The sequence below is a fragment of the Ictalurus furcatus genome, chromosome 18 (genome assembly GCF_023375685.1).
Source record: "Ictalurus furcatus strain D&B chromosome 18, Billie_1.0, whole genome shotgun sequence".
Classification (NCBI taxonomy): domain Eukaryota; kingdom Metazoa; phylum Chordata; class Actinopteri; order Siluriformes; family Ictaluridae; genus Ictalurus; species Ictalurus furcatus.
The window spans coordinates 11,297,493-11,585,850 of NC_071272.1; the positions used below are offsets into that span (position 1 = coordinate 11,297,493).

General features: G+C 38.8%; 11 protein-coding genes and 1 long non-coding RNA gene across 25 annotated transcripts in view; 10 read left to right on the forward strand and 2 right to left on the reverse strand.

The window, feature by feature from the left end:
* The first annotated feature begins 7,463 nt into the window (after positions 1-7,463).
* cnot6a (CCR4-NOT transcription complex, subunit 6a) lies at positions 7,464-20,606 on the forward strand. 2 transcript variants are annotated; one of them, XM_053648605.1, is made up of 12 exons: positions 7,464-7,947; positions 9,440-9,553; positions 10,643-10,829; positions 12,060-12,145; positions 12,280-12,381; positions 12,595-12,663; positions 14,695-14,852; positions 15,066-15,220; positions 15,344-15,498; positions 15,636-15,866; positions 15,945-16,147; positions 16,931-20,606. In XM_053648605.1, exons 1-12 carry the CDS (start codon positions 7,803-7,805, stop codon positions 17,141-17,143), a joined length of 1,818 nt encoding a protein of 605 aa, XP_053504580.1. In that variant the 5' UTR covers positions 7,464-7,802; the 3' UTR covers positions 17,144-20,606. The 2 variants fall into 2 exon arrangements, with proteins under 2 accessions (XP_053504580.1, XP_053504581.1); XM_053648606.1 differs by having other exon boundaries at positions 7,854-7,947; positions 9,432-9,553.
* Positions 20,607-36,431: 15,825 nt separating this feature from the next.
* On the forward strand, positions 36,432-107,748 carry adamts2a (ADAM metallopeptidase with thrombospondin type 1 motif, 2a). Its single transcript, XM_053648594.1, has 22 exons — positions 36,432-36,596; positions 37,559-37,938; positions 62,589-62,757; positions 80,206-80,408; positions 82,347-82,430; positions 85,978-86,134; positions 86,326-86,431; positions 87,392-87,535; positions 88,145-88,277; positions 89,810-89,923; positions 90,010-90,155; positions 92,652-92,827; positions 94,415-94,548; positions 96,701-96,824; positions 97,857-97,937; positions 98,268-98,431; positions 99,074-99,233; positions 99,448-99,580; positions 99,661-99,868; positions 99,960-100,089; positions 102,548-102,622; positions 104,857-107,748. The coding sequence occupies exons 1-22, from the start codon at positions 36,509-36,511 to the stop codon at positions 105,579-105,581; spliced, it is 3,834 nt and encodes a 1,277-aa protein (XP_053504569.1). The 5' UTR covers positions 36,432-36,508; the 3' UTR covers positions 105,582-107,748.
* A 21,811-nt stretch (positions 107,749-129,559) lies between these two features.
* si:dkeyp-72g9.4 (uncharacterized) lies at positions 129,560-135,935 on the forward strand. Of its 3 annotated transcripts, none has more exons than XM_053648622.1 (2): positions 129,560-129,945; positions 133,121-135,935. In XM_053648622.1, the coding sequence occupies exon 2, from the start codon at positions 133,123-133,125 to the stop codon at positions 133,855-133,857; it is 735 nt and encodes a 244-aa protein (XP_053504597.1). In that variant the 5' UTR covers positions 129,560-129,945; positions 133,121-133,122; the 3' UTR covers positions 133,858-135,935. The 3 variants fall into 3 exon arrangements, with proteins under 3 accessions (XP_053504597.1, XP_053504595.1, XP_053504596.1); XM_053648620.1 differs by lacking the exon at positions 129,560-129,945 and adding an exon at positions 129,957-131,961; XM_053648621.1 differs by lacking the exon at positions 129,560-129,945 and adding an exon at positions 131,851-132,221.
* Positions 135,936-137,063: 1,128 nt separating this feature from the next.
* Positions 137,064-151,280, forward strand: kiaa1191 (KIAA1191 ortholog). 2 transcript variants are annotated; one of them, XM_053648618.1, is made up of 9 exons: positions 137,064-137,232; positions 138,890-139,008; positions 140,034-140,130; positions 140,925-141,118; positions 147,213-147,327; positions 147,445-147,569; positions 147,666-147,769; positions 147,861-148,042; positions 150,359-151,280. In XM_053648618.1, exons 3-9 carry the CDS (start codon positions 140,103-140,105, stop codon positions 150,568-150,570), a joined length of 960 nt encoding a protein of 319 aa, XP_053504593.1. In that variant the 5' UTR covers positions 137,064-137,232; positions 138,890-139,008; positions 140,034-140,102; the 3' UTR covers positions 150,571-151,280. The 2 variants fall into 2 exon arrangements, with proteins under 2 accessions (XP_053504593.1, XP_053504594.1); XM_053648619.1 differs by having other exon boundaries at positions 147,864-148,042.
* Positions 151,281-167,754: 16,474 nt separating this feature from the next.
* Positions 167,755-187,564, forward strand: gfpt2 (glutamine-fructose-6-phosphate transaminase 2). Its single transcript, XM_053648601.1, has 19 exons — positions 167,755-167,963; positions 168,954-169,061; positions 169,665-169,760; positions 169,850-169,975; positions 172,350-172,408; positions 172,917-173,051; positions 175,689-175,750; positions 177,600-177,676; positions 178,722-178,836; positions 179,263-179,426; positions 180,603-180,698; positions 180,925-181,022; positions 181,125-181,245; positions 182,104-182,261; positions 182,360-182,474; positions 183,922-184,049; positions 184,310-184,477; positions 185,185-185,346; positions 186,618-187,564. The coding sequence occupies exons 1-19, from the start codon at positions 167,957-167,959 to the stop codon at positions 186,660-186,662; spliced, it is 2,040 nt and encodes a 679-aa protein (XP_053504576.1). The 5' UTR covers positions 167,755-167,956; the 3' UTR covers positions 186,663-187,564.
* A 2,273-nt stretch (positions 187,565-189,837) lies between these two features.
* On the forward strand, positions 189,838-223,825 carry mapk9 (mitogen-activated protein kinase 9). 4 transcript variants are annotated; one of them, XM_053648614.1, is made up of 13 exons: positions 189,841-190,101; positions 192,055-192,100; positions 194,143-194,294; positions 197,170-197,299; positions 197,398-197,456; positions 197,632-197,770; positions 198,773-198,938; positions 199,042-199,113; positions 201,014-201,196; positions 201,406-201,530; positions 202,229-202,292; positions 202,391-202,462; positions 202,571-206,676. In XM_053648614.1, exons 3-13 carry the CDS (start codon positions 194,179-194,181, stop codon positions 202,708-202,710), a joined length of 1,266 nt encoding a protein of 421 aa, XP_053504589.1. In that variant the 5' UTR covers positions 189,841-190,101; positions 192,055-192,100; positions 194,143-194,178; the 3' UTR covers positions 202,711-206,676. The 4 variants fall into 4 exon arrangements, with proteins under 4 accessions (XP_053504590.1, XP_053504589.1, XP_053504588.1 ...); XM_053648613.1 differs by lacking the exon at positions 192,055-192,100 and adding an exon at positions 223,402-223,825 and having other exon boundaries at positions 189,842-190,101; positions 202,571-202,715; XM_053648615.1 differs by lacking the exon at positions 192,055-192,100 and having other exon boundaries at positions 189,838-190,101; positions 202,574-206,676.
* On the reverse strand, positions 206,767-221,259 carry si:ch211-247j9.1 (rho GTPase-activating protein 24). 2 transcript variants are annotated; one of them, XM_053648603.1, is made up of 9 exons: positions 220,805-221,259; positions 219,302-219,304; positions 213,063-213,176; positions 209,996-210,203; positions 209,658-209,790; positions 209,353-209,426; positions 209,123-209,244; positions 207,642-208,671; positions 206,767-207,388 (listed from the first exon to the last, which is right to left on the reverse strand). In XM_053648603.1, exons 1-9 carry the CDS (start codon positions 220,854-220,856, stop codon positions 207,151-207,153), a joined length of 1,974 nt encoding a protein of 657 aa, XP_053504578.1. In that variant the 5' UTR covers positions 220,857-221,259; the 3' UTR covers positions 206,767-207,150. The 2 variants fall into 2 exon arrangements, with proteins under 2 accessions (XP_053504578.1, XP_053504577.1); XM_053648602.1 differs by lacking the exons at positions 213,063-213,176; positions 219,302-219,304; positions 220,805-221,259 and adding an exon at positions 210,424-210,769.
* A 2,877-nt stretch (positions 223,826-226,702) lies between the features above and the next one.
* On the forward strand, positions 226,703-227,858 carry LOC128622268 (polyadenylate-binding protein 1A-like). Of its 2 annotated transcripts, XR_008388370.1 has the most exons (4): positions 226,703-226,875; positions 227,107-227,233; positions 227,447-227,497; positions 227,691-227,858. XR_008388370.1 is itself a non-coding variant. In XM_053648630.1 (3 exons), the coding sequence occupies exons 1-3, from the start codon at positions 226,785-226,787 to the stop codon at positions 227,454-227,456; spliced, it is 228 nt and encodes a 75-aa protein (XP_053504605.1). In that variant the 5' UTR covers positions 226,703-226,784; the 3' UTR covers positions 227,457-227,858. The 2 variants fall into 2 exon arrangements, 1 of the variants encoding a protein (XP_053504605.1); XM_053648630.1 differs by having other exon boundaries at positions 227,447-227,858.
* A 1,130-nt stretch (positions 227,859-228,988) lies between these two features.
* LOC128622695 (polyadenylate-binding protein 1-like) lies at positions 228,989-230,758 on the forward strand. Its single transcript, XM_053649394.1, has 6 exons — positions 228,989-229,017; positions 229,464-229,518; positions 229,636-229,743; positions 229,806-229,901; positions 230,188-230,385; positions 230,618-230,758. The coding sequence occupies exons 1-6, from the start codon at positions 228,989-228,991 to the stop codon at positions 230,756-230,758; spliced, it is 627 nt and encodes a 208-aa protein (XP_053505369.1).
* Positions 230,759-231,388: 630 nt separating this feature from the next.
* Positions 231,389-232,840, reverse strand: LOC128622537 (embryonic polyadenylate-binding protein-like). The gene is made up of 5 exons (XM_053649131.1): positions 232,767-232,840; positions 232,603-232,677; positions 232,176-232,306; positions 231,849-231,869; positions 231,389-231,585 (listed from the first exon to the last, which is right to left on the reverse strand). Exons 2-5 carry the CDS (start codon positions 232,664-232,666, stop codon positions 231,499-231,501), a joined length of 303 nt encoding a protein of 100 aa, XP_053505106.1. The 5' UTR covers positions 232,667-232,677; positions 232,767-232,840; the 3' UTR covers positions 231,389-231,498.
* Positions 232,841-235,853: 3,013 nt separating this feature from the next.
* Positions 235,854-247,022, forward strand: clk4b (CDC-like kinase 4b). 5 transcript variants are annotated; one of them, XM_053649126.1, is made up of 13 exons: positions 235,854-236,351; positions 237,148-237,325; positions 239,886-240,078; positions 240,690-240,780; positions 243,690-243,756; positions 243,866-243,985; positions 244,090-244,256; positions 244,431-244,525; positions 244,618-244,747; positions 244,853-244,935; positions 245,053-245,132; positions 246,331-246,421; positions 246,540-247,022. In XM_053649126.1, the coding sequence occupies exons 2-13, from the start codon at positions 237,153-237,155 to the stop codon at positions 246,687-246,689; spliced, it is 1,440 nt and encodes a 479-aa protein (XP_053505101.1). In that variant the 5' UTR covers positions 235,854-236,351; positions 237,148-237,152; the 3' UTR covers positions 246,690-247,022. The 5 variants fall into 5 exon arrangements, with proteins under 5 accessions (XP_053505101.1, XP_053505102.1, XP_053505104.1 ...); XM_053649127.1 differs by having other exon boundaries at positions 235,854-237,325; positions 243,869-243,985; XM_053649129.1 differs by lacking the exons at positions 235,854-236,351; positions 237,148-237,325; positions 240,690-240,780 and having other exon boundaries at positions 239,959-240,078.
* Positions 247,023-255,629: 8,607 nt separating this feature from the next.
* Positions 255,630-288,358, forward strand: part of LOC128622201 (uncharacterized) — a 56,323-nt gene continuing 23,594 nt past the window's right edge. The window contains exons 1-2 of the long non-coding RNA XR_008388363.1: positions 255,630-256,197; positions 259,262-259,331. This is a non-coding gene — a long non-coding RNA (uncharacterized LOC128622201). The remainder of the gene's footprint in view (positions 256,198-259,261; positions 259,332-288,358) is intronic.

Below are 288,358 nucleotides of genomic sequence, written 5' to 3' on the forward strand. Positions count from 1 at the left end.
ACTCCTCACCTGGCTGCCGCCACACATGCTTGACACAATCTGAACCAAATAAGTTTATCTTGGTCTCAACAGACCACAGGACATGGTTCCAGTGATCCCTGTCCTTAGTCTGCTTGTCTTCAGCAAACTGTTTGCGGGCTTTCGTGTGCATCATCTTTAGAAGAGGACATCTTTACTTCTGGGATGACAGCCATGCAGACCAATTTGATGCAGTGTGTGGCGTATGGTCTGAGTACTGACAGACTGACCCCCACCCCTTCAACCTCTGTAGCAATGCTGGCAGCACTCATACGTATATTTCCCAAAGACAACCTCTGGATATGACGCTGAGCATGTGCACTCAACTTCTTTGGTCGACCATGGCGAGGCCTGTTCTGAGTGGAACCTGTCCTGTTAAACCGCTGTATGGTCTTGGCCACCGTGCTGCAGCTCAGTGTCAGGGTCTTGGCAATCTTCTTATAGCCTAGGCCATCTTTATGTAGAGCAACAATTCTTTTTTTCAGATCCTCAGAGAGTTCTTTGCCATGAGGTGCCATGTTGAACTTCCAGTGACCAGTATGAGGGAGTGTGAGAGCGATGACACCAAATTTAACACACCTGCTCCCCATTCACACCTGAGACCTTGTAACACTAACAAGTCACATGACACCGGGGAGGAAAAATGGCTAATTGGGCCCAATTTGGACATTGTCACTTAGGGGTGTACTCACTTTTGTTGCCAGCGGTTTAGACATTAATGGCTGGGTGTTGAGTTATTTTGAGGGGACAGCAAATTTACACTGTTATACAAGCTGTACACTCACTACTTTACATTGAAGCAAAGTGTCATTTCTTCAGTGTTGTCACATGAAAAGATATAATCAAATATTTACAAAAATGTGAGGGGTGTACTCACTTTTGTGAGATACTATATATATATATATATATATAGTATATACTATAGTATACCATAGCATAATATAGAATATACTATAGAGTTAGTATTTATATATATATATATATATATATATATATATATATATATATATATATATATAAATACTAACTCACCACCAATATCACACTGGAACCATTCTAACTATAAGCTATAGTTGCACAAGGTGCATATTAATTGTGGTGACATTTAGACCAAAAAAGGTCAGACATATTATTTTGTCAGTGCAATAAAACTATGCAGACAATGTGTCCTCTGAGAAGCTCTGTATAATCCCAGTGAAATGTACAAATGTCTAACCGGATCAACTTGAACATTAAAAAGGCTTGAAGAAATGGATATTGATTAAATTAGACATATCAGTAAGATTTATATTATTTTCACAATCTCACAGAAATTGTGTCTTAAAATTCACTTGGTTTTTTTTTCAAAATGGTATTAAAATAAAACCAATAAAATCAAAGCCAATCTGTTTAATGTTCATATTGTATTCATCACTACTCACTCCCCATCATCCATCAGCAATGGTAAATGCAAAGCTCACACAAATATGAATCATAAATGATAGAAGAAATGTCACAGCTGAGTGGTATTATGATTAATTGGGCATTGGTAAATCAAACTTTATTATTAATTACTCAGTCACTCATTAGGATGGGTATGCATGCACGCAGTGAAAGCTTACTTCATTTTCTGCTCCATTTTCCTTTTGGCTGTCAGTCATCAACTTTGAGGAATTGAGTGACAGAATGTTCTTGCCAATTTTTTTCCCCACCCTACAGAGATAATTACATAGTTAAGGAGTTACAAAATATCCCAAGATTTTCATCATATAGTGAGGATTGAAAGATCTTTAACACCATTCACTAGGCCCGACTCTGATAAGTGTCCTACTTACTGAACTATTTAAGTACAACTCAAAGAACTTCCTTTGAGGGCTCAATAGCATGCATCTGTAGCATGAGCGGAAGCCCCGTGCTCGCCAATGACGAAGATGATGGGTTCTTGAGTTTCACAGGCATATGATGCTCAGACTAAGCAGAAATGAAGCAGATGCACTTCTGTGGAATTATTATAGATGGTTTAATGCGAAAAGTGAAAAGGGTGAAGATTTCTAAACAAAAAAAAAAAAAAGAGTTTTCCCTGGTTGAATTTCTGCCCTTTTAGCTGACGTAGGTGGTGTCTGAAATTAAACCGTGCTAAGCTCATGACGAGGATTATCCTTCGACATTTTTTTTTCTTAATACTCCACATCACCAGTGCAGTTCACTGAAAAAACAAAATGACTCTTTAAATGTCATGTCAAATCTGTGATATGATTTAGTTACAATGTTAAAAACACCTCTTGGAATTTTTTAAGCTTTGAGTGACACAGCAAAAGGAGTATTATATGTAGTGTACATGAAAGATATTTCTAAGTTCATGTAACTGCATGAAATGCCAAACATTTTTCCCAGAAAGAATTTTTGACCTAGTATATTGTTTTAATCAGTATTTATTTTGAAAGGCAATGTACTATACATTCTACATTGATTCTATAATTAATATTTTATAATACATGGTGGCACTTCATAACCGCTCGCAAGCAAATCTGACAGTTGGACTAGATGAAGATTTTTTCCTTTACTTGACAGATTAAATATGCCATATGGCAACAATTAATTTATCTCCAATTTTTTGATAGGCAATAATACAAAACCAGTACTTACTGATGTAACTGGAAAAGGGGGGCTTTAATTTTGACATAACAACAAAAAAAAATGCCATCTCATACATTTTGTGTTGTTTTTGACTATATGATACTTTCCACCACTGCACATTAACCATTATTCAATAATAATTCAAGTAATAATAATCAATAATAAAAAAAAAAAATTCAAAATATAAATGTAATAATTCATGCAGTAGAGGGTTAACTTTGCATGTTGTATGCCCTGAAGTTCATAAATAAATCATGCCAAACCACAGACATGAGTGCATAACAGCACATAGATGGGTTTAATCAAATCCATCTATATTGTATATTCATGAGGCTAGACTAATTTTTCCATTTTCTAGCTGAGGGGTGTCTTTTTTAGTGTCATCAACGTAATAAACAGGGTGGCACATAATTAAAACTTCAGTTCTCCAGTGACATTTTGTACCAGTGAAGATGTATTTCTGTTTGGTTTTTTTTTTTTCTCTTAATTTATGCTAATTAAAGGTCAAATTGTAGCTGCTAGAGCCCACTGTCAAAAGAGTCTTCGCTTTTTGTCAGTATGTCACATCCCACACTAGTCGTTACATACATATCTGACAGTTTTACTCATTCACCCAGGCTTACTACATACTTTAATACATACCAAATGACCCACATACATTATAAGGCAAGTGATAAGCAAAACTACATCAAACAGTTACATCAAAAATCCTAAATGAATCAAAATAAACTACAAAATACTGCAACTGAAACTGTTGCCACAATGTTTGAAGCACACAGTTGTACATGATGTCATTGTATGCTGTAGCTTCACTAGAATTAAGAAGCCCAAAGATGTTCCAGCATGACGATGCCTCTGTGCACAAAGAGAGCTCCATGAAGACATGGTTTGCCATGGTTAGAGTGGAAGAACTCAAGTGGCCTGGACAAAACCCTGACCTCAACCCCACTGAACGCCTCTGGGATGAACTGGAACACCGACTGCCTTCTTGACTGGCATAAATTCCTGACTTCACTAATGCTCTTGTGGATAAATGGGCAAATCTTCACAGCCACCTTCCAAAATATGAAGCATAAAACCTTCCCAGAAGAGTGGATGCAAAGGGGGAACAAACTCTGGAATGGGATATTCAACAAGTACATGTGACTGTGATGGTTAGGTTGGGTGCCCACATACTTTTGGACAGATAGTGTATCGTAATAAATATACATGTTTGTATTTTCAAAATACATTTTGTAATGAGGTGAAATCACTTAAAAGCCACATTTTAGCTCAGCACCCTCTTTGTATGTGAGCTTAGTTGTTTGTTGACTTAGTAGTGTCTGAGTTTAGCTGAAATACTGAAACGAATAAGTTAATATCAAGTTAGCTACATGCTTAAAACTAGTCTTGGCTTGTGTTATATTAATTCATGCTACGTTTAATTCGTGTGTTTAGGGCCAAGAAAAAAAAACTAATTTCAAAAAGATTTGGAGTGCCCTCTAGTGTGAATTTAGCGCATTGCAACATTTACACAGGAATCAATGAGTATATATATATTTTAGGAATATAGTGTAAAATTCTTGTTTCTCACGTTTAATAACAGCTCATTTTATTCAAATAAATGTACTATATTTTATATATTTTACATCCTATGTTGAGTTGTATACATGGATAGAACTTGGGGAGTTCATTATGTAAAGCATTTAATATGATGAATGAAAGAATTTGATCTAAAAACCTTCATAAATTAAATTTTATAATCTAAGAAAGGAATATGTCGGATTTTTGAAGGAAAACAGAGTTGTAGTTACTTCATTTGCTCGAGAGTGCTTCGACCATCCCAAATAAATATTGTCAAAGATTTAATAGAGTCGCTTAATTTTTAATAATAATAAAAATAGGAATAGAGTGTCATTGTGGCTTAATGGTCAGCACGCTTGACTCGCACCTATGGGGTTGGGGGCCAGACTCCCACTTCTGCCCTGTGTGCATGGAATTTGCATGTTCTCCCCGTTCTTCGGGGGTTTCCTCTGGGTACTCCGGTTTCCTCCACGAGTCCAAAGACATGCATTGTAAGCTGATTGGCCCCCACCTTGTGTCCTGAATTTGCTGGGATAGGCTCCAAGCTCCCCTGTGACCCTGGGTACAGAAAATTGATGGATAGTTTTCTTAAACTGTACTAATACAAATACAAAACTCAACACTTAATTGTGTATTTCACTGCTTTTTTTCAACTCATGTCCAACGCATTATGAGAAAGTTAGCACTTGTAATGAAAGCTTTAAGCTCCGCCCACTTAGAACTAGATGACCTGCAATCATGACATTTAACATGCTCATTCCTATCCATATTCAGTAGGCTATTACAGAGGAACTTCCCAAAAATGTTTATTATTGTTACAATTACGTTAGGTTTTATTCAGGAAAAAAGGCATAAAATGCTTTTTTAAATAACAGTACATTGTGTTTTCTTGATTAAGTAATAAAGAAATTATATTCCAATCAAATGTTTTGTCCATGTGGGTTTCCTCTGGGTTCTCTGGTTTTCTCTCACTTCCCCAAAACATGGCAGCAAGTGGATTGACTAAGATAAATTACACTTAGGTGGGTGGGTGTGTGTGTGTGTGTGTGTGTGTGTGTGTGTGTGTGTGTGTGTGTGTGTTCGTTCCCCTCTGATGGACTGGCATCCCATCCAGGGTGTATTCCCACCTCATGCCCAGTGCTCTGGATCTTCCTCCACCCTGAACCAGGATTAAGTGACTGAGTGAGCATTTCTCTTGAAGCTGTATTCACATTAAAACAAAGATTTAAATTTTAACAACATTAAAATACTAGATTTTTTTGTTTTATTGGGTGAAAATGTATGGCTATTTAATTAGCCTAACACACACACACACACACACACACACACACACACGTGTGCCCCAAAATCGTTGAGTGGAGCTTATTATAACAGCAAATACTGGCCTCTGATAAGGGTTGTGTCTTCTTGCTTGTGTTACTTGACCTTAGTGCAGCTTTTGATACTATATATCATACTATTCTCCTTGATAGATTAGAAAACTTTGTTGGCATTAAGGGAACAGTCCTCTCCTGGCTCAGGTCTTATTTGACCGATCGTTATCAGTTCGTAGATGTAAATGGTGATTTCTCCACACATACAGAGGTTAAATTTGTAGTTACACAAGGTTCTGTTTTAGACTCACTGCTTTTTACTTTATATATGCTACCTCTGGGTCAAATTATTCGTACACATGGAATTAACTTCCACTGTTATGCTGATGAGACACAGCTGTATGTTTCAGCAAAGCCAGACAATACACAGCAGCTTAATAAAGCTGAGGAATGTGTAAAGGACTTTAGACATTGGATGCTTATTATCTTCATCTTACTTAATTCTGACAAGACAGAAGTACTTGTACTAGGACCACGTGTAGCTAGAAGTAAGCTTTCTGATTACATAGTTACTCTGGACGGTCTTTCCATTTCGTCATGTGCAGCAGTAAAAGACCTTGGAGTGATTATTGACTCCAGTCTTTCATTTGACGTTCATGTAGATAATATTACTAGGATAGCCTTCTTTCACCTCAGAAATATTTCTAAGATAAGAAATATAATGTCACTACATGATGCAGAAATATTAGTTCATGCTTTCGTCACCTCTAGACTAGATTACTGTAATGCCTTACTGTCTGGATGTTCCAGTAGGAGCATAAACAAGCTCCAGTTAGTCCAGAATGCAGCTGCAAGAGTTATTACTAGAACCAGAAGATATGACCACATCACCCCTGTCTTATCCATACTGCATTGGCTCCCAGTGAAATCTTGCACTGATTATAAAATATTACTATTGACCGATAAAGCACTAAACGGTCTCGCGCCACAGTTCCTATGTGAACTTTTGGTCTTCTATGATCTGCCACACCTACTTAGATCAAAAGGTGCTGGCTATTTGTCAGTACCTTGAATAGCGAAGGCTACAGCAGGGGGAAGATCTTTCTCTTACAAAGCCCCATAGTTATGGAACAGCCATCCAATTAGTGTTCGGGACTCAGACACAGTTTCAGTGTTTAAGTCTAGGCTGAAAATGTATTTGTTTACTCAAGCTTACCATGAGTAGACTTAATTTTACGCAAACAACACAGTCTTACCTAACAATCTCTCCCTCTCTTTACCTCCCTCTCTCCTTCTGTTGAGCCAGACATGATTTTATGGAGATGCCAGTGATCCTGACCCTTTCTGCTCTCCGGACCTGCCTGATCCATTCGGATGCCCTACCTCTGGATGGAGCTCTCATCTACTGGAGTCTGCGGCCTGGAGATTGATTAGGATGGTGCTGCTTGAAGTACCATGGAAATGGTTTTGGACCCCAATTCCACATGGACATTCTCGCTGTGGTTGCTGGGAATACGGTTGCTGCTATGGCCTTGAGACTGCAATTACCACATGCAGTTTTGCACTCAGGACTCCTTTGGTGAACAGTGGACTAGTTCAACAAAGACTTCATGTACAAACCATAATGAAGTTTCTTTTAATTTCACACTATCTGCTGTTACCCAGATGAGGACGGGTTCCCTTCTGAGTCTGGTTCCTCTCAAGGTTTCTTCCTCATATCATCTTAGGGAGTTTCTCCTTGCCACCGTCGCCACCAGCTTTCTCACTTGGGATTAATCCACACACTTAAAATCTGTATCCTGTGTTTATATATTCCTGTAAAGCTGCTGTTCATTGTAAAAAGCGCTATACAAATCAAATTCAATTGAATTCAAATAGGGGTCTAATTCTGGAGTGGGATGTTTGAAATGCACATATGGGTGTGATGGTCAGGTGTCTACAATCTTTTGGATATATACTGTGTATATACACAGTATGTGTCGCTCTTTGTGATATTTACATGAGGTAATTTGCTGAATACATGTATTTACATGCGGTATTGTGCTACCCTTTTGACATGACGTAGTGTTTTGCTGTAAGTAAATATAACATTCTTTCTCTTTATTTTTATTTATTTATTTATTACAATAATTCGACGGTAATACAAAATATTCTTGTAGCACTGTGTACCAACTTATCTGTCGACATCCGCAAATTGACCCAAATTTTCCTGCTTCGTCTCGTGGCGTAAACACCGTGGAGGCGTGGTGTGAAGTACGCAGCCAATCAGAGCGCGCCTCTCAGAATCAGCCAATGAGGACGCGTGTTGTTATCTCAGCCCCAGACTCTCACGGCCGCCATGATTCTTGTTTGCTTTCAGTGAGAAACAGCGGATACAAAGTGGAGCAGAAACAAAGGAAACGCGCAGTCGGCTTCGTCAATTGGTATGGTCTTACAGGTAAACCGAATCGCCCCTGAGAGCACCACGAACTTCATTTTAGGAGGAGTAAATCATTTTGTGCGTGTTTTCTTTCCTGTAAACAGCGTTTAGTCACATTTGTTGTTGTTTTAGTTTGCACATATAAAGTCGCGCGTTAGCTAGCAGGCTAAGCCGCGAGCTCTCTGGCGAACTAACCAAATCTTAACATTACCACAGCTAATTACAGTGAAAGCGCTGTAGTCCTTATATTTGATTTTATATCATTTTATTTTATATCTATATATTATATGTATATGTATTTAATTACAGTCGTCGCTGTTATAAAAAAAAACACTTTATTTGATGTCGTTTGATGTTAGTCATATAATCCAGAAATTGCTTATAAATGTAGAAAGCGCTTGTTATAATTTAACTTCAGTAGGTTCTATATTTACAAGCCTAGCTAGGAATATTTAAGGTACCAACTAGTAATCTACCTGCTTAACGAAATGAACAGCTCATGTGTGTTTTTGTGTGTTTAGTGGTTTAACTACTACTTTTCTTTCAAATGTTAAAAACGAATAAAAATTCAGGCAAGATAGTAAGCGGGGAATTATTTTAGTGACGAAACGTAACTAATCAAGCGCTTGAGATCAATTGGTCGATTTCAAGCAGTTAACTGATCAGCTAGCACGGCATGGCTGGGCTTGTTACAGGAAAACTAACTAGCCATGCCATAATATTTACAATTTCGCTCCGTGTCCACGAAACTGTTAGAAACCCTTTGTTCTGGAGGTCCAGGAGCTTGTATGAGCACTCGGTTATCCAGTTAGCTAACAGGTTGGTGCTACGTAGTTTCTGAACACGAGGTGTTGGTGTATTTCTAGCTAGTCTTGGCAGCTGTCTAGGTCGCTACAGTCGACAAAGTAATCAGAAACCACTAAACACTACTGATTCCCAGCAAGTTTGCTGACTGATTAATACTTTCTCATACAATCTTTTGGTCACTTGCAGATTTGTGCAGTGAACCTCTTTTAAAAGCATCACACACAACATGAGCTGGGCATTCCCAGTGAATTTGTTGTTAACTTAGTTTTCTCCGGGTTCCTTTTAGGAAATGTGGATCCGATGAAGCGGAGCAGAGGCTCTATGAACATTTATGAATAATGGAAAATGAGCCCCGGCTATTGATCTTCTAAAGTGCTACTGTGTGTGTTCTCTGTATCCTGATATCCGTTCAGGCTCCCATGTGCCTCCCCTAGTCCTCTGCAAGCTACTCTTAGACCTCGGCACCTTTTTCTAGGAGGGTGAACGCTTGCTTTAATGCCCTACCAAAGCTTAGATCGTGTGTATCCAATTTGTTTCTAGGACTCTTACGTAAGAGCCGTATGTGTGTCACGTATACACCATCGCCAAGCTTGGTTGTAAGGATTGCGTGATAGATTACATCCTGTTATTACACTTGGGCTATGTTCTCCGATGCCCTGTAATCGAGCAATGGAAATAACTTTCACCTCTTTCAGTATTACAGGGATGCCCAAGGAAAAATATGATCCGCCGGACCCAAGGCGGATGTATACTATAATGTCGAGCGAAGAGGCAGCTAGTGGGAAGAAGTCATACTGGGCCGAACTGGAGATCAGTGGTAATTTCGACATGCTTTTATCCTTTCTTTGTCTTCTCATTTGTATTTTCACTTGGCTCTCTTAACACGAATTAATATGCATTACTAGGCCAAATGTATGTGGACACCTAACCATCACTCCCAAATGCGGGCTTTCCCCAGACCCTTGCCATGAATTTGGAAGCACACAGTTGTATGTCTTTGTATGTTGCTTCCCTTCATTGGATCCAACGGTGCGCTCAAGGCCTCCTGGCAAGTTTGTATGTACGAGCTGGGAAGTCGTAATTACCGCGTCAGGTGCGTTCATGTCACTTTGGTCAGCGTGAGGTGGCGGTGCGAGTTCACTTTCAACAAATTTACTGTCAATTACAGACATTGCATCCGCTGATTCCGCCATGTTTTCTTACTGACATGCCCCAACTTGCAGACTCGGGGCTCAAAGAAAATCCAGAGTTTCTCCAGTCGTAAATACGACTTTGTGGTGGCGTTCATGTGCATTCAGCTCATATGGACAATCTTTCTGACATGACTTGAACGGTGCATAAGGGGCACAAACCTGTTCCAGCTTGACAATACCCCTGCGCACAAAGTGAGCCCCATGAAGACATCGTGTGTGACAGTTGTAGTGGAAGAACTTGCGTGTCCTGCACAGATCCCTGACCTCAACCCCACTTGAACACCTTTGGGTTGAACTGGATCTGACTACACCTCAGACCACTCTTGCCTGAGCTCTGACCAATGCTCTTCTGGCTGAATGAACAAAATTCCCATAGCCACACTCCAAAATCTAGTGGAAAGCCTATTGAGAATAGGCAAGGTTGTTGTAAGAGCAAAAGGAGACTACATCTGGAATGGGGTGTTAAACAAGCACGTATGATGATCAGCTGCCCACATACTTTTGGCTAATATTGTTTAGACGTGTTTGATTTCTAGCTTTCTTCACTAATGCTTTATTATTATTGGTATAGTAGTAGTATTTATTTGACTGGCTAATGAGATGTGAATGTATTTTTTGTATGAAGGAATTCTCCTAAACCTATTACATTAACCTGAAACTAAACTCCCCATTAAGAAATTAAACTTTAGCCTCGCTGTCTGTTTTGTCTTTAGGCAAAGTGAGGAGCCTGAGCACAGCATTGTGGTCTCTTACCCATCTGACTGCTTTGCACATCAGTGACAACTCCCTCTCACGTATCCCTCCGGACATTGCCAAACTACACAACTTGGTGTACTTGGACCTCTCATCCAATAAGATCAGGAGCTTGCCTGCCGAGCTAGGCAACATGGTATCTCTCAGGTCAGTGACTACAGCGGTCTCTCACGGTCAATCTTGTGGGGTTTTTTTTTTTGTTTTGTTTTTTTTTGAGCAGAATGCTTTCTTTCCAGTAGAGGTGATTAACTTTGGGTTAGTGATGTACCGAAAGGAAAAATCTGGGCTGAAATCGAAAATTCAGCATGCACTTGGCCAGAAACTGAAAATAAATAATACAAAAACAAACGTTCTAAAATTTTATTTTGTATAATTGTTACTATTAGACTTTTTAATTGATTTCATGAATTTAATGAATCTGAATTGGAAAAACTACAGACCCAATAAATCACATTTAACAGATTTTTTTTTTTAGTCCAATTATCCAAATAATGTAACCTTAACTATTATGATATGCAAAACAGCAGTCAAGTAATGAACTTAGCCGCTCTAGGCTAGCATCTTACAAATACAATGTTTAAATATGCTACACAACCATTTAAATGAAAACAGGCAAAACACAGAATGGCAGAGGGCTTCTCTTCCGTTGTTGTTTTGCTGTACTCTGCATATTGAACGGGATGTCGTTTTCGGTGGTGTATCAAACTTGTCATGGAAAAGTGCTTCGGCACCGTACCCCGTCTTGAAATTTCAGCGGAACAGACACTGCAGATAGTGAATTTGATGTCCTTATCAGAAACTCTGAAGTATTTCCAAACAGCTGGCATGATCGCCCTTTGCCGGGTAGCGCCGTGGTAAGTCAACTAGATCGAAAGTGAAATCTGAGCGCTAAACACTGAGGGGCCGGGCGGGGCATGGCTCCATATATTTTCGGCCAAAAACAGAAACCTGTTCGGCAGACGAAATTTCTGTGCATCCCTAGCATCCCAGAACTATGCTAATGTTTCTCTTTTGTTTGGGGATGGTAATGACCACCCTCAATGTTCACTAATATCCGCGATCTCATGTGTGGCTGCTGCAGGGCTTTACTTGAATGGATCAATTTCATTAATGTCACTGGTTGTAATATATACCCGTCTATATTCTGCTGTCGTTATTGCTGCACTGTGTGCTTATAGATAGATTTTCTGTGAAGAACTGAAAATCCAGTTTGCTCAGTTGAATGGTTGAGGTCTACTGTTAAAGCATTTGCATGTGGTATAGCTATTATACAAATGTTGTTGTCATGAGGATATGCTAATCACTCTTCTTGTCCACCTCGTAAATCATGAGCTGTGCATTTGAGGATATTTCGTAATCCGCTGTATTGTTTTTTAGGGAACTGCTTTTAAATAACAACCAGTTGCGAGTCCTGCCTTTTGAGCTTGGAAAATTGTTTCAGTTACAAACCTTGGGTTTAAAAGGTGAGTCTATGTGCCAAACAGATTGGACCTTGTGCAATTAAACCAGTATAATTAATCAATTTATATATCAGATTTTGAACTTCATTCAGAATGATGGTTTGAGTAAAATACAAATTTCTGTTTTGTCTTGTCAGGAAACCCACTTGCACAAGACATCATGAACCTCTACCAGGAACCCGATGGGACGCGCCGGCTCCTGAACTACCTGCTGGACAATCTTGCAGGCACCAAGCGCGGTAGGTCACACATCATGTCTCCACACCCTTTAAATGCCTCAAACAGAGCACTTTTTTCTGTGGGAAAAGCCTGGCTCTATGATAAATTATTTTTCATGTGAGTTCCATGAAGATGAGAGGTAAATTCTATAGGAAGGGAAGGGAACAATCAGTCTTGTTTGTATTCGTTGTTTGTGCGTATGCATTTGTCACATTGGTCGTCTTCTGCTGTAGTCTCCACAGAACAGCCCCCTCCTCGCTCATGGGTACATCTTAAGGAGCCTGACAGGACACGACCAGCAGGTGAGAACCTTTCAGTCTTGAACATTCTTCTGGTTATGGCAATAGCTGTGACCATAAGTTAGTATCTGTCCTTTCTGTGGGCACATTTCCACCAGAAGAACTATTTTGCAGGAACTCGGGGCTTTAAAACGCGTTTCCACTAGAGGAACTAGAGCTGGATTTGATTTTAGTTGTACAGCACATTGCTGATTGGTCCGACGCAAGCTTGATATGCTGGCTAATATTCATTGCAGTGTGGTGGAAATGCAAACCAGAAACTGGGAAGCTCTCATATAGGACAGTTCCTCACTACTGTTGATTCTAGCCCCGATTAAAAAATAAATAAATAAATCACTTGAATCGGTTGCTCTGAACTGACTCAGAGGTTTGTAACCAGGCTTTTAAATGCAATTGCACATCAACTAACAATAACAGGACAGATTATTGATATGTTGTTTATAAGCTACAGTGTTTGTTGAGAGGTTCTTGACCTGAAGTAAATGAATTAAAACCTCTTGCACTGCCAGTCATGTTCAGTAGACTGTAGACTACAGTAGAACATGGCTGGCAGTGTAAATCAATGCTTTAACAGGTATAGTTCTGTCTTCTGTAAAAATAAAAATAGGATTCATTGCAAATTAACATCATACTTATTCTTAGACTGACTGTATGTCAGAATGATGCTGCTAAATATAATATTTTTCCATACATCATCCATTACAGTAAACAGAGCAATAACGTTTTTGTATATTGTTTCTTGGGTCATCACTCATGGACCAGTTCTCTGGCCAAAACAGGCACTGCAATTACAAATAAGTCAAACGATAATTCTTTCACCCAAAAACAAGCTGTTAAAAATCTGTTTTTATTAGCTTATGATTTCCAGCTGTTTCATGTAAATTCAATGGAGCTGTCCCAAAAAGAACAGTGTTTTTAGTGTTTTATGGGACTTCATGCTGTTTCCAAAAGTGTTTCTTCATACCGCAGTAAGATGTTCTCCTGAAACTGATTTCAGTGCATAGTCAGAAGGTGTGCACGTTGAACTTTTTCTAAAACAAGTGTTCAGATAAGCTCTAAATGTCAGAAATGGTTCAGTTCTACACTTCTTCAGTATGTGACACTTTGGGACTTAAGTGTGACTGTGCCTTTTCTCAGAACTGGTAGTCATGTAGGTGTAGCAGAGCTTAGTCATTTTGGAGAAAATGGCTAGGCTTAAGGCCCGTTCACACTGCGATGTTTTTCGCAGCGTGTCCGTTTAACGCCCCAATGGCTGTCAATGTGAGTGTTCACACGCAAAACATGTAGTGTCAAAGGCAATTTTTTTTTGAACGCCGATGGGTTGTTGTGGGTTTTTTATTTTTTATTTTTTTAATTATTTATTTATTTATTTTTATAAATAGACGCGGCACCTTAAAAACTGGCCGACCAATGAGATTTGTGCTTTTTTCACGTGCCCGGAACTGCCGAAGTAACATAAAGCTACGAGTTGGTAGTGCTCAAGTACAGAACTGTCTTGCCAACAAAGAAGAATTCTACAAAAACGAAGATGCAAGTTGAATGTTGAGCTGCTGGGGTCTTTGGTGTCTGAATGCCGAGAGCTTTATGATCAACGGCCCAGCGACTACAAGAATAAAGAGAGAAAAAAAAAAATATATATATATATAAATATAGATAAGTGCCCTATTATTGTGTCGCTGTATTATCATACTGACCACAAAAGACTCTTCATATTCAACACTTCATCAATTTGCAGGAACAGTAACATTTTTGGGCACAACAGTAGTTGCCTTATACCCACCCTCTCCCAAAACAAATTAGAAAAAAAAAAAAATTATAATAATAATCTGGGTCCCATACTTCCTACAAGTGTGTGAATGCTATTGCTGTGACTTTGAATTAATTTGAATCATTACTTATTTAAAGAGAATATATTAAATATATTCCATGTGTGAACATAAACTAAAGTGGTGAAAAACTGACCATTTTACACGCTGTGAACAAAGTCACTGTGTGAACAGGCAGTGATTCTGTGATTGATTGTCCCTGTTGCAGCATTGTTCTCTGTGATGTGCTACAACGTACTGTGCGATAAGTACGCCACACGACAGCTCTATGGTTACTGCCCTTCCTGGGCTCTCAATTGGGAGTACAGGAAAAAGTCCATCATGCAGGAGATCCTCAGCTGCAGTGCAGATATCATCAGCCTACAGGTCTGACACACAGGCGAACACATTTACACGCATGACATTTATTTATTCTAAGTGCTCATTAGATTGTGTGTGATGGAAATTGTTCACTGAAGAAGAATGTACCTATTCTGGGAATTCTGTTATGGTTCTTAGTTTTAAAAAAAAAAATCTGTATTGAGATGCTTCAGAAATATGACTGGAAATGGAGATGCTTAGATTATGATTTTGTGGCAGGAAGTGGAGACAGAGCAGTACTACAACTTTTTCCTGGTGGAGCTCAAAGAGCATGGATACGAGGGTTTCTTCAGCCCCAAGTCTCGTGCCAGGACCATGTCAGAGTCTGACCGCAAACATGTAGATGGCTGTGCCATCTTCTATAAGACAGAGAAGTGAGTGATCAGACATCTCGTTTAAAAATAGCAGCTAGTGCATAAGGCTGTTAAAATAACAAGTATCCACTGTGCTGACTTTACACCTGACCCTTCGTGTGTGTGTGTGTATCTTGGAAACAGGTTCAGCCTTGTGCAGAAACACACAGTGGAATTTAACCAGCTGGCCATGGCTAACTCGGAGGGCTCCGAGGTCATGTTGAACAGGGTGATGACCAAGGACAACATCGGGGTCGCAGTGCTCCTGGAGCTGCGCAAGGAGATGATTGAGCAATCTGGTTTGTATCTGATATCTTGCTCTCCCTTTCATCCATGTCATTTTGCCTGCCTACTATTGGCGAACTTAACAGATAAGGCATTACTTGTCTAGTTTCATTATATACGTTACTGATCCTGGTTTGGTGCTGTGTATCAGGGAAGCATTTGGCAAGTATGGAGAAACAGCTGCTGTTGATGGCTAATGCTCACATGCACTGGGACCCGGAGTACTCGGATGTAAAGCTCGTCCAGACCATGATGTTCCTATCAGAAGTGAAAAACATTGTGGACAAGGCCACGCGCAGCCTCAAGCTCTCCTCTGTGTCTGGGGAGACCAATGCCATCCCTCTTGTCCTGTGCGCTGACCTCAACTCGCTGCCTGACTCGGGTAAGCTGTGAGTGTGTGTGTTTGTGTTCTTTTATCATTTCGCTTTAAAATGTGTGCATGTTTATTCTGTGTATGTAGGTGTGGTGGAGTACCTGAGCACAGGTGGTGTGGACAGCACGCATAAGGACTTCAAAGACCTGCGCTATATTGACTGCCTGACCAACTTTAACTGTAATGGCAAGAACGGCACATCCAGCAGCAGGATCACGCACGGCTTCAAGCTAAAGAGTGCCTACGAGAACGGCCTGATGCCTTATACCAACTACACCTTTGACTTCAAGGTCTCATTATATCAAATGCACACTTCTAATCTGTATAATGTAATTTTATACAGGGTGTCCAGTGTCATAGGAATAATGTATGTATTTTAAAATATTTTTACAGGCTATGTATATTTGAACAAGGAAGAATGAATCCAAATAATTCTTCTCCTAGGAATTCAAAGTCAAAGAGAACATATTGAGCAAGTTCTGTAACTAAAAACATTTTGCTTATGATGCTGGACTTACGGGACAGCATTTAGTTTATTTGATTGATCCTACAGCTTGTTCTTTTGGAGGGGTGATTAATCTAAAATATAATCCTCTTTGCATCCGTCTGAATAAAACGGCATGTGTTTAAAGTCTGTTCACCTCTAACATTAAAGAACGGAGAAAATCACGTTAAAAGACTTTATTTTGACTCCACTGAAAGATGCCAAAGCCTACTTGTCTACGTTTATAACCTAATCTGTTTACTGAAAAATATTACTGCCATAGTTTAAATAATTATCACAGACAATTTGACAGTATCTGCTCACAATCTGAATAGGTGAAGTTTGTCAGTTTCATGTTTTGCTATGACGTGTAACTATCTGAAATCCTGATCGAATCGTGAGAAAAGTATTCTTGGCTAGCAGCGTTTTAGACATTTTTAGGTAGGATAGTGTTTTTACTACTGCGTTTGTTAAATTGGCTCCTAGATAAATAAAGATGCTACTTAGATTTTTTTTTTCCTCCTGAAGTAGTCTCTCCCCCCCCCCCCCCCCCCCCCAAAATCTAACCTTGCTGTTCTGTTCTCTGCAGGGCGTGATCGATTACATCTTCTACTCTCAGCCTCTGCTGAACGTGCTGGGTGTGCTCGGCCCGCTGGACCCCCATTGGCTCCATGATAACAATATCACTGGTTGCCCGCATCCCCACATCCCCTCTGATCACTTCTCACTGTTTGCACAACTGGAGCTGCTCCTGCCCTTCTCGTCTTTGGTCAACGGTCTCCACGTGCCTGGCTGCAGGTAGTTCTCCAAGCTCACGAGGCAGCCCCCGGCCCCGCCTTGCGCCCGACCCACTGCAGGGAGCGAGAGAGCGAGGGATGCCAAGAGGCAAAGCTTGTTGTGTACAAATCTCAGTCCCGTAGGAGGAGTTGGGGTATGGCTAAACTTTTATTACCGATGGATTTTAACTGACGCAGACATTTTTCAGTCTTATCTGTACCACCCCTGTTTCTTTTTGTTGTTTATTTGGTTCTCTTTTTCTGGGCACAAGTACAATGTTAACTACTTTTTCCACACTGTATCCCAAACCCAGATGGTTCTGAGTATACCTTGTATATTTTACCTGAAGACAATGATCGACGCTTTTATATATAAAATATGGCAATACCTTTTCAGACACAAGCAGGGAGTCCAGACCAAGCAAGTTCATCAGACTTTTCTATTTTGGTCCACGCTAATTTCTTTCTGAGGCCAGTTCCGAGTGAGCAGCTAAATTTAATAGGAATCGTTGATCACACCAGCTTTAGAGCAACGATCATTTAGTCCATTCTACCATAAACGCCCTTGTTAGGTAAAGGGCTTTTTAAATGTGTGCAGAGAATGAGCGCAGGTCACTCTCTCGCTTGTGCATTCACCATGGTGCTGAGGCATCTTCCGGTGCAGGAGCCGAGCGCTGTATTTAATTTTGCCAGCCTCAGAGACTCCACATGCCACCGGACTGCGTCCATCTCGGTGCAATTAGTTTAACGAAGAGCTGCACGAAGTCAGCCATGCCCAGTTTTTTAACCCTATTTAAAGTGATGCGGAATTTCACAGCCCGAGGCCTTGATGTGTGCAGTGGTATTGGGGAGATTAGCAGGAGAAGGGAAACACGCCGTGTTTTGGCGTGTATGGGTTGGCTTTGGAACGCACTCATTATCGAAGCAGCTTAGGCTAGCTTCACTCTCTCTCTGACCAGTGCATTGCTTTATCTGACACATGACCGTTTCTTTCAATTCCGCATGATTGTATTGAAACCACAAATCCCTAACCTTTTGGTGTACATACAACTGATTCAGATTTGAACACACAGATGATTGTATTGTAAATGAAAGCAAAATTTCTGTTTTTGATGTATTGAACATGCAAAATGACCAGCATGTGGGCTATACAAGAGCAAGAAACCAATTTCTATCTTTTTTTTTTTTGGCTGTATAAATTTGCACTTGTTCAGGTTTTTATTTTATTATTATTATTATTATTATTATTATTATTATTTCCTCTGTCCTTCCATGTTCCTTTTTTTCCTTTTTCTTTCTTCCATGCAACATTGTGCCTCACTGCTCCTTTCTTGCAAACGCACTGCCACTACTCTCCTGGACACCTGGACAGTCTCGAGCATTTCCTGTGCTACAGGTTTTGTTTTTTGTAAATATAGCTGTTGTCTTTCACTGATTGGCTATTTTTTGTATGCTGTCCCCTCTCGCCCATTTTTCCTTCAACTTATTTTGTAATGTCTGTAGGTTAATCTCCCATTTGCAATTTACTGCCACTTCCTCCTGCTCAACTCAGGCGATTTTTCTTATTTTCCAGGGTTTTTTCCCCTTCCAGCTCGTGTCCATTTCAGTCTTGACCTTCCCTCACTACTACTAGACCACATCTGTCTGCTCTCTTGTGTTGTGCCATCTGATGCATTTTGCTGCAAAGCCAAGTGTAAAGCTCTTCTTCAGCTACTACTGTAAAATGAATAGGGCAGCGACGTCGTTCGTGCTGTGTCTGCTCTCGGCCAGAGCTGGGTGTACGAAGTGTGGTTCAGTTTCTATTAACCATCAACCCATGATTTAATGTCACCAATGTGCTCACAAGGCCAATCTTTATTTCTTTTTTTTGGGGGGGGGGGGGTGGGTAAATGTTTTCTTCCTTAAGTTTGTCATGTTTTAAAAACTGAATGGATTGACAAGCACTTATTATGTATCACTAGTGCAGCTACCCATTTCCTCCCCCCTTTTTTTTATATATATTTTTTTTATATATATACACAAAAAGATACTTTTGCCCCTGAGGCAGAAGTCAGTTTTAATGACTTTTACTGAGCAGTGGTTAAGGCATTACAAGACGGACTGCTTGTCTCACTGCCGGTGTCTGTTTTAATTTCTTCTTTCTCCATCTTTCACCTGTACCTCTGGGGTTTTTTGTTTTTTTTAATCAAAAGCAACTTGTCTGGTTATCTTGGATTGCTGATGGTGTTGTAGCTAAAAAGAGATTCTTTTTGTAAAGTGTGAATAAATTATGTATCATGTTTCCTTTCTTTGACATGAATTGTCTTGTATCATGATATCTATTAGTTGTTTTTTGTCATTCCCCCCCATTTTGCTCATGTTTGCTTTTTTGTAATACTTGAAACCAAATTTTTTGTAAAGATGTTGGCACACTGAATTATAGATTTATATGGTTGCTAACTTTCACTTCAATACTTTTAAGGAAAAAAAAAAACTCCAGTGAAATCTAGAGAAAAGTCGCAGAGAAATAAAGAGCGGTCATTTGTAACCAAATGTGATATCTTAAAGCTTTGACATTTCACCCAGTTTGGAAAGCATAAATTTGATTAGTTTCGGGGAAGCATAGATGCAGCACTGCCCTTGTTTCCTGTCATCTTTCCTGTTTTCCTGGTCTTTGATAGTTTCACAAGCTCTCACTGGAGGGAAGATGTTAAGGGTTAGAATGTAGGAGGCAGTGCAGACATGTCTGGCCTACTGAATTCTCTCTCACTCACACACACACACACACACACACACACACACACACACACACACACACACTTTTTTTTCTCTCACCTGGTTATCCTCCTTGTGCTCTGTTCTGTACTTTTTTTCTTCAGCTCATTAAAAGCCAGTCACTTCTGATAGTTGCATTGGCTACCATCATAGCTGTTTGGGGAGTCTTTTTTCTGTTCGTGAACAACAATCTGACTCGGCCTCATGCCATCAAGTCACTGTACAAAATTGCCCGCCTTCTCAGAAATGTCTGGCTTTACCATACTTTTGTCTTTTTCTTGCTCTCATCAGTAGGGTTAGTCATGCAATGGTAGGGATTGTGATTGAGATGGAAAGTCAATAAGTATTTAGGAAATGTCACTATATGATGCACTGGACCAACTCTTGTTTACCATTTATGGACTACCAGCAAAACACTTGCACAATGTTTTAAAAAGAATGTTAAATATATAAATATATATGAAGAAATATAGATATGAAAAATAATGGCAGCTGTTTTTATTCTAATATTTAGGAAGTGTTTAAAAAAAAAAAAAAAAAAAAAAAAAAAACCCCGAATGGTAAACAAGGTGTTTTGGGTTTTCATTTTTTCCCCCTCTTCCCGTTCTCTTGGTTTTGGTTTTTTTTTTTTTTTTCCCTTCTGGGAGTAGTGGTGTTTATAACAGGGTCAGCTTGTGTTCCCTACACCTCTGTATTTTTTCCTACCCATGGTCAAATAAATTCATCTGTTTCAAACCTGGTAGTGTTTTTCTTTTTTCATTTTTCTTCTAGGAAAATGTGACTGGTATCCCATCCTATTAACTATTAATATTAACTGGTACATTTGTTTGTTTGTTTGTTCAGAGAAATTATTTTAAGACATTAGTGCCCTCTAGTGTTCAAGGAAATGTTAACATGAGGGAGTATTTTTGCCTGCTGATGCTGGTCCTGTCCAGCAGGTGGCGTTCCTGCTCCACTGTCTGTCTGAACATGTGGCGTAAGGCAATTAACCAAAGGAAATCTCTTTTTATGATCCTGTGCCTGTCTTCCCCTGCTGATGTGGTTATGAGGTAGTTTGGATGCACCAGAAAATGATGCCCCAGGAGTTTGGTACTGCTTGTGAGTGATCATTTAAACATTAGTGAGTTGTTTCTGAAGTGGAAAACCTTCAAATATAGCCTAGTCCTAGATGTTTTGACGTAAAATTGATTCGGGGACCACAGCTTCTGAAAGAATAAATCTTGATCTATTATATTTGCACTTATATATTATAATATTCTTACATAAGATTAACACTATTTCTCTATTATTATATTGTTATCCACCTAAAAGCTAATGTAGTACATAGTGTGTAAAGTATTTCCAAATATTACCAAAATAAATCTTTTGTGGTGGTTTTAGCTCAGTGACTAAGTGGTCATGAGTTATGATCTCAGCACCGCCAAGCTGTCACTGCTGGGCCCCTGAGAAAGACCCTTAACCCTCGACTGCTCAGCTGTATAAATGAGATAAAAGTAAGTCACTCTGGATAAGGGTGTCTGCTAAATGCCGTCAATGTAAACATTATTATAAATATTTCCAGTGCTAAAGTGATGGAAATTTTTGCTCTCTTCAGTGAATCAGATCATTTGACTCATAAGAGCCGACTCTTTCGGCTCCCAAACAGCTCATTGTCAATTTTCCCTCTTCTGTCTAAACTGGACAAACTTTTGCTATTCATTCACCGACTTATACTGTTTCATAAAAACCTACTCTACCTTCTGTTTAACAACATTTTACTTTTCATTAATATTATTGTACCCACTGCGTTTGTGCTTCATTGAACAGATTCAGAGTCAAATACAGTTCTCGACGACTAACGAACAGCTTGAGTGATATACCCAAGAAGCTAGCTATTTACCTACTTCATTCAGTAAAAACAAGTCGACGTTTTAATGGAAAGATTCCCCATAACACTGCAACAAATAAATAATGAATTTGTTACACACGCACTCCTAAATTTTAATTTAAAACTGCCTTAACCCAAATAGCAAACAGCCGTCAGGAGGATGCTGCAGTTAGCATGTTTGCTATGGGTAGACTTGAGCACAGTGTCAAAAAAATTGTTTTATCATAAGCTCCCTTCAGCACCATAAGCAACATTTTTTAAATTTACTTTGTGTTTTATTGTAAATCTTTACTCTTACAATGCAATAATCACATTCAGTTTATGTTCCTTTCACACAACTTTCTGCCTATATTTAATCAACATAACCTACTTTTTTAAATGTCACTGTCAAAAAAACCCCCAAAAAACAATAGAAACCATCACAGAAATTCTAATGGTTTACAGGCAAGTTTTCTAAACACACTCATGCATCATCTTGGATTAAAATGTCATGAGTCAGTGAGGATTCTCTATAATCTTGGACAGTGCACCACTGGCCCTACTGTGTTCACCTGCTTAGATACTTTCCAGAAATAGACTGTGGGGGAACCCTTCACTTTTCCTCGCTGCAAACTCACATCTTATTAAACTTCCTCCGAGGTCACACGGGTACTAGAGTTGCTGGGCAACAGAAGAAAGTCTCATTGAAATATGCCACAGAGAGTTAGTCAATGGTTTGACAATTCTGCTTGCTAGCTCCAGCAGAAGCCCTGAGGACTATTAAAGGTTTAAGGAGAAAATATGGTGTCTAAGAGAAACAAGCAGTTGCAGAGCCAGCTGTAAAATTCAGAGAGTTTTGGCACTGGTGTATCGGCTGCCCATTAAACACACAAGCTGGCCTTCTGCCAGAGGAGTGACTCCATCCTAAGAGTGTTTATGCCTGTACTGGTCTGTCCTGCTCTGTTCCTCAGTGTCTTCCATTGAATAGTATGTTCCAATAATGCCAGGCTCCTTAATAAATTAAGTCACACAGCCATTTATTTATTCTGAATTAATTTGAATAAGTTGCAAAAGAAGATTTTTTGTTTGTTTGTTTTGTTTTTAGTCTCTTGGCAAGTCCTGGCCAAGATAGTAACATGAGGCAATGCACTGAACAAGCAAATGCAATTATAGTTATAGTCAGAGATTTTGGTATATAGATCGCAGCAGGTAGCATCGCCACCTCATAGCTCGAGGTCCTCGGTTCAGCCCTGACCTTTGTATATGCAGAGCCTATGTATGTTCTCCCTATGTCCGAATGGGTTTCCTCCAGGTTCTTGGGTTTCCTCCTACCTCCCATAAACATTCCAGTAGGTGGATTGGCTTAGATAAATTGCCCCTAGATGTGTATGAGTATATAAATATGTGTGCATATATGGTGCCATGGGATGGACAACATTCCATCCAGGGTATATTCCTGCCCTAATGCACACTGTTCCCCATTTTATAGAAAGTGAGTGAGTGGGCGCTACGGCCCCCAAAAACGCATACCTGCAGTACATATTACTGTAGTTCCATCTATCATTTCTTTGGTATGTCTCTCTGGGGAAACCCTTTAAAGTTCTATGTTAGAACCCTACTGCAAAGTTTCCCTTATAGAAAGGTTTCAGTGTAGTATCATGCTCTGCGATGGATTGGCACCCCATCCAGGGTGTCCACCACCTTGTGTCCCATGCCCCTTGGGATAGGCTCCAGGTTCCCCGAAACCCTGTAGGATAAGCGGTACAGAAAATGGATGGATGTAGTATCGCTTTAGGAAATTAGACCCTTTAATCATCCAAAGAATCACAGAAAATGATGTGTGATATACTGCTCTTAAATACAGTGCTCCTGCATTAAGAACCACACTGCCTCCAGAGGTTTTGGATCTTGACTGAAGACTTTGATCTTGTTGACATTGCATTCAAGTGTACCCTCAAGCAGTAGTTCCACCTCATCTTAAGTCCACACATATGAATCCTTGAGTTTGTCATTTTTTGGCCATTGCTAGGGTGTGTCTGCATCTCGCCTTTGCTACCACACAATAAGCACGCTCTTAATATTATTTGAATTTGATATAACACTTTATATCATACATTTACTGGGCTGGTGTGCTTGTGAGCATTTTCAAACTGTTTTTGCGTTTTCATGTGTACAGTTTTTTATTTTCATTAACCCTGATAATCCTTACTCTTGAGACTGATCAAAGAATTTGGTTTAATTTCATAACCTAATGTTCCACAACCACTGGGTCTTTATACTAACAGCGTATGTTACACCAAACGTCATGTTCTACTAGTATTACTATCAGGTGTTTTTCTCACACTATGTTCTGGTGTTGTGTGCTGCAGTTCAGTAGGCTACATGCTGTGGGATTGGTGAGGTGTACTCTAATGCATTTTATTGTTTTGTTCTGCTAAAGGATCAAGGCTTGTTTGTAATTTAATTTAATGCTACCTTATTCCCTTTGAGTCAACAGCTGTGTGTCTGGCTTGTGGATGAAGGCAATACCAGTATAATTGCAAAGGCAGGACAGTCTTCCTAGACCAACAGACACCTTGAAGCCCAGCAGGTGTGCTCTTCAGGAACAGCATACTAAGTTGTCCCCTATTATCCTTCACTGTTACATCTGCCTTGCCTTGTTTCACAAACTTGCTTTGGTTCTTCAGAATGAGGAAGGTCTACGACCCAATATTCTAAATATGAACCGACTGGCTAAGGAGCTGGTGAGAGCTTGAGATACGGCACCATCTGGCCTCTAGTAAGCTTGGCCCAAATGAGATGGAGTTAAGTCTGCAAGCGTCTCACTAGACACGATGTACCCTAATGAGAAGCATGTGGTGCTAAGTATGAAAACACGCTTATTATTACTGAGCCAGTGTTTCAGTCAGGCACTTGGAAAAATGTGTTAGGTATTACTGACTGTGTCTCTTGTATTTCTGGATTTTCTATGTATGGGTTCCAATGGTGGCTCTTCCATAGGGGCATATACAATATATCATTTGTTCAACTAATGTTAATCTTCATAAAGTCTGCATTTACAGCACCATACATAGTAAATTTCGTTGAAATATTAATGGCATATTTTGAGTGACCAGTGATTTAAAAAAATATATGCTATTTCACAGATGAAAGCCGATGTTCCAGAGTGTTCACTGCTCCTATTAGCTTCCATAGACTTCTTATTGTGGTCAAAATATGAACTGCAACAAGTGCTAATAGAGGCCCGATGGGACAGGAATCATGCTGCCCCATACTCTCTCTACGGACATTTTCAATGGCGGAGAAGCAGACAGAACAGTTAATGGGGTTGCCAGATCTTCTTGGGCCACCAAGATCTTAATTAATACCACATATTACAAGTAAATCTAAAATAAACAGAATATCTGTAATGTTTATAGTTATATATGAGCTATTTATATTGCAAGGTGTATTGCAAAGATTGGGAGTGGGAAAGGGGGATTATGGAGTGGATAATGTCTGTACATCTTGGTGCAAAAAAACAATAACACGCATTTAAGTTTTCCAAGCAAAGACTGTGGGGTAAAAAGGTTTTGGGGACTAGTTTCAAGCAGGGGAATTAGCTGGACTGTTAATCATCAGGGTCTGAGCCCAGATTCTTGACCATGAAAAAACATTTAACATGCTTCTAAATAGACTGTTTGCATGCATTTTTTTCTTGCATGTGAGGGCTAATTGCTTTAAAAATGTGGACAAAAAGTTGTATTCATCATAACACTTGCCTCGGGTGTTATCACCGTTTGCAGGACTCGCACACAGAAAACACACCTGCTGTATCAAACACAGTTGAAAAAGTTACAAAACCACTCAAAATGAACCACTAGACAGTATGACTCTATGGGGTCAAAACTTAACTGCCTATTACAGGGTTACTCCAAAAATTCACTAGATATTAGCATATCGCAAATGTGATAGCCTCTCAGACTGAGAGAGGCTATCACCTGTGCCCTGAACCTTAAACACAGAACCCAACTTTCCCAAATGTTCCAGTTTAGCCATCTTGATTTGATAAAAATGAGAAATAGGATTCTGTGACCATATCAATATCATGATTCTGATAAATTGACCCCCCCACCTCTCCCTTTCTCTTGCACACTGATGTCCCCATATAGCCTCCATTCTTTACTCAGTCATACCCTATTGTTGTGTCATCTAAATTAAGCAAAGAAGCAACACATCTTTACAAGAAGGCCTTCACTCCCAACCTAAAAGAACCTGATTGATTGCCTGTCCCCACCTCTGGGCTGCTTTGTTGCCTCTGTCACAGCGGATCCCTCTTGCCATCCATCTCATCCTGTGAGGAAGGCGCACAGAGCCAGAGCGCTGTTTTGGTGTGCTCCTAAATAGAGTTGTTGATGAGGTTCCAGGCTGAGTTGAAAGATGGGGGGGAGCTCGGCTGTGTGCCTGCATCGAGGATAGAGGTATTTGTTGCTGCCACGGAACCGGGGAGACATCGAGGACAGTGATGTTTGTTAGCGGGGGAGCCGGGCTCTGCTGGAGATGCAGATGGCATGGGAGGATGCTGGGTGACAACAGGCCCTGGTAGCTAACACTGCCGCCTCAATAAGGAGGAAAGCTTCCAGCACAGGCAGCTCCCAAACTGTAGCATTAGAGAGAATGAGAGTTAACAGCACTAAATCAGCTTTCATAATGTAGATATTCCCATTTGTTTCATTTATCATCACGCACAGCCAGATTTAGCCAGTCACAGTCTCGCTACAGGACACACACACAGTCCGTCCGCCAGCACTGGCAAAGAGCTGCAGAGAAACAGAGCTGCACTGTGGCACTAGGGGTCAAGCAAACGTGAGGTGGTTTGGAGAGAGAATGACCATGTCAAACAATACATACAGTTAAAAAGTTCAGTTTAATTTTCAGAAATCCCTCATTTTGGTATAAACATTGCAGCTATAGTGTGCAAGATTTTTTTTTTTTAATGAAAAATAAAACTTTATTGAGACAGGGTTGGAAAATACTTAGCCATAGCGTTCCTGAGCTGCTATGAATCACTTTGCAATAATAACTGACAGACAAGGCTGCTGAGGTTGGTGTTGGCAGGAGTTCTCTATAGATATGTCACACGTCACAGTGCTCCATGCTTGGGAAGAAGTCCTACTTCATGCAAAACTGATGAAAGCCAAGCTAACATGTACCTAGAAAACATTATGAAAATGCAAATCAGATTGAATAACAAACTACACAAAGAACAGAAATCGACAAGAAAAAAAATATAGACTTGAAATGATCAGGCATTTTGTGTTTAACTAGCCAGCTAGTTTGCTGAAATCCGACTCATATGGAGCAATTCAATAACATTCCCTTTAACAAGAGCTTGATTTTTAGCTAGGTAGCTAATCTTAGCCAGCTAGCTCACTTTGCTGATCTTGTATCCTGATTCTGCAGAACTAACATTAGCTAACTGACATGGGCTAGCTACCAAAAAGTGCAAAGATGAATATAGTTGTTAATTTACCCAATTCTCCTGCAATACTGATTATAACACAACAGGAATGGCAGCAGATCCTCTGAGTTTTAAATACTTGAGCTGTGTCTGAAACCATCCATCCATCCACCATCTTCTATACCGCTTATCCTTTTCAGGGTCATGGGGAACCTGGAGCCTATCCCAGGGAGCATCGGGCACAAGGCGGGGTACACCCTACCAGTAAGTAGTTAATCACCTCTGGGCTGTCCTTGATTAGCAGTAAAAGTTTGAGTTTTGCAATGAGTGTATTCATTAATAAATTAAAGCTGCATCAAACTGTTGGAATAGATTTAAGTACTAATATTATAAACCACACATTGTCATGAACAACAATGGCACAGGTTTTTTTTTTTTTTCCCATGTTAACAAATTAGATACCAGACACCTGATAACTCTTCATGTGATTCGATGCATAATGTTTTTTGTTTCCAGAGAGGGTAAATTAAAAGCCAGATAATTTATGCATTGCTTATGTCATGTGCTTGTTGGATTCACAGATCTGATTTATGGTGTCAGAACGTCCAGTCATAAACAAAGCATTTTTTTAAACACCAGGGGCTCATTTGATTGTCTTGAGCATTTTACTGGAAAATTCCCGTTTCGTTTCCTCGTATTTCATTCCTTTCCAAAATCACACAGCTTTTGATCATAGAGTTGGAAACACTGGATGTGGCACCAACTGCCGGAAAAGTGAGACTGATTCTGTTTAAGTATCAGGCTCAAACTCTACACAGTATTTCTGGTGCACAGCCCATTAAATAGCCCATATATATATATATATATATATATATATATATATATATATATATATATATATATATATATATATATGTACGTATGTATACAGAGAGGCAGAGAAGTTACTGAGGAAAGGAAATGCTTTTTAGTTTGTTAGATTTACTGCTTCGGATCTGGTATGATTGGGTGAACAGGAATGCCAGGAATGAATAGTAAATCATTCCTACACTTCCTCTGTTCTTGACTTCTGCATTTCTAGAATAAAGTCAGCGAGCCCATGAGGCTTTTACTGTGTTACACAGCCTGGCACGTTTCATGCTTGTTGTTTAGACTGCGATTCAAGTGCTCATTTTGTTTTCAATCAAGCTCTTGAGGAATGCCTATTACCCTTTTCTACTTATTCCAAGTTATTAAAATCAAGCCGAAAAAGCATCAAAGGAGGTTTTAAAGGTGACACCTTGTCTGTGAGACATGCTCTAATGAGGTATTCTGATGTTGTCATGCACATGCAGAGACTGTCCAGATTCTTCTAGTTAATGTCACACCATTCAAAACCGTCCCCTCAAATTGTGCCTTTTTACATCTGCTTTCTTAAGCATTTGCTAATAGGTTTGACTCATTGCTGCAGAAGATGCAGAAGACCTTGTGGTCCTCCCGGACCATGGAGGAGCTCTGCAGTTTTAGCATATGGCTGCCCAGTGGGATTTACTCTGTGCTACAGCAGGGAGTTGTTCTGATCTTCCTTCATGAACAGCAGAGGATGATAACCTTCATTTGACCCTGGTCAGGCTCACATCCAAACTCACCTAGCTCTTTTTTTTTTTTTACTGGAAATAATAAAATAAAATAGTGCAGCATTGGCAGCAAAAACATACACTATCAAATGAACATCCTAAATAGACAATGTATAAAGATTAATTGCAGGTGAATAGCATATGCATGTTAGCCTACTGGGGTGAAAGAAGCAATTTTATGTCTCTGCATGTTCATAGGAGTGCACACTTGGCCTGAGGGAGTTTGTGTGCAAAAGCCCAGTGAACTCTCATAACTGTACCATTTTACTTTTAGCTTGGTGCCATTTCTGGTCCCATTACAGAGGCAGGCAACACAGAGGAGGTGCGTTTGTGCTTTCTGGAAAACCACAACTGACCAAAATATCCTGTAAAATGCCAGTTCTTCCACTCTATTAAACGATTTTCAAGTAACACCACCCAAAAAAACCCACAAGAAAAACAAGTTTTATCAATTACAATACACTGGTGGAAAAATATTGGTTTTGGAACAAATGTGTCAAACGTGTCCTGCTACAAATTCAAATTTACATACAATTGGATTAATTGTTTTTGGCCTTTAAATTAGGGATTATGTTAGGTTCTCGAAGGTGGGGGCTCTGATTCTGACATGAGTGCTAACAAATATGGACTAGTACCCTAATTTTTGTGTTGTTATTTTGAATTCTGAGCCTTAATATCACAGAAAATGTTATACGTTTTCACTATATCGGTTTAAACTAAACTACAACTGGGTATCTAGACCTAAACCTATCAGTGTTTGTTGGGTTTAAAATACCTCATGCTTGTTTTCTGGCAAAGATTTATGATATAGTTAAGCCATAAAAAAAAAAATTTAAAAAAAATCCATTCATTCATCTTCAGTAAGCGAGTGTAACTGAATATGAATATGAGATGCTTTTCTGCTCACTGCATTTGTAAAGAGTGGTTAACGTAGCCTTTCTGTCAGCTCGGACCAGTCTGGCCATTCTCCTCTAATCTCTCAGGCTTTTCCACCTGCAGAACCTGTATGATTTTTTGCTTTTCCCACTCTGGAGACTGCTGTGTGTGAAAATCCCAGCAGATCAGCAGTTCCTCAGATATTCAAGCCACCCTTACCACAGTTTAAAGTCAGTGCAATCACATTTTTTTGCATTCTCTTCATTTCCCTCTTTCCTGCAAATATATGTATGTAATTTGTTTAGAGTGATATGGACACTATGATCTTGGTTATATCTTAGTATTTGTACCTCAATATCTTATCTCGGTTGGCAGAATAGAGCACACAGCCCACACAGAAAACTATAATTAAGATTAAATCTCAAAACAAGTAAAGAAACAAACAAACAAACAAAAAACAGCAAGAGGTAATAAGGTTCCACTGCAGGCTTGCTGTGCTTGCTCTCCATGCTATGGTGACAATTCTGGGGCGCTGCTGCTCCTACGACTCCACAGGAGGCAGTTGTGGTGGTTTGGCCAGCTTACAAACAGCCATGTCCCAATGAATAGAAACCCCATGGCAATCCCAAAACTAGTGGAGAGATTATATCAAACTGGCTGGGGATAAAGAAGTCTGGACTGACCTTCTCAGCTTGTTGTCTCTATGAACCCACCAGGTATAGTAAAAAGAAAATCCATCCATCCATTTTCCATACTGCTTATCCTACAAAGGGTTGGGGGGAGCCTGGAGCCTATCCCAGGGAACCCGGGGCACAAGGCGGAGGACATCCTGGATGGGTGCCAATCCATCGCAGGGCACATTCGCACACATATTCACATGCTACGGACAATTTGGATATGGCAGACAGCCTACAACACATGTCTTTGGACTGGAGGAAGAAACCGGAGTACCTGGAAGAGACCCCTGGAGCACGGGGAGAACATGCAAACTCTCCGGAGGCATGATTCAAGCCCACAGCTACCCACAATACAAGCAGCTAGGAGAAGGCAAAGATGCTGGTTTGACAAAATGCTGAAAATATGAATAACCTTTATATTAATTATGGGTCTGTTTTATTTTCTAGAAGTACACCTGGTCTTAGTTGCTCAAGTACCATCCAACAAGACCATCCAAGCAAATCAGACCTTTATGTATATACAGGTGGGTGACAATTGAATGGAATAGCCAACATAGAGTGTGTTAGTAAGTTGTCAGGCCACCATGAGCTGCCAGAACATTTAGTGGAGGGATGAACACCATTCTTCTAAAATAAATGTCCTCAGTTTTGTGTTTTGAGAGCGAGAGAGAGAGACAGAGAGAGAGAGAGAGAGAGAGAGAGAGAGAGAGAGAGCTGTCTAACTTAACAGTCAAAATCTCCAAGTGGTTTGAGATCTGGACAATGTGAAGGCAATAGTATATGATTTGCATCATTGACTCATGAGCAGTTGGATTGCCCTATGGATTGGGGTATTATGATCCTGGAAGAGATCACATCTAGCAATTTGCACCTGTCTTTATAAAAGTATGTACAGTATATATTTGTGTGTCTGTGTGTGTGTGTGTGTGTGTGTGTGTGTGTGTGTTTGTGTTGCAAGTGGAGTGCAGCGGATAGTGTAATGTGAATATTTGTGTTGGAAAGGAGGGGTAGGAGAAGGAGAGGCAAAGAAAAGTGTGGCTGGGGGCACAGCGAGTAAATGGGAAACACACACTCTGGCGGGACGCTCTGGCTCGGCCATGCTCTGATCGAGAGCCAGCGGTGACGCCAGTCAAGTTTCATTATTTCTTACTTGTGCAGCCAAAATGGTTAAACACCCCTGCAGAGCTCAGCACTTGTCCTCCAGGCACAATCCATCCATCTTTCAACATCAGTGATACTGCACATTACCTTAATAAAGTATACAGTATGTCAGCTGTGGATGTGTGTTGTTCTGGGGAGTCTGAGGTCTTTTGAGTTGATCCCATATAACTTAATGAATCACACACACATATGGTGAGCTGGACTGGTGACAGAGGAAAAGTGCCGGAAACATAATTTTTGGTATTGCATACAGGATTAATGCATGTAGCATGATCAAAATCAGGCCATGTGGTTACTGGAAAAGTTGCAAAGTACATAGTTGATTTTGATCATATGATGAAATATTGCAGGGTTGCACAATGATGGAGTGGATAGTGTTGCTGCTTCACAGCTCCCAAAAACATGGCAACCATAAATTGCCCTTAGCTGTGAATTAGTGTATGTTTGATGCCATGTGATCAATTGGTTTCCCATCACAATGTTCTGGGGTAGGCTCTGGATCCACTGTGATGAATGTGATGGTTGTTGGAATAGTGGTTCCAGTTGACCATATTGGTGGAGTGGAGTATATTTAGATATTTACAGTTGCAATCAAAATTATTCAACCCCCATTGCAAATCAGGTTTATTGTCAAAATCTACTGACTTTCAGCTGTTTTCAATGAACAAATCAAACAGAAGCAATTGAAATAGTTCAACACAACGATTCCTTCAAGTAGTTTCCCCAAATTCAACTAAAAATGCAACTTATAATGATTTCTCCAGTTTCAAAATTATTCAACCCCCTGAATAGAATCCCTCACAGCAGCACAAATATGCAAAACAGGTGTTGTCTCAAGCACACCTGATGTAACTAATCAAGGGCTTCATTAGTTGCAAACAGACTTCATATAAAAACCATAATGAAGTTTCTTTTACTTTCACACTATCTGCTGTTACCCAGATGAGGACGGGTTCCCTTCTGAGTCTGGTTCCTCTCCGGGTTTATTCCTCATATCATCTTAGGGAGTTTTTCCTCGCCACCGTCACCACCGGCTCGCTCAATAGGGATTAATTCACACATTTAAAATCTGTATCCCCGTTTATATATTTCTGTAAAGATGCTTTGAGACAATGACCGTTGTAAAAAAGTGCTATACAATTAAAATTGAATTGAATTGAATTGCACCAGGTGTGCTTGAGCTGGAACACATGAAACACCTGTACTGGCTAGGGGCAAAAGATACATGGAATACCTGGACGGGGCAAAAAGGAAGCAATCAACGGCTGCAACCAGATTTCTGAGAAGGCAGGTTGTGAAAAACCCTCGAGTGACTGCAGAAGACCTGCAGCAAGACTTGGTGGCAACAGGCACTGAGGTTTCAGTGAGCACAGTAAGGCACGTACTAAACGCAGAACGTTTCCATGCCAGAACTCCAAGACATACACCACTACTGACCCAAAAGCACAAGAAAAGTCGGCTCAAAATCATATAAATAAGCTACAGACGTTTTGGGATTGAGATTACAAGCAATCTGATACTACACTGGGTATAGATTCACCCAAACTGGACAGGTGAAGATTGGAAAAAAGACCAGGCAACTTTCTTTCTTTTTTTTCTTTTCAATTTTTGACTCTACAGTTTCAGTGAGTATAGCTGTTGAGTATATATAGCTATACTGCTTACAATTTGTGCTTAGTAAAGGACTGCTGTGGGCTTCATTAAAAAGACAGATGCGCCTGAGCTTGTTAAGGCTGTTTAATATACATGTTTAATATACATGACCATCTGTTTTAAAACCCACTCTTTGCACGAGTTTTCTTAGTTCACAGATTCCAAGTCCGTCTTGAGCCCCATTACTCAATGGCAACCACAAACCTCTTCAGTCTTCACAGGATGTGATAGAAATTTCAAACATTTCAGATTGCATCAGAGGTGGTCTGATACCCAGATGTAGTTGCTAAAACTGGGCTCAATAAAATCCAAATGTGAAGCTACATGCAATCATGTTTCTGATTTATATACCCCAATCACAATGCCAGCTGTGGGGTGACCACTGAGTCTCGGGCTGCATGGTAAAACTATCGTCTGTTATATAAGAGTTAGCCATGCTTCGTCTGGCTAGCTGACAGAGCAGGAGCAGGCATGCAGTATTTAGATTAAACCCCATTCTTCTTTTGTAGCCAAGTGGCATGTTTGCTTTTCTAGCGCTGTAATAAAAGCATGACAAATGTATGCACTCCCAGCTGTGCCATCTAGTCAGAAAACCTGATCGCTGTCTACTTTGCACTTATGCTTTCCTCAGTCGGAGCTCTCTTCTTCATTATGCCATCAAGCTGCTAGTTCTCTTTAGCTATGCACAGTGCAGCCAGCAGCTTTGTATGTAGAGGCCGTGCAGTTAGTCGACAAGGTCATGTGGAGGTGGCTGAGATGAATGCCATATGATCTTTCACTGTTTTGACCTTGGATGAGTCACTGACGTGTTTCGTGACATGTTCCAAAAAAAAAAAAAAGATTGCATGGCAACTCGAATCCACACAGCTAACGCTAATAAGCGCTGTGTGTGTAGTTATGCCATTAGATTTCACTGACCCTTTCCATGTCATTTTGCTCTTATCCCTGCATAACCTGTGCTGGATCTCGGCAGCGAGGACCTGTAATTGTACTTTCAGATGCATGGCCCAGAGGAGTTAACTGGAGAGCGAGTGTGAGAGAGAGACAGAGAGAGATGGATGTGCTGACAGATAGATGGCCGGCGTCCCTCTTCCTCCTGAGCCGCATTCATTAGACACTCATCTGATTCTGTCTTTTCTGTCTTTTCTGTCTTTCAGGAATCTACCATCCAATCCTACCAGGTGATCTATTTCAATAATCCACTTATGTCAACTCAAGGCTGTGCAGTCCCTCCCATTTTACCACAGAATACACAATGAGGTTATACATGATAAGAAGATGTATTTTCCAAGCATATTTTCTTTGGCCATGATGATAGAAAGATGGCATATTAAAAACTTTGCAGAACAAGCAACTAGCAATCTAATTCCAGTTTTTTTTTGTTTGTTTTTTAATGAAAAGCCTATCTACAAGTGAGGCTACAATATAGGTACTTTTCTTATATTTACCAAAACATATAGATTTACACCACTCAGAGAAAGCCCAATAGGTAATAAATCCAGGTACTGTTATTACACCATCGGAAAGCCAATCTGAAATGTACCTTTGGAAAAATGAAACATATATATATATATATATATATATATATATATATATATATATATATATATATATATATATATATATATATATGTCAATCCCACTGCGGTTTTGGTGTGTCATTTGAGAAAATCTTGACTTCTTTGCCATTTCTTTTAACATGTCAGGCAGCTTGTCTAACATGACAATAAAAAGCAAGGTCATTTTTTTTAAATACACGATGTGACTCAAGCCCAGAAAACTGCATTGTTAGCTCAAGCAACTGGTGATTCAGACCCTCATATTGCATAAGGCTTTGAGACTTTCATGTCCCTGAAAGGCAGTTGACAGGAGAGAGAAGTTGCAGACAGTCGACATCTCCTGGGGTTTGACCAGGTAGGATGATTGATAGAGAATCCAGAAAACCAATATCTGTGTACATGGGAACATATATATATATATATATATATATATATATATATATATATATATATATATATATATATATATATGCACCTGTAGGTAGCTTGTATGTTATGTAATTCAATCAAGAACACCACACTTGAATGAATGATGTTGTGTTGCCACATTATTTATTTAAATTTTTTTTATTGTATTTTTTTTCCTATAGGACCTTGATGAGTTCACATAACCCACAGAATCTAGGTGAGGACTATCAGAGGTTGCTAGGCAGGATTTTGCATTAATGATGACCAGATTTATTGCTGTCTGAATTTTTAACAGCTCAAAGACAAAAGGAGATGTGGGCTATTTCTGGAAATAACTAATGAACCATGCACTGTACATAGCCTGTTAATCTGTGTAGTGATCAAGAGGAAAGAAAATGGTAGAAAGGGGAAAGAGGTAGAGAGGAACTGCTCCTGTGCACTTTGCGGTTAGGATGGGTATTCAGAATCACTTTACTGATTCGATTCTTGCCAAGCGGAATCGAGTTTTGATTCATTTGATTTACAGGATACTTTCCATTGAGGAAATCCCATTCAGAATCGGCAGAAAACATATAACTATATAATCGGCATATAACATATAACTAGCTATATAACAACCATCCATCCATTTTCTGTACCGCTTATCCTACACAAGGTCTCTGGGGAGCCTGGAACCTATCCCAGGGGACTTGAGGCAAAAGGCAGGGGACACCCTGGATGGGGTGTCAAACAAGCACAGGGCACAATCACACACACATTCACACACTACGGACAATTTTGAAATGCCCGTTAGTCCACAGCGCATGTCTTTGGACTAGGGGAAGAAACCGGAGTACCCTGTGGAAACCCCCAAAGCACAGGAAGGGCAAGCTCAGTGCACACAGGGTGGAGGAGGGATTCGAACCCCCAACCCCGGCGGTGCGAGGGAAACGTGCTAAGCATTAATCCACCATGTTCCCATACTATATAACATGTATTATATTAATAATTAATAATTATTCATAATTAATAATAATTAAACAATATATAAAAATATAATAAGATTTATTTGTGATACTGACCCAGTGCATAATCTGTCTTGAATACAAACAATGTCAGAAAAAAAGAGTCTAAAGATATAACCAGTGTAAATGTAGACTAAAAAACAATTAGTAAACAATAAACAAAAACAACAAGTAAAAGTAGGCTACATAATACAAGGTTACTTTAAACTTTTTTTTCTTTTCCCTTTTCCTGTGCTAGGAAAGGAACAGGCAACTTTCGATTCACTCGCGCGCGAATCGATTCGACGGACTCGCTTAAAAGAGTCGTTCAAAAAGAAACGATTCATCGCGAATCGCCCATCACTAGTTTGCAGTCGGTCGCCCGCGCGCGCTCTCTTTCCTCTTTCCCCGACCTGCCATGGATGTTACGCCGGCTAAATATGCGTTCATCGTTATTTTGCTTCACTTTCAGCACACAAAGGCTCTCTATATCACCGACAGCATAGGTATGTCCAAAGGTTTTTCTTCTTGTTTATTCACTACTGATGGCTACTTTCTGTCTGGAGTGCGGAGAGAGATCAGGGAGCGTTCAAATAAAGGCTCAGATCATGCAGGATAAAACGCTCTTTAATAGAACGCGTTATTTGGAAACAAAAGAGGAGTCTTAAATAAATAACAACATTACAGTGCGACAGATTCAGAGGAGAGAGAGAGAGAAAAAAAAATCTGCAAGGAGCAATGCCCTGAATGTCAGCAACCTTTTCCTTTCCGTGTCTCCAACTTTTTCCCCTGTCCTTCCCTTCATTCCTGCCTCTAAACACTGACTTCGAATATGAAACGTCTTCATGATTAACTTTTGAATACAAACAAAAACCAAACGCATGCCATCTCTGCATGTAATTCTTGCTTGGTAACTTTGTGTGTCTGCGTTAATCTCCCTGACACTTCGGACTCTACTGAGATCTCCATGAGGTGCTGCTGGTGGAGGTGAAATAGCTGATGTAGGCAGTGTTTTTGCCTTTTAATATTCTGCATAAAACTCCGGCATTAGTGTCACTGCTTCAGAATGCTGGAAAAACAAGCGTGCAGTCCTTCAGCAGGCTGTCGGTGCTTGCACCTTTCCTCTGAGGTGAAGTTCACTTGCATATGCATAGGATTGAGTGCGCACGCACTCCTGACACTACCCTGCACACTGATGGAAACTTGGCCTTCTTCTGTGGATCAGGAATGCACGACTCTGTGGAAGTTCTGGGACGAGAACACGAGAACACTCTTGTGTTGAATCGCTTTGCACCTTCTTTGTATTTTCCTAAAGCCTTGGTAGATATGGAGAACGTCAACTGTCCTTACTGATCATTATTAATTTATGCACTGACCGAGTTGCTGTATGTGAAGGATGTGTATTGACAGCGCATGTGTGTGTGTGTGTGTGTGTGTGTGTGTGTGTGTGTGTTTGTGCCTATGTCAGATTCCCTGCAGCATGTCCTGAAGGAGTACGCCCTGGTGAAGCCGGCGAGCGTGGACACAGACGGACGCTTCCTGTCCCACGCCGTCTCGGCTGACCGCATGAGTGGGCTGCAGCACCGGCGCAGGAAGAGAGACGCTCATGAGCACAGAGGCCCAGAGCACCACGAGACACTCTTTTACAATGTCACCGTTTTTGGACAGGAGTTTCACATGCTTTTGAGGCGCAACTCGCGCTTGGTGGCCCCGGGAGCGACTCTGGAGTGGCACGAGGAGGATAACCGAACCCGGACAGAACCACTACTGCCAAGCAAATGCCTGTACGTGGGCCATGTTACTAATGTACCAGATACTTCAGTGGCCATTAGCAACTGTGACGGCCTGGTGAGTGAATTCTCTTTGAAATGTAACACGATTCTTGACTTGGCTCCAGTGTTATAATAAGCATTCTCTTTGGAATTTGTTTATTTCATAACGGGCACTGATTATTTAATTAGGACAGAATAGTTGAAATCATTTCTATCATGTTTATGGTAGATCTCTGGGTAATGTCTAAGCTTCTGCAGAATGTGCAGGAATGTGCAAAGTCTCACCACTCTGTCCATTTTTACTACAATTAAAGTATTGGCACCCTTGGACCCACTGAGTTCCTTACTGAAGGCCAACAACCTACTGTGTGTTTTGTGCTCCACAGTACACCCTGTGAGGTAGTTAAGCAACAGCACCATGTATTTCTTTTTTTTTTTTCTTGAGCACATCTTTAAAAAGATTTGTCTGTTAAACCATGGTTATATTTTGATTCAGGATTTATTCCTATTCATTGGATCTCCTGTTTATTCTAGCAGCTTTGAGATCAGAACTGAGCGACTGGTTATTGGCAAAACAGAGCAGAGAGCGCTGCTGGCATCGAACATTTATGTTGTTTATCAAATATCACACGTCTCATGTTGCCCCAGCAAATGTGCTCTCAATAAATAAAAGTCCATGAATGAGAAATGGACGTAAATATTATTTGCATGTTTACTTTGAATTCCATCCACGTGGAAGACTTCGTCACTGAGGATCCTGCTTTCCAGCTCTGTGGAACTGCATATGTCCATTCCATGGAGGCTTTTTATATTTATACCCATTCATACACATTTCACTGATTACATGAATACAATAAAAAAAGGACAATTTTATTTGAGAAACGTGCATGAGTCTTGCCTCTGTAGCATCGACACGTGACTTCAGTGGAGAGTTACCTTTTCATCATGAACACACCGAGCTGTGAGCATGAGCGTGTCTGGACGTCTCCCTGATACACTGTTATGACCAGGGGCGTTAGCTGGACTGTTAATCATCCGGGGCTGAGCCCAGATTCTTCTCCATGCATTTTTCCAACTCAGCTAGTGTTTTATGGAAGCCGAGGTAACTTAGCTGTCAATGTATGACATGATCAGAAGCAGTTGGATTTATCATAAAACTTGCCTCGGGTGTTGTCACTGTTTGTAGGACTACCAGACTGATAAAATATAAAACTTTTCTAACTAGGCTAGTTTGGTGTCACAAGCCATGGGGAGGCACAACTAAGCTATCATTGTATGGGTTTAGCTGCTACAGTGCCATGCAAAGTACATTATCTTTCCTTATGCTCTGCTCACATCATGTTCACATAAACTGGAACTATAGACATTTACACACCTTGTTTTCCTGCTCAGCATCAGAGGATGTTAGTGTTTCATTTTCAACCCATTTACTGGTAAAAAAATAAATAAAACTGCCTATATCCATTTTCCTCACACTGAGTGACTATGAGGTAGCATTTGGCAGAATTGAGAGACTGTCAGCCAATAAGACACGAGTATTTCTACATATTTTTCTGTAAACCCCGTCTGATTGGTCTCGCCTCCGTTCACAGAAGATATAAAATTAGATCACCGCCGTCTTCTTTCTCTGACGTTCAGTTACGTACTGACAAACCACTCAAAGTGGAGAGTTATCTGGGGCTAAAGAAAAAATCTTTGGGGTTACAGCCACGAATGCCCGGACCAGGTTATGCATCTGTGTGTGACCTCAGACATGTCTCCTGTCTTCACATTCCATCATGCTGCTTCACTGCATGAACAGAGGCAATGAGTGTGCCAGCCTTGCAGTGAACATGCACACACACACACACACACACACACACACTTACTCACATGTACACACAGATACACACAGGGCATCCCGGGAGATGACGGACCCGGCTTGGAGTCTTGCCAAGCTGGATGGCAGGATTACTCCATCTGACCTGCAGTGCTTTTACTCAGCGAGGGGAATCTAGTGGGAAAATAGGCTTTCGGCATTCGGATGTGAGAGGCTTTATAATTTAGTTACAATCCAGTTAGAGTTGACCATGTAAGTCTAGGATACGCTTTTTAGTTCACGTTTGTAATTTCTAGTTTTTATTTTTTAATGATACGGTTTCTAAGTACTGGATAATATAGGCATTGCAAGCATGCATTTATTTGGGAATATGCTGTAGGCTATAGTCTATTGTCTTATTGTACTGTTGTTTGCCTGAGCACATACAATTTCCTAATACAGCACGTTTGTCAGACTTTGTGATAACTCTAGCATTAGCAGTACCCATGCTTGAAGACTCAGCTCCTCTGAGAGCACTTTGTTGCAGAAACACCCTCAGCTCTCTCCCTCTGATTTATGTCTATCTAGAAATGTGCTCTCTTTTGCCATGAGGCTACTTCTTAACGTGATCGATCACCTGCATTCCTTTATTACCAGATTGCAGTGTTGACAATTTCGAAACGTGTGACCAGCGGGCTGTACAATAGGTGCGAAGAGCTTTTGAAGCCGAGACTTATGTGCAAGGATGCTGAGGTACTAGTTAATCAAGTAGCATGTCGATGACGCAGAAGCATGTTCGTTGTGCAGGAATGTTGTGGAAATAATGATACGGACTTTATTGGTCACATATACATTACAGCACAGTGAAATTCTTTTCTTCACATACCCCAGCATGCCAGGAAGTTGGGGTTAGAGCGCAGGGTCAGCCATGTTACGGTGCCCCTGGAGCATAGAGGGTTAAGGACCTTGCTCAAGGGCCCAACAGTGGTAGCCTGGCAATGCTAGGGCTTGAACCCCTGATTAATAACCCAGAGCCTTAATCGCTAAGCCACCTCTGCCCAGTGATTGTGCTGCACCTTGCACAGTGTTGCAGCAAGCATCTTCAGACATCTGATCTGATCCATCACCATAAGGCCTGGATTTTACTTCTGTGACTGTGTATCTGCGGACACACCAGGCCATCATCGTATAGGTGTCTACCTTCTTTCGTAACTACATGTACATGTGTACACTAGGGGGCAGTGTTGCATGTACCAATCCAGAATTTACAGGAATTGAACCGCGAAAAAGAGTAGATGTATGCTGCGTCCCAATTCGCCTACTTATACTATGCACTATAAGTATGTACTCTTTTTTTTTTTTTTTGGCGAAGAAAAATTACATTCTGAGTGTGTAAGAGTATGCAAGTACAGGGACACACTATCACGTCATGTAATGGAAGAGAATGTCGTTGCCTAGTTATGCACACTGTCACCGTAAAAATCTCTTCTTCATTCATTATTCCTTATATGATTTATACTATATATAATTTAATTTACCATTCCCTTGATTTATTTTTCCACGCTTCATTTACACTTCTCTAAAATGTGTCCTATAATTTATTTATTTTTTTATAAATCGTGACAAAACTCCTCCTCTCTTGCGCAAGGAGTTGTAGGCAATATTAGCTGTAAAAGTGTCCACAGATCCACACTTAGAAAATCTACCGTAAATAGTAGACCACACGGGTAACTTTGGGATAGTCATTTCAGCATAGTACAATTTAGGACACACTAATTCTAATCTCGGATATTATTTAGGACGGATAGCAGGTGAATTCCGACGCCGCACTAGAGCCAAAAGTAGTGGACATTAGTGACTCATCAGTTAGGGCTCTGCATGGCTGATGGGAAGGTTGTGAGTTCAAATCCCAGTACTGCCGATCTGTCACTGTTGGGTTTCTGAGCAAGTCCCACAGTTCCAGCTGCTCAGCTCAGTCGTAAGTCACTTTGGATAAAAGCGTATGAATAAATGCAAAAACAAAGCAGAGGAGTAATTCATACAAGTCAGCATGGACATAACTTTGTTTTGAAGCCTTGCACAATCTATTATTGTAAACGAAGTCAGTGTGCCCCGAAAGTCTTTCTGAAGTGTTTTCTCTTGGCGGTTCATTCATCAAAGCACATCAAATGAACTGTTTAGATGTTTGTCCACAATTCTGGCAATCACAATATGATCATTTCAGCAGGTTAAAGGAGCTTAACTGATCCAGATGTGGAATTGAAGCATGTAATAGCCAAACGAACATTCATTGATGCTAGAAACATTGGTCTTTGTGACGTATACCACACTGCAGTCACAGAACATATACCGTAGACTCCGCTTCAAATGCTCCATCTACAGGATGCACAGGATCTGAGTACTTTTTGCCCGCTTTTCTGGCTGCAACCTTCAGAATCGTAAAGGTTGCGATCGGATTAAAGCTTTGTACTTCCGCGCACCTGTTTCTAGTCTGAAATGCTAGAAGTTTTGAACACAGAGGAGTGAGGAGCGTTTTGGGGCAAGTTAATGGATTAAATAATTTACAGAATCCTGCACTCAAAAGTTATTCAAGAGTTTCATGCGAAGCAGTTGAGTGGTGAGTGAACGAGTTTTTCTTGCGTGTTTGCCAGCAGGCTGAAGGAAAGTTTTGTGTTCGGTCATCTGCATGTCAGTCATATCAGTTTTGTTATTTCCTGTGAACGTAAGTGGTTCCTTGCGGCTTGATTTTTGTGGAAACATTCCGTAAACTTTTAACGTGATAGTGTCAGGAAATGATCGCAATATTTCTCCGAATTACGAAGGTGGTAATGGTTTTCATAACCTCGATTTTGCCGCATGCTTGCACCTCTGACGCCAATAGCATTTTGAGAGAACCAGTGAAAAGATTTTCATCCATGTATTAATTTCTTTATTCACATAATACCATATCTTTGACGTAAATATAATTCCGTATATTAACTTCAAAAAAGATAGAGAGAGAAAAAAGTTGCGTGTAAAAGCCCGACTATTTAAAGCTGCTATAATGTAAGTCATAACATGAACTAGCTTTAACTTTAAAATATGGCTAGGTGATATATCGAAATACTATCAGTATGATAAATGATTACGTGATACACTTTTCTGAGATATCGTTGGTATGATGATGTATTTTTTAAAATATTTTTAATCATTACAAATTAAATGGTACTGAATGGATGCTGTTGATTTGATGTATTTAAAAAAAAACCTTAACCTTCTTTGTCTTTTTAGGCATTAAAGAAAAGTATCATCAAACTCAGTTTAACATTTTTGTTTGTTTGTTTGTTTATTTTATTACTGTTTTGCAGACAGTTTGCTAGCTACATTATATATCATGATAAAATTGCGTATCGTAGGAATGTCCTCACATATCATTTTGTGGTATTTTTATCAGCCCTACTTTAAATGATGTTTGCTACTCCAGCTTTGCACACTACGTCATTTTGATTGTAAGTTGTACATTATCCGCAACTTACACACTACAACAGTACAAGCAATTCTTCTTCATTTTAAAACTTCGTGAATCATAGCCTCAGTTTCATCTTTATTGATTTTTGTCTCTAAGCAAACAGAATTTACAGAGAGTCTTATTGTCTGGAGCAAGCTATTGTCTGGAAAATAAATGGTTTTAATGCATGTGCCGTAGCTGTCAGTATGAACGTTGCAACGTGTGCTACCTAAAGATGCAGACAGTTTCAGAATGTGTAATGCAAACACGATTTTTCTTTTTATTTTAGTCCGTTATACTCTTATACTCCAGAAAATATGGTACTAGCAGTAACTTTACTGCACTAGATTGTGCTGGGCATTTTGAATAAATGTATGTATGACTGCGTCCCCCCCTCCAAGCTTTTCCTCAGTTAGAGTGATTAGAAATGCCTCACTTGTTTATTTTAAGATCAAGTGGATCGTCTACGCATTGCAAAGCTTACACAGCATTGTAGCTTAACAAGCTTATTGCATGCTCCTTCTCATGCATGTTTAATGACCATGGCCACATACAGAAACAAGCACACACGCACGCACACACACATATACGCGCGCACACACACACACACACACACACACACACACACAAACGCTTGTGACCTTCCTAATGATTAATGCATCTAATTCATGCTGTGCTACACTTAAATCAAACCCTAACCTCAACCTCATTACCAAAAGCATTTTTAAAGCATTTAGCATTAAAAAAATAAATAAATGCTGCAGCTGTTGTTTGAAAAAAAAAAAAAGAAGAAGCAGTTTTCCTCATGGGAACCATCTAGATAGACAAAATCTAGTCCCCACCAAGTTATAAAAATATGTCCACACACACACACACACACACACACACACACACACCCCCAAAGGCATACACACTCTTGCATAATTTTATTTATTACAACTGGGATTGTCAATTTTTTTGTTTTGCATTGCAGGACCTCTATATCTGTAACAATAACAATAAAAAAAATTTAATTAGAAAAAAAAATTAATGAACATAATTCAGCTGTTGAAATATTGTCCTTTTTTTCTTTTCATACGTGTACTATTTATTGTAAAGCTTTTATTCTTGAAATTTCCATTCACAGAACCTATTTGTAAACCCATTATTAAACTTGTCTTTATTATTATTATTGTTGTTGTTGTTGACTTGTCGCCGATGGATTAAATCCATCGGATACAAGTGATTAGTCAAACAGGCTAATAATATGAATAAATAGATATCCCCCGCTGGCTATACTTCATGGACGCCGATTTGAGAATAGAAGAACGGCTATAAAAGAATAAAGCAAGTTAAATAGTAGCTACTGGGATGTTCTAACAAAGTCTTGCTGTCTATTAGCATTTCTGTTCATAACTTTTTCCTGTCTTTCAGCACTGGTTTTCCTTTCACCTGTTCTTAACAAGCTCTTCTTTATGCTGCTTCTCCACAGAAGGTTGTTGATGTTAGGCTGGCTGGTGTGAGTATTTCAGAAGCACCGGGGTTTTTCTTGCACAGCGGTCTGTAGAGTTTCCAAAGAATGGTGCGGAAAACAAAAAACAACCAGGTTCTGGGGTGGGAACTCCCTTCTGATGAAAGAGATCCAAGGAGTATGGCCAGCCTGGTTGGAGCTGACCAGAAGGCAGCTACGGTAACGCAAATAACCAATCTTTACAACCATGATGAGCAGAAAAGCATCTCAGAACACATCAAAACTTAAGGAGGATGAGCTACAACAGAAGAAGACCACATCAGGTTCCATTCCTGTCAGCCAAGAACGGGAATCTGTGGCTACAGTGTTATTTTAGTTTCGTGTGATCGCCCGTCTGTCAGCACCGATTTTCCTTTTGCCAATTCTTAACAAGCTCTTCCTTATGCTGCTTCTCCACAGCATTATATCTGAGCTAACTTCCTTGGCAGTCTTCACTTCTTCTCTGCAAGCCTGCAAACCTCTGCAGAATACACCCACCACTCGGCTCTGGCTCTGTCAGTGGCAGTGGGGCTCGAGCACCAAGGTGCATGCTGGGAGGCCCAAAGCCCTGCTAAGTGAGAAGTGAGTAGGAGGCGGCGCAGCGACTGTGTGCCTCGATTCTCCAGCAGGGGCACAAGCTGTTGCTGCCACTACTGCTACTTTTCTGTAGGGGAACTTGTACTAAAGCGGATGTGCCTCCTACACAGAAGACACGTGTGGTGGTGTGTGTATTCCGACTTCTTCCTGGTTGATTAGGAAGCTGGTCTTCGTGAGGAGCACATCCTTGTCGCGCACTTCCTCTGGCTTTAGCCTTGTGTGTGCCAAGTTTGATATGGGAGAGAAAACTTAGAGTGCATTCCTCCCAGCACTCGTCATCTGTAGTGTCTTATTTCAACAAATTCATTTCCCCTGCTGAGGTTTTGAAGACGTCTTTTCATCTTTTTTTTTGTTTTTTTTTGAGTTATTAGAATGGGTCTGTAGATAGAAATGTGCAAACATCTGGAAAGTACCAGAAGAAAATAAAGAGCACCTTTTAGGTGCGGATGTCATACTGTATCAGAACGTTCAGGTTTTTTCACTAGGGATGTAACGATATGGCTTTATTATGCAGCCTGTTGAACTTATCGTTCGATATGAGGCTCACGATTCGATATGTCTGCGTATCGGACAATGGTTCCACTGTGCCTCTGATGTTTCACATAAAGCTTGTCGAGTTACTAACAGGATGGCATTATTGGATCAGTATCAAGTGTCGGCAAAAACTCTGAGCACTGATACTTGTTATCAGTATACTATGTTATACTATATACTTGTTATACTATGTTGCATCAAAAATGGAAAATCGGATTGCTGCGTCATATTCACTACATACTGTAGTATGTAACGTAATGGCATATTAGAACTTATGTAATGCAAAATATGGCAATAAAAAACACAGAAAAAGATAAGATGAAAATGTGATATCAGTGACTTTGATCATGGGTGTGTATCAATCAGTTCCCTAGGTGGTGAATCAGTATATGATATACATGAGTTTGGACACTGGTAAAGACCCTGGCTCACTACACATTGGGACACTGATGACATGACTACGTACCCGCATTCTAAAACTTCAACGCTGGCATTTATCAACAATACGCAGGACCGACATCTTTCTGTGCTTATACGTCATATAAATTTGTTAGCTTAATAATACACGTTTCTGTCATGGTACTTCAAGTACGATCGTAGGCTAGCTAGTGTTTTTTTGTTTTTTTTAAATCATTAAATGCTGTAGACTGTAGTCCGGAGACTCATACAAATCATATATAGAACGTAAATAAAGTTTTTAAAAAATTGTTAACGTAAGTAATCATTTGAGAGCTACAACAGCGATAACAGGCTTATAACAAACATTTTTAGGCTGAAAGTCGTCTGCCGTTTTTTCCGAGCGGAGAGGCTTTAGAAAATATGACGTTATTTCCAGTAAGGGAACATATTGAGCAGTGCGCCGTGGTGCATTTTTAGGGAGCGATTTTGTGATTGAGTCCGTCTTTAAAATGGCCGACTCCCTGATCAGTACCCTGACTACTGAACTAAGGAGCTGATTGAGACACACCCCATGACATGGTCGTCGGTGCCAGATGCGCTGGTGAAACCATGTGGTGTATTTCAGAAACTGCCGATCTCCTGGGATTTTCACATGAAACAGTCTCTAGAGTTCACACAGAATGGTGCACAAAACAAAAAACATCCAGGTTCTGTCGGCATAGATGCTTTATTGCATTTAGAGAGATCAGAGGAGAACGTTCAGACTGGTTTGAGCTGGCATTAACTCAAATAACTACTCTTTACAACTGTGGCAAGCAGAAAAGAACTCAGAATGCACAGCATGTCAATCACTGAGCTGGATGGGCTATAATAGGAGAAGACCACATCGTGTTTAGTGAACCCGGACAGCTGAAGATGTCTCATGCCACACAGTAGGTGGTGTAACCTGTAATTTTTAGCTTTGTGCAATTTTGTCTCTAGTGAGCAGCGTTTGCATCAAGATGATCATGGTGTGTTTTTATAGTACCTCCTGTTGAAACCCAGTGGCCAACATGTTTCTGTGATAGGAGATGGGAAGAGTTTTAATCTTCTGGCTTTTTGAATTCGAATACAATCAGTTGTGTGATCTATGAAAGTGTCTCTGCTCGTGTGCCATGTCTCAGATCACCTCAGAAATGCTTTAAAAGCCCCTGACTAAAAAGTATCCATTTGGGCCAACTACAGAAACTAATCAGCAGGCCCTTAGTGAGGGATCTGTGGTGTGTGTATGTGTGTACAAGGCTTTTCAGTGGCAGACGATGAAAGAAGAATGCTAGTCAGATGGGGGTGTTCCTTGAGTACTTTGATGATGTCATTAACATTCCACCTCTGACAAGAGAAACAAACCCCTTAGCGCAATGTAGCATGGCATCTCGCGGTTCTCCGTCATTCCAGCCACAGAACAGAGCTTGCTCATTCAGAAACGTACCAATCTGTGCAAGGGCATGCTGGGGAAGCTCAGATTTAAAGGAAAATCGAACTTGCTCTTGCTCTGCCTCTGGCTCAGCGTCTAAGTGTGTGCTGTGAAACCTCAGCCTAAGAGTCATGTGACGTGGCAGTTGGAAGTGTTGAGTGGGAGAGGGGCCTGTGCTGCATCAGCATAGCCTCTGATACCTTTAATACACTCGGAGGAGGGATGAGCAAGATTTCGTACATGCAGTTTGTGTCAGCGAAAGAGCGGGAGTATTCCTCCTCCGCCTGTGTGAACTGGGTGGGGTGCTTATACCACAACTCCTCAAATCTTTCTTGTATGAAATCATACAAAAGACAAAATGTCCATTAGGTTTTTTTTTTTTTTTTTTTTTTTTTACGAAAGCTTCAAGTGCAGTTAATTATTTGTCATGCTATACATGCTAATAGACGACTGCTTGAAGCCGTGGGCTGTGTCCGAAAAACACATACTTACTTACATGTGTTTCTCCTACTATATAGCAGGTTAGTACGTGGTTTGGGATGCAGCCATGCTCTCTTGTTTGCTGTCAAACGGTTGAGCACTGCCGTGTGTGTGTGTCCTGTCGCAGAATGCGGTGAAAACTCCCACACAATGTTAATAGTGTGATTAAGGTGTGTACATGTCTATCAGTACGTTTACATGGACAACAATAATCCGAGATTAACCCAATTAGGACGATACTCCAATTAAGAAACTAGCATGTAAACAGCAATTTTTGATGACCTTAATCCGGCTAAATTCATACTTGAAGTAAACACAAATGGAATTAAGGCATGTGGAGTATTCCTGTTTTAGTCGCATTATCGAGGTGCATTACAGACATGTACACACCTTAATCACGCTATTAATGTCGTGTGGGAGTTTTCACTGCATTTTGCAACAGGACACATACACACACAGCAGTGCTCAACTGTTTGACAGCAAACAAGAGAGCATGGCTGCTAAATAGTAGGCAAAATACATATGTACATGGTAAGTATGCGGGTTCGGACGCAGCCCATGGCTTCAAGCAGTCGTCTATTTGCATGACAAATAATAAACTGCACTTAAAACTTTCGTAAAATGAAAAATGAAACCCAAAACTATATATGTTACCATAACGAAGACCAGCTGTATGTTGATATGTGAAATTCTGTAGGGACGTCGGACGGCGTGGCGTGGGGACGTAATGACGTGTGCCGTTAATCGCTCTATGTTCTATAACACGTAAAACAGGAACATGAAAGGAATATTCTAAAAGCAAAGCATGTAAACACCTTAATTGGAATATTGTCTTATTCAGAATAAAGTCAATAATTACATTACTGCTGTCCATGTAAACATAATCTATAATGCACTTCGATAATGTGACTAAAATAGGAATACTCCACATGTCTTAATTCAATTTGTGTTTACTTCGAGTATGACTTTAGCCAAATTAAGGATTAATTAATAATCGCTGTTTGCATGGTAGTTTCTTAATCAGAGTATTATCTTCATCGGGGTAATCTCAGATTATTATTGTCCATGTAAACGTACTGATTGTTTTGATGCCTAATAGTATTATGTTGTGTTCTCTATGTAAAAGCCATACATACACTTAAAGTTATGGGAGAAGTGAACTTGCCTATGCTGATGTTAATGCTAAATCAGTCAAGGCAAAAGGTTTATCCATTCCATGGCATTAGCATTGCTAATGCTTCCATAACCACAATTTTAATGTGGGGTCTGTTACTGGGATTTGAGGGGAAAGTCCAGGTTTAATGGAAAAATAATATGGAATTTAACAGTCTATTGTAGCGTATCGACAGATGAGGTGTAAGGAATACAGGGGGGTACAAAATACAGAATTGTACAGAATACTGAAGTGTAGAGAAGTCTGAAGTGTATGAAATACGTACAGAATACTGACATGCACAGAATACTGAAGTGTGTATATATATATATATATATATATATATATATTGGTTTATATTGTCTATATGTACATATAAAGTATTTATGCATTACATTTTATAGATGCACAAAAAGCACGGAATTAAACTACAGTCCTAAATGAATAATATAAATACTGGTGTGTGTGTGTATTGGGTTTGTTTCAGTCTTATATAATTGGACAAACAGTTGTGTAAATTTTAGTTTTAGTTTATATTTGTAACACTCAGTTTGTGGATTTTATTTAAAATAAACGAAAAAAATGGTACTGAACCCCCGGGTTAATTGAAAAAATAATCGGCCAACTAATCGATTATAAAATAACCGCTAGTTACAGCTCTACTGATATGTATGGAATACTGAGGAGTACAGGATACAGAAGTGTAAGAATAACAAAGTGTACAGTGTAGAGCGTACTAAAGTGTATGGAATGCTAAAGTGTATAGGATACAGTATTGTATGGAATATGTATGCAGTGCTGAAGTGTTCAGGATACAGAAGTGCATAGAATATGGAAGTGGACAGAATATACTTGTTACACCTGCCAAACCTGTTACAGTGTACCATAACAACGACAATCTCTAAGTTTACATAAGTTGTCTAGCTAGATATTAGCAGTCATATTTATCATATTAGTTCACGGCATCACACTGAGCTTATATTTGGCACTCGGTTATCAATACTGAACAACGTGAGTCTCTATTTTAAACTGAGGAATTACCATCCATCCATCCATCCATCCATCCATCCATCTTCTATACCGCTTTATCCTTTTCAGGGTTACGGGAAACCTGGAGAGCCTATCCCAGGGAGCATTGGGCACGAGGCAGGGTACACCCTGGACAGGGTGCCAATCCTTTGCAGGGCAAAATCACATACACACTCACACACCCATTCATACACTACGGACACTTTGGACATGCCAATCAGCCTACCAGTTGAACCTACCAGAGAAATTACCAGTGAAGAATAAATTCAAGATAGAGCAACTTAAAGCACACTGAATTTTGAGCTAGGTACACCTTCAATATATCTTAGTAAGTCCTTCCCACAATTCACATCTTAAGGGAGACTGAAATTACTCTTGATTATCCACCTGAGAGAACTATTTAGCATAGACTAACAAACACTTCCAAGCAATACTACAGAATCAACAATATTATACAATACACCAATTCCAGTGGCAAGTATCTAGAGCCAACTGTGTCAAGTAGATAGTACACAAAACTCACTACCTAACCAGTAGGGAATAAATTCAACATAGAACAACTTAAAGTGCAATAAACATTACAGAAATGTGAATTGATTGACTATGTTAGCAAATGTGTCCTGAATACTAATCTAGGGAGGCAGGCATTACAGAGGACTTAACCATAAAAGTCATGTTTTTGAGTTCAGGAGTAGTTTAATGTTCTATCATTCTTTTACAGCGTCTAAAGACACTGCTTTCTTACAAGCTATGTATCTCTGTCTTTCACTCTGTCGTTGGCCCGAGGCCCAGTCTAGCAGAATGTGTGTTACATTACCATTTGCAAGTGACATATTGACGTTCTTGTCTGGATTTCTGGTCCAGCAAATTAGCTGTGCTTGGGAGTTAAGAGTGCCTTTCGACTCAAAAACATAGGCAATTTATTCTCACAACAGGACACAAAGCTGTGTACTGCTACATTCTTTGAGAGAATGTCACTTAATACCTTACACTGCACTTATTCTTAGCTTTCTTTTAGTTTGAATCTTTTCTTCTATAACTGGAACCTCAATCAAATGAGAAACCCAAATTCTCACCACATCCTTTTTTTTTAGTGTCTTTTTCCCCCCTTTTATGGAAAGATAAAACTTGGTCAGATGTTAAGGAGAGGAAAGAACTGTAACATTAGATGTTTCAGACCCATCTTCTGGAAAGGTTTTGCATGCCAATATGAACTCCCAAACCTCATGGATACAGATTGTAAGCTCCACAGAACAGATTTTAATCGTAGAGGAATTAATGGTATTGAGGACAGAATGAAAATGAGATGGAAAGCTGGAAGTGATGATGGCAAAGATTCCAAGCTTCGTCTATAAGTACATGTGGTTTTTTCCACTAATTCTCCCTGTGCTGTTTTTCCAGATCTCTGATCTCAGAGCATGCTGGGTCTTTGTTCTGATGATCCACTCGCAGTTTTAAATAAAATAAAAGATCAAATTATCCAGAAACAATAGCCTTAAAAAAAAAGACAGGGAAATAAGCAATTTTCACCATTTCAGGTTTAAGGAAAATAGAGGACGATGTAAATAATATCAGCTGTGCAGTTGGGAACTGCTTGGTGGCAGCAGCAATGAAAACTCAGATGGTTGGCGGATTTTTAAGATAAGATAAGATAAGATAAGATAAGATAAGATAAGATATAACTTTATTAATCCCCCGTAGGGGAAATTTAGGTCAACAGCACGAAGGAATATAAAAGAACAGAACAGATGCCGTATTGTAGAAGTATTCACACACTATTTACACTATACAATCAATAATAATTATTTACAACCAGATAATGTCTCAGATATAATCGGGCTTAAATCTGTCAGTTTGGTGCTGTGGTGTTGTGGAGCCTGATGGCTGATGGCACAAATGAGCCTCCAAAGCGCTTTGAGGCTCGGGGCTGGATGAGTCTGTGGCTGAAGGAGCTCCTGAGCTGCCTCAGCTCAGCATAGAGAGGATGAGAGGGGTTGTTTTAGTTGATTTCGCAGTAAAGTGCAACATACATGTTATATATAATCCTTTTACACATCAGTTGTCTAAGGTCAACATGGCTGACATTGTCCCTGTTGATCTTCTGTGGATCTTGCAGAGTTTTTTTCAAAATTCGAGATTTTGCGGAGTTTTTGTGCTTTTTTTTTGCGGAAATCGGCGAATCTGCGAAATTTTAATCGCACGAAATTGTTTCTTGTGCTCGTTTACAGTAATGTTTGTTGGTAAATGAGACCGTTCAGCTGTACTCATGTTCAACGCACGTGAATCAAAGAGGGCTTTGGCTGAATGCGCGTTGTGTTGATGCCAAATGAAACGTCTTGGCCCAAAATCTGCAGAAAATCTGCGATAATTTTTAAATATTGCAGAGTTGCGGTTATTTCTGCGATCATGGAGGGACTGATTAATTGTAGTGTTAGATTTGACACATCACTGTATTTAATCTATTTTGAATTTTTATTCTTATTTCTCTTTGTAGTTTCTGAAAACCGAAAGAGCCGTTTTGAGCGGTCTTTCGGTGGCTTCCCTAATAAAGATAGTTCACTGATGTCAACTGTATACTTGTCTAATATTAGTCATACTAAGTTTAAATATTCCTAGGTTTTATTTCAAATGAATGGACATAAAACATACTCCATTTACCTTTTCAGAATGCGAGGGTGCCTCATGAGCCCTGAGAGCTCCAAGAGTATGTGAGGTGCTGGGACAGGGGCGGGGCTTCCAATATGCCGAGTTCGACACCTGCTCAAATCATTCTGGATTCATATATTGATTGCCTCATCTGTCATTTAATAAATGGGTAGAAAAAGACTGTTCTTTCGCTGTATTTTTGAGTGCTAACATGTAGTATCATAAGCCAACATTTAATTGCGAAGCTTCTATGCAAAATGCTTAAAGTTTATAATATAATCAGAATAAATGTCACTGGATATCGTGGCTGTGTAAAATCATGTAGATACAACTAAATCGTTATATTGCATAACTCTAGTGTGCATTAAATGAAATTCAGTCTTTGTTATCTGTCTGTTTTCTCCCAAAGCTTCCCCCTTTGAAGCTTCATGTTTTTTTTCTTTATTTCATCTCATCAAATGCAAGTTGAATTTTTGTATTATGTTTCATTTCAACTAGATTAGGGTGACCTGGCCTTTGCACTCTAGATCCAGACAGCATTCGCTTTCCCAGCATCTTATTGTGCTCTCTGCAGGCCACCCATTCTCTCTGTTCTTCAGTCTGAGAGAAGGTAAATGGGTTTTGGCTGTATTTTGGATAGGAGAATGGAGAGAAGCAACAGATTTGGCTGAAGGCTCGCTGTTCATCGTACCCTGGGCTGTAGAAATGCAAGCTGAAATAACACGTTGAACCTGGCCTTTCATGCTCAGATAGTGCTTCAAATGCATAAGGGATTTGACAATCAATCAGGTCACTCGAACCAAAACTAGCATGACTCATACAGACAGAAATAATAGGCAGAGGTTTTGAGCTTGTTTATCTTTATGAAATTTAATTAGTTTTATTGTAGCTATAATAAAACTGCTACATAATTAACAGGCAAGCATATGAGAAAATTAATATATAATTGATTCATAATATGGATGTTGAAAACACTGACAAATTATTTCCATATGCATGATGACCATCTGGCTACAGCTGCTTTGAGGAACACTTTGTTGGTATAATAAAAGAGACAAATCATTCGAAATGAATTCACTGAGTAACAGTGAGCACAATAAAACATCATCACTATCAACTTCATTCCTACATGACCCTAAAAAGTTTGTTTTAACGTAGCGGGTTTTTTTTGGTCTAGGCCGGCAGTCATGGAAAAATTTTCTCATCTGGAATCCAGAAGTGATAATTTTTTTTTTAATTTTTTTTTTATGAAGCTGGACCTTGATATATTATATTTCAAGAGAGGACGCTTTGCAGAGCTGGATCACCTCAGAAGGACTGCATACACTGATCTGTATTAGGCCGCAGTGTAGTGAAGCTACTGTATACTGAAGTTGTTAAGCGTATTATAAAAATACTCATGGCTAAACTGAAACCTTGATTAAACCTAAAAATCTATTTCTGTTCATGGAAGAAAAGACATAGAGAATGTAGACAAAGTCAGCCAAGATCTTTCGTACTTGAGGCACATTGTTGCTATGCTCGTAGTTGCCAAGTGTCGTGGTTGTTAAGGGGTGACATGAAGAAAAGCTGCCAGTGTGCTGTGATTCCACCACTACTTCATTTACCCAAGTGTATGTAAGGAATAATACACAACGGTTGCGCTGTTACACGAAAATAAGCTTCGAAAACCCCTGAAATTAATAATTTTCTAATAACAGCATGTCCTAAAGTATTTTATTCCTCTGATACCACAGGCCAACAATGACAAATTTAAATTTATGAATGGACCGCACACATCATACTTTGATCCATTTATAGGTACATGAGTGTTGTTGTACGTCTGCGAGACAAGTTACCTCCTGAAGAGTTTCACCATCTCAACATTGAGACCTCTTTTTTTTTTTTCAATAACAACATTTAAAAAAAAGTTTATTATTAGCTTTAGATTATTGTGACGCATCAACCATGCAACTCCCTCTGGATGAGCTGTTACTATAGAAACGATAATGTACAGTCCCCTCTGAAACTATTGGGATGGCAACGCCAATTCATTTGTTTGTGCTATACACCAAATACATTTGGGTATAAATAATAGGTAGGTTTCTTTCTTTTTCAGAACATTGGCTACTGTATGCACAGTGTTCATGCAATGCCTCTGATTGATGTTCCTTCTTTTCTCACTTTTCTTTTCTTTTAAATGGCTTGCTTTTCTCCCATAGACAGCTCACTAGTCTTCATGCTGGCTTGTCCTTTTAAACAACAAATGCAGTCTTCACAGGTGAAACAGAAGGCTAATACCAAGAGTAGATATTCAGAGCTATTTATTGTTTAAACAGTCAATCTAACAGGACACACCTGGATAACAAGAAACACCTGTCAGTCACATGATCCAATATTTGCGCTCGCCTACAAATTGGGTGGTCTGATACAAAATGTGCTATGTTCTACGTCGTTTAACACATCTACATATAAATACCAGGAACTAAAAGCTGAAATTCTAAACTCTCTTCTCATCTTTTGATCTCAAACCCAAAAGTCTTCAGTCTACAGCCTTGCCGTTCCAATATTTTCGGACGGGACTGTATCAGAGCTGTTGCTATTATAGAAAATGAATCAACACCTTCCGACCAATCAGATTTGAGAATTCAACAATGTTGTAGTATAAATTGGTGGGTCATACTGTGTAGCAAGACTAAATGGAAAAACACTAATTAGTGACTAATAAAGAGTTACACTTGCAGATCATATCATTTATTAATTTATTATTATAAATGTTATAGAAAAGCCCCAGTTTAAGTCTATTAAATGTTTTGGCCAGCTTTAAGTGAGTTTTGTCTAGGTTATAGTTGTTGAATATGATATGCTAAAATGTATTAGTAATGAGACTGAAGTAGAAATGGGTGCCTATAGCTGCACAATAGTGATGTAAGCAAATACAGATTAAGCAGATGATGTGTCTGTGTCAGATGAATACGAATACAGATACGAACAATAAGCAGAGTATGTTTGTTTCTTTCAACCTCCGGTACAGATCATGCTGACTTCCAGTTTAAATCAAAATATGAGAAGAGATATGAATATTTTGAGCACTAAACAGATACAGATAATGGCATTATGTCACACTTGTCCTGCACAATTAATCACAATTAAGGAAACACAATCAACTGTGCTATCAGTGTGCTTAAGTATAGTTAGCTAATTAGATATTGATTTAAATAATTATTGAATTAAATCATAAGCTTTGCTTACTGTGGTTTATTGTGGTGTATTGGGAAGAATACTTCTGTCACATTTTTTCACAGATTTATAGTATAAGTTTGTAATGTACAATGTGAAAGAAGAAAGAATGCAAGAAAACTCTTTGGGAAAATATAAAAGCTCCATTAAGGGACTATTTTTTCCAGCATTTTTCTTATCAAATAATCTCTTTCACAAAACTGTGTTGACATGGTATGTTAAGAATAACAATAATTAAGTGTGCCATTCAATAATAGCTGCCAAAACAGTCTGTGTATCGTTACATAAACATGGAATGCTGCTGTTTTATCAGCTTTATAGATCACGGCTTCACTCTTTAAACAGCTGGCCTGCTGTGTTAAAAGGTAAGAGGAGTCTTATTTATGTGGTGAGCACCCACGCACATGTACAGCAGCATGTACATGTACAGATTGGCTTTGTTTCTCGTTTTTCAACATTTGAAACCAGTCTTTGTTATTTTCATTGGTGACATCTGTTCAAACAAATTCTAAGTTTGATATTTAATGGGTAGTGTTGCTTACTCAAAGCTCCAGGGTCCCAGGTTTAATTCTGGGCTTGGCTTACTGTTTGCATGTTTTATATCCATGTGGATTTCCTCTGGGTTCAATGGTTTCCTCCCGCCTCCCACAAACATGCCGGTTGGAGGGTTGGCTACTCAAAATGGTGTGAATGTCTATGCAATTAACCGGTGTCCCATCCAGGGTGTGTTCCCACTTCGTTTGTGGTCTTGGGATAGGTTTTGGTTCCACTGAGATCCTGACCATGATTAAAGCAGTTACTGAACTTGACTGAATGTCTGTTCTCAGTTTTCCTCGTATCTTTCACCACAGCTGTCACATCATACATTACACCAGGTGTGTTAATGCACCCAAAAAAATGTTTTATTAGGCAAGATTTAGTACTTCTACATTAATTTAGAATTGAGTGTAATATTGATAGCAATTCCTTACATAAACATTTCTACAAAAGTTGTCTCTTAATGATTTAGCTATTTTTAAGAATCTTTTATCTTGCAACTCTAACATATATTTTTTCAAAATCTATTTTAACAATTAAATGGTTCCTGTATTGCAAAACAAATCCTGACATTGCATTCACTGAACCCTAATGTGTTAAAAATGCCAATGAATCTTTTAAAATGTTTTCTTGCCCATTAAAAGGTTAATAAAAGCTATTTTAATATGCAGTGGTACTAGAGATGGTACTCGCCTGATAGCTGGTATCGCTAATGGATTTGAATGATTCTGTATCCAGCTAACATTATTATAACATACTATTTATTTATTTATTTATTTATGAATGGATGATTGAATGAATAAATGAATTAAAGTGTTTATTTATATTCATAAGCTATGGTTTTTCCATGTATCATGTTGTGATTTCAGGCCATCACTAAATGGTTCTTTTGGACTTCAGTCAAAGTCAGATGATCATAACCCATTGCTGTAATGTCCATGATCTCTGAGCTGATTCATTACCTCCCATCTAGTTTTTCTTCACGTGTGTGTTCTGCCATCTATGTAACTTTGTTTCCAGCTGAGACTTTTCTGTGAAAAATACTGTTACAAAAAAAACCCTTTCAATATTCCCAATTATTCCTAATAATTTCCATATTTTTATGGAAATATCATAAAACACTCCTGTGTTTGTGCACTCCTGCTTTGGCTTTGTCTTGACCACAATCCCTGCTTATGTGCACAGTGTTTCAGCTGTGACCAGTGCTGTTGTAATCCCACTTAGTGTATATATTGTATACTCCTTAAAATCACAATTTCTCAGTGCAAGAACAGTGCTGATTCTGCAAGTGTTTGCACTTGGGCAACCATTGCATAAAATGGAGCACCACTATTCCCCCTTACTTGCAGTGATAACTGCAATAACCATAAATATTGTACCACATGACTTGAAGCACGCATTTGAAACGCAAGTCTAAAGAAGAAAAACAATGTCCGAAAGCTACGAGTGAATTTTATGAATTTGATGACACAGAGTGAGAAGGAACAGATTTGCCCTAAACAAATGTTTAATATTGGGTACTGTATATTCAATTCTCAATGAGTAAAACGCATACAGTGAATGAATGGGGTGAGTAAGTCATGGCTGCAGGCTCTGAACTCATCAGTGATGCATTAGTTATGTTACCCACAAGTGGCTAAGTCTTATACTAAATAGTGGTTATTTCTGCTCAGGATTTCAGCTATTGCAGTACATGAAAAGTACCATGAAATCTGTCATTCAAATTCATCAAGAGTAATATAGTGCTAATATTCATTTGTTAGTCTTGCTTTTATCTAAAGCCATTTTTTTATTTCTAAATTTCTACAGAAACAAGAGTGTCATATTACTACAAATTTTATTCACAAATGTCATTTTAAATGTTGTGACCATGCTCTTTGTTTAAAAGTCTCATTGTGATTTACTGTATAAATTTGTTTTGACAGACAGATAAGAACACTGTGACCAGATTGTCCACACAGTAAATGTTTTTTTGTTTTGTTTTGTTTTTTGGATGAGTTTTTATTGGATATTCAGAATCATTTCCTGATTGGACAGTCAATCTGGTCATGGTGCTTTTATTCATCAGTCAAAACATGACCATAGATTCTAGTCAGAACAGATAAAACTAGTAAATAAATAAGAGCTTGGGTAGTGTGTGGTCTCTGTGGAGTTTTACGTGTTCTCCTTGTATCCATGTGGGTTTCATCTGGCTTCTCTGGTTTTCTCATCTCCCTAAAAGGTGCTAGTAAATGTATTGGCTACACTAGATCATCCCCATGTGTAACTGAGTGTGTGACTGTGTGTGTGTGTGTGTGTGTGTGTGTGTGTGTGTGTGTGCATGGTGCCCTGTGATTAACCGGCGTCCATTCCAGCATGTATGTCCGCTTCACACCCAGTGTTCCCGGGATTGGCTCTGGCTCCATCAGGATGAGACATTTCAATTTCATCAGTTGAAATGAACAAACACATTTGTGAATGTAATTATATAAGGTTTTTTTTTTTTGCATATCGCTTTACAAGTAGAAAACCTTTACCAGCTGAAAAATATTTTAACCCAGTTTTGATTCTTTCCCTATATTCTAATTAGAGGTTTAAAGTTTTCTGGTTCAGACCCCAGTCTGTCGGTTTTGGATTATGATTCTGGATTTTCCTGGTTAACCCTGCCTGCCTCTGAACCAATCCAAGTCTCAGCAGTTAGATCCAAGACTCAGATTACTTCTGACAGCCTCTCGGGTGTTACGAGACGTGACATTTATCTAAATAAAGTTGATGGAAACACAGCTGATGAACTATTTGAATATAAATATGGAGAGCTACTGGAGGTTCTTAAAAGCTTTTGCAGTGAGACACCTCGAGGCAACATGCGGCTTGCACAGTGCTGACATGACATTTGTAAGAGAGCGGATTTGTAGGTCTATTAACACTACAAGCTGGCAAATACACATGCATAAGCAGTGTCAGTTGTGGCTTTCTTGTAAGAGGTCTTGAAAGTGGGTTGTCTCTAGATAAATAACCATTCTCTGACCACTCCCAACATGGTTGATCTATCTGACTTCTCTCGTGCTCTCTCCCCACGTCAGTGCTGGCAGGAAATGACTCCTGCACTCAGTGGAAACAGCAGTAGACCTGATTAAGAGCACTTGGACCCAGTGCACTGGTGTTGGATGGTGCAGCCGGCCCCGCTTGTTCTGTTGGAAAGCCTGTGCTGTTGTTTGTCATCCTAGTAAATCGCAGCAAGCGAAACATTTTATTAACAACTGTGTGTTTAATCGTTTTTACATGCCTGGAAGCCAAAAGATATACACTACACTGTGGTTTTTCATTTATGTTTTTTTTTTCTTGTTTTTGTTTTTTTCCTTTTTCATTTTTGATGATAGACTATAATTTCAGTTTACAGCATTTTGGATCAGTTCCCAAGCCTTCCTGATGGAAAGAATTTGTCCTCTAAATCCCTTAAACTTATATAAGCGTGGTGTGAAAACTCCTTGTGTCAGTTCATAGGCTTTCCAGCTATGAACACAAGCAGTCAGAGAACACTCGGATGTTTTGGAAATTCTGGAATCTGCTAGCTTTTATTTAAACTAAATTAAAGGTCAGGGATTTTTCATAACACATTGTAATAGTCTTGCCTCTGATACAGGCTCTGTAAATAAAAAGGATAAAAAGAAACGAATAATATGGACCACTAATATTCAGCCAACCTGGACAAAGACACATTTCTTCTTGCCTGTTACTATCCTATCGTTTGTTTTTATGTTTCCTGTCAATACAGAAATTTTTGGGGGTATGGCTTTTTTGGAGAGCTTGAATTTGTTGAGTTTCAAAACAGCTAGCTAGAGCTAACTTTCACCACAATTATTCACTATCCCTTCAACGTCTAATGGAATTCCTCTATCTTGGGTATATAGGGTTGATGGTCAGTTTTTATGTCTATTCTTTAGTATATAATTAGTCTGTATCATTAACAGTGCTGGAAAAAGTACAAAACTCACCGACCTGAGTACAAATACTGTTTATATAGTAATAATTCACTTACGTAAGAGTGAAAGTAGTGATCAAGAAAATAAATAAATAAATTTGGTGCAAAAGTTATTTGAGTAATTGCTTTACAAATTACTTCTTTTTTTTTCTTTTTTTCTTTTTTTTTTTTTTTTTTTTACATGTCTACAATTATTATCAAACTAAGTGAGCTATACTGAAGTGAACATAGCTATATAGCAAACATATAAACCTGAGCTTCACCTATAAGCTGTAACAGCAAATTGAAATATATAACACAGCAGGTGATAGCTACTGAACATCGCAGTGACGTCTTAGATTTAATGTTTCAGAACTTTCATTCTGTAAAAGATCAAATGGTCTGGCTAGGTAGTCTAGCTTACTCATCTAGCTAATGACTTACTTGTATATGTTTCTGCAGGTTGGATGCCGTTATCTCCACAGGTTTTGGCTTGCATCATTCACATATCATTTATCAAGCTGAAGCAATTTAAACTGAACATAGCTGATACATTGGGCCAGGGATGCTCATGTGTCTCAGACGTTGTTGCTGCTGAGGAAGCATTTGGTGTCTGAAGAGTAGAGTTTCTCGAAAGTGAATTACAGTTTGAACATGGTGTGTTATAATTGGCTTACAGTCTTCTGGGGTTGAAAGCGTTATTATTTTTTAACCTGTAAAAGTGGACAAAAATAAATGTATCCAAGTAAAAGTGATTTAATTTTACTCCAAAAAGTATTGTTCCAGCACGTAGTTTGTTACTTTCCACTATAGGTAACTAGTATGGAGACACTGATGCTAAAAATCATATACATCAAGGGGTCGTACGTTGACACTTTATTGCTAACCTTCCTAGTAATGAAGACAGCATAGTTGTGAATCAGCTGTGTTTCTTTCTGATGCAGAACAGATGCTTTTTCTGTCAGTACAGTGGGTGAGTGCGATGGCTGAACCTGAGTACGGCAGTATCGGTTTATGCGGCATGCGGCCATTTCTTTTATAATGAATCCTCAGGGGATGTGGAAGACAGTGAGGGAGGAGGAAGGGACAGCTTTCGGTGGAATATTTTCTGTGAGGTTGAGGTAAATACCCAGCTCAGCGGCCTGCTCGAGGCTCTCTCTGCTTTATGACGATGACCTGGGAATGCCGGGAGAGCCGACGTGACATTTACGAGTTCTTGTTTGAACAGCTTCAGAAACTTCAATGCTAATTCTGACATGTTGGGTGTGAGGAAAAGTCCTTGATTTCAGGGAAAAGCCAGTAGGAAGTGTGTACCAGAGTAGGTCCCATCTCTGCGCGCTAATCAATAAGTCCCACAGGATATGAGAGTCAGTGTCTCGTTTACTCGCTCGCGCTCTTCGTCTTTTTTTTCCTGGTCGTTATGTCCCTGGCGTCTCAGGCAGCCGAGTATTTCAGATAGCCACCATCAACTAGATAGAACCAGAGGCAGACAGGAACAGGCAGGTATATCAACTTGTCAGTTCTTCAGTAGAAGGTATTTGTATTGATCTCATGTCATGGCTTGGATTTCTTTCTTCTTGCTTTAATTGTGTAAACACGGAGCTTAAATTCGACTCGGGGAAGACAATGACAGCTTCTCGGGAATTTATTAGTACGGTTCTTTTTGGTCCGTAGCAGGTAGCATTGCAGATTTTAATGATGGCTGCTGCCTGCACGCATGATTTAGGTGAAGACAGAGAACAGATCGATTCGAAGATCGAGTTTCTTCCAAAGCGGCTGAAAATATGATATAGTGATCCTACGGAAATAGCCCCTCTAGCTGCTTCACTTAATGGACTTTATATGTAAGCTTTGTACCTGTCTCTGAATGAAATGTTTCTTTCTTTCTTTATTAGAATTATTTTGCTACGTCTTTATATCTCTGTCCGCTTTTTCTCACTGGCTCCTTCTCTGTCTTTCTGTCAGGCGGGCATGATCCGCGCAGGTCAGGAGGAGTTCTTCATCGAGCCACTGGAGAGAGGAGGCGACATGACAGGAGAGGAGGAGGGTGGATCCGGACGACATCACATCCTCTACCGCTTGTCTGACATCAAGAAACCAGCCATCAGTCATGCTGACTACTTTCACCCCAGAGGTCAGGACTCAGTGCTCAGAGCTCATGCTGATGCCTTGTGCCAAAAGAGTTACCTCTTGGTGCTTGGTTTTCTAACTGAATATAAGCCTTAGAAGAAAGATGATACAGTCTTTGGGGAAAAGTTTAGATTCATGAATATTAAAGACTATGTTCAAGGAATTTCAAATATTGAAATTCCTCGATGAGAAATAGATCTCGATCAGAGCCATTTCACTGGATTAAATGATCACGTCTAATAACAACTGTAGCAGCAACAGCTGGATTTCATTTTCTGAATGAAATACTAGTGCCTAATAGTGTCTATTACATGTTCAATTACATTTTTTTTTAGCTTTATAGGGGAATATGTAATGTTAGATGTCTGTTCTTGACGTCGAGATGGTAATACAAGCCAGATGTTACTTAGCCAATTGCACAATATTCAGGCACAGGTTTACACACGTTGTTCATGAGTGTCTATAAAACATGTCTTACATGAGCTTTACTCTGAAAAGCATACTGTATCTATTGTAGGTATTTTAATAACTTGTAGTAGAATGACTCACTCAGAATCTCCAAATAGTTTTGCTGACGCCACCCACTCGTCATTAATATTAAGAAGTAGACACTTCATTAATATTCATTAGCTGACTTGTTAAAAGTTCTGAAATATGGCTGCTGCTGCACCTCAACTGTATTTTTTCATAGCAAAATATTTAACTGCTAGGGCTACAGTAAGTTTTGGAGTGGTTTATACTATAATCAACAGTTTATAACTAAGTCAGATTGTTGGACTGTAATAATGTAACGTTAGTTTACTTTGGTTAAGTAACTAGCTAATGGCATGCTTCATGATGAGAGAAGCATGTTGCATGTATAGGAGAATATCGTTAGGTTAGGTTAGCAGCTGTGAACACTAGAGTGCAAGCAGTTGGAGGCTCAGAAATGAATTCGATGGGGGACAAAGACTTTTTTTAGAGTTATTTGGAAAACAAAGGCTCTTTTGGTTTCTAATTTTATTGAGTTTTGAGTTTGATATCAAGTTCTAGGTCACTACAGAGCTGTGTCCAACTTCATGCGAGTTGCACTTGTTGACTGCAACCATGGGCCAATCACAGTCCAATATGCAAATAGTATGCAGATATACCTCTTGTGTGATCAAAGAATAGTGGGAAAGCACGTGACGTCATGGTAGTCGGAACTCGCCGTGGTCACGCCCACTGAGTGGCAAAAAAACTGAGCGGCAGTATTAGTGTACACCGTGAATTCCTCGAAAACACAGAAAAAAACACACCTAAAATGGGAAAAAACTGTTGTGCAATCGACTGTGCTTACAGATTCAACAAGAATTCGGAACTATCTTTTTACAGAGTGCCAAAAAACCATTCAGTCCTTTTTTATTAAGTTGAGCAGTGTAAGTGTAAGATCTTTTGGCATGTGGTGTTCATCTTGTACAATTTTGAATAGTTTGCAACTTTATTTCTTTTTAAACGCTCCCTATTTCCATTGATGAATAACGGGGACTTATTCATTCTCTGACTGTTTTACTTTCACAAATATATAATATATAGTAAGTGGAAGCAGTGTTAGCTACAAACAAACTAGGACTAGCTAGCTTACGGTTTACCAGATAAAATGATTTAATAAAATAAAAAATATTTGTAAATACCTGTCCACATACAACCAGAATGTTTATTGGTGTTCTTGTCAATTTAATTTCTCCAATAAATCCCGCCTTGAAGTAGGACCAAGCGTCAAGGCTTTTGTATGCCTTCAGGCTTTGCTTAGTGTATTTCCCAGGCATCGAAATCAGGTACATATAAATGTCAGGAAAACCGATTTCTGACTACATGCCGATGTCCATGGACCACAGGTTCTTGGGCAAGTTGTGAAGGTCACTGTTGAGTCCAACTGCCTTTAATTTAAGTTGATATTCGTTAGTTATACTAGCGTTTTCGCAGCTTCCCCTACTGAAACCAGCTATTTTGCTGGATGTTTTGCCACTCAGTCCGGCCGAGGGGGCGTGTTCCGGCAGGAAAGTGATGTCAAGTCATACCCTCTATAGTAACTGTAATAAATAAATAAATAAATAAAAGGTAGTTTTTTAATGAACGTGATGTGAACAGGATTCATGTTTAATACCAGTTTTGAAACTTACAATATTGTCATGAATGTTTAGAAATGCAGATCATCTCTCAGGATAGGGTAGTGGGAACCAGACATCATGATATCATATTTGGGTGTTGGTGTAGGAAAATATATTGGTTATTGATATCTCTGGGAAATGACAAAAATGATGATGAAATCTATTGTTAACCAAAAGCCCTATTAGTTGTTTGAATCAAGATCAGTGATGCTCAAATATAATCATGTGTGACCTGTGGCATCATTTCGAGCCGATTTGACCCCAACACTGGTCTACAGAGTAAAGCTACAGCATTATGAGTTTATCACAGATGAATAAAAAACAGTGCCCTCAAGAAGTCTGACATTTTGGTGGTCTTAGAAGAATAAAAAAGGCCAGTGTGACAAGGGGGTTTAGAGTGACATATGAAGAGAATGTGAAATTACTGATATTGAAGTCATTTCTAATGTTGTGTATCCCTAGAAAAAGAGTTGTGTTTGATGTCCTTGATAAAAACCTGGTGACTAATCTTGACCTTTATGATTTATTTTTTTCTAAGAAACTGGTTCAGCTTAGCTCAGATCTGTGGGGCTGATTCACTTCTCTACATGCATTCCCCATTCCTGGATTCTCTCTCTCTCTCTCTCTCTCTCTCTCTCTCTCTCTCTCTTGCTCTCTTTCTTGCCCTGAGTGCACTTCCTTTAGTGCACTGTGTGGGAGAGGTGTGAGGAGACCAGAGTCATCAGTTTCTCACAGAGAGATTCACGTGTCACTCAGAGTCTCGTCTGAAGGGTTCAGCTGGGGAGATGTCGAAGCTCGGTTTGTCTTTGCTTTGAGTATTTCTGGGTCGTTTGTCTTGCGACAGGAAAGAAAGAATAGGTATTGGAGGGAAGAGTCACCCAATGGGTTTTTCCACATGTACACCAATATAAGCGATGTAATAAGTCTCCATGTTTGTGACACTGGCCAGCTGGTGATCAATATAAAAATCTGGAAGAGAAATCTAATCATGTATCATTATGAAGATGTCACTGTGCTGCACTGTACACACTCAGCTCTTAACCCTTTCACATATAAATTATTCAAAAACGTCCGGCTTTTTGGATTTTTACTTAAAATACATGTTATGAGGAGAAAAAGAAGAAAAAAAGATTGTTTTGAACAAAATATAGCAATATTTTTACATGTACAAACATTAAGCAGTTTAGGATTGAATTATGTTGCTGATTTTAGAGGTGAAAAAAAAGCTAAGTCATTTATTAGAATCTGACACCATTTGTTTATTTATTTATTATTTTACTTAATTTGGGATTTTGTGTAGAGTGTTTGTTAAGAAATACCAGATTCATTCTGCATTAGAAAAGGCAGATCTAGAGAGCAAAAGAAATAACAGTAATGGTCATTTGGAAGTATGTACATTTTATATTTTCCTAAACAAAAATATCCGGTTTCGGTGAGCCTGTTCACAATGCAGATAGCTGTTCTTGGCTGACAAGAGCGGAGAGCAATGTGGTCTTATGCTGTTGTAGCCCATCCACCTCAAGATTGTGCTTTCTGAGATGATTTTCTGCTCACCTTCTCTTGTAAAGTGTAGTTATTTGAGTTACCGTAACCTTTCTGTCAGCTTGAACCAGTCTCACCCATTCTGCTTTGACCTCTTTCATCAACAAGGATTTTCCTACCCACAGAGCTGCTGATTATAAGATGTTTGTTGTTGTTGTTGCTGTTTTTTTTTTTGTTTGTTTGTTTTTTGCACCAATCTGTGTAGAAAATCCCACTAGATCAGCAGTTTTTTAAAATACTCACACCAGCCAGTCTGGCACCAATAACCATGCCATGGTCAAAGTCACCAAGATCACATTAATTCTGATGTTTTCAGCCCTTGACTTGTATCTGCATGATTTTATGCGTTGGGCTGCTGCCACATGATTCGGCTGATTGGAAGGAGAAGAAACTGCAATATTTAAATGATCATAATTTGCTCCCCTGCAGTACCATCATGGCTAGGTGCAGGGGTCACTGCTGTAGATCATTAAACACTGTTTTGCATCCTAATATACAATTGATTATGTGGTTAAACTGAATTTGGATCCATGCTGTAGTAAGCGGACAACATGACGTGGCATTATGATGCACCTCAGCATTTGCATCCCAGACTTAATATTGCTCAGCACTATACATCAGACTACAACAATAAAATAGTTTTCTGTCTGAAGGAGGGTTTAAAAAAAAAACACCCAGATCTGGATGAGTAGATCTGTGTCAACTGTGAGAGTGTGAATGAGGGCTGAAGCTCATACTGAAATCCAGCAGAGACATGTTGCAGCCAAGCCTGGACTCAGTCAGACAGTGTCTACGTGGCAGATTTGATGGGATTTTAAGCTCTACTTGGCAGACATGAGAAGGGCAAAAACTCATGAGAAGAGTTAGTTTATAACTTGTGGAGGGGAAAAATGAGGCAGGGGGAACAGGGACAGGTCAGGCTTTAAAAATGCCTTTGTTTTCCCACTATAAATATTAAGAGCTAAACTAAAGGCTAACCAAAGCAATTGTCTTTGTTTGCATCCTTCTGGTCGGAGAGGTTCAGTTTGTTTTTTTCTTCCAAGCACTGTTTATAGCCCTGAGTCTCATTTTACCACATGTGGCTTGCAGTCACAACTGAATTATTTGAAAGAAATGTCTGAATTCTGAAAAAGTGTGATGATGTATTATCTAAGAAATGTACTGTAGTTCAGCTGAACTTTTGCACTTGTTAAAAAAAATAGTTGTTGTTATTTTTTAAATCTGGATGTTGCAGTATCATAAAACATTTTTAAAACTGTATTGCCCCCTTTCTGATTTCTTCTATTTTTGTATATTTGTCACACAGATCTTCAAACAAAATGATTAGTTACTCAAAGTCTTGACTTGAACCCCTGACTTGAAGATACAGTGGCAGGACCTTAAATTGGCAGTTCATGTGCAAAAGCCCTCCAAAGTGGCTGAATTAGGGCAATTCAGCTTTAATTAAATTAGAAGAGTGGGCCAAAATTCCTCCACAGTGGTGTAAAAGACTGCTCTCCAGTTAACAGAAGCACTTGTTGCTGTTAAATGGGACACAACCAGGTAATTTATTTAAGGGGGAAAGTACTTTTTCCACATGGGTGATATATGGGTGTTGTATAACCTTTTTCAATTGTATTTTGTGTTGACTCAGGATGTCTTTGTCTTATATTAACTTTTGTTTGATCTGAAACAAGAAAGTCCATCCATCCATCTTCCATACCGCTTATCCTTTTCAGGGTCACTGGGAACCTGGAGCCTATCCCAGGGAGCATCGGGCACAAGGCGGGCACAAGGCTGCCACTCCATCGCAGGGCACAGTCACATACACACTCACACAACCATTCATATACTACGGACACTTTATACATGCCAATCAGCCTGTTGGGAACTGGGGGAGGAAACCCCGGCAGCACGGGGGGAACTCCGCACACACAGGTCCACGGTGGGAATCAAACCCCCGACCCTGGAGGTGTGAGGCGAACGTGCTAACCACTAAGCCAGTGTGCACCCCTTGAAACAAGAAAGTGTGACATGCAAAAAGTGAAGAAATCAGGACGGGACAAATACTTTTTTTATATACTTGTTTATATACAGTTTAAATAGTGTTTGGACTGGGGGAGGAAACCAGCGTACCTTTAGGAAACCCAAAGCAGGGGGAGAACAAGGCAAATGTGCTAACCATTAAACCACCCTGCCCTCGCCTTGTAATATATTGAAATATTTATAAATAAGTTAGATTAATATGAGTGATTAACAGGATGCTGAAAGTCCAGCGCAACCAAAAACATTGCCACACGTGTCATAAAATACTAAAAAGGCTTAAACATTCGGAAATGTGTTTGAAATGAATGCATCATTGTTGAGAGAGAGAGAGAGAGAGAGAGAGAGAGATGTCCTTCATTTAAATATCTTCTCATCCTGAAATAACATCAGTTGTTCCACTGGCCCAGTGTTTCAGAGGAGAGTTCATTTCCTTCAGCGCCACTGCAGCTCCTGCGTGTCCTCACCTTCCCTTTGAAACATCCTCTAACACACACCCACATACACACACACACACACACACACACACACACACACACACACAATGTCTTCTGCAGATGGCACCATGGCCTTTGCTCCTGGAGTGGCCATCTCAGCACTGCTGTTTCCATTTCGGTTGGCCTGATTTTTCAGCTGAGAGTCACAGCTTGATCTACGATGCAGTCCAGAACTGTAATTACTCTGCACCGGTGGCACTCTTATGGAAAACACAGTAATTAGGAGTATTTTCTTGGGCCTGTGTTGTGGCTGAGAGTGCTGTTGATGAGGGGAGTGTCTGTGTGAGGTTTGTTTACTCTGGATGAACAGTGGCCATGTGTGTGTTAGGAAATAAAATGAAGTCGGAAGGTTTGTTAGCTGATGTTGATGCGAAATGTTTATAACTTCATGGTTTTGCCCACCGCTGCGGCCTGTAGTACTGTATGTGAACGTACACATGTGTCACGTAATAGACGTTAGGATGTACGCAAGTGCAGATAAGAGCTTTTATTTAAAGAGAGGCAGACAAATCCAAAACGGTAATCCAAAGCGCGGTCCAAAAACATGCAAAAGGTCAGGCGATCGGCAGACGGGCATAAACAGGGCAAGACAAAGCACCAAAACGAAATACAAAGTCAATAACTATGAAGCGAGAACAAACGCTTGGTATACGGAAACCTCACTTAATACTTCGCAAAGTCTAAATGTCCACAAAGTCTCTTTTATACTGTGGTTGTGTGTGTGTGATTAGAATGAGTGTTCTGTGTGTGTCTGTGAGTGTTCTGGGAATTGCAGTCCATGGCGGCCATGTTTGTAGGCCGCCGTGTAGTATGGGAAACGTAGTCACTGGTATACTGTGATAAGTAGGTATGTCACAAGAACTGATCCTTACATACATTTACATTCTTAAAGCGTGACTGTACTGTTTTTCTGCAGTAGCGTAGTTATCGTTGATAATGAAGCTACCGAGGTTGCAATTCTTCCGGAACTGGGGGCAGCAAATACACGTAAGTGTTTTAGTCGGTCCACAAGTGGTGAAGAAGAAGAAGTACGCCTATAAGCACACGGGAAAAACTACAGAAGACAGCGACAATTTTAGCTACGCCCCGACTCGTTGAGAGGAAAGGTAGCATCGGTTGCAGGTGGGCAACCGATGCTATCGTTCATTTCAAACAAAGCGAGGAAACACCTGGAATTTGGCAAAGCACCTGAAAGATGGACCCTATATTATGTTTGTTTGAGGCAGCTGGCATTGTAGTCGTGAAACCAGCTAACGTTATCCTCCATGTAATGTTTGTGATAGACAGTTATTTGATAACACATTGCAGTGTTATAAACTACCTCCGAATGTGCCACCATGCATCGCCATTCAGCCCGTGTCCTGTCAGCAAAATGTAGCCTCGTGTCACTAATAATTATTCAAATGTTAATGCTTTTAATGAATCTTTTTGGCCTGCCACCATAATAGTGAATTTAAACTACTGCTTGCATTCAAAGTATAAGGTGTGTGTGTGTGTGTATGTGTGTGTGTGCGCGCGCATGTTTAGGAGTGCACCTTAGCACTTGTTATTAGCACTTAGCACTTTTTTATTAGTCAGTCAGTACGTTTACATGGACAACCATATCAGATATTAACCCGATGAAGACAATACTCTGATTAAGAAACTACCATATATATAAACAGCGATTATTGATGACCTTAATCCGAATAAAGTCATACTCGAAGTAACCACAAATCGAAGTAAGACATGTGGAGTATTCCTGTTTTAGTTGCATTATCGACATGCATTATAGACATGTACACACCTTAATCACACTATTAATGTCCTGTGGGAGTTTTCACCGCATTTTGCAACAGGACATGTACATACAGTGTATGCAGTGCTCAACCGTTTGACAGCAAACAAGAGAGCATGGCTCCGTCCCAAACCACGTACTTACCTGGTATATAGTAGGCGAAATACATGTATATAGTAGGCGAAATATATATAGTAGAATACTCCTTTCATGTTCCCGTTTTACATGTTATAGAACATAGAGTGATTAACGGCACACGTCATTACGTCCCCACGCCACGCCCCACATTCCCTCCAGAATTTCACGTATCGACATACAGTTGGTCTTCGTTATGGTACCGTATACAGTTATGGGTGTTTCATTTTTAATTTTATGAAAGCTTCAAGTGCAGTTAATTATTTGTTATGCTATACGTGCAAATAGACGACTCCTACTATATAGTAGCCGAAACACACGTATTTCGCCTACTATATACATGTGTTTCCCCTACAATATACCAGGTAAGTATATGGTTTCGGACGCAGCCGTGCTCTCCTGTTTGCCGTCAAACGGTTGGGCACTACCGTGTGTGATCGTGTCATGTCGCAAAATGCGGTGAAAACTCCCACACAACATTAATAGCGTGATTAAGATGTGTACATGTCTGTAATGCACGTCGATAATGAGACTAAAATAGGAATACTCCACATGTCTTAATTCCATTTGTGTTTACTTTGAGTATGACTTTAATCGGATTAAGGTAATAAAAAATAGCTGTTAAATGCTAGTTTCTTAATCAGAGTATCGTCTTAATCGGGTTAATATTGGATTATTGTTGTCCATGTAAACGTACTGAGTGTTTGATAACTAAAATATCCCCCTAAAATGTCCTCCAGGAGTTTTAAATTTTATTTAGAATTTTTATTTCATTTTAAAAAAAAATTATACCACACCGTGGTATCGCGTATCTTTTTGGATTTTTGGTATCATGACATCCCTAGTCATAAGACAGACATTCAGGAAACAACCAATGACAAAACAGGGGCGGAGACACAACATAACCATAACAAAAGCACGTGTCCAACGTAAACAAAAGTCAATGTCATAAAGACCGAAACGTGTGCGTTCGCTAAGGGCTCGCGCACGAGCCCGGTGAAGCATGCGCTTCAGTTTTCTGAGCATGCTGCAATATTGCAAAGCTGGCTCAAGGGGAAATCATGACAGTATGTATGTTTTGGTAACGCTACACAAACTCTATAGGCCAGATGTAAATAAATTTCTTTGACCAATGCATAGTGGAAAAAAGGAAAAGCAGCCCTAAACCTCATGGTACTGCCACCACCATGCTTCACCGCAGGTATGGTGTTCTTTTGGTGCTTTTTTGTGCAAAACATACCTTTTAGAATTATGGAATTATTACACTTTTTGGAATTGGTCTCATCAGACCATAACGCAATTTGCCACATGGTTTGGGGTGATTTAGTTGGGCCTGGATGTTTTTTTGTGAGAAAAACATGTCTGAAGAATACAATGTTATATTGTTGTCACATGCAGAGACTAATCAGTACTAATTGTCAGCTATTCCTGCAGCTCCTTTAATGTTGCTATAGTTATCTCTTGGCAGCCTCCCTGGTAAGATTTTGTCTTGTCCTTCTGTAATTTTAGGAGGGACATCCTGTTTTTGTCGATGTCAGTGTGGTGCTCCATTTCCTCTATTTGTTGATGATGGCCTTTACGGTGTTCCATGTTAACATCCATCTAATGTTTTGAAAATGATTTGTACACCTCTACTGATCGATTCTTTTCAACAGTAAGATACCATACATGCTTTGTAAGCTCTTTGCGGTCCATGGTTTCAAGAGGTCAAGAAAATCCTACAGAAACAGCTGGTCTTTATTTGGGGTTAATCAGAATAATTCCATTGATGACAGCTGTATAATAATTACTTTTGAACATGAGAGTGTGTGTGATTGGTTTATTCTGAACACAACCACATGACCAGTTATAAAAGCGTGTGCACATTTATGCAACAGGGTTACAGTAACTTTTTTTTATTTTTCCTATCTTTCCCTAAAATGTTTCTGATTGTTTTCACTTAATTTTGTATATGTTGTAATTTCAGATTGAGGGTGAAAAAGTTCTTACATGATTTATCTTGGTTTCGTTTTTGTTTTTGTTTTTTTCCATCACAAAAACTTGCCATTTTAACAGGGTTGTGTAGACTTTTGTACATAAAATAAACAATATGATTAAATTGCATAATGGTGTACTTTTTAAAAAAATACACTACATCATTAAAAGTCAGTTTAATATTGTAATGCACATTAGAAACCTGTTTTCAAATACATTGCTTGTGTGTTAATATAATTACTATAGTAATTCATTTATGCACACTAACAAAATGAAGCAGAATGCATGGTACAATTGTTTTACTTTTACTAAGTATTTTAAAAAATATTTGATATAAATGATAGAAGTGTCTTTGAACTCGAATCCTGCTGCAGCTACTGAGAACAAATAGCACATGTATAACACTTACATATTGTTTTCACCCCTAACTTTGCATGTAACAAACAAAAAGTTATACATTTTGTTTGTAAACAACCTACAACACACCCATTAACCACAACCACAGTTTTCCCATTGCACATGCAAAGTAGTACTTGTTATTTCTGATCTTTGTAAATCATGTGCATTTCTGCCTAAAGTTTTTTTTTTTTTTAATTGAAAATGCAATTAGCAATTTTGTCATTTGTTGCGTTTCTCTGTATATTGACTATGATTGAAGTTCTGCTTCTTATTGAAATAAACCCTATTGGACACGAAGCTAGACGTGCTAAGCCTTGGCAGTGGGAGTTGTTGTACTGCTGAAAGGAATTTAAGGATTCGTCTGCATTTGGCTGTTTTTTTTTATTTTATTTATAACTTGTGATTAAATTTTACACCCTTTGCATTCTTTCCCTGTTGTTTATATATGCCAAACATCAGGCAATTTGCTCAGATTTATTCTGTGTTTATTTTTCAAAGTCTGTTGCTTGAATGGTCACATCTGCTAGCCCTGTTTGAAAATCCAACTTATGCATTTTGTTTTGACTCTTGATGCCAGTGTCTGCGCATCCATCTGGCAAGTAATCTTCCTGGACTTCTCCGAAAGCCATGTGTGTTACTTGGAGACCTCTGGAATGTGAGTGTGTGTGTGTGCAGTATCATCCTCTGGTCATGTGTGCTTTCTGTCTGCGTTTTGTTTTACGAATACTTTAGTCGATATCTTGGCAGAGAATATTTAGAAGAGATCATTTATAGTGCTTTTTATGTTATCATGCTAACATGTTTTGGATGTTATAATGTTATGTGTGGTGGCCTGGGGGAAAAAACCCTCCTGAGATTTTCACGCAGTCTCGAGAGTTTACACAGAATGGTGCGGAAAACAAAACAAAAAACATCCAGTGAGTGGCAGTTCTGCAGGGGGGAAAATAACAACATCTTGATAAGATAGGTCAGAGGAGAATGGCTGGACTTGTGTTCAAACTGACAGGAAGGGTACAGTTACTCAAATTAGCACTCTTTACAACCATGAGGAGAAAAGCATCTCAGACAGCTCCAAACCTTGAGGTGGATGGGCTACAATGGAAAAAGACACATCAGGATCTATTCCTGTCAGCCAAAAACAAGAATCTGAGGCTACAGTGGGCACAGACTCAGCAAAACTAGAAATAGGCAAGCCAAGGCAAGATTAAATAAAAACATTTCTATGTTGTTTTTGTGAAATGTATTTTTGTTTTCCTAACGTTAAGGTGTTAAAGGATGCGCTAAGCTGAAAAACCGTTTTTTGGTTTGCCAAAATGCAGCCATAGTGATATCCTGCAGGTTTTCTGAGACAGATTGTTTGTTGCTCAAACACAAAATACTGCTGATTTGAAGAACAATTGACATCAATTTATTCGACAGCTTTTGCATCACCAACAGTCATTCAGCAGGTCAGTTGGAAACCATGACTCTATAAACCTGGTCTATCAATAATGCTGTCACAGTAAAGCCAGACACAGTTTTTTCTTCAGCATAGCACCTACAAACACATGGCCAGCCCTTCTCTAGCTTTCTATTTTTAGGATTTGGCCAAGCACAGAGTGGTGCATTGAAACCTTTTACCCTTGAAATATGATGACTGTGGTGACATTGTGATACCTGTTTGACTGTGGAAGTGATGGAAGTGGTGTATGAATGTGCCGAGTTGGAGGGTTGATGCTAGGAGCATTGTTGCTGGTTGTAAGTTGACGTTGCTGGTGAAGTTAGTTGACGTGTTGGGATCTGGCTCACAATTCCTGGATTATCTGCTTTCCTGGGTTGCATCACATAGATGTTGAAGACTATAGATGATAAATGTGGCCTTCGAAATTTTTTGGTCACATCCATAACTGATGTTCAGAGTATACTTGTCTGATGTTAGCTAAGTCGAACATGCATTGACAGATTTTATTTCATATCAATGAAATTCTTCATTTACCTTGACAGAAAGCAAAGGTGTCAGTGCATCTTTGCGGGAAAATCTAGACGAGAGATTGCTTACATGTGATGTAGGATTCCAGGTATTGTCAGTTAATATTGGAGAGTTTAAAAAAACCTGTGCAAATCGTCCCAGATTCATATGCTGTGTGATAACTTATACTAGTGTAAATTATGGCGCGCCTATGCAAAATGGCAAAATGCATAAGAGTTCCCAGGTAATATCCATGCATTTATCTATCCATTTTCCATACCACTTATCCTACACAGGGTCATGGGGGAGCCTGGAGCCTATCCCGGGGAACAAGGCGGTGGACACCCTGGAAGGGGTTCCAACCAATCGCTGGGCACAATCACACGCACACATTCACACACTACGAAATGCCAATAAGTCTACGGTGCATGTCTTTGGGCTGGGGAGGAAACCAGAGTACCCGCAAGAAGCCCCCAAGGCTTGGGGAGAATATGCAAGCTCCGTGTGCACAGGCCAGAGGTGGGAATCAAACCCCAACCCTTGAGGTGCAAGGCAAAAAATATTATATAATATGATCAGAGTAAACATCACTGGATATCATGGCAGTATAAAATCATGTAGAGGCAAATAAATCATTATATTGCAAGCCTAATTTTGCATAACAGAGCATTTTGATTTGATTTGATGCTATGATTTGTACTGAGTTCATAGATTATGATCTGAAGAGACTAAGAATTGATGACATCTTTACTGGGTTTTCAGGAGCATGCTGGCACTTATAGGTAGAGCATTTGTTATTGTTGTGTGTATTCCCTATAGTTTGCAGGCTTGAGCCGATAAACTGCTGAGTTCATCAGGTGTTTAAAGTCTTGGCTTTAAGCTTTCAGGCCCTTGTGAATACTTTGATTCATGGTCTTTGCTCTGGTTTTGTAAATTGAGAGGATGACCATTTTATAGATTGGGGCTGTGATAAGCATTATGAGTTATTGCAGAATGTTTCTTTCATTAGATCGGTTAGTGTTGTTTTATTAGAGGAGTGTATGAACCTGAGTTCAAAACGAGGACTTTATATCTGTTGTGGAAACTTAATCAGGTAAAACCCTATTTTATCTGCAGTCTTCCCTTTGCTTACACTGTCTCCTTTTAACACTTAATCACAGTTCCTCAACATTTTGGTAGTAATTCCACAAAAGCAACAAATCCATAGGGAGCATTTATAATGTAAGCAGTGGTTAATGTTCAGACAGCTGCTTTGATGATGGATTGATGATGCCTGAATGAGATGAAGTCATTTAAACCACACTGCTGCAGACATTATGCTGATCAGAGGTTGGTAGAAGTCGAACAGTTCCGGAGGAATTCACAAAACTGAAACTGGAGTGAAGTCATTATCAATGCAATGAAGGCTTCTCGTTGCCATTTATCATGGTGCATGCGCAGTTTTGCCTCTGCCCGAATGAGCATTATTAGCCAAGAGCATCTCACTCTTAATCACATTTATGGTCACCATTTACATAAATGATCCCAAACGGCCTATACTTGTGAGGTACTATAGATTAGTCATTGATGGTATGTGTCAAATTGACCCAGTGGCATTTAACCAATAGAATTAAACAGTTGAACATTAGTCTAAATTAGGCTAAACCGGTTGCTTCAAGCATGTATGCTAATACAGCCACGGTGTGAGAATGTGAATGTGAAAATCTGAAGTGCTGATTCATCCTAGAAAGATTCCAATTATGTTTTTTTTTTCTATTGAACACATGGTTTATTCATGAGCTTATACCCTTATTATCATATTGTTTACTATGGTGCTAGCACAGTCTCCATGCACTGGATGCTTTTTGTTACAGAACCTGAGGATGATTAATGCTTTTACAGCAGCCTTTCCAGTGGTCAACAATGGGCCATATTGGATATACAGTTGCAAACAAAATGATTCAACCCGTCAATAAGTCAAAATTTACGGACTTTCAGCTGTTTGCAATGAACAAATCAAACAAAAGCAAATGAAATAGTTGACCATAACGAATGCTTCAAGTGGTTTCCCCAAATTCAACTGAAAATGCAACTTATAATGATTTATCCAGTTTCAGAATTATTCACCCCCTTCATGGCAAGCATCTTTAGTACTTAGTAGAGCACCCTTTTGCTGTTATGACCTGCTGCAAATGAGATGCATAGCTTCTGGCAGTGTTCTGTAGGGAGGCGCACTCACTGCCGCATTTACCTCCTTTTAGTTATTATTGCACCTAATGGTAAAAATTTGGAAGCCGCAACAAAGCCTAATATACCATTGGGGAAGGAATCAAACTGCCCCATGCTCACTTTATGAACATTTTCAATGAAGGAGGAGCAGCAGACAGCACGGTTAATGACAGGGTTGCCAGATTGGGCTAGTTTAAAAATACACTGCAGCCTCCAAGCTGTCTTTTAACAAATAATAAGAATTACACATTGAGTAAATGTCTGCAAATAAGGGAAAAGTGTAAGTGCAGTCCATGGAAAATATGTCTCCTTTTTCCAATGCAAAAAATGTTTGGGATAGTTTCAGATCTTTTGTGTGGTTCTTGAACCTGGAAAACACACCTGCTGCATCAAACACATAGTCAAACGTCTAAAGACATTCAAAATGAGCTTCTAGTCTGTATGCTGTATGACTGCGTGTTGCCAACTCTTAACTGCCTATCATGAGGTTACTCTAAAAATTCACTAGCCTGTAGCATAAAGTAAGTGGGGTTGTCTCTTGACATAATTTTGTTTGAGGCTATGTCATTATTAATGTCGTCCTGCCACACCAAAATCTATGGTTATGACTCACTGGTGGTAAAACGATACTTTGGGGTAATCGATCATGTCTTTTGTACCTAGACAGATTCTGACTTTTGCCCATTTTTCACTTTTGTTTGTTTTTAGTTGTGATTCAACTGCCTTGAAATGCACAACATTACACCATATGGTCAACGTCTTTTACTGGCATTGCTTGCTTTCTCTCTCTCTCTATCTCTCTCTCTCTCTCTCTTTCTCTGTCTCTCTCTCTCTCTCTCTCTTTCTCTCTCTCTCTCTCTCAGTTCCCATGTTAGGGCTACATTGATATCAAGGTTAGGTAAACACAGATAATGCAGGCTTGACTGGACACATAAGAGCATGTACGTTCTTCCAGATAACTACATGACACCTGGTTCTCCAATAAACTCCCATATTCATCAATGACTTTGGTTCATTGTGTGTTGCTGGTTAACAGCCAGTCATATCAGTGAATTGGAATGGATTTCTTGTCCCAGTCTGCCGTCTGTTTTTGCAGTCTCTTTTTTTTTCTGAGTTTCTCCATTGTTGTAGATGTAGTTTCGAGTGGCCTTTATTAACACTTATGTGTCTGAATGGGAAAGCTATTTTTATATTAGGGCTGCACAATTAATCGAATATTGATCTCGATTACGATTTTGACTGCCCACAATTACATGAACACGATCGACTGCAATATTGACGTTTAAAGTTCGTCCTCTGCTCATAGAAAACTCCGCTGCATATCAAATCAAGCGCTTTCTATACTTACAGCCAGTCACCATAGAGTGGCCAGGGATGACGTCATTTTGTAATGCCAAAACCTGGGAACGAGTTAGCATTTTTTCCCTTCAGTTCCATCGTCCCAAAGTCAATGGGTATTTTGAATGGGATTTTGGTTAAAAGCCTGAAATAAGGTCTGTGGTGAACACAAGCTCAAAATATTTTTCATGTTTTATTCTACGACATAAAATGCACCAGTAAAACCCCACTCCTGATTTTTTTCAAAAGCTTTTACATGTATTGAAAAAGGCAGTTGCTAACCGTCACGTAATAAGGGTTTAGGACGGATGCAAGTGCAGATAAGAGCTTTATTGAAGAGAGGCAGACAAATCCAAAACGTGAAACAATAGCGTGGTTAACAACAAGTAAAGGTCAGGTGATCAGGAAACGGGCATAAACAAGGTAAGGATGCGGTTTTGGACGCAGCCGTGGTAACCGGGGAAGCTGCTGCTGCTTTGGCTCTTCTTGTTGCACGGTGCACCCATGAAAAGTTCCAGACTGACCACCTGTCAAGCAGCGCGTCAGTACCAGGTTGACCCGGTACTACCGATACTTATGAACATCTGGTACCGTCAACTTTTTTTCTTTTTAGTACCGACTTGATACAGAAGTAACGGTAGTTTTGACAACCCTATCCAAAAGCCTATGGGAAAATCCTGTTGGGTTTTTGTTGAGGGAACCAATATGAAGCTAACTTCTGGGTTCCGGTACAAAATGACATGTACCACTCTAGTGGGTGATTTGTCTGCGTCTCTCCTCCTGTAAACACTGTTATTTCCTTTTCTGCATTCGCCTGAATGCATTTCATTTGGTTGCATATTGTTATATTGGATTGCATATTTTCATTTGGTTGATGGCATTTTTATTTTTACTTATCCTATATTTTGGGTCCAATTTTATTTATATTTTGCTTCTACGAGATGATGCACTTTAATGATCAGTCTAATTTGATGCAAAGATTTGTACATTAGCAGGAATGTAGCACAACATGGAGGTGAAAGCAGCGGCCTGTTTATTTAAATGTGAAAGTGCAATAAAAATATTTTATCCCTAAAATCAATGAATAATCGTGATAAATAATCATGATCTCAATATTGATCAAAATAATCGTGCTTATAATTTTGGCCATAATCGTGCAGCCCTATTTTATACATTTTTATATATACTCTATATACTTTATATTATAACAGATAGGCACAAGAGATGAACAGCAGAAGTCTTAAGACAATCCAATATTGTTTTATAAGACTTCTGGGGTTCAGATAGTAGGATTTGGAAAGCGTATGTTTGAAATGCCGTAGATTTGCTCATGCTTTAATTACATCAGTTTGCACTCACGCTGACCTGAAACTTAAATCTATTCCCTTGACTGCTTTTGAATGTGATATCAATTGCATGTCATGCATTCTTGGCTGTATTTGAAATAGAGTGTGTGTGTGTGTACGTGTGTGTGTTTCTGCAGGTTCAGTACTGGGTGGTCTGGCTGGAGTGGAAGCCATATCCAAAGGGTTTAAGCAAAAAATGCACAGCAGCAGGCGTGCACGCAGACAATCGGACCAAGACGAGATCTTCAACATCGAGGTGCTGCTGGGAGTGGATTGCTCCGTGGTGCAGTTTCATGGCCGAGAGCATATCCAGAAATATCTGCTCACCCTTATGAACATCGTAAGTCCAAAAGAATTTATTTTCCCTATAAGCAATTCTGCTGGTGCAAGTCACTGCAGGCCTCGATCGTTCTTTGATATTTATTCTATGACATGAAATGAAGGGGGTGTCAAATGAAAACTTGCTAGGATTGAACTCGGTCTCAACGTAACCTCAGATAGCTGGTGGACGGTGGGTTCTGTAGAACTGTGACACAGTGGTTTTGCAGCTCGCAGATCGAAAGCTGCAAAAAAAATTATTCCATTTTCCTGTCGGCTCCTGAGTGACTGGAAATTCTGTCCTGCCCCTGACAGCATTTTTGACCTGAAGGATTAATGTGCATATATGTGGGCAAGATTGGACTCGCAACTAGCAACTAGCTTTGCATTCAGTTTGACTTTTTTGCCCATGTACTTGTTTTGCCTCCAGTTCCACTCAAGTAAAATTGTCATCAGTATATCACGCTTTAGTCCTTATTTTTCAGGCTCTCTGTTTGTTTCCATCGTATCTCTGTTCGCAGTCCATCCTGGCTCACTTTTGTTTGTGCTGCCGTTCAGTTGCTTAGCAGAAGACAAGCTCCGGTGGAAGCCCTTGCTGCATTATTAATTGAATCCTAATGATTTTCTGGCACTTTGGCCTCCTGCTCGTCAATTGCCTACCTGCTCGGCGGCATGCTGGGAGCCGGACTAATAGAACACAGCCAGGGTCCTACTGAGGGCCAGAGACAGCAACACACTAATGAGGGACCTCTGCTTTGGTTGCTAGCATTGTGTGTATGTTTGTGCTTCTGTGTATGTGCTCATCTATGTTGGAGACAGACAACGTGAGAAAATGAACAGACAAAAAATCAGTGGTAATGAGAGACAGCACTGAACATTGCTGATTGTTGCTTATGTGTGAGGGTAAAAGGTAAAAGGCTGCTGTCAGTGTGTGTGTGTGTGTGTGTGTGTGTGTGTGTGTGTGTGTGATAGACAAATGTAGGGCTGGAGAGGCCAGTAATGCATGGACATACAATCCATGAGGAGTTCAGACCATCTCGACTCATTGTCAAGGTTGCCAGGCAACTTTGGCAACCGATTAATGTGATAAACATGAGGAAGTCTTTCTCCTCCTTATTAGACTCAGCCCTAATCACCTCAGTTACCATATAATACCACTCTATTTGAGCTAATGAGACCTGACACTAATTATTGACTGTCTCATTTCATTGAAATTGCAGCAAAATTTGGAGTATTTGCCACCCTTCTCTAGCCAACATTAACAGCCCAGTGAGCATCACCTCGGTTTGATTCTCAGAATCTTGCTGTATTATTCTACTCTGTGATCCGTTTTCTTTTTTTTCTTCTTCTACTGTCAATCTGTCTTTTTTTCCCCACTCTCTGTTTGTTTTCCCCAGTTGTACTCAGATTCTTAAACAGCCTCTGGTTGGGTTGCCATCCATCTGTCAGTCTCTGTGTGTGTCGTAGGGCTTCATTAGTTTTCTCACACTCACACACCCACACGCTGTGCGTTTTGGCAATGGTCCGGCACCCTTTCTTAGGTTTCTTCCCATGATGGGCTATATAAATGGGGAATAAGGCAGGGTCAGATGTAAGGAGGAGGGAAATTATATTTATTCTACAGGCACACACACATACATGTGCTCACAGATGGCTGTCTCGAGACCCCAAGTGGGTTGCTGCTTGCTTGACCTGTCTTAGGGAATTCTAATTATATGTACATTTTTTAAAACAGTTTACTTTTTTCTATGACAACAAACCCTGTAATTAGTGTGTACAGTAACTTCTAAGTCACTTGGTGTCTGCCCTGAGGTCAGTGTGAGGTTAAAAGCCTGTTAAAGTCACACCATTGATCCATCACTAGCATTCACAAACTGCTTTAAAGCATCAAGTTTCAAAGTCACATACATTTACCTAGACAGCTATTCAAACTGGCATTTTTCTTTGGCTTTGATCTCAGGTGAATGAGATCTACCAGGATGCCTCACTTGGTGCTCATATCAATGTAGTGCTGGTGCGAATCGTGATGCTCTGCTCAGCCAAGGTAAGCCTACATTAAAAATATGTTTAGCTCCCTATCACACCCCTTTTACTTTTGCCTGCTTTTATTTTATTTTTTGCTGTAACACGTTTCAAAATTGTTTAAGAGAAATAACCAGCCAGATCAAAATTTGAGAATTTATAGCTTTGTGTCAGTGCGCAAAGTCGATGCCGAGATACAGCCTCACTTCCTGTTTGATGGCTTTGCTGTCAGATTCATTAGCCCATTATGGGCAAACCATTTGGAGTATCAAACTTCTTTTGATATTATTTGTAAGGCTTACTCTGAAGATGACGTGTGCTAAATTAGGTGATGAGTGGACAAAATTTGTAGGAGTATTGAAGAAACTCATCTCAACTGAGGGAAGTCAGTGAATCCGGTTCAAAGGTTATGACCATAAACGTACTTCCAGATTAGGCCCAAATTTGACCCAATGGTGGCGCTATAGCATTGGCAGCACTTGGCCCAAATTTGTTCAGAATGTTCTTTAGACCCTCCCCAGTCAGTGTGCCAAATTTCACAACTTTTACCAGATGGTTGTATGGGCTGCTATAGACACCCTAGCCTGAAGAAGAAGAAGAGAAGAAGAAGAAAAGTTAGAATAACAATAGGCTGCCTTCGGTGCTTGGCCCCTTAATGACAGTGCACAATTACCAGATGAATTGGCTGATTAGACAGATTTGAGAACTCCCCAGATGTCATATAATATTTTAATAGATACACAGGATTGACATCCGTATTTCCCAGATTCCTATATTATGTAAGTACATTTACCTAATCGGGGAGAATTATGTAAGCCTTACCCAAGATTATTACAAGAGTCAAACATTTTTTCAAACTTTGTACTATTTATAGTATTGCTTTGCCATAAAACCAAAATGATTCTAATAAGAAGGCATTTTTTTTTTTTTTTACAGTTACATTTATATAGCATTTTTATAGGCACTCAAAGCGCTTTACATTGTATGGGGGGATCTCCTCAACCACCACTAGCATGTAGCATCCACCTGGATGATGCAACGGTAGCCATAGTGCGCCAGAACTTCCACCACACAACAGCTATTAGTGGACAGGAGAGAGTGATGTAGCTAGTTCAGAGGTGGGGATTATTAGGGGGCCATGATAGAGAAGGGCCAATGGGGGAATTTCACCAGGACATACCCCTACTCTTTTACTAGAAGTGTCCTAGGATTTTTAATTTCCACAGGGAGTCAGGTCCTCGGTTTAACGTCTCATCCAAAAGACGGTGCTGTTTTTACAGCATAGTGTCCCCATCACTATACTGGGGCATTAGGACCCACACAGACCACAGGGTGAGTGCCCCCTGCTGTCCTCACTAATACCACTTATTTCCAACAGCAACCTCTGTTTTCCCTAGGAGATCTCCCATCCAGGTACTGCCCAGACTCAACTCTACTTAGTTTCAGTGGGAAACCAGGCAAGAACTGCAGGGAGATATGGCTCTGTCCTGGTTCACTGTGTATTTAAGAGATGGCTGAAACAGATCAGGGGCACTTAGCTGAAGCTAAAACATATCTAATAACATCACATTTCTGAAATATACTGTATTTGTGAAGAATATGTTGTTTAAATATACAAGTGCACTGCAAATAATGTCTTTATTGAAACAAGTAAGACACACTTAAATCTAGTTAACATGTACTAAAATTTTAAAAGCCAAAAAATCTGCCAGTGGGGTAAGCAAAACTGACTTGGTAAGAATTCTTGAAAATAGCATAAATATCTAGTCACTAAAATGCTACTGGGCAACTAGACAAAAATGCCAAAGTTTAAGCAAGTTGTGACTTTATCACAGAATTTCTCTCTTAATCGAAAACTAATAATTAGCAAAAAAAAAAAAACCTTACAATAATACAATTTCTTCAAACAGCATAATAAAAATAAGTGACTTTGTGTCATAATAAGGCACGAGAATAATTATTATTTTTAACATTTTTATTGAAACAGGGAAAAACAACAACACTGCAACATAATGTCAGGGATTGTACAAGGCGGTGGATACAAGCGCAGATTTATTATTTTTTTAATAAAGTGCAAAACAAACAACCAAAACTGTAAAAACAAGAACCATAAATGTAACAACGGACACAAGGCAAATCCATGCAGAGTATGAGAGCGGATGTAGGACACAAACACGACAACAACAAAAGCTTGCCGAGTAGGTGCTGAACAACTAGAACTTCTATAGGGGTGCTTATTAGGGGTAACACAGAACAGGTGTGAGTGATCAGTGGGACATTTGACATTGTCATGTGACATGCTGGGGCTGATGGGTAATGTAGTTCAGTGTGGATTTCATCATAACCATGACATAGCTGCTTCATTGAAAAATTGAAGTGTGCAAGTGATCTTAGTCTTAAAATTGTTATAGCTTGTTACTGGTTAAATCTTGCTCAGTATTAGCTGGAATATTTTATTAATACAAAGTTAGATTTAGATTATTTTCTTAAAATGAGATTACTTTTCTAATGCAAAACATGACAAGATTATTTTTCTTTTTACACAAAAAACAAGATTAATTTCGCCCAAAATAAGGCTTTTTTTACTTTCATGAAATTCCTTTTTTTTTTTTTTTCAGTGTGAAACTGATGTACGATGTAGTTAACTATCTTATTCAGTGTGAGATGAAATATTTAAAGAAGTTAAGTTCAGGATAAGACTTGTGCCAGTTTAGCAATGTTAGGATGCTTCCACACCTATTAATCCATTTGCCAAGTCAGAGTCAGAACTAAACTGATACTTTCAGTTCGTTTGCTATTTGGCTCACATTGCACATAATTAAACAAACCAAAAACTGGAAAACAGCGTTGGCTGAGCAGTGTGTAGGGCTGAAAACATCCTTGTAAAACCCTTTCATTTATTGCTCAGACGAACGGCGATGGGAAAGAGGTGAAAAAAACCTTTTTGTGTGGAAATTACAAAAACCACCCAGTCACACTCTGTAACTGACGAAATAATGATATTAATAAATCATATAAATCATGTTTTGTTTAATTTATCTTTTTTTGGTCAGTCTGAATATCCATAACATATCATATTTCTGTCCATGGCTCAGTTTGTGCCTCGTGGTTCGTAGCTACAGAAAAATGCTGCACTCAGCCCAAAATACACGGCATGTTTGATTCACTACAGGGTCGAGCCATCCGTGAATTACTTTCTCAATGCAATCGAACCTCGCTGGAGTTTGAACAGAATTGAAATAGGACCACATCGCTCAAACGATCTCGGACTGGTTGTGCAAGAGTGCAAGTGCAGAGTTTGTCTAAACAAACTGCATCAAGGAGGACACCAGGCCAGGTTTTGATTGAAACGGACTAAACGCTACATATGTGAAAGCACTCTGTATGAGCCCAGTGCAATAGCTGTTCTATATTACAATACCAACTGACTAGGTCTTCACTAAAACCACCTAGTTACGTTATTATTGCTTTCATTATCATATTATCATATTATAGATGATTTGCTGTTTAAAAGCATAGTGAATGTAACGCTGCGGTGCTAATCCTGGTTCTGTGTTCAATATTTTTAGTCCATGGGACTGATTGAGCTAGGGAACCCATCTCAGAGTCTGGAGAATGTGTGTCGCTGGGCTTTTCTGCAACAGAAGGAGGACGAGAACGATGCGGAGTATCACGATCATGCCATCTTCCTTACCAGACAAGAGTTTGGACCAACGGGCATGCAGGGTGATACAGCACACACCAAAACAGACACAGTATAGCCAATATGCATCATACATATATTCACTTATACACACACACACACACATATATATATACAGTCCGTACAGTGTCTTATTTGTTTTTTTCTCTTTCTTTGTCTGTTTGTTTATGTGTGTGCGCATGTGTGTGTGTGTGTGTTGTGTGTGTGTGTATAGGTTACGCTCCAGTGACAGGCATGTGTCACCCAGTGAGGAGCTGCACTCTGAATCATGAGGATGGTTTCTCGTCTGCTTTTGTGGTGGCTCATGAGACAGGACACGTGTGAGAATGATTTTTTATTCATTTATTTTTTTTCATATGCTGTGGACATCAGGGATCATATTCACAAGAAATCTTTAAGCTCAAAGTAGCTCAACTTAATGGGATATGCAGTCCTAATTTTAATACTTGAAAGTCTTTTTTTATGTTTAAGAACAATTAGATTTTTATTGAAGTTGATTTCTGAAAATGGATGTCCTTCAGATTCAAACAAAACTGTGCAGTTTCAAGAAACTGATCTTTGCATTCTTTTTGCCCCTCTTACCATCTTTATATTTATGTTGCGTTCGACTTATCTCAGAAGTGGGAATTCAGAGTAATGAATTACATCTGTACATTCAAGCTGTTATAGAGTTAACAAGCAAATGTGTCTGTATGTTGATTGATCGAAAGCAAATACTGGTATATACAGCAAAAGGTAAGAATTACTACTTTGTTTACTGTTAATGCTGTGAGCAGCCATGTTGATTTGACGTCACTTGCTGAATTGGGAGACCTTCCCAAGTTCCCAATTCCAAATGGGGGGGTATGTGTGGGGGGGATTACTGATTTGTTCTTTGGTTTTCCTAGTCAGGTTAGAAATTGCAAGTTGTGACCTTTAGCACTATACCTCAGGGACACAAGAAATGGTCAAAGGCAACTTTGAGCTTAAGAGCAATTTTCTAATCTTTGACATGTATATAATTCTGCCAGAATGTATTATTAAAGAGACATTTTTATGGGAAAGGTTTTTGTTTGAAGGAAAAAGTAAGCAGTTTCTCCACTTGAATGGAATGGAACCTTTTAATCAATATGTGTAATGTATACTATAATCATGCTTTCCAATTCTCTTGAAGGGTACCAATAATTCTGTTAGTTGAGAGAATGCATGTTAGGGTGAATTAAGTGTTTGAATGTGTATAGACTAAGCGTATATTTGTGTGTGTGTGTGTGTGTGTGTGTGTGTGTGTTATGGAACGTCAGATTAGGGATGGAACATGACGGACAGGGTAATGAGTGTGGAGATGAGGTGCCGATGGGAAGCATCATGGCTCCACTGGTGCAGGCGGCCTTCCACCGCTTCCACTGGTCCCGCTGCAGCCAGCAAGAGCTCAGCAAATACATCAAGTGAGACTCCACTCGCACTGTACAGCCATTAGATTACAGCCTTCAGTTTACTGCTCACAGAACTCAACATTAAGCCGTTAAGTTTGGTTTCAAGGTGGCCATTAAGTTTTAGGAAGCTGAAAAGCAGATTGTGGGTCTGTGTAGATGGATGCAGGAACAGAAAATGGCAGTAAACGAGAGTTATGGGAATTTACAGACAGAAAGATTTGGAGAATTGGAAGAAAGGAAAGGTTTAGTAGCAGGAATCCAAGAAGATCGTACAGTACTTCTTGGATTCTCAGCATGACTTAACATTAGAGATGCACCAGTACTGATACTGGTATCAGGTATTGGTCTGATACTTTGCTCATTTACTCGTACTTGCTCTGACGCTAGCAGTACCAAAAAAACTGGTATTGATGCATCTCTTAATGCTATCATACATTTCAAACAACTTGAAAAACTTAATTAGTGATTGACTTTCTTACCTTTCTTATTGCTTTCACATAGTATTTTTTAACTGAATATGTGTTTAGGTAAATAACTGAATACAAAGCGAGGAGTATAAGAGATTCACTGAGCATTTATTTATGAATTAGAAAGCTCAAAATGGTGATGTGTTTCCTGCAGCACCTATGACTGTCTGCGCGATGACCCCTTCGATCACGAGTGGCCGTCCCTTCCTCAGCTACCCGGTCTGCATTACTCCATGAATGAGCAATGCCGCTTTGACTTTGGCATGGGTTACATGATGTGCACAGCGGTGAGTGAGACACATCACGCTGACACCCACAATCAAACCTATGACCAGATTGATCTTCATTCTCCCCACCTATTGCTCTTTTGCTGTACTTGAGAACAGTATTACTAAGTGAATATTGAATAGGAGCATTAAACAATTATTGTACAATTATGAAATATGAAATGATGAGCATTTATAGCATGAGGTCTCATCCTAGGCATAGAACTATTACGCACATATTAATTATGTTGGCAACATTCTGTTCTGCTGTTTAAGTTTCTTCTTCAAAATTAGCATTATTCCTCTAAGCATTACTCCTCCTAGAGCTTTCAAGCTCCATCCACCAACAAACTTTCCGCCTGTTCTGACTTGAGTGCTAGGAGTTTTCTAACTGATCAGAATTACGGTTTTCCCATTAAGGAAGCTCAAAATGGCCAAAATTCCCATTGACTTGTATTGAAAATGTTGGACTGTTATAACTCCTAAATCTTTCAAACTACTGTATATTCACCAAACTCAGTAAACTCAGCTATTCAGGCTGTATTTTTTTTTTAACTGATCGGACTTATGGTTTTCCCATAGTGGATGATCAAAAATCCCCAAAACTCCCATAGACTTACATTGATGGAATGTTTAGAGCCTGGCTCCAAATGTTCAAGATTTCAAATTCCAACTGTCAAAACGCACACACACCTACATGCACACGGCCTCAAGGCCCTCTTCTCTACCTCTTACTCAATGTCAGTGTCTCTATCAATCTACCAGTAGCACATATACTCTCTCTCTCCATATTTCTTTCTATCAATCCACCTGTATCACTCTCTCACTCCATCTGACTTTCTACTTGTATCACTCTATTTGTCATCTGACTTTCTACCGGCAGCCGTCTGTCCATCACCCTTTCTTTCTTTCTGTCTTTCAGCTCCAAACTATGTTCAAGCTTATGAAACAGTTTCAAACTTTCAGCCAGGCTTAATCAAGCCAACATCAAAGCTTGTCGTGACGAACTTTACCTATCTAGTTGACAGTTGCAGAGGTGTTTTAAGCTCGCTAAATATTAACTGACACCACTGAAACCACATCCCCTTCCCCCAGTCTCACATTAGTACTATTTCGATCATTGCGCTTGTCTCAACTTGATTTATTTTTCTGAAGTGGTATAAGATCTATCGATGCATTTGTGGCATAGCTAACATTAGACAAGTATGGAGTTATCATCAGATATATATTTATAATGGATGTCACTGAATATTTCCAACCGAAATGGCACTTTTGGTTAAAAATAAATAAATAAATAATTTTCACAGAAAAAATATTCAATAAGGTCAAAAATGGCTAGCTTAAAGGAAGGTGTGTTGAAACAATTTGCGCAGATCAATAGTGGAAAATGTCGGCAGTGTGGAACCGTTTCATGGTTTCTATAAGGTTACAGTGGGACTAGACATGATTCCTCATGATTCCAGAGTTAGGTCTGGTTGTGTATTGTTCTGTCCTGGATGTATTCTAGCCTTGCAAGCTGCATGTGTGAATGCGAGCGTGACTGTTTCTTTTAGTACAGCACCTACGACCCGTGCAAGCAGCTGTGGTGCAGCCACCCTGAGAACCCTTTCTTCTGCAAGACCAAGAAGGGCCCTCCCATTGACGGCACCAAGTGCGCTGCAGGAAAGGTACGGATATTAGCATCTAATATAGGTCTAATTCTACAGAAAGCACTTCGGAGCCTAAGCATAACCATAGAACTCTTTCTCTGCAGAACTGCTTTAAAGGTCACTGTATCAAGCTGACGTCGGACATCCTCAGGCAGGATGGACACTGGGGGCAGTGGACTAAGTTTGGCTCCTGCTCACGTACCTGTGAAGGAGGCGTCCGTTTTCGCACCCGCCAGTGTGACAACCCCATGTTAGTATACACTTTCACACCACGCACAGAAATGTTTGGAAATGTTTACACCATTCATTATGTAGTACAAAGGGGAACCTGAAGGGTCTTGTAGGACAGAGGTGTCCAGATGTTTTTTGTTGTTGGGGAACACATTGAGAAATAAATATGGAATAGGTGGGTTTTAAATTATTTCTGCTGAATGCATGACTTTATGTAAGTAAAAATTTAGTAGATTTTACTCATTCTAATGGGAATTATAATATTGGGAACTGGAACTGAAGAATTGCTGTCAAGCCAGATAGGTGAAAGTCTTGTTGTGGAGATTCCAAGCACATCGTAGAGGTGGCTGTCAGTTATCTTGGATCTCACTTGACTCCTGTTCGACGTAATGAGACCAAATGTTTGTTCATGTACATGCTGTGTGTTGTGGAACCAAACAAACTGAACATTCTTTCGGCATGGCACCTCATTAGTGGAAATCGGGATGTTTCCGAGCTCCTGTAGAACTCTGGAAGTGGGAGCAGCTGGTGGCATGCTGAGCTGTGTCTGTGGCATCACTGCACTCATCACACAAAATTGGATAAAAAATTGGATCAAATGCATGTAGCTTGCCTCATACTTGGTTGACCAATCTTAGATTCACCCAACAATTGTGTTTCTTGCAAGACTAATCTTGTTAAATTCTCGCATATTTTCCAGGCGTGTTATAGTGATGGATTTCATGTCATGATGCACTTCTTTATAAAGTCTTCTGCAAAAATGTTTACCATTCTGGGCTACAAGTTCAGTTAGTCCTTGTAGAGTTTTTTTTTGCACTTGGTTAGCACTAAATAAATGGATTTGTTGAGCTAAGAGGCGAGCTTCCAGCTATTTCACGTTCTGTTCTCTTTCAGCACCAGTACATGACATTTGGGCTTATATTGTATATTAATATTATATTCCTTCATTACAGTAACTGATTCCCTCGGAAATATTCATTTTGCGAACGTGACTGAAGTCTTCTGCATTCGCTTTCTGTTTTTTCTTTAGTTCGTGCTATGAGTCAAATCTAAATGTTGGTAATATTAATGTATAATTAATGTAAAATTTACATTTTTCAGTGGGGGAAAGGACAAGATTGGGAGCATGTTACAGTCATTTTTATGTTATAGCGAAACCCATCTTTCTTAATAGTGAGCCAACATTCAAAAATGGCTGCAAATGTCCGGTGGTTTATAGTTTGGACCTCCTTATTGTAGGCAATCAGACAAGGCATAAGGATTTCTGAGAAGTAAAAATTAGATATACAAATATTGTAGTCACATTTCATTAAGTATAGCTAGGGACTAATAGGTAAAATCTTGGAAAACTTTCCAATTAGGATTTCTTTCTATGCTGTCTAGGTTAGAGTTTCAGAATTTTAGGGTTTCCGCCTTTCACATTTGATTATCCACCAACCTTGGAAGCAACACTGCAATCAACCACTCATGTCTTCACATATAGTCTTCACGATGGCCAAGAAATGTCACTGAATACGTGCACAAGCAGTAGTCTAACCGTTTACTTTCCTCAATTTAATGTAGCCAGTCTTAACACACAGCCTGCTGCGATGTCCAAGCTTTAAGACTCAAATAGCCATGCTAGGCATGTTAGTGTGCACCCCTTCAGATGGAGTTTAGTGAAATTTGGATTGACAATCTGTGTATAAAAAAGATAATCCGAATTGGCATACAGCAGAGTTATACTGCTTTTTTTCACATTTCTACATAATATAAGAAGTGGCTTTTGTTTAGCCTGATGTAATAATACAATTTAGCCATCAGGATTGCCGACATGTTAAAATGTGTACATTTTTTTTGTTAATGTGTTTATCTTGTAATTCATCAGTAGATAACTTCACTTGGATATTGTAGACTTCAACTTGCTTGACTTAAACGAATGTCTTCAACTTGCTTAACTATATATTATACAATTGTGGAAGTGTAATTTCTCATAATCACACTATCCCGTGTCATCCAGAAGAGGATGGATTCTGTTTTGAGTTTAGTTCCTCTCAATGTTTCTTCCTCATGTCATCTCGGGGAGTTTTTCCTTACCACCCTCGCCTCTGTCTTACTCATTAACCTCACTTGCTCATCACTAAATCTACATCTGGATTTCTGTAACACTGCTTTGTAACAGTCTATCGTTATAAGTGCTACATAAATAAAGTTGAATTTCATTTCATTTTATGCCAATTGCATATTGAAGCTCTGTAGAATGTATTGAAGTACTGTACAATGTCCATGCTGGGATCTATCTATATTTAAAAAATTACCTTTGACTAAATAGAGACCTAAGTTTATAATGCACGGCTCACTACTGGTAATTACAGTAGAGGGCCATCTGCGATGTTTTATTTTGGGTGTGAAACTGCTAGGAAATTCTTATTCGTATATCAAATGTTACTGATCTAAAACCTTAAAAAGGCTTCATGTTGTTTCAATCATGTTGTTTCAATGGGTATGTCACATGACTCTCTCTGCTCTTTCTCAGCCCGGCCAACGGTGGACGCACATGCTATGGAAACAACTATGAGTTCCAGCTGTGTAACACTGAGGAGTGTGCCAAGGATCTTGCCGATTTCCGAGAGGAGCAGTGCAAGTTGTGGGATCCGCACCTAGAGCACCAGGGGACCAAGCACCAGTGGCTGCCATATGAACATCCTGACCGTGAGTTATGACATCATATTATATCAAACGTTGGTTATGATATATTATTAGGTGGGGTGCTTGTTGTATTGCAGATATATACTTGAACTACACTCACTGGCCACTTTAATAGGAACATATGTACCTCTGCTCACTGATGCAATTATTCAACCAATCACATGGCAGTAACGCAGTGCATAAAATCATACAGCTACAGGTCAAGAACTTCCATATCATGTTCATGTTCACATGAATTATCAGAAAAATTTTGACTATAGCATGGTTGTTGGTGCTTTGTATTTTAATTTTTTTTTAGAAACTGTTGACCTCTTGTTATTTGCACACACAACAGAGCTTACACAGAATGGTGCGAAAAACAAAAATCATTCACTGAGAGGCAGTTCTGTGGCTAGAAATGCCTCATTGTTGAGAAATGGCCAGACTGGTTGAAGCTGAAAGAAAATCTACGGTAATTCAAACAGCCACTCTTTACACCTGTGGTGAGCAGAAAAGCATTTCAGAATGCACAGTATGGCAAACCTTGAAGCAGATGGGCTACAACTGCAGTAGGCCACATCAGTTTCCACTCTTATCAACGAAGAACAGGAATCTGAGGTTACACTGGGTACAGGCTGACTGAAATCAGACAGTTGAAGACTGGAAAAAATGTTGGCTAGTCTTTTCCCAGTCTTCAGCTGTCCAGTTTTGATGAGCCTGTACAGACTAATCTTTGCTTTATTGACTGTGAAATGCACGATACGTGCTCCATGTAACATTAAGTCAGAATGCAGTTTAGAGTGTTTAGTTTGTCAGGCATAGTTCTAGATAGAGATAAGAGTCCTTTGTGATGAACAAAGACTACAAGCTCTATTGGCTCTTTAAAGCTTGGGTTCCAGTCCTTTGGGAAGTCTGGAGAATTTTATACTGAGCTGACATCAATACTTTGTTACATAATGGGCAATACCAAGGCAACAGATGTACAGAAGAAAAAGGAAGAAGGAAACTGTCTGTCTGTCTGTCTGTCTGAACAAAGGCCCTCTATTGATGCTGTAACAGTACTACTGCCTAGAATTGGGAACAGCTGGGTTAAGATAAGTGTTTGATTTGGCTTAGTCATTATTATTATTCCAGTTTCAGGGATGGTTACTAGATTGGATTTGAATTTCTGTGCAAGGTGATGGGAATGCAAGACAAATCTTAGGTTCCAACTTTGGTAACGGAAGGAGTGAAAGTTGAACGGAAGGCTACAGCGTTTTGAGACTAAATGGAAATGCTATTAGGGAGCCATGACATGTCTGATTTTCCACCAGGACGAGACTGCTCTTGCATTAGACGGAATTTAGGTAGCCAGAGGTTAGCTGCACCCCTTCCTATCCATAGAATAGTGTTGTTTTACTGTACTGCTGTAAACAAGGTGTTTGGTGAAGCAGGTTTTTGCTTATTTGCCTGAGTCTAATTTTAAGGGTCCTCTATGATGGGGGTTTTTAGCGTAAATCTCCTTAGCCAGTTTCTAGCTAAAAAGAGGTTTCTCTAGTTGTATTTCTATATTGCACATTATGTCTAAAAACACTTTCCTCTCCATGTATGCGTTTGTGTGCGTTCTGGTAGCCGAAGAGCGATGCAACCTTTACTGCCAATCTAAAGAAACAGGAGATGTAGTCCCCATGAAGAGGATGGTGCACGATGGCACACGCTGCTCCTATAAGGATCCCTACAGTGTGTGTGTGAGAGGAGAGTGCGAGGTAACCCACACACACAGACCACAGACACTCATTCCATCACTGGAATGCATTGCTCCAGTGCTATCAAATGAAGAATGTCTGACTTTAAGCTGGAAAGCTTTAATGCTAGTTGGGTCAAGAGTATGCACTTAACTGATTTTGAGTGATTTTATGCTCCAGTGATTTTGAGCTGCATTTAATGATTTTTTTTTGGCAACAACAGTTGGCATTGATTGCAAATACAGACAAACTACTTTGCAAAGAAAAACCAACCCGAAAAAACAGCACTTCATAAACCAAACCCATAAAATCGTAAAACACATGGAGGAGACTACTTATTTATATGTCTTTTTTTAACATTGGAAAATGCACTTACACCAGTGTTACAAATGGCTTTCAGCTCTTTGCCTACTAGGAATTTTTTTTAATGAACTCTTATACCACAGCATGGTTGAATTCTTGAATCTGACTGGTCAGAAGGTGTGGATTAATTTTCACAGCAGCTCTGTCATTAGTTCCAACTGTACCATAAATCATAAACCACACAGGTTTACATTAATGTGTTCATTCTAATACGTTATTGCTTCTACAGTAACAGCTCATTCACAGAGACTCGTACAGCAGACGCTCCACATAATATAAAGCTAATAATAAATGAATTTTAAACAAATGTGTTATTATTTAGCAATCGTGTAATCACTGATATGGTGAAGCTTTCGGTACGGAGATGTTTATATAACGTTTATGGAAGGAGTCTCCAGTGTTAGCTTTTCAGGAATATTTCTTTTTTTTTGCTATGGGAAAATCTTCATTCAGAGGACTTTGGGATTTACAGTTTTACAAGCTGCATTTAAAACACTTTTTTTTGTCTTATTAACTTCAAGAGACATAAAAAGAGAGGTTGGTGAGGGAGCGATTATTGCTGCTATAAAGTAAGTGATAGCAGTTTCGTGGATGTTACACAACATTATATATAACTATAAACGGTTAAAAAAAGTATAATGTGTTGTTCATTAATTGATTAAGATGAGCAATCACTGGCAACCTGCTGTAGTATAAAAGGAATGGACAGTAAACCACTTGCGCTTCACGTTATCCTGGTGTGGATTATTTTCCTATAAAATCAAGGTCCGCTTTGTGTGTGTGTGTGTGTGTGTGTGTGTGTGTGCTTCCATAGTGCTTTCCCGCTCATCTTTTCATTCCATACATGTTGATAGAAACTTTGATTCTGTCACAGTTATCCAACTTTTCCTGATTAGTGTCATACCATTGCTGTTCAACGTGTGTTACAGCTGATTAATGCAGTTAGTTCATTAGTCTAGTTAAACAAATAATACAGTGGAACACATCAAATTAATGACTCTGATATACTGCTAGCTTGTAAGTCCTCTGCTTCTTGAACAATGATGAAATATCCAGGAAATTTTGATTGGGCATCTGTAGAAGGCAACAGCAACCAGCAAAATGAAAGTTGGCTTAGTAGTCTTAGCAAATAATTTAGTTTAAAGAGCCTCTGGCCTAATCTGTAGAGTAGAGGTCGACCGATTGATCGGTTTTGCCGATTAATCGGCACCAATAACCGATCACTGGAACGATCCGTTATCGTCAAAAATCCACACCCATAGCTGTTTTTTTTTTTTTTTGCATCCATTGCGGTCCGGTGTCATTATGCAGTACGAGAGCGGCCTCTAGAGGCAAAATAAAAACTATCACTGACAAATTTTGTTGTATTATTTGAAGTGTTTTTTGAAGACTCTATTTTTTTATTTGTTATTTGGAGTGTTACTTTTTGGTTCAGTTTGGATGTATATCTTTTATTTACTTTAATATTTATTAATAGTTAATATATATCAGGGGTGTCCAATCTCGTCCACAAAGGGCCGGTGTGGGTGCAGGTTTTCATTCCAACCAAGCAGAAGCCACGTCTGCGTTTACTGAAAGCTCAAGATCAGCTGATTAAACAGGTGGAATCATGTGTGGCTCCTGCTTGGTTGGAATGAAAACCTGCACCCACACCAGCCAATTGCGGATAAGATTGGACACCCCTGATATATATATATATATATATATATATATATATATATATATATATATATATATATATAAAGCACTGAGGAAATTGTCATTAGCCTTTAGACATGCTTTATGTATGGCCACACTGATGTTTGTGCAGAAAGTGGGCTGTGATAATGTGATTGCCTCTGAGCTGGAGGAAGATAAGTGTGGTGTATGTGGAGGGAACAACTCCACCTGCAAGATCGTCAAAGGCAACTTCACTAGGAGCACTAGGAAACCGGGTGAGCATTCCACTTCTGATGGGATGTTACTTCTGAATCTTTTACGTGACCACATGAATGAACCATTTGAACACATTTGAATTTAATTGAAGCACTTTGCATGGTGGTGCATGCGGGTAGTGTTGCAGCCTCACAGCTCCTTAATTCGAATCTAAGCTTTGCATGTTCTCTCTGTGTCTTGTCTCTCTGTGGGTTTCCTCCGGGTTCTCCAATTTCCTCTGATCTCCCAAAAACATGCCTGTAGGTGTATTGGCTACTCTATATTACAGGTGTCTATTACAGGTATATCTATTATAGGTGTGAATGTGTGAAATTGTGGTGCAAATTAGTGGAGAAAATCTAGGCGGAAAATGTCAGTTGTATATGCTATGGCAATTCTGTTATCTAATGTAATGCAGTTGTTTGCATATGTAAGTTTTACAATTAGTATGTAGGTCATAATGAATACCTCAACCAGCTAGGTATATATGCTAGGTTTGATAATAATGATAATGAGTCTTTATTGGTCATATATACATTACTGCACAGTGAAATTCTTTTCTTCACATACCCCAGCATGTTAGAAAGTTGGGGTCAGAGCACCAGGTCAGCCATGATACGGTGCCCCTGGAGCAGAGAGGGTTAAGGACCTTGCTCAAGGGCCCAACAGTGGCAGCTTGGCAGTGCTGGGGCTTGAACCCCCGCCCTTTCGATCAGTAACCCAGACCCTTAACCGCTAAGAAACCACTGCACTGTTTGGAGGGTTTAATCTTTTAAAGCACCTTTTGTATTAATTGGTATAAAGGTAGACATTGCCTCTAAAGGCGGTTTTCCAGAAGCATGCGAAACTAACCCAAGCCAAACATTTAATGGTGCAGCACCATTAACACTGTACTGCAATTCCAGTTCCTAGCTGAATCTGTGTCTGGAAAACAAGTCCTAGGCTTCCTAACGAATGCCCATTTCTGGTACAACATAAACAATCTTGAATGTTTTGTAGACCTGTTTCTTCCTAAGTAGCTTCCTAAATGACTTTCTAAAATAAACACTCAGGTTTCCTGAAGATCCTGGAAATTCCCAGAGGAGCGAGGCATGTCCTGATCCAGGAGTTTAAAGGATCTCCTCATATTCTGGGTAAGAAGCTTCACCTAAATGATTCATCCTGAAAACTCTCCTACTCATAACTCAAGAGTCTGAGTGTTTGGCCTCCCACTGCTTGTTATTGATAGGCTCTTCTTGGCATTGAAAACTTTATTCGTTCCAGGTCGGCTGAGAAACTTCCGGACGTCTGGAAAGTCATGTCTCTCGTTGTGTTGATTTCTCTCCATTTCTCCAACCACCTAAATCGCAACTTAACCAAGACTGATCATTGTTTCTCTTGACTTTTTTTATTTTTTAAATAATGAGTCATGCTGCGTTGAGAGTTGCAGCTGTAAGGTTGGTGTTTTTTTTCTCCCCCATTAGCGGTGAAGAACCAAGCCACGGACGAGTTATTCCTGAACGATGAGGGCGAGTTTCCTGAGACCAGATCAGTGATTGAGAAAGGTGTGCTTTGGGAGTATACCAACGATGATGACATGGAAACAGTCCAGACCACAGGCCCGCTGAGATACGGAGTCCTCATCATGGTAATGAGAGGGATTGCGTGTAACAGTCCAGATGGTCATGTTTGTGTTTTCTTAACTGGAAATAATTAATGGTGGGGAGTTTAAACAATTTGACTGTGATGAATTTTTCTTGTGCTCTGTAACAATGACAGAAAAGAATGGCAGAACTGTAGATGTAACTTAAATAGCATAATTTGTTGCAATTTAAAGATAAAAAAAAAAAATCAGGTCTAGGCTCTTACAGTACAACTCATTATAACATTAAGGGTTTAAACCCTTTTTGGATTGGAATAGTTTGACATGTGGAGGTGGGGCATTGTAATTATTACTGGAATATCTCTAGGATTTTGGTCTTGTATAAGACCAAAAAATTATAACCATAATTTTTCATTATTACACAGTTAATATAAAGTCACTGACCACTTTAATATGAACACACCTCACCTGGTCTTTTCTATTTTTCTCTTCTCTATATAGATGACATTTGGATATAAATGTTCAGATATAGAATAAGATATAAAAAAAATATATTTAGATCTATATTTTACATTTTTTTTTAAATTGTAAAATATTAAACATTAAAATTTTAAGTCAAGAATTAAAATATATGCTTGACTCATCGCTCATCGCTCTGAACAGATTCTTAATAGATTTCTTCCCCAGGTCCAGTCTCATGGTACATCTAAAGTCACGCTGTCCTACAAGTACATTCTACCAGAGGATCCATCATCATCTATGGAGAACAACTTACCTCAGGATGACATAATGTACTTCGAGTGGGCTCTTAAGAAATGGTCTCACTGCTCCAAGCCGTGTGGTGGAGGTATGCTACGGTAAAACGGGAAGTGGTAGCTAAGTGGTTAAGACTTTGGCTTACTGATTGGAAGGTTGTGAGATCAATTCTCAGCACCACCAAGCTGCCACTTCTGGGCCCTTGAGCAAGGCCTTTAACCTCAACTGCTCAGTTGTATAAGTGAGATAAATGTAAGTTGCTCTCAATAAGTGTTTGCATGGCCGTGTGTTTTCATCCATTGCAGGTAAGCAGTATACGCGATTCGGCTGCCGCAAGAAGTCGGATGGTAAAATGGTGCACCGCACGTTCTGTGCCAACATCCCCAAACCCCGAGCCATCAGTCGAGCCTGTAATGTGAAACAATGCTCCGAGCCCATGTAAGCATTACTATCTTGGATAGTAGTTTGGTATCATAACAGATGGAATGGTAAAGTCTGTATGTGTGTGTGTGTCTTAGTTGGGTGACTGGAGACTGGGAGGAGTGCAGTAAGTCATGTGGTAAGACGGGGACTCAGACTCGGCCTGTGCGCTGTGTGAGGCCTCAGGAAGACAGCACACACAAAACTGTCAACTCCAAATACTGTGGCGATGATCGGCCCGAGAGTCGGCGCTCCTGTAATCGCCACCTCTGTCCCGCTCAGTGGAGAACCGGACCATGGTCCCTGGTGAGTCTGTACATCTTGGACAGATGGGGGATGATATGAATCTTAGACACTGTGGTCATTTTTTCATGTGCCTGTTTTTGTGTGCTCGCAGTGCTCCGTCACGTGTGGAAATGGAACCCAGGAGAGGCAGGTTATGTGTAGCACTGCCGATAACACCATCGGCATCTGTAAGGACACAAAGCCGGAAAACATCCGGAGATGTCAACTGGTGCCCTGTCCAAGTGCGTGCCTAGAAACATCTCTGTCGTTTCACTTATATAATCATGATATCATAACAATGATATACAGTGCTGCGCAAATGTCTTAGGCACATGCAAAGAAATGCTGCAGAGCAGAGATGCCTTTAGAAATAATGAAATTAAATGTTTCTACATTTTAAAAAATGCTATAATGAGCAGTAAACAGTAATAAATGAAACAAAGTCAATATTTGCTTTAATGTTGACATGCAAACATTTTTCTGTACCATTTCATTTTGTGCTGGAATACTAATGTTTGGGAATCTAAATTATTTTTGTACTGACTCAATAATGTAGAAGTCATAAAATAAAAATCTATAACAAGATTATAAAATATATATATATATATATATATATATATATAGGGTGCTTAAGACTTTTGCACAGAACACTATCTACCATACCGATAACAAGTAAGTATATTTTATTTAGATAATACATTTAGATTCATAGAGCAAATTAGAAATATAAGCAATAAATGTGATGTAAAAAAAAATTAAACCAACGTAATGCATGTCAAAACCTTTTTTTACCTATTAATGAATGTGTAAAACAATAAGAATCATTTTAGAAAGGAAAAAAAGAAAAAAATATATATATATACAATAGCCTGGTTGCATAAGTGTGCACACCCTTTTATAATTGGGAATGTGGCAGTGTTCAGAATAATCCAATTACATTCAAACTCATGTTAAATACTAATTATTATACACCTACCTTAAATTAAAGATTAACCCCAAATAAAGTACAGCTGTTCCCATAGGATTTTCCTGACATCATCTTGGTAAGCTCCAACTAGAAAAGCCATGGGCTATAAAGAGCTTACAAAGCAGGTGCAGGATCTCATTGTTGAAATAAATCAATCAGGAGATATACCATGGAACACTGTAAATATAATGTTTATCAAATGGAGAAAATATGACACAACAGTGACACTACTAAGAACAGGACGTCCCTCTAAAATTGATGAGAAGATCAGGAGAAAACTGGTCAGGGAGGCTGCCAAGAGGCTGACAGCAACATAGAAGTTCAGCAATTTCTGGCAAGTTCTGGTTGCTCCCTACATGTGATAATAATCCCAAATTCTGAATTCTCCAAATTCTCCCGAATTCTTCATATCTCTGGGTATGGGGCAGGGTGACAAGATGGAAGCCTTTTTTTAATTAAAAAAAAAAAAAAAATCTCTCAAATCTCTTAAAACCATTTGGAATAATGACTAATTTTCTGACGAGACCAAAATTGAACTTTTTGGCCATAAAACTAAAATATATAATTGGCACAAAAAATACAGCACATCACCAAAAGAACATCAACCCCACAGGGAAGCATGGTGGTGCAAGCATCATACATTGGGGCTGTTTTTCTTCAGCTGGAACTGGGGCTTTAATCAGGGTGGAGGGAATAATGAATAGCTCCAAATACCAGTCAATTTTGGCACAAACCCTTAAGGCTTCTGCTAATCTCACCTTTCCGCATAACAACAACCCAAAGCAAACCTCCAGATCAACAAAGAAATGGCTTCACCATAAAAAGATCAAGGTTTTAGAATGTCCCAGCCAGAGTCCAGACCTAAATCCAATCAAAGATCTGTTAGAATGCTTTTGCAAGGAAGAATGTCAAAATATTGCTAAGTCAAGACGTACCAAACCGATTGAGTTTTACCCAAAAAGATAGAATGCTGTGATAAAATCTAAAGATGCTTTAACAATTAGTTTAGGGATTTGCACACTTATGCAACCAGGTTATTGTATTTTATTTTATTTTTTTCACTTAAATGATTATTTTAAGTGAAATATTTTTATTTTAAGTGAAATTTAATTTTTCCCTTAAACGATTCTTATTGTTTTTCACTAGAAAAGGTTCTGAAATGATTTATCTTGGTTTCTTTTTTTTTTGTACATCCCAAAAACCTGCCATTTAAACAGGGGTGTGTAGACTTTTTAGATCCACTGTATATCTATGAAAAACCATGCTTTTAGTCATAGCCTACAGCCAGTTGTGCATTCACGCTTGTTAACTGGCTCCTTATCTTCCTAGCATAATTAAAAGTTAAAAAATTTGAACATTTAAAATGAATTTAGAAACAAATTACTACTTGTTTTCAGAATTATATATTTATGTTTTCTTCTATTTGACTTCTCAAAATTAGTTATAAACAGAACATAAACTCCACACATTATTTTGGCTACAACCCGATTTTTTTGTTGTTGTTGTTGTCATTTTTGGCCTGAATTCAGATGCAGTAAGATCTGACAGGGTTTTCCCGCAAACTTCTCCATATTCTTTGTTAATAAACATAAAAACGACATGATCTCATAAATCTCCGACCTCACACCACTTTTCTCTTCCTAATCCCACACGTCTCAGTGATCGGTCTAGGCCATGTATGATAATTACTCGTTTTACTTGGCTTTCTCTTTCTCTTTCTTTTCTGTCTACAGATGATAAGGGGAACTTCCTGATCCAGTGGCTTTCCAGAGCAGACCCCGAGTTCCCAGCACCCAAGATCTCCTCAAGTAAACGTCCTCTCTCCAGCGGCCAGGCGGCCGTGTGCACTGCGCCCGCTCCTGCCTGCCACCTGGCGTTCTCTTTGGCCCTCTGGCTGTGCTACACTCTGCCTTGAATGTTCTTGCTCTTGCTCTCTGGAGCCTGCTGCTTATCTCTCCCTCTCCTCTTGCTCCTCTTTAAGGAGTGTAGGGGGCTGTTTTTCCCTGGCTCTCCTCCACTTACAGCCCACTTTGGGCTCAGAATCAATCAGGTCGTTAAGGGTCAGGGGTGTCACGGTGTCACGGGCAGTGAGGAAGGTTGCTGTAAAGTGATGAACGCCTTTTTGGTGGAAGGTTTCTTCTACAGGTGTTATACGAGACAACAGTTTGGTGTTTAGGAGATTGTGATCCCTTAGGGGTGGTTTGTATTATATTATAAGCATATAGTATATAATTTAAATCAGTATATATACTATATATATATATATATATATATATATATATATATATATATATATATATATAAACACAGAAAATAAGGTATGGGTCAAGAGGCCTTGTCATCTTGACTGTTACATTGTATCTTGTATTTTTGTACATATTAATTGAATAGTCTTTTAAATATAAACCTACAGTGTTTAAATTGATAAGTCCATGTTACAGACCACAAGGAAAGCAGGGTGTTACGATGAAACATTACGACGAATTCATTGTTGCTTTCTGCTGCTTTTCTTCATGTCTCGTCTCCATATCGGATCTACAGGATGATCAAATACCTCACGGTTCATCACATAGTTTCTTGAAAGAATTCTTTGCATTTGTATGAAGAACCTACACCTTATCCAGGATTTACAAGACACATCTTTGCTCCTTGTCTCCGTGAAAGAAATTTGAAAAGGGGCAGCTAGAGGAAAAGCGATTTTTTTTTCAAGAGCCACAACGGATGTTTACAGCTAAAGGAATCACGTCCTCATGCTTTAAGCGCTCTATCATGAGTGTTGGTCTGTAACACAATGCAATGTTCTCTAACGTGTGGTACAGCTATATTTTATAGACTACACGGTCAGAATTTATATATGTATGTATGTGTATATATATATATATATATATATATATATATATATAAATCAGTTATAGGATGATAAATATATTCAATGACCTTAATGACTGTTATTATTTCCGTCTTATGCGATTAACAAAAAATATATGTTATATTGTACTTGATGTCTATATATTTTGTGCCATGACTGGGCAAGATTTATAGCCTGTGAAGTATTAGCGTTCTATAGACTGAGATATTCAGGGTATTCTCTAGAGGTATTCGTTTTTGTTTTTTGTTTTTTGTTTTGGTCTGCTATTCAAATTCCCAGAGTAAGAAAGTCAAGAGGCTCATGTTGTGTATGAATCGCTCACACACACCACTTAGAAACACACACCTGGCAATACAAGAGCATCACCTACAGACCGTGGGTTGTTTTGCAACACATTATCAACTCAGTATGTTCATATCACCTCACCTCACAGCTAACACGGTAGCTAACGGCAGTCCTACATAGGCACGGTTCATCGTTTTAAAAACCACTTACATTTATATGTTTTCTCCTTGTCTTACTCTGTAATGTATTGTTGATGGCTTTGGATTAAAAAAATAATGCATGTGTGAAACCTGTCAGGTAAAGATGGCTGACGTAGGAGCATATTCGAACCCATTCCTAACCTACTGAAGGTGAACCTTGATTCCAGACGAACACTCTTGTTTTGAGATACTTGTCTCTGCCATTTCCGTGACACGATTGTCCACGTGTATCTTAGGATGTGCCATTCCTTTTTTGATTCTTTTTCTTTTTTTTGTTACGACGAAGTCTTATTATTTACATTTCTGAAAATTCGGATGGTCTGAAGAAGTGTTTAACCAAAGTGTTTACCAAACTGTGAATGATGTAACATTGTCAAACAGTTTACATTGTACTGCGAACAAAAATGTGTTGTATTGTACATGGTGTATATTTGACAAGGACCGAGTGTTATTTATATGGCTTCTTGTCAGCCACATCTACAAGGATTAAGGAATAAAGGGTCAAGTAACGTTGAATATGTAGACTCCAGTACTGAGTTGTTTAGTGCAGAGTGAATGTGAAAATTCTTCTTTTTTTCCTCCCTCTTTTCCTTCTAGTAAATCATGCTTTCTCTTGCACATATATAATTGCCCATTATTCCAGAATGTTTGTGCTAATCTGTATTTGTGGTATGTGTTTTTGTTCTAGGGGTGCGCTGTAAAGGCGACAAATCAGTCTTCTGTCGTATGGAGGTGCTGAGTAAGTACTGCTCGAACCCTGGCTACAAGCAGATGTGTTGCAAATCTTGCAGTGAAAGCAACTTCACATCAAATCTCAACCTGACCTACACCACCACCATGTCTCCACACTCTCACCGTCTCCACACCACACAGCCCATCAGCCATATCTCCACCTTCAGACCTAGCAGCACCTCAACACCTTGGAGATACACCACAACTCTGAACCCATTCATCCTGAGCAGAGGAACTGCGTTTCCCAGCACCACCAGCTCCATCCTGGAGGAAACGGATGGTCCGAGCACTTCATCGGACGAGGAGGAAATCACGGAACCTTGGAGAGTCGATATCATCGGTGAGGTCTCAGAGTCCACATCTGGGTATGAGGAACTTACAGCCACCGCTGAATACGTAGTGACCGGAATATCAGTTATGGCGTCAACACAAACCGGGTTCACTAGTACAAGTCTTCCGACTCTAGTAAGTCTTCACATATCAGAAGACAGAAAGGAGAACAACTCAGTCGACGTGTCGTACAGAGTTGTTAACGGTAATGAAGTCACCCATAACTACTTTATACATAAAAAGCGAGTACCCTTCCGAGAGAGAACACAGAATAAAAGAATTCAACAGCTCCTTGAGGAAAAAAGGAGACAAGACTTTCTTAAAAGACTCAAACTGAAACCTGGAGACTGATTTGACAGGGTTTTTTATCTTTCTTTTGTTTTTGTTTTTTTAATTTCCTTTCTTTCAGTGTCATGGAAACACTTCAGTCTCTGAGATGTATTATAACATCTGTGGTCAATTCACCTTCAGAATGCTGTTAAGTGCCAGAACCTTTTTCTGATTGCATTTGTTTCTGTTTTCATATGAACGCTTTGCACTTGTTAACCCTCACAATACACACAATCCTGTAACAAATGTAGTCACGGTGATTCGTTTAATCTGGAAACACGGTTGTTCAGTTTGAGAATTTTGCCAAGTAAAATTAAGACTAAACATTTATAAGAAATAAACACTCAGCAGCCACTTTAATAGGTACACATTCATGCAGTTATCCCATCTGCCAATCATGTGGCAGCAGCTCAGTGCATGAAATCATGAAGATACAGGTCAAGAGCTTCAGTTAATGTTCACAGCAAACTTCACAATGGGGAAAAAATGTGATCTCAGTGACTTTGATTGTGACATGGTTGTTGGTGCTAGTGTGAATATTTCAGAAACTCTCACTTTCACGCACAAAAGTCTCAAGTTTACACAGAGTGGTGCGGAAAAAAAACATCCAGTGATCTGTTATCCACTCCGGGCAGTTCTGCAGGCGCCTAAAGGTTCGACATGTTGTGCATTCTGAGATGCTTTTCTGCTCACCGCAGTTGTAAAGAGTGGTAATTAGAGTAACTAGAGTAGAATGGAATCTGTCCATTCTCCTCTGATCTCTCTCTTCAACAAGGCATTTTTGCAAACAGATCTGGCGCTCACTGGATGTTTGGGGGGTTTTTTCGCACCATTGTGTTTGATGTAAACATTATCATCAAAAACACTAACCCTCTACTGCATGAATTATTACATTTACATTAGTTCAAGTAATCAAAATATATTGAAAAATTTTTGAAAAACGTTTTGATGGGTGGTAGTTGGTAAATTGCAATTGCATGTTCACTGGTACAGTGTATATAGTCAAATAGTATAGCATATAGTCACAAAATAACACAAAATGTATGAGATGGCACTTTTGATAGTTATGTCAAAGTTAAAGCCCTCCATTTCCAGTTACATAGGAAAATAGTGGTTTTGTATTATCGCCTATCAAAAAATTGGAGATAAATAAATTATTACCATATGGCAACACCATGCAGTACAGGGTTAAGCTACTGACCTGTATTTACATGAGTTTTCCCACACGATTGGATAACTGCATAAACATTCATGTTCCTATTAATGTGGCCAGTGAACGTAGACTCAAAATCTAATTTCAGCTTCCCTGATTAACATCACATTTCCCATTTCCCTTTCTCGGATACAACTAATGATGGTTACAGATTAGCAAGAACATTCTGGAAAATTTGCAAATCTGGAAAAGGTTGTTGAAAAGTTTGGATTGAAAAAGTTTGGACAGAGCAAGAACCCTGTTATATGTATGTGTTACTCTTTCACGTGTGTATCAGTCAGCAATTATCCAAGAAATAGAAAACAGGAATGCGAAGATTTCTCGATAATTATATGTTTAACCAGCAGAATAATTAATATTGTTTTAAAAAAATCCAACACACATTCCATTGTTGATTTTATGACAGATACATAATCCATATTTTGTTTCTAAAACCACTACTTTCCCAGCAGGAGCCGCTTTCAGATTTAAAGGAGGATTGAAGATTTTTAAATGACATTCAGACATCCATTGTTAGTAGTAAAAATGTTTCTGGTTGATAAGAATTTAATGCTAGTTTTTTTTAAATCATGTTATTATTCATGTTTCATGCTGTTCAGGAATAGTGCATGTATTTTACACCACTCATGCGTTGTTCTTTCAATGTGAGCATGACGGACCAAAATCCTCCTATTTTAATGATATTGTTTTTATGAGCAACATGTCATTACCTACACAAATATGAACCTCCTCATCAGTGTTGTATATATGAATTTAATTTTTTTTAAATATATTTATTGAAGTGCCTTTGACTCATTGGGAGTGTTTTATCAGTGCACTTCGAGCTTACATGGAAGCCATTGCATGCAGCATGAGCGTCAAATACGTCTGATTCTCGGACCTGACACTGTCCATGCTGTCTGAAGCCAGTCACTTCAAGATACAGGATTGCACGTGCATTCTTTCATACATTATTTCAATAAAATTGCAAGCGAACTCAAGTCATCTGGTTGTGTTTTTGAAAGAATGGAATTCCAGGAGTGATTGGAAAAATGAAGTGGCTTCTTCAGCAGTCCACAAGAAGAGTTATGGTGACGGGTGTGTTGCCGTGATATAGTGTCTGAATATATTTGGTTTTGTTCAGTCTTCTATCCATAAGGTGGCAGTGCTGGTCTGCAGTGGAATACTGTATAAGAACATGTTGTTGTTGTTTCATAGATACAAATGTATTTTATCCACTCAATGCAACTCTATAAGGCTTTCCCAATTTCTCCTTTGTCTTGTTCATAAATCCAACGTTTGTTTCCATTCCTCTGCTATTTCCTCGCTAATCCAAACATCATTCTTGGCCATTAAATGGTATGAAAAACAAACAGCAGTCATCTCTTAGTAGTGCAAGGAAAGTATTTTTCTAGCTGACAATTGCCATTTCAGTGCATTTTAGAAATAAAAAATATGTTGTTGAGCTGACAACATTATTTGTGGGTTCTGTATTTAGCACAAAGATCTTTTTTAAGATCGTATATCTGTGAATCATCCGTACTCCAATTGCTCATCATAATGATTTCTATTATCGTATGGGTATTTTTTCTGCAATGTCTAGTGATTATTTTTACATTTCCTTGTTTCTTCTATATATGACTAAGTATAATCTTTATCTGCCCTACCTGGTTGCAGACTTCAGTCTCATAGCAACTGCTAAATTGGTGTAAAAATGTGTCCAGCTTTACATTCTAATTATATCGCTCTACCTTTTATGGCTTCACTCACCGTTAATAGGTTGTGTAGCAACCAAACATATTTTAGAACCTTAAAGCTGTCGCCAGGACGTGGCAGTAATTACATGATGTCATATGTTGATCAACTTGCAACTGCACAAGCAATCTTTTGTACTTGGGGAACTATAAATCCATAAAATTAAACGGACAAGCCAGCACAGACTCATCAGGTAAGTGTTATAAGCTTGGGCTGAATCAGATGAGAGTGGGAAATTTTTAGTGGTGTGGCAATGAGGACTGGAGTTATGGAGCCTTAATGTAAATCCACCACATCTCAGTGTAAATCGCAGCACTTTTTTCTGGGAAACTTGATGTAATACTCTTGCAGTTTAATTAATTAAACATGATTTTTTTTCAGCTCAGGTGGATTTCTTTTTAATCCTGACTTGCAGGGTCAAGGAGGGAATGTATAACCTGAATAGGATCCCAGTCCATTGCAGGGAACCATGCTTGCACACACACACACATACACACACATACATTCACAGCTACGGTGCAATTTAGAGCTGCCAATCCACTCAATGGCATGTGTTTGGGAGGTGGAAAGAATCCAGACAACCCAGAGAAAACCCTCTTGGACATTGGAAGAACATGCAAAACTTCTCCGAAATATTTCAGCTGATAATGGTCAAAAACGGCACTTTTGGTTTTGGCTGAAATCATGAAAATAGTGACCTGAAAAAGATTAAATTGTCCTGCAATAAAGTGTAAAATCTAAGACTTTACAAATAATGTTAAGGGTAATAAAAATTAGAGATTAAATAGGCTGGGGATTTTCCCAGTCACCACAGATGCGGCTTTGAGCAGCTGATCAATATTGAAAATCTTGACAATGTGAACATTATGTTTTTACAATTGATTTGTAAAAGGATTATATTGAAAAAGGAAATATATAATTATTTGTTTACTGTGCATTATTGCAGAATCACCTAAAAATCCACCAGCTGAGATTTCGCGGTTGCCACTGCCAGTAAGCAGTTCCCGACCTAACAGTTAATAACACTGTTATACTGAAATAATTGAAATGCTCCTTTTCCTTGTTTTTTAGACTATATGTTATAGACTAAAAAATCTTTAATGAATAATATCTATTTATATTAATGGTAAATCACAAGCAGTGAACAATCTAATTGTCTCTGTTAAGTTCGGGGACAATCTTTGGGGACTTTTTCTTTGCTACTTCACTGCACTAGCTTGCTTACTACCACTTCATTAGCATATTGATCTTACACTGTGCAAATATTATGAGGATATCGATTATTCAATTCCATTCATTATGGGCTTATAGAGACAGAATTTGAACCTCTGCTTACACCCTAATCCATCTTTGCATAAACTAATAAAACATTTGTAAACACAATATGAAACTGTTTCAGATTAATGCACTATATTAATGCACAGATTAACCCATTTGCTCCACATCAGGCCTGGTACGGTGTATTTTGAGCCCGAGATGAGAACTCTTGACAGATTTTGACCTCTACATCAGAGCTGAAGTGTCAGACTAATTTAGAATTTCATCTCTGGTTCATCTCTGACTTCTGACTGATCCAACACAAAGAAGTTTTCATTTTTGAAAGCCAGTTGTTTATGGTTCAATTCAATAAACTTAAAAGCAGTACTTGTGTTTAGCAACATGCATATCCATACTTTCATAATGGCAGGAAATCTTATCTAACAATGCAGTATCTTTTTTTTGTTGTGCCTTCATCTACTGCACTTCCAACAAACATATCTATTAATCTTATCAATATTTCATGTTTGTATTTCCATGGGCCATAGAGAACAGTACTGTAATTTTAATGGTCAGCTCTCTGCACTCCTTTTAAACCCCCCACAAACTCACATTTCTGATTCAGCATTCCAGGTTTATAAATAATAAATGGAGGAAATGGATGAAGCATGTTCACTCTGGACGTCACTGTGTACAAGTTTATATAACTTGTCTGTGGATTTCCTAATTTTACAATCTTTTTCAAGAGCCATAGAAATGCTGCCCATGAATAACAAGCTGCTTTGTAATGTTGCTGTTTATCACATTCATTTGGAGCCACCACGCATTAGTGTAGTTGGGACAGCTTAGACTTTTTTTCTGGACCAGGCTTTCCAATGTGCCATGCAGTCCCACTTCCTGGATCATATGCTTTCTCGCTGCATGTCCAGATTAGATAAACATATTAAATGTTCTTGTGGTTAAAATTTTGAAGCAAAAACTTGATATCATCAGTGATATGGTGGAAAAATCCATGTGGGGACTGTTCACTGACCATGAGAAATGCAGCATACAGTTATGGGAAACAGGAAGTACAGTTTTTATTAACCAGGGCCTAAATAACAATTGTGTGACCTCACTAACTTCTATAAACAAACAAATAACCTCAGGTGACAACAACAACAATAACTATAAAACACAACAGATGCAGATAAATAAAAACTCCCGTATACTCCCAAATGAAGTAGAGTGTACTTTCTTTTTCCTATGACTGTACAGTTATGCATCCTGTAGTTTTTCTGGTGGCTTTCTCAAGGGGTCATGGAGATATGATTTTCCACTTTTTTCCACTGAAATTTAAAAATCAAGAATTGGAAGCCAAAAGAACAGTACTGCTGGCTAAACATCAAATGTCATTGGGAGCAAATGCTAAAAATGTACAACTTTTGGTACTTGATTAGTGGATTATAATAATAAAAAAAATAATAAAAAACATGTTCCAGTTGTATAGGCCCTGATTTACTAAAGGATTGTGTAGGGGGGAAAACACATGCAAACTTGAAAGCACAATAACATGTAAACTTTTTTTTATTTTCATAGCTTTATGGCATTAGCATTATATTCTGCATGCTAGATGTAGTGCAAGATCAAACTTCCCAGTTACATAAACCATCATTACATCACATTGGATACAATAGAATTCTTACAACATGACCTACAAAGACAATAGGACAAATTCTACTAAAAAATCTAGCTAAATAATAAACATTACATGCTCCAACACCAACTCCTACCTAGCTGCTTCCTTGCAATAATGATGTTAAGCTAGTGTTAGACTACTACATGGCTAAGCCTACAGTTTTCATCCATAATTATTTCTTTATTAGATTATCTCCACCACTTACCACATTCCTGCTTCCTGCTTAGAAAAGTATGACAATTCAAAATAAACTTTCGCAAGTCCCACTAGCAAGAACGGCCCCTTTAATATTTGACATTTTTATAGACTTGGTGCTGGCCTTCAGGAAACCCTCTCAAAATTCCAAGCAATTGTCTGCCTTGCCTATCCTGTAGCTACCTCACTGTCAAGTCCAAACACAGTCTTGTGAGCTGATGTTTATGCCTTGCCTCAAGTTAATACCATAACTTTGCCTTTTATAAACAAGAGACTTAGCTACCACTATTTTTTGACTCAGCCCTGAAAACTGTTATGTTATGATTTTTGTTTTTTGTGGGGTTTTTAGAAATAAAATTAACAAAATGATGTTTCCCACTTATGGTGCAAAGGTTAGGCCTGACAGTATTCTATCATATGTTTAAAGACCACAGCCATATGTGCATGTTGAACATTCCATTCCAAAGTTGGTCCCCAATTTCCTGCTGCAACAGCCTCCACTCTTCTGGGAAGGCTTTGCACTAGATTTTGGAGCATGGCTTTTGGGGATATGTGTTCATTCAGCCACAAGAACATTAGTGAGGTCAGACACTGATGTCGGGCGAGGAGGCCTGACACCGGTGAGGAGTTGGCATTCCAATTCATCCCAGAGGTTTTCAGGGCGTTGAGGTCAGGGCTCTGTGCAGGTCATTCGAGTTCTTTCACTCCAACCTTGGCAAATGTCTTCATGGAGCTCGCTTTGTACACAGGGGCATTGTCATACTGGAACAGGTTTTGGCCTCTTAATTGCAGTGAAGGGAAATCTTGAATCTACAGTATACAAAGACATCCTATACAATTGTGTGCTTCCAACTTTCTGGCAACAGTTTGCAGAAGAACCACATAGGGGTGTGATGGCCAGGTGTGCACAAACTTTTAACCATATAGTGCATGATTACAGTTTAGCTTTGTATTGGTATTATTGGTGTTAATATTGGTCCTTCTAAACCTTCATTACAGCTCTAAAGTCTGTACTTCATCTGTTAGGTTGATGACTAATAGACTATGACTCTACGGCCAACCACAGCATTATCATATGAGCAAATAACACCACAGTGATCACCCTCTTAAGCAGCAATTATGTGCTTGTCTGCAGGAGAAAGGTACACACCCAGGCTGTATGGTGTCTCAAAAACAACTTCATCCTGATTGTTGTTGATTTCAGAAGCAATCATGCTTCTATTAATCACATTCGTGGAAAGCAGTCACAGCTTCAGGTTCCCGGTTGTCTTATTCAACCTGTTCTACACCAAATTCCCTTTGAGCCTTAAGCGTGGTTCAACTTGACCCACCATCCTCACCATCCTTCAAAAGACGAGGAAGACATATATCGTGTACTGGCTCTGAGGTGGCGGAATGAACTTCCCCTGGCTCTTCAAACAGCTGAGTCACTGGCTGTCTTCACACGAACATTTCCTTTTCATTTCCTTTTCACTAAGCACTTAAATGAGTACCAGCTACCAAAAAAAAAGTGTAACAGGGTTGATAATATTCTCAGACGCTGTTTGCACTAGCATGAGGATATGTTTTTGATGGAAACAACAAAGCAGTCGCTATGAATAAAAATGTCTGCCAAATGCTTTGAATGTAAATACGTAGTTGTCTGACTGCCTCTCCTGGTCCTCAGATAAGCACAGATAAGATTGTTATTTCTCAAGAAACGGAAGAAATGAAAAATTTTATTATTGCACCACTGAGAGCATTTTCACAAGATGCATCACTGGGTGAAGAATGAGGTCATCATATTCCTAAGAATAAAACTAACTCCAGCTGATTTCAAACGAAGGCCTGATCATATTTCTGTAAATCACAAACTCAACTAAGTATGCTTTCTTTCATGCAGTATACCCCGTATAATGTACTGTTTCCCATACAGTATACCTCTTATACAGTAGTATGTCTTATTGCTTTAATTTACCATAGTGCTACTAAATTCTAAAAATTCTGACAGTAGGACCAGCCATAATTAAAATCACATTTTTATATTAATGCGCTCATTTAAATATAGGTATTATCAGTGGTGGCATAATCACTCTGCATAAACTTCCGCTAATAATAAACAGATTTGAAAAGCATTTTTTAACAAAGAAAAACATACAGTATAACTGCTGATTGCTGAAGCTTTTTCCAAGGAGCTTTTTATTTAACACTTATGGAAGGATTCTTAAGAAATTTCAGCTCTTTGTAACAGGCACTAACTTGTCGAGAAGATATCCATAACATGAAATGTAACTGTAAATGGTTAAAAGTATGAAGTGTTTTCCAATAATAAATTAAGTCAAGTCAATTGGATTTTTATTGTCATTCCTCTATATAGCTTGTATACATTGGAACGAAATGGTGTGTGTGTGTGTGTGTGTGTGTGTGTGTGTCTACTGAATGAGGTACTGCTTAGGTGATCACCTGAACCAAATCTTATTTATCGAGAAAAAGTGTAAAAAACCACTACTGTGGTCATCACTATTCTCTTACAATAGGACCAGCTGGATGGTAAAGACAGGGCTAGTAGTAGCTCAAAAGTAACTGGAATCAAAAAATAACTATTGACCATGCCAAAAGAGATGAAAAATAAGGTTTTAAGTGAGGAAAAGAAGGGTTCAATTCAGGCTTTACTGGCAGAGGGATACAGTGAGCGTCGGGTTACTTCCATCCTTAAAATTTCAAGGACGGCAGTTCATAAGAACAAGGTCAAGGAGCAGATATTGGGGACAACAAAGCCACAGACCAGCAGAGGTGACCTACAAAAAGAATGGCAAACAGCAGCTGGGGTGAAGTGCATAGCGCGGACAGTTTGAAACAGGCTCCTAGGGGCAGAGCTGAAGTCATGCAAAGCTAGAATAAAAACTTTTCATCAATGTGAAGCAAAGGCTGAGGTTTGCAAAAGACCACAAGGATTGGACCCAAGAGGACTGGAGTAAGGTCATCTCTGATGAGTCCAAATTTCAGCTTTGCTCACTTCCTGGTCATCTAATGGTTAGACAGAGACCCAGAGAGGCCTACAAGCCACAGTGTCTCACACCTGCTGTGACATTTGGTAGAGGATATATATATATATATATATATATATATATATATATATATATATAAAAAGAGGGATAAAACACTTTCGGACAGTGAAAATAACCAACCTCAGGGTGGAACGGTATCTCTATTTCCAATCATTGATTATTTTCCTATAGCAGCTTGCCTTGTCCTGCTTTAATTCTAACATAGTGTATATCAGACTGTATTGATTTATTCCTGTCATTCCCACACTATTCACCAAATATTCTATTTAAAACTGGTGAAATTAGTGTATACAACATACTACAATAGTTCCTTCTTATCTAACATCACCTCTTTTTCATGTCCCAAACTTCCCATATAACACGTTTAAGAGTGCCACCCTGAGATAAGACTTTCACAGTATTCTTAATCTCACCGTATCATGAGCACATGACAGTAAATGACTTGACTTTCCATGCTAATCAGCACCTGTGCTCCTGCACCAGAAGAGTCTGTAATCACCTCAGCTGTCCTGAATGACAGCCTTGAGTACTAATAACAACGCAGTTTAGCTTCTCATTTGTTACCATGTAATTGATGTGATGTTGTGTAGAGAGGCGCAATGCTAAGTAGCCTGTAATTATGTCCTTTAAGATGTGGTGTAGTGCCACTTAGCTGTAGCATATTCTAGCGGTGTAGCCACATGTCTATTCACTGTTTTTGTGCTACTGAGAAGGACAAAAGGAGTTAGTTATGCAAGGACCCTTATCTCAGGACACTTTACTTTAAAGCTGGCATTACAAGCAGACTCACAGTATGCAGTATCACAGTGTTCTGCTGCTCTACAGTATGTGTGGCACACACAACAATTTGTACGGAAATTCGACTGATCGGTCCATCCCTTCACCAGCTAGACTTTTGTTAGGGCATGTGTAGAATATGACATAAATCAGGCAGGGAAGAGGATAACAATAGGATGTAAATAGTTACCAGAGACTGACCCAATTCAAGCCATATCAGAGCAGACAAGAGACAAGTTGACATGCAGGTGGTGAAGGACACACAAATTTTGGCACCCACTTCATCATGTAGCACCTCCCAGGAAAGATGACAGATTAAACAGGTGGCTAACAAACAACAATGGTACCATCTGCCATCTGGAGTTTTATTGACTGACCTCTAACTACACTAAAAGTGCACATTTTGCAAGGAAATCTCATTTTGTAGATTATAGTGAGGAGAAAATGTAGTATAGTAGAGTAGAATATGTAGAATACATATTCTATTTATAGAATACACGTATGTAGAAATGTAGAATAGTACAATATCAATGGTTGATATATTTTGAGCAGAATATAATTAATAGCGTGGCATTGTTTAATATGGGTTTGGTAGATTTAAAAGTTGTTTTGATTATTATTATTATTATTATTATTATCCATCCATCCATCCATCTTCTATACCGCTTATCCTTTCAGGGTCGCGGGGAACCTGGAGCCTATCCCAGGGAGCATCGGGCACAAGGCGGGGTACACCTTGGACACTGTGCCAATCCATCGCAGGGCACAATCACATTCACAGTCACACACCCATTCATACACCACAGACACTTTGGACATACCAATCAGCCTACCATGCATGTCTTTGGACTGAGGGAGGAAACCGGAGTACCCGGTGGAAACCCCCGCAGTCTTTGGACTGGGGGAGGAAACCGGAGTACCCAGAGGAAACCCCCGCAGCACAGGGAGAACATGCAAACTCCGCACACACAGGTGGGAATCGAATCCCTGACCCTGGCGGTGTGAGTCGAACGTGCTAACCACTAAGCCACCGTGCGCCCTATTATTATTATTATCATTATTATTAGGCAATCACACTTGACTTATGCTATAGGCTTCTATCTACTGAATTTAAAATAGGAAGTTGAGAGAACAGAAAGATGTACTCTGGTCTAAAAGCCAGCACCCCTTTCTGACAAAACATTGCCATGTCAATGTTTTAAATTGCAAATAAATTTAGCTTGTTAATCTTTCCAATGTGAAAGGTTTTTTTTTTTTTTAATAAGATGCTAATAATTTAATAAGCCATTAGTGCAGTTATGATTGTTTCAGCTTGCTTATAATTGCACCTCAAAGACACATTCAGAACCTGGCTAGTTACATAGCTAGCTAGATTACAGTGTAGCTTAGATTAGCTAATCGCATCCTTTCTAATTAGGCAAAGTAATGTGTTCAATTTTTAAAAGAAATTTAATTGTGTTCGCCATTGTCATAGTGTGTGAGACAAAAACAAAAAAGGTCATATCATTAACTGTCCTGCCTGCTGCTCCAGAGTGATTCCTGTCTCTACTAGCAATTGCTACAGTTCTCATTTTTGACCATTGCATACAATTATAACTCTACAGAACTAAATGAATGAATCAATTGTTCCAAAGATAACATGAACAAAGAATAGCATCCTAAAAATTAATTTAACTTGCCACCTTTACACTATTAACAATTCCATCACAATGTTAACGTCTTGTAGCGCTGTAAGTCCTGTTCTGTTTAGTTCTTTTATTGCTTCTGAACTACCAGGATTCTTTGCATCAGGTCATGTTTACCTTTTCATTTAGTGACTGATTCTGTAGAGCTTTTCCATTAAGGTAATTGTTTATGTGTGTGAGAGACAAGCAGGTCGTGTGTACTCAAAGCATGTTTGTTAAGGTTCTTCCAAGAATTGTAGTGGAAGCCCATGACTGGGAACAAATCACATGCAGACATACTGTATCTGCTATCAGGGTTCATACAAGCAGCTAAAGGTGAAAAACAGATGCAAGTAGAACACAAAAAGCAAGTGGGTGAGCAAGACTAGGGTCGAAGAATCACATTAAACATGAGACAGTCTGTGAAAACAGCTAAATTGCAAACAGCTAAAAATGAAGTGACCAATTTTTTTTTGCACAAGAACATACGTAAACACATCTATTATAAGAAAGCATAAATATATTTCACCACAGTGAAGACATTTTATTTACTTTCTAACCTTGTGTATGCTATCTGCCTGCAGAGATGACGTTAGATAAATAAACATGGCAATAAAAATGTTCAGTCCGCTTAAAGATGTTTTAATTGCTAGCTTTATAGCTAAATGTGCTTTCCTTACATACTGAACATTATGCTTTGATCAGGCTGTTGGTTACACGCTAGAGCAAAATGCACATAAGCATAACAGATTCATTTTTAAATGATCTAAACAGCTGTCAAATGTTCTGCAATACTTGGGATTGCAGTGGTCAAATGCAGGGTTGCCAACTCCTGGCTGGAGTGAGATTTCTGAGTCAAATTACCTTTTTTGCTGTGTGGAATTGAGAATTAGGGGGTATCATGTGCGTAACGCCATGTATCACTTTTTTTTTTTGACTGTTTCTATTTCTTCCTCACCATGACCTTGTCTGTGCTCTCCATTGCTGTCACCACTTTTCATGAAAGCCCCCATGAAATTTATGTGGCTTTAAGTATGAATATGTTAGCCTTAAGGTTATCTATAAGCTAGTGTGCTCCAAAACAATGACACAATTCACATTTAGAAGATATATGCATTAGAAATGTATAGTCTCTCTCTCTACCACCGATTTTGATGACATCATTCTACACTTCAGCTTCTCGTCAGATTTTCTGTCCAATTAAATGCTCTCTAGAATCTGAAGTGTACTGCCCCCAAAGTTATTTAAAAAAAACAGCCACCAAACATGGTGAACAAGGACATGACATTTAATTATGACAGAACACACCTATTTATTTAACTATTTACACACACTATTTACACACAAATAGCTTTTCTGGTATATGCAGAAAATGTGACATTAAAATATGTACTTACACTGTTTCATATTATATTATACTATATTATATTACTGTCGATTATTATATATTATAGTAGATTCTGATATCATATAGAGCAAACATATCTGATCTTTCTTGAATGTAACAAACCCCAAAACTGTAGTAATTAAGTACATAAGTATTGTTGTCAACTATAAACAACGGTGATTTGATTTGATAAAGGCATTACTGTTTTGAAAGATGATTCCTTAGCTTATTCAGTCACATTAAATATAATCAAGTTATGAACTTGAGTGAAGTAGCTGAGGGTGAGGAACTTAGAAGTTCAGGAGTTGACTAAAGTTGTGCAAATTGCAATTTGTTATTTGTTGTTATTGCTATCTGTTGCTATTGTAATGTAAAAGAACAATGGAAAAACGACTTATTTTTCTAGCAGCCCTGTTTCTTTCAGTGTTTTCCAGCATTTAAGGGTGAACAGTGGTAGGGTTCACATTTTTTTTAAAAACAACAACTACTGATTACTTCCTGCTTAGTCCCTGCATAGTTACCTATGCGTTTTGAACAGTGTTATAAAGCGTTGAGAAAAACGCAAAGTGTAAATGTAAGTGTAAGTGTGCATAAAGCACGGTTTAGTATGTGGATCACGAAAATCCAAACAATCAACACAAAAAGGTATCAATACTTGCTTGTCAGTCATGTTACCTAATAATTCAGAAAGCTCGACCTTTAGGATTAGCATTCAGATCTTCTATCTGTGGGCTTGGCTTTGGCCTGAACACCGTATTTGATTAGATTGATATTTGAGGTGAACTGGTTTTGGATGAGAAAGTAACCTGATGATCGAGATTGGATGATCAACAATATTTCTCGAGCTGTTGGCTTTGATACTCTGTTATCATTGCCGTGTCATCATAAAGGGGAGGCGATATGAAGGACAACATGACATACTGATGAAAACAAGGTGAGAAATGGTCGCTAGTCTGTAAATAGGCTGCCAGTGCTTTGGGGTGTGTGTGTGTGTGTGCCGAGTCATTAATCATCAACCAGAATTTCCCTTGTTTAAAGTAGTGCACTGTATGTTTGCTTTTCTTGTGCCAATCTAGTCACACAGCTGGTATGTAATAAACTGTGGACTCTTACAAACATTTCCTTCATATTAGTGTATTAAGAGGCACTGATTAAATAATAATCATCATCATCATAATCATCATCTTCATCATCATCATCATCATGTGGGCTTTTTAGACGTGACAGTACTTTTCCACAACTCTCTATCCTGTATCAAGCTGGTTACTTGAAAGAGGTTCTTTTTGAAGGTCTAAGTGCACCAGATGTTTGTACACCATGTCTAGATATGATAAGCACGGTCTTCCTGGTCGATATGACGATTTCATTTCTGACTTGTAGAGGGCATAAATGTTCACAGTTGCAGTTGTCTCATTCTTCGGCTTGATTTATTCACAACATGATACGATAACAATTCCTGTCAAATGTGGCAGGAATTGCCACTAGCTTCTGTCCTATTGCATTAATAAGAATCCATAAAGTAACACTGATATGAATGCTGCATTAAATAACCTCATCTTAAATTTATCATGAGCTTTCTTAGATCTCAAGATTTTTTTTTTAGTTTTGCAAAGGTGACCCAAGCAAGGGATATTCTATTTTCAACATCCTTCTCAGTTGACAAATACTTGAAATCATCGACAATAGCGATTTCTTTTCCATCGAGAACTAGGTGTGGCTTTGTCTGAGATTTGGCATTAAGTTGGATTTGTACTGTCTTCTCTACATTAATATCAAGTCCTACTTTGGCAGCATTTTGTTGATGGGCAGATAGTTGTTGTAGTTGTGCTTGATTTTTATCGTTTTCTAGAAGTGCGATGTAATCCACTAATGCAAGGTCATTCAGCTTTTGATCCGTTATCTTATCTTCTCTTGATGCTCTTGATTGTAGTGTTCGTTGGGATTTGGGCTGAGATGTCCTTTTGTGTGTTTTGTACCCAAAATCATCTGCAGATAACTTTGAGATATAATCGATAACAATTATAAAAATAATAAAAAAAAGAACGGTACCAGGACATCTCCTTGTAGTACTCCTGTTCAGAGAATGGCTCTGAAAACTCTCCTCCTACATAGACTTGGCTTGTTGAATGATCGTACATGAATTTGAGTGCATTAACAATTTCTGATGATATTCCATAACATTATTCCTCTGTCAATATGAGTAGAAAGCTTCCTTAAAGTCGATGAACGTACAATGTACAATGGAATGTCTTGCGCATATGCGCCATCTATAATTCTGTGAAGAATATGGATTTGTTGTGAGCAACCATGTCCTGTTCTAAATCCTGCTTGGTTCTTTCTGAGCTGTTTATCAATAGGGTCACTGATTAGGTTGAGAAACACTCGGTTAAATACTTTTGATGCTATGGACATAAGACTGATAACGTGATAGTTTGTCATTTGCTGCTGGTTACCCTTTTTAGGTATTGGCACAATCAGGCTTGTAGTCCATTGTTTTGGTGCATTCAACTGGTTGTAAACTAGTTGACAGATGATGTGTAAACTCTCCTCCATCCTTTAAAACTTCGGCTGTGATTTCATAATCATTGCCAGGTGATTTATTTCTGTTTAGGCGCTTGGTTGCTAAATCAATTTCTCCTCGTGTTATGTTTCCTATTCGTATTTCTTTGTTGTTTCTTGTTGGTTTTGGATAATTATTCGTGCTAACTCTGGAGCTCTTGTTGTTCAGTAGATTTTAAAAATATTTAGTCCATTCGCTTAAAAGCTGTGACTTTGAACTTGGAGTTGCACTAAGTATGTGATCCTTGGAGGTAGAAGGGTTTTTCTTCTTAACCGTAATGTTTTTGACAATTTTCCAGACTTTTTGATGCTTGTGCTTCTTGTTTGATAACTCTAATGCTTCTAATTGGTTGATGAGAACGTTATCGTTGTCCTCAAATTATTTTGTTACTTCTGCTTGTATTGCTTTCCATGCTTCTTTGTCTTTCGGTTTATGAATACGCTTGAATTTTGCTTTAAGTTCTCCTTCTTCGCTGATGAGTTGTAGCATTGTATTGCTGACCCAACTCAGTTGTTTAGTTCTTGGTCTCTTTCCTAGGACCTTTTTGCTTGCTTCTATAAGTGCATCATTCAATGCATTGGCTTGTTTTTGAATATGGTTTTGATATGCTGGTTTCATCGAAAAGAGGAGTTCGAATCACTTTTATACTTCCATGTTGAATTAATTTCGGATTGTTGGTAGTGCTAACTTTTCATTCATGAAAGTTGGTCCAGCATTAGGTCTGTGCTATTCTTAATTTGAGTTTAAATTTAGCACAAACTATTTTGTGGTCGGATCCAATGCTGCAGATGTTATATCCTCGACAATCTTTTACTGAAGTCCATCATTTTGTGCTAAACAGGATGTGGTGTATTTGGTAGTAATCACCTTTTGGACTTCTGAATGTTTGTAATCTGGTAGGTCGATTAGGAAACCATGAATTTGCTGGTCGAAGGCTTGCCATCTCACACATGCGGCTCATTCTTGGTCCATTGTTGTTGGTGGTTGTGTGATAGGAGTAGTTTCCTACTACTTTTGGATTGGTTTTATGGTTATCTTTTCCAATTCTTGAAGTCTCATTGCAGTCTCCGGCTATATTCGTGACTGTGTGTGTCGAGACTGAATCGATAAGCTTGTTGTGATCACTGTAGAAAACATCTTTCTCTTGGTCATCGGCTGTTTCTGTTGGGGCGTATGCTGATACTATGCATACTTGTGGATTGCCTTTGATATTCGCTGTTTTATACGTTCTGATTGTACTGTTATTGAAGTTATCAGTTCAGATATATTTTTGTTGTACAAAATGGCTACTCCATGGCTGATGGTTGATGAATCTGAATGTGCCAGAGTCCAGTTGTTGTGTTGTTTATGCTGGCTATATCCAACAATTTCGGTTGTTTTGAGCCTGTGTTCTTGGATAGCAACGAGATCAATTTCGTGCTTCTCGCAGTCAGCTATTATACGGTCGATTTTGTGTGTTATATACTCGCCTGTTTTGGTGCAGATTGTGTTGTTAAACGTTCTCACATTATAGGTGGCCACGGAGAATTGCTTATTTTTTGGTTTTCCAGTCTTAGTATATGTCAGTGGTTGGCAGATTGGGTGAGCTTATTATCCTGGGTGATGTGTGAGGAAGTTGCGATTTCATATTGTTTACTTTGTAGATCTCCCTTATCTCAGGTAAGACTGCAATGGGATACAAGCCCTCATGCACATTATAGCAGTGAGTTTGTCTTTCCAAGGACTCCGTTCCAAGTACTTGCCTTACTCTTTCCTCAAGCGCCTTTGAACAGTTGAATCTTATACTTACCATCAAGATGTTTTAAGTAAAACTACTGCATCCCTGTTTTACTTACAATAGTTAGACTAGGTCGGTCCACATAGCCATAGTGATCTTCTGGTAGACTACCCCATCTAGTTCCTATCGCGCTAGTTTAACGTCATAGCCAGGATGAATTAAATAATAATAATTAAATAAAAATACATAAATAATAATAATTTTTAATAAACAAAAAACAGGCTTGTTATTCAATTTCTAATCTAAGTTGAGAAAATGTGACTTTTATTGTTCGAAGGTTCTGACCTTCCTGGACTTTTGACACAGATTGGTAAATCTATGAGAACTTCGGTCAGGTGTTTATAGTGTAATTGTTGTCCATGCCAAGGCTTCGTGCCTTGTGACTTTCCCTGTTTACAGTATTGACCTGTATCAACCGACGTGTCTTGCTTTCCTGAACGAACAGAGCAACAGCTCCTTGTGATACACAACAACACAAAGACATAACTGGGTCAGATGTAACCTCTGCCATTTGTTTTCACCAACACCCTGATCAGTCTGTTTTGACAGATTCATTTAAAGGTGCAGTAGATTAGTCTTTTTTTTTTATTTATTTTTTTTTTTTTAGATTAGATCAGTTAAGTGGGTTCAACATTTGAATGATTTCAGCTCATGTTCCCCAAGCTCCAATCCCAGAATCTTAGGTGGCCTGTAGAATGTCTATAAAATGCCTGAAAGCACATTACAGTAAGCACATCCAAACACAAACTAGTATTCAGGCCAGAAGTCCATTTTCCAAAAGGTTTTTCTCAGCGACTTATTACACTTTTGCTAAGGCTAAGCATTAAACAATATTTTTTATCATATCCTCTACATATCTTCCAGGTACAAGTAAAGAGTACTTACACTCAACTCAAGTATCACCATATATAGTTTATTCACAAACTGCCAGCAATACAGTACACTGCAAAAAAAAAAAAATCTCTTAAAAAATGAAAATATCTTAAATCTGGGCAAATTTCTCTAATATTTCTTACTAGGAAATTATTATAAATCAAAGATAAGATTATTTATCCTGTTTATAGATTCTTTTACTCATTAAAGTCTTCAAATTTTCTTCTTCTACTGGCAGATTATTTTCTTTTTTTCCACTAATAAGTGCTTAAAATGAGAAAAAATATCTACCAATAGAACAAGATTATTTCAAGCTTGAAATTAAAAATGATTGTCTAGATAGGTTTAATAATCATATATTTTGGTTTATTGTCTTCTTATAATAAAATAAAATACTATATACTAATAGGAAATAAGTAGCTATATTCAAGATATTTCCACTTCCTAAGATGTCACTTTATGTCGCTATAAATAAGCGACATATTAGTAAGCAAATATATAATACATTTCTTTTTTTTTAGAGTCAACCATTTATTTCTTTACATAAAACACACAAAAAAAATATTTAACACTCAAAAAGATTTTTTAAAAATTATTTTACAATTTTAAAGAGTAAACTTTGACATCCACTTCTTCCACTGAGGTTGTAGTTATTCTTTTAAAAACAAACAATAAAAAGATATCATGATATCCACAATATTTCAGAAAGAGTCATAACGCCCAGCCCTACTATATATACAAGACCAATAATACACGTGAGAAGGTTCCAACACTTCAGTGTTTCATCATGGCATATTGGAAATCTTTTCTTCACTATTTATACATAAATGCTTCTTGACATTACATAATAAAAATAATAAAACCAACACTGACATTTGTAGAGATTCTCTTCTATGGATTTTAGATTTCCTGAACTTCACATGTGAGTTACACTCGTCTCGGTGGTATGGAATCTGGCCAAGGGGCCAAAACAAGGTTGACTTTTGTAGGCAAAAGGGCACTTATGTCTGTTCTCAAAACATATTTTGCTCTCAGCAGGATCAAAATAAACACAGGTGACGTCTGGCGCACAGAGCACTCAGGATGACCTCATGCTGGTATGAGTTTTTGTGAAGCCAGTCAGGCTGGAGGTGCATGACATCACACATGAAAACAAATGATGTTGAAGTAAAATGAAAATTAAATTATTAAATGAAAATTATCCATCCTTTTCAGGGTGGAAGACCATCCAGGTTCCTTTTCAGAACCTGGAGCCTATCCCAGGGAGCATCAGGCACAAGGCGGGGTACACCCTGGACAGGGTGCCAGTCCATCACAGGGCACACAATCACACACTACAATCAGCCTACCATGCATGTCTTATGAAGACATGCTTCAACAGACTAGGGGAGGAAACCACTGCAGCATGGGGAGAACATGCAAATTCTACACACACAAGGCCGCGGGAATCAAACCCCCGACCGTGGCAGCGTGAGGCGAACATGCTAACCACTAAGCCACCGTGCGCCCTAAACGAAAATTATTTGGTGTCCAAATATTTTACACATAATTTCCAATGTGCCCTGAACGTTAACCCTCTACTGCATGAATTATTACATTTACCTCAAAAATACATTTTTATGGATTAATAAAAATATTTTTTTTTAAATATTTGAAAACATTTTTTAGGGATATAGTTGGTAGATTGTTTCCATATGGCAACAATGTGCATAGGTGGAAAGTATAGTCATATAGTATTTATTGTCAAATAGTACAGCATATAGTAACAAATAACACAAAATGTATGAGATAGCACTTTTTTTTGTTATGTCAAAGTTAAAGCCCCCTTTTTCCAGTTACATCGGAAAATAGTACTTTTGTATTATTGCCTATCAAGAAACTGGAGATAAATTAATTGCTGCCATATGGCAACACCATGTAAAGAGTTAAGCTGTACCCTTTCAAAAATAATGTCCTTGTTTGCTTCATAATGTTCTAAGAAGGTTGCTCGGACAACTAACAGCAAACACTTGCATTATAAAAGCTTGTTATTAATGTTCATGCAATTAAACGGTTTCAGTGACATTGCAGAAGATTTAATCACAATGGCCAAAAATATTATGTCCATATTTGCATGGGAAAAGTTCTGTGCATTCAGACTCGTGTTATGCACATACTTAAGACAATTTTCTGGGTGCAGCATTCAGATAACACAAATTACCTGAGTGTAGTTCATAGCTACTGATTTATCTTGAGGTGAAGTATCCGAGCCGAGGTTTTCAGTAGCGTCTAGAGTCTAGACCATCAATTAAACACAAACACTGGCCTTTAAACCTGGAGAGAGAAAATAATCAGGGATAGAAAATGCGGAATAAAGACAGAGATTATGATTTAGCATTAAAAGACCATTTAAAAGTAAAAAACTAAAAATATGATGATATATTAGCGAGAAGATGGCGAGCGTTGAAATTAATCTGAGTCTAGTATATTGTGATAATTTGTGATTAGGGCTGCAACTAACTATTATTTTCATAATCGATTGGTTGGCCAATTATTTATTTGTTTATTTATTTATTTTCAATTAAGGGGGGGGGGGGTTCAGTACTTATTCTTTGTTTATTTAAAATAAAATCCACAAACTGAGTGTTACAAATATAAACTTCAGTCTAAAGCTTTACACAACTGTTTGTCCAAAACAGAAAAGAACCCAATACATACACACACACACACACACACACACACCAGAATATATATATTATTCATTTAGGACTGTAGTTTAATTCTGTGGTTTTTGCTTTTTGTGCATCCATAAAAAATAATGCATGAATACTTATATATAATATAAACTAAAATGAATAAATAAAATAAATTTTATATATATATATATATATATATATATATATATATATATATATATATATATATATATACACATATATATATATATATATATAATCTAACAAAAGTGAGTACACCCCTCAAAAAATCTTGTAAATATTTGATTGTATCTTTTAATCTGGCCACTATGCTGCAGCTCAGTGTCAGGGTCTTGGCAATCTTCTTATAGCCTAGGCCATTTTTATGTAGAGCAACAATTCTTTTTTCAGATCCTCAGAGAGTTCTTTGCCATGAAGTGCCATGTTGAACTTCCAGTGACCAGTATGAGGGAGTGTGAGAGCGATGACACCAAATTTAACACACCTGCTCCCCATTCACAGCTGAGACCTTGTAACACTAACAAGTCACATGACACCGGGGAGGGAAAATGGCTAATTGGGCCCAATTTGGACATTTTCACTTAGGGGTGTACTCACTTTTGTTGCCAGCGTTTTAGACATTAATGGCTGCGTGTTGAGTTATTTTGAGGGGACAGCAAATTTACACTGTTACACAAGCTGTACACTCACTACTTTACATTGTAGCAAAGTGTCATTTCTTCAGTGTTGTCACATGAAAAGACATAGTCAAATATTTACAAAAATGTGAGGGGTGTACTCACTTTTGTGAGATACTGTATATGTGTGTGTGTGTGTGTGTGTGTGTGTATATATATATATATATATATATATATATATATATATATATATATATTAGTTTATATTATAGATAAGTATTTATGCATTATTTTTTATGGATAAGCAAAAAGCACAAAATTAAACTACAGTCCTAAATGAATCATAAAAACCTCACTTTCACTGCACCTTGTGGTTTCTGTTACTCGCTGCCTTTAGACATTATTTTACTTGTGTTTACTTTTGATTATAGTGTTTTAATTAGACATTACAGTTCTTACTCGCGCTCCCACTGTGTATCACCGTGTCTACACCACACGTGAGGAGCAACGCAGCCTTGTTACTAACACATCACTTCCGTTATAATAAATGACAGAAGTTACACCATATAATGACAATAAGCTTAAATTAAACTAAACCTTTTAAGCAGCTTGCACCAGTTTCCCCTGCCCCTTGCACACAGTGGAGCATTTTGGACATAAACATAAGTTTGTGCTCATGCATCACTGTTTGATCTCCACAGTCATATAAAATGCGCTCCTGCCTTAGAGGACTTGGAGGTTGCACACTTTCTTCCTCAGTCACGTGACGATTTCGCCTCCGTCTGATGGAGACTGAGGTCATGTTGGCAATAAAAGGTAACGCTGACAGAAACAGTAAACTGAAGAAAGTCATTGTCGGTGACTCTGAGTGTCTGCTAATGCTAGCGTGCATATATGACGTCATGCGCCGTCAAGTAGGAAGCAGCTTATACTTCCGATTAGTAAAAAACCACTAATGTTCCTTTTGAGACGATATTACCTTTCTAAAATCCACACACTAGACGGTAGAATATATAATGCATAGGGTAAGTGTATAGTACGTCATTTGGGGCACAACTTTAGTATTTACTCTCCGAGGCATGTTTTCGGAACAGAAGTAATGTAGTGAGTTTGCTGATTGCTGATTCAATGTGTTCTTAAAGAAAACGTGCATTCTGTTTAAAGGACAAGCTGACCAAGCATTCATCTGCTACACGTACAACGCACTTTCATAATTTTATTCATAACTTTGAAGGGATGAGATTATTAATTAATTAATTGTGCCAGTTGTAGGTATTTAAGCTCAGGTTTATTTACAAAGTCCAAAACATACATTTCAGGATGACATATGGTGACATATCAGACTCTCAGATGATGGTGGTGGACACTATACCTGATATCATGCAAGAAAAATGGACTTATGTCCATGGTCTCTTCTTGTTGTTTTTTGGGGGGGAAACTACGTTTATGTGTGTGTGTGCGTGTGTGTAAATCTCACTAAATCTCACTTAAGTTAGAGCTTAAAGTGCACCTATTATGGTTTTGAAACGTGCCTAATTTTGTTTTAGAAGTCTCATACAATAGATTTACATGCATCCAAGGTCAAAAAACACTTTAATGTGCTCATAATTTAAACTGCAGCATTACCTTTTTTCCCAGTGTCACAAACAACTCGTTAAATGATCCGTTCTAAAAGAGTCATTCTAAACTCCTCCTTTCAGAGAGCATACTCTGCTCTGATTGGTCAGATATTCTAGTCTGTTGTGATTGGTCTACCGCTGTAAGCGAACAGCCAATCAAGACCAGAAGCGGAGCTTTTTGTTACAAACCTATGTTGGTTTGTACAAGAAGTAAGTCTGGAATTACTAATGACTCAGTTAAGCTGTTCAGAATCGCTTCCTTCTTTTGAGAGTCAATAACTCTGTTTGTCATGCGCTTTGATTTTTGAAACTTTGCAGACTTTTACATTCACAAACAGCTACATAACACACTACATGAAAGGTAAAATGTGAAAAACCATAATAGGTGCACTTTAAGTATTAAATCCTATGTGTATGCTTAAATCTAAATAAGCGAAAATGCTCTTAGAATATCCAGAAAAAGAAATGATTGAATGTTGGAACCAAAAGCTCCTAGTCACGTAAAGTTCATAAAATGTTCTGCTACGCAAATATTGTTAGCTGTTGATGATGTATAATTTTTCACAGTACATATCATTTAAACCTGAGCACTAATTCCTTAAAGGAACCCATGAGCACTTGGACCTAATAGAATTTTTGTGGTTGAAACCCAACACACATGAGGTTTTCCACAGCAGAGTTCTGCTTCTACACTGAAGTCCAAGACTGACGCAGGATTGCTGAATGAGCCAATTCAGTTGAACCTGTTCCAGATTCCTGACTGTATATTTCATTTTGATTAATTCTGTCCGTCCCCTCTACCTGTGTCTACACACAGACCAGGTTAGAATCCGCATTGCTATAAACTTCTCCCTGAATCCACTTTTTCTTTCTGGCTCATGCATGTGACCTACATAGACAGCTCAAGGAGACACACTCCCCCTTTCTCTCTTCTCCTCCCTTACCATCTCTTTCTCTCTATTTCTCTTGCTTTCTAACTCCATCCTTCTCTTTGAGGCACTCTTGTATTTAACCCGATAGATCACCCATAATTGTGAATTCGATTTGAAGGCCTGGAGAACGGCTTTAAATGGCAGCGAGACGGACGGTGAGGGATCGTGTTGCATTAAGTAGGTCTGGTCAGTAAAACGTGCCAAACTGCAACTGCTCCACCTTCTCTGCCTCAAACTACTCAATTTTATCCCCACCCCTTTTCCATGCTCTGCTCCTCAGATAAGACCATAAACAGGAACATAAAGGTGTGAGACGTAAAAACACTGACTACTGCCTCAACCTCACAGCAGTTGTACAGGTACAGGATTTTGATTTGATTAAACATTGAAAATTTGTTTATTATTGTTAATTTTGCTGTCTGGTTGGTTTTTGTTTTTTCAAATATTACTCATTACACATGATGTATTCATGTCTATTTATTGACCTGTATATTGCATATACATATTTACACTCTATTTAATTCAATTCAGTTTTATTTGTATAGTGCTTTTATCGTGCTTGATGTAGTCCTGTGCACTATGTGCTTCAATCTTATTCTGAAGAAGTGACATTTTGTTCCAACGTACACAGCTTAAATGGAGGAATAACAATTGACTATTTTTTCTGGGATTTTCTGTAAATACAGTAGTATACATTTTTATGCCACAGTACTATTGAATTCTCAAATCTCACTGGTCAGAAGTTGTTGATTAATATCAGTAACAAAAGCACTGTCCATAGCGACTGCTAAAATCCAAATCATAGCTTTATATTAACACGTTCATGCTAGTATGTTATTGTTTCCATAGTAACAGCTAGTTCACAGGGACTTCATAATAATATAAGACTAATAATAAAAGGGTTAAAAATGTGTGGTTATTTAACAAAGACGTGTATTTGTTGATATGGTACCGCTTTCTGTAAAGAGATGTTTATTTCACATTTATGGAAGGAGTCTCCAGTACCAGTGGCATTAAATGTTGCTACAAACAGTTAAAAGTGTCACTTCTTGTTTATAAATAAATTGAAAATAATCGTAGCTGTTGGCAAGTTGTTGTAGTGTAAGAGGAATCAAAAAATCAGTCCAGGACATCCCGTTTTTGGAAAATAATCAACTTAAACTCAGTCGGGCCTCATCACACCACCTCGTATTTTATTCTTTTCCTACAACACGCCCTGTCATGTTTTATTCCTTATTTGTCCTCCTGACTACAGCAATTTAAAGTTAAGCTGCATTTGGGAAAGTCAGTGCTTTGTCAGCTATTTGCTTGCCTTGTGTGTGTGTGTGTGTGTGTGTGTGTGTGTTAGGAGAAAAACCTGACGAGGTTAACATTTCTTAGAGTGCAGTTAGAAAGCGAGTGAGGGAATGTGTTTATTCTGGCAATACATACACACACCCACACACACACACACACCCACACACATACACACACACATTTATGAGGTGCAGCATGAGAGCAATCAGCTGTAGTTTTGTTTCTCTAGGCACTGTCTAAGTTTGCCACGCAATCAAAAGCCTTATGAACATGAACCGAGTGAGGGATTCATATAGACACAAAGCAACACGACTATATACTCACTTTACCTGAGATAAAGCCTGTCATTCATAAATCTCAGGTGAATATTTTGAAAATGACAAAGAAAACAAAGATCTGAGTAAGGCCAAAACTGATTTAAGATGGCTTCCCATAAAGACTGTACTTCTAAGCGTTGTTGAATGTTGATAGTTTGAGAGAACATAAGCGTTCCTTGGGAGGAATTTTGGTATGACAGGTCTTGTTAAATATCTCATTCTGGAAACAAATGATCTAATAAGCTTGTGCAGTATAATGAGTCTCTAGCTACAGGAAAGCTGGTGAAACAAACAGCATCAGCTGAGCACTGACTGATCTGAGCATCGCAAAGTTAAGATCATTTAACCAGAAAAGAGAGAGAGTGTTCAACATCACGCTTGCTCTACCATTTAGCGATGATCTTCGTGCTGCGATGCTTCTGGAAAAATCTGCCCTGATCTGTCCTATTAACCATATAGTACAAGCAATATAGTATATCAGTCCTCATCTTCTAATACAATGAAAAAGCTTTTTTTTTTTTTTCATTCTTCTCCTTCATTCTCCTACGCCTCATCCTCCTCTTAATCCTCCTACTGACTCACCCCTTTGCCTCGTCCCTCGCTCCCACCCTCCCTCCCTCTATCAACACGCTCCTCTCCTCGCATCAGCCGAATCCATTTTGCAAATGATTGTGCGCAGCTACAGGGACGGGAATGAACCGGTGGCACTATTTTTAGCCCAAGCCAAAGGAGGGTGGAGGAAGCAAGCGGGCGAGCAAATGAGTGAGTGAGTGAGCAAGTGAGAGAGTAAGTGAGAGAGTGAGTGAGAGAGCGAGTGAGTGAGTGAGCTAGTGAGTGCAGGAGATTGCACACGTAGGGAAGAAAGAGAAGGAGAGTGAGGGGGGAAAGCATTGTTTTTCCTCGTGGAGCAGCAGTTGAGTGCTGAGCTGTGGCAGGGAGCAGTGGCAGCTGTGAAGAACAAGGAGAGAAGAGGAGGCAGAGGAAACACTTAGAGACCCCCAGGTACCAGAGACGTAGAGGAGGTAGGAGCATCTCGATATTCTTGATATTCCTCAATATTGACCTCACCTTCTCACCACCTCGGGCTTGATGTTTAACTCGAGTTCTTGAATATTGAGAGAAAGGAAGCAGGATTGAGGGATTAGGAGATGATAGTCAAAATGAACCAGACAGCAATTTAGATTCTAAGCTCATGTAAACTGAGTAAATGCACAGGAGAAGACTGCAAGTTGAAGATATTCTCTTGATTCAGCCACCGCTGTTTGGATACCAGGTTGGCTCTACCAGGTGTGCATTGTGAGGAGGGATTTTTTTGTTTTGTTTTTTTAGCCCTCTGGTTCTCAGGAGTTGAGAAAGCAATTGCCATGATTAGGTGGTAAACATTAGCAGAGAAAGGGATAGGGAGGGAGAGATGGAGGGGGCGTTGGGTTATTTACTTTCTTTGTTATTTCTTTGTGCACCCAAATGGTAGGGTTGTACTGATGTTGAGGAGAGAGAGCTGGTAGCCTTTGAGTGTATACATCTCAATATAAATATTGAGAGTATATATTGAGAGTGTGTGTGTGTGTGTGTGTGTGTGTGTGTGTGCTGCATGCATGTCTCCAGTTGAAATGAAATTTGAGATGTAACGGGAAGAGGAGTTACCATGGAGACTGGGTTTGCACATTTTCCCGTAACCGATGTCTCACGTTATGTGCATTGATTATTTGCAGTTACAGTGGGGAGAGGGCAAGATTAAAAATAAAATTAATTATTCATTAACACAGAAATTATATTATTACTTGTACCAAGCAGCTTTATGTGCATTCATAATTTATGGAGAACATATGTAAATATGGGGACATAATTCTATACAGTATATGGGCACGTACTCAAGAGTATGAATGAGCAGACAATAATGAAGCCATGTTTGTCTATGTAGTGATGCGGCCCAGGTCTAGACTGCTGGCTAAGAGAGGCCTCCCAACCATCCGCGAGGGTTCGGAGGAGCTTGTGCATGACCTGAACCAGACCAACAGCCAGCACAGCAGTGCACAGGACTACTTCCACTCCATCTGCCAGCTGGCCCGGCCTACATTTCCCTTGCATGAGCCAGACCGTGACATCCTGTCCATCGGCAGGCTGGACTCTCCAAAACCATGTTTGCGCCCACACCGTTTGCGCCAGCTTGCGCAGCCCCTAACCTGCCCCGCTGACACCTCCACAACCCAGTCACCCAAGGTGGAGACACCGGGGCCTTCTTCATCAGACCAAGAGCAAGCCCAAGGTTCAGAGCAGGACTGCCCAACTTCGACTGACCCGCTGGAGTACCTCTACGGCTACAGAGAAGCAGAAGCTTCCTCTTCCTCTACCAGAAGGGTCAGCATTCCCCTTCGCAGGGCACGCAGTGTACCCTGCCCTGGTCTTGATGTCCAGAACAAAAGCAGTTGTCCTGATCTGCGTCTACCAGAGTCTGTCCTCTCTCCTGTTGTGCCACAGCGCTCGCCGCTTAGCAGAAAGAAGCTAGATGGCGCCAAGGTCGAGTGTGGTTGGAGGGCAAAAAGCAGCCGCAGCTTGGACAAACAAACAATTGTGTCGCACTGGATCTCTGAGTGCCGGAGTGCATGGAGGGAAGCCCGTATCCATGCCTGCATGCTGCCCGCCATTGCTGAGAAATAATGCTTCTCCATTTCTCGCAAGCTGTATCTCCCTGCGCTGTCTAAAAACATTTAGCAATATCACTAGAGGAATGATGTGACTTCACATTTTCAAGTTTATATACCTAACCATTTTTTAGGTGTAAACTAAGCAAAAGTGATCCTATAGATGGTGACGTGTTAATGCCACACCAGTGTGTAGATTTATGCTAAATGTCAGTGATAAAACTGGTCATTGTCAGTCCAGTCATATCCAGTTGTGATCAATAACTGAATTGGTTGTTGGAAGACTTTAACATTACTTGGTGATTTGAAGAAAAAAAAAGACATTAAAACTGCAGTACTAAAATACAATGCTCTGTAGTTACATTTAAGATGGTAGAATATTATCCAATGTGAAGAGAATGCACAAACAGATATCACTGTGTGTTTGTTATATGATTTATTTGCTTCTTTTTTTTTTGTAAAATCCTGTTTGTGCAAGTCATCTATGGCAGCTAAGGCAAAGCAGATCGCTTGACAAAATACATCCCAAAATATTTCCGAGAGATTCAAGACAGCTAATTTATTCTGAACTATGGTTACAGCGAACTAATATAAAATGCTGTTCCTCATATTTGCCCTTGTGTATCTGGAAGAAGCATACATATCAGAAAGACAATCTCTTTGTGAATATATTTATGAATTATGGTATTCCCAAAGAGATCCTGTTTTGCCTAGTTTGCTTGGCAAAAATCCAACTGCTGAAAGAGTAAAAACAACCAAATGAAAGGGGTAATAATTCAATTTAACACTGACCCAAAGCTTGTGGTATCACACAAGCAATAACTCACTGCCATCTGCTGCCTACGCAGATGTTTGTGAACATCCGTAATTGGCCCATGTTGATAGTTGTCAATTTGAAGTCAGTCCAAATTCGTTTTGAAGTCATGATCACAAGAGTCATATTTTCTATGTACTTGAAAGGACATAATTAATTATTTCTTTCTGCCCAAAATCTATATGTCCCATAAACATATCAGCATTAGATGTCCTTTTTTTATGTCTTTTCAATGTCTTTGTGCTCACTGAGATATACGGGAGACAAATGAGTTAAAGTAGAATTAATCAGAAAATATACCATACTTTATGTTGTACCCCTGCCATTCAAATATCCTTTCAAATCAGAAGCATTTATGTCAAGAAAAGCCTGTAAATTAAGCACTGTACTGTTATCTTTATATGACTGTTCTTACTCAAAGACCCTTGAAAAAAAAAAGGTTTCTGATTTGGCATTCCAGTGTTTGCAGGTAATTTATGATAAATTATGAACCATAGAAGGAATTGTTGCATGGATTTTGTAAACGATTTTCTATTTATGCATTCAGAATGCTGTAAATTATTATTATGAATGCCACTCCTTTGAATAAAATTATCTAATGGGAAAGTAGAATATATTATTTGTATGTCTTTGAAATTGTGTTCATTTTTCCACTTTTTAAATAAAAAGGTCTCTGTGTTTTATGGTCTGTTTATAATTTTTTTTTTTACAGTAATTATGTTTTTTTTATGTTATATTTGTGTAGACTGATAAAGAAAGATCAATGAAAATCACAAGTGAAAATCAAAGCTGTTGTTTATTACTGGTAATCAGAAATCATGTGTCAATCCTGAGTTCAGGTTACTGTCAGTTCTGTGAGTTTTGCATGTTGTTCCCATGTCTGTGTGGGTTTCCTCTGGGTTCTCTGGTTTCCTCTTACCTCTCAAAAACATGCTGGTAAGTGAACTGGGTACACTAAATTTCCCCTATGTATAAATGAGTATGTGAATGCATGTGTGCATGGTGCCCCCAAGTGGACTCGGATCCCATCAGGTTGTATTCCTGTCTCACACCCAGTGTTCCTGGCTCCTGATCAGGATAAAGTGGTTACTGAAAAGGATTGAATGATTACAGCCACTGGGACAACCAAAGATTAGTGATGGCTATCAGGATGTTATAGCAGTTTAACCCTGCTGAAATATCCAGCTTGGTCTGACAATGTACCAGCTGCCTAAACACATGCTGAACTGGTAAATCTGGAAGACAATCTTTGCCAGTTTCTTATTACTTGACTAAATTAATCAATAATATTTGGGTATTTTCTAATTGCCTTACAGTTCTGTTAACTTCTTTAAAATAACTTGTCTGGGATGAAGCATTAGGAGTAGTAATTCAGAAATTGTTTCCATCTATTGTGACTTAAAAGAGCCTGATGACAAATCTAGCAACTTTCTGAGCAGATGTTAGCAACTGTCCTGCACTTGATACTTTCATCACAGCTGCTTATTAGATGAGTTAAAAGAGCAGGTTTGGTCAACTTAGTGAAAAGCCTGTTGCACTTCTATGTGCCAATGTTCTTAAGAACCAATCACTGATCACCACTGTTCCCAATGACCAAACACTGATCACCATTGTTCCCAATGACCAATCACTGATCACCAATGTTTCCAATGACCAATCAATAATCGCCATTGGTCTCAATGACCAATCACTGATCACCATTGGTCCAAATGACCAATTACTGATCACTGTTGCTTATACCACCCACACACTGACAGAAATGATAGAATTCATATCATGTAAGAAAATAGAAAATAGAGTGTGAGCTTTGAGAGTTTCCTCCGGGTACTCCGGTTTCCTCCCCCTGTCCAAAGACATGCACTGTAGGCTGATAGGCATTTTAAAATTGTCTGTCCAAATTGTGAACGGGCGTGTGTGTGAATGTGTGTGCGATTATGTGATGGGCACCCTGTCCTGGCTTGTGCCCCGAGTTCCCTGGGATAGGCTCCAGACTCCCCCACAACCCTGTGCAGGACAAGTGATATATTAAATGGATGGATGGATTCTATTAATATGCAAATTAGTTTATGACATCATCTAGTGATTTCTACTGACTTTTCCCTTAAAAGTGTTGGTAGCACTTTTTTCATTTACCAGCACTTACCAGCTGGCAAAGATGGTCTAAGGATGATTTCTTAACTATGTTAAACATGACTGTAACTATCGTAACTGCCTCAGACAGCTTGCTGTAATTATTTATTGTTTACTGTCGCTACTGTGCTAACATCTTGAGTTGAGTTAGCTGTACTTCATACGACGGGATGTATGCAATAGTCACTTACTGCCTCCTGTGGCAGGTTGCAGTACTACAGTTGACGCTGCAGCAACATGAATTATCGCGATATTTAACGAGACTGAAAGAACCACCCCATACCGCCCTGTGTTTTCAATCATACACAGCTAACGGGAAGTTATGGCAGAGATAGAAAGCGCTGATGCACAGATATCTTTTTTGAGTGTTATAATAGCTCGATTTAGTTTGTTCTTGCTACATGTTTTGAATTGTTAGTTACCGAAGCTTCTGAAACATCGGGGCAGGTAAATTAGCGGAGTATTTTACTGTTCTGGTTGTTGTGTTTCTGAGCAAAACAAAATAAAACATGTATCCTGCACTTAATCTCACACGATTCATAGGATTATGGGTTTAACAAGTCCGTTGTGTTAATTATCACCATCTTTGTTTTTGTTCTAATATCTTTTCTGCACAGTGACAATGTGAGCTACGTCTGCTAATAGCATTACATCATATTGTCAGTGTGTACTGCTAGCGTTAGCTAACAGTTACTTTAGCGCATTGCACTCGGTTCTCCACATCCTTAACACAGGCTGTGTAAAGAATGTTTCTGAAACTGTTCTCATCAAATGAACTGATTTAATGAACTGATTCATGCGGGCTGGGGGTTCGAGTCCCGCCGCGGCCCTGTGTGTGTGTGTGTGTGTGTGTGTGTGTGTGTGCGCAGAGTTTGCGGGGGTTTCCTCCGGCTACTCCGGTTTCCTCCCCCAGTCCATATATGCATGGTAGGCTGATCGGCATGTCCAAAGTGTCTGTAGTGCAAGAATGTGTGTGTGATTGTGCCCTGTGATGGATTGGCACCCTGTCCAGGGTGTACCCCGCCTTGTGCCCCATGCCCCCTGGGATAGGCTCCAGCTTCCTCGTGATCCAATAGGATAAGTGCTATAGAAAGTGGATGGATGAAATTTAATGCATAATCATTCGACACCGAGAATATGAAGGTTATTTAAAGTGCATGTTTATATTTTGTTGTATTTTGAGTCACCTGGTTTACTCATGATAGTCTGTTTGTTTTTGCCAACACGTAGAGTGGATTTGTGGTGACTTGGCCAAGTGTTTTACTAATTATTGTTAAAATTATGCATGTGGTTAATTTACTATTAGTAGTATTGGTATTTCTCTTTGACTTTATATTGCTATTTGTCTAGTTGCCTATTTTCTAGTAAATTACTTACTTACACTTGTATGTATATATGTTTTGAATGGTTTATGCTTTTGATGCCACTACATCTGTTCAACATCTCAACGGGATTGAATCAGTGGGAATGTACTTTAAATCCCAATCCCACCAGCTCTCATAGGAAGTTTGACCAATCCCACCCACACCCGATTGATGTTTGACCAATCCCACCCCCTTCCGCACAAAGTTTGCCCAATCCTGCCCATTCTGCATAGTTTGACCAGTCCCACCCACTACCGCTTGATGTTTGACCAATCTCACCCACTCATGCACGCACTCTGCCCATCCTGAAACAGAACTAAAATCTGGGTTTGAAGCAAATGTAATTCTCTTAACTGCCATCGCATCGCATTTCACTTTCATCAACGTGTTGTAGTAGTGCCACACTGAAATACAATCAGTTAATTCGGAGCTTTAATGTGTAATAAAGGGTGTGGTTGTAATCAGAGAAGGGCATGAAAGCAGGCAGTGTGCAGTTGAAGCGGCGAGTTGAAGGTGAAGGGAGGGTAGGGCAGCATTCATGTTGAGTTCTCATGCAATGGTAAAGTCAGTCAGGTTGCACTGCTCCCAGTTCTGAAAAAAACCCTTTGTGCTTTTGAATATTAATATTATTATTAATAGTAGTAGTATTACTAGTATTAGTATATTTGTATGGTAATAAATTATATTAAACATCACATAATACAATTCAGTGCAGTTTTAATGACTTTTCTCTTTTATAGTTCTCTCCCTGCGCTCCTTTCAGTATCCCACAATGTTCACCGTGCAACCTTCAACTTGTGTGACTCAGCAGGTTCCTGCCCTATAGCAGCAGTACCTCAGGCCTCAACCCCCTGCACTGGTAAGTACACACTAATAACCTTGTTTTGTGTCTAAGCACAGCCTGCGATAGCCACACGTTCCTGGAGGCCTGCCCTAGCGCAGTATCACCTTTCACAGAAAGAGGGTGAATGTTCAGCAGTGACTTATCGTATGGAACACTGGAGTTTGAGCTTTTTGCTAGTCCCAGTTGGCTTTCCTCCCATTCAGATCTATACTGCTTGTGTATCTGTATCCTGACTATGGTTTTTACAGGAGGATGATGTAACTACGTGGGATAACATATAGCTCCGGTGACTGTCATTTACTGTTTTGTCAGGTGTGTTCCCAGCAGTTGTAACATTACTGCTAATCACTATTGATACAAGAAAGCATCAGTGGAATTCCAGTATCAGTACTGAACTGCAAATCAAGCAGGTGAAGCTGTTGGTGCTGGTGATTGCATTAGAAAGGAATTTATATTGATGTACACAGCATTCACGTCTGGGTTTTTTTTTTGGTCAATATGGGATCCAGGAACACACGTCTGTGAAGCATAGCCAGGAGGTCTGCCATTTTGTAAATTTACTTACAGTGGTGGAAATCACAGCCAACCATTATCAAAGCAATTATATTTATTAATGATCTCTGATTGTTATTTATTATAATAACGAATTGACTGAGTTTAATCCAAATCTCAAAAACTCATAAACAAGCCTATAAATGTACACTGTTGGAGGAAAGTTCAAGAATAAAAAGCTCTCTGGGTCTCATAAATAGACAAAATATTACTGTACACATTAAAATTATGTTAATGTTAAATAAATCTGTACTGACAGAGTAGGCTTACCTCCATTAGGCTTCATTTTGTTTTGATTCATTATTTTGTGCTGATTTAGTCTATGAGCAGTGAAGGAAAATGTGAATTGTACACAAGTGTTTGTAGTGGTCATCCAACTGATTAGTCATTACTTGAAGGAGGTTTGCTGATTGCACTCAGCACTAAGTCAGTAGATGTTAAAACGTGCTTTAGAGTATGAGTTGCTGTGCATTTTGTCTCCTGTACAGAGACAGGTGGGAGCCAATCTGCCAGTTCCTACCTTTTTCTGCTGAACACAGACTCCGTCCTGAGTGGTCATGGTGTCCAGACCAGGAGACATTCCAGGTAAGATTGGACTAATTTTGCCTTCGTTTTGTTCCAGCGTTTATACCAACAAATTCCTTCAACTGTATAAATGTAGAAACATTGGAGCCTGCATAAGAATGGGCTTCAGACACATTAGTTGATTAAAAACACAATTCGACTCAAATATTATACATTTAAAGCATTTTTATCCAGGAATTTTTATCCAGAATGACTGTACTCTCGATCAAAAACATTACCTCATGCTTATACAAGTAGTTAAGGGTCTAAGAATACGATCAAGCGAAAGCCCTGTTATAGAGATGTTAGTACAGCAAGAAAGCACGTAAGGATTATTTATTTATTTATTTAAATAAGTGCTTGGTGACAAGGAAGGTCTTCAGTCTTCTGGTGAAGACAGCCAGTGACACCTGGGTGCCAGTCATGATGCATGTCTTCCTGGTACTTTGAGGGATGGTGGGACAAGTCGAGCCATGATAGAGGCAGGAACAAAGCAATGGGGTTTTATGGGAGAACTTGATCAGATGGAAGCCAGGGAACAAGTTGCAGTAGTCCAATCTCAAGATAACAAGGGACTAAACAAGCCCCTGAGTGACTCATAGTGCATAGAAATGATCAGATGTTGTGAAGGAGAAACTTGCACGACCGAGTCAGCTATATGAGGATAGTTGAATGTACCGAGCTACCCCGAGGTTGCCAGATGGCGTTACCCAAGAGTAGTCCAAAGATACTGTTTGTCTAGTGAAGGTTTTTGTGTATGTTTATACAGTTACCTGTAATATGTGGTGCTTGTGGTGTTACTGTTGTTGTTGCAGCCCTGGAGGCGGGGTCCGGGGGGAGCGAGGGTCTGCTGGGGGGCATGTCTATCCCCATGGGGATGACTCGTCGAGCCCTGAACTACGATGACAACCTGGAGCGGCCCATGTCTCCTCCACCCACTGACATCAACATCACCAATCTGTGGAGGAGGCCCGTCATTCCCGAGAGGAAATTCTCCCGACTGGCTGAGGTGCTGTGCTCTTCAGTATAAATGACTAATTCTGTGTGATGCATATCAGCTTCTATCATGGTAACGGAAATTACTTGTTTGTGGTTGGCTGGTGTCCACTCTTTTCTTATTTCTGGCCATCTCTAACTTGAGTCCTGTCAAAAAAATTGAATACGGGTTTAATTAATGTTACGAAAGCTAACAAAAGCCTTGCAGAACAAAATGGAATATTATAGAAAACAATTATTAAAAGGCTTCAGGAAACGTAACCATAACAACAATCGTGTTAAGGGCTTGAATGCTAGCCAGGTAAAAAGACAATGTGCTATTTTTGTATTATTTAGTTGTGAGTAATAAAAATGGCACCCAGTTTCATGTCACAGTGATCTTTGTACCTGCCTTCGATGTTCATGTCTGGATTGGGCATTATCTTTTAATCTTATCTTATAAGCTTTCTGTGATTAAGCTACAGTCTGCTACAGAATTCTTGGCACCCTTGATAAAGGAGGGTAAAAAAAGATTATGAAGATGTCTTTGTGGGTAATTAGCACTGAAAGTATGAGAGGAATCTAAGTGTAATAGAAGTTTATTGATTCTATATTATTTTTAAACAAAACCATGTGTGACAGTTGGCACCCCTGTATTGAGTATGTGCAATTTGCCAACAGAACAACAGAGTTTTGTCCTATAGCACATGATGAGATTAGAGAATGCAGAGTAAGCAATCAGAGACCACTCCTCAGTACAGAATCGCACCAGATCCTTCAGGGTTCTAGGTCCTCTTCTTCTTCCTCTGCGAATTCTCCTCTTCGCCTTGCTCAGTGAGGGTTGGGTCAAGGGTTTGAGACAGCCATGTCAAAATCTTGATTCTGTGGTCATTGAACCATTTTTGTTTGGTTTTACATGTATGTTTTGGATCATTATTGTACTGCAAGTCCAACCACAACTCAGTTGTAGCTTCTTGGCATAGGTCGACATCCGAATAGTTTCTTGGCATGGAGGTGACGTCTATTTATAAATGTGGGGATTTTGCTGACTTCACACTTCTTCCATCTTCTGAGATTAAATGTACTTCAATTAAAGGATAGATCATATTTTGGGTGTGAGTTTAAGCTAATTAACCACCGACATTTTTTCCTAACCTTTTGTTTTATTAATATTTATTAGGGCTGTGACAGTGGCAGTGTTTTACCACTGCGGTGTGTGTAAAAAAAAAATATATATATATATATATATATATATATATATATATATATATATATATATATATATATATATATATATATATATATATATAATTTAGCACTTCTGTCAGTGAACAATTCGGTACAGCCTTGTTATGTTGTGGGGGAATACAAGATGGTGGAGTGAGCGGTAGCATTTATGCAAGCTCTGATAAAATAGTATAATAATCGCCTAGAATTGATACCTCTGGCAAGGAAACCTACCAGTAGTGTGCAAACTGCATCCATTTTGAACTGAATTTTGATTTTGTTGTAAGATACTCTCCGTTCCTTCAAATGTAAATGAGATGCCTAATACTAACCAAGCAGATACTGTTGTGGCTAACAATCTTTCCAGCCTAACAAAAAACTTCAGAGACAGAGGGTTAGTAGATGTCAAAAAGTAATTAAACTTTATTGAAACAATAAAGTGACACAGTCTGCAGAAAGTCTAAATTATACAAACATATACAGCCCTTTTTATACGTTTCTCCACAGCGTACTCAGCTTAGGCGGGGTTTTTGCGACAATTACTTAGTCGTGTCTATATGTCACCTTAAATTTGTGTTTTCAGTTGCATGCGTTTTCAGTTGTATTTTCTTTAAAACTTTTACCAGACCATGGTTTTTACTTTGTCCCATAATTCACCCTATAGTCCCAGCCTGGTACCCTGCCTCCTGGAAGTCTTATCTTTTCTTTTGACACTGATTTGTAAGCTTAAAGGGGTTTGGTTAGAAACCCAGTTCTGGTGAGTGTCTAATTGCTAATTTATTGCCATAGAGTAAAGCTGCTTTAGACAAAACACAAGGTTCCAAATTTACACACTTAGAATGTTAGAAAGTGTTTTATAGTTTTAGATTATGCCTGCTGTGCAAAGAGGTACGGCTGATACAGAAAAACAATTAGACCTACTGTTCAGTAAGACACAGAATTCATCTAACTCAATACACACTTATATAAGTCAACACACACAATTTAACTTGATCAACAAGCGCACTATGGGTTTAGATTATGCTTCTAAGTAATAAATGTTGGTTATACATATTAAATTATGCTTTATTAACATATCCAAACATTAGTCAACTTCGTAGTTACACACATTGATTACACTTTATATTCTAAAATAACAGGCTGATGATCATGACTATAACCTGAATGCTCTCATGGAGGCATGTGATGAAGAAGAAATTGAAGCGATTATGGAAGAAACTGCCAAAGTAAGATTTGAACATACACCATTGCCCAGCCTAAACCACAAGAAAGCAAGAATAAAATCGAAAGACAAAAGTAAACAAGTGGATGTAATCACAAATGAAGTGAATTTTGACGAAGTTCAAAACCTAATAAAGAGATTTGACGAGCAGGATCAACAACTGAAAATTATTGAAAAAAGAATGGAGGAAAATGCACAAGCAGTTTAAGAGAACAAAGAAGACATTGGCAAAATGAAAAAGGAAATAGTGGACTTGAGGAAGGAGACCATCTCACTGAAACAGTGTTTGGAGCATGCCAGATACAAGAGAAGATGGGATCTCGGATTAATTGGCCTCCCTGAAAAAGAAAACACGAGAAGCGGTATCCTTGGAATCCTTACCCGGGTGATTCCATTGTCAGTCTAGAAGCTTCGGGGGTCGGTGGACACAGTGCATTGTTTAGGTAAGAGGAACGATACCGCTGCTAACAAGTTGCCCAGGCCAGTGATTATCCAGGTTGCAATGCGGACAGTTCGAGACGAAGTGTGGAAAAAATCGAGAGAGGCAAGAGAGTATAAAGAGATGAACATCCAGTTCAAAGAAGTCTTTTCAAAGGAAGATTGTGAAGCTCGTGTTTGGCATTCCTAAAAGAAGTCTATGCGCTCATTGATGGACTCGGAGTTGACCCATAACTGATTATCCCAAAAGGTAACGTTCAGACTCCTATTAAAGTATCCAAGGTTTGTCATGTATATCAGATGGAAATAATCTGATAAATCTGTCTAAGAAAAGGTAGTTAACTACAGGTCATTTGCAATAAGTTCTGCAAGATTACTAAAATGGTACATAATATTTATAGTTATTTATCCCTCAATCCAGGAATGACCCCAAGAATTGAAACTTTGTATGGAATCAGACAGGGTTGTTCAATTTCTCCAAAATTGTTTATACTACGCACTCATGCTAGCTTACTTAATTTGTCAACCATCCTCAATTAAAAGGAATAACCATTTTTGTTTGAGTATTGAATTAGTCAATTTGCTGATGACATAGTAATATTTTTAAAAGACAAATCTGTAATTAAGCAAGCCTTGAACATTATTTCAGTTTTTTCAAAAGCATCGGGCCTATGCCTAAATTAAAAAAAAAAGTGAACTGTTACCTCTGTATTTGTGTCATGAGGAAAGTATAGAATCCATTCCGGTTAAATCTGAAGTGATGTACCTTGGTTTAACAATATCTAAAGATTCAAATATAAGAGAACTTTCAGCTCTCTGAAAAAGCTCTATAAGAGAGCTTTCAAAATTCTGCAAGCAGATATTGCACTACTGGAAAATTATATTAACCCACGACTTCACACCACATGGCTCCACACTGTGGAATAATAGGACCATTACAATACATAGGAAGACATTATTCAAACAAGAGTGGTATGAGAAAAAAGTTTTATATTGTTGATTTGATCGATGTAGCTGGTCAGTTTATTCATTATAATTCCTTCATGGAGAAATTTGCAATAAAATGTTCCTTTGGAGAATTTAATAGTGTGTAGAGCAATCCCTCTTTCATTAAAACAACTACTACAAAACACTCTTGCATAGTCAAATGTATTTGTTAATTTGCTTGAGTTGAAGATTGGTGAACTTTATATTGGGGACAAAAAGTGCAATAACAATGTAATAGGAAATGTATTACAAAGTAAATTATTCTATGATTTCAACACACCAGCAAAAGTTTAAATATTTGATATTGAAACATTTAGAAACAAATACTGTTATCTTAAGTTGTCAGTTGCACCTATAAATTAAGGATATTCAGTGTAAAATCATTAATACTGTTTATCCTGCTGCTGAAATTTTATTGAGAAGATTCTGTTTTGAAGTAGATTTTTGTGGATTCTGCTTAGAAGAGCCTGAAACTATTGAACATTTAAATTCATTTCAGGTTTTGGTTTATGTAAATGGACTCTCAAAAGATGTCACTGATGTTAAACGTTATTATTACTATGGGTAAATATCATATACATAAAAGCAAATAGAATAATAGTAAGCAATCTTTAACTTGTTTTAAAAATGAATGTAAAAATGATCCATCATCCATAAAATACTTATCCAAAGATAATCAATCCCTTACTGAATTTTATAAAGTCATGTACTTGTGTCTTTCTTTCTAAGATTTTGTACATGTTTTGATTTTACTTATTTATTTATTTATTTTAAAATGTATTAATTTTTTCCTTGCTACTTCAGTGTCTGAAGGCTATGCTTGGGGGGAATATATTGCAGGGGAAATAAGTATTTAATTTTTTTTTTTTCAGTACATATATTTCCACTGAGTTTATTCACATGAAATTTTCACCAGACATAAGTATTAACTCAAGAAATCCAGAAATATAAAGCATTCACAACATTCCACTTTATTACACATACCTTTATTTATGAAATTTATTGTTGGGAACTCTTTATATTTCCAGATTTCTTGAGTTAATACTGATGTCTGGTGAAAAATTCATGTGAATAAAATCATTGGAAATATATTTGCTGAAAAAAAAAACATTGACTCGTTCCATATTTTTTTCCCCACTGTACACATGAACCTGTTTAAGCATATATGCACAAAATGATAGATATACGAATGGAGATTTAATTACATCTTATTGTTATATGTTATTGTTCTCTATTTGAGTTTGTAAATTGATATTGTCAATAAAAAAACCCTTGTCGTGGTGTTGTTGCAATGAGAAACGGCCTGAGTGCAATGTGAGATATGGTATTGTGATTGAGAGAAGAAGTGGATAATAAAGAGATGGGGTGTTTCTCTGATAAATACTTTATTTCTTTTACACCACATCTTTTACAATTGTATTGCACCACAAGCCTATAAAACTTTGAAAGAAATACCAGTAGGATGGTAATCTAAATAATATGTTAAAAATCTAAATATTAAATTAAATAAAAAACGTGGTTACGTGACATGCCTGGAGATGGGTCCTGAGATTTCTTCGTTAGTGTTTGCCTGTTTAACACTTTTTTTTTTTTTTCCTCCCCCAACAGCAACCCCCCACCCGTTCCACATACACACACACACACACACACACGAAGCCGATAGATGGCATCATCCAAATTTACTGGTTCAAAGCTCTCATTGGGCACGAATACAAAATGTTCCCAGATCGCCGATGTAACATTTGAATTCCCAACAAGATCCACTGCAGCGGCAGAACCTGAAGTGAAATCGCAGAATTCACCTGACTGGATTTTGACATGCTCAAACAAACCAAGCTAACAGACAACACCAAATAAGGCATTTGATTATGATTAAGTAATTTGTGCATGAACATAAAATCTCCTGCTATATGGTAGGCAATAAATATAAATTAATATTGAAATTATTATTATTATTACACTTGTATACAAAACGTTGTACTTTGTACTTGTCATAGTGTCCACTCAAGCAGAAACATTAACGTGACATGCAATGTGACATTACCGCAGGTGGCACAGGTGCGGTTTTCATGGCCACTGTCACAGCCCTAATATTTACTAATAGTGGCAAAAATGTTGGCACTTTGAATTTAAACTAACTACATGAAATTGTACATACCATGCACTTTTAAAAAAAAAAAAAATTGAATTGCAGATTTAGGTGGGAAGTCACTTAAAATGAATTAAAAGCTCATCATCTTTTGTTTGTTTTCAGGAGGCTGAATCAGACAACACTGTAAAGAACACCTCTGCACTTGATCCCATCCAGCCTCCAGCTCCTGTGGTGAAAGCCAAAGCTTCTTCAGTTCTCAAGAGCTCCCTCATCATTAGTAAGACTGCTGAGTTTTTTAAGCAAAAAAAAAAAACCAAGCAATGCATACTTTTGCTGCCTCGAGTGTTCTAGACGCTGGTTGAATATTGTGGGAGAATTTCTGCCTGTGTTCCAGAGCAGACCCACGAGAGCATGCAGAGTTTTGAGAAGAGAGCAGGCCTCACTGACACAGTCTACACACCACACAAGGGCCTGGCTGCTGAAGAAACGCACTACCACTGCATGTCTCAGTCGATGCAGGTCAGTTTCCAAGCCATGTCCGAAATAAGACCCGTATCTTATTCTGCTTTCTAGAACTTATATTGTTATTTTCTATTGTATTGTAATTTCTTGTAGAAATTGCACATGCATAGTGTTGACTTTAAAGAGGAGAAGCAGTCGTCCTCTGCTCAGTCAACACCAACCGGAACTCCTCAGTCGTCCCCCAAACAGAAGCGCAGGTATGCAGTAAGAACCATTATGCCTTTTTATCTGACAGCTGTGATTTATTGGCGGAAATTATTTTGCTAAGTGTGTGTGTGTGTGTGTCAGGAGCTGGTTCAGCAGCCAGGGCTCAGTGGCCTCCCTTACAGGCTCAGAGCTCAGCTCCAGCTCTAGTTCCAGCATGGATCTGGGATCCAGCGAGGGAGCTGTGGAGCGCTGGGGCATTTTCGGACTGCGCCCTCAGGTCCACAAGTCCATCACTGACCCGGGAACAGACCACGGCACAGCAGGTACATCACCCAGCACATGCTGTATTTAGAGAACTTGTGTAGCATTGGAGGTTATCAAGACTGCAGGGACTTTTGTGGTATCCATGAACAAAACACCTTTTGTTGATTTCAATAGGAATAGGTTGACAGGCGGGATGTACGTCATGCTGATTTATACGAATTGCACTGCATCATCTGTTAAAGAATTGATCAAATGACCATTCTTGTCCTGCTTAATGAATCAATCAAGGCTTTTTTCCACCTATTTTTTAAGGTCGTCACATAAAAAGTAACTGCATTAATATCTGATCAATGTTTTTTTTGTTTGTTTTGTTTAGTTTTTTATAGTTTGCTACAGAAGTTGTTTACATCTTCTCACTTTATATAATTTGGCCAGGGGTGTCCAAACTTTGGCATACAACTGTATGTCAGAAACCCAACACTACTCATCACCATCCTCACAGTGAAGTATGGTGGTGGTAGCATCATGATGAAGGAATGCTTTTCATCAGCAGGGACAGAGAAACTGGTCAGGGTTGAGGGCAAAATGGATAGAGTCGAAGAAGATAAATTTTATTCTGCAAGAAATTTCTTAAGAGTTTTATTTTTGTTGTTGTTTATTTTTAACCCTAAACTACCACCAAAGTTACACTGGAATGGTTCAAAACCAAAAGCCTGTATAAGTAAGAATGGCCCATTCAACACCCAGACCTCAATCTGATTGTGAACCTGTGGCAAGAAATGAAAATTGCTCTTCATATCCATCCAATCTGACAGAGCTTGAGCGATTTTTGCCAAGAAAAATCGAACAAAATGTGCAAAGCTGATCGATGCGTATCCCAGAAGAGTTGCAGTTGTAGTTACAGTTAAAGGTGATTCTACCAAATATTGTACAATAGTAGTAAATGAAATGTATCTTAATCCATATCTTACGTATCTTAAGTCCGTATGGAAAACTATAATTATTCAAGGCGGGTGAATAATTATACAAGGCATTCTAAGGTGCATCTTTTCTAACGATTGCATAAACATAGCAGTGGCCTATTAGTGAATTAATTTGTTTCATACAATAAGGTACATCATGGTTTCTTATATGTATTGTATAGGGTATATCTCCATTTTCCATTCCTTCTCTCGCTTTCTTCTGAGATATTTTGCATAAAGAATTTAATTTTTAATGTCCTCACATCTTCCCACATGACCGGTTTGGGGAAGTTCTAAAGTTACATCCTGGTTGCAGGTGTCTGCCATTTGCAGCTAATGTGACATTGGGCTGGAAAAACCACTTCAAGCTGAAATTAAGACAGATTCTGGGTTAGCTTTGTGCTGTGCCTGATGGCCAGAGAAACTTTGTTTTTAAAAGAGCCAGAATGTCCAGAAATAGTAGCATCTCTTATTTAATGTAGTTAATGTTAAATATTATTTTTAAGCAATTCAGAGAATAATTAACTCATAAAATGCTTCTTGGTCAATATTTTAAAAGTATGACCGTCCCTGAAACCATGATACCATAGCAAGCCTAGATACATAGAGATACACGTTGAAAAGTTTTCAGCAGAAATTCCAAAAATGTCACTGAGTTCCCATTCTTTGGAATATTTATATTTATGACTTGGCAGAAGCTTTTATCCAATGCAGCTTGCACGTGAGACGGAATACAATTCCGGCATTGTGCTCGGCAAGCTGAGCTGTTGACGGTGAAAAGTCTAGCGATGGCTCTCTGGCAGTGAAACCACAATCTGATCTTTGAGTCGCTAGTACAGAACATTACTGAGCCATCGCTGAATACCTGCAGTAGGTCAATGTTCTCGGCATACACGCAGTCCGGTTTAATCCTTTTTGGTACTAGTAATGTGAATACTCCTGAATTACTCCCATCCCTTGTTGTATACTTTACAAAACATAGTTTTGGAGTGCTTCTTTATTTTTATTTAATAGTTCTCAAATCCGTGGTGGGGGAAAACATCCAATTAAATGCTTTCTAAAAGTTCCATTGCTCAACAGTAACAGTTTGTTAGTAGCACTTTTAGCAGCAGTATTAATGTTTTTTATTTAAAAAAGCTGTCCTTCCTGTACTCTTCTAAGTCTGATTAAAAGACCCGATTTTAGATTAAATGAACTAAATAAAACAACAATCCAGCAATATTGCCCACTTCCTTTAGCTATATTGACTGGCTGACATATATTTTTCTTGGGCTGTTTACAGAGCTGGACCTTGCCTTTGTAATGACACTCCGCAACAACCACCGCCCCTCCACCAAAAGGCTCTGGATGTTTACTAATGCTTCAGCTGTTGTCTTGACCCTCAGTCTCCTTCTTTACCTCTGTGTCTCACAGGGGGCTTCGCATTGCAGTCCTATAAGGGTGCTCAGAAGCCCACTCCCATGGAGGTGATGAAGGCTCAGGCCACTCGGCTGGCTGAGGACCCCACCACCTTCAAAGCTCCACCCAAGATGGAGATTCCCAGCGTGGATGGCAAGAAGCAGGTGACACGGCCCCACAAGCTCAAACCGCGCGACATGAACGTTCTGACCCCGTCGGGTTTCTGAGAACCCAAACCAGACACACCACACATTTCAGCAGTGCACGCTCAAAGCATGTAGCTGGACTACCCTGCTTATATCCTTTTTTAGTTTTTTGTTTTTTCCCCCCCTTCCCTGTGCTTAAAAACAGTCATGATTCATAATGACAGTTTTCCTCTTGTGTCTTGTGTACATGTTAAGCCTCGGATTAAGTCTGTGTAATGAGGTGCCATGTTTTTTTTTTGTTTTGCCCACCCCAAGTTTTCCTCCTTGTGCTTTAGCCCTTTTATGTGTGTACCACTAGTATATCATTTTTGTCTTGAGTGTGTGTTTCTTTTATTCCAAAAAAAAAAAAAAAGTCAAATTACCTCTGATTTACCTCTTTAATCCACACTGCAGAAGCTTCATGTTCTAGCTGTAATCATTGTTTGTGTACGTTCCATAGTTCAGCAGTGAATTTTCTACCTTCTAACTTGCTGTAACATCATGGTGGCTCTGTGGTTGTACAATGTCTCTGAATATGTCTCAAAGAAATACAATGTATCTTTAGACTACTTTTGCCGTTGTAGTGTCACACATGATCCACAAGAAGGCACTCATTTTCTTTGGTCTAGTATTCATTTTTAGTGTTTAATGTTGATGTAGCAGCTCTACACTAGAGAAGTGTTTTAATTATTTGTTTAAAATTACTGTTACAGCTCAAGAAGTTCAATCTGTATATAAACCCAAAGACAAGTTTGGTCTCTACTGTCATTTATTTATGCAGCCATGTTGCAGTGAATGCTGGTAATGGAATTCTAGAAAACTGTTACATACAGATGGAAACAAGGATGAAAAGCTTGTCTTGCCTTTAATAATGATAGTGGTGATACACAAAAGCTACGACTAATAGGAGGCATTGTCTCTAAGAGATGTAATGCTACACCCATTGCAGAGTGCGTACATGAGATCATCATCATCCAAGAAATTATAGCAGGGGTTCTCCAGTGTTTTGTAGCCAGGGAGTTGTTTAACTCTCTAAAATAAAATTCAGAAAATGCGTACGGTTATAGTCTGGATATTTATTAGAGCTTCCTGATTACTGAACGTTCTACCGACTACAAGTTGGATCCTAGCTGATGTAATTTATAGGCGGCTTGTTTTTGAGGATTAAAGCCGTTAACTTCAAATGATCATTCAACTAAAAAAACCAAAACATCAGTAATTACTTTGATAGTGGTGGATTGTGATTTTCACCCCTCTACCGAAATAAAGAAATGCTTCATGGACCCCTTGGAGTCCATGGATCCCACTTTGAAGATGTATATTTCCCATTTGAAGCTAGTGTCCAGGATAGGAGAGCTTGGTAAACTGTGTGGTGAGACTATAAGTGTGAGTTCTCACACAAGCCCTGCTGTGTTTCTTCTGCTCATATGCGGTGTCGTTGGCAGCCCAGCTCATGTCTGAGGCTGCCATGGTAAACACATTTTCCTGGAAGTTCTCTACCCCCACCTTTTGCCACCCCTCGGGCTCCCTCTCCCTCCATGATGCTGGAGTTGCGCCCTGTGACACACTATAGGTAATTTCCTGCATCTGGCGGCCTCCCAGCGGCACGTCTGGAGTTAATCGAGAGCCTGGTGGTCCACCCACGAGCAGGGCTTGCCAGGGGTTCTGTGTGCGAGTCGTTGTGATAGAAACCATGAGATCACGGTCTGAACGTCACTCTGGATGTGCGTTTGGGGCTTCGAAAAGGGAAGGACACACTTTTTTTTTTTTTTAAAGAAAAAAAGTGTTCTTCACTGCTGCTTTGGAAAATTAAAAGTTCTCCTAATTCCTAATGTTCGTACTTGGACCCATCTCTGACTGTTGTAATGGTTTCCCAGAGGGACAAGCTGAAAGTTATCACTCTGAAGAGAGCACTTCTTGTTGAAAACAAGGTTCTTTGGATGGTTTATTATAATAAATATTATAATAGTACATAGAACATTTAAGCATTTCCCCAGAGAACAAGCCAAAGATCCTTTTAGAGTTCTAGTTGTAATTTGCTTTTTAAGAGGGCACTTCTTGTGTTTCTCAAGGGTTCATTGAATGGTTGGAGGTTCTACCTTATTAAAAAAAAAGTATCATAATTGGACTATTTGTTTCTCTGTCATAGGATTCTGTGTAGTTTTAGGGTTCTAGTTTAAAAAAAAAATTCTAAGTGAAAAAATACTTTGCAGTGTTATGTGTTGCCTGCAGAATTATAGGAAAATCATGTTCTACATTGATTTTCCCGCTACAGTGAATATCGGATGTTATATTCTTCCTTTATCAGGCATGCATAAAGTGACGAATTCCCAGGAATTTAGGTCTCTTTGGGAAAGGTTTAGGTTATACTTTCTTGAAATCATACTGGAAGGGGAAAAATAAAGTTATTAACTTAAGTGCTTTTATTTATTGTTTGTTTGTTTATTTGTTTGTTTGTTTGTTTGTTTTAAAAAAGGTATTTTACCCTGGAACAATTTAATGTGATTTTGTTTGCAATTTCAATTTACTTCATTTTCAGCTTTCATTTCTGTTCAATGTAACATTTCAAATCCCTTCTTAGACTATTGTGTTAATGCTTAAAGAATCAGTGACCAATAGGTTCTTAAGGAAACCAAACATTATTGTTCTCTTGAACCTTAAAATGTAAAGGTTCTGTACCGTATACAGTTAAGGTTCTCCTGATCATAAATGGTTTTGAGTAGAACCCTTTTAGGAAGGTATGAACCCTTCATTTTATCCAAAGCACCTTTGAAGAACACTTGATTAATAATTAATATTATAAAAGAAGGAAAGAACATTTAAGAGGTTTTAAGAGTGTATCTTGTGCACTATGTAACACAAAATCAAGCATTAGTTGAACATTGGTATTTTCCATTCATACTGACGTTTTACATAAATCCTCTCCCACAATGCCTGAGGTCCAGGGAAGCACGTCTTCAGCCAGAAGCTGTGTTTCTTCATGGCTTTAGATTGGGAAACACGCTGTTGCCTTTATTTTAGACCACATTTTGGCAGACGACTCCCTCTAACAGCTATCACAACGCTGCATTTCCTGAGAAAGAAAACCCAAGGATAACTGACCTCACTGGACCATCATGGTCCATAAATCACTGCACAGCTCTTGGCACACATTTATTTCCTCCTTCCATGCTGGTCGAATAAATGTGTTATTTAGCTATTTTCATATGTACAAGGAAGACATTTAAAAACAGTCCTTCTACTTCCTTGACATTTTTTTTTATTTCCTCATATTGTTGTGGTTGTTAGATCATTCACCCTGTGTGCATGCTTGTTGTCTAGAAAATCTCACTTTTTGCATTAATGAGAAGGTCTGAGAATAAGGAAGTTTGACAGAAGCAAAAAAAAGGGGTTGGTGATGAATTACATTAATGGGCACCTGTTGAGTGAGGTGATTGGAAGGGACTTGCACAAGCGAAAAACTCATTAATTTACATTAATGAGTTACTAGCTTGTGAATTCATCCAAATCGTCTGAGGAAAATTCCTTGTCACCAAAGCAAAGCCGAGCAACCTACAGGTAATCTCAGGGAATTGTGTCCCAGTTGGTCTGCAATTACATAAAATCGAACAACACTACAAATGACCAAATGGGCCTTATAGAAGCTTCCAAGGTATTTTTCACACAAAGAAGGTGAAGAGATTACCTTTTAAAATAATATACTTTTGATATATTTTTTTAAACTAAAAATTCCATGTTGAAGTTGAACTGTGTTGAAAGTAATTAATTCCAAGGGAGCAACAGGATAGCATTACTGAATAATGCCATTCTTTAATGTCTACTCATTATTCATTGGTTTTTAACTAAATCCTTTCCCTTTTTTTTTTTTTATCTGCTTGCTCAGATACCTTTCTCAGGAAAGATGATGATGAGTTTACAGAGTGTTCAAGGGACTTTCATATCATCAATTCCCATTATGTACAGTCGATTCAATTTCAATAAACCTATATTCATAGTCAGAGTGGCACAGGTAATATTACAGTTCTCCAGGCTTCAATCACAGCTCCAGAGTTCAATCCTGAGCTTGGTTACTATCTATGAGGAGTTTCACTTGTTCTCCAGGTGTTTATGTGATTTTTCACTCAGGTTCTCCAGTTTCATGCTATTGTACAGAAACATGCAGACATGTGGACGCCATGTTAAATTGCCTGAATGGTGTACTATGATGGACTGGTGTCACATTTGGGGTCCAACCTTGTGCCCAGTGTTCCTGGGATAAGCTCTGGATCTACCACAATCCTGACCAGGATAAAGTGCTTAGTAATGATATGTATATGGCTAAAGGTTTGCGGGCACTTGACCATCACGTGCATTTCAAAGCTGGATGCACCTAACTGTATAGGATGTCTTTGTATGCTGTAGATTTAAGATTTCCCTTCACTGGAACTAAGAGGCCCAAACCTGTTCTAGCATGACAATGTCCCTGTGCACAAAGCAAGCTCCATGAAGACTCCATGGCGTCCCATCCACATTGTATTCCCACCTCAAGCCCAGTGTTCCCAGGATAACTCAGTGGAAATGTAATGCTTCTTAGCATGTCATAGGGGTTATAGCCTCTCTGATATGGACACACTTACAGTCCCCTCTGAAACTATTGGAACAGCAAGGCCAATTCATTTTATTTTTGTGCTATACACCAAATACATTTGGATTTTAGATCAAAAGATGGATATGAGACGAGTGTTTAGGATTTTAGTTTTTATTTCCTGGTATTTACATCTAGATGTGTTAAACAGCATAAAACATAGAACATTTTGTATCAGACCACCTAATTTTTAGGCAAGCAAAAGTATTGAAATAGAAGAACAGTCTTGAAGTAAATTCAAGTAAATAACACTTGATATTTAGTTGCAGTTTGGGTTCTCCGTTCAGTCTATTCATTCTGCTGCTAGCATCATGAGTTACATCATCAATAAAGATTAGTCGGCCTGTTCCAGAAGCAGCCATGCAAGCCCAAGCCATGACACTACCTCCAACATGTTTCACAGATTAGCTTGTGTGTTTTTGATCATGAGCAGATCTTTTCTTGGTTCCAGAACTTTTGTGGCTCAAATCTGAATTTCTTTACGAATTCCAATCTGGCTTTCCGATTCTTACTGCTGATGAGTGGTTTGCATCTTCTGGTATGGCCTTTATATTTCTGCTCTCAAAGTTTTCTTCCATTGGTGGATTGTGATCCAATCTTCACCCTGTGAAGGTTGTTGGTGATGTCACTAACTGATTTTGTTTTTTTCCTCACAGCTCTCACAATGCTGAGTCTTTGTTGTTACACCAACAAAGTACACCAGTGGTTTCTTCCTTTTTCAGAACAATGTAAATTGTTGTATTGGCTATGTCCAATGTTGTGTAATGCCTCTGATTGATTTTCCCTCTTTTCTCAGCTTTAAAATGACTTGCTTTTCTCCCATAGACAGCTCTCTGATCTTCATGTTGTTTTATCCTTTTTCACAACAAATGCAGTCTTCACAGGTGAAAGTGAAAGCTAAAACCAAGAGTAGATGTTCAGAACTATTTATTGTTTAAACAATCAATCTAACAGGACACACCTGGATAACAAGAAACACCTGTCAGCCACATGTTCCAAAATATTTGTTCGCTTACAAATTGGCTGGTCTACAGAATGGTCTACTGGCTACAAAATGTGCTGTGTTCTACGTCGTTTAACATATCTACATATAAATACCAGGAAATAAAAGCTGAAATTCTAAACTCTCTTCTCATATTCATCTTTTTATCTCAAACCCAAATGTCTACAGTCTACAGCAAAAATAATAATAATTATTATTATTGTCCTTGCCCTTACATTAGTTTTGGAGGGGACTGTAGATATAGGGTTCTACATAGTGCCATTGAGGAGTGCATATTATCATTGATAACTTCATTTAAAAAATGATAAAATGTTTAAATCTGCAGAGTTTGGGTGGCTGTGGCTCAGGTGGTAGAGCGGGTTGGCCACTACACCTAGGGTGGTTAGATTCCCGGCCCACATGACTCCACATGCTGAAGTGTCCTTGTGCAAGACACTGAACCCCAATTTGCTCCCGACGGCAAGTTAGCGCCTTGCATGGCAGCTCTGCTACCATTGGTGTGTGAGTGTGTGTGTGAATGGGTGAATGAGAACCAGTGTAATGCGCTTTGGAACCATTAATGTTAAAAAAAGCGCTATATAAGTGCAGACCATTTCAGCTACCATTTCAGCTAAGAGCAAAAAGGCAGATTCCTATGTTTGCTACAGAGCTCTATAAGAAAGTAACAGTTTAGGAAAACATGCTCACATTGTTCATTCAAGAATCAGTGGTGACTTCAGAAATGAAAATGTTTCCAAACTGGTTCTTTGAGAAGTTCCTGTCTTCATCTTTAACTCAGCAATGCCATTAACAAGGCGTGTCAAAGGTAAAGTAAAGAAAGGAAACCTGTGCTGTGGCATGCAATAAAGCCTGTACAAATACTCTATAATTAGCCTCAACAGATAATCCTTAGTCAAGGTCCAGAATGTTAACTATTTTATAAAGCACATTTACTTGACTCCAAGGTTATAGTGCCATAGTTTATATGACCTCATATAATTCTTACAAGTGTTTCATTTTGTTTCAGAGCTAGGAAGTAACAAAGTGCTTTATTACTGTAATTAAACCTGTTGGGTTTTTTTTTAAGTAGCTGTACTTTACATGAGCTTTTCTTTCATCAAATACTTTGGACTTTTACTTACATTTTAAAAGAAGCATCTTTATTTCTATTCACTACATTTTCAAAAACTACATCAGTACACTCCTCTATAGTCATATATCTTATTAGTGTCATGTGCTAAAGTTTTAGCATCAAGGAGTTGATCGTAATTCCTAACTATTGTAAACATTTAATATACAGTGGATATAAAAACTCTACACACTCCTGTTAAAATGGTGACAAACACCCAGAAATGTTTTTTGGGGGGGGGGGAAAAACTTGGACAAAAAATTTCCAATACCCAACTTGTATTCTCATTTTATAATTGGGAATGTGGCAGTGTTCGAATCAACCAATCACATTCAAACTCATGTTAAATACTAATTATTATACACCTGCCATCGTTTAAAATGAACCTCAAATAAAGCTGTTCCTATCGGATTTTCCTGACATCTTCTTAGTAACATCCAACTAGAAAAACAATGGGCCACAAAGAGTGTACAAAGCAGATACGGGATCTCATTGTTGAAAAATGAGAGAGTTACCAACAAATTCCAAGGCATTCAATATACCATGGTACACTGTAAATATAATAAACAATCTCCCAAATTTTTTATATCTCTGGGCTATGGAGTATGGTGGCAAGGTGGATGCCTTTTAAAACCAAAAATAAATAAATAAATCAAACTCCCAAAACCATGTGGAATAATGTGTTATGGTCTGACGAGACCAAAGTTGAACTTTTTGGCCATAATACCAAAAGATATGTTTGGCACAAAAAACCCACAGCACATCACCAAAAGAACAGCATCCCCACCGGAAAACATGGTGGTGGCAGCATCATAGTGGGAGCTGTTTTTCTTCAACTGCAACTGGGGCTTTAATCAGGGTGGAGGGAATAATGAATAGCTCCAAATACCAGTTCATTTTGGTGCAAAACTTTAAGGCGCCTACTAAAACATTTAAGATGAAGAGGAATTTCACCCTTTCCTGTTCCATTCTTTTTCATTTAGTGCTTTTTAGAATCACATAAAAGTCAATACTTGTATTGTTAATTCAATTCAATTCAATTCAATTTTATTTGTGTAGCACTTTTAATATGTTCTCAAATAGTGAAAGATTACAACGCAGTGATATAGTAGACATTTTGCAGGACATTACAGTTATAGTGCTGGTTTGCTGGTGATTTTAAAAGTGTACTAAAGTGCACTGTGTTCAAAAGTTTTTTTTGTTTAGTTTACCTATTTCCAGCTGTGGCACATCTGTGGACCCCCTGGGGAGGCACAACTTTTCAAGTAATAATACAGGATACTAGGGAGCAGTAATTCACATGGGCTTTGAATTTAGCAACAAAGGTCTTTATTGTTTGGCTGTGTGAGGTTATAAAGAAGCTGAGGATGATAATCTGCATAGTGGAAAACACCATAAATAGAGTATGATTCAGTCAATCTACTCTGGAAAGCATAAATTTACTTAATATTATGAATATTCAAATACAGTAAGACTTGGTTCGTACAATAAATCATATTTTTATTATGCTTTTTTCAAATTTTTCAAACTGTTTTCAGTAAAGACCTATGTGCATAGACATGTTTTTATCTGTTTATGTGTGTTTATGTCCCATTCCTGAGTCGTGCAGGTCTAGAACCATCTTACTCTTTTGTGTTAAAATCTCTTTGATAGACTTTTATACTCTTTGACTGATATTTCTACCCTGGGAAACAGGAAATGACATACAAAGACAAAATGCAGTTCTTGGAAATCAAAAAACTATTATTTTTAATAAAAAGATTATTACTTACTTACATGCATTTTTTAGCTGAAAAATGGAAGTTTCTTTATTTGAAAAATTGTGTGTAATATTTATGTTTGTTTATTTCTTTGTTTTACATTTTAGATTTTAGATTACTGCTCACATGGCAGTGTAACACACTCAGTGCGATCGGTGCTATCTACCCTCTTCTGCATACATAAGCTCACGGACACCCACGATTGGTTAGTGACACAGTGATTGACAGGGGATAGGGAATGCCATCCCGCCCGCCCAGTGAACACAACCAATTATGCTCTTTACCACAGAAGGATGTGGCAACTTGCGATCACTTAAACCGCATTTCTGTTGCGAAACTTGGGGAAACCCATGTGTAATTTTTTTTTAATTAAGTCATTCCTGCCATTTCGCTTGGGTGAACCTTATAATTATGGATGACTATGTGACTATGTATATTTCCATGATGGAGACATCAGACTTTGTCTTGAGAGCCTTTGTCCTTAGATTTTCCAGTGCGTATTTCCAGCCCTCAAGAATTTTAAGGTGTATTTGTCTTTGTCTTGTCTCTCAGGGGAACCCTGTGTAGAACCCTTCCTATCTTCCTATCAGAGAGGGTTCCAGGTTGAACCTCTTTAGGAAGTGAAGATATTTTAGCTATTAAAAGAACCCTTGAAGAAACATTTTTCTTAGAATTACTTGTAAACCTGGTTCCTATGGTTTCCTTCTTTTACATGGTTTCTCTATTCGAGATGGCTTTGAACTATCAGAAGAACTCCTGAGAAAATCTTTTTTTCCTCCAAGAGTTTATTAGTTGTACCATGGCCTCATTCAGCTGTTAGTGGAAACCAGTGTTGTTTGTCTGTTGCACCACCCAGTTAGTGGTCACTAGCAACCCAGTGTTCGTGGGCAAAGTGGAAGTGTCTCACACAGCATGATTGTTTACAGTCAACCATGTCTGAATAAAGTGATGCTCATTCATGTCTGATTACTAACCTCATAAATATCCTGATGCTAATAGAATAAAACTAGAATTTCCCCATAAAATGTGTTACGCAACAGCTTTCTCTACATAAGTGATACCTTTTTGTGTAATGTAACTGATACCTTTTTCTTTCGCTTGTTTTTTTATTGTTTGTTTTTTGTTACAATACACTACACCCACAACCTGCAGAATCTAATTTTAGCACAAATTTTGAAATTATAGCTTCTACTAAAATTTAATTAGCTGTATAAGGTATGTTTGATTAAGAAATAAATGAACTCTGTAGGAATGTAGATGTCCAGGCAGAGGTTTGGGCAACCATGGTCAGCCATGTAGTAGAAGCATCTAGCACACTCAGAGAGGTAGTACATCTGAACAAGAGAGAGGGATGTGTTACGTAATGTGAGGCAGATACACAAACATTTCATACGAAATACATGTGGTTTTCATTCATGGCTTAAGGCACACTCTGTCCCAGGCTACACACTTTCTGTCCACATGGGAGTCTTAGACTCATGTTTGCAAAGTAGTTAGAGATCACTTTTTGTGTGATGTCTATAAAGCCCTTAAAGTGAGCATGCATGTGGCCATGCAGTGAACTCATTTTAATGTGGTACAAATCTTCCTGAAAAGTAGAAAATCTACTTAGAACTTTAAAATCTACTTAGAAAATCTACATAGAACTTTGTTCTATGGCTCCACATAAATTTGCTTTTGGAGAAACGTTATTAATTATGACATGGAAAAAAATAAAGGTCACTAAGGTCTGGCAAACATCCACTTCTCGAACAACTTCCTGGAGATTCTCCTACATGTATTTTATTTTCATTTTATTCATTAAAAATTGAAATCAGAGCCCTCGATTTTCAAGCTGAAATATTTACAGCTGGTTTAAAGGAGCATTAGGCAACATTTTTTCCCCCTTTAGCCCTATTCCCACCCATGTACACTTTGTTCCTCTAGCACTCAATTAAAAATCTTTTATGGTTGCACTACTTGTATTGTTCTCTGTTTGCTATATCGCTTTGCTTGTATTTCCTTGTTTGTAAGTCGCTTTGGATTAAAGCATCTGCTAAAAGAATAAATGTGAATGTAAATGTATGAGAATGAGTGCCATCATTGTCCTGTTTTTTTTTTTTTTGTAATAAGCTCCTATGGGCTCTATGTTTGAGTATTAGCATGTGAGCCTTGGTAGCATCAGTGTCTAAAAGATAGGCCATTCAGATGCTTGAACGCCAAGTTATAACACTATAAAGATGCAAAATTTGGATTGTAAATGATTCATGAGGATGTTCTCATGAGGAGTGCTTTCACTGTCCTTTTTCTTTGTAATTAAAAAAAAAAGATATCTGCTTGATTTTGTTGTGTAAAACTGGCCATTCAAACAATTATTATTATTATTATTATTATTATTATTATTATTATTATTATTATTATTTTGCTCAAATGAGAATTATCTGAATGTCCTGGGCTCTTGTTGATTTGAGACAGAGATTGGTGGGGAGTGAAGAGTCCTATCCGAACACAAACAAGCACTCCAGAGAGTAGGGCAGTTTTCCTGATGAGTTTTCTCAGCCACATAACTCACTTGTGCTGAGGCTTAAAGATTTTTTTATCATGTTCTACATATTTTCCAGGTAAGCTGTAAAAGTAAGTCATTGAAAAAATCCACTTGTGCACCTTTAAACTGGTTGACATTCAAATGTAAAATTGTAAACAGTGATAACATCAAAGCTTTAATTTGAGAAAAAATCAAATGAAATGCTACTTCATAATATTATGTTCACTATTATACCATATAATACTTTCTAACATTTACCTGATTAGGAATTTTAGACTGAATAGTAATTTTTATATGGTACTAATGGTACAGAGTATAACCGTAATAACAGCAATACGCAATCAGGTGACTAGTATCTATCCGACATCCATGTGCTCTCTAGGTCACTGCTCTGGGTCAATGATTTCACAATTTGCCCACTGTGATTTTAGTGTGTGTGTGTGTGTGTGTGTGTGTGTGTGTGTGTGTGTGTGTGTGTGTGTGCGCGCGTTATGAGTTGTGACTTCACTTTATCCATTCTCCAGCTGCTGAGAAGAGAAACACACAGGGGGGTTCGGAGTCCCTTTCTCTACCAACTTAATACTTAATATCCAGATGTGCACAGAGAAGCAGTACTTCTGTTGGTTGATAGGTAAACATTAACAGATTATTTAAAAAATAGGAAAATATAACACAAACGTGTATACTCTGTACACAAAGCATATTTAATAAGACATAAGATATAAGGTTAACTCAGAACAATAACTGGATTCTTTCTATTGAATTCAACCCAGTGGACTTGAACCCTGAGGTACCATTTATTTCATTTTTTTTCCATTAGAGCAAGACGAAGAGAGTCCAAAACCAGTAGGAGAGCTGAGATTGGCCGTCATGTATTTATCATAACCATAAACATACAAATGTTTTTAATTGTTTTGGTCATTGTTTGATTCACAAATAAAGGCAAACTAAGAAGCAGGTGAATATGTTTACAACAACTCAACATGCCTGCAATTGATGTAAGGAAAATGAAATATGGAAAAACCTGAAATACATTTACATAATCACTCTGTATGTATGTGTGTGTGTGTGTGTGTGTGTGTGTGTGTGTGTGTGTGTTGAGAGACAGAGAGAGAGAGACAGAGAGAGAGAGAGAGAGAGAGAGAGAGAGAGAGAGAGAGTAATCTGGATCATTAGTGGGTTGGGTCAATGAATGCAATTATAATTATATAATTACAATTTTAATCATGTAATTAATGTAATCATGTAATTAGACACCATTATTTTTTTATATATGTTTTGGATGGTTAAATATACAGAGGTCACAGTATAGTACATTTGAACAACAATATGTACAGTTGCAATCAAAATTATTCAACCCCCATTGCAAATCAGGTTTATTGTCAAAATTTACAGACTTTCAGCTGTTTGCAATGAACAAATCAAAGAGAAGCAATTGAAACAGTTCAACACAACAAATGCTTCAAGTGGTTTCCCCAAATTCAACTGAAAATGCAACTTATTTCAATTGCTTTTGTTTGATTTGTTCATTGCAAACAGCTGCAAGTCTGTATTTTGACAATGAACCTGATTTGCAATGGGGTTGAATAATTTTGGTTGCAACTGTATGCAAATAAGAAAATGCCGTTACACTTTACTATAACAATACATGAATTAATACTGAATTAATACTTATTTAAATATGAACTAATAATGAGTTAAAGCATGTACTAATCATGAACTAATGAAGAGTTAACCTTAACTATGACGTGAATCTTATCAATTCATGCGTGCATAACAACCACCTTAAGTACATGTTAGTACATGTTTGTTATTTAATGTAGTAAATAACAAGTACAGGTGTAAACTAAACCAAACCTGCTCTATTGCTACCTGGATGATCAATGACTGTTTTTATGTTTTGTGATAGTTGTTCATGAGTCCTTTGTTTGTCCTGTTAAACTGCCCATTGTTCTTCAGAAAAATCCTCCAGGTCTTGAAAATTCTTTGCTTTTCCAGCATCTTCTACATATTTGCCCCCTTTTAACAGTGACTATATGATGTTCAGATCCATCTTTTCACACTGAGGACAACTGATGGAATCGGACACGACTATTACAAAAGGTGCAAACATTCACTGATACTCGAGAAGGCAACACAATACATTAAGAGACAGGGGTGTGTAAACTTTTGAACAGGATGATCAGTGTAAATTGTTGTGTAAATTGTTATTATTACCGAATGTTATTATTACTGGTGTTACCGAAAATCCTTTAGATGTCAAAGATTCTCTTTGGAATTTGGCGTGTTTACTGGAATATGATACTCTGGTGACATTAAGAGAAACTTAATAATATGAGATTATTTGGCCTGTATATGTTGTTTTGCAACAAGAAGATAATTTTTTTTCCAATTTAAAATCTTTTTATTTTTATTTTACATAGTAACCTGTCAATTAGGAACTATACAATAAATACATTGACAGTTCTTCAAAAGTGTTAAAATTCTTTCATATGCAATAGTTTAAAAGTTACTTCCTGTAACATGCTATATGCACTAAAGTTAAATCAAACTTTATATCCATTTAATGATTATTTCAATTGCATACTAGAATATTGCAGCAACTGCAGCTTTGTAAATAATCTTTCTTATATGTTTTACTTGACAAGAGACACTCATGACTCACAATGATATTTTCTTTTAAAGCGCACCTATTATGGTTTTGAAACGTGCCTAATTTTGTTTTAGAAGTTTCATACAATAGATTATATGCATCCAAGGTCAAAAAACACTTTAATGTGCTCATAATTTAAACTGCAGCATTACCTTTTTTTTCGCAGTGTCACAAACGACTCGTTAAATGATCCGTTCTAAAAGATTCATTCTAAACTCCTCCTTTCAGAGAGCATACTCTGCTCTGATTGGTCAGATGTCCTAGTTGTTGTGATTGGTCTACCGCTGTCAGCGAGCAGCCAATGAAGACCAGAGGCGGGGCTTTTTGTTACAAACCTATGTAAGTTTGTACAGGAATAAGTCTGGAATTACTAAGAACTTGTTTCAGCTGTTTTTTTGATTTTTTAAACTTTGCAGACTTTTTACATTCACAAACAGCTCTAAAACACACTACATGAAAGGTAATATTTGAACAACCTTTATAGGTGCACTTTAAAGTTCTTAATAATTGTGTATGGCATTGTTTGGAATGATATGAAAAACAGTACATCAGCTAAATTAATTAAACATTATTATTAACCCATCTCTTCTTATAAAGGTGTTTGCATCTGAGCATTACAGCTTGGTTATTTAAAAAAAAAAAAAAAAAAGTTTAAAAAAAAAACAACAACCCACATTTATGTGGAGGAAGTTATATCTCTGTAATATATGCTGTATCAGTGATCAAGGTAAAAGGCATGTTTCAGCAGGACATGAGGAAGTCTAACCTGACCAAATTTCAAAAGAGCTCATTTGGTTAATTTCCCTGTGAAGGAAGTGTTCAAAGGCTAAACGTCTAAGACTTCTAAGAGCAAAGGGCATCCCTAGCAGAGTGAGTTTTTTTCAGCATACACCTTTCTGAGACATCAACAATTGATAAGACTTGAAAGACCTTCAACCTTAGACTTCTTCCGGGAATATGTGAGACCATAAATTGAACCAGTGAGTAATCAGTGTTACCTTTTTTATCTAATGATGCCAGTATGAAATACCTGATCCAAAAGAATTATAATAAATCTCCTGCTATAAGTAATTCACATTTATTCATGTGCTGACCAAGTCCCGGGGCTCTGTGAGGACATGTTGATAGCTCTGATGGCTTCATGTTACAGTATTTGAAAGAAAAACAGTAGAATCATGACTAATACTGATGACAGATTTTAGTTGTGGCCTTAAGAAATCCTTAACATTTCCAGTGTAAAACATTTCCATTGACTCTCTCAAGATCGCAGAACAGATAAATTTTACTATCTTAATCTGACTACGCACATAATATGATTAAGCACATTTGGGAACCCGTGAGAGCTTTTTTTTTTTTTTTAAATAAAGCTTCTTATTATTATTCCTGAGCTTTCCACCTTAAGAAACAAGGTACACTGGGTCAAAATGTACAAACATTTAGGATCATATTATGAAAACTTATTAATATTAGTTTTAATAAAGCTTGCCATGAATTATGAAATTAATATATTTTGAGAAACACATTAGTGCCACTGGCATAATTTCAAAATGATTCAAATTCAGTCAATCAGTTAATTATAGCTATAATATCTGAATAATAATTACTGCATAATAACTGACAGTTAATTATAAGCTTAACCACCATCAAGATTGAATATATGCTTGGATATATGTTACAGATCCCAATATGAAAAGGTTCTAGTGCTGTAGTTCTCACAAGGAGGTCCATGAACCATATCAATGGGGTCTGTTTTTGTTGTTGTTGTTGTTTTATTATTATTATTATTATTATTATTATTATTATTATTATTATTATTGTGCTGTAAATCACAGTCCACCCTTTTCAAAGTTATTATAATTATTACATTCATAAAGTTATAGTTATTGAATGGAATGGTATGTACAGTAATATAATCTAAGCCTTAATACCTCAAAAACAAGTAGCCTATAAATAATGGAATAAAAGACTCACAATATAATTACACACATTTAAAGAATTAGCCTAATATTTGAATAAGTGGATTATGTTCATATGTATTATGATGGGTACATGATTTAAAGGTTCTCAAGGGGTTCTATGTAGAGCTAAAGGTTTTTATTTCCTACTTGAATCTTTTTCCAATAGAGAAACCATCTATAAGGTTCTACATAGAACATTTTGGGGTTACAGAGAGGTTCTAGCATAAGAAACTTTAAAGGTTCTAGATGTACCCTTCTTGAATGAGTGTACAGTAGTTGCAGGGCCATGAGGAAGATGTAATTGATAGATGAGGCAATGATAAATCCCTTGGTGGTATCAGATGGTAGTTTGATAGAACTATCAAACTATTATCAAAGGGGTTCAAAAGCTTTTTGCAGTCAGGGTTGCCATTAAAATAAGCATCAGATAAATTCCGCTGACACCCCTCTGCATAATTTGAGCACATAATTTAAAGATTTTGAGCTGTAGAGCTTTCAATTCCTGAACATTCCACCGACAGAACCGCATTAGGTCCATCAGGTTTGGATTCGGCAGCACTATGGCTCCAGGGTTCCCCAGTTCGATCCTGAGTGGAGTTTCTGTGCATGTTCACCTTGTTTGGGTTTCCTACAAGTTTCCTCCCACCTCAGTATGTGGATTTGCTATGATCAGGTGCCTCTTTGTGTAAATATGTGTGTCGTGTCTCATCCAGGGTGTATTTAGGCCTTAGCCCTAGTTTTCCTGAAATAGGCTCCAGACCCAACATGACCCAGATCAGGATAAAGCATTTACTGAACGTCAGTGAGTGTGTAAGGTTTGTGCATTTCTGCAACAATTTATAAGGTGACGATTGAAATGAATCAATGCAACACTCATAAATATGTTAAGGCAAGACAGAGGAATGGTGTGTAAAAAAACGTTTATATTTTTAAACTGTAGTGTACATAGTCTAGCATGGTGATTTGGCCATAACTCTGATACTTAAAATAGCACTTATCTACATCATCATCCATCCATCATTCCATTTTCCATATCTCTTATCTAACACAGGGTAGAGGAGCATGGAGCCTATCACAGGGATCTTGGGGCACAAGGCAGAGGACACCCTGGATAGGGTGCCAACCCATTGCAGGACACAATCATACACTACAGACAATTTGGAAATACCAGTCAGCTTACAAACCCCAAAAACACAGGGAGAACATGTAAACTCTGCACACACAGGGCGGATGCGGGATTTGAACCCTCAACCCAGGAGGTGCGAGGTATTATCATCATCATCATCATCATCATCATCATTCACAAACGAATACTACACCTACCGCTACTAATAATTTTAAAAACTCAATAATAAATGTAACAACTTTGATCATCTGTAGTTGTGATTTCCACCCTGAATACAATAATAATAATAATAATAATAATAATAATAATAATAATAATCAAGGCATTAACATACACGGTTTGGACGATCACGTTATTATGCCTTGGGCGCGGCCGTGCGCGCTGACGTCATTACGCCTCGTTGTTGTAAAAAAATTTTTTTGCTGTTGTTTTGTTAATACATTCCTAGTTTAGAGCAGAAGTGGGCGTGTCCATCGTTGACATGGTGACTCAACGCTCTACAGAGGTGGAGCAGCCTCGCTTATAAACTGAACAGACGATGTGCGTGTTGGAGTTTTTATCCGAGTGCGTGTGTGTGTACGTGTGTGTGTGTGTGAGTACGTGTGTGAAAAACAGAAACTGACTTGAAGGAGCGATTTATTCCACTTGGTTTGAAAAGAGGACTGAATTACGATGTGTGGTAAGTGAGGGAATATTTTTTTGTTGTTGTTATTTATCATATATAGAGAAAGACCCAGCTGTTGAAGTTGTGTATAATGCCGCTTGTGGAAAACAAAACAAAAACAAACAAACAACAAAACAACAACATGTAGCCTAATAATCAGCTGTAGAGTTATAGAGAGAGACTTGTCATTAGCATCAAATGATGTTAGTTAATGAAATGATCTGAGTTCTGTAACATCACTCATGCTGGGAACATGTTAGTGTGAACAGTGACAGATCCGGTTCTGTCCCTGTGATCTGATCTGACCGGGTTTGATTGTCTCACAGTTTATAATGGATTAAATATTGCCTCCTTGCCCAGTTATATTTACAGATCCAATAACGTTGAAGAGTTACGTTATTTACGTTAAAATTACACTAATTACGTTAAAATGTTTAACATTTCAAAATGTTTTTATTTCAGCCTTAAGATGAAGTAAAATATGAAATATATTGGTGTCAGACTACCTCTGTGAAATGAACCATGTACACGTTTTAAAAATGTATTAGACAACAGACAACAGCAAAAACAGCAATCATATAGTTTCTTAAAAGAACGTTGTTCGCTTTCGGTGCAGTTACCGCTGTGTGTAAAAGCCACGCCCCTAAAATGTCTGCGCTACAGATAAACCGTGCTTTCAGGAAGAGCCTCTGTTTAACCGCGGTGGTTCTGCGCGAGCTCCCCAGTGCTACACATACAGTATACAAGCTACGTGGCTGCATGAAAAGTCTCCTTGTTTTCTCTTCCGCCCTAAAAAAGCTCTAAAGTAAATTCTAAATCATGTATTACTTTAGATTTGGTCGAAATCCTGTCTTTTTCCTTACCTCACAACATTATCACCTGTGATACACATGAAACACCTCCATTTCTCTTATTCATTCATCTGCAACATGCCCAGGAAGCACTTTCACCTGTATCTGACATCCATTAACATTTCCTCCCTCCTTTCTCTCAACCTCCCCCCAGGGATTTTTGCCTACCTAAACTACAGAGTTCCCCGGACGAGGAAGGAGATCTTAACTATACTCGTGAAGGGACTGGAGAGGCTGGAGTACCGAGGTTATGACTCTGCAGGTGAGCCAGCTCCTCCCAGATCACTGAATGTCCCGGCAGTGTGTTCTGCTCGTAACAGATACGACTCAGAGCTGAAACAGAGGGCCTGTTTCATGTGCTTTTGGCAGCAAGGAGGCCCAAGTGCTCCATTTCTCCTGTTGCTAAATGAGAAGTAGTCGGCTGATCCGTTTGAGTGGAGATTTAAACGAATACTTTAGGGTTTTGGGGTTGAACCTAATGTGTATCTATTACATTTCTAGAGTGCAGGAACACTGAGAAAACAACACTGAGCTCTGAGAACAACCTGTTTACTACAAGCAATAAACAACACGACAAATTGTACCGATTCCTCCAAAAATGTTTCAAGTAGATGTTTATTGACTGCCCTTGCAACTGCCCTTAGACTTCCATTCTGAGTGAATTTTGAGCAAACGTGTTTTTTTGTATTTTTTCCCCCTCATAACAGTACATGTTGAAATTATTGTCCTTGCTAATTACCCAAATAGTACAGATGACATAGATAGGCTGGTAAATGTTTGAGTATTGCTTTAAGCTATGTGTGAACAAATGTCTCTTCCGTTTTTGTTTTTGTTTTTTTATGATCTGACTGTCTGTTTTGTTCAGGTATTGCGGTGGATAGTACTGGGAAAAATGACAAACAAAGCATCTGCCTGTTTAAGAAGAAGGGAAAAGTGAAAGCGCTGGATGAGGAGCTGTACAGTGAGTCTAGATCTTGTTTACTTTCATTCTGATTACTTTATCACCAACTCCTAATCCGTATTTGTATCAACTTTTCTTGGTCTTGTCAGAGAATGACGCGATTGATTTGGAAATGGAAATGGACACACACTTTGGCATTGCTCACACTCGCTGGGCGACACATGGAGAACCCAGCGCGGTCAACAGCCACCCTCAGCGCTCTGACAAGAACAATGGTAATACACACTAGCACTAGCAAGTTGAGATTTCAGAAAACACAAATTCACCATCACATTATTTGTATCTAGAAAACTAATCATTAATTACCAATAATTACTGGGAGTGTAACATCTGGAAGGTCATCCGAACAGCCATTATATAGTCATTTGTTGGGCCACACTACTCATTGTAACTCAGGGAAGTCTACACATCCTCAGCCTCAACAGATCAGAGCCAACATAAAAGACAACAGCTGGGCCTAGTTCAGTGCAGATGTGACAGCTGACCTAAGCAAATAAATGGGCAGAAAGCAGAAAGAGTCCATTAGACAGCCTCGGGCAGAAGAAGCATTTAGAGTTACTGATTTAACATCCCAACTACTTTCCCAAGCAGGACATATCAATCAAAATAGAAACAGCACTTAACCTATGCTCTTAATGACCTAAAGGTAGCATCATACATCCCTGAAACATGCTTACTCTTGATGACAAACTTAATATCACTTAACTACAGCATATCTCATTACCATATACAATTTTAACACATTTTCCTGTACAGACTAATCAAAGAAAACTCAGACAACTTAAAACATGTTTATAATGTAAGTCTAAGGGCAGTTGTTGAGTTATAGAGCAATAAAAAAATAGCTTACGCAGCTTATACCCATGTTCGGACAGGAATAAATGGCGGTATTTCTATTCTAATGTGTAGCTACAGTATGATGAGTTTTTGGTTACAAAAAAATTCAATAAGGACAACTTGTACAGCTTTAAAACTTCATTTATAGATATCTTTGACGTAAGAATTAATGAAAGCATTTCACAAAAATACAGAAATGTTTACTGACCACCCCAACAACTCCCTAACAGTGAGATTTGATTAAATGTCTATTTTATTATGTTCTTTTTCACAGTAACTGCACATTATACACTACAGATGTCGTAGATAGACTTTGCATTGACAAACTACGAAATAATCCCCAAGCCTTTGCCCTAGTGATTTTGTAATTAAAAAAGTATTAGTGTGTACAGTGGGTGCGTATGATTAATTAAGTTATGAAGGTGAGGAGAGGCATTCCATCATAACTTGTTGAGCCTGATTCCAGCAGCATTTATTATGAAAAACATCAGAGTTCAAACCATACTGACATTGTCACTGGAGAGGGCATGTCCTTTTATTCAGAGTTGCTGAACATGCCTTTATAAGGCCTGTTGTGTTTGTGCCCTTGACATAACTTAATGGTAAAAAAGTCTTTGGCTGTTCTGTAACGTCTCGTATCTCGTATATTTTGTTTTGTTTTTGCTCTGCATATGTTTGAATGCAAGGCGATGGAGCACTGAAAAGAAGTTTAAAGCACACTGAAGTGTCAGAACCATCATCTCTCATTTTAACACCAATGCAATTAAAAAAGGCTGTTCACACACTAAGCTTATTTCGTCTCACTGTTTGAATGTATGCCATAGTAACGCATGTTTATAATAATCTTTAACAGTGCAGGATATATTTACTTACCTTTAATGAGAAAGTACCTATCTAAAGCTCCATACTCTAATGAATGAATAATCTCCCAGACTGTATGAATAAAATGAATGAGTCACAGGCAGTGTTAAAAAAATAAATGCTTTGTGATTAATCATTACAAATTACATTTCTTAATTTCCGTCGCTTGATGCTGGACTTTAAATGTCTTAATGTTAAATAAAGATGTTAAATGTGTTTGAAAGAGATTTACTTGACATGCAGAAGCAAAACATGTTGACTTTTGGTGATCTTTCACTAGTCTTTGGTAGACAAGTATGTTTTGTATCTGATACAGAAGCAGAAGGATGGGCTTTGACCAGGGATAAAAAAACAAACAAACAAAAAAAAACAAGGAATGACCAAAAAAAACTGAATTTTTTCATTCAGTATCATCGAAACTGGTTAACAAAGTTATTTTTCCTCCCTGTGGGATTTCAAGAAAATATAGGCCTAAATTTTGTCACCAGAATACATGATGTTAGCTAGCCACTATATCCAGGTTTTCAGCTGCAGGAAAGTCTGTATATAAATTATTTTTTCTACGGTTTTGCAAGCATCAAATCACACTGAAAAGAAGGATGTTCTGAGCTAATAGCTTCTGATCACTGTGGTAATCTGTAGCATCATATTGAAAGAAAATATCTTTCACTCTATGCAGAGGACTGCAAACTCTTGACCCTGTCTATAGAACATTATTAACCGTTCTTTTATTTTGTTCTAACCAATTTTGAAAACTAAAGTGGGGCCAAACTTTTTGTAAAAAAAAAGAAAACCCACTAGTAATGGAACAAGAGACAAGATCAGGTTATGCATTGACAGCTATCAATTCATTCATTCATTCATTAATAATGTCTACTTTTCTCTTTGTAGAGTTTGTGGTGATCCACAATGGCATTATCACTAACTACAAAGAACTGAAAGCGTTTCTGGTGAGTGAAATTTTCACAGTTTGCACACACGCTTTGAATTAATTCAGCAGAAAAACATCTTTTGAGTAAGAAGTCTGAGCTTAACTAAGGAAGTTGTGAACAAAATTGTCTGTGAGAAAGATGTAGTAATCCTAATTTTTCCCCCCTGTGGATAAAGTTATGCCAGACTTGGCCTAAAAGTTGAACAGATGACTAATCCAGCAAGCCATATGGCTCTTTCTTCATCTCTCAACAAAACATTTGTCCCATACCCCAAACCTCATATGAGGAGGCTATAGTAACAGAAAACAATGTGTTAATACACAATGGACAAACCTAAGTCTCTCTGGGGGTGGGGGAGGGGATTAAGTTACTATCTTATCTGACCAATACAGATTAATGTAGTTATTATAGTTTAATCCTCAGAATCCATAGTGAGACCATTTTGTTTTCTTCAAAACAAAACTTTGTCCTTTGTGTTTGCTTGTATGTGTAACCATGACACTGCCGGATCCCACCCTTTTGTCAGATCTCCAAAGGCTATGAGTTTGAGTCAGAGACAGACACTGAAGTTATCCCCAAGCTGATCAAGTATCTTTATGACAACCGTGAGAGAGATTATGTGTCCTTCTCCACCCTGGTGGAGCGTGTCATCAAGCAGCTGGTAAGCAATACGACTGTACGTCTGTGTGTGTATGTGTTCGCATGTGTGTGAGTCTTACTCAGGCTCCTCTGGGACTTTTTGCTCATAATATTGGGAACGAAGTCCAGTTGTTGCTCAGTTTCTGTGTGTGTGTGTGTGTGTGTGTGCGTGTGTGTGTGCGTGTGTGTGTGTGTGTGTGTGTGTGTGTGTGTGTGTGCGCGTACGTGCGTTTTTATGAGGTAAAGATAGTTCCGTAGTAGCTCTTTATTACAGGGGGGTTATTACCAGGTTTATAGCCTTCTGTATATATAGGTTATAATAATTCACTGTGGATTAGAATGATACATATTGTGTCAACATTACCTTTCACATTATATATGTAAAATTTGACTTTCTAAAACTATTTGAACATTTAATTTATTGTTAGTGTTGATTTGTTGATTTGGTTTAATGTCCAAACCACACTGAGCGTAAATCACTAAACTCTTCCCTCATAGTATTTATTCTGTATTGTAATAAGCATGCAAGGCTTTATCAGTCATCATTACTACCTTTGGACACACTTCAGGACCATAACGTTTTTTCAGAAGGTTCCAGAGTCCACGTATCTAAGTAAATGTCTCCTGTAAGAGCATTGTTTAACTGTGCCACGGCGATATCCATATCCTTGTTATCCAGGAACTGGAATCTGGCATTTGTCATTAGTTTATAAAGAGAAGCTTGCCGTATCAGCTGAGACCTGTTTGACTTTCCCCTTTTCTCCATATCACTAAAAAACACTTATAATGCTTTATGGCTTCTCCTATAAAACGAATTCATTATCTAAATTGCACTTGGCCGAGTCTTCTTGGGTTAGCTTTGAAATTCGATGAGATGAAAAAGCAATAGTGGTTTGGAGCTGCCTGGAGTATGCGGGTTTTATAGGCCTTTTGTCTTCCTTGTAGCAGCAAGCTGGGCTCATGGAGGACTCTTTGGCGTTAGAGGGGCCAGAGGGAAGGATAGAGGAAAAAGAGTTTCGGTCTGAGTAGAAACAGACTGTGAATTCAGTGTTCATGTTCGAGCGATGTTTTTTTTTCTTGTGTGTGTAGGTGTGTGTGGGTGTAAAGGTCATAATTTTTGACATGATGAATGGCAAAACTCAAACATAATACATAAAGATATTTTCATGATTTCCTGATACAATATTCAGATTTGATAAAGGTAACCACATTAAGGGGGTGTAACAGAAGAGTGTCCAAACTATTTTCAGGAGATGTGGGGCAGTTCGAATCCTGATGTTGCCACATCCATCCATGGGAAAATTGGCTGTACTTTACACTCTCCCCTATCAATCACAGAGACACTTAACAATCCTGGCCATCTCTGAGCTCATGTATGTGGAAGAGGGTAGATAGCACTTTTCCTCTGATCTAGCATGAGCAAATATGTAAATATGCACTGGTTGTCTTCATGTGTCTTGAAATCTTTGGAAATCTTTGCTAACTTTCATACTCCAAGGTCTCATAGGGGAGAGCTAGCAAGAATTATGAAAATTAGGAGAAAATGGCATGAAAATCGAATAGTTTCAGCTACAGTTAAAAAGTGTACTATTTAACAATGTACAACGGGTGTATATATATATAGTATATTCAGTCCTATACTTTTTACTATGAGTGACTATGAGTGTAGACAATAGGGATGTGATGATTGGACAATTTGGATTGATGCATCGATTACAAGGCAACAATTTAAATCAATCAAGGCAGCAATGATAAACTGAAAAACTGATGTTCTAGCAAAGATTTCAGGTCAGTCTTTAACTGTGAAACATCAGTTTGTTTTAATATATCACAAGGCACATAGTGGCCATAAGACGGTCGTAAATATGCAAGCAGTATGCTTAGTTTAACCAGGAGACATAATATGTTTGTCCAGAGGTGGAAAGTGTATAATATACTTTAGTATAACTTCAGAGGATTTGTACTTAACATTTAAATGTAAAAATTTATACTTGTACTTTCACTCACTTAAAAAAAAAAACAAAACAGTTACTCCTTATGTTTTTATTGAGACCTTACAAGAACTGTACTTGCTATAAGTCTCATAATACCAAGATTTTTTATTTATGTAAATAATTAAATAAATCGCATTCCTGTACATTTTAACTTTGTCAACTATATTTAAAGCGTTCAATCCACACGGATACCACAAACACTCATCATCATGAACAAACTGCCTAATTAGTTTCTCCCACATTTAAGAAGTTACATTCATGTAGGAAAAAATCTTTGCTACTACTAAACATTTCAAAAAGGACCTGGATGACTTCAGAGGTGTGTGTGAGTGTTTGTGTGCGTGCGTGCGTGCGTGCATGTGTGTATGTTTGCGCTTGTGGGTTTCTCTCTTAATGAATGCACACGTTCAGTGTATAAGAAGCACACAGCACACAGGGCTGATATATTCCTCCTTCCCTCAAGGTTCACTGTGGCTTTCTGTTCTCTCAGCACGTCTCGTTCGGCCCCTGACCTCCTCGCTCCAGCACGGTAGTGCTCCGTGGCAAGACCTTAACGTTAAAAGCAAGAATCTGTGAAGACGCATTTCTGTTTAGATTTAATATGTGTGTAATCAAGTCTCATTTGTAGGAGTGTTCTAATAACTATCTTTTATTTTTGTCCGCAGGAGGGGTCTTATGCTCTCGTTTTCAAAAGTATTCACTTCCCAGGACAGGCTGTCGTCACCAGGTCTGTAGCGATACAGTGTTTAAGAAATGCTTAAACTTTTATTTTTTTAACCCACTCACTGTATTTCACTCTCACTATATTATGTTTCTTGCATCCTGTAGATGAGCAAACCACAGAAGCTTTAACATTTCTTAATATTTGGTATAGTTTTTCTAACATTCTGTCAGCTGATAATAATTATTTGGCCAACTCTGGTTCTGTAAAACAGGAATCAAAAACAAACAATGTGGCCCACAAGTATCCAACCAGTCAGGACCAAGAGGCGTCTCTACTCGCCTGTCAATCAGGTTACACTAGCGGTCAGGACAGTATGTGTGTTTTATAGGTGTGGCTTTGATAGAACCAAAGAGACAGATGTTTTGGTTTCAAATATAATTGACTATACTTTTAACTCCCTTAAAGGATATGAATTATTCAGGAACTGCAATAAAACTAATAGCAAAATGTAGGAAGTTAGAATAGTGGGAAATACAGACAGGTAAGGGTTAATGCAGCAATTCAATACTGACGCAAGATGATTTCTATATAAACTAGCAGGCAATAAATTAAAAATGGCAGTTTGATAGCCTAAGACTTACTGTTGCTACATCCTCATGGTGAATGTGTTTATTTAAAATCACTCCATTCACTTCCATCAAAACGGTACTAGATCCAGACATCTGAGTACATGTTACTCAAGCAGAGTTGTGCTGTAACCCTTTAGAAACAGTGTAATATTGATTTATACATATGGAAGCGAGCCGAGTGAGACCACGTACAGAGTTAATCGCTCCCATCTGCCTTTCTTTCACTCTGAACGAGTGTGCTGTTGGTTGTGGTCATTTGATTTCTTGAGATCTTGTGCAAGTCATTGCATGGATAATCTGTTTTATTCTTTTAACAAAAGGAGGAGGAGGGGGGTTGGGGGTCCAAGTTTTTTCCTTAAATCTAAATTGCTTCCTGGAACGTGTAATTGGCTTCAGCTAAATCTGTTCAAGTGTAAAAGAAAGGCTTCCCCCCCCCCTCTCTCTCTCTTCGTCCACATTCCTTGTTGTAAAGCTGCCTTCACTCTTCTCTACCTATCTGCATAAGCCTGCCGTCATTTGACTTCATTTGAATGCACTTCCTACTGATCCTGTTCAGAAATCTGCTCATTCTTTTCAGCATTTGTAAACAACTAAATTGAAAGCAAGTAATTAACAACTCAGTGTGGTATGGTAGACATGATTTAGTCAGCTGAACTTATTTTAAGTCCACACCTGGTCAAACAACATGGGTTGTGAGAATGTGTACTGAGGAAACTTTTCACTTTGGCACATGCAGGTGTCATATTTCCTTTTTCTTTACCCAGGAGAAAGGATCTGAACACGGATGTTAGGAGAAAATAAACCAGTTTTTATTTCCCCACAGGCGTTAACCGAGTATTCACACTCAGAATATCAGGACCTCCAGGAGTTTCTAATATCTTGTGTTGCGAAAAACCATGAAAGAAAAATCCTGTAAGGACACTGAAGAAGAAAACTGGTGCCAAATTTATGTAGTGCCAAATTGCAGTGTACTAAATATCATATATCAAAACAGTTACGTTTATGCAGAGTAAATAAACTGCATAAACCAGGGTCATGGGTCCAGGGTCAAGTATGTAGGGGTCAAGACACTATGTGTTTATTGATAATCCTTGTACATGAGTTTCTTTCATAGTAATTAGTGTGATTAGTTTGTAGAATATCAGCTCTGACTTAAGAAGGATAGGTTAATGAGGGCCCGCAGCCTGCTTCTTGTTTGTCTGCTTCTGATTTTTAATACATTGTGACATGGATCACACAGAATATTTCATTGAATTTGAGAAATTCTGTTTTGTGCGTCCTAGGAGAGGAAGTCCTCTGCTCATTGGTATCCGAAGCCAGTATAAGCTCTCCACTGAGGAGATCACCATTCAGTACAACGGTGAGCCTTCACTGTCCTTCACAGCTAATGTGATCTTCTATGTCAAACATACACACACACACCCAACACACACATGCCTAACCATGGCTCACCAGACAAGTCCTGTTGCATTTTTAATGCTCTATTTCATTGTCCTCTTCACTCCCACTCATGGTGGTAGGCACAGGTTCTGGCGAAAGCAAACCTGTTACCAGCAACATGTTGTAGTGCAGGACCCAGCAGAAATGTGAGATCAAAGGCATTAAGAATCACTGAGAAACAAATAGAAACAATATAACAATCTTAGGATGAGCTAATACAGTAATAAGCAGTTCTAGCTATTTTGTTTTTTCCATATGATTTTAGGACACCACGCCTGAGCAGGATGAATGTGTGCTGAATACTTTCAGCTTGGCAACGCATAACCACAAATTTTTCCACACCTCGTCCTGAGAGATACCTTTAGCTGAAGAATAAGTTTGATTATGAGGTTCAAGCAAACAGTTTCTTTTATTTTTCTCAATTTGGGGAAACGTGTCAGAAATATTCTCCACAAATCGCACATACGCTTACTAACAATTTACTGTAACAGTTACAGCAATGTACTGGCAGCACTTACTGTAAATTTACAGTAAATAATTGTAAAGCATATTTACAGTACGGACATGTAATATGCCATTTTCTATGGAATGCCATCTTGTGGACCAGTCAGGTTCAGTCTCCTGTCCACTGACAGCTGTGGCATTGCCAGGATTTAAACTCACGCCTCATCTCTTGACGACGGCACTGTTGTAGACACCGGATTTTGATGTTTGTTAAAGGAGAGGGTGTAAAAGTACATAGCGAAGCATGTTCAGTAAACATCTCCTCTATTTCCACGAAATGTTTGTTTTCATATTTGATATGGAAACATTTTTTTATGTGTGTGTTTAGCCAATTCCAAATCCAAAGTCCACGTATAACTCACATGCTCTTACACTAAATTAAATGTAAATTAGCTGCAAGAAATGATTTAGTAGTCATGTTCTTTTTAGTAATTTGGGCATCTTTTTATTTTTATCTACAGGAGACTCAAGAGATGTTCAGAGTAAGAACTACATCAACAAGGTGGATAACAGCAATGCCCTGCACTCTGTAAATGACAGGATGGCTGTGGAGTTTTACTTCGCCTCCGATGCCAGGTAACACACACCACACACACACACACACGATGCTGCGTCATAGGAGACGTCAGTATAGTCATTAGTCACTCTGCTTCAATAGCTAGAATATTTTTAAAAGGGACTTCACCCATGAAATTCCATCTTAAATGACTGATACAATGCATATGCAAGGGAAGCTCAGTGCTGCCTCTGTGTGGCCACCAAATCTTACTGCAACTTCAGCTTAGAAATTGTACAGTATTGCCACCAGTGTTCCCTGTTTGGCTGTTTGTAGCAGAATTGCTATGAAGTCATGATTTAAAGCGGTTACACAGAAAATTCCTGTCTGATATTTTTTTGTCTATTTTATTGTCGATTAGGTGTGCTTACATTTCTCTCCAACTATCTGTCTCTCGCTCTCTCTCTTTCTCTTTATCTCTCTCTCTGGCTTTCTATGGTTCTCAGTGCCATCATTGAGCACACCAATAAGGTGATCTACCTGGAGGATGATGACATGGCAGCTGTGGCGGAGGGGAAGCTGTCTCTGCACCGCATGAACCGCAGTGCTGGAGAGGACCCTGTCCGAGTCATCCAGACCCTGCAGATGGAGTTACAGCAGATTATGAAAGGTCAGCAATAGACACACACACACACACAGACTCACACAGCTATACTCCAGTGAGACCTTTTCAAACAAGCAGAGGGTTGGACAAGTAAATAAGGACAATTATTATTAATTATTAACATATTAATTATAATCATTAACCAGGTGTTCCACCACACAAAGACCTACATCTTAAGAATGATTAACTTTCATGCTTCCAGGCATTTAAGGACTATGAATGAATGTTTTATTAATAGTGGATGTACTTGAAGAGTAAATTATACTGTCCTCACAGTCCATTTTAATAGGAACACCTATACATCTGATAACTTATGCAATTAACCAATCAGCCAATCATGTGGCAGCAGAACAGCAATGCATAAAATGATGCAGGTACAGGTCAAGAGCTTCAGTTAATGTTCACATCCAATATCAGAATAGGGGGAAATGTAATCTCGTGGACTTGGTGATGCCAGATGGGTTTGTTTGAGTATTGAGAACCTTTCCAGTGAGCCGCAGTTATGAGGGAGAAAATAACTTGTTGATGAGAGAGGTCAGAGAGAAATGGTTCTAAGACTGGTGCTACAGACTCTCTTTACAAGTGTGGTGATCAGAAAAGCATCTCAGAATACACACCATGCCAAATCTTGAGGTTGATGGGCAGCAGCAGCAGAAGACCACATCAAATTCCACTCCTGTCAGGCCAAGTACAGGATACAGTGGACACAGGATCAGTGAAATTGGTCTGAAACTTTGCCTGGTCTTTTTTCCAAACTTCAACCGCCCCGTGTATGCATTATATAAAGTCACAAACATTTCTCAATTCTCAATTCTTATATCTGTTGTTTTTTTTTTGTTTGTTTGTTTTTTAATGAATGCAGGCCCATGTCTTGGAGTTTAACCATGAATACCAAACAAAATGTTTTTTTTAAATGTGACTGTTAAAAACTGTAATAACTGTCTATTACATATTGAACTGGACTACAGGTCAAGATTAGAGACTGATCGACAACAGGGCAAATCAGATATGAATAAACAAATTAAGATATGAATAAACAAATTAAGCTAAAACCATAACTGTAATATGTATCTTTCTCACTCCCTCTTTCCTCCTCTCTGCCCGTTTCTGTATATCTATGTTCCTAGCTGCATTAAACCTGTTCAGTGTGCTCATGCCAGCTCTCGTGGTTTTCTCCCTCAGGCAATTTCAAAGCCTTCATGCAGAAGGAAATCTTTGAGCAGCCCGAGTCTATCTTCAACACCATGAGAGGCCGGATCTGCTTTGACACAAGCACAGGTAGAGTCTGAACCCAGTCACTACCAGCTGTGAACGAGCATTCACACTACACTTCCGCTAGAGCTAAAAATGCCCCGGTGATTTAGAGGATCTCATATAAACTGACGCCACTGGCTGTTTCTCTTGATGTGTGGACTTTTTTCAAGTCTTTCACAGGAGATATTTCGATTTCAGACAGAGGTGGTAGAGAAAGTATTCTTAATAACCCATGTGCTTGTGTGTGCAGTGGTGCTCGGTGGTTTAAAGGATCATCTGAAAGAGATCAAGAGATGCCGCCGCCTCATTATAATTGGCTGTGGCACCAGCTTTCACGCAGGACTTGCAGTAAGTCTATGAACATATATTTTTTTTCTGCTTGCACATGGATTAAAATGTATTATTTGATTGATTTCACTGATATCGGCATGCTTCTGTGTGTGTGCTCAGACCCGGCAGGTCCTGGAGGAACTAACAGAGCTGCCCGTCATGGTGGAGCTGGCCAGCGACTTTCTGGACCGCACTACTCCGGTCTATAGAGATGATGTTTGCTTTTTCATCAGTCAATCAGGTACAGCAGTCCACCTTGTGTTGGCTATAATTTCTTATCAAATTTCATTAAAGGAACAGTTCAGGGCAACATCTAATCTAATTGACACGGTTTATTCTAACAGTCTCTGACATTTGCTTTTTTTCTTTTTCTTTTTTTTTCATTTTGCAGAACAGTTAGTGAACACAAACACCTCATTTACATATTGTTCCTCCTTGTATTTTGTATGTAATTCTCACAATTAAATCTTTGTTAAATACAGAAATGGCTAATGTCTACAATTTTATAAAACCACTCATTTAAGAATAATGCTGCAATTGAAGCTACAAAGTGGGGGGGGGAGACATTATGAAAGTGTTATGAAAGCACATGTTTTGTTGTGTATTGATGTATTTAATGATGTATTCACCTTCTTAGAACAGCGAACTGTATGGTCAGTGTAGTAAATATAGCCAACTAATGTGTCTGTGTTGGTTGATCTAAAGTAAACACTACTATAAACGCATTTAAAGTAGTGTAGTGATATTTTATTTACTGTGAGCATCCATGTTGATTTGACTTCATATGCTGAAGTCAAGGTTGAAGACGCCTTCCTGGCTTTTCCTAGTAGTTGACGGAGCATATTCTTTGGTTTCTTGTAGTCAGAAATACAGACTTATAAGCTCAAACACGTATTCACAGAAATGTTTTTAGGTGAGGTAGACATCCATTTCATATTAGTTACTCTAGCCTTGTAGCATCAGTGCAAAAACCAAAGAAACAAACAGCAGAAATTTGTGGCACGTGTTTGTAGAGTAGTGTAACTAAGTGGATGATAGTAGCAGCTATATTGGTAGTACTGAAATAAGCTGATGTGTGTGTGTGTGTGTTTGTAACCAGGTGAGACAGCTGACACTCTGATGGCTCTGCAATATTGTAAGCAGAACGGGGCTCTCACCGTGGGCGTCACCAACACTGTGGGCAGCTCCATTTCCAGAGAGACTGCCTGCGGAGTCCATATCAATGCCGGGCCTGAGATTGGCGTAGCCAGCACCAAGGTATGACAAAACATCTACCGCATTTTTGGTCCTTCTCCTTCTTTTTGTCTCTTTGTCTCTGTAAATGAGTAATTAGGATGTCTTGTTCTCTTGTGCAGGCCTACACTAGTCAGTTTGTGTCTCTGATCATGTTTGGTCTGATGATGAGTGAGGACAGGCTCTCGCTGCAGAAGAGGAGACAGGAGATCATCGACGGCCTTCGTCGACTGCCAGGTAAAGACAAATGTACATGCCATAAAAATGCATTGTTAAGTAGAAAATTTCATTCGCACAATTTACCCCAAATGTAATTGATCAACCAAGACAAGAAGATTTTTTTATTTTTTTATTTTTTATTTTTTAATGTAAGGGATGCAATGTAAGGACTTGCATGGTTACATATAGCATTGTGTATTTGCATACATTATTTGCACATAAATAAAATAGTTATGTGATTTCTTATACTTTGTGGTACACAGTTATCGATAAAAACTTGTGTGCCTGACACATCAGGTTTAGTGGTTTAAGACACGCCCACTTCAGTTATAAATCCAAATACAGATATAGAGAGGAATATTTGGAGAACTAAATAAATACAGATACAGATAGAGACATCATTGTTACGAAACAAGACTTGGACAGGAAGTAAGCGCAGGAGTAAAGTCTTTATTTACAACTTAAATCAGTGTATGAGGAGGCGGGAAACAAGGTCTAAACATAAAACAAGAACTGAAGCAAAGAACATGAAACTTAAGCAGGGTGTGGAAACTCTACCCCATTTAACTAACTTAAACATCTATCCTTTAACTAGAAATGAGGCATGCAACTCTTGTTTAACCCTGACATGAAACTCTCGTTTAACTAGGACATGAAACTCTCGTTGAACTATGGCATGAAACTCTCGTTTAACTAGGACATGAAACTCTCGTTTAACTAGGACATGAAACTCTCATTTAACTAGGACATGAAACTCTCGTTTAACTAGGACATGAAACTCTTGTTTAACTAGGACATGAAACTCTCGTTGAACTATGGCATGAAACTCTCGTTTAACTAGGACATGAAACTCGCATTTAACTATGACATGAAACACTCATTTAACTATGGCATGAACAAGGAACAAGGAACTAGACAGGACCTGGAAACTTCGTGGCACCATTACACCTTTCAGTCTCTATTAGTCTCTAATAACGTGCGCCGTGCGCAGCAGCGCGAGGGGTTTAAATAACCAGTCACAATTACCTTAATTGCGGACAGCTGGTAACACTTCACGACACACCCTCGCACCTCCGCCAATAACTGAACAGGGTGGGGACAGAACAGGAACCAAAACAAGTGCACATGTCCATTGTAAACAAAGTCTTATCGTCCATGCGCACTTCAAGCACGTGCACGCACTCACCAGCTGTCCATGCACATTGTCGCCGCAGCACCATCTGCCCGCGAGATCGTGACAGTCATGTTACACCCCTAATATGAAGTCATCTGGATTATGCTCTAGTCCCAAATTAATTTGTATATTCATTGTTTAATATTCTTCTCCTGGCATTTTATGAAACTCAAATGGTACTGCTTAGCTTTAATTATTTCCTTTGAGGTTAGTGCATGGTGATTTAGAGAAGTTTGCCATTTCTTTTATTTGATAGCTACATTCAACTTTCCTTTCTCTATATTCATTCAGAGATGATCAAAGAGGTTTTGGCTCTTGATAATCAGATCAAGAGCATAGCCAATGAGCTTTACCAGCAGAGGTCTCTGTTAGTTATGGGTCGTGGCTACAACTACGCTACCTGCCTAGAGGGGGCGCTGGTGAGTACAGCATATATATTTATGAGTATGAATGACATGTCACTCATGAGATGAAAATGTAAATTGTAATTACATACCTTCTCAAGTAGTCAAGGTCACATAGAGAGTCGTTCAGAAGCCTTTTAAAAAGCATTTTAACAAGGCAGGTATGCATAGTAATGCTTGTAATGGAAGAAATATTATTGTCACTCTAGATACTGATGAGAATCCCAGAGGCAATTCAAATGTCACTAATGATCAAGTAATAATGCATTCTGCAGAAAATTAAGGAAATCACGTACATGCACTCAGAAGGCATTCTGGCTGGAGAGCTGAAGCACGGACCCTTGGCTCTGATTGACCACCACATGCCTGTCATTATGGTGATCATGAGAGATTCCTGCTACACCAAGTGTCACAATGCCCTGCAGCAGGTCACAGCCAGACAGGTAACACCAACAGATAAATTAAACACAAAAAATGACTGTTCAGTACTATGCAAAACTTTTTTTGGATTATTTTATTTATGTATTTATTTTTTGCTAAGTGACTATTGTTATGGGGTGCACGGTGGCTTAGAGGTTAACACGTTTGCCTTGCACCTCCAGGGTTGGGGGCTTGAATCCCACCTCTGCCCTGTGTGCGTGGAGTTTGCATGTTCTCCCTATGCTTAGGGGGTTTCCTCCGGGTACTCCGGTTTCCTCCCCCAGTCCAAAGACATGCGTTGTAGGCTGATTGGCATGCCCAAATTGTTCATAGTCTCTGAATGGGAGTGCAGATATAAGACCTAGGTATAAGACCTGTAAATTCTAGCTAAATGTCTGCAATGTAAAAACACTACTGTGGGTACATCTAAAACAAAAAACATGCATGTTTGCTAAATTTTTTTTTACCTTGTCTCTGTGTGAAGTGACACAATGTTCACCTAATGTGGTTTTGCAGCACTGCTGCTAATGTTGACCTTTTCTATGGCTGCTCTAGAGTAGAACGATTCTACAGTCATTGCAATTGCACATTTTAAAGGAATTTGACAGGAATTTTGGAGAAAATTTACCTTCGTTCTACTTCACTGACAATTATGCAACCAATTATGCACTTTCCAAATGTTTTTTATAATGCATCTTTCCACAAGAAGATAACAATCTTTGTCTCTTAGGGCCGTCCCATCATCCTGTGCTGCAGGGATGACCCGGAGAGTAGTAAGATGGCGTATAAGACCATCGAGCTGCCCCACACAGTAGACTGCTTGCAGGGGATCCTCTGTGTCATTCCCATGCAACTCATGTCCTTCCACCTGGCTGTACTCAGAGGATATGATGTGAGTCAACAGCTTGACATGTGTTATCTTAACCCTGTTTGTATTATTCAGGAATTATTCAGCATCATTTTCTGCTGGTGCAGAAACGTTAAGTGATTCATGTACCATTATGGGGCCAGAGAGAGGGACAGGTTTTTCCTCAAGAATTATACAAAAATTATAATGTATTTTTTTTTGTTTTTTCCTCAAGAATTATATATTGTAGAAAGAATTACTAAAAACTACAGTGGGATTAAATCATTAGACATACTTATAGTATGTAATAAATGGTCCCAGAACACATCCACGTTTGTCTAGAAATTGACTGAGTGACAAATTTGAGAAAATTATATTTATTTGCTCTCAGTGGATTATTAGTAGTGAATATTCTAATCTCAATATCATTTTGAAATCTGTCTGAAAATGAACATACTTACTAGTAAAAGCTGACTAGTAAAAGCTTGAAGAAGGCAGGAAGTAGGGGAATACTGTATGAAAGGAATAAAACACAATGGATCATGCTGTTATATGAGAATGATCAGCGACAGGGTGGTATGATGCTACCCCAAAGTTAATTATTTTCCTAAAGCTCCATGTTTAAAAGTGTTTTGTTCCTTTTTTCTGTTGGTAATTTGCGAAGTACTTTTTGTTATTAATTAAAGAATGACACATCCTACTTTTTATAGATTTTAGTTACATTTAATGATGTTCATAACATGTTCTGATGTTGTTATAACAGTTAGAAACAGTCATTCCCTCGCCAGCTTCTCTTATTTCTCTCTCTTGAAGACTGGCTGAAAACGTACTGTTAGAAAGCTCTCACACTCAAGACTCCATCCATAAATGTTAAATAAATGTCTCCTTATAGAAACCTTTACCATGTTAAAGTAAGGTAAAATTTTTATTTTAGTTTGTTTAATAAACACAATAAAATGTAGATAGGTATTATGTAGCGTTTTCACCATACAAGTCCATATGTACTGTATGTTGTTACTATAGAAACTTATCATGTTAGAACGAGCGTATTAATATAAACCTTGTGCTGGAACTACTGTCCAAGCTGCTGTTATAGAAATTAATGAACACCTTTTGACTCACATTTGAGAATTTTGCAGTACTTTGGGATACAAATAGAAGTATTACAAGTAGAATTACAGACATATCACTGATGAATTATGCATCAAATGGTTCCTTTCGGAACGTAAGCTCTAAGAAGTTTATGATATAATGCACATGCCTGAGTGTGTTTTTTGCAACATGCACATGCTAATCTAGTACTCTCTCTTCATCAGGTGGACTGTCCGAGGAACCTGGCCAAATCTGTGACAGTGGAGTAACCCATGATAGGACGTTCTAGTAGCAATGAAATCGAGAACATCTCCCATCCTAGTGCAATTACAAGTGTGTGTGTTTACTTGTAAGTGTGTGTGTGTGTGTATGTGTGTGTGCGTGTGTGTGTAAATTTTTGCATATTTATGAATTATGACCAAAACCAGCTGAACCAATGTGAAGGTGGTCTGTTTATGTGCATTCGATCACCTTTCTTTCCATACGTGCCTAAAATGAAAAGAACCCTAAACTGTGCCTTAAAACCTCGGTGCACTGGAGAACGTGCTCGGCTTTCCAGAGAGCCACAGCCAGGCAGAATGTTTACTTTTTTCAGACCAATGTGCAATACGTATAAGCTAACGGGAACCTACAGACCTTACGAGGTCGTGTCGGTGAAAGAGAGCTGAATGAGACATGAAAGTTTAACCATTGACGACAGCACAGAAAAACACTGTAAAGCCACCATCCCAAAAAGTCATCTCATTTGACATTTTTTTTTACTATTTGTTCAAGTAAATCATTTTTCGGCTTTTCACTGAGGAATTCTGAATACATTCCAAAGTGTTATTAAGTGTACATTATTTTCCTTTTTTTTTTACTTTTAAATATTTACATGATTTAAGTGATTTCATTTATTTATGTTCTGTGGAAATACATAACTTATTTTCTAGTTTCTAGGCCTGAGCTTGAGCATCAGCTTTCATTGTCCCTGGTTAGTCTTATGTAATTCTTTCTATATTCTACTTCTGTTCATGTTTATATTCATGAATGCAAATCAGTTTTATTATACTTTTTTAAATATGGGATTATGGATTAATGTTGTGCATTTGAAGATCAGTTATTTGGAAACAATTATTATTTCTAACTGTGATCACTTTAATTAAACATGAATAAATCATTTATAATTGGATTTGTTGTTGTGTTGATAAGGAGCTCAGGATTTTACTCTAGCAGCTGAAAAGTTTGTTTAAGTACCAGGACAACCAAAGAGCCACTACAGAGAATCTCCACATGGTACTTTTCATATAATGTGCAAATATTCAATGAATTTCCAAAATAGTTTCTACCAAACACTACTTATTTACAACCCCAATTCCAAAAAAGTTGGGACACTGTGTAAAATGTAAATGTGAATGCAATGATTTGCAAATCTCATAAACCCATACGTTATTCACAATAGAACATAGAAAACATATCAAATGTTTAAACTGAAGAAATGTACCATTTTAAGGGAAAAATAAGTTAATTTTTAATTTGATGGCCGCAACACGTCTAAAAAAAGTTGGGACCAAGCAACAAAAGGCTGGAAAAGTAAGTGTTACTTAAAACAGCTGGAGGTTAATTGCCAACAGGTCAGTAACATGATTGGGTCTAAAAAGTGCATCTTAGAGAGACAGAGTCTTTCAGAAGTAAACATGGGCAGAGGTTCACCAAAATGTTTTTATTTACATTTTACACAGTGTCCCAACTTTTTTGGAATTGGAGTTTTAAAATGAAAGATTTGGAGCATGTATATGACGTCATTTGTTTCTAACCCAAGTCTGGAACTATACATAATTTTTCCAAAGTATATTCCCTCACTTGGTGTTTTGATGATGGTGGTGGAGATCTCTGTCTAACAGTCCAGTCCAAAATCTCCCATAGACGTTTAACTAGGTTGAGATCTGGTGACTGTGAAGCCATTGCATAAAATTTACACCATTTTCATAGTCATCAGAGCATTCAGTCAGGCCTTGTACCCTGTATATTGGGCCAGGGTCATCCTGAAAGAGACCACGCCCATCAGGATAGAAATGTTTCATCCTAGGTTAACGGTCAGAAGAATTTTATAAACATACAGACTCTGCATTCTAACAAAATATAATTCTAACTTAATTTAAATGGTCTTCTGGAACATAATTGAACTGAATGATAATAAATAAAAAAAAAACAGCTAGGACCAGCTAGGACAGGTGCTAGGATATGGGCCCAGAAAAGTATTTCAGCGTTCTGAAACGAGTTCTGAAAAAGTGCTGGAACAGAGCTGATAAACATAGAAACACTTACTGTAGTTCAGTGACTGTATGGTTGAACCATCTTGGCTTCTGTACCACGTCCTCCGTTGCAGTTTATCTAGTTCCATGCATTTCTATAAATTATTTTGCTGATGGTCTCTGTAGGGGCAGATGTTCTGGCAAACCCATATTATACGAATATACATTTATAAACCATTTATCTATTTATTAACCATTTATTTATTGTACAAATACTGCACACAGTATCATTACATTTCATCATAGATAGGACTCTATATGAGCATCACATTTATGTTGGTATATAAAATCTATAAATAGAATCTGTGTAACATGAAGAACCTATATCATTTATATCATTGGAAAATGTTGCAAGTTCACATATAAACATATTTAGGACTACTAGACTTATATAGGCGGAGTGGCTCTACACTTTCATGGTGTAAAATTATCTTACCCCGAAACTTCAGTTCTGAGGACAAATAATATAAACCAGAAGTGTTAGTCCATTCATACAGCTAAAGACTGCGTAAATGAATGATTAGCCTGGGTTTAGCAAAATACAACAAGCCATTCACTTGTAACAGTTTTAACATTAATATTAATTAACAAATATATATATATATATATATATATATATATATATATATATATATATATATATATATATACACACACACACACACACTTTTTTTCTAGTAAGACTTGCCAATGCTATTTTTTTATGGTCATGTGTTTATAAAGGTATTTTTTATATTTTATGTCTGTTTAATGTCATTAGCAGCTATAAGGTAACGCTTAAGCACTAAAAGGTAACTGGTGAATACTAATGCACCTCATGTTTTTTGTTTTCCTATTTGTAAATAATTTTGTATTTTGCATGAACACATTTAAGAGGAGCTGTTGGTGTGTCTATTAAACTGATTTCTTTGGTAGTGTAAGGTAATATAATATTTTATTTATACGTCAAGTTTCAAAATAAGACTGGTAATAAATGTTTACATGCATTTACATGGACTTTTAGCTTATTTTTATAGCACTTTAATAGGGAAACGTATCACGGGAGCTACGATTCATACTTCCGTTCTTAACAGTATGCAAAAAAATGCGATTGTTGCCTTAGTGTAGCGTACTATTTTACTGTGTAGTGCATTAGTATGGACGTAAATTTAGCTCTTTGCTGCAAAGTTCCAACTTGAGCTGACGGCTGCGCCATGACGTCATTCCCGCTCTCTCTCACTCACACACAGAGACTATTCTACAGACCTCCGCCCCTGTAGCTATGCTGCCGAAACACGGGCAACACTTCGGCTTTTACCCCGAAAACCATTAGAGACTTAGCGGACATCGCAGCGGCACTTCCGCAGTCCAGGCTGTAGCCGTTAGCTAGCGTGTATGGGAGTGAACTGGAGAAAAGCGAGGAGCTGAGGAGGAGGTAAGCTTCCATCCAGCAGGCTAATGAAAAATCTGTCCGGCTAACGCCGCTTCACACTCCGCTCTCTCACAGCTGGGACAAACGTCCTGTACACACATAGTGTAGCTCGTTTATAACTCTGCTTTCGAGCTCTGGAGGCAGTTTGCCGGGAGCTTGCCATCGAGTTTGTGTTTAGGAAGCGGTGTGTGTGTTAGGTTGTGCAGTATTGTGTTAGGTTGTGTTAGGTTGTGTTAACCTTGGCCGCCCAACACACAGCTGCACAGTTTTAGCCTCCAAGCGACTAAAAACCACACCAGCTGCACTGCTTGACTCATTCTGTGTTAAGTTCAGTAGCAAAGTAAATAAACGCGGTCACTTTATACGATGGGTTAAATTGTGGTTTATTCGGGTGTTAGCCGGGTGTTGGCCGTGTTTTCCTGAAGCTAACATGCTATGTACACTGACTAGGATGGTCAGGTAATGACTATGACCTGTAGCTGCATTCTGAATTGCCTCGCGTCATTTAAAATTACATATATTACATCCATTTTATTTTCAAGAAATACGTTTAAAAAAAAGGAGATATAAAATGTAAAAGAAATTGCAGGTCGCTTGGGTCTATGTAGAGAAGCTTAATTGATTAGGAAGTGGTGAAACAGGCTCCGTCCACTTCTTAATACATACTAGGGTACTCAGTAGTATGTGAGAATAGTGTGGGGTTGTGGTGTTTGTGCATACTGTTTAGTACGGAAGTATGCACGGCTATATGCAGTGACGTAGCTGCACTTCTTTCTAGTGCGAAAGCTGTGTATGTGTTGCCATTTAGGGCGAATTTCTTCGACACATGGAATACATTTGCATGCCAGAATTTCCTTTAGCTTTATAAAATAAATACTGATACAAGGCTTGCACTAATCTTCAGTACTCCTTTAGTTGTCCCACTACCCAATATGAGAGCAGTGTATCTGCAAATGATTAATACTTAATACTGATCCAATACTGACACTGACATCCACTTCAGTAAAATCATCCCAACTCTCTAAAGCTCCTGTTGGCAAGCTATGCAAATCCATAAGAGGCTGGTGGTTTTAACACAAGCCTGGGTCGACATGAGCCGTCTTTGTTGGCTCGGTCAAAATCGCATGGTCACAGTATGGTCAAATATGTCAGAAGGGATCAGGATTACTGGAAAACTAGTCGAATCCGATCTGAAATCCATTGATCCAGTGTTTCAGATTCTGATGATCTCTAGTCATTTAGTATCAGATCGGTGCTGATACTTGTCCTGTTGACTCCCTGGCCTTGATATGAGCTACTAAGACATTCAGTGTCCACATGTTTTGGGAGGGGAATTTATTTATTTATTTATCTATCTATCTATCTATCTATCTATCTATTTATTTATTTATTTATCCTCTTCAGCCATACTCCCACACACCCAGCCACCCTCCCTACTTCCCTCCTTTCCTATCGCTGTGATTTATGATGCCAGATGATGTCATCATATTTAATCTTAGGACATGATTAAAGAGTCTTGTAATGGCAGTCGAGGCTCATACCTCGTATGTAGAGTCAGGACCCGGGACCATTACTGGGAATGTTAAGAGCGGAGTCCGATTTAATCACAGCTTGCAGAAGACAAATAGAGGAATAACACAGGATGAGGAGGGCAGGAACGGCCCCCAGGCTGACGATCTGTGGTGCCTTTCTAGGTCACCGGACTATTTACATATCATCGGGCTCTTTTGACATAGGCGTGCTCAATTTTGTGTGGATTTGTCAATCGACTTTTGGATGTCACGGCGTTGTATGTCCTTGCTAGCTTGTCTTGTTCGTAATTACTAACCTCATCAGTCCGGTACCTTGTCTGGATTTGAATTGGTTTCCTTATCAGGCTTTAGCTCAGCCATTACTGAACAAGCTGCAGTAAAAAAAAAAATAATAATAAAAAAAGTCTGTCCCCCTCTCTCACAGTTTATGGGAAATATGGGAATGAAGCACCAGAGGAGATAAAGTCAAGGTGAGTGGGACCTGTTTGCTGCACTGTGGGCTTTCTTTCTGTGATTTAGCACCAGAGGAGTTCAGCTCAGCACAGAGGATGTGTTCAGCACAGACAGAGAAAGTTGTATTTAGCTGTCAGTTTCCTACTTTTCTTTTTGCCACCTTTCAGAAGGTGAGCTGACTGACAAGACTAAAGATTTGGTTTAATATAAGCAAGTTGTCATTGTAGTGTTTTGTTGTGGTTGTGTTTTTCATTAAGAATAATAATGAACCCTCTATTCAAGCAATTGCCGCCCCCAAAAGCGAGCGTGAAATGTGTGCACAGGCATTCATAAGCGATTTAAAAGCGAGGGAGGAAAGGAGGTAAAGTGCCAACGAAGCACCAAAGCCACCTTTCACTGCAACTTTCTTCTGGCAAGCTCTGCAGAAGGGGTTACCATCTTCTATTAAGTTTCCCTCAGCATTTTTATAAAATCCAAAATATGACCACACTTCAGCTTTGGTCCTCTTACAAGGTTGGAAATTCTCCTGAGTGCTGTCACTGCCTTTTGCCGTGTTCTCTAACTGAACGAAATTATTTTTATTACTATAAAAAGCAAAACGGTGCTGTGGTGGGCAAGTGATGTGTGTGGCCGAACACCGTGGAACACCGACTATCGCAGCAAGCCTAGTGACAGCCATCCATCACTTCAGTGTGTATCAGTACTTTTTGTTTCAGCACATTTTAACAATACCGTGATAGTTTTGGTCACGATAATCATGATATGAAATTTTCATACCTGTACATCTCTAGTGAGAACCAATTTCCATCTCTGTAGGGAAGTTTGGGTATGAGCACAGGTTATTAATGACATTTCAGTCCATGACCGTTCTGTTGGTACTTAGTGGTAAGTATGTCTTAGAGATGTGATTAATGTCTTTCTGAAGGTCACATTAATTTGTTTTGATACAATATAAGCCTGATTACTGTCATTTTAGCACTATGCAGTTTCTTGGGGGACACTGAAGAGTGAGGCTTTTATAATGACTATAATATATCTAATATGGCGATATGTAATTTGGCCACATTGCTTTTTACTTTGAACCCAACCATCACTGATTGTCCAACTTCTCTCTTTTTCTGTATTCTTCTCAGTCAGGCGTTAGTCAGATGTATTGTCTCACATCATAGTTTTCACCAGCTAGATTTATACTTGTTATACTTGCTGTAAACACTGTTGTGTTCATTTCTTAAAGCAAAAGTGGTGCCACTTGCTCCAGTTGCTGCCTGTTGTCAGAACTAGCTCCATTAAGATAATGCATTATAGAGCTCTCTTTAACCTACGTTAACCAACATAGATTACGTTCATCCATTTCCACGCCGGATCAGACGACATTATTAAGAAATTAGTCTGACCTTAGCAAAGCCTCCACTTATGGTGTTAAAGCCTTAACGAGTGTGGAAATGCTAATGGTCTTTAACTTGCTTGGATTGGCTCTACATACTGCATGTGATTCGTTCCTTTTCACCACTTATCACCGCGTGCCACCTGTTCCATAATCAACACGTATCGTCACCTAATAAGAATGCGAGGAGCGTTTAAGAGGAGACGGTTTAGGGAGAGATAGAGAGGGGTGCATGTTGAGCCTAATCAGTTCTTCACGTTTACGTAAACTCCAGCCCGAGACGGAAGCGCCTGGTGGACTCGCGTCACCATGTTGTCTGGCAGACAGTGATCAGATACTGATTAGAAAGCCACTTTTTATGATGAAAAGCACGATTGATCCCTAACCATGGCATTATCTTTGTCTTGTTAATGTAAGGTAATATTGTTTTCTAAAAGTCATTTTTCTGACATTGATTCCTCTGGTTCTCCTTGTATGAGTCATTCAGAGAGTCATCTCCCACACACAGCTCTGAGACAGGAAAGCTGGTGAGGAATGAGTGTGCACACTAAGCGATGACTTGGCGTAATATCTCTCAGCCAAGCGCATCTCCCCCCCCCCCCCCTTTCTTGTTCACTCTCTCTCTCTCTCTCTCTCTCTCTCTCTCTCTCTCTCTCTCTCTCTCAACCTTCTCAGGTCTGAATTGTCCAGCGGCACTCAGATAGAGGAGCCATGAGTGAAGGGGACGGACATTTTTACAGCGTGCAGGTGGGGGACTCCACCTTCACAGTGCTGCGGCGGTACCAGCAGCTCCGCGCTATCGGCTCCGGGGCGCAGGGCATCGTCTGGTGAGTGGGCACCGAGTGCCACCGTCATGCCGTCTCCATCAGTGTAACCCTTTAACACTGGTATAGATGAAGAACTGGTAGAGATTTCTGAATGCGTTTAAACTTTACCCGTTGAAAAATCTTACCATATTTTTATCTGAACAAGGCTGGAAAGGGGTTGTGGCCTTTGTGATCTCAAAATGGGTGCAATTTTTTTCTTTGTGCAAAACTCAAAACACAGCCACACATTACCGACGTGTACAGCCGTAAAAACTGTCATTTCAATTGTATAACCTCTCTTAATAATGCTGATCCATGAAACACAAATGTTCTGTTACATTGGAGTAGGGCTGCAACTAACGATTATTTTTGATAATCAATAAATCTGTTGATTATTTCTTCAATTAATCAATTATTTGGATTAAAAGGGCAATTTTATTTTCTGTATTTAAAAAGAAAAAAATTATTTCACAAGGGGCCACGGTGGCTTAGTGGTTAGCACGTTTGCTTCATGCCTCCAGGGTTGAGGGTTCGATTGTTGTCGTGGCCCTGTGTGTGTGAAGTTTGCATGTTCTGAGGTTTCCTCCGGATACTCCGGTTTCCTCTCCACAGTCCAAAGATATGCATTGTAGGCTGATTGGCATGTCCTAAAGTGTCCGTAGTGTATGAATGGGTGTGTGAATGTGTGTGTTATTGTGCCCTGCGATGGATTGACACCCCGTCCAGGCTGTCCCCCGCCTTGTGCCCCATGCCCCCTGGGATAGGCTCCAGGTTCCTGGCGACCCAGTAAGGATAAGCGGTACAGAAAATGGATGGTATTTCACATTCTGTGCAATGTTGTCCTTCAAACATTGTGCAAATTGAAGGCTATGAAAAAGCTATTACATGTATCTATGTGGACTATGCTATACATTGTGTAAAGGATTTTTAAAAAATATTAACATTATATTTTGAAACCAAAAAAAAACAACTGATTGTCCACAAGCTTTAAAGCAGAAGATAAATCACTATATTAAAATGATAAAATATAAAAAGAAAAGCACAAACTAAGTGTTAACTGGTGAGAGGTTGAATGTTCTGCAGTAACACACATTCACTCGTCTGAACACAGTAACATGTTTCTTTATTCTGTAAATGTACGACACTTCTTACATTTATATACACTTACATGTTCTAACCCCGTTACAGTTACTGCTCTCATAAAAACACTGTTACTTTAGTTTCTAAATATAGCATCAAACAACATATCTGATCAAAATGAATATTTTAGTCAGAGTTATTGCGCTTCCTTTCTATTGCACGCTGTTTGATTGACGCGTATGCGTGGACTCGCGCTCATTCATTGAAGTGTAACGGAGACTCGCTCGCTGTCAGGACGAGGCTTTATGTTAAATGGAAATACTGGTGTGAATTTCTAACAGTTACAGATAAGGATATAAAGGTAAACATGACATTTCTGTGCTGAAGAAAACATGTCTGGAACACATTAAAGAGCACACGCATCTGTCACAGCATCTGACACGACAAGCCACGTTAATACACTTACGAGTTTGTTTGAAGCGCTTAATATAAAACATTCTCCCCTTTTGGATGACCTGGATCGTGCCCTTTTCCCGCAGCAGCTCACTCTGTGACCGCCGCTGTTTTTCACATGGCTTTATTCATAGAAATGTGTTTTTCACCGTCGTGAAGTGATGTCACTGACAGTCACAGACCCGACTAATCCATAATGAAATTCGTTGTCCATTATTTTAATTATTGATTATTATTTTATTAATAATTATTATTTTATTGATTAGTTGTTGCAGCCCTAATTTATGGCATAGGGCTTGCTATTGTAGCTTGCATGTTCTGTTTCACACCACCTGACCACCAGGGGTAGTATTTTGATTTCTTTTTATAACAATTGTTTTTTAAAATAAAAATTTCAAACGCTGAAGGCATCTGATTTGAAGTTAATGTTTTCTACTATCTTGTATCTTGTTATAAATTATAAAGTAATGAAATCAATTTTGAAAGAAATTATTTTTCCACTCCTACTTGATGATACTTCATACACCGATTAGCCATAACATTAAAACCACTGACAGATGAACATTGATTATCTTGTTACAGTGGCACCTGTCAAGGGGTGGGATATATTCGGCAGCAAGTGAACAGACAGTTCTCAAAGTTGAAGTGTTAGAAGCAGGAAAAGCGTGCAAGCATAAGGATGTGAAGCTATGAGTACCCATACTGACCTCTGTCCACCGCCAAAAGCACCTACAATGGGCATGTGAGCATCAGAACTGGACCATGGAGCAATGGAAGAAGGTGGCCAGGTCTGATGAATCGTGTTTTCTTTGATGACATGTGGACGGACGAGTGTGTGTACATCATTTAGCTGGGGAAGAGATGGCACCAGGATGCACTATGGGGCAAGCCGGTGGAGGCAGTGTGATGCTCTGAGCAGCGTTCTGCTGGGAAACCTTGGGTCCTGGCATTCTTTGACACGTACCACTTACATAAACATTGTTGCAGACCAAGTACACCCCTTCATGGCAGTGGTATTCCCTAATGGCAGTGGCCTCTTTCAGCAGGATAATGGGCCCTGCCATACAGCAAAATTTGTTGAGGAATGGTTTGAGGAACACATTTGTGTGTACATTTTAAAATATGTATTTTTAAATACGAGCAGTTTATCACTTATTTATTGTGATGGATATCATATATCATAGAAGTGCCTTCAAATATCATGATATGATATTTTTAACATATCGTCCACCTCTTTTCTTGTGCAAGCACTGAATTAGGAGCGTCACCTTTTAAGCCGCCGGACATCCTTGCTGGCGTACTGTTGATGATGATAATGATGAGTATGATTATAACGCCCGCTTTTTCCACCCACTACATTAAGCTCTGCTCTGGACACCGTCTTGGGCATCCCTGTAGCTGTAAAAAAGCTCAGCCGGCCTTTTCAGAACCAGACCCACGCCAAGCGAGCCTACAGAGAACTGGTGCTGCTCAAATGCGTCAATCACAAGAATGTACGTCACGTTCACCACCTCCACCACACTCCTCTCCCACATACACTCATCGGGTTAATCATCCCAGCTGACTCAAACATCCATGTCTCTCTCCACAGATCATTTGTTTACTCAACGTCTTCACACCTCAGAAGTCCTTGGAGGAGTTTCAGGATTTGTAAGCAACAAGTTTTATGATTATTTTTTGCCTATGATGCTTTTATTATGCTGGATGGCTTTACTGCTTCAGGGAATTGATTTGTTAGTAGCCCAGCTATTAGTATTATTCAAAGCTTTGCTGAGGCTGTAATGCACTCTGCAAGGGTACAGATAAATAATGTGGTGCCTTCTAGGTATCTGGTGATGGAGCTGATGGATGCCAGCCTGTGTCAGGTGATCCACATGGACCTGGACCATGAGAGGATGTCCTACTTGCTTTACCAAATCCTGTGTGGCATCAGACACCTACATTCTGCTGGTATCATCCACAGGGTAATGAGTGTAGCTGTTTTTAAAGGAATAGTCCAGCATTTTTCAATCTACCATTTCTCAAGACTTAATGGTGGTGCTTGAAAGTTTATGAACCTTTTTAGAATTTTCTATATATCTGCATAAATATGACCTAAAACATTATCAGATTTTACAAGTCCTAAAAGTAAACAAAGAGAAGCCGAGTAAATAAATGAGACAAAAATATTATATTTGATAATTTATTTATTGAAGAAATGTTTTCCTTAAGAAGTGAATTACCAAGTATAATATTTTTTTCTCATTTGTTTAATTGCATTCTCTTTATCTGATGATGTTTCAGGTCATATTTATACCGAAAGTGTTGGGTTTCCATGTATCTCAGGAATATAATTATTATGTCTTCCAGACCTCCGTCAGCCCTTTCAGCCTATTCTACAATTACTTCTATTAACTCTACTCTTACTTCTGTGCTGCTATGAGCTAGAAAGTGTGGTTTACCGTGGAGCATTCAGGCCTGGGGGGTCTAAAATGAACACACAGTGACTTCATGCATGCTCACACAGACATCCCACTTTATTCATGCAGAGCAGAAGTATTTATACACGTTGATAACAGCAGTGCGTGGACGGTTTCTACTGGTGCAGGTGCCAGCCAGATAGACAAAACAAAACACACAGCGCACAGGGTCATACTACAAAATAAGTCTACATGTTTCAGCTATATTAAAGGATGGCAGTTAATCAGCTTATTCAAAGAGGTAATTAAATATATACATTCATCATAGGTATTTGATAGCACAGAGACACACAAACAGAAACTATAACCCAGTATTCCCCATATCCAGGGTGTTTTAATACAGTTCATAATATGAGAGTACATGATATAAGAGAATTTCCTTTCAGAAAGATAGAAAATTCTAAAGGGTTATAAACTTCCAAGCACAGCTTTGGTAAGATGTATGATGTTCTTAACAGTTAACACGAATCACCATGGAGATTAGCCTCTTCCTTTCATCCCCCTCAGGACCTGAAACCAAGTAATATAGTGGTGAAATCAGACTGCACTTTAAAAATCTTAGACTTTGGCCTGGCCAGGACCGCCTGCACCAACTTCATGATGACCCCATATGTGGTGACCAGATACTACAGAGCGCCGGAGGTCATTTTAGGCATGAAGTATAAGGAGAACGGTAATGTTCTGCTCATGTTTCTGGAATGTTGTCTGTGGTTACCTTAGAAGCTTCTTTTTTCAGTTTTGAATATTGTTTATATTTTGTGTGTTTGTCTTTGCAGTGGATATTTGGTCAGTGGGCTGCATCATGGGGGAGATGGTGAAAGGCAGTGTTATATTCCAAGGCACTGATCGTATCCTATCTGCGTGTTAACACTAGTGGTTGTGAAACTAGTCCAGAAGGTCCACAGTTTTTCTCTGTCTGTATGTGTTTTGTGAGGTAGCATTGAGTAATATGGAAGGGTTCCTTCTTTTCCCACATACCATGTTAGCAGCTTTCTTTGATTAGCTTCTTGTGAAACTGCACAGTGCTTTGATGCACACACAGATGGCAGCAGAATGTATTCACAATGCCTCGACTCCCCTGGGAGGCAAGAGACTGTTCTTTGGATATGTCTAGACTTGTTTGTTTCTTTCTGGTGCAATTCAATTAAATTTTATTTGTATAGTGCTTTTTACAATAGACATTGTCTCAAAGCAGCTTTACAGAAATATATAAACATGGTATACAGTACAGGTATATATTAAAAGTGTGAATTTATCCCAATTCAAATGTTGAATTGGGATAAATTCAATTTAAATGTTATATTTCTTTGGTAACGTCAAACAGGTGGTGCTTAGTACTTAGACCTGGGGCTGAACACGGTAAAGAATGACTGCAAAGAATTTCATTTAAATTGCCTGTCTTGTATGCCCACTGTGTGCTCAACCTATACAAGTCTAATGCCAGGGATGAATTTAATCAGAAATTGAAAATTAATGTGATTGTAAATTACACAGGCTGTGAAATAATAACTGTGTTCATTTTGGCTTCCCTCATTAATGAAATGTGTGTTATCTTCTTACATTGGAGTATTAAATCATGAGCTCCCATATCCATGTGTTGTAATTAAGGACCCAAGCACCAAAGGCTAGGGTATCTATTACAGCCCATAGAACCATCTGTTAAAAAGTTATGAAATTTGGCACACTGATTGGAGAGGGTCTAAGGAACATTTTGACCAAAATTGGGCCAAGTGCTGCCAACACTCTACTGCCACCATTGGGTCAAACTTGTACCTAATTTGGAAGTACGTTTATGTTCATAACTTTTGAACTGTGTGTCAAGTTTAAAAGCCAGGCATCCATGGATTCCTTGGGTGGAAACAAGTTCAACTTGGTAGGCAACTTCAGGACCATGACCCGAGGCTATGCAACAAATTTCGTGCCAGCACCAACTTCTGGTCTAAAAAGTTACAATAACATGCTTAAATGATTACATCTAACTGCCATTTTTGCTACTACTGTTTAAACGACTGTCGACTGCTATTCTAACTGTTCAATGTGCTATTAAACAGACAACGCTTGACTGACAGAGTTACTATCAAAAAGGTTTTTTATTGTTTGTTTCCAATGGCTCTACTTTCCTGTGATTGCTTAGGCAACAGTGGCAGTGAACGTAAACATGTGAATGTGCAGCTCATTGAGTCTGGGTGCTCGGTGCCTGAAAACGCTGCTTGCAGCTTTAATTGTTTGTATGGTTGTGCGCTATGCTGGCATATTTATTTTCAAATCAACTAAAATGCCTTGCAGTCTTATTTTTTTTGGTAAACATGAGATTGTTTCATTGATAAGTAAAATAATCATTATTCCACATTTTAGCTGTTATTTTGCAGTCCTGCATTAAATTTAATGGCCTGTGCATGAGCCTCCTTTGCTTTAAAATGATTAAATAATTTTTTCTACCCCAATTTGGCAATGTTGTTGTGGCACAGTTGTTTAAACTTGCAGCCAGATTAACAGCAGACGGTAGGATTTGTTTGGATTAAAAGAAGCTGCTGCTTGCTTTTCATTGGAAAACATTGAAGCTGGCTGTCAGTGCACATTGCTCAGAGCATTCACTCACTTCCTTTTTTTTGTTTCCATTCAGTAATGCAACTAACTGAAGATTTAATCATTATACAACTAGCAGCAATCAATTGGAAACAGATACGCATATAGTACATGATTTAAATTTTTCACTTCTGTTTGAACCTTAAATTGGCCCGTTGCTAGACATTGACCAGTGGAATAAGGTTATCGAGGTGCTGGGAACTCCTTCTCTAGAGTTCATGAACCGTTTGATGGAGACAGTGAGGAACTATGTGATGAACAAGCCACATTTCCCTGGAGTCAGCTTCAGCGAGCTCTTCCCAGACTGGGCTTTCCCGTCAGAGACTGAGCACGACAAACTTAAGAGTAAGACGAATATTCTCTCTTCCCCTCTTTTTTTTTGCTTTCTGTTTTATTAATTTTTTATTTCCACCTCTATGACTGCTAGCTTTGTTGTCAAAAATGTCAATCATGTGAATTATTTGCTCTTGTGACTAGATGCATTTATACAATATATATATATATATATATATATAATCATACACACACACTCTCTTCCATTGTGTCTCTTACAGCCAGTCAAGCTCGGGACCTGTTGTCAAAGATGCTGGTAATCGATCCAGAGTCTCGCATCTCTGTCCAGGAAGCCCTGAATCATCCCTACATCCATGTGTGGTACGACCCAGCTGAGGCTGATGCGGTGTGTAAACACTCTTTCCTTCCATTTCCCACATAATCTGTTCACTCTTCAACAAATAAGGTTTCTATCAGCCAAAATCTCACCCATAAGTACATGCCAAAAAATGTCCATACATTTTCTCACTCACTTTCAGTAACTGCTTGTCCTGGTCAGGGTCATGGTAGATCCGGTGCCTATCGCAGGAACTTTGGGCATGGTTGCACCAGTCCATATAATTACTTAATCTCACTAATTAAGCAAAGTACACAGAGGTATCATTCAGGTACAGTAACTTTAAGATTTTCACTAGAATTCTGGGCCTAGGGATGAACTGATACCAGATTAAGCTGTGAGAGGGGAAAAAAATTCCAGTTGTCTAATATTGCTGTGTTCATGAACCAGATTTCAGCTACATCATTTTCCTACATTACAGTAAGGCGTACTATGTCCCAGGTCACATCGGCAACTCGAGTGACATTTGTGATGAAATGGAGATGGTTTGAGGCTGCTATTTGCTGATAATATTTTGCTGATGTTGACTTTTCAGCCTTGTAACCAAACACACCATATCATATCAGAAACGTTGACTAAGAGAAAAGTAGTGCAAATTAGGGTTTTTTTGCCTGACTGTTCCTTTTTATACCCAGGTGGTCTGTCTTGTGTTGAGGTCCAGATTTATAATTTCTGTTTGTTTTTTGTTGTATTTTCCCTATTTGCAGCCCCCGCCTCAAATCTCAGATAAACAGTTGGAGGAGAGGGAACACAGCATAGAACAATGGAAAGGTAGAAGTCCTTGCCAGAAAAAACGGTCTATAAGAGAGATTAGTATTAATGTGTTCCTCTGATGAGATGATTCATTTTCTCTGTCTGCCTTTCACTAGAGCTGATTTATAAAGAGGTGATGGACTGGGAAGAGAGGAACAAAAATGGTGTCCTAAAGGAGGAGTGCTTTGGTGAGTTGACCCAAATGTCAGCTGCGTTCTGTTTTACATCTGCATTTAATTATAATTGATGTTGTGTGTGCGTGTGTGTGCGCGTGCGTGATATTCTGTCCTCTGCAGTAGATGGTTTGAACAGCAGTGCTACAGCCTCTCAGTCCTCGTCAATTAATGACATCTCGTCTATGTCCACTGAGCAGACGCTGGCCTCAGACACGGATAGTTCCTGCATCGACACCATCGCTGGGGGATTAGAGGAGTGACTGCTGTGAGCCTCCATAGCTCTTTCTCTCTCTCTCTCTCTGTGTCTGTTTCTCTCTCTCTCTCTCTCTCTCTCTCTCTCTCTCTCTCTCTCTCTCCCTCTCTCCCTCCTTCTCTTCCTCCGCCACACATTTTTCCAGATGGCAGTGTGGGCCCTGACTTGTTCAAGACAGACATGCTGTGACGCTCTGGGGCTCTTCTTGCACAGAATCATTTTTCACCTAGTTTCTTTGCATTCAACTACGTTCCATAGTCTAACCGTTTGAGAAGTAAGGCTAAGTACATATTTTAGAGCAGGAAGTAAAATGGTTCCTGTAGCTGTGGCCTATGAACTCAATTTGGTCTGATTTCTTTCATGGAAATGTGCCTAAAGATTTTGGAGTTCCTTCAAAGGTTCCTGCAGTGGAATTATTCTTATTAGTTAGGTGGCACAGAGTTGGAAAAGCAGATTCTACATTTACCTTTCATGATAAAATGACCTGTTAGCTTATTGTTTACATGTAGGCATGTGTAAACACCGTTTACATTTGATCCCTATTTCAGTTTAACGAAACTATAATGAACTTTTGCTCGAATTATAACTATGTTCAAGTTCATGGTACTTTCCTTAATCACTACCCTCCCCTCTCTTCCTACGTTTCTTTCTCTCTCCATTCCACATAGCTGATATTATCTTTCATATTCTCACTCAAGAAGCACCGACACTCCTGGAACAAGCTAATCAATAGCCAGTTCTGTCTTCTGGAAATGTTCAAGTTCTCAATGCTCTGTGTTAAAGTATTGCATGCCACTCATCTTTAGAAAGTATATGTTTACAGGCCCCCTGATTATGCCTGAATACGCTTACGAAATGGTAATGCCTGCCTCTGTATATAGACATGATACAACCATGTTTTCAATCAGAGAACTTGATAATGCATCTCACTCATATAGGGTGTAGCCATGTATATACGTATATAGATTAAGTGTACCTTTTTGTGTGTGTTGTGAAAGCCCGATTTTACAGCTTCTCTAAATATGGTTTAGCAAAAGTACTGTATGACATACACTTTATTTTGAAACAGTTGTCTATTGTTGGGAATTGGATTTGTTGCAGATGAAAGAAAAAGCTGCACAGAGTAAGCAGCGGTCAATGTCAGGGTTCGTACAAGGTGCTTGAAGTGCTTGAATTTGACTTTTTGAAATGTAAGTACTGAAACTTTGAAAATCTCCTTTTTTTTAATCTAGTGGTGCTTAAAAAGTGCTTGAATTCTAAAAAGTCAATGAATACAAAATTGCTAAATAACTTTAAAATGTTTATTTTTGATGGAACACAAATACAATCCTTTCACTCTGTATATGACTCCCTGCTGCAGCCCCTCCCCCTCCTCTCCTCCCACTGTTCACTCACTCATTTGAACAGAAACAGCAAACTTTCCAGGCTCCTTTAGTGGCTTTTTTTCTGCCAAAAAAAGCACCTAGTGACAATTCTAGCGACATTTTAGACAAATCTTAGCTACTTCCCGTAGAAGAGAGTGGCCAGTACTGCCCCATGCGTGAGCAAGAGGTCCTGTTCCCCCCTGCAGGTACACCTCTCTCTGCAGCTACTCTGTTCAGTGAGGGGCAGAGAGAGGAGCACATTCGGTGTGAGAGAAAGAATAAGAAAGACATTGTGTCACATTTTACATTTTGCCTGTAAATATAGCCAAAATCACAGCACACGTGTACGGTGATTTTGTCAGACAACGTCGCGGTTACAAATCAGGATTTTAGCAGAGCAGCAGCTTGGAAGTGATTGCTGGTTAACATGTAGTCTCTTAATGCGCTGTGTTTCAGTCACTATTTCATACTTGTTCCGTTGTCTGACAACAGAAATACAAAAATATGTAAATGAGAACAGCTTTATTGGGAATTCGGCTGTATTAAAATACAGAACGTGAGCACAGAGAGTAGGAGAGAACTAAACAGATGTGAAGGCTGACACTAGGCAGAATGCAAATATGCGAAGACCTAATGAATATGCTAATTAGCTCATGACATCATCCAGCAACATTTAGAGACTTTCCATTGAAAGTTGTTGGAACAGTGCTCCTGTCACTCACCTGGAGTGTGTTGACGTTCTGGTGAAGACGAAGCAATGCAAATTTAGTCCAGCGTGGCTGGAAAAGGCACCATATAAAAATTGGTTGTGTTTTATTATTACAATATATGAGAATATGTTTGAAGGAAATCTCTTGTATAGTCCTTGAAAACAAAACAAAAAATAGTCCTTGAAAGTCCTGGAATTTCATTCTGAAGCATCTGTACGAACCCTGTCATGTGTGTACGTGTTGATGAGGAACGATAAAACTGTGGAAGCAGCGCACAAATTTTCCTTTCCGTATCATTCCAAAAAACAATTCTGCATAACCAGCGCCGTTCGTAAGTCATTTGTGAGAATTGTACACGAGCTCAAAATAGATGATTGCATTTTTAAAAATTTTCATAACCATAAGGATGTTTTGCAAATCAAATTTGTATCTTTTTTTCTTTTTTTATCACTTATTGAAGACCAATGCCCTCTTACCCTTTTACGGAAAGAAAATTAGCTTTATTTTGTACTCAACTCTTCCGAGAGAGATTATATTGTTCCCCTGTGTATGCATTCTACATTTTCACTGCATTTAGTAGTTGACATGCTGTGGCTGAGCACAGCAAGTAGCATTGTACTATAAATCTCTTGTCCTGTTAACACAGTAGCATGAGCAGTCTATTGTTACTCCTCTATCCAGATTTTCTTTTTCTTTTTTGCCCTGGGAAAGGAACCATCACTTAACATTGTCTGTGCTGAGACTTGAAAACAAAAGAACAAAGTATAAAATTCCGGTGTATAATATAGCTATTGTTTTAAAGAAATGCATGAAAGCCGTTGTTCAGTGCAAATCTTACTTGTACCAGGGAATGTTTCTTCTAAAGGTGTCATTGAAGATCATTTCCTCAGTTATATAAACCACTCTAAGCCTCGTTATTGACTCACCTGGAGGTGAACATAGCTGGCTTCATCTTCATGCGGTGTGTATGCACCTCAGGCTTCTTGTGATGGACTTTCAAAACGAACCTTCATTGAGCGATGCACACAGAAGTGCAGCCTCAGTATCACGAACAATCCTCATGCCTTAATATCCTCACCATTTCTTTTCCAGTCTGGTCTGACAATTAAGAAGCTTTATGTGGATGGACAGAATGATTGAAGACATTATCTGTCACCAGGCAGCATTATTTGCTTTTGCACAATAGCTTTCATACACATTCATTCACATTTCTATAAAATTGCTGTAAAGTAACATCAATACAAGATGCAGGTGTATGTGTGTGACCTCACCTAGTTCTTCTTTTCATAATAGTAGCACGGTAATAATGTATTACGATACATTATGTATTGCAATAGTGCACTGTTGGTGGTTTTTTTCCCTCTAAACATTCGCAATTTTGTTAATGAACATGAATTCTGTAAGCACTTGAACAAAAGTGAGCTTTGTGGTATTAAATCCCAGTACAAGCTGGCCATTAACTCTCTTAAGGGCTTACCGGTGTTTCAGAAGGTGTGTCTGTGACATTTTTGTCACTTTGACAATCTGTATGGCTAAAGTTTACCCAACACTTTAAAAAAAATTTTTTATTATTATTATTTTTTAAACCATAATTTCATCACTCAAAAACATTTCTGGAAAAACCTATTAAATATCCTAACTGCTATGTATGAATAATACTCTTACCGCTTCTTTGTGGTTTCTATTGTAGTGTCGCGTATGGATGTACTCTTTGTGGGTTGTTGAAATGAAAACTCCTAGTGAGTTTCCGTCATTCAACCCTGTCTGAAACATATGCAAAATCTCAAACAGGATTATAGGTCTGCTTCAATTGAGTGTCCGATCCATTCATTTCTATGTGAGGGGGGGACAAAAAGAAATATCTGTAACAAATTGCCAAATAAAACACTTTAAATTAAATGCCTTTCTACATTTCTTACATTTTATTTTGGTACAAATGCAGGGGTTTTTTTTTTATTATTTAAAGTGGATTAAGTAATTTCTATATGGATCTGTGTTACTGTTTTGTTTTTTATTAAAGTTGGTAAATAGAGTTAATTTAATTTGAGTTTAATTTCACTTGAATCCCCCAGTGTTAGTTAAGGAGTTTAGTCATACATCAAAGTTGAAACAGTCTCTTAAGATGTTACACTCAATACTTAATAAGAATAGACTCTTTCTTGTGTATTTTATAATACCATGCTTGCTAACACCTCCTATCCTACGTTTGGGTCATTTCTTTGTCTTTGTTTAGCTGTATCGCAGACATGCGTGTCTTCTTTTTCAGTTCTTGGATCCTATTTTCACGCTTGATCCAGTCAGCTGTTAACATTTGTACATGCCGGAGAGAATTTTTAGGTGTCAGTCTCAGTATGGCAGCACTGTTCAGGAGTCTCAGAAGCTTTGAATGATGCGCTCTGTTTTCCGAGCCTCCGAGTTTAGCTCTCCAAAGGTGTCGAAGAACTGCTCCATTTCGCATTGTAGTGCAGCATTTCGTCGGTCTGCATCAGCCCGAGCTCGTTCCATGTTCCGCATCTTGATTTCAGCGACGCTGACACATCTGCGCTGTTGCTCCAGAGTTGCACGCAGTCCTGCTACAAGCCCCTGGAGGGCCTCGTTACGCTGTTCCAACCTTAACAGATGGATTACATGTATGGTGAATTTTATTTTATTTTTTAAATTTATTAATTTTTTTCTATAATCTCCCAAAGGAAACAAAGTGTATACAAGACTATTCAGTGCTTAACAAAAAGTTGTTAATGCTGATTATCAGTAAGAGGATGTGAATTTTGTGTATTTTATGGAGAGTTTAAAGTCATACTGAAAACCAAGGTTTCATGTGTATTTTATTAGTAGTGTTGGAACTCTGATAAAGGCGTTCTTACCTGTTGATCTTGTCTTCATACTCAGCTTTCTGAATGGCCATTTGCTGCCGTAGGCCAACCACGAGGCACTGTATTGCTTGAGGGGCAGGGGGGTCTTGTGAATCTGAAGGAGCATTTGGAAGAAAGACCTCACTGCTACCTGTACTTAGTGGGGCATCTGTCGGGGCTGTGGAAGAAGCAGGGGAGTTTGGGTGTACATCACTTTCTCCAAGTTCCGACCTGAAAGAAGGGAAACATACAGAGCTGTGGCAGGGACTAGCAGTTCCACCACTACCAGAGCCCCCATCCCCAAGCAGGATCTCACAGGAGGACCAGGAACTAGTGCTGTCGGCCATTCTAGCAGTACCACCCTCCAAGTCTACTATCCCAGTGCCAGCTTCCCCTTCTTCTACACAGTCATCCATCTGCACCCCAGTTACCATGTTGTCATACACAGATAATGTGCTGTCCTGGGCTTCACTGCTCCCCTCTCTGTTCCCTAGAGCTCTCTCTGTCTCCCATTGCCTCAGGCCAGGCCAGCTTGTAGACTGCAAACAGCCCTCATGCCCAACTTCTGCCACTGTAATCGTTGAGGAGGAGGCAGTTGGTGGTGTGGTGGGGGGGTGTACAAGTCCAGAGTGAGGAGACTCCTGTGCCGAGAGAGATGGACTGTGGTTTTCATAAAGAAGAGCCGAGCTTGCCTGAGAAGAGACTTCCATTTTTTGCTGCTGTATCTCAGGTAGGTGATGAGGGGTGTGAGAACTTTGGGAAGAAAATCTCTGTTCAGTCATAAGAGGTAGAGAAAATTTCCGGGAGCATGGCTTGAAAGTCTGAGCTGGTTGGGGCACACAGTTGGTGTTAAATCCTAGATGAGGCTCTCCTGGAGGAGCAGTAGGCTTGGTGTGCACCCAATCTACCCGGCTGCCTTGTCTATGTATGGAAGCAAAAGCTGGTAGGGAGGTTCCTGGTGTCTTGCGGTTGTTTTCTCTTGAGAAGAGCACACTGTGCTCTCTGATCAGCTCTGACATCAGATGCTGCACTACAGCCGCACCTAGAGAGAAAGGTCAGTGAAAGTGGTTAGTCAAGTATGAGTTGTACGACTAAAAGGCACTAGAATTTTCCTAAACATTTATGCCACTTGGTACTAATGTTTTTCTCTCTCGAGCCAGCCAAGAGACTTGATATCAGAGTATATGAGGTTCTGAGTTCTTAGTCAGGGTCTTGTTCTCGGGTTATGCCCTCAGACAAGAGATCTTTCCCACCATGGACAATTCACTACTCTCAAATATATTTTAAACAACAAAATCTGAATATAATAATTAATGAAATATGACACAGTGCACGTTAAGCCATCTAATTTTGCTAACCTTATATACAGTACATCCTTTTAAAAAAAAATCAGATCTCATAGTTTTAGGTCTAAGGTGGGTCTAGTCAGGTTTGCTTAGTTCTTCCCCTCTTTTTCATGCTTTATGTCTTTCTTTTTTTTTTTTTTGTCTTACCCCCAATTATACTTTCAGGGTCTTCAGCTTTAGGTCGAAGAATGTTTGGTCCAAAAACAGTTGCTAGGTTTTGGATACTCATCTTATTGGTGCTAGAGAAGGACTGGACCTCATTTAAGAACCTGCAACAACAGTATTTGTCCATCACTATATATTGATGAATATTTATCCATGGTGGAGTTTAATGATTCCATAGTATCTAATATTACAATATGAAATCCAGCACTTACTGACAGATGTACTTCAGCAGTTTAAAATTAGCTACTGGTAGCTCGTGAAGAAGGTTTCTTAATTCCAGCAATCCCTGGAGCCAGACCAGAAGGTGGTTATACAAAACCTTATATCTATTATCAATAGACATTAACTCCAGAGAAGTATTGGTTAGATTAAAAGACTTCTACGGATGCATCATTAACGGTCCTTTATTTAATTTTTTTTCTTTATTATTTATACATTTTAAACAGTGTGAATATGTACTGAATGATGTAACTATTCAGTATATTTCAGTTTAACACAATAGGACATGCAGTGATACCTGTTCCCTGTCTGAGGGGATTTTTTTGCCACATATAAGAAACTCTTGATAGCGAGAGAAGGGTACTAATGGTTCAGGCAACTCTCTGAGGTAGAGCTTCAGCAGAGAGGCCACTGTGTGGACATCTGTGCTGCTGAGATATATATAAAAAAAAAAAAAAACACAGAGAGGGAATACTGACATATTTTGTGCTACATCTTGTCTACATAGTTGCCTTTGTAGCTAAAAGTATTTTATCTTCTGGCACACTGGTGTGAATAACACAGCTGATATATCATATCACCAAAATGGCATGTCCAAAAATTCCTAACAGATGTTCATAGTGTGCTAACACTTACCTATCAAAGGAAGGTTTTTCACCCGCATCAAAAGCCTCTTGCAGCTCTTTGACAAGTGTTGCCTGGCCGGGTTGCCTGAAGAGTCCGACTTCCATCAGCCCCTGCTCCCTAATGAAGTCCACACACTGCTCCACCACAAGTGGAGCCATGTGGTCTCCATACCGACGCTCATACAGCACCGTCTCCTCCAACCGCTGACCAAACACACCTTAGAGAAAAGGCAGGGGTGTAATTGATCAAACCCTGGGTTCCTACCTGACCTTAAAAAAAAAAAACCCTCAAAGGGTTATAATGCAGCGATCATTTCAGAAAATATGCTGTAGCATGCAACATCAGCATGTAGTTCAGAGAGAGATTTTTGAAATCATAAATTGTAGCACTGCACCAAAATCTCTCAGCACGGGTCTGTAAAAGCTTAAAATACTCACGCCTTCTAAAGCTCAACACTCTCTTAATTTTTCTGTAAGCGGAGTTGGAGAGGTAGCTTCCTGTTAGGTGGACTGCCTGCTTGCTCTCAGGCATCTTCCTCTTTCTCCTCCTCGCTTGTATCTTGTGTCTTCGTTTCTCAGATGCACACCCTACTACAGTTTTAAAATCACAGCGCCTGTGAATGGCTTAGTATCCCAGAATGGAACAAAGGACTGCGCAAATGCAAATAAAAATAATTTTCTGCCTCTTGCTCATTCTGAGGTGGGTTTTTTTTTTTTAGTATAGTGTGTCCTGCTTTTCTCTCAGTCTTCTCTCTTGTCTCCCTTTTTCCCATGTGCAGGTATATGGATAAACCCCAGTGCTCTGTTAGCCTTGGAGCTGAGAAGAGGCAGTCCTTGTCTTGTCCTGTTTATGTGCTCTGACCCTCAGGCTCAAATATGCTTGCTAATCAGATATAGCAACATTCCGATGGTGACAACAAATCTCATCCTTTAAGAGGAGGCATTGTTCCACTGCAATATGTCCCATGCATATAGGTTTGAATAAACTAGCCATGCTGTTTCAATATACATAAATTTTTTTTATAACAGTTGTAGAAGAAAAACACAAAACCAAAATCCAAGTCTCGGATGAAAGTTTCTGCTATGGAATAGAACAATAGATGATCTAAAGCTGCCGTTTCTAGTTCAGCTCTTTATGAATGTGCCACCAGCTCAGACTTGTCCAGTCCTCTCGGAGTGTCCAGCACCTCCTGTCTTCAGTGCATGTCCTTTCAACCCCAATCAACTTTGGTGAAGGGGCCAGCCATCCATATTTTCTGTTTCTTTTCTGAGGTTTTAGTTGAGGTTTCCTTGCAGCCACTTTCAGATGTCCAGATCATGTGGTCTGTAATAATTCGGTGCCTGTTTTTTTTTCTTTGATGAAAAGAGGCTCTAATTGTCTAAGGAGTTTTCAGTGACGCAAGCTGGCACCTCCTTAGTTCACTGTCAGAATTATTCAAGGCTGCTCCTTCAACAAAGACCTTTGGAATTTCTCAGCTTCCCCATGTCACATGTTCCCAGTCTTATGCCCTCTGTTCCTTTTGCCTTACCTGTCTTCTTACATTTTCCTTTTCCTTTGTGTTCTTTCTCTCTCACGCTCTCCCCCTTCTATCTCTGTCCTGTATCAAACTACCCCACTGCAGGCTCTTTGGAGCGTGGCCAATTGGTGCCGACTCCCGCTTTCCCTATCCTTCTTGTCTCTTCATGAATCATTAACACTGAACACCACTGTCACAGATTGACTAAAATAAATGAGCTAGAACATGTAGGCTTTTACCCACCCTCTTTCACTGTTTCTGCCAGGTACTTTTGCCATTCTCCTCTGTCTGTCACCTTGTCTCATGACCCCAACCCCCCCCGCCCCCCAACACCCTTGCTTACAAACCTAACATAGTTACCCGTCTCCAATCACTTTCCCTTAGCCCACAGTGGGCACTCCCTCAACTCCTTTTTAATGCTTGTATCCGGTTTGGGTAACTTATCCCCTGATGACATCCAAAATGGCTCCTGAGACCTTGACTTAGCATGTTGGCAACTTGAGTGTGTGTTTATCTTTTAGGGAAATCTTTCTCTGTGTAGGTGCCCCAGCAGTTATGGCTAGGAGGTCATGTGGGGAATTCATTGGGAATGTTAATCTCTCCTGGGAAATGTGTGATGGGGACTCGGGAGTGTCCTTAACTCACAGCGGTCTTTCAACAGCTCCCCCAGGAATTGCACACTTATTGTAGAACATGGGGCATGTTCTATGAATAGGATCGTACGAAAATGGCAAATGCCATACTATTGACTTTGTTTTGGGGTCCACTCTGGACTGGTACATTGATAATAATGATGTTTGACACTTCATTGCAGAACAGTAGTGTTGTGATAGAGAATGATAGGGAGCTGACAGCCCACTTGAGAGACGTGAGGTGTGTTGTAACTCTGGTGGAATTAGGTATTTTGCCAAATTGAACTGTTTCCATATCTCCCCCTCCAGCCCCCCCTACCCCCCCCCCCATGCCTGGAGGCCAGACAGGGATTTTTTACTCTGAGCTTGAGCTAAAATAGTTCATGAAGGGCATGTGGAGGACCTGCAATCCAGAATCATCTGTTTATACCAGGAGGTTTATATCTGGCAAAGTGTGTGAAGTCTATATTCACCTAAGTGACAGTGCTAGAACTTTCCCCACCTCTTCCAGTTCAGATCATTTTATGTTTTTTGCCACAAATAAAGAAAAATAGAATAGTCTGGAGTTTTTTCTTTAATCAGTTTGGAATGGCATCGGTTTTAGTGATGTGTTGGGTTTTGTTTTTTTGTTGTTGTTGTTGTTTTTTAATAAAAAGAGTTTTGTGCTCTGTAGGCAGTGGTGGACAAATGAGAGTCACTGATTTGTATAATGCAATGGAAGTATCTGGGAAATGGTCGTAATATGGGTATTGTGTCTGGAAATGAGTGTCTGTGTTTGGAATGTGTTATGACTTGAATCTTTAATGGGCTGTCACACTGTGTAGGTATTTGGTCCAAACACTTTTATCATAGTGTTTTTATCAGGCATGGCATCAGGGAAACCCCTGCAGGATTTTCCAGAGACATGTCCATGAGTGTGTATAATTACCTGTGAAAGGTATCCAGACTCCTTTGTTGAGGCTCTTCAGCCATTCTTCTCCTTGACCACAGCTGTTAGACAGGAAGAAGTATGATCCTGGGCTTACTAACACATCTCTGTTCCCTGTCAGAGAGACAGGGAGGGGGGAGGGGTTATTGGGGGAAGCAAAAACACATAAAGTTTGTTCATTGGCGTCTAAGGCGTATTAGACAATGTAACCTTTATCATAATCAGCTGTCTGGACCAAATTGGAAATGAAGGGTATCGAAGAAAGCATTTGTTTAATAGTACAAACAGTCAGTTGAATGAGATCTTTAGAACCGTCTTCAGTGAACTTCACCATGATGTTCAGTGGTGCTTAATATAACATTTCAGTCCAGTTTAAACTTTGCACAAATCTTTTTTTTTTTTTTGCTTAGGACTTTGCCTGGGAAGTCTATCAAGCACGAATAGTTAATACGCTTGTTTGTATACCTTATCGTTTCTATAGTAACAATTTACCCAGGAACTTGTATGGAGGACGCTCCACATAAACAAATTTAATAAACATGTTGTCTGTGAGAAGTTTATTTAGGATTTTTTTGTAACAGTCAGAGATAAAGCTGTAATGTTAAGGTTTCTGATAACAAAATGTTCATGATGGAGGACTTCTCTGTAACCTAGTAAGCTCATGTTGTTGTTTTATTGTTGTTTTAAAAAATCTTATTAATTTCAAGAGAAAGAAAGAAAAAAGAGGTTCTAAGCTTGGGATTTTTTCCCCCCGCAGCCCACCAGCCAGACATAACAAATCCACAAACTCATAAACGTCTCTGTTTTCCATTCCTGCACTGTCCTGCCCCTCCAGATGTAAGGAAGGCTCCTGTGGGGTGGGTGACATGAAAATAGACTTGCTGTGTCTGAGTTCATTCAAGTTAATATGACTATGAGGGAAGGGACTCATAATTATAAATACAGTGAACAATGGGACACATTATAGCATTGATGTGTAGGAATGAGACATTCTAGGACACATATGGCTCTTTTAGGGCTCTTGATGAACATGATCGATTGCTTTTAGTAGGTGTGTCATCGTCTTTTGAATGTAATACAACCTCAGATAAACATGAGCATGCTCTAAAGAAGCATTTAAACTCAAAACTATTTAATATGCATCCACTGAATTTATTTTTAACACTACAAAATGGCTGCACCATAAATAGTGCGATACAGTCCCCTCCAAATCTATTGGAACAGCAAGGCCAATTTGTTTGTTTGTGCTATACACCAAATACATTTGGATTTAAGATCAAAAGATGGATATGAGACAAGAGTTTTGGATTTCCAGATTTTATTTCTGATTGTATTTACCTCTAGATATGTTAAACAACATAAAACAGAACCTTTTATATCAGACCACACAATTTTTAGGCAAGCAATAGTGTAGGAACAAATAAGTCGAAGTAAATTAAGGTAATGAACACTTAATATTTGGTTGCATATCCTTTACTTGCAATAACTGCATCAAGGCTGCGACTCATTGACATCACCAAATTGTTGGTTTCTTCTTTTGTGATGCTTTTCCAGGTTTTTATCACAGCCTATTTCAGTTGTTTGTTTCAGGACAGTTTCTCCCCTCAGTCTCGTCTTCAGGAGGGGAAATGCTATACAATTGGGTTAAAGTCTGGTGATTGACTTGGTCAGTCTAAAACCTTCCACTTTTCCCCCCGATAAAGTCTTCTGCTGAGTTGGCAGTGTGTGTTGGACCATTGTGTTGCTGCATGATGAACTTCCTCTTGATTAATTTGGATGCGTTACACTTTAAATTGGCAGAAAAAATGTTCCTGTAAATGTCTGACTTCATTCTGCTGCTGCCATCATGACTTACACCATCAATAAAGATTAGTGAGCCTGTTCCAGAATCAGCCATGCAAGCCATGACACTACCTCCACCATGTTTCACAGATGAGCTTGTATGTTTTGGATCATGAGCAGATCCTTTCTTTCTCCACACTTTGGCCTTTCTATCACTTTGGTAGAGGTTCATCTTGGTTCCAGAACTTTCTCTGTATTTCGTTTAATCTTCTTCCAATCTGGCGTTCCGATTCTTACTGCTGATGAGTGGTTTGCATCTTGTGGTATGGCCTCTATATTTCTGCTCTCAAAGTCTTCTTTGAGCGGTGGATTGTGATAGGTTCTTGTTGAGGTCACTGACTGTTGCTTTTGGGATTTTCTTCACAGCTCTCAATGTTTCTGCCATCAGCTGTAGTGGTTTTCCTTGGCCGACCCATTCGGTACCTGTTCCTCAGTACATCAGTGGTTTCTTTCTCTTTCAGGACATTCAGAATTGTTGTATTGGCTATGCCCAATGTTTGTGAAATGCCTCTGATTGATTTTCCCCGCTTGCTTTTCTCCCATAGACAGCTCTCTGATCTTCATGTTTCTTGTTTTAACAACAAACGCCGTCCACAGGTGAAACTGAAGGCTAAAACCAAGAGTCGACGTTCAGAGCTATTTATTGTTTAAACAGTCAATCTAACAGAACACACCTGGATAACAAGAAACATCTGGCAGGCACATGGTCCAATATTTTTTGCTCGCCTACAAATTGGGTGGTCTGAAACAAAATGTTGTTTAACACATTTACATATAAATACCAGGAAATAAAAGCTGAAATTCTAAACTCTCTTCTCATATTCATCTTTTGAGCTCAAACCTAAATGTCTCCAGGCTACAGCAATGAATTGGCCTTGCTGTTCAAGTAGTTTCAGACGCGACTGTATATGGTGACTTGGGAACTAATTAAGTTTTTAAGCTGGGATTATTCTCCTTCTTTTTATTAACTGCACTGAGTGACAGGGAATCGAACCGTACTGGATCTGTTTTCCCAAGCTGAAAATCAGACATGACAGGTTCAGGTACAGGTTAAACGAGTTAATTAAGAAGATCCTCTATGAGTCATGGTCAAACTGTCCTTTTGCCCAGTCTCATATCGAGATAATGGCCTGAGTACAATTGGGTGACCATTTCTTATTCTTAAGTACGACTAAAGTTCAAAAGCGGAAGTGCACAGCATTGATTTTCATAATTAAATTTTTTCTAAAATGTTGTTTCCCCACCACCACCCTCCTGGGAGGAGACTATTAATCACAGAATGGGTCTTGGCCACAATTACACTGCATTTTACATTCCACGCACATTTGCTGAGAGAGCGTGGTAATTCATTTCAGTGAGACACTTTCCTTCACCTACAGAGAGCTACAACAACCAGCTAAGTGGTTTATCAATACCTCTTTTGTTCCAAGCATGGATAGTAAGACCTACCATAGCCTAATGATATTAAAAGGAGATGGAGGTCATCCCTAAAGGCTGAAGGGAATGACTGCTGCATTGTGCAACAAGCTTAAATTGAGTTTAATGTAAGTGAACATTTGTAGCTCTCTCAATGGCATTAGTGCCCCCCCTTGCTCATTCTTTAAATGAGGCCCAGAATTCTTTATCAGCTGCTCTCCCATGATGCGATAAGAGAGAATAGACGTACTGGTTAGGAAATCTAGCTTAATTTGATTAGAGCAGTGTAAGAGAATTTGTACAGACTACACTTTGAAAACTGCTGTGTGGGATATAAAGGACTTAAAGAACTGTGTAGTAGTAAGGTATGCAAACATAAGATAATTGCGTTGACAACTAATGTTAGTTTTGAAGGGAAGCTGAACACGATTATTTCACCCCAAAACATTAATGTGTCGCTTAAAGCTTGGTGAGATTTTATTTAATGTAATTACTGCTATACAGTATAAGGCCCACCTATAACTTGTTAATTGACACATTAATGCATTGTCTAGCTAACAGAAGAATGCAAGAATTCCCTTCTGGATGAATAATTTTTATTTCTTTATAAGTGAAAATAACAATATAGTATAAACAATTGAAAACAATATAACTATTGTATATGACATTTTATGAAGCTTTACTGAAGGGCAAATAAGTGTAGATTAACTGTTATAGGAAATGATCAGTGATGCAGCCTGACGTGAATCAGAGCCACATTGAAGTTAATTATTTTCCAATAACAGCACGTTTTGTACTACTTTATTCCTTTATTCCTCTTATACCACTTCAATTTGACATCGCTAACCATCCATCCATCCATGCATCTTCTATACCACTTATCCTTCCTTCAGGGAACCTGGAGCCTATCCCAGGGAGCATCGGGCACAAGGCGGGGTACACCATGGACAGGGTGCCAATCCATCACAGGGCATAATCACATACAAACTTACATACCCATTCATACACTATGGACATGGACACTTTAGACACGCCAATCAGCCTACCATGCATGTCTTTGGACTGGGGGAGGAAACCGGAGTACCCGGAGGAAACCCCCGCAGCACGGGGAGGACATGTAAACTCCGCACACACAGGGCCACGGTGGGAATCTAACCCCCGATCCTGGAGGTGTGAGGCGAACATGCTAACCATTTTTAATTTATTAAAGAATACTGTATACTTTTAAAAATTTGTTTATAGTTATGAAACGTTCACAAAACAAGTTACTTCCTGTTATCATTTTTGACATACCAACTATAAACAGTCATTCCCTCACTTTCTTTTGAAGTTATTAAGATAGAAAAAAATTAGCTTGTTACAGGGAAACCACAAAACATAAACTCCTCCCTCCTTACACCTTACACTTGGGAAGATCTTCAGCTTTAACTGTTAGAAATTTTTATTAGTAGGCTTAGATTGTGATGAGCCTGAGTCACAAGTCCCAGTGAATGAGATGTTGATAAATGAATGAATGTGATAATTAACAGGGAATTGTAGACTCATTCTTGTTCTGATTGGTTGACATCATTTAAAATTTTTATTTTATTTCACAGAGCTTAAGGTGCCACAGAGAAAGTTTTCTATAAATCTCTAGGGAGTTTCATTGAAAGCAGAGAAAATAGCCAAAATATTACAAAAAGCCTTCTGACTTATAAATTGTCAAAATAAAAATGAAAAAAAATTGAACTGGGAAACAGGAGGATTCTTGTAAGGAGACTACATAACATTATATGGCTAAGTTGCTGGCTAAACCTGGCTATATTGTACTGGCTGTATTGTACTATATACTATAAGTATGACTGAGTAAGTTGCAGTTTATTAGGTATACCTACCATGACGATGCACTTTATAGCTATATAATTACCAACTGTAACTATTGCAACTGTGTCAGTAAATGAGAAAGCACCACTACTGTGTAGATATTTTTTGGGTGGTGAACCACTCTCAGCACAGTAATGACCCTGGTCTGAGTGTATCAGGGGTAGCACTGGTGTTGAGACCAGTCAGGCCACTAAAAATATCTATCGGAAATTGCCGCTGATGAAGGGCTAGACCATAATAAACACTTTCAGCTTGAACAAAGAAGAGCCAATGTCTCTAACTTTACACTTGTAAGATGGACCCAGATCACTAAGTGTACTATGAGAACGCTCCACCATCCAAATAACATCCTCTGGTCTCCCCTGATGGATGGGGTAAAGAGGAAAGAGTGGCTATATGGTCAGTAATTATACATATATACAGTGCTCCTATATGGCGTGCTTACCTGATAAAAGAAGAAACATGGGTGGAAACTCAATATTGGTTGTTATGAGTTCAATAACTCATGAGTAGGTGTGATGAGAAGAAGTGGTGTTAATTGGTGGGAGAAGTTAAGCACTGATAGGCTGATGACAGAGACCATACATGGGTGTGGTTTATAACCAGAAATGTTACTTAAAGGTTTAGTTCAAATTCGCTTACTACTGTACTTAATATGCCACCATAGTAAATAATTTTAGGTATGGTATTTTATTACTACAGCAAATTTGAACATAGAGTCGCAAAATGCTTGCTGAACTGCTTGTGAAGTAGATGAATTTAAGATTCAACATTGTTACAGGCATAAGTACGCTTATCCCAATGTAATAATGTTTTGCCTGTGTAAACCAATCCTTTATTTAATAATTTGGGGAAAATTATATATAATATAAAATTTCAGTGTATTTATGTAAAGAATGTTTGATATCATTCTACTATACACTTAAAGTCTGTTACATATATATATATATATATATATATATATATATATATATATATATATATATATATATATATAAGCAAGCTAAAATAACTAGGTAGGCAAATGAATAGAAGAACAAAGTAAAGTATTAAAATTAGCTCCTTGAGGGTTCTTAGCTTCCTAAAACCATTCTACTTGGAACCCTGGAAAAAGAAACCCCCTGTTGCGATTTCCACGAGGGGACTGTCCACTTTACAGAATACTCCATAAATTGTTTTATTTTTTTCAAAAACAAAATTCATTTTATGTAAGAATTAAGTAGGAAATGTTAAATTCATGTCAAGGGTATATTACACTAAAAGCACTTTTTAGGGTATGAAATTATTCATTCATCTTCAGTAAGTGCTTTTATCCTGGTCAGGGTCGTGGTGGATTTGGATTCTATCCCGAGAACGCTAGGAACAAGGCAGGGATACACTTTGGAAGGAACACCAGTCCATCACAGAGCAACATGCACACAGACATTTACACACCAGGGAGCTTTTACTGTAGCCACTCCGTCTACTCGCATTTATGAATTAACACAAAATATTTATTTATTTATTTATTTATTTATTTATTTAAACAGAAGTGAGGTGTTTTATTTTAAATATATTAAGTTGCAGTCTGTAATGCATTAATTTCAGATGTGAATGAATTCTAATATAGTTCTGATGAATATGGTAAAATATACATCCTAATGGTATAAAATTATATTTTTTAAATACATCTTTATTTTAAGTATTTACAAGTATGAATATACTTAACACAAATATTAATATAACTACACATGTTTTTTGATAGACCACTGGGACGTCATCATTGGAAAAATCATAGGCATTTACAATAGAATTTACTTTTTTGTGATTCTTATCACAAGAAAATCACCAGTATTGTTTAATAGTGCTGTTTTAACTGTGACAAGTGTATCAGTAAAAGCAATAATTTTGACCAAGTTCCATTGTCAAACATTACAACGTTTCACAGCATTGCTCAGAATCCTGGATGGAACCAATCCTTGTTAGTGTGTGGAGAGAAAGAGAAATAACTTTATTTAAAAACCTTTATTCAACACCTCACTTCCTCCTCCACATAATACTACTGACTGCTTTAGTGTATAGCATTTGCCAAGTGTCCTCCAGTTCATTAAATTAAGTGGTGTCTTCAGCAACACTATAGCCGTCCCTCAGGCATCCATGAAACCACAAATCACCGAACTGTTAACGCCACTTTGGATTCTTCTTCATGGGCTTTTGTGTCTGTGAGCCATCAAACAGAATCAGAATCAGGGTCCAGACAAATAACTATATATAGAGTGTCTGAAGCTGCCAATACTGATCTTGACTGAATGGAAAAGACCGCTTAGATTGATGGACAAATCGCTATTGAAGTGCTCTGCAGTATTGTGCAAACCAAATTAGTAGGTCAGAGCTCACACCCCATCCAAGCTTCACAGGTATTGAGATCAACTGCTGAAGCGCTACTATTTATTTATTTAGTTAGTAAGTTAGTGTACAATCTAAGTAATTGCAACCTAATGCAATAAGGCCTATTTCAGCAGCCATGACCTCTCAAAGGCAACACGCAGTGCATTTCTACGCTCAAGGTCACCATCCATTGTAATCCATCCAGCTATTTCATGATGGATATGGCAAAAGGTGCATGAAGTAGGCGCACTCACCTTTCTGTGTGACGCTGTCAAACTTCCAAGACTTGAAACAGGTGAGTCCCATGCTGCAGGTGTCTTTCTCATGCAGCGACCTAGCTTTGCCAGATCTCTAGTCCTCTCTTGGCATTTATCATTCTCTACATGTCAGCGATGGAATTGTTGGTGAACAGAGGCTGGCCACGACGGTGGCATTACTGAGCACAGACTGCCCAGCACTGCCATGGTTCGTCTCAACTGCCTCGCCATCCGTCTAATTCCCCACATCTCCCTCCCCATCCATCCCATCAATAAAGATCCAGCTCTACCCCTTTTGCAGTCTGTGCTGGGGGAGATGTAAGGGTGGGGCGAGCGCTGTCTCTGCGGCATACGTAGGCGCACACACTCCCTAAGCTAAAGTCTGGCCTCAGCATCCCTTCAGTATCTATAATTACTTTGGTACAGTACGGCATTTCAGGCGAGCAGGACCAATTTCCCTAATGCATCCACCTCCCTGCATCCCCCCCCCCCCCCCCCCCCAAATACACACACTCTCGAGCCACCACCCAGCATTTGGTTTAATGGCCATCGACATGATCGGCCCTCACCCGCATGCAATGACTCAAAGAGGTTATAAAGACAGGAGCGGGTGGCCGGCGCGTTAAACTTTTGAACCGTTCTCCATTACGTTAAGAGGAGATGCTCTCTCTCCTCTCTTGCTGTCCTTCTCCTGACTATTTTCCATCCTGCCTATCTCTCTCACTCCCTCCTTCTCTCTCCCTCTCTGTTCATAGATGAGATTTATGTTCCCTGTCCTGGCAGGGATGTTGTGGATGTATTGATTCTGATGAAAGAGGCTCACTTCATTTGGAAGAAGGAATAGTCTGACTGACTAGACTTTACACATGCCATCAAATCTAGGAGCTTTAGTTGAATTGATTTGTTGTGAATTCCACCATGGCGTTTCACGGCTGATGTCCACAGTATCACAGATGTGTCTTTTCTAAAGTCTAAGAAGGGAAATGGACACCTTTGTGAATGGACATATCATGCATTCTTCTCTTAAAGTTGACATTATAAAGTAAAAGACTTGTTGGTAATACCCATCAATATTCATTCATCCATTCCTGCTTTATCTTGGTCAGGGTTGTGATGAATGTGATGGGGCAATTTAGCAAAGCCAATCCAACTACTTGCGTGTTTTTGGACAATGGGAGGAAACTGGACAATCCGAAAGGAAGCCCATGCAAACAAAAGACAGTAACCCAGCCTTAGGATCGAACCAATCACCTTGGCATCAACGCTACCTTCTGCACCACCATGCAGCCTACCCACCAATGTACAGTATGCAAGGTACTTGAGGAACAAGCAGTAAGCTGTTTGAGATTTTCCGTTTTCATATTTCTCTAATGCAAACTCATCATATCAGATTTGGCTCTGATTTAACCAAGATTCACCCCGAGCAAGATGACGACACCCTCCATCGCAGCCAGCTCAAAAAAAGAACGTGTACCACCAAATTTAGTCAAAGCACCTGTTGAGACATTGATGGAGTGTTGATGCAAAGTAAGATTTGAGGATTGTGTGTCCTGTATCCCTCGGCTCGGCTCACGATATGTGTGTGTGTGTGTGTGAGATTCACTCCAGTTGCCAGTACGTAGGCAATTCTAATTAACACTGAAAGCTTTCATTTCCCATTGTGTCAATATGCCTGACTCATGCCATTCACATGCTCATGCTGAGGCTCTTCAGAAAATGAACCCCCACCCCCCCACACCCCACCCCCACCCCACCCCCACCCCCCCACACACTCACACACTGGTCTGCTTCTTTTCTAGTAAACACACACCCACACACTTCATCATGCCTCCTTTTTCATGACATGTCAGTCTTGGAAATTGAAAGTGCCACTGTAGGAGACTGGTGGTGTGAATTGAAACAGGCTTTGCTTGACTTTTCTCTATTGAAATAACCACCTGTAAAGGAATTTTGGAAACACATTAAAAATTTTTTTTAGAATTTCTAGGTACTACTGTTTTATGGTCCATAGTAAATCTGTTTCCTCTCTCACACAAGGCAACAAATTGCTTCTGCCCTCTACAGCGTGAAAGACAACATAGCAGGCAGGGACGATAACACACTGATTTGGATTCTGTACACAGAGGTTTATCATCATTAATCATAATTGTGTGTGTGCTGTGCTGTTTAATTGTTGTGCTAATACAGGGCATGATAGCAAGGTGAGTTTCCAGTAATTACTGTGCAAGAAAAACTATGATTGGCGTAAGAAATACACACACAAGCTAGAACATCAATGCCCTCTTTGAATATGTCACTGAATCAGACCAGGTCAGAGTATTCTTTTGGTTTACACTCTTTGCATGAGTTTGTCATCATCAACTGATGGAGGACTTGTGAGTGAAACATCATTTTTTTTCTACAGATGGATGGATGGATGGTCACTCTACATACTATATTTGCAAATTACATGTTTAACTCAATTACACTATATGTATCTGTTCAGTGCTTCAATTATCTTTATCTATATACATTTTTTAAAATCTATTTTATGGCCAAAAGTTTGTAGACACCTGACCATAACACTCGTGTGCTTTTTGAATATCCCATTGCAGATCTGTATAATATACTCCACTCTTCTGGGAAGGCTTTCCACTAGACTTTGGAGCGTGGCTGTGGGGGTTTGTGTTCATTCAGCCACAAGAGCATTAGTGAGGTCAGGCACTGAAGTCAGGTGAGGAGGTCTGGGTTGCTGTTTGTCAGCCCTTTGTATGAATTTTGGTTTTGACCGTTCTTCAACCTTAAATACATCACAGTATATTATGTTTATGAGATTCTCTTCTTTTGTCATAGCACACTCACCCAGTGGCATTACTGTTAATCCTGGCACTTAGCCATCCTAAACATCATGGTGTATATATAATGTGCGGTGTAAAAATGTCTTGAAACATTGACGTTATAGTTTTGCCACATGACACACCCCTACCCAAAAGTGCATCCGAGTTCATTCCAGTGTGGAATTAAATGTGACTCACCCTAGCCAAATACACACACACACTTTACTTGCTTATTGCTGGAGTGCTGTCAGACTTAAATGACTTATCACATGTATTACTGACCCTGAGAGACACAACATGATGTCATCATGTGTAACAGAAGAACTTTTATTTCAGACATGCGAGTACACTAGCTCATGCCCTTACTCACTGTTACGCTTAGAGGACGGTGCATTTGGAGGATTTTACACCGTGCTTAGGAGAGTTGAGGTTCCACAAAGGCTAATTATCACAAGTGACTGAAATGATCATAGCATGTCAGGAACAATGAATATGATTGCGAAAAAATGTAGGAAAAAACAGGAATATAAACTGCTTTGAAAAGTGACCTAAAGTCACACTCGACTCATTCTTTCATATTATATTAATTCATTCTTTCATTCATTCATCTTCAGAGCTTCAGTAATCACTTTATCCTGGTCAGGGCCATGAGTAATTCAGGGCCAGTCCTGGCAGACACTGGGCACAAGAGAAGAATTCACCCCATATACACTAATAACTACAGATGCACCGATGTATCAGCCGATAAAGGCTATTTTTCATGCTATCGGCCGGTAAAAAAAACATCCAATGATCAGGGCCAATTATATCCTGTCAATCAAAAGAGGGCGGGAAAACACATTGATTTCGTGCTGTGTGTAAAGATGTCGTGTGTGTGGAATGATGACAAAACTGCAGTTTGTAATCTCTGCACCACTAAAATTTTACACCGGAAGTGAGCAGCAGCGAAATCGAGTCTACTCCCTCCTCCCCTCGCACGCTGCTCCGGAGCTGTTCGCGCTGAATTAAAGCACCAGTACACCGTTGAAAGATTTAAATGAAGATGAGTTGACAGAAAAAGTATATATTGCACAGAAATGTTAATGAGTTAATATCATCAACAAATAAAAAGTTTATATTAGGCCTATATATAACAAGTTTGATGTTCAGTGATGAAGTAGAAATGTTTTTGTTTGTGGTGAGTGAATGTGAGACTAACCGGAGGTTTTTTAGAATTCAGTTAATGAATTCTGTTAATATGAATTAATAACATTCAATAAGTTAAGAAATCTTACTTTAATCTTCAGAATTTTGTTCATGTGTTAATGTTAATTTGAGTAATGTGTTTTCTGTTTATGACACCAGTTACTGTGAAACAACTTGTTGAAATGGAGAGAATAAAGTTTTTATTTGCATTTCCTTCAGAATTGTGGAATTAATTATTATTCATTTAAAAGAAGGTATAAAAGGCAGAACTATCGGTATCGGTTATCGGTATCGGCCGATATCACTCTGAATAATCGGTTATCGGTTTCGGCTGAGAAATTTAGTATCGGTGCATCTCTACTAATAAATAAATCTTACAATCAAAACTCTAAACCTTTTTTTGTTTGTTTGTTTGTTTAACACAGAAAATGCATGAATTCATCCTGCAAGTGTTTCACACGACGGGTAAAATGCCATATCTTTCTAAATCTCTTAGGTTGTCTACGCATGGTTGCATAAGATTAAATGAAACAAAATGATACCAGCCATTTCCTGTGTGCGCGTGTTCATGGTGGTTGCGGGATTTCTTGTTTCCAGTTCTTTTGAAATCTCACTGTTAACTTTTTGACGTATGTTTTGTCTGAAGCTATGACTAAATATCATTCAGTAAATAAATTTGTAGGTGTAGTCAGAGGGAAAAAAGGGGTTTTATTTTTAGATAATTGTGATAACACTGTCTGCTGCCACCGTCAGGCGAAAGAAAAAATTGCCATCAATCATACATTCTAATAGAGAAGCCACAGGCCAATTCACATCTGTCCACAGGCTGTGTTTGGCCTTGGGGCTGGACTTTGGACACCGCTCGCTTAGGAAAACGTGTTATTTAAAAATACTCCACCAAAAACAATAACGGACTATTTCATATACACAAACTGGATCCTGTTAAAATTTAAGGTTAATGATGATTATATTTGATTGTGTTCATTCAGATTTAAGATCATTTCACATTTCTGAGATAACTAGGGTGCTCGTGGTCTATTAGAGAAGTTATTCTCCGATTTGTCAATACCCTATCTGAAGAATATTCCCCTTTTTCTGACGAAGTCACAGCAATCGGGTCAAACAATGCCAATGAGATGTGGCATTGTGTGCACATGCTTGCATTGCTTTAACCCCTCTCTGTAGGTCCCACCTTCTCATACACCAATTGGTCAATTATAAAAGTCTTGCTGTAATTGGCCAAATTACTGCCTGTCAACCATTAGCCTACTATATAATCAGATTACATTACTTACATATTGTGATTATTTTCACTGTGTATTACTTTCAGATTACATTTTTTATGAAGTAATTTGTAACTGTAATGGATTACATTTTTAAAGTAACCCTCCCATGCCTGGTGTTACATTTGTTACACAGTGTGTGCTCAAGTCTCTCCAGCCTGTAACTATATGTATTTGTTTGGTATCTTTATGTAAATGTCCACCATATGCCTGATGTGATGCATCTTGCAACAGCACATCAACAGACCTATGGCACTATCACACCCACAACCAATCAGTTGCCATGTATATATGAAGTGTGTACAGACACAACTACACCTACAGCTGCAGATTCTATTCCTGTGTTAGATACAATTTCAGCTGTGGATACAGTGCCAGCTGTGGATACAGTTATAGCTGTGGATACGGTTGCAAATGCAAATACTGTTATAGCTGTAGATACTGTGCCAGGTCTACATCTACCTGCAGTTCCAAGTCTACCTCCAGCTGCAGTTGAGGTTCCAGCTCCAGCTGCAGAAGAAGATATAACTCCTTCTATATCTACAGTATCTGTAAGTGAAGTGCACACACGCACACAGAGCCACACACACACACACACACACACACACACACACACACACACACACACAGACAAATAAAATAACACTATTTTGCATGCTTAATACCACAATCTAATAATAATATTAATATCCTATGTTCCCAGGATGTACCCACATATCTTCCAGCTGGGAAGGTGCTGACAATTTACATGTTGCACCGGTAGATGACCAGATCCAGATGCCACGTGAGTCTCACAGTTGTATACACACATATATTCTCTGTGTCTACTAAAAACATCTACAAGCACCTGCTTTTAACTCCTCTTGCTTGTCTTACACATTAATAATGCATAGAAAGCATCTGGTGCCTGAGCCTCACCCATGAGACCATTCACTTTATCACTATTCTCTCTCTCTCACACACACACACAAACACACACACACCTCACACACGCTCTCTCCCTGTTTCCCTGCAGTTGATTACATGTTGCCTCTGGTTGAGAAAATCCACCCGAATCTGGACAATAAGATCACCTGGATGCTTTTAGAGGGTGAGAACAACTGCGAGATCATGAACATGATTGGAGATCCTGAGCTCCTGAGGTGTGCACACACACACACACACACACACACACACACACACACATTATTACTATTATTATTTTTTAGAAATTATTTGTAAAGTGGTTGTAATAATGATTGTATATTCCAACAATACACAAACTGTTTCACTCCCCTATTCAATATTTATATGCATATTACTTTTATTTACACACATGTGATATATACATATATTTGTGTGTGTGTTTTTTGTAGGTGGATATAATGGACACTCTCTTGAAGGCAAAAGAAGCTGGTCACAAGCCGGTGAGGGTCTTAATTGAAAACTGGACATGTGCTGATAATCATTTATGTGATATACAATATAGTTGTGTTCGATTCATATTTAGATTTATCATCACATCACAGTTTGCACATGGATAAACACACACACACACACACACACACACACACACACACACTCTGTGCAGTCTAAAACCATTCTGCATTTTTCTTTCAGGAAACTTTGAAGATGTTTTACAACGTCAACAATAAGAAGAAGAAGAGGAGAAAGAAGAAATAAACATTCCATCCAACAATTCCAACCATAATATATTGTACAATACATTGCATGAAGTGTCTGTGTCTTTATCATTATCATTTTAATTAGAATTTAATGAGAAGCATATTGTAAATGTATTAAGTCAATAGTATTAAAATCTGAAGTAGTAACTACGAAGAATATTAATAATTGATTGTAGTTTATATAATACTTATGTTCCTTAAAGGAGGCGCAGACAGAAGCAAGTGCAGGTTAGGTAGTTTAATCCAAAAACAACAAGTCCAAAGGACAATTCAAAACTTCACAACGTTAAAAAGACAAGGGTCATACGATCAGGCAAAAAGGTCAAAATAGTCAAGGCAGAGAATCAAGGTGAATGGAGTAAACAATGTCAAAACCAGAATATCAACACTTAGAAAGGCTTGGTAACAACAGAGACAAATAGCATCTGAGCATATACTTCACAAAGACATTGTGTTCTAACAGTCTTTATATACTGTGGAGTGAGTGTGTGTGTGTGTGAGAGAGAGAGAGAAAGAGATTGGTAACAGGTGTGTGTGATTAGAAATCTTGAGAAGGTGAACGTGTGTGTGAGGGAAGTGTAGTCCTCTTCGGCCATGTTTGTAGTTCATGGTGCACCCTGGGAAATGGAGTAACTGGTTTGCTATGATATGAAAACTTTCATGAGTAATAATAATAATAATTAGTAATAATAAATAAACTATCGATAATAAACATTATTAATAATTAATAATTAATAATAATTATACAAGAAGAAGAAATAAATGTCATTAAAATAAAAGGAATATTAAACAAGAAGAAGATTTTCAAATATAATAATAATCATCATCATCATCATTATTATTGAATATGATTATTGAATATTAACTACAAATATACATTATTGTTTATTAAAACAAAATTTGCGCACAGTGGCTTAGTGGTTAGCATGTTCGCATCACACCTCCAGGGTTGGAGTTTGATTCCTGCTGTGGCCCTGTGTGTGCAGGGTTTGCATGTTGTCCCCATGCTTCCGGGGTTTCTTCCGGGTACTCCGGTTTCCTCCTCCAGTCCAAAGACATGCATGGTAGGCTGAGTGGCATGTCCAGATTGTCCGTAGTGTATGATTGGGTGTGTAAATGTGTATGTGATTGGCACCCTGTCCAGGGTGTACCCTGCCTTGTGCCCGATGCTCCATAGGATAGGCTCCAGGTTCCCTGTGACCCTGTAGGATAACCGGTATAGAAAACGGATAGATGGATGGATGGATGTTTTATTTGATAAGGTCAGTTTGCAATCAGTCTTGTTTATACAAATATACAGATAAATACAAAAAATACAGAAGGGGTTTGTGCGAAATAATAATAATAATAATAATAATAATAATAATAATAATAAAGCATCATGGTCAATTAACAGCAAGGTCATAGACTGTTGAAACACTTCTTATCCACAGAACAGAGTCACTGAATGTATTATAAGTGGGAATTGTTGCAGCTTGGCCTGTTAATTTTTTAGTGTACAGATAGGATTAAAAATGAGTTTTTTCTATACTGATTGTTCAAGATATTTAGTTTTGGAGAGTACACTTGTGCTTAATGTACTTAAGTTACTCGGGACTCTAGCTGCCAGCTGGTCAAGCGTAAATGTGCCATGTTCACTGGTTTGGTTAGAACATTTGGACAGAATTCAGAATCTGGCCAGTGTTTGAGTTATAACTGACGAGAACAGGAAGTCCAGAAGATTTGGCTTCGTTAGATTTGAGAGGCACGAAGACGCACAGAGGGTGAGTGTACACTACAGTCAAGTGTACTAGTGTACAACCTAGTGGAAAGTTTCCTTACAGCAGGAAAAACAGTGATTAATGTGGTGTTTGTGTGTGTGTTTTTATGTACATGTTCAGGCTGTGGATGAGTTGAACGGGAAAGAGCTGAAGGGCAAGAAGGTGTATGTGGGCCCAGCACAGAATAAAATAGAGAGACAGACTGAACTCAAGCACAAGTATGAGCAGGTAAATCACTCACACACACACACAGAGGATGCTGACTCTCTGCTCTCTCCTATCTGCTGTAGGGTCTGAACCTCTACGTGAAGAACCTGGATGATAGTGTGGATGAGGAGTGTCTGCATACTGTGTTCTCGCAATTTGGAAACATCGTGAACGCAAAGGTCACTTACAACTAATAATCCCTACATATTATTCATTTCCCAATAACCGGTCCACTTCCACTTACTTACTCTGAAGTGTGTATCTAGTATAAAATGTTTCCTTATCTGGGCACTGCTATATGTGTGGGGATTCAAAACCAGAACTTTGATGCTAACAAAACATAGCTGTCCTCTTCCAGTTTTGTGATATTCATTGATATTTGTGTGTACACTCTGTGCTGGTTTTCCGTCATGGTTGCCACGTTAGCATGTTTATCCTAATGTGTCTCCTCACTGTCTACTACAGGTGATGATGGACAATGGCTGCTCCAAAGGCTTTGGCTTCGTGCGCTTCTGGTCTCCTGAGGAAGCCATGAATGCAATAAAGGGGCTGAACGGCAGGATGTGGGGCAGGAGGCAGATATACGTGGGTGTGGCTCAGCGGAAAGAGGAGCACCAGGCTTACCTTGCCCATCAGAACATCCAGAGGTTGGCGAGAACGCAGGTTGGTGTTAATGCAATACAGAACATCTACCAACATCTGAAATGATTCAAAATTGTAGTTAAAGGGTCTCTGGCTGTAAAAGGTTGAAGTATTCTGGCTTTAAGCTACTCTAGCTAATACTTCTATGTTAGCAGATGAGGATAGCATAGCTAACTACAACCTGTGATTCTGATCTGTGAGGAACAAGATGAAATAACATGTGCTAATGGTTGTGTCTACATGTGTTTTACAGACCCAGTACCTGGCTCCCTATTATGCCAGCTGCCAGCAGGTCAAGATGACTTTTCCTCATTATACTGCACAGACCATCCAATCTCAATGTAAGCCACAGCTGTCTGATTGTATATCAGTGTTACACAGGCTTGGGAAGTAACAGAATACATTTAATGGTATTATGTAATCAGGATACTAAAAACTAGTAACCATAATCTTTTACAGTTCCGTCAAAAAACAAAGTAATCAGATTACAGATTCATTTAGTAAAAATGGGAATACTATCAGGATTGCAATTTGTAAAAATTAATCTTTTGACATAACACAATATAGACAGCTGCTTGATTATAGTTCTGGTTCTCTCTTGACTCACGTGAGCAACCTCCTGGTGCATGCGCAAATAAATTTTGCACAAAGTTAATTTGGTAAAATGAACACAAATTGTTCTCTGAAATGCTTTTGTTAGGGACCATATGTCCTCTTTTTCCCACACAGGTCCTCTTTTTTGGACTTTAAAAAAGCGTCTAAATTTGAGAAACGATTAGTGGACAACCCGCTCTACCACCTGATCCACAGCCGCCCCAGATGTGTTCCTGGCTGGAGTAGAACAGGTCATGCTGAAAACCCTGCAACAGCTTGAACTCTGTTCTTTATATAACTCAGCCATTTACAACTTAATCTCCTTCACAGAATGAAGTTCTGACTCATGGACATTTAAATTTCCCTCTTTCATACCTATAAACTGCAATGAATTGTTAATATTCTTCACTCAATACTTTAGATTTTAACACCCTTAAGTTAACACATTTACATTTCACAAGTTTATCTTTAAATTCTAAATAAATGACAATAATCAAGACCCAGACCACTTTATAATATGTGCAATATTGGTTGCAGTGTTTATTTCTTCTTATTCTTCTTCTTTTTATTGCTGTTGTTGTTATTCTTATTCTTGTTGTTCTTGTTATAGAACATCTTCAGGGTTTCCTGAAAGAGAAATGCAGAGGGTTTTAGTCTACACAGCATGTGTGTGTGTTTCACAGATAGATTGTGTGTGTGCGTGTGCATGTATGTGTGTGTGTGTGTGTGTGTGTGTGCGCTTGTGTGTGACTGCTTTGTTGATGGAACTTTTTATCCCTGTGTAAACTGTGATGTGATGATAAATCTAAATATGACTCAACTACAAAATATTGTTGTGTGTCACATAACCGATTATCAGCACATGTTCGGCTTTCATTAAGAATGCTCACCGGCTTGTGACCAGCTTCCACCTACACACAAACACACACACACACACACACACACACACACACACTCATATATCACATGTGTGTCAATTATAGTGACATGCATATAAAGATTGAATAGAGGAGTGATATATGTAATTGTGAATATATGTAAATGAGGAATCAGGGGGTGGGGTTTTGTTTCCACCAAGTTTGAAACACTTTATATATTGCTTGAATATACACTTGTTATTACAACCACTTAAAAAATAATTCCTAAGAATAATATGAATAATTTTGTGTGTGTGCGTGTGTGTGTGTGTATGTGTGTGTGTGTGCATGCATGCTCACCCTGGTATGCAGGAGCTCAGGATATCCAATCATGTTCGCGATCTCATAATTGTTCACGCCCTCCAGCATCCAGGTTATCTTATTAGCCTGAGTCGGGTGGACTTTCTCGACTAGAGGTAACATGTAATCATCTGCAGAAAGAGAGAGAGAGGTGAGAGAGGAAGAGTGAATGGTGCCATCCATCCAAATCATGTAATATGGGCAGGGTTCAGATGCCAGACTCTTTCTATACACTGTTATTGTGTAACAAAAGCAAGAGGAGTTGAAAGCAGGAGCTTGTAGAAGTTTTCAGTCTATACAAGGAAACCGTAATGGGGAAGTAAAATAAAGTGCATTAAATCACTGTTGCAGAGCAGGCGTGTATATGAGTCATATTTATGTGTGTGTTTGTGTGTATATGAGTGTGAGACTCCCGCGCCTTCTAGACCTGGTCGTTTACAGGAGCCGACTCCAACATGTAGATAGTTAGATGCTTCCCACCTGATGGGCATGTGGGTACATCCTGCACACATATTATTATTATTAGTAGTAGTAGTAGTAGTAGTAGTAGTAGTCAAAATTAAAATGACACAATTAGAGTTTTGTTCTTACCGTTGTGTCCTTGTCCTGCTGCACTTCACTCGCGCTCCTGGAGCTCGAGATGTAGCTGGAAGCTCATCTGCAGCTGGAACTAGAACTGAGACACCATCTACAGTTGGAACTGTAGATGGTGGGAGGAAACTGGAGTTAACCCACATACAGTGCAGCCATTATTTTAGGCAAGTCAAGGCAAGGCAAATTTATTTGTATAGCACATGGTAACAACAGGGTAATTCAAAGTGCTTAACATAAAAGCAACACAAAGCAACATTTAAAAAGAAAAGACATTTAAAAAAGAGTTCATTTATATATATATATATATATATATATATATATATATATATATATATATATATATAAACAAAAAAATAATAAAATCTGCAGTTTTCTGGGAGTTTGGTCCAGATGTGTGGAGCATAAAAACTAAATGCTGCTTCTCCACATTTAATTTTGACTCTGGGAACAGAAAGCAGACCTGTTCCAGACAACCTCAGAGGTCTGGATGGTTCATAATGTACCAGTAGATCAGAAATATACATTGGACCCAAACCATTCAGTGCTTTATAAACCAACAGCAGTATTTTAAAATCAATTCTTTTACAGAGAGGAAGCCAGTGCAACGACCTCAAGATTGGAGTTATATGATCTACTTTTTTGGTCTTAGTGAGGACCCGAGCAGCAGCATTCTGAATCAATTGCAACTGTGTAATTGATTTCTTATTTAGACCCATAAAGACACCGTTACAGTACTCGAGTCGACTGAAGACAAATGCATGGACAAGTTTTTCTAAGTCTTGCTGAGACATTAGTCCTCTAACCCTTCGAATATTTTTTATGTGGTAGTAGGCTGACTTTGTAACTGTCTTAATATGGCTGTGACGGTCAAGTCCGAGTCCATGACTACACCAAGATTTCTGACTTGGTCTGTGTCTTTAACATTATAGACTGAAGCTGAGCGCTGACCTCTAATCGCTTCTTCTTAGCTCAAAAAACAATAACTTCAGTTTTCTCATTGTTTAATTGGAGAAAATTTTGGCACATCCAATCATTGATTTGTTCAATGCAGTTCCTCAGAGCCTGTATGGGATCATATTTCCCTGGCGAAAGGGTTATGTAAATCTGTGTGTCATCTTGTTGTCAAATACAACAAATTGTGTTGTATTTCATAATCTGAGCCAGTGGAAGCATGTAAATGTTAAACAAAAGAGGTCCCAAAATGGAGCCTTGGGGAACTCCGCAGGTCATTTTTGTAATGTCAGATGTGTAATTGCCTATAGACACGAAGTAGTCCCGGTCCCTTAAGTAGGATTCAAACCAGTTTAGTACAGTGCCAGAAAGTCCCACCCAATTTTTTAGTCGGTCTAGTAATATATTGTGGTCAACCATGTCGAATGCAGCAGTGAGATCCAATAATACTAAGACTAAAATTCTGCCACTGTCTGTGTTTAAATGAATGTCATTGAAGACTTTAACAAGAGCAGTCTCAGTGCTGTGATTTGGTCGGAACCCTGACTTTTTTGACTGAATTTACTGTTCATTCTACCTAAAAAAAATTATTTAAAAACTCTCAGTGGTGGAGGAAATCAATATCGCCAACTGAACACTAAAATACTTTTGTCCTCAGAAATTGGAAGAATCATAAAACATAAAGGCCTAGTGGTTCACTGGCATAAAGGAAATTCGCAGATATGCGGAAATTAAGGGACCGTCTCTAAAGTTATATACGATATTGGTATACACGTTTCTAACTTCAATAGCATTTGAACGGAATGACTTACAGTCACAAAACCAACTGTAAAGTGTTTGTCTAGGTGTCAGCTATAAAGCACACCTTTTAGATTTTTGATACTTAATAAAATAATCTATTAAATCATATGTAAATTTGATATGACTTTCACTACGGAATAGGTTCATACACAAAATATACCATAATTTAAAGCTCAATAGCATTTGAAGAGAATGACTTACAGCCACAAAACCAACTGAAAAGTGTTCATCTAGGTGTCAGCTATAATGTACATCTTTTAGATTTTTGTTTAACCCTACAATGCACGAACCAAAAAACCTACACGAATGCATAAAGGGGGGTCAAAATGACCTGTAGAGACGGTCCCTTAAATTCCATATCTGTGAATATCTAACGTACAACGTCAAGCCAACGTTATGCCAGTTAAAGGTTATTAAACTTATCAGTATAATAATCAAATGAAAGAAAAACAAATAAACAGTCTTAAAAAGTATGTGGAATACTTATATTAATATATAAGTTACTATTAATATATTAATAGTACTACTATTAATATATATTTAAGAAAATATAAATCAATATATTATTACAATATAATGTACATGAGAAATATTGATTGCTGCTAGTCGCTATCACTGCTAGTCGCTCTGTTGCTGCTAGTCGCTATCACTGCTAGTCACTATCACTGCTAGACGCAATCACTGTTAGTCTCTGTCGCTGCTAGTTGCTATCACTGCTAGTCGCTCTGTCGCTGCTAGTTGCTGCTAGTCGCTATCACTGCTAGATGCTATCACTGCTAGTCGCTCTGTCGCTGCTAGTTGCTGCGTCACTGCTAGTTGCTGTCACTGCTAGTTGCTGCCAGTCTCTGTGTCGCTGGTTATCGATGGTCTGAAGAGATTTCTCTTCTGCAGGAACGGATATTGGCAACAGATATTGGGTCAGATTGTGGCACAATAATAACAGCTCAAATAATAAGAGTTTCAAATCAAACCAGTAAACATGGCACTGGTGAACCTGACCAGCTGAGTCTCAAGAAACATAGTAAATTAAGTACAAACTCAGACTCCAAAACATTAATTTAATTCAAAATAGCTTAAAATATCAATATATAGAAGCTGCATTGAATCCTGTCTGAACACAAAACAGGCCAAACTGCAATTAATCCCAATTAAAATGCTTTCAGTGACTGTACAGTCTGGAGAAAAAGTGTTTTTACAGTTTGCATGTTAATTGGCTGCATGACATGACACATTTATTCATTTATTATTATTATTATTATTATTATTATTATCATTTATTAATTTACAAAGGATTTCACCATTATGGGGTCTGCAGAGCACACTCACATGCTAACTAGCTATGTTACACATGAGGTGGTGATTTAATGTCAGATTATCCAACACCATCATTTGTGTTGCTACGACAGAAGTGAAGAATTGACCCATTAAGTCAGCCATTAAAACACACGATTCTAAACATGTTTTAAAGAGTATTCCAATCAATATAACTAAAAACTACATGTTTGAGACTCCATTTCGGTCTTCATAGCCTGTTGGTGATTTACACTTATCCCACAAACTCATTTGTATATCCCATTTGTAATGTAACGGAAGTTAAACCAAAGCTAATTGCAGAATGGACTCGCCCGCCCTATATTCGTGCACTATACACGTGAAAGAAAGGCTTCTGCACCCTACTTAGTGCACTTGATGCTATAACGGGGCGCCATTTGGATTTCACCCAAAGTCATTACCAGTTGTAAGCGGTTGTGGTTCGTTGCTGAGAGTGCAGTGTCTCATTTCACGACTTGTCATAAACTCTTGTTTGAGCTGGGGATATTTTCAGTTCAGGTAACTTTATACTTTATTTTGTATGTTTAATTTATTTACTCATTCGCTCTGGGAGCAAAGCAGGGAGCTAATGCTAACCGGTTAGCAAGTTCCTTTCAGTCCTGCTTCAGACAAGCTAAGCTAGCTACCTACCTAACTTCTACCTAAATAAAAAAATCTATGTAAGAGCTAAAACGAGCTGTGTTTGTGTGTATGTGTGTAAGTGTAACTTAGCTGAAATGGGTGTACACTTATATGACGTCAAGGTTTCGTATTAATAGTTAGCTAACATGCTTGACTAACAGCTAATTGTTTGCTAGCTAGTGTCCTGATATTGTTATTAAATGGCTGCCTGTGATCCAGGAGTATGCGCACTAACTATTCATACAAACACCGGAAGTGTTACAGGTGGCATATTTCTACTCCTCCCAAGTTTGTGTGTTTGTTTGTTTTATGTTTTTTTTGTTTTTTTTGTTTTTATAAACTGCTTCTTCCAGATGTGGTCTGAGAAATTGTTTCTAAAAATGTCTGATATGTCAGCTGATTATTTCTAAGCGTCCATCAGCTTATTGAGATAAATATTATTGCTCAGTAATGTAGTCAGGGTAGTTAGAGCACGTGTGACTTGTAGCCACTTCAAGCCACTGGTTATAAACTCTTGAAACTTAATATCAGACACTGGGCAGTTGGTTTGGTTTTTTATTTTTTTGTGTGTGTGTTTTTAACAGCCTTACTAGGGACAAGGAGTGGCTTTGGTGTTGAGTTCCCTGTTGTAAATGTTTTTATTACGTCTACTTTTCTTTCCCATTTTTGGCAGGACACATGCGGCGCTCGAAGCGGATGCGCTGTCCTGATGGACGGAGGATGGGTGAGTGGAGCTGGGAGGAGGAAGAAGACCGGAACGTGGAGGCTCACAAGCGACCGAAGAGGGACTCGCGCAGCACTGAGAGAGACAGGAGACCAAGACGGTTCCACCACTACAGAACCTACGAAAGGTACTCCAAACATGCAACGGTATACAGTCTATACATGGTCTACAAGGGTATGCTCTTTGCTGTTGCAGCAATCCATCTGTGGTGAAAGCGCAAGATCACACGTGCTCTACTGTCTTCACTTCAAGCGGTAGTCGCTGCACCAAGTCGCTCCAAATTAGCATAAAGTTCATCTTTGTTGCGTCACTGGGATGCACTGATGAAGTCAGTCTCTGGTCGCTCTGGCACTGCACGTGTGAACGTACCTTCAGAGTTACTATGGTGACGGTTTCCGTAAGGAGAAATTTATTTATCGTCTGTGCTTTGTAACAGTCAGTAGGAAGTACACTTCTGTAACACACAAGTCTTCAGGACCGTTGTCTTTGCAGGGTTTGCAGGTGCTTATTAATGTCGAGAGAGAATAAAGCAAGGCTGCTGAGGGAATATTTATAGCTGCTGTAATGTAAGCTCTAACAGGAGCCAAGTTGTTGCGAGGACATTCCATTAAACTATAAATGGTTAAAAAGCATGATTTGAACATTTAAAAAAAAATATTATTGTTTACAAATTGCTGTGGTATAAGAAGAATAAAACACTTTGAGACATGCTTCAGTATGTCAGAGCTTCCGTTCTGCATCGTGCCACGTCACAACATCCTGTTTTTCTTTTTCTTGAACAGCACACCCCCTTGTGTGTTATTTAATTTTTATTTTATTTATTTAATTTTTTGTGGCTCTGATGAAGCTGTTAGGAGATGATTTTTAAACATTTTCTGAAATGTTATGAAGAGTGCAGTCTGTGTAAGTAATTTGAATTAACCTGTGTCCAAAAGACGTTCTTGTCGGAGACTACTACTTTTTCTGTATTTATTAAAATATGGAAAATTGTCAATTTGCGGTGGTGTAAAAGGAATAAAACACTTCTGGTCATAGTAAAATAATCAGCTTTGCATAAGGCTACACTTCACCACCTCATTGCTGATTATTTTCCATGTTGTGTTTTATTCCGTGTATATAGCCTGTTCTTAAGGAGAAAGTGTAGGGCTATACTTGTCATCTCGTATCTTTTAGTTTTGTTTTAATACATGAGGTAAATACTTTCTACTCACAGAGTCTACTCTGGTGCTTAAAAAACGCTGTCATTATGTTAAATGTTACGTAATTTAGCTTTTGCCCAAATTAACCGATGCTGACCGTTCAGAGAATCATGTGAACGAGAGATCGTTCATGTGCTGCTAATAATTTCCCCAGAGGGAAATGTTATCTTCAACTTGGATTTATATTTTGATGCTCAGGATTAATTTAGAATTTCGATCAAGCAAAGGTATGATGTGAAATACTTTGGGCAAATCTAATTGGTCCCAAAATAGGTCATCACATGCTTTACATAGAAACTTGAGTTTGTACATAAAGCTCTGAATTTTTGTCTTCTGATTGGGGGGGAACAGAAAAAAAGAAAGTGTTCTGTCAGCTTGGAAGTCCTACTTGATAAGTCAAGATCAAGGTCTTTTCAACCCTGAGTTCAGCATATGACATCAAATCAACTTGGCCTTTCACACCGTCAACAACTAAAATATCACTTCGCTATTTTAATTGAGTTTACAGTAGCATTTACTTTAGATCAATCAACACACACACATTGGTCGGTTAAATCTATAGCACTGACTGTACACCACACTGTTTTGAGAATGTAAGTAGCGTGCTGCTAACAAAACACATGTTGGACACGTCCATTTGCAGGCGTCCGGTTTTTTTCCCACTTTGTAGCAGAAACTTTCCAAACTCTCTAAAATAATGTAATTCTGAATTTAGATTTCCCACATCAGAGTTCATTTGAATGGAGCATTAGGTGAACATTTTACATTCACCAAATAATCCGATTATTGGATTAAATCTTAATCTTAAATCTTTCTTGAATTTGGCTATGTCTAACTCAAAATATCTGATCTGTGCTTGAATCACTATTCAAAGATTTCTGAAAATAGATAACAGGCATTATTAATGTGCATATAAACCCACTGTGTTATTATTGTTGGGTTTTTTTGGTACTGATTTTGGAAAGTAAATCAAATTCTGTGATTCTGAGTGACTGAGACACTCAACCCACTCCTGTAGCTTAGACAGTTGAATTCACTGAGTAGAGTGGAGTGCACTCAAATAAGACGTTCTGTATGCATGATGCCACAACATACACTGAGGCATCCTGTTTAATGTTGCACTGATACAACATTGACAGGTTAAAACATGGCTTTCCTCAAGCTATGTGAAAAAGGGGGAGTGCACATTCCTACAGGAGGTGTCTCCAGGGCTCGCTCTAAGTTTAGCCACCATTCAGGATCCCTCCCTTCTGGAAAGACACTCGATGCTTTTTGACGTGGGGCAGGACAAGATGTCACATTCCTCGCATGCTCGCTGAAAGAAGTGATTAATCGCACAAAACGGAGAGACGTGAGCTTGTGTTTTGAGGTAGAGGCAACATGGGAGAGGCGTGCTGTCCCCAGACGGCAGCTTTGCAGGTTGTCCAGGAGAAGGAGGTACTGCGTGATTTATTATTTGCATGACAATGGGGTGTATTGTTTCTACAGGTGCAACAGAAGCACTAGGGGGCTGGAGTACGCAGAGCGCAGGGTGCCAGAGCCCGGCCTGAAGCCGCGGGGCAATGATAAGCGAGCAACTGACCGAGCTGACGGGCGTTGGCACCACTACAGTAAATCCTTGGCTCGATGCGGTAGCAGAGAACAGCAACTCTCTAAGCACCACAACAGCCGTTCACACTCGGTAAACACGCATTATCACTTTCTTGACTTTAGCTGGGTTTTGATACAGTGAGTGTTTTCTGTCATATGATTTGTATTTTAAAGGAAGGTCACCTTGGTCTATTGTGAGTATAGCATTAGCACAAATCAAATGGCAATTTCTAACATGGGTTTGTTTTATATTACGGTGGAAAAAAAAAATCCTAGGCTTAAGTATGCTGCTTATGTGGGTCAGGGTCCAGGTTCCCAAAAGGTCTTGTCTTGCTTTTGGGAAACGCAGTATAAATTTAGAGAAGTATAGTGATACGGTTCAATGTCTGTTTTTATTTATTTTTTTATTACACCAAGTCTCTTGTCTGAAAATGTTGTTGCCATGTCTTTCTTCTGTAACACACACTATGTTGGCCCTGTGCCGTTTTCTCGGGACTGAATTTGAAATTGCTGCTGCTGCCGCCGTGGCCTGCTGTGGGCTTCCGAACGCGTCTCATTCCCTCCCTCACCTTCACCAACCCTCCTTGCTGAATGAATGAATGACACGTTTGGGCCTGGTTCTGACCGGTGTTTGGTGGTGGTGATGATGATGGTGGTGGTGATCCTGGTGTCCATGAACGTCAAATCCCCCACCCGTTCCAGAAAAGTCATCGCAGGAAAAGAACCTGGAGTTTTGAGGATGATGAGGAGGGCCACCTGATCTATCACAATGGACAAGTTCTAAGAGCAAGATGTACAGAACACGTATCTTTCTCTGTCTGTTTAGTGTTTGGGAGATGAGGTGTTTTTTTTTTTGTTTGTTTGTTTTTTGTTTTTTTTTTAAAATTTATTTATTATTTTTTTTTTATTTTATTTGTTTATTTATTTACTAAAGGGTAGCTAGAATATATTAGAGCTAACCTATGAGGTATCATGCTGGGTGTTAAAACAATTATATAGAAATATACAAATAATATACATTATATACAAAGTATAAACTGTAACAGAAATCAGTTCCTTGCGATCACAGAAATTACCATAATATTCTGAGGAGCTTGCAATTTTTCTGCAAAAATTACTGCAAGTTTTCCACAGATTTGGGCCAAGGTGCATCATTTGATGTCATCACAACGCGCATTCAGCCAAAGCCCTCTTTGAGTCACATGCGTCAAACATGAGTACAGCTTAAAGGTCTCATTTACCAACAAACATCACGGTGAAAGACCGCGCAAAACAATTTTGTACAATTGCAATTTCGCCGATTCAAGTAGTTTCTGAATTTTTAAAAAAAAAGATGTAGCAAAGTCAAACATTTTTGGCCACAACAATCACAAAAAAACTGAAGTCCTGTATTGACTGAGAAATGTTATTTCAGTTATGGCAGGCATGCACTGTAGGATTTTAGCTTAATTTCATCCCTGACTTGCTCTTTCCGAAAATATACCAAGATGGAAGTAAATTTATATTGTTATAAGCTTAGACTAATTTTGTCCGCACTAAATTATACCATCTATTGGTGCACGGGGATAAATCTTAAACTTTGCAGTTCTGAATGATTTGAGGGCCTTTCATAATTTAAACCACTGACAACTACTGTAGAATTTAAAAAAAATGCATTATCATACATGGCTAATCATATAATCTGGGTGCTGTTATGCCAAAAATAAAAGAAATCTTGGCACAGAACAGCTGACATTACAGTGCCCTCCATTAATATTGGCACCCTGGGTAAATATCAGCAAAGAAGGCTGTGAAAAATTGTTTATTGTTTAACCTTTTGATCTTTTGTTTAAAAAAATTCCCAAAAATACTCTGCTCTCATTGATATCAAACAATTACAAACAAAACACAGGTTTATCCAAAAAATATCTATGTTAAATATAGATGTGCAACAATTGACACTCTTTTAGTCAATACTTTGTGCTAGCTCTCTTTGCCAAGATAACAGCTCTGAGTCTTCTCCTATAATGCCTGATGAGGTTGGAGAATACATGGCCAGGGATCTGAGACCATTCCTCCATACAGAATCTCTCCAGATCCTTCAGTTTTCGAGGTCCATGCTGGTGGACTCTCCTCTTCAGTTCACACCACAGGTTTTCTATGGGTTTCAAGTCAGGGGACTGGGATGGCCATGTCAGGACCTTGATTTTGTGGTCAGTAAACCCTTTTCATGTTGATTTTGATGTATGTTTTGGATTATTGTCATGCTGGAAGATCCAACCACGGCCCATTTTAAGGTTTCTGGCAGAAGCAGTCAAGGTTTCATTTAATATCTGTTGATCTTTGATAGTCCAAGATGCCATGTATCCTAACAAAATGTCCAGGTGTCTGGCAGAAAAACAGCCCCAAAACATTAAAGAGCCACCACCATATTTTACCGTAGGCGCCGAGGGCATGCCTACCTCTTACCCAGATGAGGATGGGTTCCCTTCTGAGTCGGGTTCCTCTCAAGGTTTCTTCCTCTTAAAACATCTTAGGGAGTTTTTCCTTGCCACCGTCGCCACTCAGTGGCTTGCTCAGTTGGGATAAATTTGCACCTTTAATATCTGTATACCATGTTGATATTTCTGTAAAGCTGCTTTGAGACAATGTCTATTGTAAAAAGCGCTATACAAATAAAATAAATAAATAAATAAATAAATACCTCTCTGTGTGCGCCAAAACCACCTCTGGTGTTTATTGCCAAAAAGCTCTATTTTGGTTTCATCTGACCATAGAACCCGATCCTGTTTGAAGTTCCAGTAGTGTCTGGCAAACTGAAGACACTCGAGTTTGTTTTTGGATGAGTAGAGGCTTTTTTCTTGAAACCCTTCCAAACAACTTGTGGTGATGTAGGTGACTTCAGATTGTAGTTTTTGGAGACTTTATGACCCCAAGACGCAACTAACTTCTGCAATTCTCCAGCTGCGATCCTTGAAGATTTTTTGGCCACTCGAACCATCCTCTTCACAGTGCATTGAGACAGTATAGACACGCGTCCAATTCCAGGTTGATTCATAACGTGTGTGTGTGTGTATATATATGTGTGTGTGTGTGTGTGTGTGTGTATATATATATATATATATATATATATATATATATATATATATATATATATATATATATATATATATATATATATATAATGTGTGTGTGTGTGTGTGTGTGTGTGTGTGTGTATATATATATATATATATATATATATATATATATATATATATATATATATGTATATATATGTATATGAGAGAGAGAGAGAAGAAAAAATTCTGTCAATTCATAGGGGTGCCAATAATTGTTGCACACCTATATTTAACAATTAACATTTTTTTTTGATGAACCTGTCTTGTTTGCAATTGTTTGATATCCATGAGAGCAGAGTATTTTTTTTAAATGGGTTGTTTTTTTTTTTGTTTGTTTTTTTTTTTTTTAAACATTCTGAACAAAAGGTTAAACAATAAAGATTATTTTTCACAGCCTTTGCTCATATTTACCTAGGGTGCCAATATTAGTGGAGGGCACTGTAAGTGTGAAATACTTTTCTTCATATCTAAAGGCATGTACTGTATGCCCAGCATTCCTAGGTCTTCTTAAAACTGCCTTCCCCCCCAATATCTATAAGCTCTGCTGACTGCATTGTCTTTTATCCTTTTTTTTATTATTATTATTATTTTTTTTTTATAGATGAGATTGTGAGCACTTTAGGTGAAGGAGCCTTTGGAAAAGTAGTGGAGTGTATTGACCACACAAAGTAAGCCCTCTCGCTTCCAGTGTATGATCAGAAAACTTCCATACAAGTGTAACACAACGTGCACACAGACATGTTATCTGCTTTCACTCGTCTTTTTATGGCTGTTTAGCAGAGATGGTATCAGGGTGGCCCTGAAGATAATCAAAAATCAGGAGCGCTATCGCGAGGCAGCTCTTATCGAGGTGGAGGTGCTGAAACAGATGAACGTGTTGGACTCTGAAAATTGTTTGTAAGTTGTTTATTGGATGTTTTTTGATTAAAAATAGCTAGTCATAGAATATACCAAAAAAAAGCTTCTTTTTTTTTTTTTTTAAATAAAAAAAACTTTTTTAGTGCGTGTGTTCGGATGCTAGACTGGTTTGATCACCACGGTCACATCTGCATCGTGTTTGAGTTGTTGGGCCTGAGCACATATGACTTCCTGAAGGAGAATGACTACATGCCCTTTACGGTTGACCAGATCAGACCCATGGCATATCAGATCTTCAGAGCTGTACACTGTGAGTACAAGCCACCATTTTGCCTTTGTATCGTTTGACAATATCAGTGTTTCACAAACTGTTGCAGTAAAAACAATATGTGCATGTACCACTTCACATGTAGTGTCCTTTCTTCTGTAGTTTAATATTAAATTACATCATCATTGATTTTGCTCTGTCTGTGTTCTCTTTTAGTTCTTCATCAGAATAAGCTAACACACACTGACTTGAAACCTGAAAACATTCTCTTTGTGGATTCAGACTGTGACATAGAATACAATAATAAGTTGGTAAGTAAAGCTGACGGCCACTAAACTTTTAACATTCTAGTAAATTAGAGAATTTAGGAGATTAGATCTAGCTAAACTCTTTCCTTCTACAGAAACGGGATGAGAGGACACTGAAGAACCTCAATGTGAAGGTTGTGGACTTTGGCAATGCTACGTACGACCATGAGCACCATACTTCAGTGGTGTCGACACGTCACTACAGAGCACCTGAGGTTGTCTTGGGTAAGAGGCTCCTTCTATTACCAAATTTCTTCTAAAGACAAGCATCAATACAATTTTGGAATCAGATGCTCTTTTCTCTTTACACACAATTCTCTTTATTGCCAGAGCTGGGCTGGAATCAGGCGTGTGATGTTTGGAGTTTGGGCTGCATTCTGATTGAATACTATCTGGGATTAACACTGTTTCAGGTAAGTGATGCAACAGAAATCTACAGAACTCTACAACAGCTTATCCTGAACATTAACTCTGCTGCAAAATAATGTCAAGAGTAAAAGCACTCTTTATTGATATGGTTTTTGTTACAGACTCATGACAGCAAGGAGCATCTAGCCATGATGGAGAGGGTTCTAGGACCAATACCGGCACACATGCTCCAGCGAACAAGGTAGAGTGAAGAAAACGAGATTTCCATTGTTGTACGAAGCTATGTAGTGGCTAGTAGTTTCGCAGGCCAGACCTCCAGCTTTCGTTAGAGACTCTGATTCATTTAGTCATAGGCCAAGAACCGCCTACTTTCACAAAAACAGGCCAATTGACAGACGCTACAAGCAACCAGTCACTCAAGCAAAATGTTGGAATAACTTTTACATTTAAGGCATTTGGCAGACGCCCTTATCCAGAGCGAATTACAAATTAGCAGTTGAGGAGTAAGGGCCTTGCTCAAGGGTCCAGCAATGGCAGCTTGGCGATGCTGGGATTTGAACTCATGACCTTCCGATCAGAAATCCAACTCTTGTCTCACATCTCCCGGGTTGGGGGTTCGAAGCCCACCTCCACCTGTGATTGGCATTTCCCCAGAATGTCAGTAGTGTGTGACTGTGTGTGTGATTGTGCCCTGTGATGGTTTGGTACCCCATCCAGGGGGACCCTCGCGTTGTGGCCCAAGTCCCTTGGGATAGGCTTCAGGCTTCCTGCAACCCTGTGTAGGATAAACGGTACAGAAACTGTGGATGGATGTGATGCCGTATACTTTTTTTCAGTCTAGTAACTATAGTGTCTTTCTCCAAAAAGTTTATCAAAGGCCAGTATGTGGATAGCCATTCAGATAATATCTTTTTAAGATTCTGAAGTTTGTGGCCAGAAAAGTATTTGATGTTCACTTGGTTGTAAGCAGAGCATCTGATGCTGAGACTAATTAGTTAGATACAGCATGCGTGACTAGAAGATTGATTGATTAAATGTGGGCCATTTCATACAAGATGGGGGTGGAGGGGCTGGGGCTACCGGTCATTAATTTCTTGTTTCATTTGTTTTGTACAACAGTTACCCATGCAGTAATGTGATGTCTATATCATCTGTTTCAGAGGCAGTTGTGTGTGTATTGAAAAATGTTCAGTCTGTAGTCCAAAAATACTGGAGTCCATGGCATGAGGTGGTCACATCTATAGTGTGGGCAAAGCTTCTATATATGTAATCAATAAATGTCTTGATCTGCATTCTCTCTGAAACATCAATGATTAGATATCCACACTGTCCTATGGATGGTAAGCTTGTGCAGGCAGTAAGCTGTATTTGCTTGTGTTTGTTACAGTGCAGTAATCACGATGTGTGGGTACATGCTGATTTGTGTGATTCGCTTATAGGAAACAGTGCTATATTCATCATGGCAAGCTGGACTGGGATGATTGCAGCTCATCAGGGAGATACGTGAGGAAGCACTGCAAGCCTCTCAAGGTTTGCCTTAAAATTCTGCAACTTTTAATTAAAGATGGCTTCAGCTAACTATGGTTAGTGAATAAAGCATTAACGTATCGATTCACTGTCTGTCTTGACCGCTTGACTACTCTTCCAGCAATACATGTCCTCCAAGAGCTCGGAACATGAGCAGCTGTTTGACCTGCTCCAGAAGATGATGGAGTATGATGTGTCTAAGCGCATCACCCTGGAGGAGGCCATCAAACACCCGTTTTTCACCCCACTTAGGAAAGAGAGTGAAAAGTGAACCTCTGATCACCTGTTTCACCCCTTTACACCTCCCACGGAGACTCCTGCTGACTGTATCAGTCACGTTACTGGAGCAATAAGTCTTAAGATAAAGCTTTAAGTATTAATTAAATGAATCCAGCTACAAACTGCATGTCGGTGCTTTGTTTTAGCTGTGTACTGACCAGTGATATAAGAACATACAGATGACAAAACAAGAATGTTGCACATTTCTCCTTCAATGTTACCTGCTTGCTTAATGTACATATTTATTTTGTGATTTCATGTGTACAATGTCTTCCACTGGATTTTTGAGTTAATTAAACTTCACTACAGTTTCAGATAATCATGATTGAATGTGTGTGGTGGGTTTTTATAGGCTTGGCATCTTAACAAAAAGACAGGAATAAAAGATGCAGTTGTTTTTAACAACTTTCTGCGAATTCAATAATTAGTAAGAAGTCTTTGCATTTTGAGTATTCATGATGTACAGGTTGGCCAGTTTTCATATTCATAGGTAACTTACACATATTTGTCTACTTCTGTGATTAGAAATATCAGTCAGGGGCAAGCAGTGTTGCCTGTGTTATACACGGAGGGTCATGTGTGGCTCTGGTGTCATAGATGTTACTACTTTTGTAGATTAGGGGTATATTACAATGATGTCTCTCTCCATAGTTACACATGGAGTGGGTGTGGTCTCAAAAAGAAAGTGTTTCTATATAGATAGATAGAGAGAGAGAGAGAAAATCAGTAACTCTGACAGTTCCTCAGCCTCAGCTACATCACTCGTGTTCTTAATAGCTCTCAGCTAGACATTAAAAACGATCACGAATAGAGCTCCTCTTATTCGTTACTGTATTTGGATCCATTTAGAACTCTGTTTAATCTAAATAATATATTTGTACTGTGTTGCATCCATGTTGTAGATATTGGAGAGATATGGGGGGAGGAACAGCTCAGTCTGTAGAAGATGTCCTGTAGATGTCGCCACAGTTCCACAAGAGAGTCTAAGCTTAATATCTTATGTGCTCTGTATGGTGCAGTGAGTTGACACATGTATATAAACTAACATGACCAATCTCACTGTATAGGTTTGAGATTAGTTATTAGGTCTGAGTATTATTGGATAACTGAAAATAAATTTTTATTATTATTGTTGTTATTTTTTGATAAGGGTTATTTAATTTAGCAAGTGCCTACCATGTTAGTCAGATATTATTAATTGTCCTTTTTTATCATCAGTACTGCTTAACAGCAGAGAAAGTTTCCAATATCATGATGTCCTTTGGTTAATGCAAATGTAATCAGATTTCATCGGTTTTGAAACAACAGAATGAATTTTCCCTCGTTAGATGATTCTCGTGCCTGTATAGACCCAATAAATTATTCTTCTATTCTATACTGCTATACTATTCTAATCAGAGCAGGGTAGCCAGCATAGAGTTTCAGATGTTAGCTATCGTCTTTGAAAAATGGTCATATTTGCTCTGCACATGTGTAATATCCTCATTGTATGTGGGAAATTTCATGCACATCTGCTCTTTAGAAAATATCAGCAACGGGGATTTGTTTTTCACTTTCTTCCATTACTTTTGTTTTTAGCTCCCTTTGTTAACTCTGTGTAGTTAAAATAACACCTGTCAGGATTTCCACACATATTCTACCCTGAGTAAAACAGAACAAGTAGTAGCTAGATAACGTGATGGTTGTTCGATGGCTGGTAGGGATTTTATGAATAATTTTTTAACAAATAACACAAAAATGTCAAAAAAACCACAAATACTCAATACGAGCAAAATTAGCAGATCTTGCCATTTTGCCATGCAACGTTATTGTGGAATATATGAACCTTAAATGGTTTGTTTTAAATGACATTATACCTTAAAAAAAAAAGAAAGAAAAAAAATCAATAAAGTTCCACTAGGAACCCTTGGGATATTCAGTGAAATCTGGGTTTCTTTAGAAACCCTTCATGTTTTTAAATGATTCCTGGGGGTCCTGACCATGAACCCCCTTCCGGGGGGGGCGACAAACAAACAAACAAACAAAAGATGATCCAGGAACTTTGTGTTTATAGAGTCTACAGAAGTAGAAATAGTGAACAATGACTATTTAAGTTGCTATAGTTATTGTTCAGTTATTAATTGACTGATCACTTGAACTAAATTAGTTAATCTAAAGTTCAACCTAAAAACAAGTACATTGGCCTATATATCATCAACCAGAATCTAACTGTGATATAAATAAAAGCTGTAAATGTGTGGTTTATAATAATAGCTCATAATATTTCCGTATAAGTGGTTTGGGTCTTGTAGCTAGGATAAAAACTTCATGGCTCCAAAAATATAAATATGAATGTAGGGGAAGGTGGGATCAGTTGTAACACTATCAGTTTCTCTAATCAGAAACCAGCTAGACTCTTCTATCTGCTTACAAGAGAACAGTGACTTATTCACATCTCTGAAGAATTTATCTGCAGAAGTCAGACTTTGACATATGAAAGTACTTCTTCTTATAAGGGGAATGTTTCAAATTATGTGTTCAAACAAAATAGGTTTTGATCGCTGTCTACTTAGCATAATTGATGGTCGGCAGTGCTGAGCTGATTAGCAAGCAAGCAATGATTCCATGATGGTTGACAGTGTGGCGTGAGTTGTAACAGTCGTCACTAATACCAAAGTATTTAAGATATTTAACAAAACACACAAAAAATAGATTCCACTTACTTATAAATGCTGTCCTTCATGAAAATTCATGACACATGGATGCAACCGTATCGGCTGTTAGTGAATTCATGTGATTGACATGCTGTATTTGTGTGCCATGCAGCGCCCAAAATTTGTGCAACCGCTTAAGAATGCATTTTAGTAATGAAAGTGCTTCATGTGGTGCAAATATTTTACAACTGCATTTTTGGGGGTTTTTTTTACTGCATGACAAAATAATTTGCCAAAATATTTTTTCTACAAACGTAATGAATTGAGAGGTTACAGCCTTAAGGGCCTGTGATTAAGCAACGTGATGATGCTCTTGAATCGATACAATAGATCCCTATGGAGTTATTCACACCGGGCGCGATCAATCGCGGTGCAATAAAGCGAGATTTTTTTCTAACCAGGGTGTCAATTTTTCCCCGTCGCTCCGCTCGATGAAACAGGCCGTCCAGTTAGATTGAGCTTTAGATCAGACGCTGCTGTTGCACAAAAGGGCGAGATTGGTGGCACTATAGCACAGAAAGCTGTTTGAAAACCAGTGTAAACACAGATGGAATGTATTCTGGAAGAGAGAAGAGAATGGATGTTGAGTTCTTGTTATCATTGCTGTCTGAGAACAGAACTTTTTGATAAAAGTTACAGCGAAATCTATTTTCTTTCTTTTTCTATGCTTCTTAATAGTTTATGTGCCTTGTGGTTCTTTTAACATGCGCTAACATTTAAGTGATTCTTCTTTTGAGTGTGAAATGGCCTTAACTGCATCATGCTCCCTCAGATCCTCCAATACTTCTAAATTGGACCAACCACCTCTCAGTCCATACAGGATTTTGTGTGTGTGTGTGTGTGTGTGTGTGTGTGTGTGTGTGATTGTTGCGGCCAAAAATGCTTGATTTTGATTTTTTTTTTTTTTTTGCGGAAAACTACTTGAATTGGCAAACTTGCAATTGCACAAATTCTTTTGCACGGTCTTTTACAGTGATGTTTGTTGGTAAATGAGACCTTTAATCTGTACTCATGTTCGACGCACGTGAATAGAAGATGGCTTTGGCTGAATACATGTTATGAGGTCACATGACACGCATTGGCCCAAATCTGTGGAAAAATCTGTGGTAATTTTGAGAAGTTGCAAGCTCCTCTGAATATTGTGGTGTTCACTTGATTTTGCGTTAATTTCTGTGATCGCAAAAACCTGGAGGGACTGATCTCTCAGGGTGCAAGAAAGACCTGTACCAATGCTCTTGTCTATCTTGGCACCCAGGTAGTGGAATGAACTTCCCCTGTCTGTCTTCAAACGACAAGACTTACCTCTTCATCAATTACTTAAATTAGAATTTTGTTATTTAAATAAATTTCCAACCTCCCTATGAACCTCCCCAACAGGGTTTTTAAACTGATGGTACTCTTAGACCCTGACCTGAGGATGTGTTTATTGATAGGGACTTCAAAGCACTTCTGTAAGTCGTTCTGGATAAGGCCATCTGCCAATTGCCTTAGATGTAGAATTGTAAACAAATGACCCTATACAATGTTACAACCGTCTGCACAGCACAGAGCCAGTTGTAACATTTTGGCCCTTGCCATTTAATTGTGTACGTATATCCGCTGATATTAACAAGAAAATGGTATTTGTTTATCATGAATAGCTAACAGAGAACTATACCAGTCAAGAAACTAGAGCTTTAGAATGTTCTAGGCTGGTTTTACACTGCCATTCCAGCGTGTGTTTTTTTTTACAATCATTAATTGTCAAGCTGTACGAGATGATCAGAATACGAATTCTATAACAGATCATGTGATAACATGTTCTTCATGTCAGAAAATACGATGAAAACAGTTACTACGCTCTGCTTTACTGGGTGCACAACTACGCAGCACTGGTATAAAAAGCATAAAAATACTTTCACATTGTCTTAATAGTAAACAAGCTTTATGAACAGAGCGTTTGCGTGCTAATTAGCAAACTACACACATAGAAGCTGTAATTCATCCTTTGTTTATTTCCATGTCATGTTGTTTTTTGTAGTGTTGCGATATAATTGTGACGAGACATTACAGAGACATGCAGTCTGCTACCACAATTCAACAAATCGCTCTTATTTTAATTTGTGTATGTTCTGTTAACGTTTTGCCATTGCCACTAACGGATTTGTACCTGTCCTGTGAAATTTGCGTAATTCTAGGCCATCCTGCTAGTGGTGGATTTTAGACGAGTGCCATAGCAGCACTCACACTCTGAGATTTGAATCAAAATATTCTGACACTGACAGAACTTTCTCATCAGCTGTCTTTGGTTGCCTTGGCACTAAATCGGCTGCCAGTAGGCATGTCATGTTTATACATTCAATAGTGCTATCCAGATGGCATTAAATTTACATGGGGTTCTGGGGTAGTTTCCTTTTTTACAGGTGCTCCTCTGTGACTTTATTTCCGTCCAGATCAGCCATGTTGATGTTCTCCTCAGGCCTCCTCTGAGAAAATTACAGGACGAATTATCTACTGTTTTTCACCAAACTCAGCTGATAATTTTAGTAGAAACATATCCATGATTTTCTACGCAGATGTCACCTTGTGTTGGAAAAAAAGTATATTTGACAGCTGCTACTTGCTGTATTTAGTCTTGTGCATGTATCAGTGACCCTCCCCCACATATTAAACTCTTCCTGAGTCACAAAACGAAAAATGGATGCTTCTCATATATACTTTGTGATTATTGCTTTATTGTATTATCAGTTTGTTGCTGGAAGTTTAGTTTGCCTCAAACTGAAATAACACCCAGTGCCTCTACTCTAGTGACTCCTCGACTGCTTGGACACCATGTTGTGAATGGAGCCTGATCATTTGACCATGTGACTCAAACTCACTCCTCCTGTGATCATTTTATAGATGACCGAATGCAAGATTCATATCACAGAGGAGACATGTTTAAAAATATATTACAGATGTCCCCCTGATAATTGCAATTTATCTAATATGAATAGGGTTTAAGACTACTGACCTCAACTCAAAGATCCTTTACAGTGTATTGTACAGTGTATTGCAGAATAATGTACAATGTAAAGCCAGCTTTACTCATAAGGTTTACAATACGTGACTCTCCCCTACGGTGTTTTGCATAATGTGTCATGTAGCAGTTGGATTATGTTCATAAAGTAAATCTGATCATAACAAGGGAGTTGACACTGCTTCCTGCTTATACTAAACAAAGGAGTTAAGTTAATTAAAAGAGGGAGTTAAATTAAAAGACCACTGTAAAATTATGTTTCTCTGGGTTTACTATTTATATGTATGTCTTTGGGTTTTATTCTATAAACTACTGACAACATTTCTTCCAAATTCCAAATATAAATATTGTCAGTTAGAGCATTTATTTGCAGAAAATGGCAACTGGTCAAAATAACAAAAAGATGCAGTGTTGTCAGACCTCATTTTTAAACAACATAATGCTAATGTTTTAACTCCAGTTAAATATTTTATCATCAGTTTTAACATCAGTATTTGGTGGAATAGTCTTGGCATATTTCTTGGCATATTTCGTGAGTCTTGGCATGCTCTGCACCAGTCTTTCACACTGATGTTGGGTGACTTTATACCATTTCTGGCACAAAAATTCAAGCAGCTCGGTTTTGTTTGATGGCTTGTGACCATCCATCTTCCTCTTGATCACATTCCAGAGGTTTTCAATGGGGTTCAGGTCTGAAGATTGGGCTGGCCATGACAGCGTCTTGATCTGGTGGTCCTCCATCCACACCTTGATTGACCTGGCTGTGTAGCATGGAGCACTGTCCTGCTGGAAAAACTAATCCTCAGCATTAGGGAACGTTGTCAGAGCAGAAGGATTCAAGTTTTCTTCCAGGACTACCTTGTATGTGGCTTGATTCATGCGTCCTTTGCAAAGAAAAATATGCCCAATTCCAGCCTTGCTGAAGCACCCCCAGATCCTCCACCAAATGTCACAGCGGGTGCGAGACACTCTGGCTTGTTGGCCTCTCCAGGTCTCCATCCAACCATTAGATGGCCAGGTGTTGGGCAAATCTGAAAATTGGACTTATCAAAGAAGATGACCTTACCCAGACCTCTACGATTCAATCCTTATGGTCTTTTGCAAACCTCAGCCTGGCTCTTCTTTGATGAAATTTTTTTTTCGAGCTTTGCAGAACTTCAGCCATGCCCCTAGGAGCCTGTTTTGAACTGTCCGCGCCGTGCACTTCACCCCAGCTGCCGTTTGCCATTCTTTTTGTAGGTCACTTGATGTCATCCTACAATTGTTGAGTGACATTCAAATGAGATGGCGGTCATCCCGGTCAGTGGAGAGTCATTTTCGCCCTCTGCTGGTCTGTGGCCTTGTTGTCCCCAATATCTGCTGCTTGACCTTGTTCTTATAAACTGTAGTCTTTGAAATTTTAAGGATGGGAGCAACCCAACACTCATTGTATCCCTCTGCCAGTAAAGTCAGAATTGAACCCTTCTTTTCCTCACTTAAAACCTTATTTTTCATCTCTTTTGGCATGGTCAATAGTTATTTTTTGATTCCAGTTACTTTTGAGCTACTACTAGCCCTGTCTTTACCATCCAGCTGGTCCTATTGCAAGAGGATAGAGATGACCACAGCAGTGGTTTTTACACTTTTCCTCGATAAATAAGATTTGGTTCAGGTGATCACCTAAGCAGTACCTCATTCAGTAAAATGAGGTGTGCCTATGTGGGAATTCAACAGACACTGGAATGGCTGCTGTACATGAAGAGATGCTGATTTAAGAAAAATTTGCAGTCAGGTTCTCATTTAATATCTGTCGATATTGGATAGAGTCCATGATGCCATGTATCCTAACAAAATGTCCAGGTCCTCTGGCAGAAAAACAGCCCCAAAACATTAAAGAGCCTCCACCATATTTAACCGTGGGCACCGAGGGCATGGCTACCTCTCTGTGTGTGCCAAAACCACCTCTGGTGTTTATTACAAAAAAGCTCTATTTTGGTTTCATCTGACCATAGAACCCGATCCCATTTAAAGTTCCAGTAGTGTCTGGCAAACTGAAGACACTCGAGTTTGTTTTTGTAAGAGAGTAGAGGCTTTTTTCTTGAAACCCTTCCAAACAACTTGTGGTGATGTAGGTGACTTCGGATTATAGTTTTGCAGACTTTCTGACTCCAAGATGCAACTAACTTCTGCAATTCTCCAGCTGTGATCTTTGGAGATTTTTTCCAGTTGACTGGAACTTTTTAATTATTGCCCTGATGGTAGAAATGGGCATTTTCAATGATTGTGCTGTTTTTTTTATAGCCACTTCCTATTTTGTGAAGCCCAACATCCTTTTGTCCCATAGCTATATTCCTCTGTCTAACCCACTGTTATGAATGATTAAGAGAATTTGGCCTATGTGTTACCTCATATTTATACCCTGTGAAACAGGAAGTCATGGTTGAACAATTTCCTGTTCCTGGTCACCCAGGTGTACAAAAACTTTTTTAAATATCAATGAGAATATACTTCAAATATATTTTTCTCATATGAATTCATAGGGGCCAATAATATTTGCACACCTATATTTAACAAAGATCTTTTTTTATAATCCTGTGTTGTGTTTGCAACTGTCTGATATCCATGACAGCAGATTATATATATATATATATATATATATATATATATATATATATATATATATATATATATATATATATATATATATACACACACACACACACACACACATTGGAAAATCAATTGTCCTCAGTGTGAAAAGATGGATCTGAATATCATATAGCTACTGTTAAAATGAAAGGGGTCAAATATGTAGAAGATGCTGGAAAAACAAAGAATGTGCAGGACCTGGAGGATTTTTCTGAAGAACAGTGGGCAGTTTCACAGCTCAGGACAAACAAGGAACTCATGAACAACTATCACAAAAAGGTCATTCAGGTAACAACACACAGTATTAAGAATCAAGTGTATGTAAACTTTTGAAATGGTTCGTTTGTGTAAATGCAACTATTTTTGTGTCTTGTAAACATCTGCTATGTGAAATAGGTTTCACAAAAAGCAATTTTTATGATTTCTCTTAAATATATATATATATATATATATATATATATATATATATATATATATATATATATATATATAATTGTTATTATTATTGTTATTATTATTATTATTAGATGCTTATTCAAATGCTTTCCATTGCAGACTTTGTGTTTGTAATGCACTACCGAAATAGTTATCATCATGCCTTGGTTAAATTAAATGCGCTCAGATTGACAGGAAGTGGGTTGCCCAAAGTGTTGGCACGAGATACTCGCGAGCGGAGCGGTTTAAGCAGTGCTCGCGCACTAAGTAGCACCACACAGTACACAGACGCATCACGCGCTCGGTTTTCTCTCTATTTCATCCCTCCAGTCAATGTTTTTCTTTTCTTTTCTTTATCAACCTGTTTGCTGTCGGTACGAGTTGTTACGGTAAACGTGTAACACCAGTTTTGTTTAAATATCAGATTTATTTTTCTTCAGATACCAGGAACTTCTGACTGGTCACCAACCAGAGTACCAAGGATGCGCGCGAATACTCTGTCGAAGGAGATGGTCAACACCAATGCTTACACAAGTTCCTTCCACGTTTTCCACACTGTTTTTTGTTTAGTTTTGTCGGTATTTTTGGTGGTATTTTGTGTCGTCATAACCTTAAGGACGTCTCACCTGGAGCACAGAATGCAGTTTCTGGAAAGCGAGCGCGTTTCTGTCCTGAGCTCTGCACCTCCATCACTGCAGGCTGCTAACCTCTCTCTGTGGGATGCGATAGAAAAACTCGTCCATAAGGTGAGCTACAAAACTTCACTGGGATTTTCACTGGGATGAAAAACATTTAGTTGTTGTATGAAGTAACATTTATGCTTGGAGGCGTTAAAGACCTTGACCTGCTGTATTAAGGTACAAACACTTAGTCATTGGAGTGGTAGCCTCAGAGAGATACCTTCTTTACCTTTAATGAGGGAACAGACTCTATATTATTGTCTGTGCTAATGCTATCTAAAATGTACCTCCAAGAAAAGGTCGCATTTTTCACTCATTAGTCTTCATCCTAGTGACATTTTGTTTCTTCAGGTGGCAAAATGATATTGTGGCCATTTCAATAAACAGATCAGAACAGGCTGTACAGTTGAGGTCATAAGTTTACGTACACCTTGTAGAATCAGCAAAAGTTTAATAATTAAAAAATAATTATAATAGGGATAAAAAAATGCATTTTGTTTTCTATTTAGTGCTGCCCTGAATAAACTATTTCACATAACAGATGTTTATATATAATCCACAAGACACAATAATGACTGAATTTACACAAAGTTCACAAGTTTACATGCGCTTGATTATTAATACTGTGTGTCGTTACCTGGATGATCAACGACTGTGTTTATGTTTTGTGATAGTTGTTCATGAGTTCCTTGTTTGTCCTGAGCTGTGAAACTGCCCACTGTTCTTCAGAATAATCCTCCAGGTCCTGCACATTCTTTGCTTTTCCAGCATCTTCTACATATTTGACCCCTTTCCCTTTAACAGTGACTATATGATATTCAGATCCATCTTTTCACACTGAGGACAACTGAGGGACTCGGACTCGACTATTACAAAAGGTGCAAACATTCACTGATGCTCGAGAAGGCAACACAGATACATTAAGAGCCAGGGGGGTGTAAACTTTTGAAAAGGATGATTGGTGTAAATTGTTATTATTTTGTCTTCTGCAGAATATGTAAATATCTTATGTAGCTTCTGAAGAGCAGTAGTAAATGAAAGCTTATATCCCCCTGGCTCTTAATGTAGTGTATTGCCTTCTTGAGCATTAGTGAATGTTTGCACCTTCTGTAATAGTTGTTTCTTAACACACAGTATTAAGACTCAAGCGTATGTAAACTTTTAAACTGTTTCATTTGTGTAAATTCAGTTATTATTGTGTCGTGTGGACTATACAGTATGTAAACATCTGTTATGTGAAATAGCTTATTCAGGGCAGTACTAAATGAAAAACCAAAATGCAATTTTTATGATCCCTCTTATTATTATTTTTAATTATTAACATTTTGCAGATTTTGCAAGGTGTATGTCGACTTATGACCTCAACTGTACACATTTATATAGCAATTTAATTGATTCATGAATACCTTGTTAGGAAGGAAATTAAGTTCATGCGTTGTTGTATATCTTGTGCAAAATTCATTCTTGGCTGTATGCCAATGAAAAGTAGAAGCATTTTAGCTTCAGCAATTAGGATCAGTCCGTATACAATAGACATTAAACATGCACATGCACGATTTTTTTTTTTTGTTAAACTTTAGTAAAACATTGTAAGTCATTCAGTTAAACATTTTTCTTTACCATTTAACAGGAGTATATAAACGTGAAAAAAAATAGTTTTTCAAAGATTACCACTAATAATTTCAAGAATATTGATTATTCAGTATACAAGTTACTGAACAGGAGGTAAAAGCACGTGTCAGGGAGGTGTGTTTTCAGGTCAGGGACATAATTAGGAATTCTGTCCCACCTGAGTCAATATTGTTATAGGCCTCTTTAATTCCGTATTTCATTTTGCATACCTGGAATATATTTACACATCCTACTGGAATTTTGGTGGGCCCCCCTCCAGCCTCCAGATTTGGGCCCCTGGAATGGACACCAACTTTTATTCTACTATATGGTCAGAATCATGGATATCTACCATATCAGTGCACTTTGTATGTGTACAATTACTGACTGTATCTCATTTGTTGCCATAACCCTTAGGACATATTTCTGCTTCCAGTACAGTGAGACCTTTAAGATTTATTTTATAACCATAAACCAAATATTCAAATATTAAACATTCATTACTTAAACATGTACTATAGAATTTTCTTTATTTATTCAGAGACATTGCTTTTTATTCCTTCTTTTATCCATATTAGTGTTACTGCTGGGTTGAGGAAAGGCCATCAATCAATTTGACACTGAAGATTAACATATATTGAGCATAGAAGAAGTGCGCAATAGTCGCTAACTGTACACTTTTAACATGGACTAAAATGGTAAGCATGTAATAAAATAACCAGTAAATGTAATCTATGTTCAAAACCTCAGCATCCCTCATACTCAGATCAGCTCAACACTAACAAAAATGCCACCATGGGTGTCTGATACATTGTTCATTGCCTCAGGTGAGCTCTAGTCATCACCCCTATACCTGTATACGTGCACCTATATTGTAGGTCTACCTGATTAAATGACCACTGAATATACACTATATAGCCAAAAGTACTATGTGGACACCTGATCATAACATTCGTATGTGCTTGTTGAACATCCCATTCTAGATTTCATCCCTCCTTTGCTGTTATAATGACCTTCTCTCTTCTAGAAAGGCTTTCCACTAGATTTTGGAGCGTGTATGTGGGGATTTGTGTTCATTCAGTTACAAGAGCAGCTGTATTAGTGAGGTCAGGCACTGATGTCAGGTGAGGGGTCGTGTATGTTCCAGTTCATCCCAAAAGGGGTTCAGTGGGGTTGAGGTCAGGGCTCTGTGCAGGACACTCGACTTCTTTCACTCCATCCTTGACAAACCATGTCTTGATGGAGCTCACTTTGTGCACAGGGGCATCGTCATGCTGAAACAGGATTGAGCCTCTTTAGTTCCAGTGACAGAAATGTATATTCTACAGCACTCTATGCATTCTATACAAATGTATGCTTCCAACATTGTGGCAACAGTTTGTAAAGGAGCACATAGGGGTGTGATGATCAGGTGTCCACAAACCTTTGGTCACATAGTGTAGAAAAAAGGATCATTACTGTAGACATTGAATTTACAACCAAAACACAAAAATGACTGTTACTTTTTGGAAATCTGCAGAGACTCATGGAGGAAGTGCCTAAACTCCGAACACCGAGGGAAGTAGGTCAAGAGTGCTCTTGCCCACCAGGTAAGTCCCTTGTACTAGCTCCTCTCTTCCGAATCATACTGGATCAACATGCGCCTACTGGACAAAGTGACCTGTCTCTGGCTACTTCTGTGTACTCTACTTCTTTTGGTAGTTCACAAATGTGTGCATCAAGCATCTCAGTGCCTCTCCTCCTGATATTCACTGCTGAGTGACAACATTTGTGCAACCGCAAACTGAATACATCTCATGGACATCTTGTAGTTTAAAGGCAGCCGACATGTGGAAGTTATAAAGCCCAAAATGTGGTTCTTTCTCAACTTAGATTGATTGACAGACATGGTATGTTGTGTAATCTCAGTTTGAAGTCCCACTCTGTTAGAGAGGGACAGAGTGTTTAACCCTGTGTGGATTTGTGTGGCTGATTTAAAAAAGATTTTATTTCTGGGAATATATCTCCCTAGAGACAGCAACAGGTTTTGAAAGGTTACAACTAAGGCATTCAAAACATTTAATTTTGATGAACGCTTGAAGGGCCTTAAACTAAGGTTATATGTTTTGTAATGTAGTGTTATAAGTGCATCCCTGAGATGATTATTGTTGTTAGTCATTCATTCTTTCATCTTCAGTAAGCACTTTATCCTCGTCAGGGTCGTAGTAGAGCCTGGATCCCTGGGCGTGAAGCAGGGACACACCCTAAATTGGGAGATGTAAGGAAACCAGAGAACCCTAGAGGAAATCCAAACGAAAATAGTGAGAACACTTCGAAACTCCACACAGATGTCTAGGATCAAACTAGGGACCTTGCGCCACCATACCACCATTTGTAGTGAGTCAGTTGAATGAATTATGGATTTTTAAAAAAAGAAAACTAGTCATATTTCTTTCATTTGTAAAAGTGCATCTTAAGGAAACATTGCAAACCTGTGCAAAGTTCAAATCAGCATACGGTTTGCATGTGCGCACTGCCAGAAGGGTATGTGAGTATGGACCATAACTAACCAAGGACAGGTGAGTTTCCTGTAGTGCTGTAGTCATGAGATCACTTCATAATGTTGGACAAAGCATTCTAATGATACAGTCTGTACAGTCTTCAGAGGAAACAACGTTTCATTTTGTGTACCTGCTAGAAACCTTTAACAAACGATCAGGACATCGTTCTTTCTGTGATAGGGACATTAGAGATTCCAAGGCGCTAATATTTAGACTGCAAATACATGGAACTTGTGAGACAATTACATGACGATCTCTAAACAACAATCAAACTGCCGTTATAACTAACTTATTGACTAAGGCCGCTGTGCTACTGTTAAATAACTCAAATAAAAATCAAGTTTGCGCTTCTATTTTTCACAGGCTAATATTACTTTAAGATTTAATGTCATTTCCTTTCTTCCTTGAAGCAAACTATACAGATTACAAGAAACATACAGTGCATGTAGCTGCCAGTTTTATGAAAACCACCACTGGGTTTCTCGGTGTTGGTTCCAGGATGGGAGCTGAAAGCTACAGTCCAGCAAAGTCAAAATCATAATGTCAGGCATGAAATTACCCAATGGTGCTTTTGGGAAACAGGGCCCAGGGCAGTGCCTAAAGATATGCTTGCACATTCTAATGCTATTTGCTGGCAATTTCCACTCACTATCAACTAAGTTGCCCTCATTGTTATCTACCAGTTTGAGAGTGTAAAGGCTGAGGCATGCTTTCTCGCATGTATTTGATTAATCTTTTGACAGGTGAAAATACTAGGAGGACTGTCTAGTGAGTTTCCAATGAATTCCTTTCACATGGATTCTCAGGTATTGATGTTAGCAATTCTGCAAACAAAACAAACCAATCCAATTACTCCACCTGGAAGTGAGACTTCACACTTATTCATGGTTTAAGTGGGTAAGCATTATGTAACCATTTGCCAAAAGTGTTTTATGTTACCAAGATGCCTTTATGGTTTATAAAATGAAAACACACTCTGGATGTCCTTGACAATTACATCGTTTCCTGTTACACTGAGTTATTTCTTCCCTATTATTTGAAATAGTATTTGTAGTAGAATTAGCAACATTTTGTGATTGCAGGCTAATTTCTATGACACTTTTCCATTTAGGATGTTTTGCACAAGTTCAACTCAAATACAGTTGGTCATATCCTACTCTGCAGTACTTTAAATCGTTTTATTAACTGTTACTTATCAGACAAAATTATTCTTCCAAATGAAACACAAGAGCCCCATACAGCCCTCAGTGAAGTGTTTTTCCTGGCTGTGTAATAAACCTCATTTGGTGGCAGTTACAGTTATGAAGGGATGCTTACAATTTACAGCCTCACTGCAGGTCCACCAGGGACATTTTAGTGCTTCCTTAGTTTTTATCGTCTTAAAATATTTTTCCTCTAAAGTCATTGCTGATATCTGTTGTATGTAAAACAAATACAAATGGACTTCAGAGGGAACAATTGGGACGGAAGCGGCGTCTGTTTCTCGCGGCTCTTGACCGGATTAATTGGACTGAGAATGTGTGTGCATCTGAATACGTCTCAGGGCTTTTCTGAATGTGTCTTTGTGCAGCATTTCCGCCTCTCTGCTATTAAAGAGCAGTGACTCAGGGCTGTGTTGAAGGACTCACGATGAAGGTAACTCGGGGCAATATTCTTGAACCACCAACAAACATGAATGGAAGTCCACGAGAGCCTTCTTTTGCCCTTGTTAATAGCCTTTCATTCATAAGAAGCATGAAAGCACACTTGAATGAGGCCTGTAGAAAATGAACTAATGGGCAATGCATTGAAGCAAGCCCACCACTTAATTGTTGGTTTCCTCAAGACTCTGACTGATAATGCAGTGTTCTCTCTCAAATCTTGAGCTTTGTTCCTAAAAATGTGTTTAACATTGTTTTCCGCTTCTTGAATATTCCCTTCCATCATACTGTCAGGCCACGTTCAGAGGAGCTAGATAATGAACTGTAACAGAGTATCAGAACCACAAACCGTAATGACTACTGTGCAGCTCATACATGCTCATCCTATGCTCATACTATGGATGAGAGACACATACTGACGTTGGTATGTGGTCCATTAGTTCCTTTTAGAGTTGGACAATATGACAAAAATATTATTTACGATACAGAATATCCATCACAAAATATAGTATTGCAAAAAAGTGCCAGCAAAAAAAGAGTAAAGAGGAAAACTATCAAATTAAAACCTAATCAAAACTGGACAGTTGAAGACTGGACAAAGACAGGCAGTATTTTTCCGATCCTCATCTGTCCAGTTTGTGTGAACCTGTACCCACTGTAGCCTCAGATTCCTGTTCTTGGCTGATGGAAGTGAAGTCTAATGTGGTTTACTGTTGTCATAGCCCATCTGTATCAATTGTTTGATGTGTTGTGTGTTCTGAGATGCTTTTCTGCTCACCACGTTTGTAAAGAGTGGTTATTTGAGTTACTGTAGACTTCCTGTCAGCTTGAACCAGTCTGTCCATTCTCCTCTGACCTCTCTCATCAGCAATGCATTTCCGCCTGCAGAACTGCAACTCACTGGATGTTTTTTGTTTTTCGCACCATTCTGTGTATAGACAGATGTTGCGTTCGTGAAAATCCCAGGAGATCGTCAGTTTCTGAAATGCTCAAACCAGCCCATCTGGCAGCAACAGCCATGCCACAGAGATCACATTTGTTCCCCATTCTGATATTCAATGTGAACATGAGTGCAAGTCAGACATAATAGTAGCACACAATAGTTGTAAAGTAAAAACTGAAGTCTCCAAAACTGGGAGCGCCAGAGATGGTGCACGGATGGTGGAAGTCCTCATTATAGGTTTTTCATTAAAATATTATCCCTCGTGATTAATGCTAGATTTGATCAGTCCATGCAGAGCTTGCATGAGAAACATGTCTTTGCACTTCCTTTTTCCTTTTTTGCATACTGGCCCCATATTAATAGATACCACATTGACGGAAAGTGGTGGAAAGTACAAAAGCATGCTTTAGTGATTATGGAGAAGTGTTTTCACTCTACAACCTGAAAACATGGATTGGGTTTTTTTTATGACCCAGCAAACTGTTTTAATACTTAGTTTCAAATGTGACAGAGAATAGTTGGGTGATACTGTGAGAGGGAACCAGAGAGAAAACTGAATGTTTTGCACAACCACATAACCTTGTGGCCTAGGCCGCAGGGTAACAGCAAGTTGGATTTAGACTCGCACTGGTCTAGTCGTAGAGCTGCTTTTGGCACTGTGGTGATCTGCTGGGATAAATGCACCTCCAAAGAATGTAATCTTCCCTGTTTTATTGGCCTACCCATTGAGAAGACTTGTAATCTTTAATACTTCCTCCCTGAAGCTGGTCTGGGTCTGCAAAGGTCTCTCTCTCTTTCTGTCTCTGTGTGTGCTTTGTGGAAGGAAGACTTGAGACCTAAATAGTGGACTAAATGGTTCATTTTTAATTGTTATTGTATTAAATGTGTCAGTAGTCTGTCAAATGATTTAACACTTGCCGATGTATGATATGCCTCTGCTGTAAGAAACTTGGAAGTCATTTCAATATGACGTCTACTGAGATTGTGGGTGAGTTTGGGGAATTTTGGGGTGTTTTTCTTATTCCAGTGTTAATACTGTTTCCATTGCCAAATACATTTGATGTGATAATTGAGTGATGGCAAGGATCTCCACAGCTAGCTATTTTAAGACTAAGCCCTATCCCATACATAAATGCAGTACAAACCTCTCCAATTATGTTCATTTGACATTGGCCTGCAGTTGCTTTCTTGAAGCAGTCAGGCAAAACATATCACCTCCATCAAGGTCAAGATAAGACAGCAAATAATATCATTATGGTCAGTGTACCACTGGCTTATTGAAAGCATCTGTCATTAGTTTGTGTGCATGCTCTCATCTTTACTGTGGAAACTCTCTCCTTTATTCCACTGCAACATTTCTTTATGTATTTCAATGAACAATGAATAAAGCCTTTATATAAGAACACACAATAACATGGGTATGGAAATAATTATAGTATGGTATATTTTATTAACCAAAAATTGTATAAAGCACCATTAAATACACTCACCAGCCACTTTCATGGGAACATCTATACCTCTGCTCATTCATACAATTATCCAATCAGCCAATCATGTACCTGTAATACAATGCATAAGATCATGCAGAAACAAGTCAAGAGGTTCAATTAATATTAACATCAAACATAAAATTGGGTGGTAAATGTGATCTCAGTGAAATTTGACCATGGCATGGTTATTGTTGCGAGACAGGCTGGTTTGAGTATTTCAGAAACTGCTGATCTCATGGAAATTTCACACACAACAGTCTCTAGAGTTTATACAGTGTGTGGAAAAACAATAAAACATCCAGTGAGTGATGGATCTGCTCGTGGAAATGCCTTGTTGATGAGAGGGGTCAGTGGAGAATGGCCACACTGGTTCAAGCTGACAAGAAAGCCATAGTAATTCCAATAATCACGCTTTACAACCGTGGTGAGCAGAAAAGCATCTCTGAATGCACAACATGTCCAACCTTCAGTAGGATGGGCTACAACAGCAGAAGACCATATCGGGTTCCACTCCTGTCAGCCAAGAATCTGAGATTACAGTGGGAACAGGTTCACCAAAACTGTCTTTCTCTTGTTCTCATCTCATGAATTACTCCTTAGGTTCTTTTTGAATATGGAAGGCAATATAAATACATTAAACCTCAGATTATTGTGTTGTCAGCCTAGCAAAACCCTTTTTGCAAAGTACATTTTTAAATTGTGCTAAACTATAGCTTGACTTAGAACAATCAGCTTATAATTTTTTTGGTGTAATATTTTACTGTGCAGGTTAAACAACTCTTTAGCAGAACGATATTTGGCTTTTTAAGTTTTAATGACACTTTCCTGTACTTTTCATGGCCATGTGAACTGCTGGTATTTCCTCGGAGTTGGCTTAACTATTTGCTATTTTGAGGTTACACACAAGGGTTGGCAGGACTGTCTGTGTCTTAATTTGATAAACAAGTGTTAAAATGCTCATTAAGCACTTGCGGTCAGATGAACAGAGCAGACTCTGTAATAGCATGTCTGCGCTGTCTGCTCACGATAGCTGACTCAGTTGGGAAAACTGCATTACGATCTGCCTCATTTTCTTAGAAAGTCTGAAGATCAGTTTGTGGAGATGAGTCAGCGTTATCGCTGTGGAACTACTAAATATCTAATCCTGTTGTGATTTTTTTTGAATGAATATCCAGCTGTATCGCTCTTTATCTGAATACACCATCACTAAAGTGCTCTGCCCAACTTAACCTCTTCTCCTAAAATTTTCTTGCTGAATGAAATTCCTCCTCGTCATTCTGGCTCTGATGGAGAAGCCTCTAAGAACGCCGATGGTTTGCGTGCATGTATGAGTAGAAATAGTCTGATTCTTATACTGTTGTCAGGCCCTGGCTAATCTTAATTGCAAATCTCCCAAATGTCTCCAGCCAGGCATTTATTTTCTTGCTTCCTCCATCTGTGTGGCAACATGCCATGTCTCTTCACTATTTCAGTTTCCCCCCCAGACGGCACTTTCTAGACCTGCATGATCTGCAGGAGGGCATTGGACCCGTGGAGCCTGTTTCATGAAGTGGGAGCTGAATGGAGCAATGATTTGGCGTTTAGCTATATTTGTTTTTGAAACATACTGAACATGCAGAGTTATACCTGCATAATTATTTTTACAGTCTTCAGAAATTGTTAGAATTTTACAGACATGTGCTTTCATCTTTCATTGTGTAGTAACATGGCCATGTAATAGACAAAAAAAAAGTTACACATTTATTATGTTTACTTACTACAGTACTAAGTGGACTGCTCTGGAATATTTTATTAAAACCAGTAGTGCATTGTTCAAAAGTAGAAATAAACTGTACATGATAAGTTTCTTTACAAGCCCACCTGGGTCTGGTCATATAGTCGAAAATCGTTTTGACTTGGGGAAAATTGTTTTGAGTGTATAAAGAAAACCATATAAATATACATATTAATAGATGGTGTTACATGGTTTGAAAGTGTAGGCAATCTACTCTGCAGTATGATACAGGATCCTAAGATGTTGTAATTGGGCTCAAAAATATTAATTGTGCTCAAAAACAGTTTGTTAGTTACAGCTCTTTTCAGTTTGGTTTATTCTGATATTCAATCCTAGGACCACTAGCAGAGAAAATGGCTGAACATCAAACTTTTGTAAAAGTGTAATGTTAATTTACAAATCTGACATCGTTTTGGCCCAGGGTTGCCAGATCTCAGCAAAATGTCCAACCCAACTTTTTTTTTTTTTTTTTTTTAAGTGCATAAAGACCAGAAGAACCCCCCAAAAGTTTGGGAAATGCATTTTTCTTCTTTTTCTCAGTCTTTGTGTGGCAAACAAATTCACCATAGTGTGCATGCATTACTGATTTGCGATATCTGCATTATGTTGTTTTATCATCATCTGTTCCAACCATTATCCACTCCTTTTTCGAACCCCAATCTTTTATATCAACAGAAATAGTTCTGTACATGGTAGATACACTGTCTGCACTTACACTTTGTTTGTGGAAATTGATTAGATTTCAGTCCGATTATCTGCTATTAAACAAGTCTCCACTCACAGACTTGCTTTTCCCACACACAACCTAGTTCCAAACCTAGCCTAACTTGGAATCAAGCCACTTTTAAAGTGTCAAGCTGCACTGTTGATAGAGGTAACAGGTTGCTTTTTTAACACATTATATTAATGAAGCCTCCTCTCATATGAACACTTGTTAACATTGTCAACATAAACTCCACACTTTTTGAATGTAGCCAGTTTATGTTAGTGAATTGGTCTACTCATACTCACAGCTATTCTCTTGTGACAATGTATGTAATAATGTCCACTTATCATATCACCTAAGATGGATTATAAATGCCAAGCCTGAACTGGGTGTGAATTTCCAAACTTGAATGGGTCTTTCAGATTAATAAATTGAGTCAGGTAACATTAAACTTATTGTTCCGGTGTATCTTTAAGTGCTTTCCAAAGTTGGGCCCTGAAGCATAGCCAAGGGGTCTGTGATTTAAAAAAAACAAAACTTTTGTTACAGCAGTTGAAATCACAAGCCACTATTAAAAAAGTTATCATATTTATTATTGGGTTCGTATGGTTCTTCTTGCCTGTTTGACTGATCACTTGATTTGTTTGAATTGATTAAAGCCTCAAAATGAGCAAAAAAAATCAGGATAATATGGTCTATTGCTCTGAAAAAAATCGCCTTAATATTATTATACACTTTAAAATGAGTGTAATATTTGTATAGCATATGGATTATGTTCGTAAAATAAATCTGAAAGGGTCTGCAGAAGTTATTTTAAAGTTAAAGGGGGCCCTCGCTGCAGAAGTTTGAGAACCCTTGGTCTATACCAATAAACATCACTGACACTGATGAAGATGATGAAGCAATGTCAATTTCGGTGTCTGTCAGTGACTGTAATTTTCATGTGGCAAATTGGCAGTTCTAAAGCTAAACATGTTTTTGTAATCTATGTCATATCACAAAAGGGTAGTATATATGTTACACAAAATGGATTAAAACAAATAGATTATAACAAACACATTAAATAACATTATGCCTCTGTGGACTGGTTTGGAAACAAGAGGACAAGGGAAGTTATCTTCAGGTCAGCTGGAAGAGAATTCAGTTCTGTGTGAAGATGATTTTACAGCCTCAGAGTTGCGTGCAGTTGAATTTGGATGATGGTAATCTCTTAATTTATGTGCTATTGTAGGCACTACTGATGGTTGCTGATAAGATGCCTTCTCCTTTTATGTTTCCCTTTCCTAACCAACATTGTGACTATGTGTGATTCATGGGGCTTGTTTTTGTGTTTTGTTTATTTTTTGACTTCCTGCCGTACATTATATAATCATGCATTTACACTAACAGTAACAGTGATTAAAATGCAGCCTGTGACCCAGAATTTTTTTAAATTAATGACTGCGCTGATATTTGCTCTGGTATTTGTACATTTTTATGTTCCTTTTCATCCATATTGGGGCAGATTTGATTATATACACATTGATAAAATTAAGATGATGATTAAGAAGATCAAATGTCAGATAAAAGATCTTAAAGATGACTCAGCATTGATCATCAGAAACTTATAAAACATAAAGATTTATTCAGAGGCTTTGAACAATCAGCTCTCAGATTTTAGAGTGAAAAAAAACCCATGCTCAGTCCCTACTCTGAACTTTTGGCTCTCTGTGACAGTTCCTTCACGCTAATCCAATGTTCCTCTGCTATATTGAGAGGGATGGGGTGTGTATTCAATTTGCTGATTATCTCAGACCCGAGTCACGGTGTAGACACATGCCACGGGCTATCCTGGTGACACTCAGACCCCATGGAGAAGAACAAACTTCCACTCAGGATATCCCTTCAGCGTTCACATTGTCTGTGCGTGAAAGCAGTTCATGACTGTGTGGATGTGTGTGTGTGTGTGTGTGTGTCGGGGGAAGCGAAAGTGAGCACTTGTCCTGCCTCAAGGATTTCAGGTTCAGGGGCCGGTCATTGTATCACTTTGTTGGTTTAATTCACTCTATTGTCACACCACTGAACAGATTATAATAAATTGATTAGTGCTCACCATTGCCCTGCTTCATCTTCCACTTTCTCACACATGGCTTTTATCTGGCCAGAGAACACAGAGGCTGGTCAAAACAGAACATTCTTTTCAGACAACACAGTGGGTTTAGGCTTGAGTACACTTTATCAGTAGAGACAGCGTAACACAGATTTTATTGCCTGGAGGAAGCACTTAAAGTGCGAGATGGAAATCAACAAAATAAGGACATCAAAGAGCCATCTCCCAAACTTAAGTCTCATCAATAGTGCTGTAAGGTTTTATCTTACTAGATGATCCCCTTGTTGGCGTGGATATTGTCCATGCAAACTGGACTAGGGTACGACGGCCTGTAAGGGTAAAAGATGTTAGCAAACCATAAATATGACAGCAAATTTTGGAAACACAACAACTAAAGCAAAAACACAACAGCAAATCCAAAAATTCAACCACAAAATCAAAAAACTACAGCAAATAAAAAAATACAAACACAACAGAAAAGCAAAAATATGACAGCAAATTCAGAAACATGACAGAAAAAACAAAAACACTGCAAAATTAAAAACACTACAGAAAAGCCAAAATGCAGCAATGAATTCAGAAACATGACACTGAAAACAGAAAAACAACAGCAAAGCCAAAAACACAACCCCAAAACCAAATACACAAACACAACAGCAAAACCAAAAACATGAGAGCAAAGCCAAAAACACAACAGCAAAACCAAATACACAAACACAACAGCAAAACCAAAAACATGAGAGCAAAGCCAAAAACACAACAGCAAAACCAAATACACAAACACAACAGCAAAACCAAAAACATGAGAGCAAAGCCAAAAACACAACAGCAAAACCAAATACACAAACACAACAGCAAAACCAAAAACATGAGAGCAAAGCCAAAAACACAACAGCAAAACCAAATACACAAACACAACAGCAAAACCAAAAACATGAGAGCAAAGCCAAAAACACAACAGCAAAAGCAAAAACACAAACACAACAGCAAAACCAAAACTTTGAGAGCAAAGCCACAAAAACACAACACCAAAACGTTTGGGTTACGCATGTAACCCTGTTCCCTTAGAAGGGGAGCTTGTTGTGTGAGCCTCACACTGTGGGAAGCGCCCTCGTGCGTGACCGGTATCTGAAGTCTGTGTAAAATCACGCCTACTTATAGGCCTGCCGTGGTCAGGTGACATGACATTTCGTGCGTCACGTGACTATAAAACGGCACCTGTAAACCACTTCATCAGCTTCTCTTTGTCTGAAGCGAAGACGCAATTTACAGGCATACCCCAGTATGACAAAGCTATGCAATGTTTTGTTCCCTGCTCAGGGAACAGGGGTAACCCAGATGTTCCCTTGCAAAGAGAACTCAACGTTGCATGAGCTTCATGCTGTGGGAACAAGTATACCCACTGTAGCCATTGCATAGTTTTCTGTATCTCACTGATGTTCCTAGCATTTAACATGGTCTCTACACCCTTGGTTGAGAGACCAGAATCTATGAGCTGGTGCCCCTCAGGGGCCAGGCTCACAGTTTTCATAGTTCCGGCCGAGGGTGATAAATCAACCTTCTGGCTTGATGGTTCCCTACGAATGGAAATCTCCCAGGGAGTGCCATCCAGCAGAGATATTACCTCTGAAAACCATATATGAGCTGGCTAATAAGGCCAAACTGTAATACAGAATGAATGTGTGTGGCATAGACGAACCTGCTGCAGCACACACATCTTGTAAGGGTACCCCTTAGATAAAGCCTTTGAGGGGTCACCCCCCTAGTGGAATGAGCCCCTATGCCCAGAGGCGTAGCAAGACCACATTCCTCATAAGCAATAAAGATTACTTCCACTATCCAAATAGAGATATGCTGCTTTGATGCAGCATCACCTCTACTGTCACAGCCAAGCAGACCAGTAACTGCTCCGACTTACTCCACTGGCCGGAGCAGAGGACTTAAGTACAAAGAGCCCTCACTGGACACAGTAGGTGCAATCGTCCTCGTTCTGGTGCAAGGAACGGAGGAGGGGAGAACGCCTGCAACACTATTGGCTAGGCAGCAGATGTAGGCATTTAGGAATAATCCGGCCTAGGATATAGGGAGGCCTTGGCTAATCCAGGGGCAGAGTCAAGGCAAGAAGGGTCAACAGAGATTTCAGGGCCAGCCAAAAAAGCTACCTTTAGGGTCAGAAGATTCTCTGAAGCTAACTTGAAGGGCTCAATTGGGGCGCCTGACAGACCTTCCCGAACTACAGAAGGTCCCAGGAAGGTATGCGTCATCTGCAGATGGGCCTCTGCTGTCTGACACTATGCATAAACCTCAAAGTTAGAGGATGTTGCACCACAGAGGATCCATCAAAAGGGGTGTGGCTGGCCAAAATGGTGACCACGTAGACGACTAATTGTAGAAGGAGCCAACCCTGCTGAGAAATGTTCCTGTATGAACTCTGTAGCAGTAGCTACAGTCCAGTTTACTGGGTCTCACTGGCATTCCTCACACCACGATAAAAAATTTCCAATTGAATGCATACAATTTTCTTTTGGATGGTGCTCTTGCATTTAACATCATCTCTATATATTGATTGCTGCAGCATGCTCCACTCCCACAAAAATGATGCAGTGGCTCCCCCCCTCTGGCTGCCCCCTCTTTCTCCTCAGAGGGTTGACTGTCCAGACCAGAAGGAGAAGTCACTTTGCGAGCTCCAAAACCCAGTACCGAAGAGTCGGATCCAGAGGAAAGAGTGAGAGATAGAGCAGCGCTCATTTCCGGTCCCCCCCCAGATCCATATGGGACCCCCAGGATCTAACCTGGCTAGATGCCTTGACAGCAGCCGGCCCACAGTCCTGAGGTTCCGAAACCCAGCTCTCGGCTGAAGCGAGAGAGCCGGGAGCAGAGCCACATTATTGTGAAGCATTCACAATGAGTGCAGTCAGCCCCCTTGAGGGGTGGAGCACACTACACTCCCATACATGTCACACAAAAAATGTGTCCATCCCCTTCTGTAATCAAATGAGAGCAAGGAGTAACACAGTTTCTGAACTCTCTAAGGCTCATTCTTTTTGCACAGGATAGCGACAGAAAAGAAAAGAAAATTTTATATATATATATATATATATATATATATATATATATATATATATATATATATATATATATATATATTTCTTTTGAAAATATAGATTGAAGAGTTTTAGGAATTTTCACAGAGACAATCGACAAAAGAGCTGATGACATGTTTTACAGGTGCCGTTTTATAGTCACGTGACATGCAAAATGCCACATCACCTGACCATGGCAGGCCAATAAATAGCCGTGATTTTACAGAGTTCAGATACTGGTCGTGCACGATGGTGTTTCCCACAGTGTGAAGCTCACGCAACGTTGAGTTCCCTTTGAAAGGGAACCAAAAACACAATCACAATGGCAAAACCAAAACAGCAAGTTTGGAAACATCACATGAACACAAACAAAAAAACTAAAATGACAGCAAATTCAAAAGCACAACAGCAAACTCAGAACCATGACAGCAAATTCAAACACACAACAAAACCAAAAACATGACAGCAAATTAGAAAATACAGCACTAAAATCAAAATTAGAAACAGCAAAACCAAAAACATGAGAGCAAAGCCAAATAATAAACAGCAAATTTAAACACACAACAGCAAAGCCAAAAACACAACAATGAATTCAATAACATGACAGCGAATTCAGAAACACCACAACAAAAACAAAAACTTGAGAGCAAAAGCAAAAAAAAGAACCCAACAGAACCCCCCCCCCCCCAAAAAAATTATAGCAAATTCAGAAACACAACAGCGAATTCAGATATGCTACAGAAAAAAGAAAAAAAAGACACCACAGCAAATTCAAAAACACAACCTGAACTCAAATCAGAACAGGTAGGTCCTTACTGAACATGACAGGCTTGTTGATGATTACTCTCCATTTTCTGCGGTCTCTCAGACTGACACGTGCTGTATCCAATCACCAATGAGAATGTGATGTTTAATAAAGAAGTAATCTTTCTGTTTTGAGTTCATGTAGATGTGTTTTTGATTACTCTGCCTTGCTGTTGCATTTTGTGAATTGTTTGTGGTTTATTAATGTGCTTTACACTTAGGGGTCACCGTCCTACAATTATGCTGGTAGAGAAAAGTCATTCCCTGGACCAGTACCAATGACGCAGAACTTTAACTAACGCTAGCACTCATCTGCATGAGCCCACCTGATAACTGCACATGTTAGTGAAAGACAGATGTTTTATCTGTGGTACTTACATCTAAGACATTTACAAATGCCACTTAGTCTTTACTTAACATTAAACAAGAACTAATCCACATTTGTTAGCTTTTTAAAAGGTCAGTCTTGTTTGCTTTTTGTTCATTTGTGCTAAACATTCCCATATGAAAACTTCTGTTGCCACTGACAAAAGCAGACCATGGAACCAGAGAACTGTTTATAATTATTCATTTTTATGTACCTTCTCTTTGAATGGACTTTTCTTTTGGGTAACTAAATTTTTGTCTGGACACGTGACTAATATGCTTGCTTAGAAAATTAAACCATGCTTAGAAAAAGACACGCAGCAATAACAACAATACAAGTGCAGGTCAAAGGTGCTAATACACTATTATGTAACCTAATTTAGGCAATTAACCCTTCGTACTTCCCGTCCCCTCTCCATGACCTCTGTGGTTACCCCAGACTCTCTAGGTCACGGCATAAATCACACATGTGGCCTTGTCTGTACCCAAATTTTACGTAAGGCTGTGCTTTGTATTATTCATGAAGTACTTATGAGTGTGTCTGTGTGTCTGTGCATGCACATTTATATTAGTTGCCTGGGTATGTTGACCTGTTGGGTATTTTTTCAGCATGCACTATGAAGCGTAGGACATTAAACTTTTCCAGGCCATCAATTGCATCTCCGCTCCCACAGTCTTCCATGTTTATTCATTCACTTCCTTTCTCAGTGTCTCCTCAGTACTGCTTTATATATACTTATTTTCAGTTTAGGCGTTTAGGCTTGTACAATATTGATTTTTCCTTGCTCGCAATTTTCCATTTAATTTTTTTTTTTTTTAAACCAGACCTGACAGGAAAACGAGCATTTCCACCATTTCAGGTTTAAACAGAGTAGGAGAGAGAGGATGGTGGATTTTACATTATTCTATAGTAATGCACCAAGCAGTTTAAAAAAAAAAACAACACACCAGTACAATTTTTATTTAATCCTTTGACAAATCGTTTATGTAATATCCACATGACAGATTTTTCCTGTTCTGCTCTCAAAGTGTTTGAAAGCACAGGAAAGGGGAAAAAATTATTATTTACTATTAATATTATTTGTAAATTGTTGAATTTGACACTTCACCAATTTAATTTGTCAAAATGTTCATTCTTGTTCTCTTTTGTCCGAGAACTGGAAGTGACATTTTTGACCATTTTGGACCAAAATTTTTCGGTGGCTTTAATAATAAACATAGTTAACTCATGTTGACTGTGTAATTGTGTAATGTTAGCTAAGTCTAACATACATTATACAGTCCCTCCAGGATTTAGCGTTTTTGTGATTGCAGAAATGAATGCAGAAATCAAGCAAACGGCGTAATATTTGGAGGTGCTTTCAATTTTTCAAAATGACAGCAGATTTTGCGCAGATTTGGAACAGGACGTGTCATGCGACGTCATCACAATGCTCATTCAGCCAAAACCCTCTTCGATTCACGTGCGTCAAACATAAGTACAGCAAGCATCACTGTGAAAGACCGTGCAAAACAATTTCTTGCAATTGCAAAAGTAGTTTTCCACAAAAAGTATAACAACCCTGCAAATTGCATCACAAAATTTTGAATAAAGCAGCAAAATCAAGCATTTCAAATAACTCTGCAAAATCCTGTACGGACTGATTAATAGATTTTAGTATATGGTAATGAACTTAAAACATTCTACATTTACCTTGACAGGAAACAAGGACACCCTGTGAGTCTTATTGTGAGGATGTGAGATGGGGGAAGGGGCGGGGCTTCTAGTAAGTTTTAATATTGGACAGTTCAAAACACTTCCGTGACTCACGTGTTGATTAAGCCGTCTGCCATTTCTTAAAAAAAGAGAAAAACATGCTCTTTTGATATATTTTAAGTAATAACTCGTACTAGCATATTCCGATGTTAAATTGCGGAGCTCCTACACAAAATGCATAAAGGTTTGCAGGTCTGGCAGTGTAATATAGTCTGAGTAAACATCACTGGATATTTGTGTAGAGACAAATATTGCCCAAGCCTACTGCAATTAGTGCTTAAAATCTTAAGTATTAGTCATGTTTTAGATTCATTCTGGCTATAGATTGTTGAGAGACAGGAATTTTCTTCAGAGCAACAAGGGGGATAGTGATGTAAACTGTGACACAGGCGTAATGCACTGATGATGAAATAATGTCTTTCATCTATCCCGCAAAAAACTTTGGCACTTTCGAGTTTTATATCCTGTTTGTCTGAAGTTGCTAAGCAAGCAGGACATTTGTCGCATGCTAGTTTCTCTCTCATCTAAAACAAGCTGTGTTTAATCTAACTTTATACACATGTAAGGACTGCAATAGCACTGTGGAAGACATATTGTTTTGTATTGCTTATAAGACTGTCACTCATTCTCAAACATGTTTGTATGAATTGTATGACATTGTAAAGCTAAATACTCAGTGATGCAATGAAAATTCTTCAAGCCCGTAATACATAGCTATAGTACTACGTATAGCTACGTATAGCTTGATCGTATAATTGTCCAATCAGTGGGCTCAAAGAAGACACACCATTTTTCTGGCATGTATGCTGGTGTCTCTTGTGAAAGTATAAATGGCTTATAAGCTTTTGTTTCTCTTATTGTCTGAATCATCATGAATGGTGCAGATCTAGGAAGAGCTTTACACTACACTACGAATCCACTTTTAACAAATTGTATCCATCTTGTAACAGTGAGAAGGAAGTGCATTTAGTGTTCTAACTGGCAGGTTTCAGCAGTACACATGCTAACATCATCACTGTGTCTGTTAACCAGGACAAACTGTGAGAATTGGTCATAAATATGGCTTAAGCAGGGCCCGTAAAACCGAATCCTTCCTGTATGTCTGACCTATTTCCATCAGATATACCTGGCCTCTCAGTGTTAATGGCTGCCCTAACCTCTGGAGATGAGTCTCCTCGGTTGAAAACCTCACATCAGAAGTCATAGTGCTTCTTCTTTTCTTTTTTTTTCTTTTTTTTTTTTACTGCAAACATATGTTATGTCCCACACAAGTGAGGATGCTTGCTTGAATTTCCTCTTGGGCTTTAAATTTCACCTGTGGCAATAAGCTATGCATACTTAAAGGAAGAGTTTATCATTTTTCAATCTAATCTCTATCACAGCCTCGGTAAGGTATGTGTGATTACCATAGACAAGAATTTCAACCAATTTCCCTAGAAAAAAAAAAATTAAACAGAAAACCATTTTTCCTCAAAACAGTAATAATGGAAGTCTAAGGGCAGCTGTTGAATTCTGTCAGTTATCAATTAAAATATATAAATATATAGTGTAAATTAAGAACTAGATGTCATATGTCACACCAAGGCTGTTATGAAAATTATATTATTATGAAATTTCAAACACCAGAGCAGTACACTAAAAGGTCATTCTGGTTACATTCTGGTGGATTTCCTGAAGGTTTTGTGGTGTCATTTGCAAACAGAGGACATCAAACTGAAGCTGAGGTGTTTATTTGGAGCGACACTGACTATGGGAGCACATAACCACAAATTCCTCCACCTAAAAAAGCTGTTCTAACTCTTACAGGAATTGTGCAGATTTAGAGCTTAATTTACAAATACCCATGTCTGCAGAATTCATTAAAGTGTTCTAAGGAATTGTGTTTTGCCTAAATGTTTATTGAAGCCCCAACAACTACCCTTGAACTTTCATAATAAGGAGTTCCAAGTAAACAGATTTTCCGTTCTTTTCTCAGGACTTGGAACTTCATGGGTGTGGTAACTAAACAAATACTATAGCTGTGGTGGTTATAGATTAGGTTGAGAAATGCTGGAGTATTCCTTTAACGTTGTGTAAATTTCCTATGATGCTGAGATCATGACTAGATCGCTTGAGCAGAAGAAAGATTTTTGAGCTATATTGTAGAATATTGCCTATATAATATAAATAGCATCCTAACAGCATTAAAAGTGCTATTTTAAAGTTGCTCCATAAATCAAAAAATGTATCAATGTTTTTCTAGAATTAGAAGTGGGGAAAAAAAATTGCCTTAAAGTTAAAAAATATGGTCAATCAAACCTTCTTGGCCCATGCTGTTTCAGATTTCATGGTAAGACCATGGTCTGACCAGGTGTAGCATTCAGAAATGGCTGCCGTGTGTGAGAGCCTCTGTGAATGAGTGGAATTTCTTAGATGGCTGGTGCAGTTTCTGAGGTTGAGTGACAGAGGGGAGGTTTAGTGTCAGCACCCTGTCGTGTAAGGGGCACATCTTTCTGCCCCTGGAAGAGTGATATATATGCATATAGAGCATGGACAGCTGCGACATGTGATGGACACAACACCTAATTTAGTCACAAGCACACGCCATAAACATGTCTGCAAGTGTGAATAAGTGCAGGGGCCAAAACTGCAAACACTAAACTCGCAAAGAGTTTGTGTGAATGATCTCACCATGTCTCACATGGGTTTCCTCTGAGTTCTCCAGTTGCCTGCCACCTCCCAAAAACATACCAGTAGGCTGTAGCTCAGATTGGGTGTGCTAAATTGACCCTAGTTGTGAATGAATGTGTGCATATGGCAGTATATAGGGGCAGATGGGACAGAGCCCTACCATATATATCAGCTGTTCAACAAATGTTAATCTTCAATAAGTGCTCACTTCACAACTCCATACAGTTTAAATTCCACTGAAATACTAATGACCTATTTTGAGTGACCAACAATGTAAAGAATTACAGATATATGCCCATGTTCCTTTTTAGATGTTGCTTGCCTTTTTAGATGTTGCAATCGTAGGGCAGTGTGCTCAGTGCCCAATGTAGCTCCATAGAGTTATTATTGCAACAAGCGCTAATATTCTGGCATGAATCACACTGCCCCGTAATAATATACAGTGCCCTCTGAAACTATTGCAACAGCAATTTTAATTCATTTGTTTTTGCTATAGACTGAAGACATTTGGGTTTGAGATCAAAAGATGAACATGAGAAGAGTTTAGAATTTCATTTTTATTTTCTGGTATTTATGTGTAGAACATAGCATGTTTTGTATTAGACCACCCAATTCGTAGGTGAGGAAAAATATTGGATCATGTGATTGACAGGTGTTTCTTGTTATCCAGGTGTGTCCTGTTAGATTGATTGTTTAAATAATAAATAGCTCTGAACATCTACTCTTGGTTTTAGCCTTTAGTTTCACCTGTGAAGACAACATTTGTTGTTAAAAAAGGATAAACCAACATACGGTAAGAGAGATGTCTATGGGAGAAAAGCAAGCCATTTTGAAGCAGAGAAAAGGGGGAGCATTTATCAAAGGCATTGCACAAACATTGGGCATAGCCAATACAACAATTTGGAATGTCCTGAAAAAGAAAGAAACCACTGATATACTAAGCAACAGAATGATGCAGAACAACAACAGGTTATGACAGAAACATTGTGAGAGCTGTGAAGGAAAACCCAAAAACAACAGTCAGTGACATCACCAACAACCTCCACAGGGCAGGGGTGAAGGTATCACAATACACCATTCGTATAAGACTTTCCAGAGCAGAAATATAGAGGCGATACCACAAGAAAGCCAAATTAGAATTTGCAGAGAAATACAGAGATGTAGAGAAACGTTCTGGAATGAAGATGAACCTCTACCAAAGTGATGGAAAGGCTAAAGTGTGGTGAAAGAAAGGATCTGCTCATGATCCAAAACATACAGGCTCATATGTGAAACATGGTGGAGGTAGTGTCATGACTTGGACTTGCATGGCTGCTTCTAGAACAGGCTCACTAATCTTTATTTATTACAAACACAAAAACTGAATGTGGCTGTGGTAAAAGACTGGAAAAGCATCACAAAAGAAGAAACCAACAATTTGGTGATGTCACAGGCTTGATGCAGTTATTGCAAGCAAGTGATAATCAACTAAGTGTTATGTACTTTAATTTACTTCAAGAATTATCTGCTCCTATAGTTTTGCTCACCTAAAAATTGGGTGGACTTCTACAAAAGGTTCTATGTTTTATGTTGTTTAACACATCTAGGTGTAAATACCAGGAAATAAACACTGAAATCCTAAACTTTCGTCTCATATCCATCTTTTGATCTCAAACCCAAATGTCTTTGGTGTATAGCACAAACATTTGAATTGGTCTTGCTGCTCCAATATTTTCTGAGGGGACTGTATGCTAAATCGGGCTTGTTTAAAAACTCAACACAGCTACCAAGATCTTGTGGTGGTCGCATTGTATTTTTAATCAAGCCCTTTCTCATCAAATAATTGGAATTTAATCTGAAAAATTTCTGCAAACAAAGGCAAAGTGTAAGTGCAAACAGTGTGTCTATAATGTACAGAACAAATTTTATTGTGAGATACATTGCAAAGATTGGGAGACTGAAAGGAGGATTATGGAGTGGATAATGTCCGTATATCAGAAATGTGTGTGCATCACGGTGAGCCTCACTTTTTAAATTCTGATTGATAGCAAGCGTGTTCTCAATCTTATTTAGACTTCTTTTATCTGAATGCACCCATGTAGCATTCCTGATCTTCACACTCATTCAACTGAGTGATCATGCCCATGTCAACACGAGTCAGTAAAGGAGATGAACTGCCACAGTAGGTTGTGTTGGAGAGATGTCGCGAGAAAGCCTGAGATATTACCCAGCAGTGTGGCTTGAGTGCCAGTATGGCGTTAAACTTCACTGACCTCCCTCCAGAGGAGGTGGCCGACCAGGGAAGGATTGTGGCAATTTGCTTGCACGGAGTAAGCCAGACTGGTAGGACCACTGACCAATGTATGTCAGGAATGTTGAATTCTCATGGAAAATGTGTGGAGTCCTGAACTCAGGGTTAAATCCCCATCACAGGAATTCACAATGGAGCCTTTCACCTTCAGTTGAGGACTACATTACAGCACCTGCTCCAGCATCATTGCATTACTATTAAGTCTCTTTCTCTCTCTCTCTCTCTCTCTCTCTCTCTCTCTCTCTCTCTCTCTCTGCATTTGATTAACTAAGAAGCCCACATCGTCCTAACTGCACAAATAACAATGACCTTAAAAGTCCAGAAATACTTCCGAGCACGGCTGTCATTAAATCACTGAAAAAAATCTATTTGTGTCCCATTTCCCGACAATAAATGTAAGTCACATTTTCTATGCAGATGTTTTCTGCAGATGTTTAAATGAGAAACACCTGTCGTCCATTAAGCATACCATAGATTAACTTTTTTCTTGCATGTCTCAATTTGAATTTGAATTTTTAGTAAAAGCAGTTAGCTCCAGTTTTTAAGGTTGTAGATTTCCCCATAAAATACGTAGCTGTACAGAGTGGACCCCATTTATTTGTTTATCTGGCAAGTTCAACTTGTAAGAGCAAGAGAAACAAATAAAAAGAAATGTACTGAGGGCAATAAGATCATTTATCAGAGTGATAGCTCACAGGCCACATCAGACAACAGCTCAGGCTATTTAACCTTTCACCCTTAACCCCTCACTACCACTGATTACTCTTAATTGCAGCTAAGGACTGATTTATGTGCACTGATTTGTGCGAGTTTACACACAACATGCACATCAGGTTGCGATTTCAGGCTGTAAAAGCCTGGCTGAAATGGAGCACGAGCACAGATGAGTTAGTGACACAGATTTTCAGCAGCTGCACGCTCTTGCTAGCTTTCATTAATTAGCACTTGTTCATTGCGAGTCCAGAGGGACACGTTTCTGCAGCAGAGCGAGGAAAAGCGGCGCACAATTACAGCAAGCGTTTTCCTTGTAATGGGAATCTAATGGTCATGTGTGCTTCAGAAGGTTTGGAAGTGGTAATGTGGTAGTTTTCCAGCAAGGGGGTTCTGAGGGTTTGGCTGATGCGCTCCTTCATGGCTGGAGGATTATTATCTACTCCTCCTGCTGGGTGATCACTCTTCCTCAGGAGACTGTGGTATAGCTGGTTCTGCTGCTGTGGTTTAGCTAGTGTGGAGATAGAAAAAAGTGAGAGTTTAGAATGTACGCCACAGGCAACTCTGCTTATTTATTTATTTATTTATTACATGCTTTGTCTGTTTTAGTTTTAATTGATTTGCAGCCTGGGCTTAGACTTTCCGAAAACGTTCTGAAAGCCTGAGCTGGTCAGCCTTGGTTTTGCTTGTTCTACAGATGAACAGGCTGTAATAAGCGCTGTATGAATACAAAAAACCATTACTGTCATTATGCAAGTATAATGAAGTTCAGGAAACTAGCACTGTCTTTTGTAACATAAAGATGGCACAATTCTCCGATGTGTAGCAGTTCCTGATGAATGTAAAGAAAAAAAAGATGAGATACAGAAAAGCTAGCTTTGCTTTGGGGAGTGCAAAATCGTTGTATCCGGACATGACACCATCTTGTCTTTTTGTACAAGAAAGTTATGCTTTATTTACCTGTTCAACTTATCCATATTCAGAGCCACAGCTAAATGTTTGCTTTAAGTTTAGAGCTCAAGAGAAAGAGGGAGTGTGAGCAAGAGAGAGAGAACGAGAGAGGGGGGAAAACAAATAACCACAACCACATGTGCCCTTTTTTTTACACATAGCCTTTATAAACACTTCTGGTAAAAAATAAAGTTAATGGAGTTAAGAGAACATTCTGAGAATGACAATAACAATAAACCACATCACATTAAATAAACCAGAAATACATGATAAAAACGTATGTCTAAAATAAGCTATTGGTAATGATGTGCTTGTGTGTGTGTGTGTGTGTTGATCTTTTTTGTCAGAAAATCTCATTGAATCTTAGTGTGAGCATTGAGTTATCGTCCTGAGTGTGTCCAGGTCCAGCATTACCTAGGCAGTGTAGGGAATTGCTTAGGGCCCCGGGCTTGGAGGTGGGGCCTCCGTAAACGTCACATCACTGTGCGCTAGTCCACCAATCAAGACAGGCAGCAAAAGACTAGGCTCTTTGTCCATTGGATATAGATGAATCGTCACTCACCTGTAGTGACACCAATTAAGGTCACCGTTTCAAAGAGGGTCCCAGGCTCGGAATGTATGAAGAGATGCAACAATGCAACTTTTCTGCAGCTGACTGACTTTAAGTCAGTGATTTATGATGGCGAAAAAGAGTGCGAGCGCCGTCGACACTGTCAGACACTTTGAATTCACACGTACAGTGAAATTGCGTCGGGAGCTGACTAGCAAAATACTGAAGTAAATGTGAAGAAGTTTGTGTTCAAAGTCAAAGAGCATGTAAAAAAAAGTACCTCAACTGTCAGTACATCATCTATATTCCGCTGATGTTTACATTACTGCTCTAACACAATACTTCATTTTAGTTTTCAAATCATAAATATTCTTCTTATATTTATATAAACAAAAAATAAGCATACAATTTTATGAAGAAATGAACTATTCTTTCTGCTTAGTAGTTTGTCTCTTTCACTTTCACCACTAGCAGGGGATTTGTGTATATTTGTGCATATTTAAGGTATTGCACTGCAGTACATAACATGATTATATTTATAGTCTATATTGGTTCAGTAGGAGAAATTCTGCTCATATCCAGCTAGGAAAAACGATAAAGGCACTGATGTTCATTTACTGAAGTGGTGTGCAGGAAGTGTTATAGTTTTTTGTTTTCCATTTTGCTATATAGAGTAGGCAAACTGTTCGTTATCCCAAATAGTGGGTGGGTGCCTTAAATTTTTTAGTCAGTGTAGCTTTAGGATAAATTTATAATTAATTTATAATAAACTGACTTTAAAAAGTTTAATCAATTTAAGTTAACATTTTAAAGTAATGGGAAAAGACATGTTGTCACAGGAGGGGTTCAGGGGGCCTCCAACATAAAATTTGCCTACAGCAGGGGTGTCCAATCTTATCCGGAAAGGGCCGGTGTGGGTGCAGATTTTAATTCCAACCAAGCAGAAGCCACACCTGAGTCTACTGAAAGCCAAGATCAGCTGATTAAACAGGTGGAATCAGGGGTGGCTCCTGATTGGTTGGAATAAAAACCTGCACCCACACTGGCCCTTTGTGGATAAGATTGGACACCCCTGGCCTACGGCCTTCAAATGTCTGGAACTGGCCCTGATTGTGTTAGGAGTGTTTGTGGGCTGAAAGTGTGTGCATGCAGAAGTGCGCAGTGTTAGCCTCATCAGACCACATCATCTTTGTACAACAGCACCCACAACTTTTTACGCATTGCACGCATGAAGAAAGATGGAGAAAGAAGAGAGAAGAACGCCTAGCCTACTGTGGCCTGCGGTTTGTAATGTAATTGTGCGCTCGTCCACTGGACTATGTCACAGTGAGAGTGCGATTGTGTGTGGATCTCTTCGTTAGCATTTCAACTTTTGACCTCTTCTCCTCCTGGCCAGGTCTGCAGAATGCAGAGGAAACAGAATACTAAACAAACAAACTAAAGAAATGACTCATCCAGAATCATTACTTTCTCAATCAATCAAATACGAATAGCGTCAACCAACATGTGACATTTCCGAGTGTTTTAAAATATTACATTAAATGTCCGAAGCCTGCTATTAGCATTTATTGGAAACGCCTGAATCCAGAGATTCGATTTCCTATAGCTGAGAACTGTTTGGAGAAGACTGAGTGAAGATGTATTCAAAGTAAAATACTCATCAGGAGGCCAGATTTAATCTTTGGCAAGGTTAAATAGTATAGCATAGCATCGTGCTAGATCATGGCCTGCGTGTGCAGTCTGGTTTTGCCTCGCCCCACATTACAAAGGCATGTGGTATCAATTAGAGATCCCTATCGGTAATAATTCAAAGATTAGAAAAGAATCAGCGTACAGTAAAAGTCATTTGGGAAAGGATAAAGAGAGTACTTAGCATAGTTTGAATGTGTTTTACAACACACCAGCACAGTGGCTTTTACTTATATTTAAAAAGCTTTAAACATCCAGATGACATATTAAGAGAGTATAACATTTCATGGCGATGAGTTTAAACGAGTTCACACTCACTCACACGTCTTCAGAGTCATTTCCATTCCTTTATCTGGTTTAGTAAATGCTTGGAAGAATGACCCTAAAATCATAGGCTGTAGATAATAAGACTAGACAGTTGTATAAGATTCAGGGTGATTCCCATCTCACAAATTCCCAAACACGTTTGAGACTGTGTATAAAATAAAACGTACAAACGTTGTGTAGTATTTGTATGGGGAACTATGTTAGGAAAGCAGATTTTTTAAAATATTAACATTATATTTTGAAAACAAAAAAACAACTGATTGTCCACAAGCTTTAAAGCAGAAGATAAATCACTATATTAAAATGCTAAAAAAGAAAAAGAAAAGCACAAACTAAGTGTTAACTGGTGAGAGGTTGAATGTTCTGCAGTAACACACATTCACTCGTCTGAACACAGTAACATGTTTCTTTATTCTGTAAATGTACGACACTTCTTACATTTCTATACAATTACATGTTCTAACCCTGTTACAGTTACTGCTCTCATAAAAACACTGTTACTTTAGTTTCTAAATATCGCTAAATATAGCATCAAACATGTCTGATCAAAATGAATATTTAGTCAGAGTTATTGCGCTTCCTTTCTATTGCACGCTGTTTGATTGACGCGTATGCGTGGACTCGCGCTCATTCAGTGATGTGTAAGGGAGACTTGCTCGCTGTCAGGACGAGTCTTTATGTTAAATGGAAATACTGGTGTGAATTTCTAACAGTTACAGATAAGGATATAAAGGTAAACCTGTCATTTCTGTGCTGAAGAAAACATGTCTGGAGCACATTAAACAGCACACGCATCTGTCACAGCATCTGACACGACAAGCCACGTTAATACACTTACGAGTTTGTTTGTTCGCTTTTTCAGATATTACCTTTCATGTCATGTGTTATAGCTGTTTGTGAATGTAAAAAGTCTGCAAAGTTTCAAATATCAAAGCGCACGACAAATGGAGTTATTGATTCCCAAAAGAAAGAACAGATTCTGATCACCTGAAACGAGTCATTAGTAATTCCAGACTTACTTCCTGTACTAACCTAAGTAATTTGGTAACAGGAAACCCGCCTCTGATCTTCATTGGCTGCTCGCAAACAACGTGCACTTTGACTTGCCATCAAACACTACAGTTGAGGTTGCGTCCTGAAAGAGGTTGCGTTCATGTCTAGAAGACGTTGTTGTCTGTGCTGCAAAAGCAAAATCACTTTGCATGGACTCCCAAATGTTGAGGATATAAACCGTCAGTGGTTAGAATTCATTTTAAAACGATACCACAGCAGTTCAAATCTGACCTTCATTTGTGTTCCCGTCATTTCATTGACGACTGCTTCTCAAAACTAGCTGGATTTGTGAAACGATTATTCATTAAAGATGAGGCCATATCCACTTTATTTGGACCATCTTGCGCCTCTGGATCACAACCTGTAAGTATGATTAATTATTTATATATATTTTCCTACCGAGTGTTCCAAATGTGTAGTCTTGTGTTGTATACGTGTACAGCCAGTGCACGGGTGTTAGCCTGTTAGCTGTTAGCCTCTGCTAACCTGCTAACTCATGTTATTGCCAAATTACATATAAACCTAACACTGAGAAACGTCCTGTTCTTGTCGTGCTTGCGATGGTGTTTCGAGTTGATCTTCCAATGCATCATTATTGGACTCGGGCTCAAATTGGTAAGGTAAAACCGACATTATTACGAATATGGTAAACTCTGATATGGTAGTGGGCATTTCCTTTCCGACACGCACTGCAAGCGGTAGACCAATCACAACAGACTGGAACATCTGACCAATTAGAGCAGAGTAGGCTCTCTGAAAGGTGGAGTTTAGAGTGAACGGATCATTGAATGAGTCGTTTGTGACTGTAGGAAAAAAAGGTGATGCTACAATGTAAATTATGAGAAAATTAAAGTGTGTTTTGACCTTGGATGCATGTAAACCTATTGTATGAGACCTTTAAAACAAAATTAGGCATGTTTATACACCATAATAGGTGCGCTTTAATATAAAACATTCTCCTCTTTTGGACGACCTGGATCGTGCACTTTTCCTGCAGCAGCTCACTCTGTGACCGCCGCTGTTTTTCACATGGGTTTATTCATAGAAATGCGTTTTTCACCATCGTGAAGTGACGTCACTGACGGGGTTATCCACAGTCACAGACCTGACTAATCCATAATGACATTCTTGTCCATTACTTTAATTATTGAATATTACAGAGTAGTTGTTGCAGCCCTAGTTTTGTTGTTATGTTGTGCTGTTATGTTTTCATTGTGTATGTTGCTGGGTTGTGTGGGTATGATGTGTTGTGGCATATTGCTGAGATGTTATGTCATGTTGTTATGTTGTTATGTTTCGTTGTGTTATGTTGCTTTGTGTTATGTTGTGTTGTGTTGGTATGTTGTACTATGTTGTGGTGCTGGGTTGTTGTGTTGTTTTGTTGTGTTGTGGTGCTGTGTTGTTGTCTTGTTTTGTTGTGTTGTGGTGCTGGGTTGTTGTGTTTTGTTGTGTTTGGTGCTGGGTTGTGTTGTTTTGTTGTGTTGTGGTGCTGGGTTGTTGTGTTGCGTTATGTTTTTCTTAACTACCCCAAAATCTGTGAACTCAAAACATATTAAATTAGAGACACAGACCTGAATCTAATATATTTATGATTAAACCATCTTTTTTCCCCCCTTTCTCTTGAAGTTAATAATAGAACGAAATGCAGCTGGTCATGTTCCAGAGAAACCAGAAAGAGCAAAGTCCTCTGTCCTGTTACATGACAGTTAGAAAGTGCTGACACAACCGGGACTCCTTCCATGAATTAAATAAACGTATCCCTACACACATATCCATCCATTTCTCTTTGTTACATAACAACAAAAATAATAGGTTAATGCCGCGTTCATAAGAAGACTAAATGCACAGGGCTTGAGGATTATAAATGATCCAAGTCCAGCACCAGCTGGAGATATTGTTAATATAGCCCACTGAAATTGTTGTACATTTGTGGGCTTTGTTTAATAAATGGCCTGTCTGCCATGACACGTGGCAGCACATGGGCTTTTGCTGTTCTGTTTAATACATGCTCTACGTGACAGACGCACACACCTGTTATAGGCCATTTTAGAGAAAACACTGTATACTGTGCAGGTAGAGGTGATCAAGTGTCTTTAGTTAAACTCCACGCTCACATCTGGTGTGTACATGCTGTATGAATTACAGTTCGCTAAGGTATGTTTATGTCCAGATGCACACAACTGCCTGGAATAGAACTTGCTACATGTTAGGATAGGCAGTGAGAGGAGTTTTGGTTAGGTATCTAGTCATGTGTTCTTAATAGGACTCATTAACTGAATCACTTCACATGAGTAACCACACTGTAGTAACCACTTAACCTCTGTGGCTGTGAGGTAGGTTCTCCTGGCTGTCTCACACTGGAACAACGTCCACGGTAAGACTGGACGTCATCGCGTTTCAGAACGTTTCAAACCATACCAGGTGCATCAAACAGTTACAGGCGCGTTAAAAACATCATCTGTCTTTTTCACTTGCACACATAAGTTACCCTACATTCACTCTAGCAAGCAACAAAGTGACAGGCGATCGTTTATTTTCCCGTAGGTGCACGACACAGAGCCGTGATTTCAGCAACACACAACAAAAAAGCAAGCAGCAGAGCGTAAGACCTGGTAAAGTGACAAATCCAAATGACTGGCTTGAATAACAACACAACAGCCTAGTAACACAACACAACATAACACAGTACAGCGCTACAACACAACATAACAACACAATACATTACAATACAACAGCCCAGTAACACAACACAACACAGTACAGCGCTACAACACAACATAACAGCACAATACATTACAACACAACACAACAGCCCAGTAACACAACACGACACAGTACAGCGCTACAACACAACATAACAACAAAATACATTGCAACACAACAGCCTAGTAACACAACACAACATAACACAGTACAGCGCTACAACACAACATAACAACACAATACATTACAATACAACAGCCCAGTAACACAACACAACACAGTACAGCGCTACAACACAACATAACAGCACAATACATTACAACACAACACAACAGCCCAGTAACACAACACGACACAGTACAGCGCTACAACACAACATAACAACAAAATACATTGCAACACAACAGCCTGGTAAAACAGGACAACATAACACAGTACAGCACTACAACACAACATAGCAACACAACACAATATACTACAG

Coding starts and splice junctions, on each gene's coding strand:
- cnot6a (XM_053648605.1), top strand. CDS start 7,803: ATGAGGACGCGTGTTGTTATCTCAGCCCCAGACTCTCACGGCCGCCAT. Junction 12,664..14,694: donor TGACAGGACACGACCAGCAG/GTGAGAACCTTT, acceptor TCCCTGTTGCAG/CATTGTTCTCTGTGATGTGC. Junction 15,499..15,635: donor GGAGATGATTGAGCAATCTG/GTTTGTATCTGA, acceptor GCTGTGTATCAG/GGAAGCATTTGGCAAGTATG.
- adamts2a (XM_053648594.1), top strand. CDS start 36,509: ATGGATGTTACGCCGGCTAAATATGCGTTCATCGTTATTTTGCTTCAC. Junction 87,536..88,144: donor GAGCTCAGCAAATACATCAA/GTGAGACTCCAC, acceptor TGTTTCCTGCAG/CACCTATGACTGTCTGCGCG. Junction 100,090..102,547: donor TCAACTGGTGCCCTGTCCAA/GTGCGTGCCTAG, acceptor TTCTGTCTACAG/ATGATAAGGGGAACTTCCTG.
- si:dkeyp-72g9.4 (XM_053648620.1), top strand. CDS start 131,865: ATGATTGTGCGCAGCTACAGGGACGGGAATGAACCGGTGGCACTATTT. Junction 131,962..133,120: donor GCAAGCGGGCGAGCAAATGA/GTGAGTGAGTGA, acceptor TTGTCTATGTAG/TGATGCGGCCCAGGTCTAGA.
- kiaa1191 (XM_053648618.1), top strand. CDS start 140,103: ATGGTGTCCAGACCAGGAGACATTCCAG. Junction 140,131..140,924: donor CAGACCAGGAGACATTCCAG/GTAAGATTGGAC, acceptor TTGTTGTTGCAG/CCCTGGAGGCGGGGTCCGGG. Junction 147,328..147,444: donor CAAGAGCTCCCTCATCATTA/GTAAGACTGCTG, acceptor CCTGTGTTCCAG/AGCAGACCCACGAGAGCATG.
- gfpt2 (XM_053648601.1), top strand. Junction 180,699..180,924: donor CTGCTTTGACACAAGCACAG/GTAGAGTCTGAA, acceptor TTGTGTGTGCAG/TGGTGCTCGGTGGTTTAAAG. Junction 181,246..182,103: donor CTTTTTCATCAGTCAATCAG/GTACAGCAGTCC, acceptor GTTTGTAACCAG/GTGAGACAGCTGACACTCTG.
- mapk9 (XM_053648614.1), top strand. CDS start 194,179: ATGAGTGAAGGGGACGGACATTTTTACAGCGTGCAGGTGGGGGACTCC. Junction 197,300..197,397: donor AATGCGTCAATCACAAGAAT/GTACGTCACGTT, acceptor CTCTCTCCACAG/ATCATTTGTTTACTCAACGT. Junction 202,463..202,570: donor CCTAAAGGAGGAGTGCTTTG/GTGAGTTGACCC, acceptor TGTCCTCTGCAG/TAGATGGTTTGAACAGCAGT.
- si:ch211-247j9.1 (XM_053648603.1), bottom strand. CDS start 220,856: ATGGGACTCACCTGTTTCAAGTCTTGGAAGTTTGACAGCGTCACACAG. Junction 209,427..209,657: donor TCCCCTCAGACAGGGAACAG/GTATCACTGCAT, acceptor GTCTGGCTCCAG/GGATTGCTGGAATTAAGAAA. Junction 208,672..209,122: donor CCCTGAAAGTATAATTGGGG/GTAAGACAAAAA, acceptor CTTTCTCTCTAG/GTGCGGCTGTAGTGCAGCAT.
- LOC128622268 (XM_053648630.1), top strand. CDS start 226,785: ATGTTCCCAGGATGTACCCACATATCTTCCAGCTGGGAAGGTGCTGAC. Junction 226,876..227,106: donor TGACCAGATCCAGATGCCAC/GTGAGTCTCACA, acceptor GTTTCCCTGCAG/TTGATTACATGTTGCCTCTG.
- LOC128622695 (XM_053649394.1), top strand. CDS start 228,989: ATGGATGGATGGATGTTTTATTTGATAAG. Junction 229,519..229,635: donor GGCACGAAGACGCACAGAGG/GTGAGTGTACAC, acceptor GTACATGTTCAG/GCTGTGGATGAGTTGAACGG. Junction 229,902..230,187: donor GAAACATCGTGAACGCAAAG/GTCACTTACAAC, acceptor TGTCTACTACAG/GTGATGATGGACAATGGCTG.
- LOC128622537 (XM_053649131.1), bottom strand. CDS start 232,666: ATGCCCATCAGGTGGGAAGCATCTAACTATCTACATGTTGGAGTCGGC. Junction 232,307..232,602: donor CGGCTCCTGTAAACGACCAG/GTCTAGAAGGCG, acceptor CTCTTTCTGCAG/ATGATTACATGTTACCTCTA. Junction 231,870..232,175: donor CTGAGCTCCTGCATACCAGG/GTGAGCATGCAT, acceptor GTTTGTGTGTAG/GTGGAAGCTGGTCACAAGCC.
- clk4b (XM_053649126.1), top strand. CDS start 237,153: ATGCGGCGCTCGAAGCGGATGCGCTGTCCTGATGGACGGAGGATGGGT. Junction 240,079..240,689: donor ACAACAGCCGTTCACACTCG/GTAAACACGCAT, acceptor CACCCGTTCCAG/AAAAGTCATCGCAGGAAAAG. Junction 245,133..246,330: donor CACATGCTCCAGCGAACAAG/GTAGAGTGAAGA, acceptor ATTCGCTTATAG/GAAACAGTGCTATATTCATC.